General features: G+C 39.1%; 8 protein-coding genes and 2 long non-coding RNA genes across 21 annotated transcripts in view; 6 read left to right on the top strand and 4 right to left on the bottom strand.

The window, feature by feature from the left end:
• LOC134800120 (uncharacterized) overlaps positions 1-3368 on the bottom strand; it is a 4250-nt gene extending 882 nt beyond the window's left edge. Inside the window, exon 1 of the long non-coding RNA XR_010145504.1 lies at positions 3288-3368. This is a non-coding gene — a long non-coding RNA (uncharacterized LOC134800120). The remainder of the gene's footprint in view (positions 1-3287) is intronic.
• Positions 3369-31035: 27667 nt separating this feature from the next.
• Positions 31036-31816, top strand: LOC134799807 (ribonuclease P protein subunit p29). The gene has a single exon (XM_063772212.1). The coding sequence runs from the start codon at positions 31137-31139 to the stop codon at positions 31761-31763; it is 627 nt and encodes a 208-aa protein (XP_063628282.1). The 5' UTR covers positions 31036-31136; the 3' UTR covers positions 31764-31816.
• A 1583-nt stretch (positions 31817-33399) lies between these two features.
• Positions 33400-41298, bottom strand: LOC134800076 (E3 ubiquitin-protein ligase SIAH1-like). Of its 3 annotated transcripts, none has more exons than XM_063772544.1 (6): positions 41180-41298; positions 39294-39321; positions 38948-39137; positions 38202-38340; positions 36275-36450; positions 33400-34556 (listed from the first exon to the last, which is right to left on the bottom strand). In XM_063772544.1, exons 2-6 carry the CDS (start codon positions 39311-39313, stop codon positions 34116-34118), a joined length of 966 nt encoding a protein of 321 aa, XP_063628614.1. In that variant the 5' UTR covers positions 39314-39321; positions 41180-41298; the 3' UTR covers positions 33400-34115. The 3 variants fall into 3 exon arrangements, with proteins under 3 accessions (XP_063628614.1, XP_063628613.1, XP_063628612.1); XM_063772543.1 differs by having other exon boundaries at positions 33401-34556; positions 41189-41275; XM_063772542.1 differs by having other exon boundaries at positions 33401-34556; positions 41176-41274.
• Positions 41299-43627: 2329 nt separating this feature from the next.
• LOC134799806 (E3 ubiquitin-protein ligase sina-like) lies at positions 43628-53037 on the bottom strand. The gene is made up of 4 exons (XM_063772211.1): positions 52798-53037; positions 46570-46753; positions 45657-45849; positions 43628-44536 (listed from the first exon to the last, which is right to left on the bottom strand). The coding sequence occupies exons 1-4, from the start codon at positions 52818-52820 to the stop codon at positions 44097-44099; spliced, it is 840 nt and encodes a 279-aa protein (XP_063628281.1). The 5' UTR covers positions 52821-53037; the 3' UTR covers positions 43628-44096.
• A 714-nt stretch (positions 53038-53751) lies between these two features.
• On the top strand, positions 53752-55565 carry LOC134800037 (CCR4-NOT transcription complex subunit 10). Its single transcript, XM_063772482.1, has one exon. It carries the CDS (start codon positions 53838-53840, stop codon positions 55530-55532), a length of 1695 nt encoding a protein of 564 aa, XP_063628552.1. The 5' UTR covers positions 53752-53837; the 3' UTR covers positions 55533-55565.
• A 2798-nt stretch (positions 55566-58363) lies between these two features.
• LOC134800036 (WSCD family member AGAP003962) lies at positions 58364-67206 on the top strand. Its single transcript, XM_063772481.1, has 5 exons — positions 58364-58857; positions 59555-59730; positions 62013-62100; positions 65687-65856; positions 66963-67206. Exons 1-5 carry the CDS (start codon positions 58593-58595, stop codon positions 67161-67163), a joined length of 900 nt encoding a protein of 299 aa, XP_063628551.1. The 5' UTR covers positions 58364-58592; the 3' UTR covers positions 67164-67206.
• A 6735-nt stretch (positions 67207-73941) lies between these two features.
• LOC134800124 (uncharacterized) lies at positions 73942-223016 on the top strand. The gene is made up of 2 exons (XR_010145508.1): positions 73942-74007; positions 222089-223016. It is a non-coding gene; the product is annotated as an uncharacterized LOC134800124 (long non-coding RNA).
• On the bottom strand, positions 80413-190142 carry LOC134800043 (myotubularin-related protein 3). 7 transcript variants are annotated; one of them, XM_063772492.1, is made up of 22 exons: positions 141795-142455; positions 126046-126443; positions 104164-104358; positions 97259-97434; positions 94313-94508; positions 92662-92801; positions 91976-92165; positions 91412-91608; positions 90930-91122; positions 90477-90662; positions 89967-90140; positions 89721-89850; positions 89251-89353; positions 88716-88839; positions 88017-88286; positions 87298-87586; positions 86201-86329; positions 85296-85492; positions 84900-85016; positions 81807-81869; positions 81553-81665; positions 80413-80689 (listed from the first exon to the last, which is right to left on the bottom strand). In XM_063772492.1, exons 2-22 carry the CDS (start codon positions 126199-126201, stop codon positions 80593-80595), a joined length of 3435 nt encoding a protein of 1144 aa, XP_063628562.1. In that variant the 5' UTR covers positions 126202-126443; positions 141795-142455; the 3' UTR covers positions 80413-80592. The 7 variants fall into 7 exon arrangements, with proteins under 7 accessions (XP_063628562.1, XP_063628561.1, XP_063628563.1 ...); XM_063772491.1 differs by having other exon boundaries at positions 141848-142455; XM_063772493.1 differs by having other exon boundaries at positions 126046-126440; positions 141848-142455.
• LOC134800063 (phosphorylase b kinase gamma catalytic chain, liver/testis isoform) lies at positions 190927-223016 on the top strand. Of its 3 annotated transcripts, none has more exons than XM_063772523.1 (12): positions 190927-191278; positions 191952-192127; positions 193947-194079; positions 200882-201033; positions 203331-203421; positions 209200-209229; positions 211825-211931; positions 212954-213051; positions 214036-214119; positions 215925-216086; positions 216455-216610; positions 219285-223016. In XM_063772523.1, exons 1-11 carry the CDS (start codon positions 191190-191192, stop codon positions 216587-216589), a joined length of 1257 nt encoding a protein of 418 aa, XP_063628593.1. In that variant the 5' UTR covers positions 190927-191189; the 3' UTR covers positions 216590-216610; positions 219285-223016. The 3 variants fall into 3 exon arrangements, with proteins under 3 accessions (XP_063628593.1, XP_063628592.1, XP_063628594.1); XM_063772522.1 differs by lacking the exon at positions 203331-203421 and adding an exon at positions 203540-203630 and having other exon boundaries at positions 190929-191278; XM_063772524.1 differs by lacking the exons at positions 203331-203421; positions 214036-214119 and adding an exon at positions 203540-203630 and having other exon boundaries at positions 190929-191278.
• A 2723-nt stretch (positions 223017-225739) lies between these two features.
• LOC134800051 (max-binding protein MNT-like) lies at positions 225740-274357 on the top strand. 2 transcript variants are annotated; one of them, XM_063772506.1, is made up of 13 exons: positions 244645-245147; positions 245190-245950; positions 259369-259594; positions 262632-262866; positions 264995-265130; positions 265531-265592; positions 267855-267968; positions 268493-268567; positions 269109-269192; positions 271082-271208; positions 271729-271803; positions 272948-273030; positions 273692-274357. In XM_063772506.1, exons 2-13 carry the CDS (start codon positions 245560-245562, stop codon positions 273821-273823), a joined length of 1740 nt encoding a protein of 579 aa, XP_063628576.1. In that variant the 5' UTR covers positions 244645-245147; positions 245190-245559; the 3' UTR covers positions 273824-274357. The 2 variants fall into 2 exon arrangements, with proteins under 2 accessions (XP_063628578.1, XP_063628576.1); XM_063772508.1 differs by lacking the exons at positions 244645-245147; positions 245190-245950 and adding an exon at positions 225740-225998.
• Positions 274358-282366: the final 8009 nt, after the last annotated feature.

Raw genomic sequence — 282366 nt, 5'->3', positions numbered from 1 at the left:
CACGGTTTATGATGACAGACAGACAGACGGACAGACAGACGGACAGAGGAGTCTTAGTAATAAGACCTTTTTACCCTTCGGGTACCTACGGAACCGTAAAAAAAGCTTTTTAAATTTTACTACTTTGTGGCCGTATCCGACATCCGATATCGGATCAAACAATGTGGAAAGAGTGGAAACGCTCTATAGACCCATGGTGAACATTGATTAAAATTTCGTTTATTTGGCTCTCTATCGTTCATTCTAACAATGGGGAAGAGAAAGAGATGACATGATGATGAAATGTTGATTATAAAAACTGATATTACATTTAAAAATTCAACTTGACACGACTGACATCTGCCTCTCTTCCCCGTTGCTAGAGTAGAGACTATAGTATTGCCTTTCCTCTGCATCAATAAGCACAACCAATCATATCATATCAATATCTAAACCGTAACCAGTGGGGAGACACTCCTGACTTCGGGGAAACTTGGCACCACTTGACTTTTGCGCGCACGACCACAGATAAGATAATCACTTGAATTTTGACAACCCTAAATAGCCGAAAGGGATAGCTGAATCGCTGTCAAACTTCGGCTTTGTAGGAAGTGTTCTTTCTGTACCGTAGTACTATTACCTATGTATTCTGCCCCGTAACACAAAATCTAGCCCTGATGACAATCGTTCAACCTAATCGAAACTTAAAGCGACAGTGAGCGTTGGAGGGGCTGCCATCTTGTGGACTGAATCGGAAACATAAACATGCACATTGCCAAAGCAAGTGCTACCATCTACCGTTCTCGTACGTTTTCTTGTGCATATTAGTAGGTTAGTTTTCTTTCCACGGGCAACTAAAATTTACTCATCGAGAAAATTCTAACAACCCCAAACACAATTAGGTTCCTCAGGCACCTCCTGTCTCCATCATCAGATCAGCTGGATGGTACCATAATATTGCATTGTCACCCGACTGCAGCTGAACATTTACATACATATGTAATGTATGCAAATGTTCAGCTTAAAGAGCCAGTTAAGGGCCAATACTAAGTTTAAAATCCCAACTTGTTTTGTTTTTGTTATGATACGAACTTCACACGGCTTGTAATGCCTTTCTCCCACAAGCTGTACCGATCATATCATATCAAAACCATAATACATTTAAAAATTTGCATTCATTCTAATTTAATAATATGGTGTTCATACTGGTGTTCATACTGCTGTCAATCAACTCAAGGATGGTAAAAGCCCGGGCAGTGATGGTACTCTCGCCGAGATCGTTAAATTGAAATGTGTGGCTCCTTTCCTTTTCAATTTTTTCGTGAAGTGTTGGAACGAGGAATACATACCCCAGGATATGCGCGATGCCAACATTATCACGCTCTACAAAGGGAAGGGTGACCGCGGCAATTGTAACTCATTCCGCGGTATCTCTTTGTTGAGCATTGTCGGCAAATTGCTCGGCCAGGCTACAGAAACTGGCAAATCGTGTGTATCCTGAGTCCCAGTGTGGTTTTCGTGCAAACCGTTCAACAACTGACATGATTTTCACGTTACGTCAACTACAAGAGAAATACAGAGAGCAAAAAACCCCCTTCCTGGCTGCATTTGTCGACTTAAACAAGGCCTTTGATACGGTGAGTAGAGAGGGATTGTACACAGTGCTACAAAGCGTTGGCTGTCCTCCAAAACTCTTACACCTAATTCAACTCTTTCACAACTCTGTTGTTTACAACGGTAACACTTCGGCTCCTTTTGAAATGCGTAGGGGAGTAAGACAGGGCTGTGTGTTGGCGCCTACATTGTTTGGAATCTTCTTCTCTGTACTTCTGAAAGTTGCCTTCGGGGACACCACTCAAGGCATACATCTACACACCAGGTCGGATGGTAAACTGTTCAACATCTCACTATTAAAATCCAAAAAATACCGCGAGGATTTGTATGTTGACAGTTTGCTATTTGCCGACGACGCCGTCACCGGAAGAGCTTCAGAGTATGGTAGACAAATTTAATGCGGCTTGCAAACTCTTTGCAATGTCGATTAATGTCAAGAAGGCAGTCGTAATGGCTCAAGGCGCAAATCAAGACCCAACTATACAGTTGGATGATTTGCCTCTGGAAGTTGTTGGAAATTTCTGTTACCTTGGATCAACCGTGACCAATAATCTCTCGCTGGATGCAGAGATTAACATTCGTATTGGCAAGGCATCTACGATGTTCGGGAAGCTCAGTACAAGAGTATGGGATAATAAACATCTAACCATAAACACAAAGATGATTGTTTACCAGACATGTATTTTGTCCATACTCTTGTACGGAGCTGAGACTTGGACGTCGTATGCCAAACAGGAACGGAAATTGAACAACTTCCATATGGCGCCTTCGACGCATTTTAAACATCTCGTGGAAGGATCGAGTCACAAACAAGAAGGTACTTAGCATCGCACGTTTACCCAGTATCACAGCAATCTTGAAACAGAGACGATTACGCTGGTTGGGGCACGTGCACAGGATGGAGCCCTCTCGTTTGCCACGTAAGACTCTCCTGAGCGAAATAGCACACGCTAAACGACCGGTTGGGCGACCAATGCTTCGTTTTAAGGATAGCGCAAAGCGAGACATGTTGTCCTTCCGGATCGTTCCCACCAACTGGGAAAGGGAGGCAGAAGATCGCGACCAATGGAGGAAAACCCCGGGTGAAGGGGTAGTTGCACACGATGAAGCGTGGTTTAGCCTTCTTCACACTAGGCGAGAACTGAGACACCAGCGCGCCGCTCTCCCACCTTCGTCACCGGGCACGGCATTCTCCTGCCAGCTATGCGGTCGCGGCTGCCGCTCTCGCATTGGACTTAATAGTCATTTGCGGAAGTGCCGCACTCTTAATATGGACGCTGTTTAAACCATCATCTTATTGATGTTACAGGCCAATGATGAATATGGTGTTCCACGAGTACCTATCAAACCACGGGCTCCTGGCCCCGTAGACAACATGCCAATCGCTAACGCTACGTACCGAGCGAAACACAACTGTCACTTTCACACTAATAATATGGAAGAGTGACAGAGAGACACAAAGCGATTTGGCGAAGCACAAGCGATTGTCACCTTGGCTAGGCTGTCTGGTCTTAACCTGGCCCCGTAGACATCATGCCAATCGCTAACGCTCCGTAGCGAACGAAACGCAATTGTAACTGTCACACTAATATTATGGCAGAGCGATAGAGAGTAGAGAGACCCAAAGCGATTCGATGGCGAAGCGCAAGCGATCGTCACCTTGGCTAGGCTGCCTGTGAACAGAAGAGAATTACCTGTGTATGCGTCCAATGGCAGGGCTCTATGGTTAGTACCAACACCGCCAAGCGAATGAGCAGCCAGTTTATTGACAACGTCATTCCTTGCACATCTGAATGGATAAAAAAATACATTTATAAAATAAAACTATTTAAACGGATTAAAGGATGGCTCACGCTAGATCGGGCCGGAGCCGAGCCTCCCGGCGCTTCGTTTACTATGGAAAGCACCACGTGATCAGGATCACCGATCAGCCGTCATAGAAAATGACATGTCGGACGGCCCGGTCTAGCGTGAATCATCCTTTAAATATAGCGTATAATATTTATAATATCTGTTGTTTAATAACGTAAAAATAAAAACTCTTTTATAAAAAAAATAACCTATTGCATTTGTTTATTGTGTGTTATTAAGTATTTCCTATTTTAGGTTCTTGCACTACTTATCTGTTGACTTTTTTATGAGTTTTACATTTCCCGCTAGCCAAAAGATGTCTAGAAGAGATCGCTATGATACGATAAGTAAGACCGTTTGTTGTGACCTAGTTAGGTGAAGTCTGGAGAGTAGACACAAATGCAGCGTAATCGAAGTCTAGCCGCGGGCTTTGAGGGCGTTCACTACTTAGCTGGCGCATGTGCACGTGCACGGTTGCACGGCTCATGGCTGAAGGACGTGACGATTGTGGACACTCTTCACCAGTGATCTCGAAGCCGCTCTATCCTGTCGCCCAGTGCATGCTAGCCTGCAATGTGGCGTTTGTCTCTGACGTTATTCTGTCCGCCCAACGTGTGGCCATACGTCCATCCCTACGCTTCCTTGCCATGCCATTGTACCTAGGTAAAATCCGCCGCACGCGTCTGCCTGCGTCACTTAGCTTTGCTCATACTATTTTTCGATAACCCGCTTGCCCGCTTCGCGCCAGCTAGCGGACCACCTAAAAAGACAATAGTCCTTACGGTTCAGATAGAGCATGTAGTAGGGAGTGATCACGAGCCTCAGGAACGTGGACATGAGAATGGCCATCAGAAACAAGCCGTTAGTGTCGCTCATCTGTCTCATAATCTCGCTCATGCGCTCGTGCGAGAGAGCGAGACGCCGAATCAATGCCTCTGCTTTCTTCACACTCACATCGCCAGGGAGTGTTGATAATTCCGATCCTGAAAAATAGATCCCAACATAAACATAAATGTGAAATAAGAGCTAAGTTCAATATTATAAGAATATGTGTCGTTGTTGACTCGCCGACAAAAAAATGAGATCTTTATGGGTGCCAAGTTCTGTGCTGTGTAGAAAATCCTGAAATTATAAAGGATTTGTCTTGGCTAGTTTTTATTTACTTACTTTATAGCACAATGGTGGACTGGTGGACTGGTGGAATGGTGGACTTAGTGCCTAATGGCATTCTCTACCAGTCAACTATCGGGCCAAACAGAGACATGTAAAAATGGTGCAAGGAGAACAGAGGAATTTATTAGAACAATGGATAACAATAACTGAACAACAACTGAGGCTATTATGTTAGTCTATGTTACTTTTCTAAAATTTGGTTTGTTGGTAAAAACTAGCTAGTTCGATTTTTTTAGTATTAGAAAGCACTTACTTCTGCGAAGTTCTTTCTAATGCTAAAAAAATCGAAGTATAATATTTATAGGTCGCCGAAGAAAACCAATCAATTACCGTGTCGTAGTCTGATCAAATGATGGTTGAGAGCGGTGGCGCCCTCATGCACAGCTAGCACCGTGCACGCCCACTTCACCACCGCCATTATGCCCAGCAGGTCCGGGATGTAACGTACTCCGGAACAATTAATTACCGTGTCGTAGTCTGATCAGATAATGGTTGAGAGCAGTGGCGCCCTCATGCACAGCTAGCACCGTGCACGCCCACTTCACCACCGCCATTATGCCCAGCAGGTCCGGGATGTAATGTACTCCGGAACAATTAATTACCGTGTCGTAGTCTGATCAGATGATGGTTGAGAGCAGTGGCGCCCTCATGCACAGCTAGCACCATACACGCCCACTTCACCACCGCCATTATGCCCAGCAGGTCCGGGATGTAACGTACTCCGGAACAATTAATTACCGTATCGTAGTCTGATCAGATGATGATTGAGAGCGGTGGCGCCCTCATGCACCGCTAGCCCCGTACACGCCCACTTCACCACCGCCATTATGCCCAGCAGGTCCGGGATGTTGTGGTATGCGTATTAACGCAGTATATCTCTGATCTATCCACTTACTTGATCTAGGTGCTAGCTTCGGGCGTAGAAAGCAAACAAGCAGTATGTTTTGTAGCTTTATTCTTGAGCACACACATGCATAAGCGAAAGCACAGAGTAGATATTTACAGAAGGAGAAATGGTAAAGCGATAGGCACTTAAAACTATTAGGCGCGAGCTAAATGCAATGGAATGCGATTGCAGTGCAAATGCGCGGCGCAGCGACATGCACCTCGCGTCAAAACGGCTGATGGACTGACTCGCGTAGCCGCGAGAGAATGCGCGGGCGCAGAGCGGCCGGCGGAGAACCGGTATGGCCGTGACGTATGCAGTCGCTGCGCGCTAAACTATCTACTAATAACAAGGGATCTGTTTGTCCGCTTGAACATACAAAACATGTAACATTAACATTCGCTATTTGATTTTATTGTACCTAGTTCATTGTTTATATTAATTCATTTGTTGCAATAAGTTAAATCAATTTATGTAAAAAGGTTAAAAGGTAAAATTCATGAAATACTAATTAACAATTAAAATTACTGTAAATAATTATTAACTGAATTAGAATATAAAATAAATTCATTGTATATAACATTAAATGATTCGGAATAAATAATTAATTGCATTGGAAATAAATAATAAAATTAATTTAATTAAATTGTAAAAAGATAAAATTGTAAAAACATAAAACTGTAAAATGTAAAAGTGTATGAACATAAGATCAATAATAAATTCATAAAACATTCGGCATGACGCCCACATCACCCCCCTCCAGAGACCGGCTAAGGGCGATAATAGTCAGGAAAATGAACTACACGACCTGAACGTGTACGTTTGACGACATCTTCCTCATTCAAAGCTGAACCTGTGGTGGTCGTTTTGTGGGAGTTGTTATGTGTTTGTGTTTTATGTGTAATGTGATTGGCGTGTGTGTCGTGAAGTATGTAGGCTGGCTTTGTCCGGTCTACAGATACTGTCACAGACTTACCATTTACGAGCAAAGTGAACACCTTTGGACCTCTCTGAAGAACCTTATAGGGACCCGTGTACGCTGGTTTCAACGACTTGCACTGAGTATCGTCTCTTAAAAACACATGCGAAGACGTTGCTAGGTCGTTGAAAATAAATGTACGACGCTGACCTACGTGACGGGAAGCTGGTGTCGGGCGCAAGTTTCTCGTGAACGTGCGAAGCCGAGACAAATAGTCCGTCACATCAGGAAATGGATCAGCACCTGGGTTGAAAAACTCACCAGGCATTCGCAGGGGCTGTCCGTAGACGAGCTCCGCAGAAGAGGCTTGGAGGTCTTCCTTGAAGGCGTTTCTTACGCCTAACAACACCAGTGGGAGCGATTCAACCCAGGTGGTGCCGGCGTGACACGTAATGGCGGCCTTCAGCTGGCGGTGGAGCCGCTCCACCATGCCATTACACGCAGGATGATAAGCGGTGGTACGCTTGTGTACAAACCCTGCGAGTTCAGAGAGCTTCTTAAAAAGTGCAGACTCGAACTGGCGTCCTCTGTCAGTGACGACATCCACCGGGCACCCGAAGCGAGCTATCCAGCCATGCAGCAGAGCCTGTGCGACGGTATCGGCGGTCATGTCCTGTATCGGGATTGCCTCAGGCCACCTCGTAAAACGGTCAATGGCGGTGAGGCAGTACTTAAAACCTTGACAAAGTGGAAGCGGCCCGATCAGGTCGATATGGATATTCAGGAACCTGCCCTTGGGGACGTCAAATGATGACAGTGGAGTGGAGACGTGTCGAGTGACCTTCGAACGCTGGCAAGCCAGACAGTTCCGATCACGTCGGGGTCACCAATGTGGTATGCGTATTAACGCAGTATATCTCTGATCTATCCACTTACTTGATCTAGGTGCTAGCTTCGGGCGTAGAAAGCAAACAAGCAGTATGTTTTGTAGCTTTATTCTTGAGCACACACATGCATAAGCGAAAGCACAGAGTAGATATTTACAGAAGGAGAAATGGTAAAGCGATAGGCACTTAAAACTATTAGGCGCGAGCTAAATGCAATGGAATGCGATTGCAGTGCAAATGCGCGGCGCAGCGACATGCACCTCGCGTCAAAACGGCTGATGGACTGACTCGCGTAGCCGCGAGAGAATGCGCGGGCGCAGAGGGGCTACCGCGAAAACCGAAATTCGCAAATTGCGGGGATCTTACTCTTTTACTCCAATGAAGGCGTAATTAGAGTGACAGAGAAAAATGCCCGCAATTGACGATTTTCGGTATTGGCGGTAGCCCTACAGAGCGGCCGGCGGAGAACCGGTATGGCCGTGACGTATGCAGTCGCTGCGCGCTAAACTATCTACTAATAACAAGGGATCTGTTTGTCCGCTTGAACATACAAAACATGTAACATTAACATTCGCTATTTGATTTTATTGTACCTAGTTCATTGTTTATATTAATTCATTTGTTGCAATAAGTTAAATCAATTTATGTAAAAAGGTTAAAAGGTAAAATTCATGAAATACTAATTAACAATTAAAATTACTGTAAATAATTATTAACTGAATTAGAATATAAAATAAATTCATTGTATATAACATTAAATGATTCGGAATAAATAATTAATTGCATTGGAAATAAATAATAAAATTAATTTAATTAAATTGTAAAAAGATAAAATTGTAAGAACATAAAACTGTAAAATGTAAAAGTGTATGAACATAAGATCAATAATAAATACATAAAACATTCGGCATGACGCCCACATCGTAACGTACTCCGGACCAATTAATTACCGTATCGTAGTCTGATCAGATGATGGTTGAGAGCGGTGGCGCCCTCATGCACAGCTAGCACCGTGCACGCCCACTTCACCACCGCCATTATGCCCGGCAGGTCCGGGATGTAACGTACTCCGGAACATAGCTTTATGATCCCTGAAAAATGGCTCCTAAAGTCAGACCGAGAAAATTCTGCAGCGATTTTGATAGCCCACGCAGTGCAAGTGTCATTTTAAATGTCAAACCAAAACTTGAAAAATTCAAATGGAGGGGCATAAATATTTGTAGCTTGTCTGATTTCTGACCCAGGATGACATGCTAGAAATTAAATATCATATAATATAATTCAATCGCTTCACGATGCACGGCATCTGCTGCACACCCACAGTCCAGTTCGGAGATGTCTAAAATCTAGGAAAGCTTTATTACCAACCCACCACTCGACAATCAAACTCCAAAAGAAGCCAGAATCACCGCCAGGAACCAGTGGCACGTTTGCTCGTCAGCTTTTATGACTCCAAATGAACGCTTACCCCCCAGACTCCCTAGAGGAACTGAAACGTGGAAAACTTAGCGGGCTTTGAACCGTTTACGGGTGGGAGTCGGTCGATCAAAGGAAAATCTCATAAAATGGAGAATTAAAATGCCGAATGTTTTTGCGGATCATATCAGACGATGCAGCACATGACAATGTGCCCTCTATGCCCTGTCATCTGCACTACCGATGATCTCCTATCCTAGCGCTATATGATAATATGCGATAGCGCTATATAAAGTGGCAATGTTATTGTGACGTAGGCTTGTGTCACTGTGGGAAGAGAAGACCATGTTTTATTAGACTATGGGACGAATATAATTTAGGAAATTGGATCACCTTTACACGATAAGAAGAAGAATATACCTAATTCAATATTTTCTTCCCGCCACGTAACGTATATTCTAATTTAATGTCTCCGATACCCAAAGGTTGTCTGGAAGAGATCGCTCTTAAGCGATAAGACCGCCTGTTGTTACCTCTATTGTCTTTGTTTATGTTACTGTATATTTATTGCCAACTACGAGTATGTGAGGTGAGCAATAAAGAGTATTGTATTGTATTATATCTATAGTGTCCGGAGTAGCGGTGGCAAATTTCACACAGAGGGTAATGGAGTCGTTTTTACAATTACTTTTTCAAGATTGAATAAATAAATTATTCATTTACCTAAAGTACTTAGTATGGTACTCGTAAATTGGAAGTAAGTACTTAAAACTTATTTTTATAAAACGATTTCAGGAACACCCAAATGTTATGTTGTAAATGTTAATTATGTTATTATGTTGTAATGTTGTGTTGGGTTATTATTCAATTTCTTGTAACAAATGTCACCAATCATCGATATAATATTTTTTTACCATATGCAACCTTCCTTCTTTTCAAAAAAGTTTCTAATTTACAAATTTTATGAGACATTTACAAACTAATCATTTGACATTGTCAATGTAGACTAATATTTTGATAAAAATACATATTAGGTCATTACCTATGAAATTGGCGTTTTGTTCGGAGAATTTCAACGAAACACGAATTTCCATACAAATAATTTTGCGGATATTTTTTTGATGGCTAATTCAAACCAAACAAAATTTTTCCAGTAATTTTTGGCACCTTTAAGGTATGTTTTCAATATCTCCATTTCTTGAAAATTGGTACCATTAGAAAAATATAAGTAATTTTAATACTCGAACCGACAGCACATGAAAAGACCTATTTTCAAGGCTTAATTCTGAACACTTAACAATAAAAAATAACAATTAATTGTATGTAAAATCGTTGTTTATTGAGTGCACTGTAGTTTTATTGTAATTGTGTATGTACTTTTGTAAAAAAAAAAAAACTAGGATCAGACTTATATCTATGAACAAAAACGCCAATTTCATAGGTAAGGACCTAATATTACCTATGTATGCTCGCAAGATAATTTATAGCATTTATTATGTAAAATTAATCATTTAATCGTTATTCGTTTAATAATAAAAATACTTAGGTGACTCCATTACCTTCTGTGTGAAATTTGCCACCGCTACTCCGGACCGGACGCTATCATACTGACACGATGCGTCTCCTGTCGTCGTTGCGTGCATGCAATACATAATGAAGTCCACCACCATAATGGCCGCCATCCACAGGAGCATGATGACCATCGTAATATTTTTGATTCGCTCCATCATAGCGGACGGAGCAGGCACCTTGAGATCGAAATATATCTGAAAACATTACTTATTAAACCACCATTACCAGATCAACTTGTTCAGCGGTGAAGTAGCGGTACAAGAAAACTGGCCAAGTGCGAGTCGGACTCGCGCACGAAGAATTCCGTACCATTAGGTACGCAAAAAACGGCAAGAATAATCACGTTTGTTGTATTGTATGGGAGTCCCACTTTAATATTTATTTTATTCTGTTTTTAGTATTTGTTATAGCGGCAACAGAAATACATCACCTGTGAAAATTTCAACTGCCTAGCTATCACGGTTCATGAGATACAGCCTGGTGACAGACAGACCGACGGACAGGCAAACGGACAGCGGTCCCGTTTTTACCCTTTGGCACAGAATAAATAATACTTAGTACTAAGTACAGAAGACTCACTCTCTAACAAAACGCGTCTGTTACGATCAGCACAGATATGGCCGCTAGGTGGCGACAGCGCCACACGCGGCTTATGGCAAACCCCAAAATTGGGGCCGAACGAATGTACTTTTAGCTACCTGTAGCAAAGCGACGAAATCGCGGAGTGAGTGAGACACTCCTGCCTTTGGGTACGGAATCCTAAAAAAGAGACATCTCAGGTATTTTTTATTTAGATATATTTATTTTTTAATTGAATAGTGTAGTGTAGAACTAGAATAGTTCAGTAAATTGTTATTTTACCTATACAGTATACCGAAATCGTCTAGATCCAGAAATGTCGGCCAAGTTACTGTTTATTAAATAATTTTGACGAATGTAGCAAATTTATAGTGTAATTTTCATCTTGAAATAAAGAAATCTAAATCTAATGTACGCGGTTCCCACCGACCGGCTGGAGTCGGGCCGCGCCGGAGCGCATTTTTAAGGTGCCCATACATTATGTTACATAATTTAAGTATGGCAGACGCGATGGAGTCCGTCCGGAGCCGTCCGCGTCCGCGAGAAGCCCATCGTACAAATGTGACTTGCGCTCCGCCTCCTCCCGTTCGGTAGGAATCTTACTTAATTGTTAGACGTCATTCATAACTGATAAAATCCATTAAAAGGTGAATGATGATGGTTCCTATACCTTTTCTACCTGACCCAGAACGCGCTTCAGGGTCTCCATCTGCGCCTGACCTCTATAGACGGCGAGGCTGGCTATGACCAGCGTCAGCACTAAGTCGGAGACCCACACAATCGACTGCACCACAGTATTCCCGGCGTGGACACGCTCGCCAGGAACTTGGTATAATTCTAGAATTATACTCGTCAGTGACATGATGTCTGAAATAAAATTCATAAAAGAATTTAAACTGTTACCACCTGGGACTGCGTAAACTGGGATTACTCGCATTAAGGACCAAATGACGGTATTTAACCCTTAAACAGGCCTGTCGCATTTTTTACTTTTGATTACTGATTCGGATAGTTAAAAGCTTTAAAAGAAAAGTAATTTCTTGATTTTTTTTATTATCACGAATTCAAAAACCCGGTGGTTTTTATATGCCCACTGCCCGTTACCAAAGGTGCTACGTGGTCCTTATATGGCCACTGCCTTGTTAGCCATACAGAGTAGATTTAAGGGTAAGTCTCGTGCACATCACATTTACACTTGCGTCACAGACAGAATGCACTAACCCTTCAAGTGGTGCAAGCGAAAACGCGAAAAGTAGTCAAGTGGCGCCACGGATTTGCCCAAAAGCAGTCACGTGGCGGGGCCCCAATGGGTGGTCGGCGCAAATTAAAATAATTTTACAAAATCGTCGATTTCAGCTTTTCTATGTTAGAAAGTATATTAAATCACATATCGTTATAATCACCGTTAAATACGCTATTTGATATAGCAATTAAATTATTATAATGTTTATACATTTGGCCAGACCTAATCAAACTCCGGAAGAATGACAGTTTCCCAGTGTCCTTGTAAAAAATGGATACCACCATAAAACAAATTGATGATTGGAGGTGATTGCTATTTAATTATCAAATTAAGACTTTCATTTTTAAGATTATATCATTAAAAGGGACCCAAAATACAACTTATTTTACAAAACAATCTCTTAAAAATTATGACTGAACTCGGACTAGGCGGTCGTTCACGAATGAATGGTCCTCACCAACAAATTTTATAACAAGTGTATTTGTGTTTCTTACGGTATACTATCCTTGTCTAACTCGCTACCTAATTTTGGGCGCTAGAAGTGCGTTTCAATTATATTTAAATGCGTTCAATTTCACCTCTAAATACGGCAACACTTCATTAACCACTCACTGGTAACCGATAGTTTACTGGTTTTCGCGTCGACCCGTGAGTGGTGGGCCGCTTTTCGATCCGGGTTCCATTAACGGGTTGACCGCCACTTGAAGAGCTAACTGCTAGCACTTGCTTGGCTCGCGCGGATGTCGTGACTCGTAAGATTGACCGATGAATAAATATTTAATTTAAAAACCAAAGGAAAATATATTACTTTAGTACTATGAAGGTTCATTCGTATCCATAAATCTTACCCTTAAATGTCATGTAAACTCCCTGCAGGGCAGTGGCCACTTAGATACCACTTGAACGTGCCTCAAACGGGCAGAGGGTTCATAGTTCATACAAACCACAAACTTTTAGAGCGAATATTTTATCAGAAAACAATAACTAAGGTAAATTATGACTTACTACAACTACACTTACATTATATGGTTTTTTTTTGTGTATTTATATAGATTATGGAATCTACCAAAAAAATACAACACAAAATACTTAGGTACAGTATTTTTTTTCGACGTAGCAAACTTTTATAGCGGGAGAAACGTACAAAAACTGCCGTTTGTTGTCGATTTGAACTTGACAACTAAAATGTTAAAGAAATTTGTTTTGACACCTCCCATTTTTTTACGTTCGGAAATCACTAACTTTATAGACTTTACGGCAATGACATTTTGCGGTCATTGTATTTACTCTGCTCGTTAAAAAAAACATTTGTTATGTGGTACTTATTGATACACTACCTGTTTAAGGGTTAAACGAATTCCAGCGTGCCGAAAATTTATTTTTCGAAAAAATCTAATCTGATTGAGCTAAGTGGGGCCGACACAGGCGACACATGGAAGCGCCAACCAGCGCGCACGCGATTCGCGCAGAGCGGCGCCATTCTTGTGTAGCGACACAGGCGAAGAATCAGCGCCAACGTGGCCTCGGCGTACACGTGATACAATTGAACAATACTCACTCATAGCTGTCATAGCAACGGCCTGTATAGCAGCGAGCGTCGGTGAAATATAAAAGCGCCAGCCAGCGCGCGCGCGTATCGCGCGGAGCGGCGCCACTCCTGTGTAGCGACACAGGTGGAGAATCAGCGCCAAGGTGCCCCCGGCCACAGAATAAATAATAGTACTGGGTACAGAAGATTCTCTAACAAAACGCGTCTGTTGAGATTAGGACAGATATGACCGCTAGGTGGCGCAAGCGCCACGCGCGGCTTATGGCTAGCCACCAAAATTGGTGTAGGACGGATGTACTTGTAGCTACTTGAGCGACGCGACGAAATCGCGGAGTGAGCCACGCCTGCCCCGGCGTACATGTGATACAATTGAACAATACTCACTCATGGCTGTCATAATAACAGCCTGTATAGCAGCGAGCGTCGGTGAAATATAAAAGCGCCAGCCAGCGCGCGCGCGTCTTGCGCTGAGCGGCGCTACTCCTGTGTAGCGACACAGGTGGAGAATCAGCGCCAAGGTGCCCCCTGCGTACATACCGTCTTCTGTGTGCACTGTAGAGGAAACAGTTGATTAAAAACTGCAAGTTTCTCTCAAAATATAAGCAACAAAAAGATGTTTCTCCAATCTTACCGTAGTTATTTTGTCGAGAATACTCATTAGGTTTCATATGTAGTATTGAAGCAGTCAAACGTGTTCCCATGATAATAATCGATCCTTGGAACTGCGCTTATTTGAAAACCTTTTCTTTAAATAGCTATCCACCGAGTCGTTTCTAATGAACCCAAACTTAATGAGATTGTGCCGTTTTACCACAGAATTCCTATAGAGACAGAAGAATTTTACTTCTTTTGGTATGAAAATAGTTGGTAGTATTCGTCTCGAATTTCAATGCGAAATAGACCATTTGCAAACGATGAAGCAGGTTGGACCCCTGGTGTACATTACATTCTATAGCGTGACGTGACATTTCGTATGGGATTTTGAGTTTACAAAACGTTCCGTTTGGCGCGCTGTTCAAAATCCCATACAAAAATAAACAACGCAAGACGCGTAGTAGTAGTAGTAGTAGTCATCATGTCAGCCATAAGACGTCCACCACTGAACATAGGCCTCCCCCTTATAATAGTGCTTAGTTCTTGAGAATTAGCGGAGTAGAGCGATATTCAGATATTAAAATCTGTCATCATTTTGACATTAATATGACATGATCGCTTATTTTTGCGCGCAAAATTCACTGCGACTTATGAGTCGCATACGACATCTCGTGAAAGTGCAAGTCATTTCCATCATATCATAACATAACAATACCAATACTTGCCAATACTTAGACTCAAAAATACTTTGAATTAAATTTCAACCGAAGTGTTTTACTTTCGTTTAGGTACTTGTTAATTATTAGGACGGAAAAGAACAAAACATCAACAATGTGAATGGGGGCAGGAAAGTACATAGTAATGAGTTCTAACAAGTATCTACGTGAAACCTAGATAAATGATATCATTATATTGACAAGTACCTATGAGAAATGAGTATTGGTCTAAGAGCTAGCCACGGCAATAGGTATGCAATTTATCGAGCAACGAAATCCCTCTAGTTAGTATGCCATACTATCATTATTAATTAATCCGGGCGCCTGGCATTTGAAAAATGTAGGTTTGAATGGTCGATCTGCCACGAAAAATTTAAGTTTCGGGCCTTTTTCTACTGACAAAGTGAGCTTGCCCGAGTATAATACTTAGGTCTTAAACTAATAACGCATAGACAGATAGTTCCCATACGGTGAACCTGCCAAAAGTGAAGCCGAAACACGATGGATGTGTGCGTGCGACGCTCGTGTTTTACGCTCAGCAAACACACACATATATACAAAATATGTTGCCAGTATTCATTTACATCTCTCAAAGTAGGGGAATTTTAACAACATCCACCCTTGGTTATTAATCATTTGGAAGTGTGTAGATTCGATTTTGTAGCAAAAGCTTTTTGTTTATTTTGGGATTTATTGCATTTATGTACAAAAAAAAAGAAAAACAAAAATATACTTTATTCATGTAGGCCTAGCAACAAGCTCTTATGAATCGTAATTAATCTTAATCTAATTATCAGAGCAATTTATTGATGTTAATATTATTCCATAATAAAATTGGATTATTATACATATCAAATTTAACACTTAGAATTTCACAAAAGGATCGTCAAACATTAAAAAGATTGTATAAAAAAATACTAGTCTAGAATTTCTAGAATAAAATCTAAATGTCAAAAAAAAGCATAAGTAACAAAAGAAGTAGATAGTATTACATCGGAATATCCATTTCCTCATCAATAATCAAATATACCTAATAAATAAATAATCATTTCGAATAACAATTAATCCCACGTTGTAATATCATTCATGTAGTCTTGTGTGAAATAACTTTGTGAAATAAGGTTTAAATAAATAGCTGATAAGTTTTTACTATTTTTTTTTATTCAACAAAATAAATGTGCATAAAATAATAAGAATAAATTTAAATATGACAAAGCATATTCGACTGTGTTTAGTCGGTTTCCAATGTTTCCATATTGCGTCATTCCGATTTAGTCTAATTATTTTCTTCCATCTCGCAGACAGAAGCAGATCAGTCAGAAAACTGAAACGAACATTACACATAATAAAAATAAGAAAAAAACTAAATACCTAAATAATTAACTTAATTATAATTTTCTCTAATTGTACAATGAAATTCAATTGAGCGTATTTATTTTAAAATGTAGACGTCATGTCCCATTTGGAGGAAAAAATATTCACTACACTGGCAACATTTAGAAGAAATGGCGGCTGACGAAACATTGGATTTTTGTAAAGATAAAGATAAAGATCATTTATTTGCATTAAACATTACTAGTTACAAAGATGTTCATAATACATATGGTAGGTTTACATGTTTAACCTCATTTGGTATGCAAAATTGTAACTAAAAACTAAAATTTTACAAATTAATTTAACCTGTGTCAAAAAATTCACTCATACTATAAAAGTTTTTGTTGTTAAGCCATTCATATAATTTCTTTTTAAATAAAATAATATTCATAGTGCGGAATTCGATAGGTATTTTGTTATAAACTTTTACACTATTAACCAGACAACTTTTTTCATGTTTTGCTAGTCGAGAATGGGCATCAGGTAGTAGTCTGTCTGGGTCTCGACAAGAACGAGGATGACTGTCACATGCTTTTTTAAACATGGACTTGTACTTATGGACAAATATGCACATTTCATATACGTAGAGCGCTGGAAGAGGCAAAAGACCGAGTTTCTTAAATAGTGGTCGGCAGGATTCGTCAGGCCGCATTCCATGTATTGCTCTTAAACATCTTTTTTGTGCGACGAACGCTCGGTTTATGTCAGTGCTATAGCCCCATAATATTAACCCATAGCGTAAGGTTGATTCGACATAGGCATGGTAACAAGAAATTGCAGTTTTAATATTTGTGATTTTACTGATCTGCTTAAGAACATATACATATTTATTTAATCTATTGGTTACACTATCGATTTGCGATTTCCAATCGAGTTTTTCATCAATGAGTACTCCTAAAAATTTGGTTTGTGGTACATTTTCGATGCTTGTGATATTGAGATTATAATTATAATTGTTAAATTGGATATATTTTGATTTGTCTAGGTTAATTTTTAGATTATTAGAATCAAGCCAATGCTTTATTACTTCTATTGTGTTAATTATATCAAGTTCGTGATCTTTAACAGAACTACTTTCCTTATTTGATGTCACTATGATGGAAATATCATCGGCGTATAAGATGCAACGGTGTCTTGTTATATCAGTTATGTCGTTTATGTTACGATTACGTAAAAATATCACATTAAACTCTATACTTACGCGTGAAATGTAATGTAAGTCGGTTTGTTTTTATGATATGATGCGTTGTGACACTCATTCAATGCACAAACAACCATTTTTTCTGTGTTTTTGATTTTTAAACGGGAGGTGTACACAAACCGACGTGACCTTGAGTACTGCCAGGGCCGTTCGAATACGGTGACACGAGTGCGACGTGACGTCGCACTTGAAATGGCTTCACTAGGGATGTACGAACACTCGATCTATGCCTTATAAATCTATGACTTAGGTAGGTACCGTAAGTATTGGAAATAACTGAAATTAAAGTCCGTTTACCGCGGGTTTACTGGCTACAGGAAGTAAGTAATAATGAGTTTTTAATCGCAACTTTGTATGGGACTTTTATGCCTATAATTATCACGAATGTCATGCATATGAAAATTTTGAAATAGGTAGGTATAGACATTTTATAGGTTAGACCAAGAAAAGTGTGCAACGATTTTGATAGCCCACGCACTGCAAATGTTATTTTAAACGTCAAACCTCTATGAAATTATGACGTATAAATGCACTTGCACTGTGCGTAGGGTTACCAGATGACAGGAATTTTCCTGACATGTCAGGAATTTTGGCCTTTTGTCAGGAATGGCGACGGAACACGAAAATGTCAGGAATTTTTGAATTGATAGACTTTTTTTATAAAGTACCTTTTTATTTACTTAAATCAATACAAATAATATATTATATTTAATAAAAGACGGCTATCTGCTCAATCGGGTGGCTATCGCTGACGGCTAGACTGTAGCGGAGCTCCCTGAGCACGCAATGGTTAAATAAGAACACTATTTAGGTATATTAGAATTATAATATTAAAGAACGTACATCTCAATGTAAACAACTAGATCGAGTGACAAGATAATGTCAAGCAGACAAAAATTAGAACATAGGCGAAATACAAAATTCAAATAAAATTATCATAGACATACTTACATCATCATGAGCCAGTACAAAACTAGTTCATGAATATAAGTATATACACATTACATTGAAATCTAATTTTAACACGCCCTCTTAATGTGTATAAACTGGATAACCCCAGGCTTGAGAATAAACTAATAACTAAAACACAATAATATTTAAGACAAAGAACTAAATAATGCCTAATCCAGACATACAAGCGTAGTGCTTTACCTTCGGCAAAGCCTTAGTTAATATGTCCGCCAACATGAAATCCGTTGGCAAATAAACTAACTTAATGTCCCTATTCTCCTTTAAAGCATTTCTAATAAAATGACATCTTATATCAATATGCTTGCTTCGGGAATGAAACACTGGATCATTGGCTAGGCAGATTGCTCCCTGATTGTCCGCATTTAAGGTTACTTGTGCAAACTTACCCAATCCGATTTCAGTTAGCAAGCTGTTCAAATACATCGCTTCCTTCATCGATGACGCTAAACTAACGTATTCTGATTCACAAGTGCTCGTCGCGACACACTTCTGTTTCTGAGACTTCCATGACACACATGCACCACCTAAGACAAAAGCATAACCAGAATATGAACGCCTATCCAATGCACAACCTCCCCAATCAGAATCGGAATATCCCTCTAACGACTTACCCGTTTTTGTAAACATGAGACCGTACCCCTTCGTCCCTTTTAAGTAACGCAATACGCGTTTTGCAGCAACCCATGCTTCTTTATGCGGAGATTCCACAAATTGTGCTAACTTTGAGACGGTATTTGAAATGTCGGGCCTTGTCCCCACGGATAAATACATCAAACTTCCGATCAATTCCCGGTATGGATATCGCTCTTTTGATTTTACATCACACTGTAACGGTTCAAACTTCAAGTTCACTTCCATTGGAGTCGATACGGATCCCTTACAGTCCTCAAAACCAAATCTCTGTAAAAGATTTTCAACATATTTTTGTTGTGACAACTTAATTTTGCCATTGACATTTCTTTCAATGTCAATACCCAAAATATATTTCGCAATTCCGTAATCTTTGAGTTCGAACTCGCTGGCCAGTTCCTTTTTAAACTTTTCTATACAAACCTTATTTTGTGAGGCTATCAAGATGTCGTCAACGTACACCGCAACAAAAAGTTTGGTATTTATGTCTATATTTTCAAAGTATAGGCATGGTTCATTTAACGATGGCCTTAGTCCCATGCGTTGAAGCTGTTCGTCCAACCTGGCATTCCATTGACGTCCAGCCTGTTTCAACCCATATAATGACCTCTTAAGTTTGCATGCATTACCTCCTGCGCTAATATCGGTTAACATTTTCTCAGCCCGTTCATGTATGACGGATCCTTCTTCTTCTAACTCCAAGAGCTTCTGTAGACTCTCCTTAAGTAGTTCTGGTATCTCCATATATATCTCTTCGTCCAATGTGCCATTTAGATAGGCGGTATTAATATCCACTTGGTGAATTTCCATATCGAGTTCAACTGCGAGTGCTGTTAACAATCGTATGGTATCTAACCTAACTACCGGAGCAAAAGTATCATGATAATCAATACCGTATTTTTGGCTGTATCCTTTCGCTACGAGTCTCGCCTTTTTCTTTTCTGTCTTGTCGACGTTCAGTTTAGTTGTTAAAACGTAGCGGCAACCTACAATGGCACGGCCGACCGGTCTTCTTGCAACTTCCCAGGTGTCATTCTTTACTAGGCTTTTTATCTCCGATAAAATTGCTTCATCCCATTTCTGTTTTTCTTCACTTGACAATGCTTGTTTTAAAGTTATTTCTGCAGCACCAGCGAAGTCTTGGCAATCAGAATATTCCTCTATGCTACTTTCTACTTCAATCTCCAGAGGTTCCACCTCTTTAGCTGCATCCGCGAAATCTTGGCAGTCAGATGATTCCTGTACATCACGTTCTGCTTCAACTCTTTGTTTCACTTCAACCATTTGATAAATTTTTCTTGGTCTTCCAATATGTCCTCTTTCTAAGCGCGGCCTACCAGGTCCTCTCTTCATAATCTTACTTTCTTCACTATGAGAGCCAACATCTTGCTCAGGAGTATGAGATGGACCTGCAATCGGTACGAAATCTACTGTTGATACTTGGATGTTTTCTGCGTGTGGTTCTAGTTGCTCCAAATGACTTCCAACTTCCTGAACCCTCTCTGTTTGTGTTTCCGTTTGTTCACTTTGAGGAATGCAGGTGACTGGTTGCGTGATATTACCTTTGGGGGTAAAATTTATTTCCACTAAGTTGGGTTGTGGACTCTTATTTACATAGGTCTGTACCTCATCATTTCTGACTTCCAGTGGATCTAACTTAGGATACTCACACTCGTTTCTCCGCTCAATGAATTTTTGAAATCTGACATCTCGAGATACAACAAATTTTCGTTCTTTCGGCAACCAAATCCTATATCCCTTTCTGTCACTGGGGTAACCTACGAAAATACCATCCATGCCACGTGGAGCAAATTTGTCCCTGTTCTCTTCTTTATTCAAGATGTGGACCCTAGATCCGAAGGGTTGCAGGTAATCTATCTTAGCAGGTCGACCATACCATTTCTCATACGGTGTTTCACCTGCTAAGGTACTTGTGGGACATCGATTTCGGATATGACATGAAGTCAATACAGCATCACCCCAAAATCCTGGTGAGAGGCCTGATGAAAGTAACATGCATCTAGCCATTTCCGTTAATGTCCTGTTCATCCTCTCTGCAACTGGGTTTTGCTGAGGTGTACCAGGGATAGTCAACCTTCTTCTTATACCTTCATTCTGCAAATATTCATCAAACTCTCTACTGCAATACTCTCCAGCATTATCTGTGTGAAGGTATATAATTTTCTTACCAGTCAAATTCTCAACATGATTCTTATAAATCTTAAAGAAATTTAACGCTTCACTCTTCTTATTGAGCAAATACACTTCACACCATCTAGACGAATCATCAATGAACGTGATAAAGTATTTTCCTCCACCGAGGGCTTCATGACGCATAGGACCTACAATATCCGAATATACAATCCTCAATTTTTCCTCACACGGTCCACTACCTCTCGGGAATGGAGACGCAATCATTTTCCCACTTGCACAAATACTACAATCATACAATTGATTTAAATCAGTCATTGCAAATTTCACGCCAGCTTTGTTCAATAGCTTTGCCAAATCTCTTCCATTTAAATGCCCAAAGCGCTCATGCCACGACCTTACGTCATCATTCTTTCCAACAATTACTGAAGCAGTCCCAAGTCGTTCTTCCATTTGATAAAGGTTACCTGAACGATTTGCGACCATAACAGTATTGCCACTGTCATCCAGAACATGAGCTGAGTATTTATCGAATATAACACGATAGCCCCTATCTGTAATTCTTGCAACTGAAATCAAATTGCATCTTAGATCCGGAACAAATAAAGTATCTTGCAATTCCACTAATGTTTTTAATTTGTCGTTGCATGAAAGTAACCTTACTGTGCCCTTACCTTCTACATTCGCAGACGTATTTGTAGCTAAGCTTAGCTTACCGGATACAGGTATCAGAGAATTGCCAAATTTAGGAGCCTCATTGCAAAGGTGCGAAGTGCACCCGCTATCCATGATCCAGCCCTCATTCCCGTTGCACGCAGCAGCCTTATTGTCTGAAATACAATTAAAAGTTACAAGACCAAAATTATGATGTTGCGTATCGCGGTCGGACTTTGACACATACTTATCAGAACTGTCTTTGTACCGTTCCTTATTGTCATTCATTTTGCATTCGAAGGCTTTATGGCCATAACCTTGACATTTCCAGCATCTACCTCTGAAGTCAGTTTTACTGGCACCACTCACTGGCTTAAAAGTTTTCATTTTTGCAATAAAAGCTCCATCATCTACGCCTTTCTGCTTCCTCGAACAAAACTCTTCGATGATTTTTACCTTTAGAGCCTCTGGATCTGGTAATTCATCTCTGGACTCGATGGCGCACCTCAAATTTTCGAAACTTGGTGGGAGACTGTAGAGGAGCATTATGGAGATTAAATCGTTGTTCATCTCAACCTTCATGTCGGCTAGTTTATTCCTTACGTCAAAGAAATGCATGACGTGCTCCCGGATGTCACCATCTTCTTTCATTTTGTGGAGCAACAATTGTTTCAACAAAGTCGCCTTTTTAGCGGGTCCTTTGGACGCATGCACGCTTTCTAGCTTCAGCCACACATCTCGCGATGTCTTGCAGTCACGCAAATGCCGCAATTCGCTAGGACTGATAGCAAGTATGAGGTCCGACTTAGCCTTTGCATCTCCGACGCTCCACTTGAGCGCTTCTTCCGGCTCGTCTTCGGCTTCCGGCTGCAAGCTACTCCCATCCACGTAGCTCCAAGCATCGTTTTTTACAAGAACCGCTTCAGCTTGAATTTTCCATGTCTCATAATTTTCTTGTGTAAGCGGTTCTATTCTGATAGTAGTATTCATTTTGTTAGCCTCCCTACGCCAACACTACTTCTTCATCAAACACACGTACCTCAAATCAAGCGTACCTAAAACAGACTCGACTGCAATTTTAAATATACCTTGGGCTCTCTGGGCCCATAACCATTGTAGCGGAGCTCCCTGAGCACGCAATGGTTAAATAAGAACACTATTTAGGTATATTAGAATTATAATATTAAAGAACGTACATCTCAATGTAAACAACTAGATCGAGTGACAAGATAATGTCAAGCAGACAAAAATTAGAACATAGGCGAAATACAAAATTCAAATAAAATTATCATAGACATACTTACATCATCATGAGCCAGTACAAAACTAGTTCATGAATATAAGTATATACACATTACATTGAAATCTAATTTTAACATAGACCCCCCCGTCGTCGTCAAAAAAATAAATGTCAGGAAAAATATTCGGAAATCAAGAATTTTGTCAGGAAATTCTAAATTTGTATCTGGTAACCCTAAGTCTGCGCGGGCTATCAAAATCGCTGCAGACTTTTCTTGGTCTAACTCTACCTAGTAGGGTGAGTGCTCTATTATTGGCCTCTCCATTCTCCATAGTACCTAAGTAATTGGCAACCCTTAACAATAAGACTTCTATTGGCTTGATTATTTCTGCCTTGTTGGAGTGGAAATTAGTCCTACGGGGGGACTAATAACTATAGCAGTCACCCTATTTTACTTTGAAAATACTACTGCCCGATTCGAACTTTAAGATACGTTAATTAATAGATCTAGGAACGATATGGATTAGATACCTATGTCAGTCTCAAAAGTGACGTTTTTGTTTGAAGAAACGTCGCATTTGACACTGACATATCTAATCCATATCGTTTCTAGATCTATTAATTGACGTATCTTAAAGTTCGAATCGGGCGAGTTTTGTTTTGACCGTCACCGAGGTCGGACGCGTCCCGGGAAGGTTTTTCAATGGTGTACGGTGCAATACCATTTTGTCGCCAACTCGCCAGATGTGCGGGCCGGACCGTGTTTCTTTTTTTATTTAACTGATCGCGCGGGTTTCTTTTGTATCGGTTTCGATTCTATTAAAATATCTTATCCCGAGAAATGCCGGTTTGACGTATATTGATTTTAAAACGTGTAAAATCCCTGCGCATACGCCGAAGTTAAACCTCAGCGAAGTCAAGACAAGAGTACAAGTTACCTGGTGAGAGCTTTCCATTTTACCTCTAAATAACATGCTCATGTCGTTCGAGTCTGCATAATTGCATATGTTTGTTTTAAGCAGGTAGTAGAAGCAGTGGTTGAACTATGTTGAGTGCCTATAGTATGCTGTCTTTCAGCGAGAAAATGTAGATAACTATCTTTACCCTTGCCCAAAAACAGGCAACTATTGTGTAACGTTGTACGTACATGTTTTAATTATAAGCTTAGATTTTATTATTTTTACATATTAAATTAATCAAATTTAAATAAAAATAACTTATTTATAATAGATTTTAATTTATTAACGCATGAATTATTATTTTACTTTTATTTTAATCAATTATTATTTATGGAAATGAATTAATTATTATTTATACAATTTTATTCATCAACTTTATATTTACAGTAATCGTCTTATTCTACTTTACTATTGTAAAGTATTATAATTAATAGGTATAAATAATCAAATAATTATAATAGGTAAGTATTGTATGTATCACTTTATTCGTACGGACTGTACTCGCGACCGGTCCATTGATTGACGTCATGGAAGGATCGAGAAGCGGCTGCGCGCGCGCTTGTCCCCTCCCGTTGACTACTGGCCATCCAGTCCGCGCCACCTCGCCGTCGTATACGGTTGTGCCGTTGCGCACACGGGGGAACCCGTGTCGTCTAGCGCGCGGTACTAATATTTTTTATTAAGGTGTGCGCGGACACCTTTCTTTGTAATTTAATTAATGATTCGCGACGTATTCGTACTTTAAAGATTCCCCGCACCCACCTATTGGTAAGTGCAAAGTGTTGAACGTTATTTTATTAGGAAAAGTAGTTTAAGTTTTAGTGTTAAAGTAGCTCCTTTGTTATTTGCTCCGTAATTAGCGTAATTCATTTTTAAATCATACATTTCACTTGTTGCTAAATGCCATGTAGAATGATACTGCAATTTCCTTTGTTCTCGTAGTGGCGGGTACGAGTAAGTATGTGTGCGTACCCTCCTACTTATTTAAATTCACTTCTTTGTTCTTCTTTCCTTCCTTACTCTGTGCTTTTCCTTCGCTTTTGTAACTCCGCTCTGCTTGTGAACACAAACACGCTTTCTGCTTGGTGCACCGGCTTTCCCATGGTCCCATCATCATCATCACAGGGTGTTCACAATAGCAGAGCGAGCAGGAACACTTTACTAAGACGTCTGGAAATCCACAGGGTGCGTCGTTCTATTTTAAAATTCGCCGTCGGCCGGCCTAGCAACAGCGCACCTTCACCACCATCTCGACGGCAGGGTTGGAGCCATAGCCGTTTGCCCGCCGTCGCCCCTGCTCCTCTTCAGTGCTGACGAGTGTCACCCACCTGCTGCGGACCCTCGACCAGCCAGGGCAGTACCGGATCTCGGGCGTAAATCTAGACGGGCCTTGACCACCCACGACCCTATTTAAAACTTAGTTTTTTTTAAATAAATTACTTTTTTTGTTAACGAGTTGGTAGTACTTATTTACTTCCCCTACCAACAAGGGACGTAGTCTCCCTCTTAACGTTACAATTGGTCTACCGACCGAAAGACGCAGGTTAATAAACGAACTCTATGTTAATTTCGTCGTTACAATACCATCCCAATTTTATTCTAAATTAACGATTTATTAGGGCTCTCACGTGGCACGAGGGGCGCTGCATATCTGGGACAAGCTCGGTGGGTTCAGTACACAAATTATTTTCCTTCGCACAAGTTTGGTTGGTGGAAGTTGTTACTTTAGATACTGTCGTGGCGATCTCATGTGCGTGCATATAGCGGCAACCTTATTTTATTCTTACCTACTCGTACTTGACTGGGTTAGGATAGAGGTCATCGAGTAAGAAATATGCTTATGCCTGAAGGTGGCTGCAACAAGGGAAAGAAGGGACCTCTTACGCAACCCACTGATCTCAATGTACAACGAGTGTGAGGCATATTGGGCGATTGTAAAGGGTTGTAAAAGGCGAGCAAAATAAGGAAGAGAGTCGGCTCAAACAAACGAATCAAAATACAAAGCCCCGCAAAAGTCAAAGCGGTCACCGCTTAAAGGGTCTTACTTAGCCCATCACAACATGTGCAGTTGCAATAAATGCAAAAAAAGGGTACGCGGCGGGGCTACTTTCACCACGCCGGGGCGCAAGAAATATAATAGAAATGCTGGTAGAGACTTCAAATAATACCAAACAATTGTTTTATAATATCGATACGAGTTGCAAACAAAGAGATACCAAGTATGACCGTAAAATGGATAAGATAAGTACCGGAACGGGAAGAGGGTGTCATGGGTCTTTAGCCCTAACTACCGAATCACATTTTTTAACAGTCAATCCAAGTGAAACTCTATTAAAATATTTTTCTCTATTTTTTATTGAATTCGTGTTTTTTAAATTAAAGTGATAGTGCAAGTTTCTTATGCTCGAAGTAAATTTGTATGTCGGTGTGCAAACTCTATGTGTTTTTGCGGTTTTCTTGTGCTAGAAGTGTCTGTGTTGTGCAGTGCTAAAATCCAATTTTGTATGTCCTAGCGTGCCCTAGCGTGATTAAACCACTGTCGACATCTGATGCTGTAATTGTGTAAAATAATGTAAACAATTTAATGTGTTAATTCCTAAAAAGTTGAAAGTGTTGAGTGCGTGTGTATACTCTTTATTATTATTTTATATTAAGTTTGTTGTGTCGAGTGCTATTAATGCATTCACTGCCAGTGGCCTAGGAACAAACTTGTATGACGGTGGACGCACATGTGAATGGATCAACATGGCAGACGACAAAGGCGAATTCATCAAAGCAACAGGAGAAATATATCAACTGGACGAAACCGACAGCGAATCAGACGAAGAAGAACCAACACCTCGAATCGACGAGCAAACGACACCTCAAGACGACATCGACCCTACTTGATACAAGATATCTCGAAGACCGAAGCGGAAACGACGAGCAGCATGTCACCAACGCTCTCCTTCGACGACACAACCTACCCCTCCTACATTCCAATATTGGCTTGAGGCTGCATAGCCGGCTGATTTTATCCCTCTCCCATCCCAGAGCGTGTCACTCCTCACAAATTTCGTCCCCTGGTATGCCGGTTAGACCGGAGCGGGCATGTCCCCGGCTGGGTGCGGCGCATTCTTGTCTTGTCTTCTTGTTTCTTAAAGCTCGAATCGGGCCGCAAGTCAAGGTTCTTTAACTCAAGCAGCATATCCCGCTAATAAGTAAGTTATGACTTATGAGAATCATCAATTTATTACGTCACACGCTTTATTCCTTACCGTAAAATGGTCCAACTTTGCTCCTTGGTGGGTAACTATGATCCAATTGAAAAAAAGGACTTAACGTCTAAAATATTCAAACAGAACATTTCTATACATACATATATATCTAATGTAATACCTTTAAACGAGCAATTCTTGTTTAGATATATATATATATATATATATATATATATCGGGGATCTCAGAAACGGCTCTAACGATTTCTAGCTAGGTCATATATCTGGGAAAACGCGCGTTTTTGAGTTTTTATATGTTTTCCCAGCAAAGCTCGGTCTCCCAGATATTTATTATTTACTTAACACATCTTAGAAACACTCTCACATACACATGTAATAATGTGCTCACATGGTCAGAAGGCAAGAGCACGATACAGTGATGTGAATCGAATAAAGTTGGATCATAGATTAGCTTCACAATATTAGAGCAGATATTGCACTTTCATCACCACGAAGATACGATTAAGTAGGTATATTCGTGAATTTCCGCACCGATGCGAAATTTAAACCTTCTAGAAAAGAGCGCACTCCCATCTTAAATTCCGGCAACACACATACAAAGTCATCGTGAATCTAGATATAACTGGATCAGGCATGAGGGATGGGGGGAAATGACCGAACGAGATAGTCTTAAGTGGTATCCAGACGGGACTGATAAAATCGGTTGATTTGATCAGAACTGAAATTGGCGTCAATCTTCAATTTTAAATTTATGGTGTTTCTAGAGGCTAACACGGATGGCTTTAATACGATACTGCGGAAACGTGTTGCCTCCCTGATGCGCAGAGTGCGAGAGAGTACCAATAGCCTCCTGAGTGCTGTTATTGAAAAGTGTGAGTGCCCTGTTATGAGGCATTGGAACTATTTGCATACAGGCGACAGACCTCTCATTTTTAATGTAAAATAATTAGGAATTTAATTGTTTAATTTTGATTTTAATTTTAATTTTGATATATTATTATTACATGTTAATTAGTTTTGTGTCGTGGATATTATAATAATTATTAATTATTTTAATGTATGTTTAGTATGTAGGCACTAACTCTTAAATGTATGTACTTGTAATACTAACAATTTTATGGACCTATGCAGTCTGAAATAAATATATTGAATTGAATTGAATTAGAGGCCTCTAAATTGAAAAAATGCCCCAAAACTAAAATACTGGCCTCACAAATTGGTGTTCTTGCGTCTGCACCTCATTTTATCGGTAATATCGGTCATTATCGGCGATCGAATTCGGCGAGTCAAATTGGTATGTGCGTCCGCACCTCCTGATTCGATCGGGCAATTGAATCAGATTGGCGAAAAATTGACTAATCTGGATACGCCTTTATGTATCTTTCAGTAGGAGTAGCAGCGAAAGCGCTATTATTGTTTGTCCTTGTTACAGTCTCTTTTTTTTTAATTCCCCGCCGTAAATTTAGATTATGGTGGGCAACAAATAAATTCGACCAATCATAGTGTCGCATTGCGTATTAGAGTAGCGTATCTATTACTCTTTTATGTAATCTGTAACTGGCTGCACTGCTGGCAAAGTTTTAATGTATGTTCATCCCCAGCGAGCACAATCAACTGTAGCTTATGCTATGCTCTGTTCGCTTCACACGGAAATACTTTACTAAAATGCCTAGTGCACACAGTTGTTTAGAATTTTTTGTTACGGACCGGAGCAATACGTTTCGAAATTTGATATTTCGCCCTTTTTTGGTAAAAGAAAACATCGTGAGGAAACGTTACCGGACAAATCTCAATCAGGTCACAGAATAATTAATAGTAAAACTTCCTACAAAACCGAAGTTTGACAGCAGTTCAGGGTCGAATCATGCTGTCCCTTTCTAATATATTGCACTATCCCTTTCGGCTATTTAGGGTTCTCAAAATTCAAGCCTTTATCTTATCTGTGGTCGTGCACGCAAAGGGACGTCATGTTGTGTCAACCCTAATAATTACTCGGAGCAATGCTGAGCCGAGCGGAGCCGAGTTTCACGGAGTTTGGCCGAAGTCAGGAGTTTCGCACCCCTGATCAGGTACAGTTTCCCCTCTGGGTAGTTTCGCACCCCTGAAGGTATGATGGCAGTAGTTTTCGTAAAAACTAGTTCCTGTGCTGTGCCAACTCCTGCGAGTAGGTTGCCGAGCGGGCCCCAGGCTTCTGAAGTACACAAGTGGCAAAAGTGCCGGGATAACGCTAGAAAGACAATGATGATGACTTAACTTTCTAAAGGAAATTAAGGGAATCACTCAGATAGAAACGTTCGTTATATGCTGTTTCCTATATGTCGGCGATAGGGGCAGCAAGCAATATTGCCATCTCGTTCTGTTACATAGCTGCGTCCCTCAATTAGATTGGCCTACGTGTATTTTAGGCCTCAATTTTGTCCTACGCGCCAAATCTGTGAGTATACAAATGGACGTAAAACAATAAATAAGCTATAATTTATAATGCGACATAAAATAGTAGAAATTAAATAAAATGGAACTAAAAAATTCTCATACTAAATTGTTGCCATGTTTAAGCATTTTACGTGAAAAATGTGACAGTTACGTAGGAAGTGACGCCCTCAATAATTTTATACAATTTCTTGTCGGACTATAATTATAGTAGGAGATCCCACATACATATATGGTCGACCTTCACCAATCTGTCTGACGGATGAAACTATGAAAATATGAAAGAAAATATGTTCCAGAACATAAATAAATAGGGTTGCGTAAAGAAATATGGTCAAGACTACATAATTTTAATAAATTTTTGAAAAAAAAAAAATTCTTCTTATTTCACCGATTTGTCTGACGAACGAAATAAGTTTCAATGGAAAGTATACAACTTGTACAACATAAATCAATTAGGTTACCTATCTTTTCCCGGTCACTATTGAGTTATCGCTAAAAGTCCTCCCTCATTATTTTAATTAAAAGCCTGGCAACCCTTATTTGTGACCGGATTTTCGCAGGCAACCCTATACCATTGTATTTGCAATAAAATTACCATCATTTTGATGTATAATTCAAGCGTCAGACAGATGAGTGTAATTATCGATATAAAATCACCTCTTTAAACACGGCAACCACATAATAGTGACCGGATCTTTTGGCAACCTAGTTGATTTATGTTGTACAAGTTGTATACTTTCCATTGAAACTTATTTCGTTCGTCAGACAAATCGGTGAAATTTGCCGAAAAAATTTTTTTTACAAAAATTCATTAAATTACAAAAAACAAGATTTGCTTGACCAACTATGGTCAAGCAAATCTTGTCAGTAGAAAAAGGCGGCAAATTTAAAAAATGTAGGCGCTAAGGGTTATCGTCCCATAGAAAATTTGAATATCGCGCCTTTTTCTACTGACAAGATTTGCTTGACCAACTATAGCCTTGACCATATTTCATTAGGCAACCCTATTTATTTATATGTTCTGAAACATATTTGCTTTCATAAAATATAAGTTTCATCCGTCAGACGTATTGGTGAAGGTCGACCATATATGTGGGATCTTAGACCATTAGTTTCTTGCTCGCTGTGTATGACTTATCGCGTATTCGAACGCACCCTAGTAATATGTCTGTCAGTGTCACTGTCAATTTTCATAACATAACCTCTAATACCTCTATAGCCTGGCACCAGCTACGCGAATGTTTACACTGGGTTTACACTATTTTAATAAGGAAAATAGTATTATAAATTTTGATTTGAACAATCCAATACCATTTCACACCTTAATATGTCTACCGAAGAACGTAACGGCGATAATTCTATCATTAACTTCCTCAAAACAAATGTACCCAAATCGGATCAAGCCAACATCGAAGCAGAGTTGAAAAAGGACTTTCTTTTAGCTAAAAAGAAGAGTAAAAAGCCCCAAAAGAAAGTTAAAACTAAGAAAATTCGTACTTTAACGAGACGTGAGAAGAAATCTTTAGGTTTCTATGACATACCAAGGCGCAGTGTTAAATACGAAGATGTACTTCCTATGCACAATATGTGGAGTGAATATGTGAGTCAAATGCTAGAACTGGACAGGCAGTTGCCGGACTGTACAAGTAAAAGTTGGGAGCAGTTCACACAAACCTTGTACCGGTCAGATTTCCATGGCAGCTTACTTCACGTGGTCCGTTCCAAATGTCCGAGCTACGTCGGCAAAAGCGGCATATGTATTATGGACACGAGGAACACGTTTAAAATAGTGTCGAAAGACAATGTGGTGACTACGGTGCCTAAATTTTGTTCAGTGTTTGAAATGCACATAAGGAATGTGGCAGTGACATTGTTCGGAAAGCATTTGTGTGTGCGGCCAGCAGAAAGGTCATCTAAGAAAGTGAAGACTCAGTTACATCCTGATCTAATATAAGATATGAATATTGTTACTCAGTGTTATAAATACTAAGTTTTATAAAAAGAAACTAGAATCCCAATGATGTTTCTAACACATTACATTGAGCAAGAACATTGTACAGTAGAGTCCGGTTACAACGACGCCCAAGGGACCGCTGATATTATGTCGTACTAACCGGACGTCGTACAAAACGAACTGCCAATTTTAATGTATTTTTTAATCAAAATAATTACATCATTTTGTATTTATTAATACTTATACGTCAATCAAAGAAAAAAAAACATTTTTTTTAAATATTTATTTACGTTAGTATTACGACACCTTGTTTTAAATGGAGAGACTTGTGTGTTTAGAAGAAGCCATTCGCAAATTACTCGAATCCCGTAAAATAAAAAGTCGTAATTCTTGGGGAACTAATCAAGATGACGTTGTTTTATCACATAGTTCCTATGGCCACCTCCTGTGTCCATCATCAGATAATCTGGAAGGTACCAAAATATTGCATTGTCACCCAACTTACATAATTATGTATGTGAAGTTTAAGCTCAATTGAATAATGGGAATTGTTTTATTTAGTTTGCAAGATTGCGAAATACGTATAGGCAAAAGGGGGAGAGTTGGGTGCGCGGGACGGAGTAAGCTTCTTACCAACAACTTACTAGTAAAAACTACGTCGCTCGTCGTTGTAACCGGACTTGACGGACGGATTTTGAGTCAATTTCCGTCATTAAAAGCGATCGGTTGCTATAAGCGGAGTCGTAATAAACGGTTGTGCTTTCATAGTAGCTTGTACTAAAACCAAACAAGTGCCTATACTTACGTCGCTATAAGCGGTTGGTTGTTATATGCGAAGTCGTACTAACCGGACTCTACTGTACTTACTTAGTGCATACTGAAAATTCCTGGAACTGGCCACTTAGAAAAAATATGTCGTCTCATATATCAGAATCCAGAAACTTTCAGTATGGCCCATGTAAGAGCTAGGGCTGGGGTTGGCAAGCCGCAATTCAGGAGCAGAGTGTGGTTCTTTTGCGTTTGTCAAGCCACCCAAAAATTCACACTCAGTATCAACAATGACATTTGCAGCTCTTTGAGATTTTTAGAAGTAGAAATGGTGATATTTACCATAGTTGGCTCTATGCAAAAGTTTTCTCACCCCTGCAAGGAATGAAGTACCATTCTGTTACAGGGTAGGCTGTTATTTTTACATTTTATAAATAAAAATAAGATAGTTTAACAAGCTTCCTCCGGAATTAGCTTAACTGCGCAATTAGCCAGTACTTGTATGGAGTCAAATCAACCCATACTACAATGAACAATTGAACATGTTTAATAAACATTTAAAATATACTTGATTTAGTTACTTCAGCCTCACTCCCTAATTGTTGGTGATTGTTACCACATGATTTAAATAAAACCAGTCATTATCATCAGAATCATCTAATTAGTAAAATAATTCTTACCAAACATTAAAAATAATCAATTAAACATAATATAAGAGCCAAATGTTTATAAGATTGAAGTGCCAATTACGAAATAAATTAAAAGCTAATATTTTAGCTTTTATATGCATTAGGCTACTAAAATCAAACCAACTTACAAATACTTAGAAATACATTTTAACTCTCAACTTCAATGTTTATTATACATTGTTACATGTTCAAATGTAGGTATACACCGTGTTTTTATTGAATTCCGTTAACTTCGGGGTATAGTTAAGTATGTTTATAAGAACTAAATGGCATAGTTAATTTTCAAAAAAAAAATTTTTTTTTGTTTTCTTTTTTGTTTTTTTTTTGTTTAAAAAGTAATTAAATGTAGCATATAGCGTTGTTGTAACACGGGCATTACATTTAACTCAACCAAACAATTGAAATCTGTGACATATCAATGTCATTTCGTACATCAATCGACCGAGATTGTACTTAAGTTTAGTAGCAAATGTATGAACTCATTCTAAACACTAATCAATATGTAAGCCAGCCCTAAGGCAAGTGTACACGCTTGTAGAGGCCTTATAGGAAAAAAATAAATTATGGATTATCTCCGAAATGGACTTAATTAGAACATCGGTGTCTTTGAGAAAGTTACTTGATTTAAGCTCAGGAATGCACCCTTGAAATTAACGGAAATCAAAAAAAACACGGTGTATATAATATTAAGTTAACTACATTGCATGTTAAAAAAAAGTTTCATAACATAATACCACAATGTTACAATTTGCTACACCATTGTGTCTTTATTCTTTACATACATAATACCCGATGTTCTTGGTACTGCATGCTAAAATTCTTAAACATAACAAGTACATTGGCAATATTGCCATTAATTAACTTAAAACTCGAAAAAGCATTACTATATTAATATTTAAGCCTGAGTCTTAGTGAATTTCTTAGGTCCAGGTTTCTGTCCTGGATGTTTCTTCCCATGTGGCTTTGGCCCCGGGCCTCTCGTCTCCGGGCCCTGCGAGGCATCCCAGCCCCTAGAAACAGAGGACTCCCTACTACTTGGAGCCTGACCAACATTCTCTTTATTATCTCTATTCAACCTCTTAATAACAAAGCGGAAGGAAAGTATCTTATCCTTTATGAAATGGGTTAGCATGTCTAAAGGCATGACAGCGCAGTTGGCCTGTCGGAACACCTCATCGGCTTTCATGCTGTCGTTGATGCAGTGCTCGGTGAAGACAACTTTGCGCTGCAGGTCGCGTCGGCTGGTGACATGTATTTCGTAGAGATGTTGTTGGGCGACTTTCTTTTGTCCGATGTGCTGGATCGCCCAGTAGGCCATGCGCTGCATGGTGTCCACCTTTAATAAAGCCGGAGTTAGATTACGAAATTAGTGTCATGCATGTTGAAATTAGTATCACTAGTTTCGATATATGCAAAAGTAAATTCGTGAAATAATTAGTTCCGTGATATTCACAGTATCGCAGTGACCATAGCCCCATCAGCATCGAAGCTACACGTCCGCAACTCCGCACAGCGCAGACACTCGCGACACTCAGTTTTCACGTGGCATTTACACTACGAAATTAATTGCATGACACTAATTTCACCAAAAAATCGCGCAGGGCACGAAATTGATTTGCTTTCATGAAATTAAAGCATGCATTACGAAAATATTAAATTACACGTGAAATTGTTGATAAAACGAATGTTACGAAATCAATTACATGCCACCAATTTCGTAAAGTAAATCCCGATTAGAAAATGTATGTCGAAAGATAGTCACTAATAACTACTAATTGCTACTAATATGCCGATATAAGAGGGCATGTCCATGTCCTACTCCAGTCTGGCATTCGAATCAGCTTTGATCTACGGCACAGTCAGATTCTTGACTTATACAAGGTACAGTCACCTCTGTCACCTGCAATAATATGTTACACAGCGAAGGCCGCAAAAATATCTGACACGATCGTATTTGTAGAGTCAAGAGCGTAACGTGTCATATATTTTTGCGGCCTTCGAAGAGTAACATGTTATTGCAGGTGACTGTACAGGGGTCCCTAAGTTATTTTGTCGTGAAGCACAAAAGGACTTACTTTAAAGACATACAGATACAGACTTCTTCTTCTTCTTTTTAGGGGCTATATAAGGCTCCAAAGCCTATGTATCACTGCGACCATTCCTGATCTATTGTGATCGCCACCTACTACAACTCTCGATCCAAACCTGCAACTTCAAACAGCTGCAGGATTCTTTTGGTCTCGAGAGACTTTACCTCCTCCGGGCGCAAAATGTGTCCGCCCAGGATTAGGTCACGAGTACGCATTAGGCAAGGGCACTCTGTGAGGATGTGCAAGGGCGTCTCCTCTGCCTCCATACAGAGTCTGCACCGCCCTATGTCACGTTTCCCCATAGTGTGCATGTGCTTATTTAGGCCGCAATGCCCAGTAAGCACCCTTACCAAGTTGCGCAGTTGGTTCCTAGACAGCGCTAAGGCGTTCGAGGACGCCTTTTTGCTGAAGGCCTTGATAAGCGCTTTGGAATAGTTCAAACCTGTTTGTTTCTCTCCAGAGTTGAATGGTTTTGTAGTGACAGTAGGTCTTTAGGGTGAGCCGCGTTAGGCTTTTGGGAATACCACAAAAAGGCTCAGGACTGTAGTTCTTCCCCTTAGCCCCCGCTCGCGCGAGTTCGTCGGCCTTATAGATACAGACTTACAAACAAGCATTCTTGTTAATTATGTATTGCGCATTTCCTTTTAAGTCCGTCACGTTTAAAGGAGTATATAATATGTGACGTCCCACGGGTAAAGGTACCTTATGGCGGTTGGCGCTTACGCTATTAACGCCGCTCCAGTATTATTGCGGCGCTATGCGACGTAAGCGCCAGCCGCCATAGCCCATAATGTACCTTTTGCCGTGGAACGTCACATATAACCACAGAGTGCCACAGCTATATATAAGTACAATTTTATGCAATTTTGTTATGTCTGACCATAGTACCTCCCCAGGGCAACCCCATCTCCCCCTAGTAAGACTATTGGCAAACATAACAAAATAACCCTAGAATTTAGCCAACCTTGAGGGTGATGATGAAGAGAAAGTTTTGCTGCCCGGCGAGGAACACGTGCCGCGCGCACTCCTTCAAGTCTAGTTGGTCCACCTGCAACTTCCAACCCGCCTCGCGGTCCACTTCGGCCACGCAGTGGGCCGGGTGCTTCTCTTTAAAATGCTCCATCATCTTCCTTAGATCACCTGTTTATGAAAGTGGGTATAAATTTATTAATAGCAAACAAAATGAAAAAATAAAAACTAAACGTTAAAATTAAAACTAAAATATAACAAATCTTAAACTAAACTTATAAGTCAAAAATGCTCCCCAGGTCACCTTCATGAGTTATGGTGCCCAGAAGGCTGGCAGCGTTACCTTTATGGATGGCCAGGCTTATCCTCTGGACGAGGTAGCTGCCAGACCTCCGGTCACCTGACTTGAGGTGTCCATGAGGCGCTGGGACACATTTAAAGAAGCTTTTTGCGCTATTTATGAAATAATTTGGCTTAATTTATGTTGGTATCACTACACTTTATAAAACAAAGTCCCCCGCCGCGTCTGTCTGTTTGTGTGCATGTTCGCGATAAACTCAAAAAAACTGGCCAAGTGCGAGTCGGACTCGCGCACGAAGGGTTCCGTACCATAATGCAAAAAACGGCAAAAAAAAACGGTCACCCATCCAAGTACTGACCCCGCCCGACGTTGCTTAACTTCGGTCAAAAATCACGTTTGTTGTATGGGAGCCCCACTTAAATCTTTATTTTATTCTGTTTTTAGTATTTGTTGTTATAGCGGCAACAGAAATACATCATCTGTGAAAATTTCAACTGTCTAGCTATCACGGTTCGTGAGATACAGCCTGGTGACAGACGGACGGACGGACAGCGGAGTCTTAGTAATAGGGTCATTAGGGTCCCGTTTTACCCTTTCGGTACGGAACCCTAAAAACTACTGAACGGATTTTCATGCGGTTTTCATCTATTGATAGAGTGATTATTGAGGAAGGTTTAGGTGTATAAATTGTTAAGGTTTTGTGTAACCCGTGCGAAGCCGGGGCGGTTCGCTAGTGTGAAGTAAGTCTAAATTTAAAACACCGATTCATCTAGGCATCTGAGTCGCCTTTAGAATAGAATAGAATAGAATAGAAATAGTTTATTCGTGGCATAAAAAATTGGTAACAGACAAAAGAGAAAAAAAGAAGAACGAAAATTAAAATTTACACTTAACATAACAGAACAAGTAAATAGCCACGAAATGGTCCCGACTCAGCATGGTGTTAGCCTTGATGGGCCAACGCTGGTCTTCCGTCGGGGCCATGGACGAGTGAATCACGGAAACGGAAAGTACACAACATTTAAACCTTTACATAAAACCGTAACTAGATCGGTCGCTCCGTTTGGGAAATATTTGTTAAAATTAGCTTGTTTGGTACGTAATACCGTCTCCGTTTCATCCGAAGTTATAAATATCAGTTAATTTTCATACACATTAAAAGTAAAATGCAAAGCTATTAGCTAACTAACACAAGCAAAATATATGCCACCAACAATGATGAGTGACAGAGTTAGACCAAGAAAAGTCTGCAGCGATTTTGATAGGCCACGTAGTGCAAGTGTTATTTCAAACGTCAAACATGTATGAAATTGTGACGTATGAATAACACTTGCACTGCGTGGGCTATCAAAATCGCTGCAGACTTTTCTTGGTCTAACTCTAGTAACCTCTACTCTGCTTCTAATTAAACTTAAACAATGTATACGTTTTTTTTTTGCTTTTTAATATGTAAGTAACCGGTAACCGTTTTCACAATGATACTGCTCTGGACCGAGTAAAGTGGCGTGTTGGAGGCAAATACTCATTTTGGGTCATCGCGCCAGCGAAGTAAGTTTTCACAATGAATAAAGGGCTTTTTTTATTTTATTAATGTAAGTATATGCGGTGCAGTGTAAGTTACCATTCCATGAGCATCTGCCAAAGACCGCGTGCGGGCACTCTCGCGGACGGAACAGGCACTCCTTGAGATGGTCGGCCATCGCCGGGCCGGGCAGCGAAAATACGCAGCCCGCACTCTGGTTGGGGCATGGCGACTTGGCCTGCAATACAAAATACATGCAATTAAACTAGTGGCTCTGTTAGCTGTAGACCTCGCGAGTCCTAAACAAACATTTGAATTTTTTTCAAAAACTAACGACAAAATAATTATCGAACTTGCTCACAATACCTACTTCCCGAGAATCGATTGAGAAAAATGCGACCTGTAGAGTTCGACCTCCATTTTTGCCCAAGATGTAGTGGAGTCAATAAACTTTTTTGCACAATAAACTTGGCGGCTGAATATTAAAATTTACGGGCTACAACTGAAATACCGCAGACAGGGACTTACAACCCTCTTATTTCTATCTTTAGGTACAATTAAATTTATGTGATCTTAATCTAGATTACGTATAAATAAAATAGGAAATTAAAAAAAATATATTTTATAAGATAAGGTTTTTTAATACAGGAGATTGAACCGCCCGGTTAAGAAAAATATTTCCTGTGACGGGAGGCGCCGCTTCATGAGTACTGTTAAACTACCCAACTAATTTAATTCGAATTTTAAGCTTACTTCTTGCCTACAGTGTACTATTAAATCAGTCAGCAAAATGTTCAATGATGCAAAATATTTTCGATAGAACCACTATTATTGTTATTGGTTACCTTGTTAATGAGTTCCTCAAGGGAGCGGTTCCTCATCTGCGTCATGGGTTGTCGGCAGATGGGGCATGATGGAGGGCATAGCGCCAGCGTGCACGAGTTACACAGACTGTGCCCCGACTGGCACAGGAACACCGGTATGGTCATAGTCTCCAGGCATATTGGGCACTCCGGGATCTCCACTGCTACTGATCTGTAGAAAATATATTGCCAATGGGCTTAAAAGGTCTTATAAAATTTGAACCATAACAAGTGTGAGTCATAGTAAGAGCTCTTCAGTTGGAACTATTATGTAATGGCTGGAAACAAATATACAATGAACTAAACTGGAATTAAATGTAACACTTACTTTTTTCCTTTGGAAGCCATTTAGGAATCTGTAATGTGTACAAAGCATAATTAGTATCTTATCTTAACAAATAAATTAGTATATGAAATAATAATAGTTCTTTGTTTTACAAGGGGGCAAAGTTGTTGTTTAACCGCTCGTGCTAATATTCAATCAATCAATCAATCACTTTATTTGCAATAAAACATACTTAAATGCATGCAAATACAATTATATGGTGCACAATAAATTCAACAAAAAGTATAATGAAACAATCACAACAATAGTAATTACAGATTAATAGAATGTCAGAAGAGAATGTCAAAGAGTATAATACGTACACGTAAGTACAGTATCGATGTCAACTAAGTATTCTTATTACAAATCATACATTTTAATCTAAAGCATTAGCAAAATATTCTTTAATAGAATAATAAGGTTTATTTATAAAGTAGTCTTTTAATTTAATTTCAAATGTCCTTGGATCCTTAAATGATTTATGTTAATGTCCAATTTATTGAATACTTTAATTGCGGTGTTGTGTAAACTTTTATCAAAATGTAAAAATTACTTTTAGTGGTCAAAAATTCATTCTTAGTTCTCAAGTTTCTGGAGGTATTTTGTATACTTAGTTGGAATCGGTCTTTGTTTTTGAAAACATATATACAAATACAGTAAAGATAAAGAGATATCACAGTTAATATTGTGTGCTCTATAAACAAATCTCTATGAGTAACAGGCACACGTTTACACCCTGCAAGATATCGCAGGGCTTTTTTCTGTTTAAGGAGCACTGCATTTGTATTTACACTATTTCCCCAGACTTCAATACAATACTTCATCACACTCTCAAAATAAGCAAAGTATACTGTTCTTAGTGTCTCCTTGTCTGCTGTACTAGAAAGGGTTTTTAACGCATAGCAGGCACTACTAAGCTTGTTTGTGACTTGGTCTACTTGCTTATGCCATCTTAAAAATGAATCTAGCTCTACGCCTAAAAATTTTATACAATCGGATTTGACGATAGGTATATTGCAGACAGGATCAGAGCTATTGAAACCACAGCGAAAGATCATATAAAAACTCTTGGTAGAATTAATTCTTAAGCCATTTGATAAAAACCAGGTACATAATTTAGACCAACAGTCTTGCATTTTTGAATTGAAATCCATTTCTGTATTAGCTTTTATGACAATACTGGTATTGATACCCGAACAAGCGAAAGATTTCAAAATTGAACCACGAGCGTAGCGAGTGGTTCGAAAAATGGAATCTTGGGCGTTTCACACGTTACGGCGAGGGTTAAACAAAATTTGCCCCCGAGTGAAACACAAAATTTTTCACCACACCAACCCGAAGTAAGTATTATCATCCAAAATCATCATTTAAAAGTCAAGTCTGCCAGCATACATAAGAAAACAACTCAAAATTTGCATTTGATTACTTTCCCTCACATGTGAATAAAATGCAACTTTCCTATCAGTTTTTGAAGTGCAAAGTAAAGCCTTTCCGAGCTGGTGTGGTGAAAATAATGTATATCATATAGAACTGCCTCCCATCCAGGATATGTCCCAGCTTGGACCCCATCCAGAGAGCGTCCAGCACAGTCAAGCCTAATCACTTATTGTGTCAGGGGAAAAACATGTTACAAGACCGTAACTAACTTATGCCTAATCAAATGCTTAGTTTGAGAAAGTAGAAGCTGCTATTTAGGTTAATCAAAACAAAGTACATACCCACCAACAAATCCTAATTCAATAACCATTTACAATCACTAATCAGTTGAATGTCACGACGTAATCGAAAGTAACTAAAGACAGACAAACTAATTATAGAAGTAAATCATAACGCCTTAACTTTATTAAACTTAAGTTTTCAACTAAATTGTTTCTAACTTCTAGACATACCTAGCTGACTTACTACACCAGATTGCTTTTATAACACTCTTATTTCACAAAGGAATGTTATGAACAAACTTTGCAGTGTGTGGATCAAGTGACTTATAATCGTTATCGCTTAGCCCAGCGCTATTGATTATGTAGTTACTTATAACTATAACTGCATTCTACGTACTTGTTTCATTAGCAACTGACGTATGAAACAACTTTAGGAATGCTGTCAAAGTGATCTTTATTTCACTGTAATACGGGTGATTGTTGTTGATTCAAGTGACATACGAAAAAATGAGGGTATTCCCAGAAAATGTTAGGTTGGTAGCATTGTGTGGAAACCATAGACAAACTAGAGTATCAAGTCAAACTATTCAAGGCACACGTTTTGACGGTATTATAGAGTTGGCTGCAGAAATGATTGTATACTCTGGTACAGCCACTTCGTCAGTAAAAGGCGGCAAATTAAAAAAAAAATGTATGCGCGAAGGGTTAATCTGCCATAATAATAGTTATTATTATTAAAAAGCGTTTTTCAATTAAAAGACATGTCAAGATCGCTTACCTTCTTTCAAAGGCGGCATTCGCACTATTTTCCCTCTGCCTAGGTACAAGATCAACTGATCTAGCGCGGGTAATAAAACTAGTTACGCTCGGATTTTTCACTAGACCGAGTCCAGACGCGCGCGTGAACACAGCAGCAGAAAAAATGCCTAATTGCTCGGTTTTTTGTCGTAAAAAGAGGTCGGGGACATCAAATTTACAAAAAGAAGGTGTTACATTTCACATATCATACGTTTAATTACATTTAAACACAATGATTATATTTTAGTCTCATGTAATTGTTAGATTTATTGATTTTGCTCTCCCAGTACAAATTGCGGATCGGTCGAGCGACAAATCCGACTTCTTCGAAATCAAATTCGACGAAAATGTGTTAGTGTGCGTGTTGTGACACTTGTGACTCGTCCGTACACAAAAAGAGATCGAGGTTTGCAAGATTTGTCTTTGACGTGTGTCATTTTCTATGTATTTGTGTCGTCATTACAGATTGGATTTTGTATGTAAGTGTGTGAGAAGTGCGACTGTGTGCACCTTTCCCCCCGTAAAAAATGGCAGAAAGATTTGTACGGTAAGACATCGCTTGGGCCTAGGGCATGCAGTACCGGTCCCGGTACCAAAAATTTCATTTCCCGGTTCTGGGCATGGCCGGAACCGGGATTCCCGGTTCTTCCCGGTTCTCAAGGCATCTTTTGATTATTTTTAAGAAATAGTTTGTGTTAGCGTACGAATTACTTATTATCATATAAATAATTGCATAAGAATTAATAAATGACTTATTTTATTTAAAAACAAAAACACTTAACTGGCGTTCCAATCTATTTTACAAAATTAAGGATGACTCACGTTAGACGGGGCCGTGTCCGGGCCGGAGCTTCCGGCGCTTACTTTTCTATGACATGACAGGCGATCACGTGATGTTTTCCATAGAAAACGATGCGCTGGAAGCTCCGGCCCAGACACGGCCCGGTTCAACGTGAGTCATCCTTTAACCGGCACACTTTGCCTCCGCCTGGGCCGAGCCACATGGCCGTGCCGTAGCGTAGTCGATGCACTCAGCACTATGAGTACTATGACGGCACGGCCTGCCTGCACGAATGCCTACTTTATAAGTTTGTCGGATTATTTGGATCCCCCGTTTCGTTTTGTTTTCGAATTTAAATGTTATTTAATGTCCCGAGCTAAGGGGCTATTCATAAATTACGTCATTTCAAATTAGGGGGGGGGGTCTGGACATCGGATGACGGTAGCATGAAGTAGGAGGAAATGGGGTCATTTGAAGCATGATTTTTGGATGATTATAGGGGGGGGGGTCCAAAATCGTCAAAAATCGATGACGTAATTTATGGACAGCCCCTAAAGTACTAAACATTACTACTATTGAAATGGGAATAAATAGTCATATGATGAGAACCGGGAAGTACCGGTACCGGGTCTTCAGTACCGGTTCTTTTGACACTATAAAATTCCCGGGAATTCCCGGGAATTTGAGAACCGGGAATTCCCGGGAGTATGCCCTACTTGGGCCCCTCCCTTCCGACGTGTCGGAAGCCGGTGTTGCTCGAAGTCTTTCTAATGCTAAAAAAACCGAACTATAGTCACTAGGCCCTAGTGTGATCAATGTGATTGAGTCACTTTCAGATGTCTAAAGGAAAGATTTGACTGCACTGCACTGCACATCTGTGTAAGTGGGCAGTGCTATAAACATTATAAAGTGATGTCCTGTTTGGCCGCCGCGGCGCGGATCCGCGTCCGTGCGACCGAACCATAATCTCTCGTGTGCCTGCGAGCGCTTAATTAATCGAGAAGGACAATAAAATAAAACCAATTATGTGACTTAAAATATTAATTTGCTTAGAAATGCTTAATAAAAATGTTAATACAAATTCAAGTTGTTGCATTATTACGATTGAAGCCTACTAAATACGTAGTCGGCAACGAAGCTTCCCACAACTGTAACCTTGGTAGGTTTCGACCAGTCAAATAGTTTTCAGCCCCTACCACGGTCACGGTAACCTTGGACCGTCTGACGCTTGGTTGCCTGCCGTATAATGGGCGCTGAACTTCGTACAAAAATGCTTTTCTAAGGCACTCGTTTTATTGGAAAAGAATAACAATACCGTGCACAATCATAATTAAAACTGCTAGATTAACTTAGCATTATATAACAATAAATGTTTCAGTAAATGTAAACAATAATCATCTTACGTATTTGATAGGTAAAAAATCAAATACAGGGACCGAAGACAGACCCCTATGTATAAAGTTTGATATTTTTATCTTGTCTCATTATAGTCGTTATACATGTAAATGCCAAGAATAAATCTGGGGGCACGGTAACAAGCAACGGTCATATGACTATATTGTGGTCCCTTTACAAAGTCGGCGGCACCTTCTTAATAACTAACTTAAAAGTAACCTTATTGTCTGTCACATAATGCGCCAACAGTTTCAACGGCATGACCACACATCTCCCTTCCCTGATAACATCTAAAGGCTCCACCACATCATTGACGCAGTGTTCCACTAACACTGAGCGCCGTCTAACATCCTGCTTACTAGTCAGGTAAATTTCATACGTGTATAGACGCGCGTTTTTCTTACTGCCGATATGTTGGACTGCCCAGGAGGCGGTGCTAGTAGTCTTGTCTATTTTCATGGTGATGATGAAGTGCATATTGCCGGTGGCGGCGAGGTAGACCTTGACGAGGTCTTGGGTGAGTGGGAGCTCGAGGTCCGTGTCGACGCCGGAGACTATCTCGCAGCTGGACGGGTGGCTCTGTTTGAAGTGGTCCATCAAGTTTTTGAGTTTACCTGGACAAGAATGTTTTAATAATTTAATAATGTGAATACCTTGATAGACCGTATATACAGTGTGGAAATAATAAGTCGGGTCCTGGAGGGAAACTACCATAAATCCTTAAGCTGACTCATTTTACTTAAAGGAGACATTCCTTTATTTTTAAAAAGAAACAAATCTGCATTCAAAGAATTTCTAAAACTCGCTTGCCTCGCCCGAGGCTCGAACCATCTAAAAATTCCAAAAAATAAAAACTCGCAATTTTATTCTACTAGTCGATACAGTTAATGTTAATGATAACATTTCTCCAAGAAACATTAGGTCTTACACTCGTCTGTCGTACAAAATATCCATACAATCTCATATTTAGTAGTAGTTCGAGATTTTTTTAGACAAGCCAAATTGAAGAAAAAAAGAAAAATACTTTGAATGCAGTTTTGTTTCTTTTCAAAAATAAAGGAATGCCTCTTTTAAGTAAAATGAGCCAGCTTAAGGATTTAAGGTAGTTTCCCTCCAGGTCCCGACTTATCTTCCACACTGTATATTATCATTAAGATAATTGCAAATTAATTATACAACGTGTTCTTGGCGTTCGTATAATACTCAATGAATAATAACACAAATCGTTTTTTCTATTTAATTAATGTAAAAAAAACCGGCCAATTGGGAGTCGGACTCCCGCACGAAGGGTTCCGTACCGTTACGCAATAAATGACAATAAAATCACGTTTGTTGTATGGGAGCCCCACTTAAATATTTATTTAATTCTGTTTTTAGTATTCGTTATTATAGCGGCAACAGAAATACATCATCTGTGAAAATTTCAACTATCTATCACGGTTTATGAGATACAGCCTGGTGATAGACAGATGGACAGACGTACGGACAGACATACGAGTCTTAGTAATAGGTTCCCGTTTTTACCATTCGGGTACGGAACCCTAAAAATGATTTGTCACTGTGGGAATATTTCAACAATAAAAAAAAAATATTTTACGAATCAAGAACTAATTTGTGTGTGACTGTCTTAAATGTAGATGTTCTCCACACTGGCGTGCTGGTCCAGGTTGCATGTATTAGATAGACTGATCTAGTTTTAAACCTGGATCTCTACTCAACACCTAATGCACTTACCTATCCAGAAACAGTTGCTGAAAGCGGCGCCAAGCGGGCAGAGCATGTCCCTGAAGATACATTCATTGGCGTGCTCATCTAGCTCGCGCGCTTTAGCTTGGCTGAATGTGAACCCGCAGCCCGCGTCTTTGTGGGGACAGAGCAGTTTGGACGACGGCGCCGCTGGCGTTGGCACTGGGGCTGGGGTATTCACCTGTGCGATTCAGTCTGTGACTATTGGTATCGGTACGAAGAAATGTAAATTTACTTTCATATGTTGTGGAATCTAACGTCGCTTGCCTTAAGGCTCATACTGACACAAAAAACCAAATAAAGTATATTATGTTCCCGAAAGTAGTGTAGGACAATTAATTGGTTGTGATTTATTTTTGAACAAAACTGTATCCTATGTCATTTTGGCCTATATCAAAATTGTGGGCGATCGATATCGAATGCTCCACGCGGTTAGAGCAATACAGGCAGCTGATATGTATGAGACTATGAGTGAGACAACTCTAAGGACCAATTTAGCGATCCGCATACAATGAGAATACCGCCTTACCAATGTACAGCGAGGTGCAAAATTGCATGGACACATTATGAATGAATTCATTCAAAAGTGGTTTTGCAATTTTGCGGGACTTGGTGTACTTACGGAATCAGAAAGGGACCCAATAAACAAAACCTGATAACAGGGCTCGAAACCGGTTTTTTTTGAAAACGCGAAATAGCACCATAATTTTTATTATTCAATACTTTTTACGTAGGACTTAATCATGTATTTAGGTAACAACTTCGTATTATTAGATTGTCCCATTAAAAATGGAATAATAAACCAAAGAACGAAAAAGACGGTAATAATACCGGTTTTTTTTGTATGAAAAAAAAATCGGTACCGAGCCTTGCCTGAGAACCCGTCATACAAACGCCTAACCTTTGAAATGATATCTTCGAAAGCCCAGTTCCTCATATCAGTCATGGGCGAGCGGCAAATAGGGCATTGCGGGAGGCCGCGGCTCGTGCATCGGCTGCAGAGGCTGTGCCCGCGTTGGCACTGCAGGATAGGTGCTGTCATCGTCTCCAGGCATACTGGGCACTCCATCGCCCGCTCCGACATCCTGGAACCGACCATCTTCGTCAGACTTAACTCAAACTAGACTTAGATATGTTAGTTTGTTATGTCCCGTCTAAATCATTTTGTTGAGGAGCGAAATATTGATCTGGAACTGAAAATCGAAATTTCTTTCTACAAAAAAAATGTCAGCTTCACTAATCGCCCGAAATCCGAATATTCAAAAGTGACAGAGAGGCAGATAACGAAATGTCGATTTTAGTTTTTCGCGGTAGGCCCTCAGGACTCAAACATCCACCCGGGAACGAAAAATTTTACGGTTCCACCTGCGGTTACTGGTTAAAAGACTGTTCTATTTAGATACCATTTTAGGCCAAATTCGTTCGTCTTTAGTTTTTGTGGAGCTAAATTAATGACATTATCATACATTTAGGTACCCTGCTTTACGGTGACGTTAAAACGTGCCGATGCCGTGGAAGTACGTTATGGAAGTAAGAATAATAGCAAGACAATAGTAATCGAGCCTGTGTAATTATTTAAAAACCTTCGAATATTTCATAAATGATTTTAAATTATCAGCAAGAGCAGATAAGACCCCTTAATGGCAAAGATAATAGATATGAGTTCTTCGTTATCAAAACCGGTTTGAATACAATTAATAAACAATGATGAACGGTGAACCCTGCTATACTTACCGCAATACCAACTGGCGACTGAGGTCATAATGCCATCTCTTTCACTCTTGGTTGGTCTTAACAAGGGTAAAGGGTATAGCATTCTAAGTTTACACGAATTGATCTATATGTACGTATATAGGTTTATACTCGGTATTCACGAGTGAATATCGCGTATTGTGACGCGTAGATGCGTTAACCAGATTTACAAGTGCGACAGAGAGGCAACACGTCGAACGTCGCGGTAGGCTCTCAGTAGCCTCAAATGAGATACGCTCTTATCGTCATTAGTATACATACCTAAAGTTGCCTGGGCATACCGAGAACCGATAACATTGTTTATGTTTAGACTTATCAAGCTTACGCTTAAACGACGGGCGGTTGACACCTGGGCTAACCGAGAAAATCGAAGTTAGCAAATTGCGGGCATTTTTCTCTGTCACCCTAATTACGCCTTCATTGTAGTAAAAGAGAAAGATCCCCGCAATTTGCAAATTTCGGTTTTTGCGGTAGCCCCCCTGGGGCTTGCTTACCCTAAACTGCCCTAAAGGAATCGAAAGACTGTCTAATTTGTAGGTAATTAATGTTATGTCATATGAAAATTATAGTTCTGGAATTCATACAAAATGTAACAAAAATAGTGATGATTATGCATTATGCCGTTATGTCGTTAATGATAATGACATAATAATGGCACATAATGTCGTTAATGACAGAAAATGATATGACTTATCAGAATTTTTGACACATTATATACTTTATTTCAATTCGTTTATTGAGGGAAAACAGGCGAAAGTAAACAGTAATACCAGAGTAATACAGAACAACATTGAATAACCAAGGTTCGACGTTCTATTAATGGGCACATGGGCATGGGCAGCGTAGTAGTTTAAACAATATTCAAATACAAAGCATAACATCCGATGACTCATTGATATACAGGGTGTCCCATAAGTGACACGTCACAGTGACACTGGAGGTAGACCAGGCCAAGAGGACCCAAACCAACTTAACATGACCCCAGTAAAAGTGGCACGGTTTTCGAGTTATTGCCAAATTAAGGTTTTTCAGGAATTTTGACCGTTTTTAACATTGTTAGTGCCAGTGTGCACTCGGAAAGGTCTCGAAGTTAGTTTTTTATGTGTACGGCATCATGAATAGTTGATTAAGATAACAGAATAGGTATTTTATCGATAAACAATGTAAAATGCAAAAATGTACTGGTTTAATCTTGAATTAAATTCACAGCGAAACATTAATTTCGACTTTGACCACCTGTCGTGAAAAAAAATTACTAGAAAAGTAATGAGCAAATAACGTCAAGCAATTGAGCATGTTATGCAGATTCAAAAATGGTATGACACATGTACCTTCCTGCAATTAAATAGGAATAATTATCATCTTTCGAAAGCCTCATAAAAAATAAGTCTCATAAAAAATAAAACTCGGAAATCTCCAATCCGTTGCTACTTAGTAAAAACCGGCCAAGTGCGAGTCGGACTCGCGTTCCAAGGGTTCCGTATATTACACAATTTTTAACAATCAGTGCCGGATTAAGATATTTTGATGCCCTAAGCATTTCTAGGTGCCCCCTCTCCCTAGGGTCATCAAGATTACATTGATTTTTTGGTAAATTGAGAGAAGTTCATTACAGCTGAGAATGGAAATCAGTCACATCATTTTATCACGAAAATTGACAGTGCCGCAGCAGTAATGTTGCAACAGAGTACCTAATGCTGTTGCAGTCGCCACCCGAATGTCACCTTTATCATAGCGTAGAAAGTAATAGAAACGCGAGCGAAGCGAGCGCGGAAATTTTTCGATATAAAAACGCAATATGATAGACAGTTGTACATTTTTACTTGAAAATTGACAGTACTGCAGCAGTAACGTTGCAACAGAGTAATGTTGCTGCAGTCGTCACCCGAATGTCACCTTTATCATACCTTATAAAGTAATTGAAAACGCGAGCGAAGCGAGCGCGAAAATTTTTCGATATAAAAACGCAATTTTAGTTTTAGTCCCAACCAGGCGCGAATCCAGGATTTCATACAGAGAAGGGATGGGACAGTTTTCTATCAGCCTAGCTTCGCATAGGGCTCGATATTTAAGGGTCTCAGCGAGGTTGTTTTTATGCATAAAATATGTAAGAAAGCAGAGAGCTTGGAATTGAATTGGCGAAGTGTGAGAAAGGCAGTAGGCCCAGCTGCGAAAGAGGAAAGCTTGGATTTGGATCCACGCCCAAGTGTAATTAAGGCAGAAGATCAACTTTGCCGTAAGGCAGAAGGCCTCGCATAAGACCTAACGCCGAACCGCAAAAGAGTGGGTTGAAATCGAATCTATGCATGTAATCACGACTCTTCTACTGCTACCGATTGTTTCCCAAAGAATTACGCGCCATTATTTTTGCAAATTAGCTTTTGGACAGCTAAAAAAATCGTGTGGTAAAAACGATGTGTCTGTCCCTAATTTTAAAATTTGTTCACCTTTTTCAACCTGGCATTTTGGTGCCCTCCCTGAACGTGGTGCCGTAAGCACGTGCTTGTTTTGCTTATTGGTTACAAAGTCTTTATTAATTCAACCATTAAAGTCGACGAGTACAAAAAACTTTAAGCTAGCTCTCAATTTAACTTTTTTTTTAAACATTATTTTTAATTTGACCTTACAATTACTCGTAAGTAGGTAAGACCGTTAAATATTTAAAAGGATTATCTTATCAGAAAATTATCACCAATTACTCTAAGAAAACTACTACTCTAAGTAATCCGGCACTGTTAACAATGTATTTTTTATGTGAAACGTGAGTGAAATCTCTTTAAAAAATCCGTAGGGGTCGGATTAAAAACTGTAATTAAGTCCGACTCACGCTTGACTGTACATTTCTAATAGGTTTTCCTGTCATCTATAGGTATAGACCTATTTTATGTATTTTTTTCAAAATTTTAGACCTAGTAGTTTCGGAGATAAGGTGGGGGGAATGGTCATTTTTTGCCTATTTTCTTGAATAACTTCTAAACTGTTGATTCGAAAATTATAAAAAAAAAATATTTGAAATCCTTACAATAAGCTCTTTCATTTGATATGTAACATGATATAGTTTAAAAAAATTTTTTTTTCATTTTTTTCATTTACCCCCCAAAAGTGGCCCCCATGTTTAAAATTCATTTGTTTACGTTACATGTCCGTATTCGGGTCACAAACTTACATATGTGTACCAAATTTCAACTTGATTGGTCCAGTAGTTCCGGAGAAAATCGGCTGTGACAGACGGACAGACAGACAGACAGACAGACAGACAGACGCACGAGTGATCCTATAAGGGTTCCGTTTTTTCCTTTTGAGGTACGGAACCCTAAAAATAACGATTTATGTTAAGATACTCGTATCTCATTCTGGATACAGATAAAAAAACGCCTATTCAGTATTTGCCGAATGCCTAAAAGAAAGAGATGGTAAATGCGTATCTTCCTTTTTAAGGGTATCATTGAGTTGATAAAGGGTCAAAGAAAAAAATACAGGTTGAAGTTTGAAAGGGTAGGTTGAAATAATTTTACAATAGGTGCTCGAATTGCTTTTCTCAGGCTCGTATGCACGCACCGTTTTGTAAAACTTCAAGTTAATTATCTTAAATTAAATTCGGATATGTTTCGTGCTGCCTCGAACATGCCGCCGTAGTTCCTCTTGGGACCTTATTGCCTTGGAGTAAAATCTATCTTTTAAGTATCCCCAATAAAAAAATCTAATGGGTTTAGGTCCGGGGAATGTTAGGCCATGCCACTGGTTCCAGTCGGCCGATCCATCTTCTTGGAGCTAGAACCACAGCAAGATGGCGGCCCAGAACATTACGCTCGCGATGTCCGCGACCACCTCACACAGAAATTCCTAGATGGATCAGCCGATTGGGACCAGTGGCATGACCGCCGCGTTCCCCGGACCTAAACCCATTAGATTTTTTTCATTAGCCAATAAGATCACAAAAAGAACTACGGCGGCGTATGTTCGAAGCAGCACGAAACATATTCGAAATTAATTTAAGGAATTTAACCTGAAGTTTTACAAGAAGGTGCCAAGCGTGCATAGCTGCATACGAGCCGGGGAAAAACAATTCGAGCACCTATTGTAAAGTAAAATTATTTTAATAATTGATTTAACTTCAACCTGCAGTATTTTATTTTCTTTGAACCTTTATCAACTCAATGATATCCTTAAAAAGGGAGATAACCATTTTCCATCTCTTTCTTTTAGGTATTTGGCAAATACTGAATAGGCGTTTTTTTTATTTCTGTATCCAGAATTAGATATCTCAACATAAATCGTTATTTTTACTAAGTAGCAACGGATTGCAGATTTCCTAGTTTTGACTTATTTTTTATGAGGCTTTTGAAAGATGATAATTATTCCTATTTAATTGCAGGAAGGTACATGTGTCATACCATTTTTGAATCTGCATAACATCCTCAATTGCTTGACGTTATTTGCTCATTACTTTTCTAGTAATTTTTTTTCACGACAGGTGGTCAAAGTCGAAATTAATGTTTCGCTGTGAATTTAATTCAAGATTAAACCAGTACATTTTTGCATTTTACATTGTTTATCGATAAAATACCTATTCTGTTATCTTAATCAACTATTCATGATGCCGTACACATAAAAAACTAACTTCGAGACCTTTCCGAGTGCACACTGGCACTAACAATGTTAAAAACGGTCAAAATTCCTGAAAAACCTTAATTTGGCAATAACTCGAAAACCGTGCCACTTTTACTGGGGTCATGTTAAGTTGGTTTGGGTCCTCTTGGCCTGGTCTACCTCCAGTGTCACTGTGACGTGTCACTTATGGGACACCCTGTATATGTACTACATGCTAACCCTTAAATGTACATAAAAAATTATAATAACTTCTATGTAAAGAGAGTGAGAGTGTTATATTCTTTGGTAGGGACCTTGTAATTGACGTTAGAACGTTACTTGAACCATTCAGAAAACAATTTGATTAAACAAAGAAAATTTGTTTTATTTAATTGTACTTTGCATTTATAGTTTGGCCCAGTACTGTCTCATTTCAAACATAGACAGAGAGACTCATACTGTCTTTGTCTGACGCTACTATTAGCACCCAAAAGAAAGGGATGAGTTTGGATCTCTTTGTTCTTACTTACTCACAAGTTGTGTTTGCCAGACTATATTTATAAACATAGAATATTTGATACTTAGACATACCTAACTAAAATCTGAAACACTTACAAAGTACATATAAAAATAATATTAAATAAATACGGTAAAATAAAATATTGTTCCTACTACGGGCCCACCTTGTATATGTTGTGTATTGTTGATGATAATATATATATATGTAACTAAAACTAGAAACGAGCTTAAAGCTTGAATTCAGGTTTTAGGCTAAATATCTACTTACGTGATAATTGCTCTTGTTGCCATTATAGACTGCAACTCGATAATAATTAATAAATTATGAAGAAAGTGCAAGGACAACTCCTTTTTGTTCGAGCTCCTTTATAATGGAGCAGAAAAGAAAACTGACCACTGATTTTAAATTAGCACTGTGTTTTGTATACTTTTGAACGAACAATTAATAATAAACTCAAGTAAATTCTACTTCGCCAATAAAACAACAAAGTCAACACAAACTTGTAATAGGAACCCCGGCCGGCTGACTCGTCGAGGTCGACCATAGACACAAGACTGACAAGACATTATAGTCTATGAGACAGTGTTTTACAGAACTTAGGCCCCGTTCGCACGGCAGCTTTTTCAACGCGCGTTAAAAAAGCGTTTGAATGACACCAATGGATAACCATGTATGTATTCACACGAAGGCGGTTTTTAAGCGCGGCGCTTTTTTATCGAGCACTGTTCGATTTTCGGCGTTGAGCGTCGGCGTCAAATTGAATAGAGCATACGGAACTCCGTGTATCTGTTCTCACAAGCGTTAAAATAGCGCCGGCGCTGCTGTCAGTTGGCTGTCAAGTGTCAATTTTTGGTGTCAATCGTCAAGATTATTATTAGTTTCACCTTAAAAATGTCAACTTATGCTTACAAATTCCTGAAATATTCAAGCTATATTCAAATAATACGTCGTAATAGCAAATAAAGTATGGCTTTGCTGAGATGCGTACGTGGCATTACGACTCACAAGTGATTTTTAAGCGTTCATATGAACACAAATATTGGAAACGGTAAAAAAGCGCCAACGTCGGGTTTTAACGCAACGCTTTTTAAGCTGTCGTGCGAATGGGGCCTTACATGCAATAAACGGTTTAAGCGTTTCTTTTAAACACAGTGACACATAACAGCGTCTCGTCTCGACCACTCTCGACAACACAACTGTCAAAAACGTCAAAGTCGTCAAACACTCGAAAAGTTGTAGGATTTTTGCCAATTGGAAAATATCTTTCTGTTGTGTTAACTATTATTGTTTTACTTATTATTTGTACCATGTCTAACTCAAAGGACCGCGAAGAGCCTGTTGTACTCGCTCACCAGTGCTACATGAACAAGGATTACTCATCCGCTCTCCAGCACCTAAACGAGCTAGAATCTCTCGCTGGCGCCAACAATAAGAGGATTCAGCACAACAAAGCCGTCGTAGAGTTCATGGCCAGTGATATGAGGAACGTAGAGAAATTTAAGAAGGCTATTACACAAATTACGGCGGTTACATTTCCCGAAGTTGACACAAAAGAGTCATCTGCTTTCGCGCTGTACAATTACGCCGTTATTTTATACCATTCGCGCTACTACTACCAATGCGCTGTATTGTTAGAGAGGCTTCTCAACTCGAAAAATGTAAAAGACACTAAACTGCACCAGCAAATTGTACTACTCATGATGGAAGCTACTCTTTGTCGAAGAACATTTAACAAGACTTTGGATGTAGCTAACAATCATACTGAATTAATGAAGTCAGACAGTGACATCAACAACATGTTTGAAAGGCTAGTTAGCAGAGCAAAACTTCTCCTCGGACAGAAAATAAAGTTAACATTAACTGCTGACTCAATTGAGAATATATTTGTAATTGCTCAGCAGCATTACATCAACGGAGATATGAAGGAAGCGGCAAATACTTTAGGACAATACAAGACACTTAAGTATAATTATGATCTGAAGACTCAGGGTGAAGATATTTGGGCAGCTATTAACAATAATCTTGGAGTTATTTACATGTCAGTGAAAAAACCGTTTTTGGCATCAAAGTATTTTCAGCATGCTGTAAAGGAACACTTTAGAGCCATGGAGAATGAGGACAGTGAGCGTCTCATAGCCTGCAAGGACAGACCGCTGTATGTTTACAACTTGGGACTGGCATTGCTTGCAGCAAATAACTCAGAAGGAGCCTTTGAATGTCTGGTGGAGACGGCCCGCCACTACCCCAACAACCCTCGGATATGGCTCCACTTGGCTGAATGCTGCATCAAAAAATGCTGCAGTGATGAAGCCCAACAATTCACAGTCAAAAAGCTAGGCAGTGGCCCACATACTAGAATACTCTTCACAAAAGAAGTCAAAGAAAAATATTCAACGAGTGGAGAGTCATTTGCTATACCAACATTATCTTTAGAATTTGCAGCCCTATGTTTGAGAAATGCTATTACTTTACTGCCAGACCAGGAACCTACCATAGATGCCACACTGCCAGTGATCCAGGCCCCTCCGGGACCACCCATCAGCTGGAAGCAGTGCTGTGAAGTGAAGAACTCTGTGCTAGTTTTACAGAGTTATGTATTGCTGCACATGCAGGATCCACTCTCAGCCTTGATGAGTGCTACGGAGCTCTTGAACCAACCCGACGTCTCCAACAGCCATAAAGCCTGGGCCCACATCTATGCCGCTGAAGCTCTCATAAACTTAGACAGAATAACAGATGCCGTGGAGCACCTGAACCCACAAATGATCCATGAACTAGTCTCAGTCCTCCCATACCAGATGAGGGACATGATAGCCGTCTCCGTGTGGGCCAAGGCTGCAGTTTGCCACATTTTGAGAGGAGATCTGGTCACTGCTAGGAAGATTTTACTGCAAATAAACTCTCCTAGAGTTTTACCTCTTCAAATGTATTTGGAAATATGTACTGGTAATATAGAAAGCTGTCACACAACTTTGAGAAAGTTGAGAAGTTTATCACAATGATTTACTCCAATATACTATATTTGCTATAAAACATATTTTTATTTTGAGCTACTCTCGAAAAGCCACAGTGATAGGAATGAGTGTCACATTATATAAACTACCAGCCGGGCTAGCACATGATTGGCGCGACAGTATCTCGCGAGATAAGACTACCCATCCCTCTTTAATTAACATAGTTAGAAAAAGACGGGAAGTCTATATCGCCGCGAAATACTGTCGCTCCAATCATGTGCTAGGCCTAATGTTTATACAAAGACTAGTATGTTGCATTTCTCACCCCTGTCACTGCAATGGCAAACCTTTGAAAGCAGATCAAATGCATATCAAATGAAGCGTACTAATGCAGACCGTATACCTACTGTGATTTGTTCACTAGGCTAGAGTCTAATTATAATTAATATCTGGAATGCGAGCAAGTTTTCGCCTATTAAAAAAAATAAAAGGCATCATAGGTATGCTATGATCATAGATGTAAGTAAATTATGATTGAATATTTTATTGCATGCTAGGTTCACTTCCAATTTTGTTATAGCATTGTATGACTGCGTTATTTTTCTTTGCAATATAAAGAAATAAGAGATTCATCTACACTCGGCGTCACGGAAATCGCACACCCACGGATTTTTGTTTCAAGCCGTTATAAACCTTATGTTGTTGAAGGTAAAGTATGAGTGTGTGGGATCATTTTTAAAGAGAATTTAACCCTTCATTTAAAAACAATGCAATAGTTACTAAAGAGTAAAAAAAAGGCACCTTTTTTAATAAGAAATAAAAATCGTATATTCATGCAAAAAAATCAACAAATTAAAACACAATAAAATCAACAAATATCGGAATACAAATGCCTAAAACTAAACTTAAAACCTAGTGTTGCCTCCTCTGGCCTTAATGACTGCCTCCATGCGAGCCTTCATGGACCTCACGAGAGACACGACGTATTCTTGAGGAATAGCATCCCACTCTTCAATGACGGCATCTCGAAGCTGTTCCAGGGTCGCAGGTGCAGGATTACGTGACCGCACCTTCCGTTTTAGCTGATCCCAAAGGTGCTCTATGGGATTCAGGTCCGGACTCCTTGCTGGCCACTGCATGACGGTGATCCCAACCTGATCAAGGTAGTCCCGAACAATCAACGCTGTGTGGGAGCGGGCGTTATCCTGCATGAATGTGAATCCAGGACCGACAAATTCGGCGTATGGAACCACATGGTCCTCCAGGATCTCTGTGATGTACCGATGAGCAGTCATGGATCCCTGGCCTCGACCACCACCAGTGCGGGAAACACAAACGAGCTCGGTTTTGCCGGCGAGGGAAATGCCACCCCAGAACATGCAGGATCCTCCTCCGTATCCGACGGTTTCTTCAAGACAGGCCTGTGAATAACGTTCCCCTTGCCTCCTGTACACTTTTCTGCGCCTATCGTTGCAGAACAGGCACACCCTGGTCTCATCGGAGAAGAGGACAGCCTTCCATTGGTCGACCGTCCAATCCTTGTGTTCGCGAGCAAACTCACGTCTGACTCGCCGATGCTCTGCCGTCAATTTGGGACCCGTAGCCGCTCTATGGGGCATGATCTTCTTCTCCCGCAACCTTCTTCTTACTGTAGAGACACTCACCACCGTTCTCCGAACTGCTTGCAGCTGTTGCTGCAGCTGGACAGCGTTGGAGAAACGGTTCCGCAAAGACGTCGACACAATAAAGCGGTCGTCTCTTTCGGAAGTGCAGCGTTGTCCTCCGGATCCAGGCTTCCTGGTGAAGCTTCTAGTCCTCTGGAATCGATGAACTGCTCGGAGAACTCGGAAACGGCTTATGTTGAGTTGCCGAGCAACCGCAGACTGCGTCATTCCTGATTCCACCAGGGCTTCTGCTTGAGCTGCTTCTGCTTCCGTGGTATCCATTTTCTTGGGGTGTTTTCTTTCTCTAGCTGTTCCGGTGTGACCTCTGTGAACTCTGGATACCGAATGACCCATATTCCACTTTTACCCCCCCTTTTAAACCTATCCAAGGTAACGCAACTAGCGACCCTTACAACGCGTATTGTAGGTGTTCTTTCAGAACGCCGTAATTTCGTGATTATTATTATTTTTCCCAAAAATGCTTTACTCATGTTTTAATGCTTATTAATTGTGCTTTTAAATGATGTATATATTGTGAGGGTATAATACATATGATAAGAGCTATATTCGCTTAAAACAAAAATCGGTGGGTGTGCGATTTCCGTGACGCCGAGTGTAGTAACAAAATAGAAGCTACAAAGCTACAAAGTGATTGATATGCATGAAAATTCTTCAAACGATTGCACACGGTGCTTGTAACCCGAGCGACATAGGCATATTATTTTCAAGCGACAAAATTTGCGTGTATCCGGTTCTTTATACTCTTCTTCATACAATATGATAATTTGGGCAAGTGTTTTAAAATGAGTTACTAGGCCAGACGACCGGTCTGGCCTAGTTGGTAGTGACCCTGCCTGCGAAGCCGATGGTCCTGGGTTCGAATCCCAGTAAGGGCATTTATTTGTGTGATGAACACGAATATTTGTTCCTGAGTCATGGGTGTTTTCTATGTATATAAGTATGTATTTATCTATATAAGTATGTATATCGTCGCCTAGCACCCATAGTACAAGCTTTGCTTAGTTTGGGGCTAGGTTGATCTGTGTAAGATGTCCCCAATATTTATTTATTATTTATTATTATTTTTTATTTATTTTTCATCTCAAGTTAGGTTATTTATAATATGAATATAAAAGTAAAATATAAACTTATTATTATTATAAAATAAATTATTTGTGCAACCACAGTGGTAACACCGGTCCGGGCCGGGTTGTGTTGTGCTGTCAAAAATGACAAGTTGTGAATCTGCGCGAAAACAAATCGATGTCGAAAAGTCGCAGAATCCGACCTCGTCGGTTAGTTTCGCGGAAAATGTACGAAAATCTAACATAAACGGGACGAAGCCATGGCCTTGAAACTACAACAAGGTCCAATGTATGGCAAATAATCATGTGACGTCATGTTTATTATAACTATTAACAAAACTTAGTCTAAACGGGCAGTCATGTCTCGGCGCTCGCTGTTTCTACTCGCAGCTACGTTAGTGGTGCTTCACTTTACTATAATCGTGTTTATGCTGAGCCCACTGCACGGTTCGCGGCGAACGTTCTACACGAGCGGTTACCATCATCGCTACTCGATGCGCGGGGCACCCAGTGTGGCATGGTGCAAAGATCTCCACTTTAAACCCCCTGGGCCTGTTGTAGCCCTGATATCTCACCCCGGTAGTGGTAATACATGGCTGCGCTACTTATTACAGCAGGTTACAGGTAAACTTTAGTTAAGTAAGTGTAGTAAGTAAATAATTCTTAATTTAATTTATAATCGAGATATTTTTATTATTAAACATATTTATTTCCGATATAAACTGATACATATAAAATCATGAATGAATTCAAAATGTTTATATCATATAATTTAAAACTATATAATAGACAAGATTATTTAATTTTGTTTTAATTCATGTTTTCCATATTCCAGGATCTTTAATTACCTATGGGTAAAAATAATGGGCCTGAGAATTATTCAGAAACAATATTCTATGGATTTTGTTTCAAAAATATATATACTATTTAAATCAAAACACACAATATGAGTAAGCTCAATTATACTATGCCAAATGGCTTAAAAATATAAGTAGTAGTAGTGAAAGTAGACTATTATATTATTATATACATTTTAGAAAAAAATCATGTCATTCGGATACAGAGAAAATTTACGACCCTAGTATTAAATTATCTACTTTTTCTATATTTCTCATTATGTTAATTTCTAATAGAAAAGGGGTAAGGAAAAATGTTTTTAAGTTTATTTCCTCTGACTTGTGAACTAACAACTTTTTTGAAAACATCAATTCCTAACTCAGGGCCCATAGGCGTGTATGTATCATTTATATACATGTTTTTTACTAATAAATATTTCTAATTTACCTCTTATACTGCAATTTGAATTACATTCTATCTGCAGGTGTCATGACCGGGTCCATATACATGGACTATGGGCTGCGGACACACGGGTTCCCGGCAGAGAATGTCACAGACGGCACCGTCCTGGTTGTGAAGACTCATGAAGCACCTCCGGTGGACTCTGACAAGTTCCAAGCTGCTGTGCTGTTGATTAGGCACCCTAAAGATGCTATTTTGGTAAGGTTTCATCATGTTCACATGTATTAATAATTTAGAAATGGTTGCCTTTTTTCTTAAACCTAAACTAACTGATAAGAAAACCAAGTAAAGGATTTCTAATTTAAACCAGGAGGCCTATTATGGTTGGCTTTATCCATGTGACAAAATATCCGTCGCTTATCACACTGTCATGTAGACAAGAACAACCATCATATCCATAAAGTTTACTTATTTATATACAAACAAAATTATGATAGTAATATTCATACTATAAATGCGTATTTCTGCCTGCTGTAAAATTACTGAGTTGATTTTGATAAAATTTGATACCTATGTACTGTAGAATAGAAAGCAGTCAAAAATCATGTTTCGTCCAAAGGATCGCTATCGGCCGAAACTAGAGCAAAACCGAATCTTTGCTTTCGGTTTGGGCTAAAGATCCGATTTCGGTCGAATACTAGAAGAAAGCTTGTAACCATCTCCTGAGGGGAGAGAGGGAAAGGTATGGTCAGAGCCACAGGTATAGCTACTACTTGTACATTATACCTAGTCTCGAAATTTTTCCGTAGCAGTATAGCAATTCTGATATACTTGGTCAAGCAGATCTTGTCAGTAGAAAAAGGCGGCAAATTTGAAAAATGTAGGCGCGAAGGGATATCGTCTCATAGAAAATTTGAATTTCGCGCCTTTTTCTACTGACAAGATTTGCTTGACCATCTATATTTCTGATCTAGTAAGGTACCACGACTGCGCTAGCTGTGTCCACAGTCAAAACATCCTCCAGACTGAGCATAGTCGCGCTACCCCCTCTGCCACGCATACGGTAATTTTACTCCATGTTCGAGTCGAAAGTGTCTTTGTGTGACGTCCGTGTCTTTGAACGGACCAATCACGGCACGGGACTTCGCTCACCTCGTCCCGCGCACCCCCGCATTTTTGGCATCATCGGTTGCATGAAATAATTGCTCTAAACTCGGTCTAAAGAATTCCTAGTCTATTGCTGATGCTGTGTCAAACTGATATATTCGCTAACGTCTGTGTAACTTACATATATCTAGCTCGCACTAATATGCGAGTACGAGCGAGATGCATAGAAAGTAAATTATGACGCTAGCGAATATGTCAGTGTCAAACTGGTGGCCATACAGGTCTTTGAAATCAGTGACTTGGGTAATAATTAGTTAGCTTTGATTTAAAACTGATACTTAAATATCAATGCTTAAGTATTTTGTAACAAAACACCCAAATATTTTATTTTATTGTTTAATGTTTTGTTTTAATGTTTGATAATCTGTTAGTTCGTCTGTTGTAATCGGTACATTCCTCTTATTACATTTTATTTATTTTCCAGCTATGGTACAGTCAGCAGCAGAAGTTCTTAAGCGGGCCACGTGTTCAAAATGATCTTGACTAGAGATGCCACGAATATTCGGCAACTATTCGGCCTATTCGGCCACTTTGCCGAATATTCGGTATTCGGCCGAATATTGCCTACTACTCGGCCGAATACCGAATATCTGTTGCACCTACCTAAAAAGAAAAATTACACAAAAAAATAACCAAAAACTAGGTATATTTAATATTTAAAATGTATTCTTGGAAAGTAGTTAAATACGAAGGCACGTTTTTGGGCATTTGTTGATTACAAAATATTTTATTTTTATCATGGGTCTGATTTGATTGACTCTAATTACATTCATTAATTCTGTTCAACATAAAAATATATCTTAGCATACGTTGTGCTTTGATGGCGAACAGTTTTCATAATAATTGTGACTCAAAATGTTCGCATGTCATGCTGAATATTCGGTATTCGGCCGAGAGAGTGGCCGAATATTCGGTATTCGGCCAAATATACTATTCGGGGCATTTCTAATCTTGACGCGACTTTAATATGAGCGTGTCAAGGTAACTTTAGCATCTAAAAAAAAACTAACTATTGCTAAACTAAACTATTGCTGCTGACCGTACATCCCAATTGTTATAACTGTTATAAGTAGATAAACTATTTTAATATTGTTTTATTATATTTATTAGTTAATTTATTTAAACTTTGTTGTCTTGGGTCCCAAGAAAAAAGTCAGTTTTGTGACGCATTTTCCACATACATTTTGTATGGACCGTCACAAAACTAACACCCAAAATTTGTATGAAAAACTGGGGACTCTTTTTTTCTTTGTCTCACTCAATAGTGAGTCTAAATACCTAACCCAAAAGTTAATGGTTTTTCGAAAAAAGTTAATGTTACCATTTTTCTGAAAACCCCCATGTATACCTTAAAATATATATTCTGTTCATAGGCCGAGTACAACAGACTGCACAAAGGACACATCGGAACGGCGCCGAAATCAGCATTCAAAAGGAAATCGCACGAACATAGAATGACAGGTATACGCTTATATGTTTTTGCACCCCAGTTCATGTGGTAACAGTGAGTTAACTACCATACTCCAGAGAGTTGGTGAGAGAACCCCACCCTGTGGGCAACCCTTCGTGGCTGTAGCTAATATTTCATCTCCCATGAGGGAGGATTTTATTAGTCGGCTATTTAGCATAGTACCAATCCATCTACAGATTGTCGGTTCTATGCCATGTTTAGATGCTGCAATACTGATTGCCTGATACGTGGTGCGGTCAAATGCCCCCTCCACGTCTAGGAAAGTGGCCAGACAAAGTTCTTTGTTCTCTATCGCCTGTTCCGGTCTGGTTGTCACCAGGTGTAGTGCCGTTTCAGTCGATTTACCCGGCTGATACGCACACTGCAATTGGTGCAGCGGATGTCTCTTAAGAGGACCATCCCTTATGTGTCTGTCTACACACAGTTGCTCCAGTGTTTTGAGGAAAAACGATGACAGACTTATCGGCCTGTATGATTTGGCTTCTGTGTAATCTGCTTTGCCTGGTTTAGGCAAGTACGTTACCTTTACCATCCTCCACACACGCGGCTCGTGTCCGAAGGCTATGCACGCTCTGTACAGTCTACCTAAGTGCGGTATTAGTACATTGGCGCCCTCTTGTAGTAGTATGGGGTAGATTCCATCTGGCCCCGGGGCTTTGTATGGTTGAAATGTGGATAGTGCCCATTATTATTATTATTGTTTGTATGTCTTTCCCATCACGGAACAATGGTGTTCCGGACCTTTGGGAGGCGTGCGCGGAGCCGAAGCCAACACGTAGAGGCCCTTTTGACACTTTAATGAAATGTAAGGGGTACACCGAGCGGAAGCTGCCCTTGCCCGTGTCATGGGACGCACGCAGAGGCAGCACCCGCCAGGGTGTAAGGACTATTGAGAGTTGATGGAATCTAAAATGAACTAGGTTATTGGGTGAAAGCGATGGACTAAGAACTGAGCTATGGGGTAAAAAACCGGACGCCTGCCTAATAAAACGATATGCAATTTTATTTCCGGCAGACGGTGACTCGCCCTCACAAGATGGGCCCCCACAAAAAGCGACATCTAGGATGGCTCAAGGGCAACACCGGTGTGAGCGGCTCAGGGGTGTCGAGAGGTGTGCGCCGCTTTCTACCCAGTGGCTGTTAACAGCCACTGTGCCAACTCGCGTCTTATGCATATTTCACTTCCACCCCTGGAGCTTATAGCTCTAACGACTCCACTCTGGCCGGCCGGCTAAGGCAAGCCAGAGGCAGAGAATCCTGTCCCACCCACCCTCCTTATTATTATTTGTATGTCTTTCCCATCACGGAACAATGGTATTCCGGACCTTTGGGAGGCGTGCGCGGAGCCGAAGCCAACACGTAGAGGCCCTTTTGACACTTTAATGAAATGTAAGGGGTACACCGAGCGGAGGCTGCCCTTGCCCGTGTCATGGGACGCACGCAGAGGCAGCACCCGCCAGGGTGTAAGGACTATTGAGAGTTGATGGAATCTAAAATGAACTAGGTTATTGGGTGAAAGCGATGGACTAAGAACTGAGCTATGGAGTAAAAAACCGGACGCCTGCCTAATAAAACGGTATGCAATTTTATATCCGGCAGACGGTGACTCGCCCTCACAAGATGGGCCCCCACAAAAAGCGACATCTAGGATGGCTCAAGGGCAACACCGGTGTGAGCGGCTCAGGGGTGTAGAGAGGTGTGCGCCGCTTTCTACCCAGTGGCTGTTAACAGCCACTGTGCCAACTCGCGTCTTATGCATATTTCACTTCCACCCCTGGAGCTTATAGCTCTGACGACTCCACTCTGGCCGGCCGGCTAAGGCAAGCCAGAGGCAGAGAATCCTGTCCCACCCACCCTCCTTGCGGGTAACAGAACTCTCCAGGAGCGCTCGGGTACGTGAGGTCGCTAATCCCCAACAGCTCGCCACAAGCTGCCCTGCGTTGACTGATTGCACTGGTAAAACCAGCGGGCGATGGGGTCGTCACATCCCTACGCCTTATTATTATTATTATTATTTTATTTGATACACTAGCAGCTCTTAGAGCTGATGCGTGTATATCGAAGCACTTGTATTTTATTTTGCACTTTTTAAAGTTCTAAAATGTGTATCTAGTCTATTTTTGAAAGTGTTGACTGATGGTGCACTAACAACAGTTTCTGGTAGAGAGTTCCACACATTTACCACACGATTCGGCAGGAAGTGTTTTCTAGGGTTACTAGCACACGGAGGTTTGACAAGTTTTTTAGAGTGCCCTCTCAACCTTACATTCTGGCTTGATGTGTATAGGTCCTCAATATTTGGAACATTGTAGTGTCCGGACAAGATTTTGTAAGTCTCAATAAGATCGCCTCGCTTCCTTCTGTCCTCTAATGTTGTAAGACCTAATTCTTGAAGCCGTTCTTCATATGGTTTATCTTTCAATGAAGCAACCATTTTAGTTGCTCTTCGCTGAACTTTTTCCAGCATTGTAATGTCCTTTTTAAAGTAGGGGGACCATATCTGAAAAGCATATCTTCGTCAAGTAAAGGACGAAGATATGACTTGTATATTCTAATAAATAGGTCTTTAGTAATAACATGGAATGCTTTCCGGATCATATACAGCATAGAATTTGCTCTCTTGGTGATTTTGGTGATATGTATGTGTGTCCCATTTCAAGTTATGTGAAACATTGATGCCCAGGTCTCTTTGACTAGCTTTGTATCTAGACTGACCATTGTATCTTACCGTGATCTACTACCTTTTTAGACGTGTCCCAGATGTACCTGGTTGTGCTAATGGATTGTTCCATTGCACTGGTTGCTACATCGTCCGGTACGCTCTGATGTATAACCGAGCCTGGGAAGTGTGTGTTACACATAACTTTAAGGGTTTCTAGCCCCGTTTCAGTCATTCCTCCGTCACTTCTTCTAATGGAAGTAAGTGGAACTGACTTCGTTGCGGCTAGTGCCTTTGTAAGTCTCATGCCTTCCGGTATGGACCTGATTTGGTCGCAATGGTTCATCCATGCTTTCCTTTTTGCTTTCCTCACGGCTTTGCTGTATTCCGTGAGTTTCTGCGCGTAATGCTCAAAGTCCTTGGTCCTTTTAGCATCATTGAAGACAGCCCTGGTTTCCTTCCGGAGTTTTGCAATCCCATTTCCACCTTCAGGTCGCTTTTGAACGCTAACCAGTTGGTGTTCCTGGGATTCCGTTTACGTATAGTTTCTAATTGGATTTTAGTCTTATACCTGAAACATATATATCTGTGGTCCGATAAAGAAATCTCCCCAGAGACATGCCATGAGCTAATCTTATTACTCGCGTTGTTGGACGCTAGCGTTATATCAATAACCTCACCTATGTTACGTGTTAGTTTCTCCTTTTATTTTGCCTCGAATAAAAGCTCTCTATTTTATTCTACAGCATATGTGGTATCTAACATTATGTGCTATCTAACGGTAACTCAGTTTAGTTATCGCCAACATCGAGATGGCACAATATGTATGATTTTTTCATTCTGATTTTTTCTTGAATCTTATGCTTTTTTTCTGACAATTTGGTTTGCCAGATAATAAAAACAGCTTTATTCCTCAGACTGGGTGAAGTTCGTGTCTTACCAGCTCACAGCGTGGGAGTCGCTACACGAGCTGTGGCTCACTCGCTTCCCGGGCCGGATACTGGTAGTGCTATACGATACCCTGGTGCGTGACACCGGGCCTTCATTACAACGAATACTGGACTTCCTCAACCATACTGTGACTAAGGTGAGATGTTAGTTATGTAGAGGCTAAGTCTGGGTGAAGTTGGTGTCTTACCAGCTCACAGCGTGGGAGTCGCTACACGAGCTGTGGCTCACTCGCTTCCCGGGCCGGATACTGGTAGTGTTATACGAGACCCTGGTCCGTGACACCGGGCCTTCATTACAACGAATACTGGACTTCCTAAACCATACTGTGACTAAGGTGAGATGTTGTTAGTTATGTAGAGGCTAAGTCTGGGTGAAGTTCGTGTCTTACCAGCTCACAGCGTGGGAGTCGCTACACGAGCTGTGGCTCACTCGCTTCCCGGGCCGGATACTGGTAGTGTTATACGAGACCCTGGTCCGTGACACCGGGCCTTCATTACAACGAATACTGGACTTCCTAAACCATACTGTGACTAAGGTAAGATGTTGCCTTGGGTGGTGACTGACTCTATAAGACAAATATTAATTGTATTCAAACCCTTTAAAAGGGTTTTTCACATCACCTAATCAGAAAATGGATTTTTCTTCCCTGCTAGGAGGGATCAAAGTGGCACTTTTCCTCCCTGCTAGGAGGGATCAAAGTAACACTTTTCTGTTCTAGCACACTATTTTTAAATTTTTATGCACATTATTTTTTTAGCTTAAATAATCTGTTTAAGCATCAGATTGTGTCAACACTAAGATTTTTTTTTATTTTCCTCATAGTTGATGTGAAAAGCAGTATGTGTCACACGGTATCAAAATTATTTCGTCTTGGGCGTTAACACTTGAATCCCTCATTACGCTCAAGATTCTACTTTAGAAATTGTAGAATCCATCGCTTTATTCAGGATTCAATGTACGCCCTTGACGGAAATATATCATTTTGATCCCTTGTAACACAAACTACTATTGCCTTAGGGGCTATTCATAAATTACGTCATTTCAAATTAGGGGGGGGGGTCTGGACATCGGATGACGGTAGCATGAAGTAGGAGGAAATGGGGTCATTTGAAGCATGATTTTTGGATGATTATAGGGGGGGGGGTCCAAAATCGTCAAAAATCGATGACGTAATTTATGGACAGCCCCTTAGCAGGGTAGTATTGTGTCACGGGGTTACTAAAATATAACTCTGTTTACTAGGATGACATGAGTTGCGCGTTAGCCAACCGCGAGGGCATCTACCGGCGGCGGAAGAAACTACAAGACTTCGACCCGTTCACGGCAGACATGTACCAGGCGCTTGACCGGGCGCATGGGCGGGTACGCGACTTAGTCGCAAACTATAGTCGTAAGCATAACCTCACACAAACGAGACTTGAAAACGTCGCTCCATTGAAGTAGGAGTATTCGACCTGTTCCAGGCGCTTGACCGGGCGCATGGACGGGTGCGCGGCGTAAGGGGCCCACTGATTACCTGTCCGCCGGACGATATCGGCCTGTCAGTTAAACGCAAAATTTGACAACTTCGAACAACTGACAGGCTGATATCGTCCGGCGAACTGGTAATCAGTGGGCCCCTTTAGTCGCAAACTATAGTCGTAAGCATAACCTCACACAAACGAGACTTGTAAACGTCGCTCCGTTGAAGTAGGAGTATTCGACCTGTTCCAGGCGCTTGACCGGGCGCATGGACGGGTGCGCGGCGTAAGGGGCCCACTGATTACCAGTCCGCCGGACGATATCGGCCTGTCAGTTAAACGCAAAATTTGACAACTTCGAACAACTGACAGGCTGATATCGTCCGGCGAACTGGTAATCAGTGGGCCCCTTTAGTCGCAAACTATAGTCGTAAGCATAACCTCACACAAACGAGACTTGAAAACGTCGCTACGTTGAAGTAGGAGTATTCGACCTGTACCAGGCGCTTGACCGGGCGCATGGACGGGTGCGCGGCGTAAGGGGCCCACTGATTACCAGTCCGCCGGACGATATCGGCCTGTCAGTTAAACGGAAAATTTGACAACTTCGAACAACTGACAGGCTGATACCGGCGAACTGGTAATCAGTGGGCCCCTTTAGTCGTAAGCATAACCTCACGCAAACGAGACTTGAAAACGTGGCTCCGTTGAAGTAAGAGTTTTCGACCTGTACCAGGCGCTCGACCGGGCGAATGACAGTCATAAGCACAAACTACCTTTAAAAATGTAGCTCTGTTGAACACAAGACTTTTCGATTTATACATGTCGCTCGATCGGGCGCGGAATCGGCAAAAGCCGTTAGAAAAAAGCTTACGGGCGTCCGCTAGGTGGCGCGGTCGCACGGAGCGCGTGAGTGGGTTAACGAAAAATAGTATGAGCAACGATAACTAGCGCGGGCACGTGCGACGGATTTTACCTACAATGGCACCCGCGTAGTGATGTGCCGATGAGAACATTCTCGATTCTAAGAATTCCTTTCCGAAGAAATTTCCGGAAAATTTCCAACTTTCTCGAGAACGTTCTCTTATTAGCATAAATAAGTTATGAACAATCTTATTTTTTTTTATGGAATGATATTTACTTTTGTTAAGTTTATACCTTTTGCCTCAAATAACTTGTTTGGGCAATTTTGTGTTGAAACTCCTGGTTTTTTTTATCAATTAGTATTATTTTTTATATTGCTATGAATGGTGCCAAATATTTTCTTTTAACCCTTAAATGCATAGTGTTGCCATATGTCTACAAAGCATTAGACAGCTCACAGATTAAAAAAAAAACCGGGCAAGTGCGAGTCGGACTCGCGCACGAAGGGTTCCGTACCATAATGCAAAAAAAAACAAAAAAAAAGCAAAAAAAAAAACGGTCACCCATCCAAATACTGACCACTCCCGACGTTGCTTAACTTTGGTCAAAAATCACGTTTGTTGTATGGCAGCCCCATTTAAATCTTTATTTTATTCTGTTTTTAGTATTTGTTGTTATAGCGGCAACAGAAATACATCATCTGTGAAAATTTCAACTGTCTAGCTATCACGGTTCGTGAGATACAGCCTGGTGACAGACGGACGGACGGACGGACGGACGGACGGACAGCGAAGTCTTAGTAATAGGGTCCCGTTTTACCCTTTGGGTACGGAACCCTAAAAAGGCGTACGTTCTTGAACGCACCTTTATACCAAACGTCAAGTAGTAGGGAGATGATTTAAGGGTTAAATTTACGCAATATTTTTAATTTATAAAAATTACATTCGTTTTAAGACAACAAGTCGGAAAGCTTGGAAAAAGCCAGAAGTTGATAATTATTAGTATATGATTTTTAACGGTGTTTTCGGGATTTGTAATTATTTTATATTTAAAAACTTTATCATAGGTATATCACAAATAGTGTACCTTTCTAATGGTAGTAAAAAAAATCATATAGGTACTGGAAATTACATATCTACATAAGTAAATATGATTTAGCCAATTCAACTTCTAACACTGATTTCGCAGTGAAAATCAAAGTAATTTTTTTTTTACTATTCTTCCTAGAATCGGCAAACAATTATGTGATACATATATTAATTTCGGGCAAAAAGAAAAAATCATGCATTTAAGGGTTAAGCTTCCATGGTTAGTCTTATCTCCTACACTAAGCGGTTAAACAAAATAATTCATCGCTTTTGCGACGAAAGGGTAAAACTCTCAGAGAACATTTCCGATAGATTTCTTTGTCTCGGGAAAATTTCGAGAACGACACATCGCTACACCCGCGTGCGTGCGCCCCGCCATCTAGCGGACGCCCTTATGTTTGCTGTATATGATTAGTGTGGAGAGACGCTTACTTGACATGATTGTGAATTTGTGGAATCAACAAGCTTCTATTGTAGGTAAATAAAATAAAAATAACTGGACTCACAGGGAGTTCGTACTAAGTCAAATGTGTCGTCCTATGGAAAAGGGATTTTAGGCCGATTAGGGCTTATATCACGTAATATCGTTATTAATGGTATAAGCGCTAATAGTCTTAATTGTTCCCTCTTCCACAAAAAGTCGTTAGAATAATATTATATTTAATTAGGTAAATGTGATAAGCAAATATGAACATTATTTATATACGGGTTATTTACTTACAAGAACATGTCGCATAATAACTTTGATTTTGTTACTTAAGTATTTAAGATTTTACTAGTCATTCTAGTCAGAATGCAGTCCTATAGGGAGCGTGCATGAACTATAGGGGGCAGCACAGGAGCCGTCAGATTTTTGGCGATAGGCGTAAATGTGTAGTTTATGCTTCCGATCTAGCCCACAAGATGGCAGAACCTATTATGCACAAAAAACCGTACGACAACGGTAGATGGCAGCACTTGGTTTAGTTCATGCACGGGATATAAAGGAAGTTTTCAAAATATTCAAGAACTTTGCTAAGTTTTTAGACCTGCCTGTTCCTATCTCTATCACACGCGCATAATTATGTAGCTGTCTTCTTCGCACAGTGTCATTGATTGCCGGCATCCTGGGGAGACAGCAATATACCAGGACCAGGCAGGTCAATGTACGAAATTTTACGTGCTTATGCTCTGGTTTCCTAGGATAGCGGTGCCGTCATATAGCGGCCGTCTCCATACAAATATTATGACATCCTTATTTAGCCGTATTATTTAGTATGGAGACGGCCGCTATATGACCGCACCGCAATCCTAGGAAAACCGATCTTTAATTAGCGTCCTTATTTTATGTGGGATATAAAACACGGTAGGCTAATGTGTTTTTTATTAGCTTCCGCTTGTATTAATAGCGCCAAAGTTACCTATACTTCCATAACATGCTTTGTAGATTTTAATCTACAGTTTCATGACTTCCAGAATAATTGTAGAAAAGGTAATGTTATTAAATGTTACATGTCGTGTTATGTACTTATTAGTGTCCGACCGAAACATGTTTTTTACCGCACCGAAGGTTCGGCTTTGGCTCTAGTTTCGGCCGTAACCGAAAACGCGCCCTCATTAGGTGAATTGTGTTTTCTAATAAACCAATTAATTTTGGTATACATAAATCATAAATCAGTATATTCATATTATTAATACATATATTAATATTGTTTTCCTACTTGTTCCGCAACTTTTGGTCTTTGTCACTTAGTTTAGTTTCATAAAACGAAGCACCATGTCGTAAGTTTCGGCCCGGCTGAAAAGTTCGGCCGTTTTTTGGCCGAAACCGACACTACGGCCGAAACATGATTTTTTGGCCGAAACTGGCCGAAACCGAATCTTCGGTCAGACACTAGAGTTAGACCAAGAAAAGTCTGCAGCGCTTTTCATAGCCCACGCAGTGCAAGTGTTATTTTAAATGTCAAACTTCTATGAAATGATGACGTATAAATAACACTGCGTGGGCTATCAAAAGCGCTGCAGGCTTTTCTTGGTCTAACTCTAGTACTTATCCCACCACTGTTTGTTATAGTTTATTTTTATGCGCTTTTACTGTTATTCGATTTATATTTACTTATTCTTTTGAATCTTTATTGTTGTGTTGCGGGTTTATGTACTTAAAATAAATGTAATCGTATCGTACAAATGTTTTTCCAAAGATACTTAGTTATTTATTTTAGTCTTTAAGTTAGGCTGATTATTGTAAATGGGCATTTTCACTTAAAAGTGTACCATTTACTTTTTTTCGGAAATCCATCAACTTTTGGGTTATTTCTACTGAGAAATCACGACGACTATCGATTTGAAATGAAAAAAAAAATTGTATCCCAAAAAAGTGACTATTTGTAACGCATTTTCACAAATATTTTGTATGGACCTGGACCTGGATTAGAAAACTGACACAAAATCTGTATGAAAAACTGGGGACCCTTTTTTTCTTTGTCTCATTCAATAGTACTCGTGATTCTGAGTCTAAATAATCCAAAAGTTATGGTTTTTCGAAAAAAAGCAAATGGTATCATTTTTTCTGAAAACCCCCAAATAATAATGTGTTACTTTGATTTTTTACTATGTAAGTGAATTATATATTATATGTCAACGAATCCTATTGAAAGTTCAAATATTGGCCTAAATTAAAATGCTGAAGCTTAAAGCAATTGAAATCCTTGTGTCATTTGATTAACACATACGAGTAACATAATACGAATATAGAAAGAGTATAAAAAGAAACGAATTCTGCATAGCTTTTGCGCACAAATCTTAGTATACTCGCATCAAAAGAGATTATATTCGCCATTATACTTTATTGACAATAATTTATTTTAAAATGCCAAACATACAAAGCAATTCGTTTTTAAGTTTATTTTTAGGAATAAGTGTGTTAACAAATGTGCATTGGGGTTGAAAGCGGGGTAATATAGAAAATGGCAAATATCTATATAACCAGAAGCACTTCGTATGTAACACTTATGCTACTGCAACGCTTACCACGTCATCTTGCGTACTGTTACTACAGTAGATATTTGCCATTTCCCAAATAACCCCGCCTTCGAAATTACCCCAATGCACCCTACTAGAGTCCGTCTAAGCTAGCTCTGCACCGGCTTGAACAGAACAATTTGTGGGACTTGTGGGATTGTCATGTGTCAAATGTTAATACATATTTTCATAGAATATTGACATCAATGATGACATTGCCTCACTTTGTCGTTGCAAATGCCGTGCAGACTTAGCTTGGTCCTACTGTACTGTTATAGGAATAATTGTTTAAACAATACAGTATTTTAGTTAGTCAATGTGAAATCAGTGTATTGAGTTCATGAATGAGGTTAAATACTGGAAATGGATTGATAAGGGAGCTTTTGGAGAGAGGGTTACACTGACAAAAGTTGTGTGTAGACTGTAGACTGTGTAGTCTATGGTTTATCTATCTCACTATGGATTGTTCCCTAGACAATTTTTTATTTCAGTTTTTATTTAGAGTCTGTGCGGAAAGAGAAGACTCGTAGAATGTACGGGCTTCCTTACATTCCACGACTCTTCTCTTTCCGCAGACTCTAGTAGGGAGCGTGCATGAGCTATAGGGGCCAGCGCATGTTTATTGGCGGAAAATATCAATGTCAATTATAAGTTTTCGATATATAGTCTGTATCTTTAGGTATTTAAATAAAAGTAAACAAAATCTACCCTCAAATGGCTCCTTAAGCCAGTTGAGGGTAGATGAAAACATTACATGATCAAATAAATAATGTAGGTTATAGTCAAGTCGTTCAGTGACAGATCCAGGCGGTTTTGTATTTGGTTGGTTAACCAACAAATGTTATAACTACCCGAAAATGTACAATTTTTTTGTTTACTTTTATTTAAATACCTAAAGATACAGAGTATAGGCCACAAGATAATGGACCCTATAGCGCACAAGAGAGCGCGTAAAAGATAGGAGGCGACACCTACTTCTTATCGGCCTAAAGTGACGTTAAAGTTTGCACTTTAGATCACAAGGTGGCAGACTCTCGAACGCGCATTTCTCTTGTATTCAAAATATGCCATTGCATTGAAACCGCTTCACTACAGCGCCATCTCTGATTAACTTTCAGCATTTAACCTCGTTATTTGAATAAGTATATGTATTAGTCAGTAATTACAGACTGCTTGTAGAAACTCCAGGATTTACGTCCAAAGAACGAAGTTGTATTAAAAACCCCTGTCGAATAAGACAGTTGTATATGTACCGTTACTTAGTTTTTAAGGTAAGGTCTGCAAATGTTTGTTCCTCTACAATAAATCCCTTTTTATGTAACTTTGTTGTTTTTTTTAACTGACATTTCCTAAACCTTGTTCCATACACATAAGGTTCAATATAGTTTACCCAGTCTATACGGCTTTGTTTGAAAGTACGTAGCGTGAAAAGAACCTACTGGTCTGTAAGGGTGGTATTCCATCTATCCAAATTCTTTGTCCAATGTGCGTCTCACATTTTGCTTTAATGAGAGAGTGAGAGGACTGACATAGGACAAAGAAAATGGACAGGTGGAATACCAAAAGCCAGCAATATTATTTTTGTAACCAAGCTTTTCTGGGCGTAAACCCTTTTCCAAGCATAGTACGATTTATCTACCACATACGCGCCAATAGAATTTCAACTATAGCATTCCGATTTAAGGTTCAAATTAGATTGCACTTTCGGGAAATGTGACTTGTCTGGGAAACCCTTGTACAGTCACCTGCAATAATGTATTACACAACGAAGGCCGCAAAAATATCTGACACGATCTTTTTTGTAGAGCCATAAGAGCGTGTCACATATTTTTGCAGCCTTCAAAGAGTAACATACTATTGCAGGTGACTGTACATGTGATTGTGGCGAACTGAAAAAGGGTTAACTTGCTAAGTAATCAAGGGAGATGTATCCTGAAGCCTCGCGATCGTCAGCTGCCGCTCCGTCGGTGGGTTCACGTGAACAATCATTTCCTTCTTGATGAACTTGATTAGATCTATGGTATGTTTAAACTTTATATAGATGTGGGTGTATTATAGGGATGTGGGAAAGAAAAAACTGTATAAAACTAAATAATGCTTTATTTCACATTGTGTCAATATTCATTGGTCACAAACAAGTTTTGCACTTCGACATTGGAACTTATACTCCGATCGTTACAATAACTATAAAATATATGCAGTTAACAACAATCCCCAGATCTGGGGTCCCGAGAGTCTCTTGGTATGTCCGTTTATAACAGACGTAATCGGTATATTACAGAACTAGAGCGGTAAAGTAAACATTTATTTAGGTAACCCTCATTACACAGTACAAGAAAGTACAAAATGGCGGACTTAATACCTTAAGGCATTCTTTACCAGTTTAACCTTTTCGACGCCGTGTCAAACACAAAAGCTGTCACTCGGACGCCACGTCACCGAAGTGTCAAAACTGAAATTGATCTTTATGCATATGCACGTAGGTCTATGTTGCTCTGTGGTCTGTGACCGATTAATCAGTCTTTGGCGTTAAACCTGCGGTGCGGATATATCTGTCATTGGCGTCCAAAAGGTTAAACATTGTGACATTGTAAGTACAAACAGCAACACTTCAATTGAGGAATGACTTTTCAAAAAAGTTTATTTTTCATAGAGAAATAAGCCCTTTTGAAAAGACTCCTCAATTGACGTAAGAGTATTTCTTGATAAGTTTTATTTTACCGTTACGAAACTATGTAATATAATTATCAGGAACTCTCATTCAAACATACTTTTGTTCGTATTCGCACAAGTCTACAAATGATTGTGTTGCTGACGGTATTACAAGTATAACTGTGATACGAGTATTAATCAAAAAGTTCCAAAGAAAACTTTTGTATAGTTAACATTTTCAAACACAACTTGGCATTATTATTGACATATGAGTTACATAAAAGAGGGCCACTTGCCTGTTTCTACACAACCTGCTGTATTTCATTTTTATTTGTCCCCAGATTACCTACCCGTAGCGGGCGGTAAATTCTACATACTCATAATACGGGTTTAAATACTATTTCATGAATGAATTACAATGTTAAGTAGGATTTTATTACATTTCATAGGTTATTACTTATTAGGACCAAGAGACTCAACGGTGAAGGAGTGTAACACTCAAAAGCAATATAATTTGCATTATGATTATTATATATACATGGATATTTCACCTCCAGTGTACGAAAAGGTCTCCACACTTGGCACAGAATATTAAGGTGGTGGTACTAGTGCTCGACATGCTAATGACCAATAGATGACACCCTGCTGTCACCTCTATTGACAATGACGAAGTTTCAAGATGACATGTACTGGGACCGCGTCGAGCACCAGTACCACCACCTTACATGGTTAAAATACAAATGCTTAGTCAATTTATCGTCAGATTGTCTTTATCTTTCTTTGTGACATTAGTAAGAAAGAGAGAGACGTTACATTTAATTTGAATTAAATTTATTAACATGTAGTAATAAACTATTGGTGCGAGTTTTGTATTGAAAATCTTAACGCATTCATTGCCACCCAGCCAAACAAGACGTCCGCGCCAGGCCACAACAATTTCGTCATATAAAGCAGTAGTACCACGATCCCGACTATCGGGTCGTCCGGCCTGGGAACGAAATCATAAACTACCCGATAGTCGGGTTTTCGGCACTGAATGTGTTAAGACAGCTTGAATATTTATCTGTACTGTGTTTTCTTAGTACTCAGATCTTGTGATATTTTTTTAATGCGAAGACCCGTTCGCAACTGCCACAAGACTCAACGATCGCGCACCGCAAGGGTTAAAATAATCACCAGTAGAATTTATCCTCTAACAACATGTATAAACTCTTAATCATTATACAAAATTATCATAAATATCACAAATAAAATACAAAGCTAATGATCGATGGAGAGCTAGCAACAGATAGACTGTCGTATGTAACGCCTGACGCGCGGCGTTATTTTGGACTTTATTACAATTACTTTAAGGTTCAATATCTGAGGGCCTAAGGCCGAAGTTTTGCCTCTCTGTCGCACTTACGTACGAATTTACAAGTGCGTCAGAGAGGCAAAACTTCGCTTATGGTCCGCGATACTCAGACGCCGCGTGTTTTGTTTTGAGGCATAATCGACGTATGTCTAGAGGCACCGAGCAAACTAACAGTTGTCTCGTTTTTACATAAGGATTTCTTAATTCTATCTCTGTCAGTTGGCGCGGCGTGAAAAACCTTACTATACAAATAATATTTATAGAACAAATTGAAACGCTATAATACAAAATAAATGAACAAAAACAGTTTATACAAAACAATGCATCGCTGCTAGATGGGGGGTTAGTCTGCCTTAATCGTACCGATTATCTAACGGAGTCTTTTACAATAAATACACAGACAAGACATCCTCCAGACTGAGCATAGTAGCTCTACCCCCTCTGCCACGCATACGGTAGTATTACTCCATTTTCAAGTCGAACGTGTCTTTGTGTGACGTCCGTGTCTTTGAACGGACCAATCACGGCACGGGACCTCGCTCACCTCGTCCCCCGCACCCCCGTATTTTTGGCAGCATCGGTTTCATGAAATAATTGCTCTAAACTCGCGTCTAGAGGATTCCTAGTCTATGCAATAAATATTATAGAAAAAAAAAACGAAAATATCGTACAAAATCAGCCTTCGCGTTCATTCCTTCACTATACCATTTCCTAACTATCCTACTTGCACCCCCACGCGTGGCAGACTAGATCTATCTATAAGCTATGGTCTAGACTTTAAAAAAAGCATATTCTATAGCATCACATTACATTATAGAAGATCCTTTTTTTTATTAGACTACGGCTTTACGCGGTTATCACACTGATGCGATCCGCACGCCGCTCCGGTGTGTGAGCGAGACAGCTGTTCATGTATGTAGCGGTGTCCCGCTCGCACACCTGGGCTTGGACCCGCATCCAATGTGCAAACCTTACAGAATCGCGGAACGCTGTTATTGCAACGCCATGTTGATATTAGCTCGCTCTCGTTTGAATGGACATGACGTGTCATGGCGAAAAATAAAGAAAATGAGCTTTTTACAAAAAAAATGTACATTTCATTCATGTCTTCAAAATATTGACTTCTAGGGCTAATTTTACTCAGAATCATTTGTACATTCACGCCTCATACATGAAAAAATGTGTCCCAAGATTTCCTTTCCAGATCGTCACATTTTTGTATGAATATTTTTTTATTTGTATGAACGTGACGCACTGGAAAAATATCTTTACATACAAAATTTTGGGACACATTTTTTCACGAATGAGGCGTGAATGTACAAATGATTCTGAGTAAAGAAGTCAATATTTTGAAGACATGAATGAAATGTAATTTTTTTGTAAAACGATCAAATACGCTTACTTCAAGGATTTTAAACCCGTAGGTTTCCATCTCTATTCCTCGCGCATAATTATATCCTCCTAAGGCCCAAGGTCCTACCTATAGTACCTCTGCAGTTCGATGAAATCTAAATCATACTCAATTGGAACAGAGTCGCTTCTGCTTTGTTTCGTTCAACTTTCAAACAACGCAAAATCAACTCTATGTCCCACACTATAGGTTCCTAATTTGAGTGGCAAATTTTGGATTTATCATTTGTATGGCTGGGCTAGGAGGATATTGCCATCACGCTTGCACAGTGACATTGGCAGCCGGCATGGGCGAGACAGCAATACAATTACGCGCGTGCAATAGAGATAGCAACAGGCGGGTCAGTGTACGAAAATCCTTGTGGTAAGCGTGTTTTCTTCAGTTAAGTTATAGTCTTTAAACAAATTAAAATATCAGAGTTTGAACCATCAAAGCGGACTGACTAGTACAAAGGAAAACTGTTTAGACGACCGGAATATATTATGCGTTTGTGTTATTCTCGGGAAAAAGGTGCCACTTTGTCAATGTCAATAAGGCGCTATTAAGATAAATATGTATATTTGCAACGGTTGCGTGATAACTTTGGTGTCCATAGGCTAGAGGTGGGTTTTACGATTTTTGCCATCAGTATGATAGAGTGAGTTCAAGTATGCAGCGATTTAGATAGCCCACGCAGCGCAACTGTTATTTATACGTCATAATTTCATAGAAGTTTGACGTTTAAAATAACACTTGCACTGCGTGGGCTATCAAAATCACTGCAGACTTTTCTTGATCTAACTCTATAAAACAAAGATGTAAAATACCCTTATTGATCAACAAAGCGGTACTTTTTCTCAAGAACGTCACATTTATATTTAAATCTCATTGGTGTAGGGCTGCGGTAAGAGGAACAGTCTAAACAGCCACCACCGAACCACTATCATAGCGAACCGGCACTGCTAATGTAATCACGTAGACAAGAAAACAGTGGCGGGCCGTCAGTAAAACTCGATGCCCACCGGCTTGACTTTTCAACCAATTGACAGTACCGTCTTTACCATAAGCATAGAGAAATATAGTAAGACAAGAGTGCTCACGGAGTCTTATGTTGTTGAGCATTAGACTTTCCGGTCGGTGCTACATCTATTATGAAGTAGCAGTACTGATAATTACGCTACTCGATGCTAGATGTTGAATATGAAAATAATAGTCGTTGTGGTACCAAAACTCATGTATGGAGTGAGCAATCTATGTATTTTTTCTCTATGCCATAAGGGACATACAATAACAGTATATTTGATTACCCATAATAAATAGAAGATCATAGTAGAAAAATGTTAGTTTAATTAGCTTTTTTTACTTTCCAAAAGGACCCCTCTTATGTGCCCAAGGGCCCCAGCATAGTTTAAGACGGCCCTGCCAATTGAAAATCTACTTTTACGGCTCACAAACAAAGGAACTGTATGAAACTCTTTGATGCGCCGCCACTGTAAGACAGTATACATTTTCACAAACGTGTAGCACTATAAGATCATTTCAGAAGTTTTGACATCGTTTATTAAAAGTAAAGCCAGATAGGATGTATTGTTGAACGGAGCGGACGCTCGAGCGGGGCGTGTAGCGTATATTATAAACAAATGCAAACATATTATACGGGCGGCCTCGGTGCACGCTGCTTAGATTACGTTGACCAAATCGTTACTGATTGTAATAGAGAGGTAAAGAACAAACGTGCCTAGAGTCAGACCAAGAAAGTCTGCAGCGATTTTGATAGCCTACCCGGTGCAAGTGTTATTTATACGTCATAATTTCATAGAAGTTTGACGTTTAAAATAACACTTGCACTTTTCTTAGTCTAACTCTGATTTGACAGCCGAACCAGATAGCGTTGGTACTGCGCCATGTATTGTGGGTCACTGAATAATCAAACGTCAACATTTGACAGCTAAAGTTACCGCATATATGGAGCCGTGTAGCGTTATCTACCTAACCTGTCAAATTCGAAGAACAAAGTTTTAGACTTTCCTCAGCTTGCCCAAACAATGGATCCGCTTTGACGCTGCCCGCTCCGCCGAACGTTACGCTCGACGCTCGCCACTGAGGCCCGTTACGCTTATTGTCTTCCCATACAATGTAACGCTATACGCTGTGTGTAGCGTCAACCGGATATCAAGGCTTTACAAGTTTCAAATTCAAGGCGTAAAAACGTAGTAACTGTTAAATAATGATGATGTTTCTATTACATCACATGTTTTAATAATAGTTTGTGATTAAATTCAATTTGTATCATTTCATTGATATTAATTTCATCTTTATATCTCATTAAGTTAATGTATTTCGAGCAGTATAAGTTCCAATGTATTGTCAGTGACATTGCTACTTTATATACAATTGGTTTTACAATCGACATATCACAAGCTGCCATTAAAACAGGTAGAATTGAACCCTTGATTAAAAACAATATCGCTCCCGGAGGCACGTTTCGATAAAATGATACCAATTTTACTTCAAGTTCAACGAGAGAGACATTTTAGAATCCTTAATGAATCTCTATTTTGTATTGGATATCAGATTAAGATTCAGAATAGTTTACTGTCTCCATCTCGTATTTGATTTCTGATAAAACTCAGCTTAAAATCTGATTAGGGTAATTCGCGAGTAACTGGCCACTTTTAGTAACTGGCCGCCCTAAACTAAAAATGAATTCTATTCACCTATAAACAGAATTCATTTTAGTATAAGGTTTCCATAACTGGCCAGCTTTCAATAACTGGCCACCTTATACTAAAATGAATTCTATTCATAGGTGAATATAATTCATTTTTGGTTTGGCGTGGCCAGTCACTAAAAGTGGCCAGTTACTGGCGAATTACCCTACAACAATAATACATTTAATATTAGGTAGTTTCTCGCATATTCGGCCATATCAGATCAACATTAGCAGTATCGAACCTCTTTAATCTCAACATTAGCAACGCTCGGACACCAGGAGTACAGGAACGGTCGGCAGCGGCAGGTGCGGGTCCCGGCGGGGGTGCGGGCGGCGGGCGGAGGGGCGCGGTCACCGCAGCGCGCGGCAGCGGCGGCACACGCGGACGGCACAGCCGCCCCACGGCGACATCTCGGAGCAAGAGCCGCAGAATATACCGCCGCATCTTCTGCGAAAGAATAAATACACTTAGCGCCACTTACATCATCCTGCTAATCCAGGGTTAACCGGGTAAACATGGAGTTACCGTGGTTACTAGTACTATTCACACTGGGTTAACGGTTTAAGGAGCTAACCCCAGGTTAATGGGATGGTGAGAGTGGCCCTTAGAGAGCTTTACAGGGATGAATTTCTGACAGGGTCGCCATGAAGTGTCGAAACAACTTGATTCATCTATAGTGCACGTGACTCACCACGCATAACAATCGTAACATTCATTTTCACTCTCGATTTAAAAAGATCCAAGTTATAGTGGGCTGGGAATAGATTTGGAAGTGATTTTTTGAAAAAATTTACTGCAGCTGCGTGCAGCATGTCATGTCAAGTCATGTCTCGGGTAGCATGTGAAAGAGATCCCGCTCTTAAATGACACACTTTGACGTCTATGCGAGCCCAAACTGTGCTGAGAGATGAAATTCGGTACTGACTCCCACCCATAGTAGATGTAATACGTATTCGTACATATACCACTGCGGCTGCATCATACAGCCTGTAGCTGTACTTCTCGTCGAGTGCAATCTCGCCAGATACCTGCAGTGGTGCCGTCTCATGGCCAGCCAGAAGTGGTTCCAGCAGTACTGGCAGCGCGGCGCGGCGCTGTCCGGCAGCCACACGACGCCCCGGGCCTCCTCGCCGACTTCCACCTCGCTACATAGAACATTGATACATTACCTGCAGTAGTGCCGTATTTTGGCCAGCCAGAAGTGGTTCCGGCAGTACTGGCAGCGCGGCGCAGCGCTGTCCGGCAGCCACACGACGCCCCGGGCCTCCTCGCCGACTTCCACCTAGCTCCATAGAACATGGATACATTACCTGCAGTGGTGCCGTCTCCTGGCCAGCCAGAAGTGGTTCCGGCAGTACTGGCAGCGCGGCGCGGCGCTGTCCGGCAGCCACACGACGCCCCGGGCCTCCTCGCCGACTTCCACCTCGCTACATAGAACATTGATACATTACCTGCAGTGGTGCCGTCTTCTGGCCAGCCAGAAGTGGTTCCGGCAGTACTGGCAGCGCGGCGCGGCGCTGTCCGGCAGCCACACGACGCCCCGGGCCTCCTCACCGACTTCCACCTCGCTCGCGCTGCCGCTGCTGCTACCGCTTGCGCTTCCGCGTCCGCTGCCGCTGCTCGTCATCTGTAACAACGAAATGAACATTGATAAAATGTTCTAAGAGAACTAAGAATCCGTTTCAATTCTCTTTTGCAAGTACAAGATGTACCTAGTCCGCATATAAACTATTTATAAAAGATAAACTAAAGCAAAAGTCAAATTATAAGAAAGAAAATGTAACTACAGTCGAAAGTTTTAATTTATGAGTCACGGTGACAATGACAATCAATATGAAAGTCGCTAGAGACCTCATACTATTTATTGTCACGTGGCATGGTACATGCGAAACGAGAAGTATGAACTCCTTCTACTCATTATACAAGGAAAGATCCAAGGGAAAAGATCATCCGGACGAAGACGTAAGTCATGGCTCAAAAATCTCCGAACATGGTTCAAACAGAGCACACGCTCATTATTCCGCGCAGCTGTGTCTAAAGTTCGTATAGCCCTCATGATAGCCGACTTCCGGTAGGAGATGGCACTGGAAGAAGAAGAAGAAGGCATGGTACAAAATGGGTCATAAATTAAAACTTTCGTATGTGTTTCGTGGCCAGGGTTGAAATTGAATCAGGGTATTCTAAATTCGCGGCAGACGACACCAGTCACCCGGACAATTTACGGATCACGGCGGTACCTACCGGTCGAAATTACTCGAGTATCTTGTAATGGGTAAGGGGGCTTTATACAAATCACAAAAAAGAACACAAATAAATAATTGATTTGTACCCTAATTAACTAAGATATATCTAAATTCGTTTTTAATTTCGACTGCCGTTTTGAGACAACATTTTGGTAAATAATAATATAATTCTTTATTCTTTATTCTTTATTCAAACACTATGTATAAGTTTACAGCTCAAGCCAAGGCACTTATACTGTTAATTAGGTACATATATGTTGTCAGTATCAGTCAGTATCATAAAATTAGTAGGTACACTTATTGTATTACACACTTATCTTTATAATTGAACATACATATTATGTATTACTAAGTTACATAGAGATAAAAAAAAGAATCTGATATTAAATAACATAGGTAGAGTTTAAAAAAATCCTGATACTACGTTGTAGGGACGGCCACTTGTCTGCGAATATGTCTGCGTTTTGGACTGTAGCTATGAAGTTATTTAGTAATTCTATTGCTCGGTACGTGGGTGCGTTTGAACCGTGATAGGTGCGAACATTTGGATATGCAAAAAGGTTTCTGGCTCTACGTGCGCTACGCCCTACTGCAGCTATGTAGTTGTCTGGGGTAAAAATACGCATACGCTCCAGAACGGATGGGTTGTCAATACGATTTCTTAAAAGCAGACAATAGTGTAAGGCAAGCGTTTGCTTACGCCTTAGCTCGAGAGACTCTAACCCTACCATTCCCAATACAAAGGATGACGGAAATAAGTATGGGTAGTATCCGTAATACCTTTTGTAAAGATGTCTAGCAAATTTACGTTGGACGCGCTCGACCATTATGGTATATTTTGCTTCCCGAGGGTCCCATGCGATAGAATTGTACTCAAGCTTGCTGCGAACATAGGCATTATAAATAATTATTGCGATTTTAGGGTCACGAAATTCAGAAGTCGTTCTAATAATGAACCCTAAAATTTTGTAGGCACTTTTGCAAATATTTATAATGTGTGAGTGCATGTTTAGCTTAGTGTCGAGTGTTAACCCTAGATCCTTTATTTCTGTTACTCGGTCAAGGGGAATGTTAGTAAGAGTATATGTCTGGAGGATATAATCTACAGACCGGCTAAAACTTATTACTTTGCACTTAGATTCATTTAGGTACAAGCGGTTTGTTTTACTCCAGCTGTCAACCATGTTGATTGTTTGTTGGAGTACCGTACAGTCGGATGGATTTACGACCGGTTGAATTATTTTAAGATCATCCGCATAAAATAGTGATTCCACGCCTGATATATTACTTGGCAGATCATTGACCATGATTAAGAAAAGAGTAGGCCCCAGAGTGCTACCTTGACTAACCCCGGAACGAGTGTAATACCTTTCAGATTGGTAAGAATTTAATTGGACATATTGTGTGCGATTCCTGAGGTAGTCAGAGAAGAAAACAAGAAGTTGAGGGGTGAAACCTAAGGCTGACAGTTTGCATAGGAGAGTATCGTTGTCAACTAAGTCGAAAGCTTTCTTGAAGTCGAAATAAACAACATCAACTTGTCGTGCAGTATCCATTTGGCGCAAAACGCTATCAAAGAAGCAAATGTGGTTGGTAGTAGTGGATCGAGAAGCGCGGAATCCATGTTGACAATCTACTAATTTACGATTTATCTGATTAAGTAAGCAGTGGTTTAGAATGGTCTCAAACACTTTTCCAAACACGGACAATACAGCAATGGGCCTGAAGTTTGTGATATCGGAGGACTTACTTATCTTAGGAATTGGGGTCACTCTTGAGACCTTCCATTGGGATGGATATACGCCCAGCTTGAGTGATAGGTTGTATATGTGAAGTAACGAGTGTTCTAACAAGCATACACAGTCCTTGACTAGAAACGGGGGTATACCATCAGGCCCAGCTGACGACTTAGGTTTGAGTTTCCGAATAGCGGCTCTGATTTCTGAAATACTGATAGTTGGGATAGCAATCATAGATTCATTGTGACTAATGACTAAATACGAGTAGGCAAAGTCAAAAGGGGGTGTTTATCGGTCTATAAAGTGGGTTTATTAGTATATTTAGTATAGTGTGTAGCATCAAAACTATTTACGCCTATTTTGATGAACGAGGTGTCAATCGGGGTCAAACTAGGACTATCGGCAGGGTATCTACTTCAGAGGTAGCTAATAGTTGGTGACTGCGATCAGCAAGTTGGGTTTTAAGACAATGAAACTAAATGATTTCTAAATGTGTTCCTATTCGTACGGTTCTTCTACTGTTAACTTTTACACTCGACAGGATGGTGTTACGTTACGTTCTCGGGATATCGTGGGCTCGGGATCTACTCCAGCGGTACCAGGGCATTATAAACGTGTAGTGACCTGTCGCGGCGTGTGGCCGCCGGGTTACAGTATTGGAGAACAAGCAGAGACCTGCGTGGGGCTGGGCGCCGACGGGGAGGGCCGCGCCGGCGCGGCGGGGGGCGGCGACGCGCGCCGTAGCGCCTCCCGCGCTGACCGGAGCTGCCCGGTTAGCTCTTCTACCACTTTCTGTCAACAAAAATGTACATTCAATATAGTCGTCGTTTACTTAATGGGTACAATCACACCAGGGTGGCCGCTGGATATAAAGTAAGCCATAAGAATTACGTATTTGATAACGTCCGCCCAAGTGTGCGTATGACCATGCGCGGTTGTATTATAAAAATAAAGTTTTCGATGAAGAATGCCATTGTGGTGCCTTTATGATCCCTGAAGTCAGACTACTAGAGTGAACGTTCCTTCTGTTACTTTATGGTATATGTACGAGTGAGATGTGAGGTCACCAACCTTCTGGTACAGTATGATCTGGTGCAGGCGCGCCTGCAACGGGTCGGAGACGGGCGGCAGGCCGTCGAGCGGGTCGGCGGCGTGCGCGGCGGGCGCGCCGCACACGCACCGCACGCGCGCCGCGCCCAGCTCGCCGCCGCACACGCCGCACCAGCATTCAGAGCTCGTACCGGACTCGCCTGACGTCTCGATGCCACCTGCAAAGTAAAATAAGTTTAACGAGAGTTCCCTAGGGTTATGCGCTCCTAGTATTTTAAGAAACAAAACTTGGTAATTTTAAGTAAGTAGAAAGAAAAGGTTATTTCGGGGAAATCCACTTTTTATTGTTGTTACTTTGTCGCGTCAGCCAGGGAACAATTGTAGGAAAATTTGTTAGAATGTTGTTCTATTCATGCTTGCTAAGCATTATGGAAAGTACTACTACAATATACATGTTTGGTTAATTGAAATACCATAAAACCAGGGTAAAAGTAACCAAGGTGAACAGAACTGTGGCAATCATTAGTATATTATTATATTAAAATATGCGATCCTTAATTAGTATTCCTACATTTTCCGATCGTCTAAATAAAATTCGCTAAAATATAAACCTAATTAAATGTTGATCTTCCAAAACGATTTAAACGGGTAACAATGATGGAGTAAGCATAAATCCAGCACTCTGAATCGCAATTCGCAACGGATTAGCGCACAAACTTGAAACACTTGGAATAAAAGCGATAACTACTTTAACCCTTTGAAGGCCACGCCTATCGTGTGCGTCATTGTGAACCTTGTCGGAATGAACGAAGGTTGATATTAACGCGCGTCAGTCGACTTGTTTGGCGGTCAAAGGGATAAATAAGCGTTTCGGGTGGTAGCCGGTAGCCGGTAGCAGGTATAGTTAGATATGTGTCGGTACTGACTGGTGGTGCAGTGCGGGCAGCGGCGGCGCGGGCTGGCGGGGCACAGCGTGAGCTGGCTGGCCACGCGCGCGCGCCGCGGCGGCGACCCCGAGCTCGACGACGTGCTGCCCGAGCTGCCCGGGTCGCTCCCTGCCACAGCGATAACCAGTGAGCTCTGAGGTACTTATGGGGGCCTGGTACGCGCTCTTCGATGGCTAGCGATAAATGCAACACGACTTGGCCTCCCTAAGATGGCGAAGCGGGCAAAATGCCCCTGACCCTAGTACTCCTAGAAGTTCCCCTTTTAGACCGAGAGGCCGAGAGTACGGGCCCCCATAATCCCAATTCGATAAATTTCCCACGGGCCTCAGTTGATACTGTTGCCCCTAGCACGCAACGCAGAGTGCCGGTTGTGTGGCCTTACACCTGTTCATTACTTATGGGGCCCTGGTACTGGCTACTTAATGGAAACTACGTAACCGGCATATTGGACGCGTAGAGTTACAATTCCTACGATCTTACGATTTCTACGATATTACGCTAGATTATAGTGCTAATTACACCATCCGAACTTGACTGACTGATCAACGTTACCCGGCGCGCCGCGGCGGTTTACTATGAAACTTTCCATACAATAATATGTAGCGGACTCTTTAACGATGACAAACCGAGGGTCGATTGCACCAAGCCGTCTGTCACCGTTAAAGCGTTCGCTAAATTTATTTGTATGGGAAATTTCATACTTTACTGCTGTCTGATGTTAATCAGTCTGTTAAATGTGGTTGGTGCAACTGGGCCTAAATGTCACCAAAATTGTATTGAAACAAGATATGCCACATGCGACATCAAGGGATTTAAAGATGTTTGTAGTGAATTTCTTAGTTAATTAGTAAAGTTATTAATAAAACTGAAATAATTTCAAGAACTCTACCACCAGTATACAGACATTGTTATATTTAATGCATACATCATCAATGGGACATCTAATAAAACCTTCGTCCAATATTACACAAATAATCCACCCTGATAATCCTAGTAGTTACGTGAAAATGATTTCTGCAAGTTGTTGAGAACAAAACGCCTATTATTTTTAGATAAACTATTATTTTCTCACTCACCATTCAAATCAATCTCCAAAAATTTAGGCTCGATCTCTTCAACCCCATTGATTCCGTTGCTCACTCCATTCTGTGGTAAGTGGTTCATCAGTTCCTCGGTCGGTGACTGCTCGTGGTCACCATCATGAGTGACCGACATCTCGTGAGTGACCGGTGACCGTTCGTGAGTGACTGGGGAACGCTCGTGCGGCTCGGGGAGGTCGAAACCGGTTGAAGATTGGTTAGAGGATTCAGAGATGGATCGCCACGTGATGCTTATGTGTCGCGTTCGGCTGCCGTTTTGTGGGCCCTGTTGGAGAAATAAAATTACTAACGTTTCTGTGTGGTCTTTAATTATAAAAAAGATACTACTTAGCGAAATTGCGCTTCAAAAGACAGTCATTACTTTAAAAACATGAGGACCTAGAATATTTCCTTGTGGTACGCCGAATGCGACAATATGTGCTCAGTAAAATATTTGTGAAAACCTACTCTGACAATAATTCCCCGATTGCTAATTCGCCAACTACGTCAGTGGAAAATTCTGTATCCCCAGATTATTCAGCAAGCGGAGCAAAATCGGCAAGCACACAGTGTCAAATGCTTTAGCGAAATCCAGAAAGATTCCAAGGTAAACAATTTGCAATCATATCTAGCTGAGTTGTACAATCAAGTTTTGAACAATTTGCTAATATTTGGGAAATGGTCGGAGTGAAAAAACTCAATTTATAATAACTAACCTCAGGCAAGCCTCGCTCATCGAACGCTCTAACAAATACGGCCGTATCCTCTGGCGTGCCTTCAGGTGACACCTCCACCTCGATCGCCGGTCTCACCGGCTCGTCATGGTCGATAACGCGATCGACGACGTTGTCGGTGATCTCGTGGTCGTTGTCGGTGTGGTCGGAGTCGACGGCGCCGACCAGCTCGCGCTCGAGCGAGGAGGATCCGCTGGCGAGATCGCGTGGTAAACGCGGGGTCTCAAAGTGGTCTGGGTGCAGGCCGTCCACCTGTAAACAATGTTTTCATTATTATGAGTTTAATATCCATACAAAGAGCCTGGAATAAAAGCTTGGTTTTATTATTTGTGTTTTTCGGCATTCAGATTAGCGTAGATCAAAACCTACTTTTTTATCCAAAAGTGTGTATCTTGTTTTATCAAATTATTACCGTTCTTGTTTTTGCAATAATCTCCAAGTTCTAATACAATTTGTACCACGGCCAATAGAAGCCGCTTCATACAAAAGTGCCACGGCCAATAGTACGGCGGGTTCAAACAGTACGAGTTGCCTCGTAAGGAAATTGCCTCGCGGAGCAAGTATCAAAATATCTCGGGCCGTCTCTAGCCGTCTCTTCGGCAGTTTTCTCACGAGTCGGCTTGTTCTGTATTGACCTGCCTAATGGCGAATCTACTGATAGATCAGGACATCAGCACTGACCTGGTCGGGGCGGGGCTCGGGCTCCAGGTCGAGCACGGGCCGCAGCTCGTCCACACAGCTGTCGGTGAGCGCGCGGGATTCTCTCCGCGGATCACACTCTGCCGCCATTATGCTTGATAGTTTCCTGTGGAAAGACAATCGAATTTGAATAGGCAAATCGGTTTTTCAGGCCAGATTAACATCTTGTCTGTGAATTATAAGGATCCTAAATTTTTTGTCATCTTAGCGCCACTTGCACCATCCCACTAACCCGGGGTTAACTGGTTAAACCGTTAACTCAATGTCAAATTGTAATGGTAACCATGGTTACTCCAGGTTTAACCGGTTAACCCGGATTACTGGGATGGTGCAAGTGGTCCTTATTGTATTTTTTCGAGAACGATTATTTCTGATCTATACAGCACAACCGAGGTTTGAACCCACGATGTTTGATATGAAGGGTTAAGTAGTAGTACCTACATATTACATTACTCCTAGAGGCAAATCGCCGATCTTTGTTATAATGATGGAGTAATGTGGATATTAGTGAACTTACATGACATCAGGTGTTATACTGGGGTCACTACACCGTCGTTGTGTTGTCCTTTTCTCTCCTTCACTTAGAAGATTATCACAAGATCTTGTTTTGGTCATTAACCCTGAAAACAAAAGAGAGATGTAAGAAACAAGAACATGCTTGGTTACCGTAGTTTTTGAGTTAGGCATCGCAAAAAGTCTTCCTTCCTTAGTAAAAGACGTACAAATAAGAAGCGCTGGGAGGGACCGTTTTTGCTTGTTATGTACCTGTTACTATAGCACCCGTTCAAAGCAGCCTATCGTGACTGACCGGTAACTACGGAACCCTACATGGAGCATGACCCGACATGCTCTTGGCCGGTTTTCTGTCGAAAATAAGTTACAAAGTATTTGCCATGCGATAAATACGACTGAACCGGCAAATGCCCGGCAAAAGTGAGCTTCAGGTACCAGGCGCGCATAAAACAAAGACGGTAGGTAATGAAGTACCGTTAGCGGGCGGGTGCGGCGGCGACACGGCTTCAGGCTCGGGCTGGTCGTCGTCCGGCTCCTCGCGCTCGCCGCAGTACATGCCCCACCACAGCTGCATGGAGCGCACCCCGTATTCTGGCCATAGGACCTGCAAAAATATCATTATTAAATACTGGATATGATTAAATCGTATCTCGTCTCAAAGTAATTTGCGTTTACTTTTGCCTCGTAAAACAACAACGGCATGGCAACTCGGATACATACCTGTTCAGATCGAGAATGGTGTGGCGAGTAGAGATGGTTCCTGTACGCCGGCGCGCGTAGTAACTCCCACACTTGAGCGGTGGTTTCGGGTACGCGCGCCTCGCTTCGCTCGCGGCTCGTGTTGCAGAGGAACGTGCCGAACATGCACGAGTGGACGTGTGTTGCTAGTTTTATCTGTGGACAGACAATTAATTTACGTAAGTTATCATTCCAACCACAAACAAATGAGATCTGAAAGCCTAGTGAATGTAATATTAACGCGTCATTTGTGAATAAGTGCCTCGCCCGAAGCAAACGTACGCGCGGTCACGATGCGGGCCTCGATTTTCCTCGGAAGGCAACTCGTTCTATGTGGACCCGCCTGAGTTGCCATCGTACGAGGCAAGGCTGAACTGTAACCTACTCAGTACCCTTATACATACTACAAGGATATCTCGCCTCTAAACATTTGGGACGTTTACTAGAACTGCAAGAACAAGTAAATTTATCTACCAAAGTACCATAACTCACCAGATAAGCCTCGTTGAACTCGAAGCTGCAGGGGTACTGCCTCATAAGTTGGTACACGACGTCCAGCCATTGGAGGAAGATTGGCGAGCGTTCGTTCGGATCTTCGGGACCGAACTGGTGGCCGCAGCGGTCGGCGAACTTGTGACCGAAGTCTAACCATTCGCGCTCTACTAGTACTCGGAAACCCTGTGAAAATAACATCAATATTAGATCCTCAATAGAATGAAGTACCTCAATAGACGTAGGTAGATGAGATGTGTTTTTAAATTTCATATTATTATACTAACGACAGGTCAGTTACTTCAATTTGTCCGACCAATCTCTCAGTTTAGTACAAAATTGGTATAAAATCAGGTAAATTGCAATCGAACTGTCATTTTACTATTTGAGATAAACACAGTATATACGAAGTGAGTCAAGTTACTAGGGTATCATAACTAGCTAGAAGTTCACCTCAAGCGTCCGATAGTGCACGTCGAGGATGAGCTGCGCGGCGGCCACGATCTGCGGCGTGCGGTCCCAGCCGTCCGAACAGTGGACCAGCACCGGTCGTCCGGCGAGCACTGCTCGGGCCACTACGCTGGCCGCTCGCGCTACGCCTGAGATGTATTGGAGCCATAGCGTGCGTTCTAGGTTGCTATGCCAGCTGTGGACATAAATAAATATTTTTAGACACATCCACATAAAAATTGCCGCGCGAGGCAGGTCGGTTTATAACGTCATCGCACGATGCAAACGCATGTGCAGCGGCAACGCATGGACGAGGCACGTCTACACTGGTTGTGCTGTTCGCAAGGCAGCTCGCTCTATGTCAATTAGTTAATAACAAAATGTACCTGAGAGCATATACACCGATCTGTCTCAAGCTTAGATTACCAATTTGTCGATCTATATTCTCAGTAGTACCAGGCTATCATGAAATACGAGGAACTCACTTGGCCTGGTCGCTAGGTTCGGCAGCCAGCGCCCGTAGCTGCAGGAACGAGCGGCGCACGTGATGTATGTTCGGTAGGCTCATGAACTGTATGTCTGCGAACGGGTAGTATTGTTGGCACTCGCAGCCTCCGCCACGAGCTCGGTTCGTTACTGCTGATGCGTATGATCGTGCGTCCACTATTAGAAGTTTCGTTTGCTGGAAAATAAAATAATGTGAGTTAATTTAGATGAGACTTTAATGCCAATTAAACGAGTTAAAATGTAAACAATAAACAATATGACTATTTACTAAGTTACGTAGGTCCTTATCCTCATAACCAATAATGTCGTTAGTTGATCGAGCTGTGCGTGCTGTAAGGAAGGAAGCTATCAGTGAAGATGATATCAACTTTTAGACCACAATTTTGTAAACAAGTTCATTCAAAAATCTATTACTTTTTGAAAGTATAAAAGAAAAAGAAAAATTTTTTTGCTCGTTACGTTGCCCGTGAAAATGATAGAAATGTGCTAAACAACCACAATGCATACTATTACTTGTAGGTCAAGCTACCAGGAGAGCATACCTTGTTAGTGTTAGCTGGTTGCACGCCCCTATCTGCGTTACAGGCGGAGACAAATGCAGCTAGCAACCGCTCGTCCTCAGAGGACCGCCAACCGAACCAGCCCACTTCGGGCTGCGAGGTCCGCGCGATGACAGCGCCGTTGCCTCGGTGCCGCCACACCACGGCGGGGACCCGACGCATGGCGCGAAACCTGGAAGATAATAACATTTAGCTGAATCTGTTCTTTTAAGCTATTGCATATAGTGACTCTGCAAAAATGCTTGTGAAAAACAGCTGCAAGGCACTCACTTGTTTAATAAAACCTCGATTTTATTAAATTGTATTGAACGAAGTCGCGAGCAGTCGAGGACGCAGATCGACACCGTCATTTTACCCTAGCTATGTTTTCCTAGGATAGCGGTGCCGTCATATAGCGGCCGTCTCCATACAAAATAATACGGCAACATTTGGATGTAGTAGTATTTTGTATGGAGACGGTGGCAGTATATGACGGCACAGCTGTCCTAGGAAACCAGAGCTTAACCACCAAAGACGTCCACAGACACGCATGGTTACAATGCAGGTGATATTAACCATCCTGCATTTTGATAGGGTTTACGATGACGCGTTGTGTATAACAGGCGTAGCGTTTAAAAGGTTAAATATAGAATTCTAGCCGTTTGTTGTGAATCGCGTGTGTAGTTTACCTCGCAACGGAGTCAAGGTCTTCATCACCGATGGACGCCGGGACCACCAGGAGAGGGGGGTAGGAGGAACATAGCTTGTAGTCGGCGTTGGCGGCCGTCACCCGCCACGCTCCCTTCGTCGTGAATCCGAGTCTTTCCACCTGGAAATAGAGTTACAATTAATAATGACACGAAATAGCAACATCAGGCGGCTCGTCTGCTCGCTTGCTGACTATAACGTAAAAAAAAAAAAAAAAAAAAATCTGATAAGACACTTTTCTAATGGAAAGTCACAAATGACACGGTAAACGGTGTCTAAGAACAAGTGTACATGCTTACATAGGTGTACCAGGTTTTTCACAACTTATTATTAGAGATGCACCGGATGTTCGGTTACTATCCGGTATCCGGCCTATCCGGCCATTATTTTAATATCCAGCCGGATACCGGATAGTGTCTTACTATCCGGCCGGATACCGGATAGTAAAATTGCTTGATTTCGGAGTAAACAAATTGTATTTAAGAAACAGTCACGGTCATAATCGTACTTGATAATTATATTAAAACAAATTAAACATTTCACTGACTTGCACGCGCACTCATTTCGAACCTAGAAATGTGTCCGCGCGAACGTTCACTAGGAAACAGGTCAAACCTGCAGAATACGCACCTGAAAAACCGAAATGTAGGTACAGTTCCGCCGGCCGAATATTCGGCAGCCGGATACCGGATATTCGGTCGATGGTCTGGCAGAATATCCGGTATCCGGTATCCGGCCAAACAACTATCCGTTGCATCTCTACTTATTATTATTCAATAAGAGACTTAACCTGTCATATTGAATAATAACAATATATGCAAACGTAGTACCTACCTACTTATCTTTTGTTTACTCAATAATTACTCAAAGAAAATAAACGTCCCTGACATATTTTTATATTGCTTAAAAGCGATGCATTTGCATTCGTGCCTATTGTACCAGCATATATTATATAATCGATAATGACTCGATGCAAGGTCCAATTTCTGCATAACTCTTGTGTATACCACCAGGGTATTTTAACCGATAGGTTCTCAGGCCCGAACCAGTTTCTGTGTGGACTCTATGGACGGAGGCAGGTGGCTGTTCCTTGGCCCACGCCGCGTATGCCGCGGCGAAGGTTTCTTTCTACCTGTGTACCAGGGTATTATAACTGATAGGTACTCACTACAGGCCCGAACCAGTTCCTGTGTCGGGCGTTACATGCCTGCATCAAAGCTTGGACGGAGGTAAGCTGGTCCCCTAGCCTAGTCAGCATATACCGCTACGAAGTTTCAACTAATGTACCAGGGTATTATAAATGATCAAGAGGCTTACTTCAGGGCCGAACCAGTTTCTGTGTGGGGCGTTAGAGGCCCTCATCAGAGCTCTATGGACGGAAGCAGGTGCCCAGGTGGTTGTTCCATAGCCTAGTCAGCATATACCGCTACGAAGTTTCAACTAATGTACCAGGGTATTATAAATGATCAAGAGGCTTTCCTCAGGGCCGAACCAGTTTCTGTGTGGGGCGTTAGAATGCCTCCATCAAAGCTTGGACGGAGGTAAGCTGTTTGTACCTTGGCCAAGTCAGCATATACCGCTACGAAGTTTCAACTAATGTACCAGGGTATTATAAATAATCAAGAGGCTTACCTCAGGGCCGAACCAGTTTCTGTGTGGGGCGTTGGAGGCCCTCATCAGAGCTCTATGGACGGAGGCAGGCGGCTGTTCCTTGGCCCACGCCGCGTATGCCGCGGCGAAGGTTTCCTGAACGGAACTCATGGGCGAGAGAGCGGTGCTGAGGCGCTGCCACCATTCCAGGCATTGGTCGCCTGTGTTGAATGTACATCTGGAAATAAATAAAAATATTTTAAGTCTATGCCTGACATTTTACAGACTTACGATCTTAGCCACACTCCTCACTTCATCGCGTGCTTTTATTTAGAGTTTGACCTGTACACAAAACGACCTTGAAGTTTTATGTTTACAAATGAATTTTGATTATCTTTGCTGAATCAATGTTATTAAGCTTAGAATAAATTTAAAAGTGGAAAAATTATTCTAGGCTTAATAGCATCGTTCGCAGACGTTTCTGCTTGTTAAAAATTAAAAATTAGAATCAATGTTATGTATGTGAGAAGAGAGGGTTATAAGAGTGGTATATGATATAAGTAAAAATGTAGAGGATTTAAAAATTCAATCCACTGCCAGGTGGCTTGGGTTCGACGACGGTGCCGCCTTTCCACACATCGATTGAAACCCCTTTTCTACTCTATATTTTTCAATGTATGTTTGCCTATGTATCATTTATACTTATATTAAAAAAATTAAATAATAGCCGCTAGGTGGACGTCACTGTCGCTAACACAGCCGAGTACTTCATACTGTATTGTATACAAATATCGTAAAAATATAAACTTAAACAACCTCTCAAACACAATGGCATTAGTAGTCAAATAAACTTAACAATTTAAATTTCCCAACAACATACAAAATGCATGTACATTTAAGTCACGTCCGGTACATTTCAGAATTAGAGAAATCCTCGCGTTCTGAATGCATTGTGCGTCGTTGGCACCCGCTTTAGAGGCAATAAAGGAGTATTCACTTTACGACGCTATTGCGGATGCGTTTGGATTTGTTATTAGCCAGGGCTCATACAATGAGCTTTTTAAGAAATACTATGATATTCCATTTTACGATATAAAAATAAATGTTTACTTTCATCCATACTAGTACCTATTTACCTAACTACGGTAACTACTGCATACCATGCCATACTGCATGCATTAGGTAAGTAAACCATAACATAAGTGTATTTTTTTTAAATTGGGATGAAGCAAAAGTATTGTTTTATTTACACAAGAACTTCTGCTCCAATAAGTTCATCTAAATTCTAAGCTAACGAAGCTTGCTTGACCTGGTTGAATCTTTCCTTTTTAATTATAATTTTAATTTTACCATACTGCTTAGATAAGTTTGAATCTCGTTCGAGGTGCCGAATCTTAATTATTTCTTTGAGACACTTATGACGCCTTCGCTTTATAGTATACCAAATTGTAAAGCAACATTTAAGTTTGAAAAATTAAGTACTCAATATTTTGTAGCTTTTAACTACCACTTTTACTTTTGCTTATCAAATTAACTATGATTTGAAGTTATAAGGCTATTGACATCATTCTGTAATGTTTTTTTTATTGCGCATAACTAATAACACCAAACATTGACGCCTTTCTAATTCTATGCCCATAAATATTCGTCAACGACCTGTCAAATATAATAAAATAAAAATATGTCTCCATGCTTATTTTTTAGTATGCGAATGCTAATAGGTCAGCTATTACAATAATTGTATAGACATATTTTGTTGGCTTGTCTATTTATTTAAGACTTATGACATCATAACTAATTTGTGTAGATAAGTTGTCATAAACATAATATAATATTGATTTACGTATATTTACATTTATTTCTTTACTCGTTCAAGTTTTTATATGCGTACACCGAATAGGTAAATATAATAGGCATGGGAAAATGTACATACTCAATAGTTATGAAAATGGACCACCTTGGCACCTTGTATCATTTCCATACAAATAAAAATGGCGTATTTCGGTTTTAATTACTACCAGGAACACAACATTGTGAGTATGTAGTGTCCAATATGTTGTTTGCTCCTGTTGCTACGGCTATAACAGTTGTTATGCTTTCGATATCAAATGGGCTTATCGGTGAAATTAGGTTAAACATTATTACTTAACATACTTTCTTGTTATTCATTGACCTTATATGACGCAATCATTAAATAATAACCTATTCTCAAAGTGTGAAATACAAATTTAAACCGTTTTACACCTCGCAAATCAATATTATTACAATAATACCGACGTTTACATACTATTAACCTTGTAGTTAACTTAGAAAACTGTTAGCAAATGGTGTTCAATTGCTACGTGGGTATAATTTTCTACGATTACGATAACTGTATGTGGGAAATACGCCACGGGGGTTGCCGGGTTTTCCAGACTTTCATTGGAATACCAACTAATAGGTCCGAGTAGGTACATATAATGATCGCGAAGGGCTATTTGAAAGCCCAAATATTTTAACCTCACATTTGATGGATCAATTTTACCCAAACGTCGAATTGTATTAGGTTTACAAATAACTCACAAGGCGGTTTCCTAAAACGTATTACTTTCGTGATGACAAACAGTTCCAATAACAAGTTACAGTTCCAATGTCCAATTTTCGGTCACGTTAAACAGCCAAAAATCAAACTAGTTAGGCCGTTACGACCAACCAATTTGAATAAAAATATAGGTCACGATGACTCCGTAAAGCTCTTGGATTAATTTAGGGATAGAAGTAAGTTTGTAGGTGGCAGCACCGATCTTTCGTCTGTCACAGCAGCTTTTGTAAACCCTGAACCAGGCAAGCACACACTCTAGCAGTATTTACTGAAGTTCTCTGCCATGCTTGCACAGTACAACTAGGCACAGCAGATCCCTGGTCTCAACCGCGTCAATAATCCGTATCACCGTCAACCTTCACTATTAGTACCAGGCAAGCATACAATCTAATCTAAGTAGTACTCACTGCAGCTGTCGGCCATGCTTGCACAGCACAACAAGGCCCAGCAGATCCTTGATCTCGACCGCGTCGATGAGCCGCAGCGGCACGGAGGCGCCAGGCCCGCTCCGCCGCCGAGGTTGAGCGTGGAGGCGGTAGTTGGACATCGCGATAGTACCGCCGTCCGCCGTGCGGCCGACCCACTGGAAATATAATTGTTTGTTAGTTATGGTGTCTTGGTACATTTAACCTAACACTAATAATAAACTAAATCCAGTCTATGTTAAGACGAAACGGGAGCTGAGCTAAAAGTCAATTTTGAGATTTCAAGCTGAATATACCCGTCGCTCTGACGGGGCGTGAGAGACTGTATTTGTGTGTGTAATGCACGCACACAGATGCGTACGCTTGCACCCGCGCGCGCCTCATTGCCGACAATTTGCAATGTTATTTTTCGTGCGTTACTGCCACGAGGCGTTCACTTATTACTTACTGTGTTGCGATTGAATTTTTTGACCCGGCTTACGTTTACGGAACTCGATAATCTTTCTACTACTGTGACTTGGCTTTGTTTACTTGACTTTGCTGATCAGCTTATTGTTTTGGACTCCGTGAGTTGTGGTTACCTATTGGACCGCACGCAATTCATCTACCTTTATTCAAGTAATTAAGCGTAATTAGCCGAAACCTTTATAAGAGTGTAATTCATAAGAAGTACATAAGATATAATTTATGTACTAGTTTGCTGTTAGCTTTTAATTGTATCACTTTACATATATGTTACTCAAATAACTAACACGGTTACACTGTTGTAAGAACATTATTTTTCAGGTAGGCCTTATTATACCTACTATAGGCCTTATTACCTCCTAGTACCTTAGTAGTAGTAGTACTACTACGGAAATTGATTCAAAGACTCAAGACTGACTTAAGTGGCAGTAGGGTGTAGGGTTTTTTCTAGGCTTAATGAGTTCGCTGAAGCTTATTTTTTATACTTAGCGCACAGAACCACTAGTTTAACAGTATCAGCTCTAACCACATGTCACCATTTTGTCCTTTACGTAACAAACTCAGGGGCCCAGAATATCCGATGTACCTATCAAATCAAGGTTCTGTACCAAATAAGGCCCGGTTATTATAGTTCGTTATTTTTTAGCATTAGAAAGAAGGTAAACAATCATGACGTGTCTTTTTATTAATAATTATTGAAAAACGCTTTCAAAAATTAGTTTATATTACTTATGAAAGCAAAAGAATATAAAAAAGTATATGATTAATACATACATACATACATACAATCACGCCTATTTCCCGGAGGGGTAGGCAGAGACCACGGATTTCCACTTGCTACGATCCTGACATACCACTTTCGCTTCCTTCACATTCATAACATTCCTCATACACGCTCGCCGGTTTAGGGTGCTCTTGCTCATTAATATGATTAATATGATTTATAATTCTAACATATTTGCTATGACTTATTTTTCAATGGTAATTTTTAATAAGACATGTCAAAATCTGTTACCTTAATGCAAAAAAAGCGAACTTTAAGCGTGCTAACTTTCAAAATTTCATTTTTTATAAGATAGTATAAGTAGATGGGCAAAAATTTTGCGTCCATGTCCACCAGTGAGTAAGTGATTGAGGTACCTAAACATTTAACTTTATAATGTAAAATGATATAATTTACTAACCTACTCGTTTAATTTCAGGTAGGTTGAATAAGGAACCAAGTAACCATGGGGAGGAGCAGTATTTACTAACATTTTCTTTTTGGGTCTTCAGAGTGTATCGTTTCCTTTTTTTTGCACATATTACACTTAAATATATATTCTCTGTGTAAACCCTTACGTCTTTCAATGACAAAGGCAAGATCAGCAAATGTACAATTTGTATGATCGTGCCTGATATTTGAGATCACAGAAAATAAATATTTTAAATCCACTATTCTGCGACCTTCTAAAATTTTGTTTTATCATGATTCATGATCAAAAAGCTCGGATTCAATAGTCATATCAAACGTCGATTATGCAGTTGATGATGAGCTTGCATTTTCTACCATTGGTGCTGCAAATGCATCAACCGGTGGCGATAAACTTTTCCCTCTTGTAAAACAAATTACTATTGTGATTGTGTCCAGCAAAAGGCCAAAATTCGGTTTACTTTCCTGTTTAAAATATTACTAATTTATTCATATTTCAGATTAGGTACATACGTAACTGTCTGAATGTTACAATGCCAGCTGACAAATTCTATCACATTTGTTTGTTTGGTAGTCATGGTAACATTCACTTACATTGATATCCTTATTAAGATCTGTATCTTATTATCCAGACCTTAAAATATTGCCACCGTTGCCCTTTAAAAAAATACTGTTTAAATAATTGGCTACTCAAACAATGCTTCTATAGTATAAATAATGACTACACAAAAATGGGTAGTATTGTATATAATGCACGAAATAAGGCCCGATTCTTAAGCGGGTTTAAATTTTGAGGCCATGTCCGCTAATACTATAGACAAAATATCAAGTTTAATAAACACAAAAAAAAAACATTGATGGGCCTTATTTTATAATTTAGGCCTTACTTTGTAATTTAAAGTAGAGTTAGGCCAAGAAAAATCTATAGCGATTTTGATAGAACACGCAGTGCAAGTGTTATTTCAAACGTCGCTTCTATGAAATTATGACATATAAATAACACTTGCACTGCGTGTGCTATCAAAATTGCTGTAGACTTTTCTTGGTCTGACTCTAAAATATTCTTTATTAGACCACAAACATAAAAACAAATTTAAAAAAAAACCGGCGAAGTGCAAGTCGGACTCGCACACGAAGGGTTCCGTACCATTATTTATAAAAACGGTCACCCATCCAAGTACTGACCCCGCCCGACGTTGCTTAACTTCGGTCAAAAATCACGTTTGTTGTATGGGAGGCCCCACTAAAATTTTTATTTTATCCTGTTTTTAGTATTTGTTGTTATAGCGGCAACAGAAATAAATCATCTGTGAAAATTTCAACTGTCTAGCTATCACGGTTCGTGAGATACAGCCTGGTGACAGACGGACGGACGGACAGCGGAATCTTAGTAATAGGGTCCCGTGTTTTACCCTTTGGGTACGGAACCCTAAAACCGATTTACAATGTAGATAAAGGTAGCAACAGGCGGTCTTATCGCTGTTAGTTCTTATTCTTCGTTTGTTTAGCATTAGAGTGAAGGTGACGTGTCTTTTTTAAGCATGCAATCGTATAATTATTAAGCTTTTTTTGTAATAGTTATGTACTTAGTGGTTAATATTAGTATTTACTATTTTTTTTTTCAATAATGCTTAAAAACGAAGTATAGACATGACAACCAAATATTAACGCCATTGTAGGGCAGGATATACAGAACATGAATCATTAGTACTGTCACGCTCCGTGATTGTTGAGCCATTTAGGGTTCTAGCTAAATTGGACATTCCATAGAGCACGAGTAAGTATGGAACAACCAATTCAGCTAGGACCCTAAATTGCTCGACAATTACGAAGCGTGCCTGTAGGTACCTAAAAATTTTGTTAACCCATTTTAACCATGCAATAAAATATTTTTGATTTTGATTTCTAATTTGAAATATTAGAATCAAAAAGTTCATAATAGATTGTATATCATAACTACAAAAATGTGTTCCCTACTCTCAACCCAAAACCCCTTGTATCTTAGGATCTAGATATTTTCACACAAGACGGTTTATCGATAACTTCTTACATCACTAGATTACCGACATTAAATGTCGACTACTGCCCATCACTTTTCTGGCTGTGTACGTATTTAGAAACTTGACTCCGCCCCTAAAATTAGTGCGATAGGGACAACTGCAGCTGAGGCGAAAAATGTCAAAAATCGAGGTTTCGTAGTCCTCTTTTTCCTCCCCCAAAACTTAACCAATCGTAACCAAATTTGGAATTCTAAATGATTATAAAATTATCTGTGTCGGACCGTTTTGCTTTTTTGGCTAATTGATATCAGTTTTGAATACCACGCCTCTCATTGCGGCATAGTCTATTAGGCCATTTTGGCCGTTTTTGAAGGGCTCTAGCGCCTTAAAAAACAAAAATATCAAAAAAAGCAAAACGGTCCGACACAGATATTGACAATATTAATCTGTGTTGAAAAAATCATTGCTCTAGCTTCAAAAACCACGGAGGAAAACGAGGACTACGTTTGTATGGAGGAATGACCACTCCTGTTGGCTCTTAAGTCTGCACGCCAAGTGCTACATCGAGTATGGCGCCACCAGGAGTGGATTTGATGTCATAATGTAATGCCTAGTTTATGATTTTTACATTAACCCAATCAGTATTCGGCGGTTCCGCGGCCGGCTCCCTGACTGACAAGCGGGGTTGCGTGTGTTTTTAGTTTTTAAGATATAATAAGTAAGTATGCTAGTTTTAAGGTATTTATCTATGGGCCAATAGTTGCCTGAAAATAAAGATTTATCATTTCATTTAATAGCAAACAGTTTTAGTTAAGTAACAAACACAAATTAAAAGCCATTGCCCTAACTCATTAGACTAGTTACTATCAACTATCAAAACGTCATTCCGTTCATTCACCCCGGTGCATCCGACCCGTTGACCTTAAAGTCCATTTGCTGGACTAACTTATCTATCAATTTACATATGATAACTTGATAACTAGTAATGTGATCATAGATATACCTTATGTAGTTGTAATAAGGTATGCGGGTGATCAGTTAACAATGTTTACGATGGTAACAATCGATGCATATGCTAATGATTATGCACATTTGAAAGGCATGTTCAGTGTAGACTTTGGACATATTTGGTTTTAGTTGGATATTGTTAGCACTTGCCGTGCTTATGGTAGAGTTAGATATTAGGGCCAAGTTATTCGTAATTTATTAAGTTGCCCATCTCTTCGTGGTCAATTTTGAGACCTGGTAGTAAATGTATTGATCACTTCGGGTCAGTTGCACCAAACTGTTCGTATCGTTAAAGAGTTCGCTAAATTGTTATGTATAGTTTCATAGTAAAGCGCCGGCTGACGTTGATCAGTCTGTCAAATGTGGTTGGTGCAACTGACCCTTAGTGTCAAAAACGACTTTTTAAACACAAAATGAACATATTTCAATAAAATGACTCGAAATTTACATAAATGGGACAAGAATCATTAATTCCATATCATGGGGATATCGGGTAAAAGCTAATAATTTTTTGTCGACGTGGCGGACGTGGTCCCTATAGCATTGGCAACCAATATTGACAGCAAGGCAAATAGGGTCGAAAAGGGCACGTTTATTTTGTTTGTTTTTCTATTCATAGGCCTTATAAAAATGGTCCATAAAGTTTCGAAGCATACTAAACGAACGATTGATTTTAAACGAGTGATTTTCTTAAATTTATTTAATTTCTTCATGAACAAAATAACAATTAAGTTAACAACAAAGCTGAGCGGAGAGCAAAGGTTTAAATATCCTCATTTAACTGGCTCGTACCTTTTTTAGTTCAAAGAACTTGGCCCTAAACATTAAGAAAGGGCGCCTAGACACCGGAATAGATTCCGAAACACATTTCTAGTAAATACAACACCTGGTAGAAATCGTGAGAGTTAACTTAGATTAAATTACCGGCGCACGATTTCACGCGGTGCGATACCCGAAGAATGTATGCCCAGACCAAATATAAGGTGTTTTCTAATTTATTCTAGCCTCTGTCCCCTCTGTGACAACCGTCAGTACTTCCGTACTATTTTTTTTACCTATGAATAGCGCTAAGGAGAAAATTAACGTAATAAAATACCAGGAGGTCAAAACAGTGGCAGAGAGAAGAACGAAATGGCGATTACTCCACAGACAAGAGCCAGGCTCTTAAAATTATGACGATGATGAATAGCGCTTAGGATTTGGAGATGATTCTTGGGATAAAAATGCCCTCGAAATTTAATATTATCTTAGATAAGGTTATAGTTATAAGATGAGCTACTTGTATGCGGAATTTCACATAAGTCTGTTCAGCCGTTTTTGTTTGATTGAGCAAACCTCCAATAATCAAAAGTCAAAACATACGAACTTTCTCATTTATGATATCAGAGTTATCGGTTAACCTAAATAAATTAACAGGATTCTAGCTCTTTCTTATCTTATCAACGAAATGCAAAGCCGTATATCAAATAAGAAAAGTTTCCTACGAGTAAGTTCGATTAGATAGAGCGATGCAGCCAAAGTGCACCATGTAATCTACCTATATTTATTTTGAGGCAAATCGGTAGGATTCCATTTTATATTTAGGGAGCTTTGGTGCAGTTTGACAGATCAAAGTCGAGTGGTATGGCTATGGAAGGTATAGTAAGGAACACAATCTCCATGCATCGAAAAGTGTCCGTCAAAAAACCTTAAATAGGTGGCGTGGCGCCTGAATACCTAGAATATTTGATAAAAAAATTGAAATCATTGACAGCGCACTTCAGTCCCTCAATAAAGCCAACGTCTTAGCTACTCTAGCGCTACTCTCGAGAAATTTGGAACTATTATTTACAACTGACTGCTGGACACTTACAAATGTTCTACCATACGCATAAGAGATTTCACTCCTTTTACTCTATTTTCTCCATGGGTATGGCGTAAATAGTTGTCACAACAGGGACTCTATTAATGGGGAGCTTAGAAACGCCAAGAGGTCTCACTCGGCAAAAGCCGCTGCAATCTGATACGGTGCAGTCAGCTAGGGCAGCAGCAGCGCGCGTCAGCCTCAGCGCATCAAACACACTAGGACTTCATGACGGACCTGCACGAACTCCCCGCATATCGGAGTGAACGGCACATCTAGGCCGGACTCGTCACAATGGGTCCGCAGTCGCGGGTACAGGACCGCGGCTCGCCCGCAGCGCCCCAGGTCGCACCCAACACACCAAGACTACATGACTCACCTGCACGAACTCCCCGCATATCGGTGTGAACGGCACGTCTAGGCCGGGCTCGTCGCAATGGGTCCGCAGCCGCGGGTACAGGTCCGCGGCTCGCACGCGGTGCGGCGGCGGCTCGGGCTGCGGCGGGGCGCCCCAGCGCTCCCGATCGCGCTCCCGGTCGCGCTCGCTCATCGCGCGAGACGACGACGATGACACCTGCGGACAAAGATAAACGAATGTTAGTTTACGATGTTTACATTGGACAATCGTGCAGAGTTTCGGCGGTACTATTTGGACTTTTACCAGCGTAGTAAAGCAAACAATGATAAGTACATATCCGGAAAAACAAGCGCTAACCAGTGTCAATAAGTGGATAGAACTAAAGCTAGGAATAAATGGTGATCTGTATGTTCCCGCAGCTTGGCTTTCAGCCTCAAGAGGAGACACCCGCCTGGTAATTTACAGAATTCAAACATTTTCTTCCTTGTACTATGACTAGATCACTAACTCACTTTGACACTGTGACGCCGATCATTGGACAAAGCATCCGAGTGATTGTGAGAAAAACTATGATCGATGATAGGGGTTGTCAATTTCAATTACCTCATATTAGGAGCTTATTGTAAGCGTTTCTATTATTAGTGAGTCCTTAAATTTAGTGTATTTATTTAATCCTCCATCCATGGTAAAATTGAATTTCTACAATATGTACTTATACAGAATTTAAGTTGAAGGGGGGAAAATTACTATACGGCAAATCTACTTTTTCCGCTAACAAGAAAAGCTAGCGCGAATACTAATGTCCTTTTTGTGAGAAGGGAAATCTTCAAGTTGTTTCCAAGAATTGTAACTTTACATATCACTGATGGTAGCTTTCGATAACAATATGAAAGCCTACACTATTGCGAGATTTATACAGCATGATTTTGTCATGTCTGGCCATACTCTAAGGGGTGAATATGTGGGTAATACTTAACAACATTTACTAGGTACGCTAACCCCGAAATGAATGGTCAGACATAACAAAATCATCGTGTATAAAAAGTCAGTTAATATAAAGTTGGTCTAGGAGATTCTCTGAACGGTTTATGCTTTTACTTGACTTTAATGATATCAATAGTACTTAGTAACGATAATGGTTAACCAGACTAACCCCCTTATTCATAAAACTTTACAAGCCTCAATCACTTAATTTTATGTTTTATCCCTTTCTTACAAATACAAAAGTTAAAATGACTTATAAAACAAACGATTTACGGCTAATTGACGCTCGTACCGCGTTTAAGAATAACGCCATATATAAATGAATACATTACTATATCACTATTAAAAGTAGGCCAAAGACCTTTACACTCCATCCACATAGTACCTCAAGCAGATCGTTGAACCGCACACGAGTGTTGGACACAGTCACATACATTTCACAAACCATGTAAATATGACAGTCACATTATCATACGTTCGTCGACGAAAGTGTCTAAAGTTGAACTGGGACTTGATACGATAAGGAGGCATTATCAATATTACATATAAGACTTATAAGCAAATGCAGTACGTATAACAGAAGATGAAGTTATGTAACATAACTTTACTTCTATTAGACTATTGGCATAGAGTAATATACGTATAAGTAAAGAAAGGGTGGTAACTCCGTACATCAGTTATCTTACCAAAACGCGCGTTATTTCGTAGTCGACATCTAGCGTCAAGTAGCGGAATTTATCAGTACTGCTAGCTGACAATAGATGTACGGAGTTACCACACTTTCTTTACTTATATTACTCTATGCCAATAGTCTAATAGAAGTAAAGTTTGCTATTGGCTCTGGAGCAAATATAAAAATGTAAAAATTCAAAATACTTCATAGAGTTATTATCGCAACCAAGCTGAAACGGAGACTTTCGCTAACGCTCGGTCAACTATACCTTGTTCGTTCGCATTTTAGAATTTTTAGCACCTAGTAGGTACTTTATTTATTTTTTAAATATGTATTTGTGTAACGAGGGATTCCCTCCAGAAATAGAAGCTATTATCAATTCGATAATTAACACGATATGTTATCATGATAAGATAAGATTTATCGTAATAATTATGGATATAGAAATATACTTTTGAAGCCTGAACTTGTAGCTTTGATAAGTATGTAAAAAAGACTGTAAATCCCTATAGAAATCCGAGTTCCCATCATAATGTAATGCCAAAAAAATTGCAGTACCTATTTAAAGTAATATTTTCAACCATGAGACCTGTTGAAGTAATTATGACCAATAACTTATCTAAACTTATCATATTATATACACTAATAAAGGTGATTTTCCTATACAACGTCATAAATAACTGCGTGATTGATATATTAATATGCAAGGAATAGGTAAATATTGATAGAGATAGAAACGCCAAAGTTCACATTCCTGAAAGTTATTTATAGTAACGGTCGTTGATAATATTAATACATAATCATACTAAACCAATTTATATATATATATATATATATATATATATATAGTATATATTATATACTCTGTATCTTTAGGTAGGTACTTAAATAAAAGTAAACAAATAATTTGCACATTTTCGGGTAGTTATTACATTTATTGACCCCTCCTCTCCCACGACTCATATATGAGTCGCAACGCTTATGGTGACGTCACATCGTGGGAATCGAGGGGTTAACCAACCAAATACAAAACCACCTGGATCTGTCACTGAACGACCTGACTTTAACCTACATTATTTGATCATGTAATGTTTTCATCTACCCTCAACTGGCTTAAGAAGCCATTTGAGGGTAGATTTTGTTTACTCTTTTTTAAATAAGTACCTAAAGATACAGACTATAGGTATAGTTATTAATTAACAGAAATGTAGATTGTAATTAAGACGAAACAGGAGCTGAGTTTTAAATATTTTAGGTAAATATACCCGTCTCGCTAACGGAAGCGGCACCTAAAAGTAGTGCGATAAGGACAAGGCGAAAAATCCTGGGTAAAAATCTCAAAAAACGAGGTTTCGTACTCCTCTGTTTCCCCCTCCAAAACTTAACAAATCGTAACCAAATTTGGAAATCTAAATGATTATGAAATTATCTGTGTCGGACCGTTTTGCTTTTTTGGCTAATTGATATCAGTTTTGAATGCCACGCCTCTCATTGCGGCATAGTCAATTCGGCCATTTTGGCCATTTTTGAAAGGCTCTAGCGCCTTAAAAAACAAAAATATCAAAAAAAGCAAAACGGTCCGACACAGATATTGACAATATTAATCTGTGTTGAAAAAATCATTGCTCTAGCTTCAAAAACCACGGAGGAAAACGAGGAGTACGTTTGTATGGAGAAATGACCACTCCCGTTGGCTCTTAAGACTTACTCATAAATATGTCCCAGTTTTAATTCGCCGACCTAAGAGCTTATGGGACATAATTTCTAGGGTTCCGTACCCAAAGGATAAAAACGGGACCCTATTACTAAAACTCTGCTGTCCGTCTGTCTGTCACCAGACTGTATCTCATGAACCGTGATAGCTAGACAGTTGAGATTTTCACAGATGATGCATTTCTGTTGCAGCTATAACAAGAAAACTAAAAAGTACGGAACCCTCGGTGGGCGAGTCCGACACGCACTTGTGCGGTTTTTTTTTGAGTAATAACTATGTATGCACCCATATTTTTACATTTGACTGGTTTATTCGGGTAATTCCGACTACTTCCAAAAGTCCTACGTTCTGTATACACATCTGTGCCTGTATAAAATTCAATTAAACACAAATAACACGTTACTTAAGGGCGCCAATTAGGTAAGTAACCCTTTATCTCAGTAAGTCACGTATATCACAATTGCGCAGTTGGTTTACAATCAAACAACTAGCCACAAAGTAATCGGGTTATAAATAGATATAATCTTATTATGTTTATGTTGTGATATAACAGAAAGATAAACATATAATAGATTACATAACTTACGTCTTACGCGCGTCCCCGTCTCATGCCAAAAATGTTTACAACAAGTTTTCTTTTCTTGTCATATAAGCAGACATCGTAAGTTTTATAGCATTTTTGGTGCAGCGGAGTGGTGTTAACGGAATTGGTATAGATAATTCCAACTGAAATGGTAAATTAAGGTTAATATTAAAGTAATTAACGCTAATTAACATTAGGGTTGAAATTGTTTATACCAATTCCGTTAACACCATTCCGCTGAACCGAAAATGCTATAAAATTTACGATGTCTGATGATAAGTTAGTTCGTGTTGTTGTAGAATTAGGGTAAAACACCCACACCACCACCCGATATAATCATTACTAATAATTAGTAAGTATCCAGTTTATTTATCAAATTGTCTATTACACACTATTTCGTTCAAAAAAAGATTGTTAGCAATAAATGTATCGCAATACTTTGTTCATCCTATCAGTACTTACGAGTATTTAAGTACTTACTGAACCAAAGCCAAAAGGAAGCGTCATGATTTTAACAGCATATGTGCGTGTGCATGTAAATATTTAAGATACCTTTTTACCTGACATTTACATACGATTCACCTGACGTGTAATAAAATTATCATTTAAATTAAACAAATAAACATTTACATTACAAAATATATAAGTAACTATTTCGTTAAAATGCAATGAGTGCATCAACATATTTACTTAGCTAGACCAGGCAAACATAACATTCAAGAGACAGCATATGCAACATAACTAAAAGCGAAACGTCCAAAGCATTATTTACTAAGGGGACCTTACCAAAGATTTTGTAATGCGTTCCTACACTTGCTCAACGTAAACATAGCTTTTGTAAACTACAGCCATTTGTTCATGGATAAACACTGTTACTAAATCAATTTACACTTGTAATAGCTTTCGGATAAAATTCTAGGTTGGTAAGAAACTTAAGAAAGTATTTAAATCATGAAACTTTGTTATAAATTACTCCCTCTTTTAAAAATCTTTTGATTCAAATTAGTCTTCAATATTCGACATAACATATTGTCCTTATCTTTTAAGCGTTTTAGCTCAATTACTGTTATAATTTTAAGACTACCTATCTACCATGGTATAATAATATACTCCGCCTGGTACTCCATTCCCGTCTTTTCTAGGTCACCTAACTGACACGGGCTTACGTCATCATGCGACAGCGCTATATGATAATATGCGATAGCGCTATATATAGCGGCCATGTTGTTGTGACGTAGCCCCGTGTCACTCTGGGAATGGAAGACCATGTTTTATTAGACTATGCTATCTACTATAGTTGATTCCTTCCGTTCAGCACCCTATTCCCAATCTATTTATAATGTAGTAGACATAAAAAATCCAAACAGACACGTAAGAAGGCAATAAACTCCAGTACTCCTCAATTAGTACGGCATTCCTGAGTAATGATGTAATGTAACACGCCCGAAGCTGTTCTCATGTACGTATACAGCCTTAGTTATATCAGACGCTTACAGAGCTAAATGCGTTGTTATTTATTTATTTATTACAAAATGGAAAGAGTTTGGCCCTATAAGTAGTCTGTATCTTTAGGTATTTAAATAAAAGTAAACAAACAATTTGTACATTTTTGGATAGTTATAACATTTATTGGTTAACCGGCCAATTACAAAACCGCCTGGATCAGTCACTGAACGACCTGAGTTTAACCTGCATTATTTGATCGTGTAATGTTTTCATCTACCCTCAACTGGCTTAACGAGCCATTTGAGGGTGGATTTTGTTTACTTTTATTTAAATACCTAAAGATACAGAGTATAGTTAGACTCAGGATTTTCCCCTGACATGTCAGGATTCTTGGTCCTTTGTCAGGATTCCAGGGGAATTTGGCGTGTGTCAAGGTTTTTTAGAAACTTCAACTAACCACTAGACGGTAGCTAAAATTTTGGAGTTGGGCAAAGGAGAGGGAAGGTTATGCTACTATAAAAAATATTAATAAATATTATAGCTACAGCCTACAGCGTATTGTGGCAAGTTAAAGTGGCCCACTGATTAACAGTCCGCCGGACGGTATCGGCCTGTAAGTTTGAACAAAATTTTGACAGTTCCGAACAACTGACAGGCCGATACCGTCCGGCGGACTGTTAATCAGTGGGTCCTTAAGGATTAAAGGTTTTGTAATAAGGGACGGATTTTTGAAGAAATTACCTTTGATGAATTTTTGATGAAATGTCAGGATTTTAGGGTGATGTCCGGACTTTTGTTAGGATATTTAATTCTTTCATATTTCAACCCTAGTCTTACCTGATAGGAATGACGACAGGCTAAGTTCCTGGTTCCCTTATAGTAAATTTATTCTTACGTTGAAAATAAAATACCGATATCATAGGTATTACATAAATGAATGTACTCGAAGTTGTTATGCCCGGTTCACATTATTCCAGTCCAGTGATCCAGCGGGCTAATCCAGTTCAGTGCTGGACTGGAGCATATCGTTTACATTATTCCAGTCTGGGATCGTTTTCATTATATGCGCTGGATTGGGTGAGCTGGATTGAAAAGTTGACGGTCTCTCCAGTCACTGGACTGGAATGCTCACTGGAATGGGTACATTCCAGTGCATTCCAGTGTCGGTTCACATTATTCCAGTAGCATTCCAGCACTGGATTGGATTGCTGGACTGGAATGCTACTGGAATAATGTGAACCGACCATTAAGGATGCCCAAAAACCCTGAGCGTTTGACTCGATTGCGCATACGCATGGTAAGCAATGGGAAAACGGCCAGCACGACTATGAATCACTGGTGGATGCTTATTAAAAGTACCAGGATAACATCGGTTTGGCGGAGCTTTCCTGTCAAGCCTGTCAAGTCAAGCCTGTACGGCTTGCGATAAGCAATAACATCGATTTGATTAAAATAACAACCGATCATAAAATTAAATATTAATAAACTATAAACCATAATTATGACAACACATTTAGACAAGCTCACATTATAAAGTGGCAAAATATATAATTAGTCAAATGTAAGCTCAATAGATCAATCATTTTACGAGCAGTTTGACAAGGCGATTAAATCTAGACAAAAGACAATCTGCAGCTAATATAGTCATTAAAGTCTCGCATCTGTGTGAACAAACACAAGAACGTCAGCTTAATGAGAAGCAAAGAGTAAATAGTAGGTAGAAGAGTTGTAAAGTATAAGAAAAATCGTGTTTCAAATTGTATGGCACGGAACGGGTGAACATTTTATGCAGTAACTGTTGATTCGGTCAAATTATGTTTTTTTAAATACAAATTGAAACTAACAGGTACAATATGATACCTTTGGGTATAGTGCTTTTTTACGCACACTAGCGTCCCCTCCCCCTGACGCAATCTCCCCTTTTAGTATGAAATATGCCCCGGTTGACAGTTGTTTTATCCCTTTCTTACATTATACAAAAGTCAACAGGACGATAAAGACAAACGATTAATAGCTGATCGACGCTTGTAGCGCGTTTATGAATAACGCCATAACTCTTTAATCAGAAAAGAACAATGATGTCAACATTAAATATTAGTAATGTATTAGCATTAACATTAGTGTGTAGGCGGCGCCCACATTTGGAGCATTCACCCTAAGAGCGTTTTCACATTGTCCGATCCGATCGGATGTCGGGAGGAAGTAAAATGTAAGAAATAGATAGATAGATAGATAGAATACTCTTTATTGGCACACCTCAGTAAAAAGATACAAAAGAAAGGAACAATTGATTAAATGTAGAGGCAGACAACAGGCGGTCTTATCGCTAAAGAGCGATCTCTTCCAGACAACCCTATGTGTTTCTCTGTATTTATTTTTGCATTTAATAAATCATTATTACTATAAAATGATAAATAACGCAAAAAAGGCGGACCAATGGCACTCTCCTGCAGCTATTTTTGTCATAGGCACCTTCCGACATCCGATATCGGAAAGGCGCTTCCGATAAATTCTGCCATGTCGGAGCCCCCCCGTCAGCTGTCGGGCCGATAATATTTGTTTGCGTGCGTATGTGTAGGCATAATGCTTGTTGTAGTGTGCGTGACCGCTAAAGACGGCGCCCGGGCGCGCCCCCGCGGCCTGACTACGCGGATGTAGGATCCTATATCCGGTATCGGATCGGACAATGTGAAAACGCTCTAAGGCCAACGAACAGCCGAGAAATGAACGTAACTTTTTGTATCTAACGAAAAAATAGATTGAAATCAGAGCAGGTTTTTGTATAAAACATAATGCCATGAGATTTCTTTTTGGGGCAAAAAATCTATCAGCATCACCTGTTCTTTTTGACAATGGACGGTTTTGTTCGGTGAAAACGTGTCGAGTAACTTTGTTTTGTGGAAGAATGAATAGACGGTGAAACGAAGAAACTGCGTAAATTTAAGAAAAGATACGGTATTTTACACAAATTCTATTATTATTACAAAAACATAGCAGAAGAAGCGAAGTAACAAGCGTTGAAATATTTGTTGTCTGACAGGGAAAGCATCATAAATAAAGTAACGATGTTATGCGTTTAGACATAAGTACATACATGTTTTAAAGAGCCCTCTTTGTGGATATCTTTGTGTGAAAGGGACAAAAGTTTACTTCGAACTTTACACATGTCATGAAATTTCATAAATATTTCACCATTAAAGTTACTTTTGTGTTTTTTTTTTGTTCTTATTCGATGACAAACTAAATAAATTAAGCGGGTTTTACATAGCAATGTCGCATATTTCATCATCATCATCATCATATCAGCCAGAGGACGTCCACTGCTGGACATAGGCCTCCCCCAAAGAGTGCCACAATGACCGGTCTTGCGCTACCCGCACCCACATTCCTAAACAATTATGTTCTATAGAAAATACCTATTTGCCTGGGCACATCTCGCCTTAAAAAGCAGGCCGTTGCACTGCAGCCATTAAAACAGTCATGAAATCAGCGCGGGTGGGCGCTATAAGTTATTACCCAACCACATTTAAAACTAATACTAACTCAAACTAAAACCAGCCAGGTTACTCACAGTTTATATTAGACGGGTATTAGTTTGAGGTCGTTCACCTAGAGATTTGTGCTTACAAAAAAAATCTTGAGCCAGATGTTATACCATCGTCAATCGGGTTTTTATCTATCTATGGAGTGATGAGCACTCAAAGTTTACTTTTTGCTCTATGGTACCCAAGCACTTTTCAATATTTTTATCTACGCGGTTACATTAAATTTTGGACTGTAGCTGCATTGAAATAGAGATGAAAATATTTTGGCTGGGAGATCAGGATAATGAGTCCGTCAATGGTATTAAGTTCCTTTGAAAGCTTGTTGACTATAGTTTGTCATTCAATCATAGACAAAGATAATCATACTATCTTTGTCTTACACTAGTACTAGCACCCAAAAGAAAAGGATGAGTATAGTTTTCCTGGTTCTTACTGACTGACAAATTGGTTTGACCAACTATATTTAAATAGGTTCGAGCCATTAGGAAATGGTATTGATTGTATGCGGGTTCTACGGGTGGGAATGAATATTCAAAAGGTAAACTTTCTAATGTACGAAGAATCGATAACTTAAATAACTGACAGGCTCAGGGCTCAGCAACGGAGAGAATGTGGTGTTTATAAAAAAATATGTAGTCTATATGGGGGTTTTCGGGGGCGAAAAATCGATCTAGCTAGATCTTATCTATGTGAAAACGCGCATTTTTGAGTTTTTATGTTTTCCGAGCAAAGCTTGGTCTCCCAGATATTGTTATGAATGAATGTCAGTGTATATCAGTAATTTAGTTAAAATTCATTAATTTTATCAGAATTCTATATTTATTTGTATTGTACATTGTACCTACAAGTATACGCAACTCACTATAATACAACTTTGCATTTTAAGGTTAGGTACATAGAGTTATATATTTGACAGAGGGAATGTCACTTAAGACAAACTGTGACACTGCAATGGCGGACGGTTTGAAAGTGTGCGTGTAGACGAGTGATACCATGTAACACAAATTCTCCCCTAATGGTGAAACAATTATTTTCACTATCGTCCTTGTTTTCAAATATTAAAATAGGACAGTTTTACGTTAGACAATAAAAACAGTGTGTACCTAACTGATTTTATAGGTCTTGAAAATGCGCATTGTTGCACAATTACTTTGTGCAAATATTATTTTCAATACCTAATGATATTTAGCATCGGAATGAAATCAGTTCATGTTTTTTTTAATTTATACATTTAACTTGAAACATATCTGGTGTTAAACAACAAATTAATATACATAACAAACAAACGTTAACTATCAAACATTCATGTAAGCGTCTTTAATCTTTAATCCTTATTATCGGGAAATTACCATACCGACTTAGTTTGAAATGCACAATCAATAATTTAACTTTACCTAAATGATATACATAATGATTTAATAAGAAGGGCATCAATTACCCTACTTTCGGGAAATCCCCTATTCAAATTACTGGTCACACTCCTGTTTTGCAATTTGATAATTTATAAACAATGAAATATCGTGAGTTTACGTACTAATTGATAAACTTAAGTATGAAAAGTTATTCCGTCACTTTTTTTCTTTCGATTGGTACAATTCTTGCAGGATTTAACTACGAATGTCGGCATATTTTTTATTTTTCTTCGACATGTTTACTTCAATGACGTTTCGATCCGACTGACGGCAAATTGGTGGATGAGGCCATAGATATAGCTGTCAATGTGTGTGTGTCACGCGTAAATACTATGAAATTGGTGGATGTTGGAATCACAGTTGTGTTTTAAGCGAAACTACGTCCGTAACATTCTAGGTCCATGGTTAGGTATAAATTGTATAGAGATGACAGCTGCCGCCGTACCCAAGTTATGTGAAAAATAATATGTATACGAATATGAGCACTACGAGTACCTCAACTGATGGTTATTATATTCAGAAGAGCTCTTTACTTCTGAAAATGATAGGTTATTTAACAAATACAAAAGCAGGAGAAAAAACGATATGTATTTTTCAGATCATGAAAATAGATATAGAGGTAAAAATTTGCTCTAGAGAAAACACTGTAGAATTGAGAGAAATGTTCATCAAAAATTATGTCAAATATCGTGTCATCAATAGACTCCAAACTATAAGCACGATCAGTCGATCACAATTCACTACACTCATTCAACTGACAAATGCATTTATGAATGGCGGTATCTATTCCAAGCGTTATCATTACCTACGGCTACGGCATTATTTAGTCGACAGTGTGATGGTATAGTAGACGACCGGGGTCTTATCTATTCTGTATCTCTCTCACCCCACCTACGATCACACGAGTGTGAATGAGAAGGTTTACGGCCCCGGTCGTCAGTTTGGTATAGTAGGGCGAGCCCTCGATCTACATGACTAATGCTGCTACAATGTTAATTCTTAACTGTCCATTAGTATACCTTAACACAGCGTGATAAGGTCTTCTTTCGGGCAGTTATTTCTTTCGTTTGTATCTCATTCATAATTATTGTCATTAGTCTAGTATAACTGGACTTCTAAATCCTTTACAACTTTGTTTGACCAGAGATCACCTTATATTAGTTGATTTGCGGCTGGTGGGAATAGCAAAATGTACTAAATAATAGAAACACAACTGTTCATTGATAGACTTTATCTCGTAGCAGTAAATGTTACAATTGGTCAGTGAATTATGTCAACGATTGTGGGAGGTATTGGGGACACCATGTGGGCTACATCCGCATGTGTTGTAACACTTGTAACTTATGGCATACGTAACGTATGTGTAACTTTAATATTCTAATCAGTCAAATCACTTATTACGACAGTATGTAATCAAATTGAAGAATACTTTAGAGGAATTACCTCATGTTTGATCCAAGTAAAACTCCATTAAGCTCTTCAACATGACGTCTCCAGTGGTTATGCCATTATTTTTATTATAAATAACTTCATTTCAACCAAGTTAAATATGACATTAAACTCAATTGTTTAAAAAATGTTGCACTATACACAAAATTTACATGATGTCAAGTTCACGTGCCATCCTGAACCCTGATAGTAAAAAATATAAAAAACACTGATTTATGAATAATTCTTTCATAATATCCATGCAATTTTGCAGTTCGCTATACCTGCCGAGGGTTTCTCAAACAACTATATCTTGTGGTCGTTAAAGAAAAGAATGAATGCATTGCAATGAAGCGTGAATTCGCAAACGCTCTTAGACATGTTTGTCACACTCACAATGACAATACGATTCGAATACGTCAGAGCCTCTACCATCAGTTTTAACATTGACATAACGCTCACGTCTACGTAATTTACTTTCTGTACATCTCGCTTCCACTATTGCTCGCATATGCGAGTACGAGCGAGATGCATAGAAAGTAAGTTACTTAAATGTGAGCGTTATGTCAATGTCAAAACTGGTGGTAGCCGTACAGGTGTCCATATTGAAGACAGTTTAACTGTCACCGTGTGTGAATGAAATATCCATTCGTTCCGTTGCCATTTAAGTCATTCACCCAGCACGGGACAATCGAAAGGCCCATTCAAGGCTGACAGCAACACTCTACTATCGGTGGGCCTTATTCATTTGTAATAAGGTTTACTATGTCTCAGTGAAAACGGTCGCAGTTTCTGCAGGTTAGAACGAGACCAACTGTTAAAGCTATTATGATTACCTATTTGCCCGAACGCCGGGTACAAAGTATCCAGTGTAAAGAGATCTCTACATTTGTAACACGCATAGAAGAGTACTTAAACTGGTTTGTCCTGAATGACACTGCTGCATCCGATTCTCATTCTAATAGCAATTGATCATTAATGGACTTTATGTCTTTGAGATTAGCCGGGAATACACATGCCTTTAACTGGCACACTTGCATACCAGCTCCTTGCACGTGCCAGCTATTGTCATGTGTATACACTAACTGGCATGCCTGTATCTGGCAAGCAAGTAGATTGCAAGCAATTTGATTTACTAGCATGCAATATGAGGGAGGGGACGCGGGGGGCTGCAAAACCGGCATGAGTGAACGCACGCGACAGCTACAGGCATGCCAGTAGCGAAAAGAGTTGTCGATGGGGTGCACGTTTTTGTAGTTTTGTGTTCGCGTCAAGTTTTTGTTTGTTCTTTATCTTTTGGATTCATCATGTCACGATGGGGAGATGAGAAGACGATACAATTTATACATTTGTACAAAGAATACGAATGTCTTTGGAACCCGAGTAGGTAGCTCTCTTTATAAAAATAAAATTGCCCGCGACAATGCCTACACTAAAATTCAAGAGGCATTTAAAGTAACTCAAAAGGAAATTAAAAATAAAATAAAAAGTTTAAGAAGTACTTACCATCAAGAATTGAATAAAGTGCAAAAATCAAAAACATCCGGTGCTGGATTGGGTGACGTCTATAAACCTGGTTTAACTTGGTTTAAGGAGATGGAATTTCTGAATGATACTTTTGAGTACAGGCAGTCAATCCATACAGAAGTAAGTACCTACCTATGCCTACCTATCTACACTTCATTTATTACAAGCTTTCTTGCAATTTAGGTAGGTATGTATGTATGTTTATTGGGATGGAATACATAATAATATGGTACCATGGCTTTGTTGATGAAGCCGGAAGGTGGCCGTAGCAACTCTGTAATAAATAAAGCAATCGTACCGAGTTTGGGCTTTAGAATTGTCTTGCTGAGCAGTTGATGGATGTTCAAAGAAAAGTACAGTCGGCTATAAAAGCTTGTCAGAAAAAAATATTTTTTGACAGAAACATATTTTAGTATTAAAGAAGGTAAGCGATCTAGACGTGTGTTTTATGCGTGCGTTTTTCAATAAAAAGACACGTCAAGTTTGATTACCCTTTTTCTAATGATCAGTTTCGAATTAGGCACCTAGTTAAAAAAATTGCTAGTAGCAATACCATACTATTTAATTCACTTCGAATGTTTTCCATTGCAAGCTCAACGTGAAACTGGTGAAACTAGAATGCAAGTGTGCCAGCTACAGTCATGTGTATACGGCTCAGAAATACAGGCATGCAAGGAAGCAGATTGCATGCAAGTTTTACTTGCAAATGTATTCACTGTGGGTCAGTTACTTCTACATGCCATTACCTAATATGCAAGCTACTGATCCGTTTTACAGGCATGTGTATTCCCGGCTATAAGGTGCACGTTAACAGTGTTGACGATAGAACGTCTATCTCTATTAAACAACAATAGGATGCTCTTCCGGTGTGTGAATGACGCATCTGATCACCGATATCATCTATGAAAGACGCTAACTACATAATGGCTTCTGGAAACCTGGTACATGTTCGAGATTTGTATGGAATGTATGTTGGGTTAGGCTCAGGAAACAGCAGCACATAAAATGATGACAGGTCCATGGTTGTTATTGTATTGTATAAAATGTTATTAAATATTTTTGATTTGATATAACATCTATTTCAGTTTAAATATAAGCAAAGCTATGAAAAAATCGTTTTTTCTCTACTAACAAATACGTCAAAGTTATATATAAATAACAAACGATTAGCTAATTGGTGGCTTGTAGGACGTTTATAAATCACGACAATAGATTACAAGATCTAATTTATCAAATGAGAAAGAAATAACAAGGCATTCACTACAAAAAAAGAATCAAACAGAAATAAGATATATTTATCTGAATTGGGACATTGATATCTGACGAGGAAAAGAGCACTAGGTGATGTTCTAAGTTAAGTAATTCATTTAACAAAGCTGTTTGAAGCAGTAATATTAATAGTACATTACTACAGAGGCCGGGACGAAAGGGGTTGCCGGCCGAAGACATATAGACGACGGATAGATGAGCGCGGGCAACCCCATTTCCCGCCGAGGTATGTATAGTGCTTTTCTCAAACATGCAATGAAATAAATAAAATAAAAAATCCACGACCAAGTTTTATTTATACAAAAAACTAAAAGTAAACTACACCCAAAATATAACCAACACGTACCTATATCATTATCACGCGTATGTTTTACACGAGTCGTGTATTTTTACTACCCGTATATTTTCATGTATCTTTGATTTTTTCGCCTTGTATCCGTCTGACTCGTTTTCGTCACATAAGTTTACATAGTCTTTCATGTTGATATCATGTTTCACATACATCGTTGCTTGATGCATGGAGTAAATAAGTATAATTTCCACAGTGTTGACGAATTTGTAGTTACATTCGTTTAAAATATGCCACAAAACTGTTTCTAACTTTGGCGGCAGAGGCAGCAAGTTATTAAAATCAATTCTGCTTACGCTGCCAATTCCAACACCTACGATTACAATTAATATTAATTTCATTATTTCGTCGGAACTCATATTAAAGTCAAAAAATCAACAACGCACCATAAATCCAATAAAACAGAATGAATATTTTTCAACTTTACCTCCATAACAATTTAAAAAATATAACTACGCGTGTTTGAGTAGACCTTTTTACCGCTAACGTTTAGATGAAATATTTTAAATGTTTTTATTTGTGTAGTTAAATTTATAATTTAAAATTATAAAATTATAGAATGTATTATTTATTAAGTTCATGTTGATTTTATACAAATAAAACTGCAAATTATAGCAAACATTATTGTTTTTTTTTTTTTTATAGGCGTAGTGGCAGAGTGTCATTACGAACCATAAAGCAAATACTGCCTCTAGTTTTTTTTTATGGATGAATGCCACGATGCTGTGTCACAAATATCTGTGAAATGAAAATTAAAAAAGAGAACTTTGCCGGCCTAGGCCTGCAAGATGTGTATGAAATTCCATTAACGACCTTTTGTCCTAGCCGCACCTGAAACGTCATACTTCGCAGCCTATTATAAGGAACATAACATCAATATTTCATTGCATGTTTGAGAAAATATTATTAAGATGAGTAATGGATGAAACATATCCTACAAAACCAACATTACACAACAACATTGGAAAAACCATTAATTTGATGTATATGTAATAATGCGGGTGCTCTTATTTCAGAATCACGTCGTGAGGGCACAATAAGCTGGCCAATATTCATAAAGCTATTCCCATTAATGGATATTGTTGGCGAGTGCCCACAATGTGGCTGTAACATGATTCGGTTATTCGTTTTCATTGTATGGGTATAAAAGAAACCACTAGCCGCATAATGAGTTCTGAGTAGATATTATCTAAGAAACATATTCTTAAGTTAATCTTAATAAATACCGTATTGTAAACAACCTCAACAACCATGCGAAAAATTGATTGGAGTTGAAAAAACAGCCATATGCTATGCCTAAAAATCTGAAAAAAGCGATCGTTATTAGGACATACATAGATATCGAAGAGAAGTTCTTTGATAAATAATCGCTCGGGTTTTTCCAAGCCAGGCAATGTATGACATAGTCATAGTAGGCAATGTTGAGCATAAGTATTAATAATTTTGGGAAGATATAATAAATTGGAGATCCGCAGGAGAACCAAACTTGTCGACATTGCTCAGAGAATTGCCAGACTTATGTGGCAGTGCGCGGGCCACATTGCTCGCAGAACCGATGGCCGGTGGGGTAGAAAGGTTTTCGAGTGGCGACCACGTACCGGAAGACGCAGCTTTGAAGACCCCAGATTAGATGGACACATGACCTGGTTAAAGTCGCGGGAAACCTTTGGTTGAGGGCAGCGAATGACTGTTCGTTCTGGAGATCCTTGGGGGAGGCTTTTGTCCAGGAGTGGACGTCTATCGACTGAGATGATGAATATGAAATTAATTCTCACACATATTTCATAGAGTGTGTATATTGTTAAATTTGTTTTATCAACGGGGCCGCTAAACATAGTCTTTATAACTAAACTAATTTCTCAAAAAGCATGAAAGTAATTGCACTCGGGTACGTTTTCCTCTTCCTCAGACATGAGGAAACGACTACGAAGGTGAAAATATTAATGAATGAGGAGGAAAAGGTTAAAACTGAAATAAATAAAAGCGAAGGTAATTTCATCACTAATACGGAAATAAAGGAGTCAGTTTTGATGGAGACAGCTGTCACAAGATCCCACTATTAAATTAATGATGATCAATTAATCAAACAACATTAAACTACAGACAAATAATCACTAATGGATTACATAAAATGATTAATCCATTAAGGTCATTAAGTAATAAACGATTATGATTGCCTCTACTAATAATGCGGGTATTCAACGCCAGTAATACATAAAGAGCAATACCAATATCCCATTATTGGGCATTGTTGGCTTGATGCGACTATTTATAAATCATTTTGTATTCGGCTGCGAACTACTCTCTATTATGATTTAATTTTAAACTCGTACGTATTGTATAAATAAATAAGTATATTTTGTTACTTGATAAAAGTGTCCGATATTTAAAGCCGTATATAATATGTTTCGCTAATTTATTGAAAAACCATAATAGGGATTGAGTTTATAAATTTACAAAAGTTGGAAGTTGATCGAAGTTTGGGCTAGCACATCATCTTAAGCCAATATTGCTCGTATTTTTTTCTCCGTATCAGAATGACTTTAATTTAACCCAGAAAAATCAGACAGAGAAGTAGTTTTATTTCAAAAGCACAAATCTCTTGAAAATTGAGATCTATAATATCACTCTCTGTTCTGTTTTCCTATAATTTGCTTAACAACAGCAAAACAGCATGCAATCCATAGAAAAAGGCAATTAAAACGTAAACACCGTAAGAAGTAAACTACACTTAGCTCGCTACTGCATCTGATATCTCTGGATTAATTAAAAGTGATAGACATAAACCTTGCGCACTCAACAGAACTGATTTATGTGCAGATAGATATTAATAAGCGAAATGATGTTAAAGACCGGTAGAGCAATAAATAGCATAAACTTGTTTAGACAATAAAGTTCTTAGAACTAGAGGAGATGCTGTATGATTATAGTTCTTATGACAAGATCGGAAGGTTCACGGAGTTGTCGTGTGTTCAACATCCTCCTCCTGAGGTCGTGTAAACAGTTGAAGGCAACAAAAACTAGAAGGTTGTTTATTGACAAGAGCCTGACATGGGATTGTCTAATTGAGTTATTTACACGGTTAGTATACGGATGCATATGACATTTAAAGTAAAGGTTTATGGCATTCATTGGTTTTAATATCTTCATTAAGAATGTCGTAAAAATTATTGAAATACTTCAGGATTCAGGTGGTCTTCACCAATAACCAAATTTTTGGTTACATTCTGGTAATGGACTGGAAATAATATTTATCAATTCGAAAACTTTTAAGAGCGCTATTACATTTCGGCGTTGAGCGAGTTTAGGTATTTTACGCGCTGCGGCAGGCCGTGCGAGCTCAGTACGCCGATCCCTTCTACCACACTCGCACTACAATGATGGATTAAACATTCTTGATCCTTCGCGAAGCATATTGAAATCAACCATAACAACACTAACTGTACTTACCTTTTAAAGTTCTAAAACTGTTATTTGGTAAGTACGAAAATACTAAATGCAGTGCAAATGTACATAGGGGCTGTTCATAAATTACGTCATCTATTTTTGACGATTTTTGACCCCCCCCCCCCCACCCCTCAAATCATCCAAAAATCAAGCTTCGGATGAATCTGTTTCCTCCTACGTCATGTTACCATCATCCGATGTCCAGACCCCCCCCCCCCACTCCTCCCATTTGAAACGACGTAATTTATGAATAGCCCCATACTTGTACTTATGAAGGTATATTACTCGAAAGAAATTATAGGTACCTACTCGCTCATTTACATGTTTCGTCATTGCATTTGGTACCTATAGGTTGTAAAGTTTGTATCAACGAGGGTTTAAAAACGAACTGGTACTGAGGATCTGATGATGATTAAGGTGGTCACGGATACCAATCAACCATGTAGTAACATGATTAGGCTCGTTTGATTCGTCTCAACAAGATCTTTGACACTGAAGATACACAGGGTCTGATGATGGAGCTGGAAGGTGGCCACGGGTACCAGTCTATCATGTAACTAAACAACTTCGTGTTTGGGCTCGTTTGATTCGTCTCAACAAGATCTTTGACACAAGACAGTACTCAGGGTCTGATGATGGAGCTGGAAGGTACCATTACCAATCAACCATGCAACTAAACCACATCGTATTTAGGATCGTTTGATTCGTCTCAACAAGATCTTTGACACTAGGTGATACTCAGAGTCTGATGATGGAGCTGGAAGGTGGTCACCGGTACCAATCAACCATGCAACTAAACCACTTCGTGTTTAGGCTCGTTTTATTCGTTTCAACAAGATCTTTGACACAAGATAGTACTCAGGGTCTGATGTTGGAGCCGGAAGGTGGTCACCGGTACCAATCAACCATGCAACTAAACCATTTCGTGTTTAGGCACGTTTTATTCATCTCAACAAGATCTTTGACACAAGGTAGTACTCAGGGTCTGATGATGGAGCGCGAAGGTGGCGACGGGTACCTGTCTATCATCATCAGCTCCATCATCAGACCCTGAGTAGTATCTTGTGTCAAACATCTTATTGCGACGAATCAAATGAGCCCAAACACGAAGTGGTTCAGTTACATGGTAGACTGGTACCCGTGGCCACAGTCCAGCTCCATCATCAGACCCTGAGTACTAACTTGTGTCAAAGATCTTGTTGCGACAAATCAAACGAGCCCAAACACGAAGTGGTTCAGTTACATGGTAGACTGGTACCCGTGGCCACCTTCCAGCTCCATCATCAGATCCTGAGTACTATCTTGTGTCCAAGGTCTTGTTGAGACGAATCAAACGAGCCTAAACACGAAGTGGTTTAGTTGCATGGTTGATTGGTACCGGTGACCACCTTCCGGCTCCAACATCAGACCCTGAGTACTATCTTGTGTCAAAGATCTTATAGAAACGAATAAAACGAGCCTAAACACGAAGTGGTTTAGTGGCATGGTTGATTGGTACCGGTGACCACCTGCCGGCTCCATCATCAGACCCTGAGTACTATCTTGTGTCAAAGATCTTGTTGAGACGAATCAAACGAGCCTAAACACGAAGTGGTTTAGTTGCATGGTTGATTGGTACCGGTGACCACCTTCCGGCTCCATCATCAGACCCTGAGTATTATCTTGTGCCAAAGATCTTGTTGAGACGAATCAAACGAGCCCAAACACGAAGTGGTTTAGTTGCATGGTTGATTGGTACCGGTGACCACCTTCCGGCTCCATCATCAGACCCTGAGTACTATCTTAAGTCAAAGATCTTGTTGAGACGAATAAAACGAGCCTAAACACGAAGTGGTTTAGTTGCATTGTTGATTGGTACTGGTGACCACCTTCCGGCTCCATCATCAGACCCTGAGTACTATCTTAAGTCAAAGATCTTGTTGAGCCGAATCAAACGAGCCCAAACACGAAGTGGTTTAGTTGCATGGTTGATTGGTACCGGTGACCACCTTCCGGCTCCATCATCAGACCCTGAGTACTATCGTGTGTCAAAGATCTTGTTGAGATGAATAAAACGAGCCTAAACACAAAGTGGTTTAGTGGCATGGTTGATTGGTACCGGTGCCCACCTTCCGGCTCCATCATCAGACCCTGAGTACTATCTTGAGTCAAATAAATACATATAGAATGTCAGGTCGTTTCAAATATTTTTAATCCTGTCCGGTAGTTTATTAAACTGTACCATTATAAATTATAATACTATAAAAACGGTGCTAGGATCAAAGTCTCTCGTTGCGGTTTACACGCACACAGTATAGCGTTTTACACGGCGCCCGCCGCACACAATGATAAAAAACCTCGTCGTCGCCGTTGAAAATGTGCGGAGCCGACCGACACACGTCCTGCCTCTACAAGCTCTGCCGCGGCACTGAGCTGGCGCAGCGCGCGTCATCGGTAATATAGAGTAGTTTTCAAAAAATTGCCAAAAAATTATAGTAGAATTTCATAAACACTAATGTATACCAACAGTATAAGCAAACGTTGCAGATTGCTTGAGTATGAAAATGACTTCGATATTAAGTAGATTTTCGTAGGAATTGACACTTGTTTCGGAGAGAAAATCGAGTTCGTTTTACTTTGATTTTCTCTTTCTCAAAGGTATGTAGGAAAAATATAGTTTGATATGCCTAAAGTACAGGGTATTAGTAATACAAAATAGCCAGGTTTAGCAGAGTAAAATTCTCAACATTTCCAAATAAGAGCTCGCCATTCAGTGCTTCACGGGGTTTTTCGGAAACGACCATCAGAAAAAAAATCATTACTAATTTAATAAGTCCTTTTTCTAATATTTACAACGACATTTATAAAGATAAGAAGACGCTTTTACTGGAACAAGTACTCATTGTTTCTAATAATGAGCGCAAAGTCCTGAATTTCGTCGACTAGTATCATCAATTTTGCATTATTTCGACTTTTCTTGTAAGAGCGCTCTTAACATTGTTTTCTCTTCCAAAGTTTTGACATTGACAGCTTGAACTTTTGACAGTGATTGAGATTTTTACAATAAAGAATAATTTCCACAGATACAGCGAGGAAATGCCGCCAGCATCCTTGGTACAATGCCTCAAGGGCCTATTTTAGATTTAAGCTAGTTATTAATTTCGTTTAGTAGTACCACTGTATATATATATATTGTATGTAAATAAATGATTTTCTTCTAAAAAAAAATCCACAGATTTGTTTTAATTCAATTACAATGAATCAATACAACCAAAACACAATATGTATTGTTTAGCAAAATACATTGTATAATGCCTAATTGTAACACCTCTTGTTACTGTATTTTTGCAAATAAATATACTTCATTGATTGAACCACCGGTGAACTTTGTAATATTTACAAGGATGATGTTAACAGACAGTCTAAAATACACCCTAGAACTAATAGGCAGTGTCTGTCAACCGTTGGTCCCAAGATGCTGCCTTGGGGTACACCTCTACCAGGCTCCAGTAAAAGTAGAAGGTACTGAAGTAGATGTTATAGTTACCTGAGACTGAGAAGAGGAGTATTCAGGCGAGGGCGGGCGCGGATACTTGCTGGCCATGCGTGCCCCAGCTCCACAGCCCTGCGCACCCGCTGGCTCATCCTCAGGGTAATACAAGTGCACGAAATCCTCCGTGTCCAAAAACGTATTGATCAGCATCACTATCACACAGTACAAAACTAACTAATAAATAACTTAACGCAGTCTAACATCAGACTTTAGGATCACTATGCACTATATAACATTACATCACTGTTGTAGGAAGCACACCATCGAAATGCTTTCGATTTGTTACGTTCCATTGTTGGTCCTTAACTAATATAATTTTATAATAAATAAGTTAATACACTAATTGTATAAAATCACATTTGCACCGCAAACCGATCGCACTGATTTATCTACTGAAAATGGAAATATCATTTGTTAAGGGATTTCTAGACGGCAGTCCATAAATACTATAAAACACAATATGATTCAGAAGCTCTTTAGAAACGTAACGATAAACAATACTCGAGGTTACAGTAAACATTAGGACATTATCAATGATAGCCTTCAGTTTATATACACTGAATCACCGAATCCTATTGACGTCAAACATAACAATACAGTGGTGGCAAGTGTTTGAGCAACTGGGGCTATTGTTATAATTATACATGCTAGTCGTAAAGCGAGAGGATTCTTTTCAATGGAGTAACTGAGACACATTAGTAAGGACACCTGTCAAAATCGCGTAGGCATGACACGCGATCCATCTTGTCAATGTCGTTTGGATAATGACGTTTGTCATGTTTACATTGTTTACCTGGGCGGCGGTATTAATCAAAGGAACAGCTTTGATTGTATTTCTTATGGGTTGGACTCAACTCAAGTTAAACCTTTTATTATTTTTCTTTATTGTTCGACAGTTATTATTCAAATTCAATGCCGTTTATTTTCAGTGGCGTCTCGTAAAATATGTCCTCAAGTTTTAATAACAATGTAATTATACTCCAGAACGTCTTTGTTTTTATTATACAATCATTATTCACGAGGAAGTAGTGACATTTATTAAATTCAATTAACAATAATCATAACTCAACCAGCACTTAATAGTTTATTATTGAGTTAGTGTAGTAATAAGTGTTATCGCACAAATCCATTACACAATACAAAGTCCTGCGAGTTCAATGACCTAGTTCTTACAGTCAATGAATATATTTGATGTAGGAATCCAAACAAGCACTTAAGTTGATTCAAAACAGACGTAAATGCGAGCCTTCCGGTTGCAGACAATTATTAGAATGCAAAAGCGGTTATCAAAGAGCACTTTAATGCAGAGCCAATCAGAAATTGAAATACTAAAACATAATGAAACAGGGGAAGCGACCAGAAAAAAAATACAAACAAAAACAAATGCATTTAGGTACGATTATCTTTTTTACTTAAGACTAATGCCACAACAAAAAAACGTGTTGTGAGGGCGATGTTAATAAAAAACGCATTCAGATGAGTGCAATAAAGAGGCAATTGTTAAATGAAGGTAAATAAGGAAAAGTGGATTTATCTTTATTGATAAATTGATGTGCATGATTATTGCATTACTCATTGTATGTAAAGATGCGAGCATCTCGTGTTTGCCAGTAAACAAAGAAGCGGGGTATAAAGATAAAGGATATGTTGATTATGTTTATCAGGCCCCTTACAATTCCATCATGAAGCAAAACAATGATAAAAGCAAAATGGGGTCATTTTTTAGTGACATTCAGTGTCCATGCTTCAACAATGATAATGTATTTTTAGTTATCACAGTCCACCTACACACCTCATCATTGTGGTTGGTATTAAAGGTTGGTAGCAAAAGGCACGAAACTCAAATTTTCTATTAGACGATTATCCTTCGCGCCTACATTTTTTTAATTTGCCGCTCTTTTCTACTGATCGAAATGGCTTGACAGTCTATATTTATATTTGTACGTTTATGTAACTAGGCTCATCAACATGCGGCACTGAAAATGTTTATTAATAGCATTAATGCACGAAGTCATTGTTTTATTGTGCATGCAATGACTTTACAAATATATTTATGAACTGACAGACAATGCTTGTCCTTTCTTCCGTAATGAAAGTCTAGTTTGAAATGTATTATGATTATGGAGTTTTACAAAGTAACCATCAACGAGTTTTTAGAAATTTCAAAACAATTTGTAGTAAGTTAGTTTACCGCAACCCCCACCTCACAACAGTCACAACCAACAATCACCTCCTTCATTCATTAATCCTTTAAAAAATGTTGAATATACAATAATGACCTTGAATTTTCTAGGTACCAATATAAATATTTATTCGATTAATTGAATTCGATTTATCTGAAGGTAACAAGCTTATTAGCAAATCTAGAAAGCCTTTAAAGTACCAGGACTTGAGTTATCGATGGATATCAAGTAAAACTTGGAGACGTACAGCGGACGTGCGCTCCACTTTACATTGCCGGCAGAAAAGAATGCGGTCAGCGCCTACTCACTCCAATAACTACATGTACTCTTCGACATTCATGTACCCCTGGTCTTGCGAATGTACATTCTTTATGCAATTTTGATCAAGTTTGTTCATTTAAAAATGCAGCGGGAAAATGAAATCGACTTGTTCACTAGTTTCATCGTCCGTGTTCGAAAGAAATCACTGTTTTATCGATATGCTCTTATAGGGGGAGCGGAACAATGAATTCACCCTACATATTACAACATAGGCATATTGCGTGCGCGCGAATCGATTTAACAAGTTAGCCTGTTAATCGCTCATAACAAAACGAGTAATAAGGTCAGAAAAACTGGCGATGTTTCCCTGAGCATTGGACTATGAAACTTACATAAACATGAACTAGTCAGTTGTATCGGTGAGGATAGTTAGAGACTTTAAGAGACGCGCCTCATGCAGAAAATAATCTACAGTAATACAGTATTGTGTTTCTTAAGAAAATATTCCTTGAAATACTCTTAAGTTTTTTTCAATAGATAATTTTGGAACAAATCACGTGAACAATGGAAATTGTCACGGTTAGGGAATGCAATAACCGGTCAAACTTCATAACCGGTTTCGGTTACGGTTATGCCCGAAAAATAACCGAATATCGGTTATAATCGGTTACGGTTATTTTCGACGAAAAATTATAAATTTACAATGAAGTACTTAATTAAAATAATACAAAAATCTTTATTTTAGTACCTACAGTATTAGGGAATGTGAGTTGTTTATTAATAAAACACACCAAATACAGTAAAAGTAAAATATGACCTTGGAGGTAAATTTGGTATATTTTAGTTATTAAAGTCCACCAATGACAAAAATTATAGTCACAGGCGTCACAGCCAAAAAAGGCAGGGTTTTGTAGTCATTAGATGATAAAAACATACAATTTAAGTCATAAATAAATAACCGAAAACCGTAACCGGTTATTCGAGTTTCCAATATTCGGTTATGAAATTGTGTCAAAATATTCGGTTATAACCGAATATTTCGGTTACGGTTATTTGATTTGATTTGCATTCTCTAGTCACGGTACAGCATGTATTCAGTTAGAAGAATCTTCGAAATATCCCTTTAAATACTGGGATCCTGGTCACGTTTCTGAGACTATTCGTAGGAACAGCGACTCATTATTTGCAAGTACTAAAGTACTAAACATGTAATCAATAGAAAGACGCGGTACGACGTATCACATTCCAAGACCGCAAATGCGTCGCCCGTTCGCTGTCATTCTCGAGTTACCGACGGCCAACTTGGTTTTACACCTCTCCAAATATGTATAAAAGAAAACTAACTCTAAGCTCCTTGGAATACGACATTTTAATGTGTAGGTGACCGTTTGGTATGTGACGCGGGCGCCACATGTAACGTAAAGCCAGTCCATTCACTGGATCGAGTCTCATACTTTTGCGAAACTGTACATTAGCGGTGCATTCATTTAACTCGAGCAACGAAGGAATTTTGTTACTCGTATTCATTAGACAATTCCTTACAACTTCGGACTTCGGACTATGAACGTTTTAAAAGCAAAACAGAAATGTAATGATAGCATTAATTAAACAGTAGAGATAAAAACAACTAAATTCCTAGTGAAACTGATACGCTGCTCAAAGAATGATGACGTTATCATAATAGCTGCTAGACAGTTCCACGTAATAAATAACCGTCACTGGGCCAAGGCTTTTCATGTGGTACGTGCCGAAAATCACGAGTGCTAGCCTATTTAGTTCTCGACGCATCTAATCCCAGACGAGCTTCTAATCTCAGCAAACTAAACTTTAATAGATTGGTGTCCTAACGATATGAATAACTATACTTTATATGGGCAAACATAGAGACCAGACACCAGACTGACCGATCAACGACTTCATTTATTTAAATTTTAGAAGACACACGATACACCCTAAAAACAAACTGATGATCACGATACTTACTTACGAGAAAATCACCAGAAAGAGATAGAAAACTAACCTAGTATAAAAGAGTAACAGTGAGTTTTACTTCAAGTGGGCGTCGTCGAGTTTCAGTTCTAAACAAAGTGAAATTGAGACCGTACTCAAACAAAGATGACGCTATGACAAAAGAGTTGCCAGCAGTTTCATGTAATAAATAGTCAGCACTTTGACTAGGCCAAGATTCTAAATGGTACTACCTCTATAAATTTAAGTATTAACATTTAAGTATTGTTCGACGCTAAGCGAGTCTAGTAATCAGAAATATATTTTCTTTTGAGTCACTGGATTTTGCAAATACACACACTTACCTAAATCGTTTTTGTTTTGCAAGCTGTAGGCTGAATAAATTTCGCACGTGAATTACCGGACGTCATTGTCTCTTGCAGTAAACATTTAAAAAAGCAGACCTGATAAACATTTAATTTTAAAACACATTGCCCTAAATAAAAAAGTGGATCGAAATACCTACCAAACAATATAATAGTGAAGTTGGTGTGGTCACAAGCTTGACTTTAAATTCCTAATGTGTTTGAACATGAACATTTTATTTTGAAATTTAGTCTTTTTTCCGTAAACATCAAGATTTTAAATAGGTCTGTGATTTTATCCGTATTTTCCTTAACACTTTAGTGACTTCCTCAGAAGTTTAAATTCCATCCCTTTTTGTGGCCTATTTGCTAAATAAATGTTTGAGTTTGTGTTTCGTCCCGTGACATCAAACTTTTCGTAATTCAAAAATTTGAATCTACTATTTATTCTTGTCCAACTTTAAGTAAACACCGGTTGCGTGTCGGATTGGAAACTGACCTTCGAGGCCACAAGTGATGGACAACCAAATTGATTAGGCCTTTTATGCGGTTGAAGCGGTAATCGCCGTCGTGAGAATTCGCACGATGCACACAGGTGTCTGGTGTGGTAATCGTTGAAAGTTGAAGCTCATCGTGTCATTGATTAGCTTTGTGTATAGAATCTATAATTTTGTAGTTTGTGTTGTATAACATACTGTGATATCTGAATGTCTTCAAAAGTTTGTTAGCTTTTAATTTTTCAAAGCTAAAGATACATAGGACTGTTAATGACAATGATCGACGAAAAAAGAGTAAAGTTGGTAAGAGTTCTGAGGTTATTTATCAAAAGAATTCGTATTAGCTAAATCCTAAAATCTAGAGAAAATCGAAAGACCAGAATCGTAAAAATAAGAAAATGCAAATACCACTTAGGAAAAGTACGTAGATAAAGAGAACAACGTTAAAAAACAAACGCAATCTGGCACTTCATACATATAGTTCAATTTGCGTTTAGAGAGCAATATGAACCAGCTGAGTCATAACTACAAGCTATAAATAAAGCAATAGCGTTACACAATGGGGATTTCCGAGAGCAAGGTCTGTAGTTCACCAGACGGACACACATTTTTAACCAGACATCCTTGGGAGCTGTTTGTGCAAGTTCCCACCAGGCACCGAAGATAATGGATGTTCATTTTACTTATCTGAAATTACGACTTACTCGTAATTTTATTATTTAATAGTGTACAATTAATAACATACATAGTTGTAAATGGCGAGCGTATATCGGTTAAAGAAGGCACATTTATTAAGATTTTATGGCTTTCCCGGTTTTATAGCTAAGTCTAGATAGGCTCCTGTTTCTTATAAAGATGTTAAGGTACTTGAAATTGAACCAGCCATAAAGATCATCGTAAAATACACGAGCATCATAAGCAATATCCGCTATAAATAAGTGTCTTTTAGGATTTTAAGGATCAAAGGATACACGGCTGACTGCCGCCGAGGCACGCAAAGCATTGCTAAACTGTATGATATTACAGCGCAAAGGGAAACTGTAGTTTCACCCGAGATTCCAATGCGACAAGCTTCACAAGCTATACATCTTTAATAATGCTCCATAACAGCAAGTACCTTTCTCTAGCTCTAAGCTAGAAAGCCAAGTAGGGCTGCCATTTTTATGTAAATTTACGACATGAATGGAAGACAGATTGATTTTATTACCGTTATTAACAACTATAATCTTCGGTTGTAGTGCTTGTAGTTTATATTTCAGAGAAAATTGTTTTTACAGAATCGCTGGACCACAAATCAATTTCTATATAATTTCAATTCAATAAATATATCTTGGCATTGTTGCAAGCGATATCTCCCCATAGAGATTAATGTCTGTTTAACAGGGTTCAACTGAAAAGAAAATAACTAAAGATTTTCCAGAAATTTTAGCATAATTGACATAAACAGGAGAAAATAATTTCTACTTAGTTTATCAAAGGAAACTAAGACGTCTTCCATAAATCATATATAATTATGCCTAGCAACATCCTCGTAGCGGCGGCGGCGTGACATAAGGATTGCGTGACTTTAATTATTAAATCTCATTTCTAATAATAACGCACAGTTTACACGCGGTTTCTCTTTTAGATCATCATCATATAATTATAACAGTCTGCTTATATTTAAAGTTACCCAAGCGTCACTTATTTGTTAGAAACTGTCTAAAGTCCAAAGTCGTTCATTTTGGTTACGAAATTTTTAACAGAACGCAACAAAACATTTATACAATGGACGATAAGCAAATGACCATGACAACACTTCCGAAGACATTAAAAGTGACGAAAACAACCAAGGAGATTGCGAAAGTCAATGGCAATTTAGATCCGCAAAATTTGTCAACATAATGGCGGTTAGATAAATCAGTGTTTGTGGAGCGAGGCCAGTTTTCCGGACCTTCCGGCTAGCTTATCTACTCACAATACATTTTGTAGTCCACCATTTCGTCTCTGGCATAAGTTGATCTGCAGATTCCATTACTTAACTCAATTAACTGGTACGGCTTGTAGATACGTAGGCCTAAAATAACGTTCGTAACTCTCATCGTTAATTTTAATAGGAAATCTATCGCAGGGCATAATGGAAATCTGGATGTTAACTTTAAAATTAACACACTAATAAAGTATGCAAATGAAGGAAACAAAAAAAATAAAGACTACTTACTACAACAACCACTACGGTATGTATTACAATATTTACAATATCGACGATAAAAAAACGTGTTATGTGAGAAATCTCCCTCCTTCTAGCTTAATTTGAAAAGTTTTACTAAAATGTTAAACTGTTACTTTAAAAAGGGTCATACGTCAACAGTGCGGCATGTGAAGTAAGAACCAACCAATCACCATGGCACACGTTATACGGGCGTACACACAAACAAAACAAGTCATGTGAGTACTCGCCGGCGCCGTGGGATCGACCCTGACCTTCAGGCGGCATAAACATGAATTGCAGAACCATGCAACTATTTCCGATTCCGACCCATGCAAACTGAAAACATTCAAAGAACAACAAAAGGCTATAAATACACTGAAGTGCATTTAAATCACAAAGGGAAACGAGGCGCAAAAACGACGACCGACAATGTGAAATGTCCATGCGGACAAAGTAATGAAAGGGCTTGGGAGTCATCTCTGACAAAGAGATAAGACTGACGTTACGATACTCTTTAAAATATAAACTCCTTTTCTATTAGTCCGGTGGCCGGCTGCATGAAACAAACCTCATCAAAAAATAGAATATACCTACCCTGTAGAGGTACCTGACATTTAGTAGCTTCCAACGCACTTGGTCGGCCTAGGCTTAACCTGGCAGATTTTGTACAAATGGCAAAAACGTTGGACAAAAATTCATCAAAAAAAACCTCATCGTAAAATAGAATGAAACTTGTATGGTAGTATACCTGACCTTGAGGACAGTAAAAAAAAAGTGGTCGGCCTCACCTTAGCCTGGCAGTTTTTGCAGTCCGACCAGATTTATTGGGTCACGTGAGAGCTACAATTTACCTCATCGAAAAATAGAATAAAACAAACGGATTATAATAGCTAAAATAAGCCTGTTGACGTATGTCTTGGTCGGCCTCACCTTAACCTGGCAGTTTTTGCAGTCCGACCAAATTTATAAAAAAAACATCAAAAATTTTTTATCGAAAAATCGTATGAAACTTGTATGGTACGATAGCTGCCTTTGAGGACAGTAAAAAAAAAGTGATTGGTCAAATCCTGTGTTGGCAGGTTCCTGTGTCCGACCAATTTTGTGGTACCACGTGAGAGCTACAATTTACCTCATCGAAAAATAGAATGAAACAAACGGATTATAATAGCTAAAATAAGCCTGTTGACGTATGTCTTGGTCGGCCTCACCTTAACCTGGCAGTTTTTGCAGTCCGACCAAATTTATACAAAAATCATCTAAATTTTTTTATCGCAAAATCGTATGAAACTTGTATGGTACAATAGCTGCCTTTGAGGACAGTAAAAAAAAAGTGGTCGGCCAAATCCTGTGTTGACAGGTTCCTGTGTCCGACCAATTTTGTGGTAACACGTGAGAGCTACAATTTACCTCATCGAAAAATAGAATGAAACAAACGGATTATAATAGCTAAAATAAGCCTGTTGACGTATGTCTTGGTCGGCCTCACCTTAGCCAGGCAGTTTTTGCAGTCCGACCACATTTATAAAGAATAATAATTTCTATATTGAAAATATGGTTTCTTCGCAGCTTGAACTTAACTTAATAATGCTAACTGAAAAAAGTCATAAGTAAATGAGTCCATGGAGGTCTTAGAGGGCTTTAAAAAAAAAAGAAAACATTCAGTTCAAATTTTATTCATAAATCTATCTAATATCTAAATAACGTTTTCTAACTACTGACGTGGTTTCAGAGTAACACTTACGTTGAGATGATGTCTCACAGATGTCAAAAATAAAAAGGTTTTCATCGATTTTTGATAAGTTTTGAATCGTATATCCTACTTTTCCACTACAGATAGAATGAGGAGGCATAACTGACATTTTATCACGCCAGGTGGCGCCTCCATAATGGAGTTGCTGTCACTGTCAAATCACATACATTGTTTCCAATAAATTGTAAACATTCTCCTTTTTTAACCGACTTCCAAATCCCAAAGGAGGAGGTTATCAATTCGGTTGTATGTTTTTTTTTCTCCACAATACTGCAATAGTGTGCGAAAAATTGTGGAAATATACCTATAGGATCTCCCTTTTTTCTCAAGGACCCGATATGCATAAATCGGTGAGAAAAAGCTTTGAGTACCAAAAACTAAGGCAAATGACAAAGACCGTTTGTGTAGGCTGCATTTTAAGGAAGATAAATATTTTGGAAAGAGTAAATACACAGGTAAGCTAAGTTTTAACGAAGTAGTACATAATTTAGGGCATAATGGCTTGGCCACACATGCTGTATTCCATACGCATCATGACTTTGTGTACCTATCTGATGGGCGGGCGTATATGAAACGCCTTCTTGTACATGCAGGTGATCCAGGTATACACCAAAGCTTAGTTTTCAATCGAACACTTGTAATATAAGAGGAAAAACTGCACGTGAGCCTTCCAAAATTTTAATAAACGGTAAAATACACAAGATAGCCTCACATATATTAAGTGATTATCTTTGCATCAAATCAGCCTTTTTTCCATCAACTGTAGCATTTCTCCTTCGAAGCTCGGTTTGTAGAAAAGAAATTCCCACCTTTTACCAGTGGTAACTACTGGGAATAAAAATTCCCAGTAGGTACCACCAAACCGAGTTGGTGGTAACTACTAGGATTTTTTTCCCCAGTAGTTACCACTGGTAAAAGGTGGGAAAATAATTCCCAGTAGTTACCACTGATAAGAACTTGGTGGTAACTAGTGGGAATAACCCTTTTATTGTTAATAATTACTGTTAATCATAATCATCTTCGGAGTCGAAGTCTGACGAACTTTCCCCAGACTCCGACTTATCTATTGTTATTTCTTCGACTCGCAAAGGCGTTATGTGTCCTTCAAACCATTTGATCTTATACATTTCATCTCTTAATGTCCAGCCGTCCGTAACAAGCCATACGTCAACAGGTTTATTTTAGCTATTATAATCCGTTTTTTGTTTTCATCCTATTTTCGATGAGGTAAATTGTAGCTGTCACGTGGTACCACAAATTTGGTCGGACTGCAAAAACTGCCAGGCTACGGTGAGGCCGACCAAGCCATACGTCAACAGGTTTATTTTAGGTATTATAATCCGTTTGTTACATTCTATTTTTCGATGAGGTAAATTGTAGCTCTCACGTGGTACGTGGTACCACAAAATTGGACGGACACAGGAACCTGCCAACACAGGATTTGGCCGACCACTTTTTTTTACTGTCCTCAAAGGCAGCTATCGTACTATAGCTATCGTACTATACAAGTTTCATACGATTTTTCTATAAAAAAAATTTGATGTATATTTTTTATAAATTTGGTCGGACTGCAAAAACTGCCAGGTTAAGGTGAGGCCGACCAAGACATACGTCAACAGGCTTATTTTAGCTATTATAATCCGTTTGTTTCATTCTATTTTTCGATGAGGTAAAATTGTAGCTCTCACGTGGTACCACAAAATTGGCCGGACACAGGAACCTGCCAACACAGGATTTGGCCGACCACTTTTTTTTTACTGTCCTCAAAGGCAGCCATCGTACCATACCAGTTTCATACGATTTTTCGATAAAAAAATTTTGATGATTTTTTTATAAATTTGGTCGGACTGCAAAAACTGCCAGGTTAAGGTGAGGCCGACCAAGACATACGTCAACAGGCTTATTTTAGCTATTATAATCCGTTTGTTTCATTGTATTTTTCGATGAGGTAAATTGTAGCTCTCACGTGGTACCACAAAATTGGTCGGACACAGGAACCTGCCAACACAGGATTTGGCCAACCACTTTTTTTTTACTGTCCTCAAAGGCAGCTATCGTACCATACAAGTTTCATACGATTTTTCGATAAAAAATTTTTGATGTTTTTTTTTATAAATTTGGTCGGACTGCAAAAACTGCCAGGTTAAGGTGAGACCGACCAAGACATACGTCAACAGGCTTATTTTAGCTATTATAATCCGTTTGTTTCATTCTATTTTTCGATGAGGTAAAATTGTAGCTCTCACGTGGTACCACAAAATTGGTCGGACACAGGAACCTGCCAACACAGGATTTGGCCGACCACTTTTTTTTTACTGTCCTCAAAGGCAGCCATCGTACCATACCAGTTTCATACGATTTTTCGATAAAAAATTTTTGATGATTTTTTTATAAATTTGGTCGGACTGCAAAAACTGCCAGGTTAAGGTGAGGCCGACCAAGACATACGTCAACAGGCTTATTTTAGCTATTATAATCCGTTTGTTTCATTCTATTTTTCGATGAGGTAAATTGTAGCTCTCACGTGACCCAATAAATCTGGTCGGACTGCAAAAACTGCCAGGCTAAGGTGAGGCCGACCAATTTTTTTTTACTGTCCTCAAGGTCAGGTATCCTACCATACAAGTTTCGTTCTATTTTTCGATGAGGTTTTTTTTGATGAATTTTTGTCCAACGTTTTTGCCATTTGTACAAAATCTGCCAGGTTAAGCCTAGGCCGACCAAGTGCGTTGGAAGCTACTAAATGTCAGGTACCTCTACAGGGTAGGTATATTCTATTTTTTGATGAGGTTTGTTTCATGCAGCCGGCCACCGGACTATATTCAAGTAGAATAACGTAAACAGTCGTATATTAAAAGAACATCATCGTGATAATCATGCCATGCAACTCGGTAATGTCGTGAACTTAAGTTACGGAAGGGTTAAGAAAACACGCATAAGTCATTATCTCCAAGTTCCGCGATAGCGTTAAGTAACAAAACGCTTCCTGGATATGCTATTCCAGTATATGTCATACGGACCAGATGTGAAAGTAGTTGTGTAGGTAAGTACATAATCTACTAAATGCCACTAAACGTTGTAGGTTGTATCTGGTCTGTTAATGACGCGGACATGACGCTGACATTCAGACCACGAAGGTCGTCTACATTACAATAGATAAATGTGACTTTTCTACACAACATATGTATATCAAATATATTCAGAATATTGTATTGCAAAAGGTTGACCAGTATTGAAATTCATAAATCACAGGTAAATTTATGCATTATAAACTTGAAATGAAGTCGTATATCTCAAATTCCTAGTTCGCGTTTAAACTAACGCCGTTATTCGGCCGGAGCGCATGGCCACAATTGATTTATTTTAAGGGCGGGAAAGATTTATTGGAATCGAACTAATGCATCGGGAGAGAAAGTAGACTTGGCATGAACTGGATATCACGAGGAAAAGGCATTTAGACATGATATATGGACTGAACTAGAATAAGTCACGTGAAAGGTGATAGAGCCGATACCTGCGACTTGGCATCGTTTATTGATGAGATTCGATTTTATTATCATAGACAATTATATAATACGTAGTACTAATGTTACACATGTAACATCATTTGAATTTAAGATGAGTTACAAGACAATAAATAGTTTATTTTAGTCAATACAGCTTCAAGGCATTACTTAGGTTACTTACAGCATTAATGTCTCAATGGTAGTAAGCATTGAAGTAGGCTCAGCAGTGAATGAAAATTAAAAGAAAGAGATTTAGTCCCAGGCCAGTAATCGAGCACGCCGGCACGTCGTGACGTGACGACCGCGACCCAAAAACATAATGAATGATAAAGCAATGGATCTTGGTAATTCATATTGCCTTGCACTGCATGAAAGCTATCGTGACTGAGGATCCTTCAAAGAAGAATTTTATAGGGCATTGTTTTCTATATTAAACAGAAATGATGTTTTTATAATAATAAACAGTTTAAATGGTTTGTTCGAATCTGGGACAAGTAATGAGCTTGGCTGATAAGGTCGCGATAAAAAAATTAAATTATCTAATCGACAGCATTACTAAACAAATAAGATAGAGGTGTTTGGTCGCTTGTATACAAAACCTCGTTACTTTAAAAGCATCGGCACCTCGTTTTTCTATGACCCAATATTATACGCCTACGATTACGTTTCAGATAAGAATCCAATTTGATAACACGAACGAAATCTTTTTTTATTTGGAATCAATGTGGGACTGGGACTGCAACCTACATACGTAGATAAATTGTAGAGGGACTAAACGCTTCTGTAAGATCCGTTCTGTCATTAGCTGTAGTGGTATAAAATTTGATCGAAACATGAAATAATTAAATTCAGAAAATTTTAAAGAGAATATGTGGTGTGTCCAAATTCGTCGGTCAAAGTAATCTTTCAACCAGTTCATTCAAGAACTCTCTTTACCTCATGGTAGAAGGATAAGAAGGTACAATGTAAGTACTTATAGGTTTCTTGATAGGTATAGACAGGGATCAAAATCAAACAGTGTGATCAAGGGCATGGTTAACCAGACGTCGGAAGCCACGTGATGTGAAAATGGGTGCGTTGGCTGTCGGTAACGATTTTCTCGGATCTCAGCTGGCCGCGTAGACCTGCGCATTGTGCGCGAGAAACACGTGGCACCCGATGAAGTCCTGATCTAATTAGTCAAATAGTGACATTGACAACTTTGTATTGTGTAATCAAATTTATTACTTATGACTCCTTCAAAATCGATTAACGGCTCATCGCTTATCTATCTGGTTATTAGATTATCAAATTTAGTAATGTGATTCTCTAGTCATAGTCTTTTCAGGTTTTAATCATGTTTCCAATGAAGTTAAATCGATTTGAAGTGACTTGCGAAATTGTAAGAGAGTTTTGGAGGCAGACCACGCATGCGCAGTAGAGTCGGCGTTAGGGCTTGCCACGTGGCAGACTCCCGTTGCATAACCTGACTTTCGGCAGACAACAGTGAGACAACCTCATCCGAGGACCGAGTATATGGTACAGTCCTTTCACATTTCGCTTTCCCAAGATATTCTAAGTGTATAATTTGATATGCCCTCAAATTTGTGGCTCTAATTTACATTAATTTAATTGGTATATATGAAATTGTCTCTTCTAATATTGTATCCAGCTTATCATAATCTCAGAAGATTCCCACAAAACTGAGTTTTAGTTTTTTTTTAGTCTTCATTTGGCTAACTATTTGACTGTTCACCATTAGTCCGTTACCTTATTTTGTTACATCGTCTTCCTCTCTCATCTGATGTCTTTGTATGCCATTATTCCCACTATATTTTAATTGATTTTTCATTCAGATTAGACCTTTATATAATTCTCATGCGCTAATGGTTACCCAGAAGCATTATCATACTCATTGCTAAACATATATATGTGTCATATTCTAATTACGTTGATTGTAATGCCTCGCCTATCGTCAGCAAGGAATTATCATTATTGCGGGTAAACGAACCTCTTCATTTTGATGTGCGAGCGAATATTTAATATGGTTCGATGCACGTTTTTACACACGTTGCGTTGCACATGCATCAATTGTTCGAGTGTCAGTGACTTATGCATTCCTTGAAACAAGGTTATGAGTTATCCTCCTTACGAAAATTAGCGTTAAGTTTCAAGAATTTTAATAATTAAAACGTACGTTGCACTTGATTTCTTTCACCCGAGAGTACCAGGAAATCAGCAATGAGAGAATGTCTCCGACCACGCCTACGGAGCCCTACTATGGCATGCCGGGGCCACGTTGCACTATGAGACGCCCCGCACACATGCATGCATACTGAACACAGCCGTAGCCGCTATAGAATGGCGGCAGAATTCGCCCGCCATTTTCCTTCGCCGCAAATTCTTCAAATTTTATTGCTTCTTTGTCACATTTTGCAAAATTTGAAGTGTAAATGAGGCTTTTCACGAGTAGAATTATGCAGTTCTTCATTCAAATTAAGTTATTGTAATGTACGTAGTAAAAAATCGGCGGTATTTGGAATAGAGTCATTAAGTCGGAGCAAAGCAATTCAATGATTAGGCAACGTTTTGCCGAGCCGGTGACCTCGGTCAAATTGTACTTTGAACAAAGCGACCAGCGTTGTGTACAGACGAAGAATTCAAAACACCGGTTGTGAAATGACTCAGTTTTCATAACATGTACTGGTCCTTATCAAAACAATTTTTGCAGGATTTATTGGACAGTGTTTATAAACATTCACATACCTATGGTCTTTACACCTGGTTAAATGGTTACTGACAACCAGGGGCGTATCGTAAAGGAATGCAAAAACCCGCGGCAATTTGTTGGTTGACGTGGACGCCACGAGTACGTCGTCTCTAACCAGTCGATAATTTTGGGTTTATTTATCCTGTATTACACACAAGCTTCCGTCAAAACACATATTTTTCACTCTCGCTTTACCCCCGACCACTTATTGGTACATTTTGATGTAACGCCCGCCACCACCGTATTATTATGAAGCCATGTGCCGAGCACGTCGGCCCACGGCGACTGCCATACTAGAAATTCCAATGCGGACTTTTTTAAAACTACTGTTTTCTTTGACACTTTACAATATAATCCATTTGTATTTGTCGGCAACTTCGTAAAACCACAGAAACGAGAATTGGATGTTGATAAGAGCGCGGATGTGCTGTATATCCATATTATGGTGAAGGAGGAGCGGAGTCGCATAGAATATGCGACAGGCGCGCGCGGCAGCTGCGAGGCAACTGGCGCGGGGCGAGGCGGCGGGGCGGGGCGAGGCGGGCGGGGGCCGGCGTCTGAACCTCGTCTCTGCCTCGAGTAGGGGCCCGCCGTGAATCGTATTGTGCAACGTCAGCGAGCGCGTGCGTACTCGCGTTTACCTCATCTGGCGCCGGCACTGAGCGGCAAAAAATGCCACCAACTCACCGCATCGGTTACGAGCGATGGTTTCCCCACAACCACCTTGCGTTTGCGATAAACACACATTAATTATCTCCCTGACTTGCGAGACTTTGTGACTCGACGCTTTTTTGGTAGCCACATGCAGTTTTTCGTATGTTAGAAGCACTGATGATAAGCTGTTTTCTTGTAGTTCTGCACACTTGATTGATTTACAAAAACAAGAATTGGCAATGTCAGCGGATACACGAAATTACCATGTTGCAGGATGTTGTTGCAAACTTTGTATTGAAGACAAACACGACAAAAACATTGTCTTGCCTTGTTAGAAAAAACCAAATCACACTTCAGACGAATAAAGTAAACGACAAGAGGTCTAAGTAATTTGATGTCGAGATTCAAAGGAGTCATTCAGTTGAGGACACAATTGGTTCAAGTGCTGGCATTCACGATTCGCGAAGTGTTTTATTAATATGACAAGATGACAGCATTGATGACGACATGTGTCGAGGTTGAACATTAAATATAGACTCTGATTTGTCGTATGATAGTCTAGCATAATAACACACTTGCATACATAAGAGATTAAAAGATAGAGCACTGAATGCAGGAAGATTAATATTGAGAAAACATATAGCTGGTAGAAGCTACGAAATGAGGATGCAGGGGGAAAAATACTAAAACAAGATGATAGAGATTGAGTGCGAGTTCTATTTAATTAACAGAGTGCTGGGGTGTTATACCTAATCCAACAAAAAGCTTCGTTAATTCTTTCAACACAACAACACAAGAAAACATTAATGATAAAAACTGAAACTCTAATGAGCCGGAAATGTCTTGATTACCGCCAAGTAATGCATTCCGAGTTGAAAACGCACACAACCGGACACGTGGAGGAAGCAAGACAGACAAACCAGTTAATACTGCACAAGAGGAGATTATTACTAACTCGGCAGTTATGAAGAGCTAGTAAATAAATCTACGTTTGTTAGAGTAGGGCATAGACAAATATTACCTCGTTTAAATTTAGAGCAGCCCAATTAGTAGCGTTTCTTCACCGTGAAAATTTTTAATGATTCTTCAACATTTTAATCCACGAAAAGGCGCTTAACTTTTTCATTAATTTGGTCCATGTAATGTTCCTCTTAGTCTGCCACTTTCTCATATATTATTAATATAATCCTAACGTAATTTTAACATTTCTCTTCTATGTTTAGCGTTAAACATACAATTCTTTGTCATTATTAAGAACGCCTTGGTTATTGTTTGTGTAAGAAAATCACAGTCTACCATTAGTTGTAGTTCTCAGCGATGGATCTTAATTTCTAACTTTCAACACGATAGTCTATTGGGCAAGCTGTCATTTGAAATTGCTCGCATATACATATTCGTATTAATAATACGATTTTCGACTACTATAGTGATGTAAAAACTTTTGTCGAGCTCGTTGATTAGGGAACAAAAGCCGTCCTTCCTTCCACTTTACACGGAGACTGAATTTCTTTGTCTGCAATTAGCATCAGCGACGCGACTCACAATAAACACAAAAGACAATTAGAATAAGACAATAGACGCTATTACGATATAACTTAGGCAGCGCAGCGCCTAATCCTTTTACGTAAGCGTCGGTTTAAACTCAAACTGAAATAAATAACTAACAATATGATCACTATTGTATATTGCACCAATCTTTTCTTTACAGATTGTAGAGATCTATTTATACCCTTAGATAATTTAAACCTTTTATTTACCTATTTTCTTTATTAGGCTTCGCCTGTTCTTCCTCGCCTCAAACTAGCACCGTACAAAATTTCATCTCAATCTTTTTTTCCATTTATCATTTCTATTTCCCACCATTCACCCATCGTCTACTCTACTACATTTTTTTCTAGCGTATTTGAGTGACTACTACATATAGTTATATATTAAAATATTTAATCCCGATATACTAATAAATATGATTGCCTAAATGAAATTCTTAAGACTCAGACGATTCTATGGATTGGATACCTTAAAGCCTCTGAGGGCGTCCCAAAGATTGTCAAAAGTCAGTCGGGTGAAAAAGGCATTATGTAATAATAGACGTCCAAAATTTAACATTCAATTCGACGAATACAGCCTTTCAAAATTCAAATCCAATCATGAACAGTTACATTATGGTTCTTGAAAGGGAGCCGCCAGTTTCATATGCTATACTCGACTGCTTTAGAATTCCATACCATTGTTACTTCAAGGTGGCCTTTTCTCAATCACATTAAATCAACTTGCTTAAGCCATAACCTTCATAAAACGCATTTCCTAGTAGCAACAGCCATTTCAATTTGTGATCTGGCGCGTTGGCACGCGGTGCTAATTCGTTTGGCTCTGAAGCGTGGTAAGTGAGGTATATCAGTGCATTACAGACTAGAGAGAGCGTATAGCTAGTCGTTAATTTTTTTAATAGCCTATATTGTGTCCCACTGCTGGGCAAAGGCCTCCCCTGTCTTCCGCCACTCATCTCGGCTTTGTGCATGTTCCCGCAAGTCGCCACAAAATGAGTCCAGGCACACAGGTGCCCATTCGGTCGGTATTTTGGCCCATATCTGTCCGGGTCCGGGTGCATCCTACATGTATCTATGTGTCCCGCCCAATCCCATTAGTCGTTAATAAATCTCTTAAAGATGTATTTATTATGGAAGATAGATATTTACCACGGGCGGTACCCGAGGGAGGGAAGGGGTACAAAATGCAGAGAAGTCACTGGACAAGAGGTAGAGAATCTTCAGTGACGCCGACCGTCCTAACTATAGTTTGACTAGGAGTTGACGAGTTGTATAGTCTAGATTTAATAGTTTTTATGAGTTTAAGCTTTTTTTTTCATGGTACTCCACCTTCTAGTTCCTATGTTAACGAAAAGATGTCTTAAATGCAAAATACTTTTTTAACCGACGAAAAAAACGGAGGAGGTTCTCAAGTCGACGCGTATATTTTTTTTTTTTTTATGTATGACCACGCATAACTTTTTACAGAGTAGTTCGATTTTGATAATTATTTTTTTATTGGAAAGGGTATACCTCGAAGTTGGTCCCATATAAATTTGGAAAAAAAAATCCAACCATAAGGGTAGGAAAATAGGGGATGATTGATTTTTTCACTCACCGATTGTAACGTATGACCACGCATAAGTTTTTACAGAGTAGTCGTAATAATAATAAAAATTTGGAAAAAAATCCTACCCTAAGGGTGGGAAAATGGGGGTAATTTATTGTTCACTCACAGACTTTAAAGCTGAGTTTTTACAAAAAAAAACCTCACGAATAATGAGTTTTAGACCTGCCAGTGTCTTGTGTGTAGACCCCTCAGTCTCTGCATTTCTGCTAAAGCTCGTTCATCGTGAGGTTTGTGTAATACCTTATCTAATTATCAAGACCACTTCTGTTTCAATCTTCAGGCGCGGAATCTATGGGTAGAACTCTATGGTGGAATGTTATCAGCTATTGAAGGCTGTCACGTGGCCAGTCGCTATGGCGACCACATCGTTGCGGCAACAATCGCTTGATGGGTTTTATTTAGGTATATACCTACTTTTGCTTCTGACGCTTCTGGCTTTACTCTAAATAAATACCCATTCTCAGGTAGTCGTCTGGTACACGCAGGAGTGGCTCTATAACTATTTGACTTGTAATCTAATATTCATAGAGATAGAGTCGATAAACCGTTGGAACTTCAAGATGGTTCTAACGACTTTTTACTACGTGGTCATTTCGGTGTTTTGCGATAAACCTTGTAATTGCTTTGTATTCTACGCTGTGAAGTGAACTGGCTAAAAAGAAAAATGAAACACTTGAAGTCTATGATGGAATATTATCAACTGAAGGTCGTCACGTGGCCAGTCGCTATGGCGACCACAGCGTTGCGCTAACAATCACTTGTCAGGTTTTAATGTACTTTGCATACCGTCTGGAAGTTTTAATAATTGCGTTGAGAACTTGGCGGTTTCCTGGTTTCGAAGGGTTTTCCTGTTCTTGATTAAGCAATTTAAGTCTTGAAATTGACTTGGAGAATATCGTATGAGATATACCATTAAAGAAACCCGTTAGAAAAATATACAGCAAGGTATCCGAAGACAATGTCGAAGATAGGGATAAGTGGAGGGTAGTAAGGGAAACTGAGCTAAAAACCGGAAAAGCAATAAAATGGGGATCGTTGGCACTGAAGTCTCAGGGCGATTGTGCACTACAATGAATTTTACTGTCCGGCAGTCCGAGTTTTTACGGTCCGATATGGCACGCCATTAAATGTATATAGGAGCTTGTGCACTAGACGTAATTTTACCGTCCGACATTTTACTTTTCTCCATTCCGGACAGTTTTTTTCCGGTCCGAGATGACAGCTATGAAAAACGTGTTTATGCTTGTGCACTGCGTCTGGAATTAGTATTATTCATGACTTGGCCGGGCAGGGGCGGGCTAGGGGGGGTGTGTGTTTCATGCCCCTGCGTCGCACCTGCGAGTAAAAAGACGGACAAGTGCACAAGCCAATCATCCGTTTTTTTCATGCCACTGCGCCGCACCTGCGAGTAAAAAGACGGACAAGTGCACAAGCCAATCATCCGTTTTTTTCATGCCATATCGGACCATGAAAACATAAACTTCCGGACAGTAAAAGTCATTGTAGTGCACAATCGCCCTCAGTCACGTCAACATGCCAGTTCATTGGCACTTCTCTTTGTGAAAAGGAAGGTGACTACCGTAATTGGGTTGAGGGCGCTAATCATTGGTCGGTAAGGTTGGCGAAATATAACGCCGGTCCAGCGCGGCCTCCTCCAGATCCGCCCAGCCGAGGCCTTGTGCGCCTCCACCACGTGGGCGACCTTGCCCTCTTTTTCCGGGAATTTTCCAAGTCAGCCCTTGCTTGGATAGGTGGTTGTTTGGCCTTCGTAAAACATATCCTGTCCAGCGCCATTTCCGCAGAAGTATCTCCTTAGCTAAAGGATTTGTCCGGTCAATTACCATAATTTAATATGGGAGACAACTTTAACAGTATGGTAACGAATTTTAATCAGGCCTATACCAGAAACAAACACAAACAAACTTGCATTGCATACAACGTAAAAATAAAACAATAGCTCTGTAAACAATAATGAAGCACCAATGTTTTCTGTATCACGCCAAATGACGCCGAATCGAGGACGTTACATTCCAGATTGCAGAATTTAAAATTAGAATGCGTGCTGGATTAGTGTCGGGTGTTGGGCGGTGGGTAGATAAGGAGCGTTGGAAGTGACGTAAAGGAAAGTGCAGTTTCCGATCTGATATGAGCAGTGCAGACGTAGGCGTAAGTCCACCTACGCGGCGCCCACTGCGCTGAAATATGTCCCGTTTGTCGACTTGCAATTTAAATTGTTACCCTTCATAACGGTAAGTTTGCAAGGAATTAAAGGGATCGCCCACGTAGGTGTTTAAAAGCGGATTGAGGAATACATTTATTTATTTCACCATTATGAATGCTACGATGATAAGACGAGCCTAAATATAACTTGCTCAATGAAAGAGACAAGTGTAATGGAAATTATTATTTAAGTCAACACTTCACCGCGCGTGTTTACGCAAAAACGGCTCTACGTTTCTTTAGTTTTTCTATTGTAGAGTAGAGATAGACCTAGAATAAGGTAATCTCTAGATGCAACACAATTATTTGAACGAATACGACGAAATATCCAGGCGCCATTATGATTCCGTTGGAGACGGTAGACATCCGGACTGTAAAAAAAGTTCTTTATATTAAGGTCCTCATTTCATGAATGTCGATCGATAGTCCTATACACCGTGAAATTTTAGTGGTTGTTTTCCCGCAGCGAGATGAGTTTGAACATGATACTGTACAACTTTCCCCAAGGAACATAGGTCGAAATGTGAAAAAAAATTTCGACTTCCCATTTAAAACATGCAATCAGCTGATCAAGTCTAGTATGGGAAGTCGAAATTTTTTTTTTCAAATTTCGACCTATGTTCCTTGGGGAAAGTTGTACAGTATCATGTTCAAAATCATCTCGCTGCGGGAAAACAACCACTTAAATTTCACGGTGTATATATTATAATATGAATGTATTTCCGTCGAAATAAGTGGGTGTAAAGTTGCCAAATAGAGGCAATATAGAGTGGCGAGAGGACGTTGGCAGCCTCGGAGTAAATATCTATGGAGCGGCCATTAACAGGCGTTCCCCTCTGCAAAAAGTCCGCGGCCGCCGGTCAAGGAGGTTATATAAAACTAGTTGCCACACGTCATACGCCATTCAGCAAACGTCAGTCTAAGCGGAATGATAGGAGCCGAAAATGCCGAATTGCAGCGTTTTCCTGTTCAAAATGAGATCGAAAACGTCTAGTCTACAAAAAGAAAACGTTTCTTATCATATGTAGGTACTATTACATCTAAATATTATCAAATAGTGCATTAACTTTGCAAATAACTAAAAAAAATTGACAATCTGACAGTGATACCAGTGATATGGTATTAGATCTAATTTAGGGTAATTCTAAAGAAGATTTTCTAAATATTATTTAGGTACGAGTAGAATTTCTGCGTAGGGGGCGCGACTACCACAATCCATCACAATCTGGGGGTCCGCCGCGGAACAAGAAATATTAAATTTCGTTATCTAACCTCTCTATCACTATTGCATATTTGAGCGATAAAGAGAAAAGAGAAAATTTACTAGCTAGCTTAGTGCTACACTCTGGCGGCAGAACATTGCAGTAATACGCCCTATTTGCGTTGCTTTTTGTTATATAATTTATGTAACACATAATTTTTATATAACACCTTAGTTTCATGTCAACCTAATCTATTTAATCAAATAAATAGATCTATAAGAATAAAGAAAAGGGGGACGGGGGATCAAAAAGTAGTCGAAAACATCTCGCGTGATTTGTGCACAACCCCTAAATAACGTAAAATTACCGATAGACTATTTTTTGAAAATTAATTTTCCTTTAGTTTCTACATATAGCTGGTCAAGCAGATCCTGTCAGTAGAAAAAGGCGGCAAATTTGAAAAATGTAGGCGGGAAGGGATATCGTCCCATAGAAAATTTGAATTTCGCGCCTTTTTTACTGACAAGATTTGCTTGACCAGCTATATATTTTTATTTAACATGTCAAATATTTTATTAATTTAAGGTATTTACGGCTGTCACTTTCCATAAATAGGCACTTTTAATTTATTACTCTGGTATCACCGTACCAATATTAGTGATGGGACACTATAAAAACCAATATCGGTAAAATCGATATAAACATAATGAATAATATACAGATGGTCATGATGCCTAGCGAACACCAGCCATATCGTACAAACCTCAAGGAGTGATATTCCTAGGCAGATGATGATCTGCCTAGTGACCACCAGCCATATCGTGCTAACTTCAAGGTGTGATATTCCTAAGCAGATCGTGAAACGCCGGCATGTCATGATCTGACTAGTGACCACCAGCCATACCGTTCAAACCTCAACATTTAGGCATATCGAATAAGTAGGATGTCCTAATTTTAGCAAATGATAACCATTGAAATGGCTTGACAGCCTACTTATAGTACGTGTTTGGGTAGCGTATGATTTTAGTACCTACCTAGTACCTACGCATTCTGCTCCAAATGCCACATAGAATGCAGCACTAGCCGTGGCAAAAAATGCAAAAGGCAGATTATTAAATGGCGGCGTTTCATGATATGCCTAGGAATATCTCGATATGCCCGATTTTACGATCTACCGCCGATATATATACTAATTATCCCCTACTCAATATCCCTTAAATGACATCCTATGGCCGCGTTTCATCTCTGTCATCAGACCTGCATGCTCGATAGTATATTGCATTGCTTTCAGAAGTAAACCAACATGTAAAATATTAACTAATGAACTGATAATAAAAAATCATTCTATATCAGCTTGCAAGATTCGCCCTAAACAAATTGACAAACTATTAGAAATAACATCTAAATCATCATAAGTTAGTAAAATGCTGGTACAAAGACTTGATATTGTATTATTATTATAATTGATAAAATCAGAAATTAAAATTCATTGTCAATTTTATCGACAATATTATCGGCGCGTCCCTCGCACTATCTAGGTTTACTTAGAACTGACGTCATCTCGTTCACGGACAGGGTTGTCTGTGTTTGTTCTTGTACTTGTGTGAATATAGTTTTTGCTAGTGTTTGATAATTTTGTCGTGTGCGTGTGTAGCGACGCATGCTAAAAATGCATTAGTGTTAACATTATTTGTGTGCGTTACCTCGTCCCCCGCGCCAAAAACGACAGACTTTTTCAGATAGAAATTAGTGCGCGTCTCTACTCCATAGATATTTACTCCGAGTTGGCAGCCTAGCCCACGCCCGAGTCTAGGCGCACTGAGAATTAGGCCAGGAAAATCGATAGGCGGCCGGAATCCATCGTGAGACGCCCACACTAAATTTGTACGGCAAAACACGCCATTGAAATAGAAAGCAATCACACACGTGTGTATTCATGTTCTCGTACATGGGTTGAATTTTATTTAGTTGTCGTTTTTATTTTTTCGTTAGATTTGGATAAAATTTGGCTGGTTTGAAGAGTTCGTCATTCTGGGTATAATAAATAGGTACGAAATTAACACTTGTCCCGAAATAATGTTAGTAACTTTACGTTGAGTAACGAAAATACCATACGTTTACGTAAGAGGAAGATTTTTTAGGACATTCGTCTTATCTCTGGGAAAACGCGCATTTATGAGTTTTTATTATGTTTTCCGAGCAAAGCTCGGTCTCCCAGATATTGCAGTATAAAGAATACACACCCACTGCAGGATCTGCAAAGCAAATATATTGATTATGTGCAGACAGGGAAATGTTCGCGTGAAAAAAGCTCCACTGTACGAGGTCCGGTGTACACTTGACCCAGTTAACTTCTAGACATTTCTAGGCTGCGACCTGGAAACTCTTGCGTAACATTTAGGTACATCTGCAGCAGGGGTTGCTGAGTGTAATAGCATGCACCTTTGTCTCTACCTATCTCAAGTGTTATTTGGAATGATGAAGAGAGTTGTATAGTTCACAATTCATGAACAGGTTAACGTTAAATGTGGCTCTGATACCTATCAATATCGTACCATAGAAAAAAAGAATACGTTAAAAAAAATAGTCAGGTATAAACGGTACGATAAAAAAAATACCGACACTTAATAACAGGACTACAAAGATTAGTATCTGATAAATTAGTCCCTCCTACAGAATGTGTAATATCGGGTGTTGAGTAATCTTACACAGCACCAACTCAGGAGCATTATCCGATCAACGACATGACTAAAACAACCTCGGCCGCGACCTTAAAAGGCCGCCTCATCTCGCACATCATTTCCATCTTCACCACTGAGATTGGCAGTCCTCAACTGTGTATTATATTCCTCCATCCGGTCTAGCCCACGAAGTGGCGCGACAGTATCTCGCCCGCGAGAAAGACTACCTACTAGTCGATCTCGTGGGCGAGATACTGTCGCGCCACTCCTTTGCTAGGCCTACAGAAACTTCCTGTCTCGCATAGCTAAACTTCCCCCACTCTGGAGGAGAGAAGCAGGAAATCGGGCTGCTTGGAGGAGATTTGAAGAGGCGTATGCCCAACATTGGGCGCATACTCGCTGAGGTAGAAGAAGATAGCTAAACTGGAATGAACTACTGTCGCCTGCGGTATTTCCAGACAGATACGACCTTCAAGAAAAGCGCACTTGCAACCCTTCTGGTGTTACAAGTATCCATAGGCATCGGTAATTGCTTACCATCCGACGATTCGTCGGCTCGTTTACCTCCTACATAATAAATAAAAAACCAATTCAACTTACGTACGGACCATTAGTTAGAGATATTGGTATAGGCGGGTCCGCCAGATCTGTCTGGCAGACATTTGAATATATCCATAGATTTTAAAGAATCAACGACATGACCAAGATGGAGGGACTTTAAACGATCACCACACAGCTGATGCGTTCGCGCCGTGAGAGTTACCCAACAGTGGGAGCAGTTAATGGTGATAATGATAACTAAAGCAAGGAGGACAGTCACGGGTTAATAACACTCATTTACAGGTTAATCTCACATGCGACCAACAGGACCATTATCGGATCAACATGACTAAGACGGCACGGCCTTAAAAGGCCGCCTCAGCTGCGCTCGCGTCGCAACAGTAATTTCCGCCCACACTTCCGTAAACACTGCTATCATGTGGATCGGAAAAAACACGGCAGGAAAGGACACTGCCAAATGTCATGGGGAAAATTTGTGCAGGTCAGCTTGATTATGATAATTTAGTGCTGTTTTATAAGTTGTTTATAAGTCTGTCTCTGTGTGATGAAGAATGGCGTTATTCATAAACGTCTTTCAACTCTAAAGGGGCCCACTTATTAACAGTCCGCCGGATGGAATCGGCCTGTCAGTTAGAACAAAAAATTGACAGTTCCGAACAACTGACATGCAGATACCATCCGGCAGACTGTTAATCAGTGGGCCCCTTAACAAGCCGTTGATAATCGTTGGTCCATCCATATCTGTCATTTTGAAATTAGAGTTAGCAAGAAGCAAAATTTTACAAAGGTTTACTAAGTTTTATGAATAAGGGGGTATATGTGTGTATAGCTTTATATTATTAGTATGTAGTATGTAGACGTAGCAACCCATAGAAAATCAAAACAGAATAAAAAATCTTTATAAGGAATTTCAAGGGACCGAGCGCTTTAGCGCGTTATAGAGTTTTCATCGTATTTTACAGCAGGAATCGTAACCTATGTCACCCTTTTGATTTTGATGACGAGTGCAACTATTAATGTCGGATTTGTACATACTTAATGTACAAATAATTAAGTACATATGATCGTGTTTTTTTTTTGTATTTGTCATTTCTTTAGTCTTCCTGGTTACCTTGTGTTCCGCAACTTTTATCTGATTTGGAAATGTCAACTAAGCACTCAACTTGTAATTTGCATATCGATGTTTAAAGCATTATTTATTAGTCGATCCATTGCGTAATTCATGATTAAATATTAATGGCTCGTTAATTTGCCTACTGAACGAACTTTACAATGTTAATGAATTTTAATTTAGGCTAGAATCGATTATCTTAGACTCACCCTCTTATCAGAGTCATAATACTCATAATTCATCATCAGGTCCATCTCGTAACATGAGTAACATGAGATGAGACCAAATTGCTCACCTGGAGGATTCTAAAAAAACGCACGCAACATGATTCTGATATTAAAAAATGTAAACAAAGAATCGCTTGACTAGGCCATTCGACTAACCACTATAGTTCGTTTTTCAGCATTAGAAAAAAGGTAAATCTTGAGGTGTCTTATTGAAAAACACTTTTGAATAATAAGTCACGGCAAATATGTAACAATTATAAATCATATACCTACGATTGTTTACTTTCTTTGGCTTTCATAAGAGTTACTGATTTTTTAAAAGCGTTTTCAATTAAGAGACACGTCAAGATCGCGTCTTTTTCTAATGCAAAAAAAAACTAACTATACACCTTATAAAACAAAGTCCCCCGCCATAAACTCGAAAACTAATGAACGCACTTTCGAGCGGTTTTCACCTATCTACATATATGAAATGTATCTATGTATGTGTTTCTTGAGGAAGGTTTAGATATAGGCAAGTATAATTTATTTTACGTATCCTTCGTGTTTGAAAAATACTATAGGTTCTAGACTACTCGTGTAATCGAACAACGCCATAACAGACTTAAAGCGTCTATAATCGAGTATGGAAGTATCAAGACAAGTTCAATAAGAAATTTCTCTCCAAATTAAGTATTCTTTTAACGCTTCAACTTCAACTTTAACTTTCATTTCCCACACATTCCAAGCTTAAACACTCAATAAACTACTGAGACGGATGTAAGGCTCAACTAGTGATGGGCCAATTAACACTTACAACTACTTGGTACTTGGGAACAATTAACAACTGGGTACTTTCCTCATTTCTGTATTTATTTCATCATACGTCTTAAACATAAATATCTGGGATATCTCAGAGCTTTGCTCGGAAAACATATAAAACCTAAAAAATGCGCGTTTTCCCAAAGATAAGACCGATTTTTATTTTTTTGTAGCTAGATCGATTTTTCGCCCCCGAAAACCCCCATATAGCAAATTTCATCGAAATCGTTACAGCCGTTTCCGAGATCCCCGCAATATATAAATACAGTGAAACCTGGATAAGTGAGACTTCAAGGGACGAGCAGATTTGTCTCACTTAAAGAGGTATTCCACTTACCCAGGCTCTCAGTTAGCCAGGTACAAATAAATTTCTGTCTCATTTACAGAGGGTTCCATTAATAGAGGTGAGAATAGAGTATATTTCAGTTATAGAGGTGGTTAATAAGGTATTTTATAATTATCTTTAAAAATAAATAAGGTAAAATAATCCTTGTCCCTGTATATTTTTTAAGTCTGTTTAAATATTTATTTGAATTTATTTTGAATGATTCTCCAAAGGATAGATATTTTAAAATTACATTAAATTTGATACGGATTTCATTGCGTCTTAGAAATTTAATAAATGAAAATTTGTTTGTTCGTGTTACTTATCAAGGTTTCAGCTTTCGTTTCGATGGATTTAACTACTTACATAAAAAACTAAATCAAACTTGAAGTCGTTTAGATACAATTAAGCAAATGCGGAATTTGTGGATAAACTAAGAGTTAGTAAGAATATGGAAATTGATTAATAAAGTCCAAGTTAGAGAGGTCATAGATTGACGTTATCTCAGATACAGAGGTCAATTCCTATAAAATTCTAAAAAACAATTAGGAAAATGTAATCTTATAAATATAGTCTCAGTAAAAGAGGTAAAATACACTCCCTGTCTCAATTATAGAGGTAAATGTGACTATAAAATCACAACAACTAATCCCAGTTATAGAGGTTCGTTTTATCTCACTAACAGAGGTAATTCAGTGCTAAAGTGTCGGGACCGTACCATGAGTCCCAGCTATAGAGGTTTCTCACTTATCCAGGTCCCACTTAACCAGGTTTCACTGTATATACCTATACAAGAATTTTTGTTTTGTTTTTAAAGGTGTAATATATCAAGTAGCTCACTGGTCTTTTTGTTGATATTCCTGATAAAGTGTCTCAAAATTCTATCAAAACGAAATACCACATTTTTCAGCACGACCATTTTATTTAAATGTATTTAGAGTCAAAATATTGTCAAAATTTTTGACAATTATAAGTCGCGCATATTTCTTTTTTAATGTTATGAGCCTTTGTAAGTTATAATAGAAACTATGTTTAGAAGAATTGAGATATAAAATTGATGTTAATCTTCTTTTAACGAAATATTCCCGGTAATATCCCAAGGAATATTTATGGCACATCTCTAGATTCAAGCAATGATTTTGTGGGAAGTGTCGCTTTTACCGTTAATGTTACGTTTCTCATTAGATTTTAGCGCTTTGTGAGTGTTCCACTCCAATTATATGTACACACTTTAGCTCTTATTGCATCGGAATAAGGTGGGAGCGTGTATAGATTTTTATGACAGTATGGCGGAGCATGGACAGACTATTATGGTGTTATAAGTTGCGTTGGTTGTATTCCCAGTCCCACGATAAGTTTTGCATAAGAGCATTGTTAAAACAGGAAACCAGAGAGTACCCTCATGTAGATACCGTAGTAAGAAAAATATTAAAAATCTGAATAAAAGCATAGTATTATTTTTTAAATAAACTTATTTTAAGTTAAGAGTCTCACGACCACTACCCTAACTAAAAAGCCGCTCCCATACAATCGAAATTACGCTCTAATTTTGTAGATATATGTAATTGTAGAAATCTTGTATATTAAAAAATACTCGCTCTATTTACATTACAATTCCTAGACATGAAAACTAGTACTTAACATAAATATAATATGTTACTTGAATGTCCATGCCAAGTTTCAAGTCATCAGTATGTCGTTTTTAAATGAGTGTAATTTCGATTGTATGGGAGCGTTAAGGTTAGTGTGACTCTTAATATTAGGCACTAAAAGTGACTAAGACAACAATGTTAGTTATCTACAATGTAGAGTCAAGGTAAGTCCTTCAAGCGTCTTAAGTGCCGTAACTAACTTTAATGATAACTCTGATAAGAAAGCACTTCGAAATAATCGTCAAAAGAAAATCATCCCATCTCTAGAAGAAATATGATTGCACACGACTGTACACAATTGTTTACATAAGAAACACGCAGAGAAATATGCTATTGCGAATGCAAACACTAAACAGTCTAAGTGCATTGGAAGTATTAGGATTCGACATAAACGAAAATAGAGACTTCGTTGGACACTGTGTTTGAAGACAAATAACACTTACATTATACAACTTACCATCTATGGACCTTACGCATTTGATAAAAGGATTAGCAATTCTCAGTTAATAGTGGACAATGGTACAAACACCAAGTGCTTCGCGAGGCAAAATATTTACTTTAACCATCTGAAGTAACACATAAAAATTGCACTTACGTTTCTTTACACAACTGTCTTCTGCCGCGCGGATTTGAACTGTATCTGTTTTGTACATAAAGCCGATAGCAACAGTTTATAATTAAACACCAATCGTAACAACATTGGTGAAACAGTAAACAGCTGATTGACCCAAATAAACAAGATGGCGATACGTCAGCGCGGCGTGGGAGAAAGGGAAGACGATGGGTGTCGGGACGCGTCGTACGTCACGTAGGCACGTTTCGATGGGTTAGATAAGAATCGAAACGTCCAGAGGTGGGAAAATTTTATAGTGACGTAACGTAACGGTGTGGAATGCGGTGTGAGGTCATAGCGTGGCCGTGGGATTAGGTGCTGGGTGTAGCGTGGCCTGAGTTTGATTATAATTGACAGCTGATTTTTGAACCTACTTTTTTGTGTAAGCATTCTTCATAATCCTGCTAACATTATCTCGGCCATTTTTGCGGCTAACCTAACCTAAACCTAGGAATTCACGCAAGCACAATATTTTTACTGAGCGATTATCATCAGTTAAACACCTTCCAACTTCCAATGCAGAGGGAGAAGTCCGTTTTCCTTCACTTCAAAAGCGACTAGAAAATAACAAACGATTTTCCTGAGTGATAAGTTAAAAAAAATCCCTGTAGTACCTGTGAACCTGTGATTATTACGAAAGAGTTGCAATTTAGGTAGGTAACTCAACTCTCCAGATCATATATACATTTCTGGACATTTAATGCTCCTCTGCATTAAATTTAAGTAGTTTAATGCACAGAGGATGTTACATTTGGATTTGACCTATAATATTCTGTAAGAACCCATTTAACTCCCCACTATTTTTTACGCCCTGTATATGATATTAGCCACGTCACCTGTCACTTTCGCACTTTAATATATTTATCGGCCGAATGTCCGCTGCTGAACATAAACCCTTTCTCAAAGATCTCCACAACGATCAAACGCACGCCCTCGCCCACCCGACTAGATCGAAAACACAAATCCAAATATCCTGTTACCCGATATCAATTTATTTTCTATTCCTACCACATTATTAAATAAGTATTCATCAACCTTATTACAAACACATAAGGTGCACCCACGGTCATTGGCGAGTGTTGTTGGTACTACAGACAAAACACGCAACAGTTTAAGGCAGGTTAGGGCTTACACGCCGCGATGGGGCTTCGCCGGTCTTCGTGTTCGTTCAAGCGATAATTTGCGAGCACGCGATACTGTTTCTAGTCTACTGTGTAGATACTGAAAATATCCTATCATTCCTTTAATTTTCATTACTTGTGTGTCGGTAGAATTGCCAATCTGGGTTGGTTGTTGGTTGTGGCTAACACTAAGTAAAAGGGGTTTCTTCAAACCCACGTGAACAATGGTCAGTTCAGTTCTGTAATTTGATGAGCTCACTTCATAATAACTTCGATTTGGATATATCAATCGAAATGAATGGTTCAGTTTGCAACGGTGATGCTTCAATATAACGGCCAAGATACCAGGGTAACATACGAGTAAGTAGCAGAAACGTTGTGTAAATCGGTCAACGGTGCACGCGCTAAATCCACACAGATTAGAATCCGCATGTTAATGCAGTTGACAAGGCGATGCGTATCAACTCTTTTGGCGCTCTGTTGCCCTAGTAACTCAGCATGTTAAAATTATCGATGAGACTCTAAGGAGGGTCTCTGGTCAGAATTTGTAAATTTAACATTCCATTCCATATTTGATTTTAGCTTTAACTATACCTACGAGGGTGATGACAGGCAAGAACAGCATGCTCTTCGTGAAAACAGGAGCATGATAAATCTATCATGCTAATCAGCTGGAGTGGAAATAGGCTATATGGCAACATATTCTCTTAGAAAATTGATTATTGATGAAAAAAAAACTGAGGGTCAACCGCCAACATCGAAAAACTTTATATCTGCCTCTCTATCGCTCTTGCATATTCGAGCGATAGAGGCAGATAAAGATATTTCGTTTTTCGCGGTAGGGCTCTGATCTCAATTCCAAGGAAAGACCCAGGACATGATCAGATACAGCATAGCGGACCCCAGGCTCCCAAGAGCCGTGGCAAAATGCCGGGATAACGCGAGGAAGAAGAGACCCAGGACAGGATCAGATACAGCGTAATGCCAAAAGCCTATGTTTGTAGGCAGGTATGTTTTATAAATAAATCCATGTGGCAGACATAAAACTGGACAAATTTCGTTTTATCGTCGTCGTAAAATAATATAACGTGTGGACGGATTTTATTTTATCGGCGATCTCGTAAGATGATTCGGCTAGCCAGACGGAAAGAGGTCGATACGTGCAAATAGACACTATATTATTTTCTACACAGTTTTTAGGGTTCCGTAGTAACTTAGTGTCCGTCTGTCTGTCCGTCCGAGGCTTTACTCCGTGATCGTTAGTGCCAGAAAGCTGCAATTTGGCATGGATACTTTAATCATGCATGGTGACGAAACGGTAAAATCTTTGTCTCCAATCCGATGAACTTTAGTATGGAACTCTTGCTCACAGTTAGGGAATGCAAATCGGTTATTTTTTGTATGGAAATAATCGGTTTTTAACCGAAACCGCGGTTATTTCCATACAAAAAATAACCGATTTGCATTCCTTACTCACAGTAGGTGAAATTATTTTGTCTCACCTAAAAGTTTCACCCCGTATAGTTGCCATGTCGGCAGCTGCCCTTAAAAAGTCCAATACCGCTCCGCGTGTTTTGAAAGCGTTATTTAATAAATTACAGACGCTCCGTTCCGCGCAACGGTTGCACAAAGTGCGCAGCAAAAACGACCCTGGACAAAATGGCCGCGACCTTGAACCACAGGGAAGGGGGACGAATGCTGTCTGGACGTTATATACATTATGTGTATACCGTAGTCTAATACAAGGTACAGTCACCTGCAATAATATGTTACTCTTCGAAGGCCGCAAAAATATCTGACACAATCTTAATGCTCTACAAATAAGATCGTGTCAGATATTTTTGCGGCCTTCGAAGAGTAACATATTATTGCAGGTGACTGTACAAGAAAAACAAAAGAAGGGAGGAATAGAAGGTAAAGGTAGAAGGAATAAGTTTTCTGACAACAAACTGCTATGCAGTTTGGCAGATAAGAAACAATAATTAATGTAACTTTTCTTTTTAATAATAATAAAAAAAAGAAAACACCAGTGGTGGCGCGTCAAAATTAGGTATCCGAATCTAATTTGGCTTATACCTATACATAATTTTATTAGGAACTGTAGGAATAGCCTCTACTAAAGACTGTATCATTAATTCTAGGGACAATTTTACATTGCCGGTTTTTTTTTGGCATTATATTTTTATTTCAAAATTACACATGTGTTTAATTGGTGCTTTAATAAGGAACACATTTCGTCCTGGGACCTCGACGTAAAGCATATGGTTTGGACAAAATTTACCCAATCCTCTCGAGTAACAATTACGAGTGCTGACAAATACTACAAGAAAATTTGTGGTTTGCGAACAAGACAATATCACACAAAAAATAATCGTACTATGTAAACAGCAATTACACATGATTCGTATAGCGAAACATCTGGACATAGTCTAAGCATTTCTTTTTGTAAAAAAAAAGTTTAGGATCTGTGCATGGTGGCCTTTTAGAGAATATGGCATGCTACTTACGACAACTATGAGTTTGACATCGAATATAACTATCATGGAGTGTTTCTATCGACCCGCTCTAGCGATGGATCAACGCCATGAATGTCCGTTAGGCTTTGGTTTTAAGCTTATTCATCTAGCTGTCTCCGTCATTACGCTTGCATCAGAAATGTATGTATAAATTTTATTTCTTAAGTATGATTATGTTCTAAATTTTGTGACTATGTTCTAATGATTAATATTTAATTTACAAATTGTAAATTTTAAAATAATGCATGTTGTATGTTTATAAGTAGTATTATAGTATTTGTACGCCACTATTGGCAGAGCATGGTGAGACTACTAAACTGTAATATAAGATCATTAATTGTACCTGTGTTTTCACAAATAAAGACTCTCTCTCTCTCTCTCTCAGAAATTGAAGGGAGTCCAAAACGTGGGGTGAAAAATCGTTTTTATGTAAAAATAAAAATTCACCACATTTATTCCGCAGCTGCTCAATTGAACAGCCATGAAGAGGACACTTAGATAACATGTTTTGGCAGCCTATTAACCTTTAAATCGTACCAAAGAGTCGGTGAAATACTGTCAAATTCAGCTCGATAGGCTTGTCCGGACTTAAAAGCATACGGTATTAAAAGCATCATACTCGTAAAGTCCCTAAAAAAAAAATGTCAAACTTTCTTAAATCAGATATAGCTCAGATCAAACTCTTAGAACATAGTAATACAAAATAATACACATGCCAACAGTTAGACCAGGTTTAATCTGTCCCTATACTTAACAATACGGTCTTTATTCGTTAATTAGGCAAGCCTGATGTGGGAATCTAGCTATACCTACATAGAGATCCGTTCGGCTTCATCCAGATTACGCGTAGTCAGCCTTCCCGAGAGGTGTCCAAACGAGATTATTAACTAAACGCGTCAGGGTAAAACTAGGACATCTTCTGTGACAGGGATATGCCCACCAACAATTTAACTATTGAAATAAAAATACTGCGAAAAAGATATTTGCGCCCTTTTCACAAAGATCTCCATAGGCTTTGTAAGCAAGGCTAAAGATTTCGTTTTCTTGAATTATCACTAGAATTAGAAAGAGAACATTTAAAAAAGTTTTCTAGTAACTTAATAATTCAAAGCAGCCGGTGTGAAAACTAAAAAGCTAGCTACATTTTTATTCTCTTCGGGACAATTCAGATAATTGGCGATGTAAACCTGATTTTGGCGCTCATTTTTATTCTTCACAAGATTGCTTGCCTGACAAAAGAATTTACTTTTGCAACGAGCACAAGGGAGGACATTGAAGCTACTTCGCGCGCAGAATTACTAAATATAACTGCGTGTCTTTTTTTTAAGCAAAAAGCTGCAAACGGGACGACTGTATAAAGTGCAACACAGATTGTTCATTTATAGTCTCCATGTCTATGAGCAGAAGGTTCAACGATGGTCAGTTATTTGTGCTGATGTTTCTATGTGTCAGATCCCACGCTATGCGACTAATTGATGTCTATCCTTTTCAAAGCAGTGCTGGAAGGGTGTTGCGATAGCCTTACTTGCACTGAACTGTCAGTTAGAAGACTAGGAAGTTTAAAAATTGCATTAGTTCCACTGAAATTTATTTCTGTTTTGTTTATTTCATTTTAATAAAAATTATATAAATTTTAAATAAATCCACTGAAATTATTTCGTTGTGAGACTATATTTTTTGAAGAGCTTTGGTCCTTTTCTTGTTTGTGCGCGGAATGCGGAAACGCGATTCCCATGCCGGGCCTATACTCCGCAGATACCGAGATTGACGATATTAGGCCGGCCCGGCCGCGTGGTTGGAAGTCCTAACCCCTAACTGAAACAAATAACTTAAAGAGATTGCTTCCGGTGAAACAAAAACTATTTTGGAAATGTTTTTGCTTAAAAAGCAGTTTATTTTTACGGAAAACATAAAAGACTTTTTAGTTTTAGGACAGAATTAGTTATTTGCAGGAAATTGCATCAGTGATCACGCTCAGATAATTCTGAGTCTGCTCTAAAACTGTCACCACTGTCATAACTCTAATGGCTGAAATGTCGGAGACAGAGGCATCTAATGAAACGGAAGACTTACCTGAGAAATTCTCATCGGGAAGTTGTGACGAACAATTTCGCGAGTTTTCGCCGGGCTTCTTATCGACTTAACTTATAGGGCTGCATGTCACTTACCTGTGGAAATATAACTTGAATTTAATAGTAGGAACGACAGACGGGCAGTTAGACTGTCAAAATGTGGTAAGAGAAGTAGAATGCGCTTGGAGCTTTATCATAATTATCATTAAAAGGAAAAATTTGCATTTTGTTAGTCAAAGTAACATTTTCGCAATTCTTACAGCCATGGGATCTCAAATTATTAGTGCAGCTCTTATTCATAAGGAAGGCGGAAAGACAATCCAAAACAATGTGATGTGAAGGAAATCAGACAGTTCTCCTAAGCACACATCTGATTAAAACAAATAGTTTCTTGACTTGTCAAACGCTTCGCGCGTTTGAAGAAAGCTCGACGGCATTCTAAACGACATCTTCACGCCACCGGCATCTCGAATCGAGATTCTCGATTTTCATCAGACGCCACCACAAATTGCCTTCCCGTATCGCAACTGGGAGAACCTACGAGCTACGCCTCCATCAGCAAGCACCCTGTCCCGGAATGACATCATCACATCACGAGAGTAGTATGAATCTCATGAACTTATTTTTTCGGTTCGTACCCTGATCGCTCGGATAATTATTGACACTCCAAGACACAGTTGCTCGCAACGCACAAGAGGGGCATGACCGAAAATCGCGAACCTCAGTAGAAGATGAAACAACGCAGTAAACAATAACGCTATCACTATCATATCAGCGACCAACACTGGCGCCTCAATTCAGATAGCGTTGTCGCCGCGATAACGTTACCGAAATTATACCGTTATCACGTCAGATGGACAGATAAAATACTAAGTTAAGTACCTACTACACTACTGTGCAAATAATAGAGAAATTTTCAGACTGAATGATATCTATAATATCTCCAAAACACGCGTTCAGATCAGGCGGTACAATGCAATGCCCGCGAGTCAATTCGCATTCGAAGCGTATTCGTTGGGCTACTTGCGCGTTCCAGGGTTAGCCAACTAAGGGAGTTAAAGGTTCCGTCACACAGGCGCGTTTACCGGGCGGGGCGTAAGCGGCGCGTGAGCGTTTTATATGTAAATGCGGCGCGCCCCGCTCACGCCCCGCCCGGAAAACATGCCTGTGTGACGAAGCCTTTAATGTTACAGAGTTAAACTGTAATGTTAACTCCGAGTTAGTTGGCTAACCCTAGAACGCGCAAGTGGCCCTAAATCTAGACGCCCCCTTAAGAAAGGCATTTTGCTGATTTATTATTTACACAGAGTTTTTAAAATTTCGTTTAACACATCTAAACACCATCCCTATGGCTATGGGTGTTAAAGCTGCTTAATAGTGCCATATGCCTCATATTATAGTCGCGGCCGATTATTATGTCAAAATAAACTTTTTCGCTTATTTTATTCCCAAAAGTAAACTAAAGTGAACCATACCAACCATTTCAATGTAATAAATGTAATAATGTTACATTCCATGACTTGTCGCTATCAACGCGGTATCGTAGGTTGGTAATTAGGAACGAATGCCATCACCATTATCACTAAAATGCCAACATAAGCCATAGACTTGTTCACGCATTTGATAACAAGTGACATGAATACGTATAACTTCACACCGTATCCAATTAGGGAGAATATTTGTATCAATATTAACGCCAGTTTTGCTTCGTATACACTGTTAACTGACGATATATAGCCTTTTTCCACAGGAATAAGGTTCATTTCATAGCACTGTACGGAAGAGAAACGTGGTAGTGGACAATGAGGCACCGTGACAGGGTTTGTTGAGAACCATAGAAAACAGAAGAGGAAAGATGCTTGGACACCGGCTACGGATATGACGAATTTATCAAAAGTATCACAGAAGAGAGAGTTGAAGCAAAGAGGAAGAAGGGGACAGCAAGGTATGAACTTTACCTGCAATTTCCGAGACTTTACGAATTTATTGGAAACTTATTGGACTTTCCGCTGCTTTGCACATATATTATGTAAATAATGAGGGATATGAAAACAAGGCTTAGCTCTTAAATGCTTTTTTTACAGTTATTACATCAATGAGAAGCATTCTGTTACTTACGAAGGGCAATGTGCCTAAGATTCTTATCTTCTGCTATAAAAAAGTAATAAAGTAGAATCTTCTTGAAAGCGTAAGTACTTGTAGACACAGAAAGCCATAAAAATAACATCTCAATGAACCGCAAGCTGCAAGTATCCAATAGTTATTAATATTTTAGTACCCTGTAATTTTAACTCCTCTGGTAATTTCGAACGGTGGCTGTGTAATGTTATTAAAGCGACAAGGTAATAAAGTGTGCTGAGGGCCTACCGCGAACCACGTTCGACGTGTTGCCTCCCTGTTACACCCTCGTACGAATTTACAAGTGCAACAGAGAGCCAACACGTAGAACGTGGTTCGCGGTAGGCCCTCTGATATGGTGTCCTCCCGCAAAGAAGAAAAGCGGGCGATTCTAAAATTTAAATGGGCCAACTGATTACCAGTCCGCCGGACAATATCGGCCTGTCAGTTAAACGCAAAATTTAACAGCTCCGAACAACTGACCGGCTGATATCGTCCGGCGAACTAGTAATCTGTGGCCCCTAACAGAATTTTACATCTAGGCTTTAACTAAAATAGAAATTAGTAAATTAATATTAAATCGAGCGACTATTACACTCTAATTACGCCTTAATTGGAGTACACGTTAACTGTCCCCGTATAAAATGATATGACAAAGTCACACGTCCGAGTGTGTTTTCACTTTGAAGTTGTGAACCCATAGTGGAAGCTTCATGACCCCACATTGGGGGCACCCGGACAGAGAACGATGCCCGAAATTTACGAACTTAGGTGTTCGCGGTAGGGCCTCTGATCAGACCCAAAATGCTTAACGTAGCTCACCGCATTTAGAAAAACCGGGCAAGTGCGAGTCGGACTCGCGCACGAAGGGTTCCGTGCCATAATGCAAAAAAAAAACAAAAAAAAGCAAAAAAAAAACGGTCACCCATCCAAATACTGACCACTCCCGACGTTGCTTAACTTTGGTCAAAAATCACGTTTGTTGTATGGGAGCACCATTTAAATCTTTATTTTATTCTGTTTTTAGTATTTGTTGTTATAGCGGCAACAGAAATACATCATCTGTGAAAATTTCAACTGTCTAGCTATCACGGTTCGTGAGATACAGCCTGGTGACAGACGGACGGACGGACGGACGGACGGACGGACGGACGGACGGAGAGACGGACAGCGAAGTCTTAGTAATAGGGTCCCGTTTTACCCTTGGGTACGGAACCCTAAAAATGAACTGTTTACGTTTTCCGCTACTGTTTACCTGTTTTTCGCTAATCACGTTTCTAATTAAAATCTTCTTCATTAAAAAGGTCAAAGCATTCGAAACTGAAAGACGTTCTTGAATGACCCAGCGATGGGCGTCGATAAAGTATAAACAGCACTGAATTAGCCAAGGTCACTGAAGCTGCAAATACAGTGACATTCGCGGGGACCTTGACACTCGTGTGGGCGATCGGGTGCGAATGCTCGCTTTGGTATAATTAGAATAACTGGCTCAGGGTCCTGGGCCAAGAACTGTTCGCATTGCGAGTTCTGGTCCAGAGAAATGTGACCTCGAGATTAGTGACGATTATAAGAAATTTGAGAGCGATTTAAACTGGATCTGCCGAGCAAACATCTAGCCTAGCCAGCGCTCCGAAAGCTTACTTTTTATGCCCGTGCTGGAGTAGTAAGGCTTATTTTAGGTATTTAGAATGTAAATAAACAAATCCACACCACACGTGACTTGATTGTACGCCAAATTTTTTTTAAGTAATTCGTAACCGGTATCGACTAAAATATTCGACTCGAATTAAAAGCATGGATCCGGCGCGGCGTTAAAGTACTCGGTGTACAATTGTACACTCGTCGCAGGCGCCTGCGGCGCAGTTGCATAGTATATTGCTAATACCTACTCAAGATAGGGTTTGGGCTGTCTTTAACCCTATGAAAGCCACACCTCTCGTGGCGGTGCGTCATCGTGAACCTTGACAGATGCACGAAGGTTATATATATTAGGTGATATTGGGCTGTAGCTGCGCGCGTCAGATGACGTCTTTGGCGATTAAAAAGTTAAGCATATCAAACTGAATGAGCGCTACCGTTACCTAAATGGAGATGGAAGCCAAAATAAAATTTGCAACTCAAAGGACAAAGCAGTTGCAACGTGCATTACCAATTGTCGTCAATAGCCGATCAGATGAATCAACAATGACGCATCAGATGCCCATTTAAAGGTAATTAAAAACGTTTACCGGTTCTCTGTTCACGACTTGGCTTAGCACGGACATTTATATCATTTTATTATCAATGATTTATCATGCTAATATTATGGACACTGATTATGTCAGTATATAATTAGAGACACTTGAATTTTTCAGTTCTTTATACAATATACATACTGCCCTCCTAAGCCGAATAGCGACATCTCAAAAACAAATGACGTTGAAAATTGAATTTTCAGATAAAGAATGTAAGGTATATGTTTACATTAAATTTTTATTTGAGATGCCGCTACTTGGCTTAGCAGGGCAGCATAGGTTTTTGAAAAACGGGTCGCAAACAGTCTCAGTGGGATGCAAACCATGTGCATTTGTGCAACACGCAAGGGTGGCAAAACATATAAAAGTTTGTAAATCACACTTTAGACTTTCCGCTATAGGTACATTATTGTGGGATCAAAAAGTTAAAATGAGCAAACAATTGCTAGAGATGAAAACGTGAGATTTATTGATTTTAAAATTAAAATCGTAGTTTAATTAATCTGTATGTCAGATCAAAAACGACGATCACGATTTTTTTCTCGTGAGTGACGTCACTATAGCAAAAACTATAAATTTGTAATAACGGCGAAAAGTTTGCGCTGCACATTTGACGTTTCTTTCTATAGATAGTTACTTTCGGCCCGATTCGAACTTTAAGATACGTCAATTAATAGATCTAGAAACGATATGGATTAGATTTCTTCAAACAAAAACGTCATATTTCACTCAATCCATATCGTTTTAAGATCTATTAATTGACGTATCATAAAGTTCGAATCGGGCAGTTTGTTATTGCTCTTATAAAGTCACGATAATGGCGGCTGCCTTTTTGGCGCAAACATTTATCGTATCAAATTTTTAACAATTTTTCTTTGCATTAAGTGGAATTATTTTCGTGAAATAAAAATATTTGGCTATCGAAGCTATACCAACATTTATAAATAGAATAGCCTCTTGTTAATACCCTTCGGGATTTTAGGTTTACAATAGCGGCATTATCAAAGCACTTTACGTCATAATATTTGTCTCAGTCTTATCTCATTCTATTGTCAATAATATAACTAACAAAACAAAACAGACTGCGTCTAGATCCGTTACTTGAACCAAAACAAAGATTTAGTCACCTAAAGATTAAAATAGATCGATGATTGATGAAATTGCGGCGTAGGATTTTATCGTGATATAGTTATTGATAATTATTGTGTACCTTTAATCCATTTATCTTGATCCCTTAGTAAGTTAAGATAGTCATTGTTTTGCTTTGAAAGTAGGCAGGTATGTATTAGACACGTGCGCAAAGTGATAACTGTTTCTTAGAGTGTTCAGTTCTGTAGGCTTAGCCAATACGATAATTGTACATGGACAAACGCCAAACGAATACAAAAAAACCGGCCAAGTGCGAGTCGGACTCGCGCACGAAGGGTTCCGTACCATTACGCAAAAAACTGCTAAAAATCACGTTTGTTGTATGGGAGCCCCACTTAAATATTTATTTTATTTTGTTTTAAGTATTTGTTGTTATAGCGGCAACAGAAATACATCATCTGTGAAAACTTCAACTGTCTAGCTATCACGGTTCATGAGATACAGCCTAGTATCGGAACACTCGGTTGGAACGAAGTTAAGAAAGGGTGATGACGTGTTCATGTTCATTTATGTTATGTTGCCCTCATCCTTATCCTCATCCTCATTCACCTTCTTTCTCAATCGTATGGGTTGTGACGGGTTTTCCTTAGCCCCCATCCGCCAACCATCCGATACGGAAGTTCGTTCCAATAATTTCTCGGGATGGCAGATGCAAGTCGAAAAATCCTCCATACATTATTTAAAGTTTACATTATTGACATTTCCTATCAATGATTGTCATCTTGGCTAGGCACCCAGGGAATGAGTTATAGCAATCGATAACGACATTAAAATAACCATAGAATTTATCACAGACGGTTGAAATTATTTGGAAAATAGATTGTCCTGAAATCATCGAGAGAACTCTTAAAATATTATATGCACCCTACTTACCTTACATATATATTTGTTTTGTTTACGGAAAGCAGAGCATTTGGTGACATGAAACTGCTGATGAGAAATATACGGCATACCAAATTTCTCATCAGCAATTTCATGTTCATTCATCTAAATCGGTTCAGCGGTTTAAGCGTGAAGAGGTGACAAACAAACGCATTCGCATCGCATTTATAATATTAGTTTAGTAGCGATAGAAAAGTGTCCACAAATACTCGTAATGGACTACCTAATATTTTCTAAAGGGGCCCACTGATTACCAGTTCGCCGGACGATATCAGCCGGTCAGTTAAACGCAAAATTTGACAGCTCCGAACAACTGAGAGGCTGATATCGTCCGGCGGAATGGTAATCAGTGGGCCCAAAGAATAGTCTCTTAAAGCGAAAAAATGCGAAAATTCGAAAACTACCTCTCTATCCACAAAATTTCTCACCGAAAATACTGTAGGTATCAGTTCTTGTCACAATATTGACGAAACCAAATACACCATGGTCTTGACTTCAAGGGTCATGGCAAATTATGAAACAAAACAGCCGCTGAAGTTGTAAATATATGTGGTTAAGCATTTCATGAAGATAATGATAAATAAAGTAATGAAATGATGCCCTCGAAACGAACATCCAGTAAGGTCACACTTGTTTAATGAACGTTGAATAAAACTTGAATTATCTTATCTATTTGTATACAAAGATAACATTTCACATGTTGCTCTTGTACACATTGTTGATATATAATATTAATAATATAATATCGCATAATTTATAGAGTTTTGTACAGTTTGTACTAGAACTCTAGATCAATCAACAGATAGAGTTAGACCAAGAAAAGTCTGCAGCGATTTAGTTAGCTCACGCAGTGCAAGTGTTATTTTATATGTCAAACTTATATGAAATGATGACGTAGAAATAACACTTGCACTGTGTGGACTATCAAAATCGGTCTAACTCTATTTAAACCTTTAAAATAATGCGCTTTTTAGTGCCTGAATGAGAAAACTTTTTCTTCATGATTTGTCATATCTGTCGCATTTTATGTCGGTATATATTACGGGCCTTGTTTTATGTACGTATGTGGCAATATGATATGTCAATGGAGTTGGGCGATGGCGATCAACGTATTTTAGAGATGGGGCCAGCCGTAGTGTCAAATTGTTGTTTTTTTTATTGCCTGGATGCTGGCCCTTTAACCCTTTACCGCATATGGGTCCAAATTTGGAACGTAATGGTATTATCCTCGTGGATTGATATAAGCGTCATCTGTTTTACTGAACTTGTAAGAGGTAGAAACTATGAATACTACTGAACGTTTTCTGTACTCGATACATCTTCTAACTAGTTTGTGGTCCATATAATGTTACCATTTCCACCGACGTCCGGCAATTTTACATGCAAGTGTGATTGACTACTTTGTAATTAGCTTTTCGTTGTTATATTTAGTGCAATAAATAAATTTCCAGGCTTGAGTATAAGAAAAACAGATGCCGCGAGATTTTACGGTAAAACATGTAAGCATTTATATTAAAATTACTATGTATCATGTCGTGAAAGTTTGTTCCTGAAATGGAACACTATGCGTTACAAGCTAGAAGGATTGGACTAATATGGAACATTATGTATTAGTGATTTTTTTATCAGTTTGACAAATATGGAACCTTATGCACTCAGGCAAGCTACTTCTTTATTTTATTTTTATTAAGTTAGGTACATTAGCCGCATTGTTAAAAATCTGTAGATAACCGGTGACAGCTGGTAGCTACAGATAACCAATAACGATCAAATTATTTTACTACGTCAATGACAAACAAACATACGTTCCGTATCGTGGTAAGTGGCTACCATAGCCTAAGCCTTACCAAAAATAAGTATAAAAATAATAAATAGTTTTTGAAAATGTAAGTGATTTTTTTAAACTTACATTTCCATACATATATTACATACAGTTCCAAATTTGACCAGTTTAATAATCGGGCTCCGGTTAGCCACTAATACATAAAGTTCCAAATTTGGAAAAAAATGTTATTTACTATTATTTTTAATTGGGTCGATAGATTTTTTTCACAATTTTTTTCGTGTTACATTTATAGTGTTTTATTACATATATTTAATTTGAGGAGAATAAAAAATCCATGCGGTAAAGGGTTAAGCCAAATGCCATAGGACAAAACTAGTCTAAATGTCTCTACATTTAAAACCTATGCTGGCCAACTATAAAATTATATACCTTTGACAGTTGCCAACCCCATTAGTGGTTGTCTGCAAGGGTGTTTGGACTAATCATATTATTGAGCAAATTGTCTTTCGTACAGGTTGCCGTGACGACACGCTAATCATATTTGCCTAAGAGATAGGTACTTTACGTTTTGCAGGATGTTATGATTGTTTAACAACTTCTGATTTCTTATGATCGCCTGGTTGCGTTGGTTATCTCACGAAAGATCTTTCATTCATTACAATGTCAAACGTTTTCTCGTCATCTTACGCTATCTTATTTAAAATCTCTAACTTTTCAAGTCAAGTTGATTTTAATAGTACCTATTACATTGTTGAAGAAACTAGAAAATTAGAATGAACCATGACACTTTGTTTATGAACTATTATACGTAAGTAGACAGTAACAGCATCATTTATAAAGAAGCTAAGCATTGATACAGTACCAGTTCAAGAGAAAGACATCCAGAAAGAAATCCAGCCGTGTCAGTACGAGCGAACGAACCAGTCATGCGGAATGCAGTTACGGCTGCTCGGCTAATTCGCAGTGTATTTTTATGCGACGCATCGCCCGTTGTTCCGATCGCCTTTCAAGCGTGGCTTACAGAACCAACAGAATGTTGCTTCTTCTTCAGGGTTTGCGATCTTTCTCTGTCACTCTAATTACTCCTTCATTGGAGTAAAAGAGAAAGATCCCCGCAATTTAGGCCCCGGTAGCCCCCCAGGTGCCATGATCTCACGGATGTCGCGCGGCTACCAAAGTCCGGAGCTGTTCTATTCGTATTTCACAGTCTTTTTGCCTAGCGTAGCAGCGTCCATTCCGGGCGAACACCTGAGGTTATCCATCCATGTTGTTTTTCTTTTCCCTCTGCCTCTTTCTAATTCGAATGTTGTTTTATGATATACGAGGCAAACGAGCAGGCGAATCGCCTGATGGAATGCATTTTACCGTCCCCCATGGACAACTGCAACACCCGCGGCCGTAGCACGGTCATCATCATCATCAGCTATCACCATGCCTGTCTCGTTCTAACAAGTATGTAAGTGCGAAAGTGACAGGCATAGTGACAGAATCTGCAGAGGGGTTGCAAGTGCGTAGCCGGCCTTTAAGACGGGGGGAACGCTGAACGCACTTTTATTAAAAGTTTGAAGGTCGTATCGGTCCAAAATACCGCAGGTCACAGTTTTTAGCTCGAAGAATTAATTCTATGGACATGGAGTCCATACCATATTAAGAATGCAATCCGTATGCGTGGCAGATCTACAAGTTCTCCTCTCGATGCTTTCGGTAAGTCGTGAGAACAAATCGCATCCGTCCAAATTCAAAAGGCACTGTAATTTACAAGATCACTGTTAGACTTACTCCCTTTTAATTCAGAGTTCATCGTGCGCGGGGTTATAAATAGGCGGCGTTCGCATGCAAAACGGCATTTTTAAATGACCGCATTGTACAGCAAAACTCTTTAATTATTGGTGGACCTCATGTCATTGAAATAAGGTATGGATTGTTAGTTGATAGTGGACGATTGTAGAGGTCAGTTTCAGTTGCTATACGATTCCACTGTTTACATTTTGATTATGAATACAAAGATTACAAAGGTATACGTAACGCCAATTGATAATAAGTGTCACCATGAGTAACCCAGGGGGCATTTACCGGAAAAAAAAGAATAAGTAGTTTATCGGGATGACAGATGCGAATGATTTCCATACATAATTTAAATTTCGATTATGGTTTTATAAACGATTGGCACATGGCTTTGCTCTAGGCTGATTAATCTAATTATTGTTGGATTTTGAATGAAGGGTTACATTTAAAACTATAGATAAACTTCTGCACCCATACATTATCTTCTCACCTTTGGTGTCAACTGTCAAGTCTTTTGAAGCGTATTTCAGTGAAGTTATTGTGATAAACATATGTTTATGCTTAGAAAAGATTTAGATACCAATTCAAAAATAGTCACACTGAAACAAATAACAATAAAAATGAACTGTACTTCCAAATCTCCACAAGAATATCAGAAAACAAAGGCATTCAAATATTGGTTGGAAGTTTTATGAGACGACGCAGCGGCAGCAAATGCTTTGATGTCTGGCGCCTCTGCAGTTGAAATTACCATCGCTTCAAGCTCATAAATCGACCAGAACAAGCGTGAACTCGACATCCATAAGAATAACAAACACAAGTAAACGGAGACAAAGGAGAAAATTACAAAAATAAGAATAAACGCAAAGGAGAAAGTGCCACCAAATGGTCACATCTGAGCATGATTCTGGCGACTTCCAGTGCTGATCTTTCGATGAAACCCTCGGATGAAAGGAACACGGCAGGTAACAGGTACAGAACATCAGTTACTCCCTGAAGATGACATTTGTTAATAGTGCCTACGGGACAGGAATATTGGGAACTCGATGTAAATCAGAATCAGGGTGATGGGATCCTAAAGAAATCTAGGAGAGTATTCAACTAGTATAGTCATACCAAAACTAAGGTTAAGACCGGCCGGCATATAAAACTTATTGCAGGGAAGACCGCCACAGAGCAAGAAATCTCTTACGCATCTCGACGTACGTATACAAATGTACACGTACACGTACGTAAATGCATACATACGTCTCTCAGAGGACAGAGTGCTCAGACACAGTCACAAAGGAAGAGCTTCACTCCTGCTCTAGACTTTCTGAAAGTGGAGTTATATAACCTATGCACAAACGCAAGAGTTAAATAGCGACGAAAGAGCTTAAATACACGGCCATCCCCACATTGACCTTACTGATGGAGACTAATAGTATGTTGGCATACGGTTTTATGACGTCAATTTAATTCTTGTTATTTTGTTACGCGACTGCTTGGCTAGGCTCTACTTATGCTGGATCCTCAAAAGCAATGCCCTGGATGGGAACATCAGTTGCGAGGACTTTAATTATAGCAAGTATTTTTGGCTGCATTACGTGCCGCGGTGCACGTGACAAAGGGAACGTTTTGTTTGTGCTCATTTAGAAGGGAAATAATTAATCAAACGCTGAGCTTACATAATTTAATAACCGGAATCGCCTTTAAGAGCTTACCCCTCTGCCGAAAACCTTGCACAATTGTGCACACTTTTGTTTGTATGGACTGACGTTTATCTGACATGGCTATTTGTACCTACGTTACGTTAATAGCCATACCTACATTTGACTTGCCTCTCCCCCGCAAAAATCGCCTGACTGTTTTGTACAAAGAAAATGACAGACAAGGCGTCTCCAGTTACTTAATGCTCATGCTCAGCGTCTTACGCTGAGGGGCCACTTTTTTGTCAGCAGCAGCCGCAGTGTCATTTTTACAAAGTCGAAAGATACCATTACAAAGAAAAACGAATATTAACCGAAACTATAAGCTTTGAGAAATATTTGGGCGTATTTCGTGTGAATTAAATTTAATTCTAAATTTAAACTTTTGCTGACTTCATTTTTCATCAAAAATGACGGAATCGTTTCACTTTTTTAGCACTTTTGCAGAAAATATTCCAAAGATTAGGTATCTAAGATCAACAAGCTGATGGAAGCCGCGATTACTGCATCTATTTTGGCATTAGTAGTCCTTGTAGGTACAGTCAAGTGTAAAAATATGGGTGCATATAACTTACTCAAAAAATTGTCCCATGGTTCTTAATTCGCTGATATAAGAGCTATGGACATATTTTTGAGTATGATGTGTGCTCCCATATTTTACACTTGATAATTACCATTGCACACACTGTATAATTACCATTTTTACAATTAATAAATCTCTGACTTATCTTTATCATCTTTTAAAGGACTCTTATCATGCTCATGTCTACGAGGAAGCTCGTACTACAACCAAAATATCAAATGCTATAACAATAAACCTTAGGTCGTTAGCAAAAGGTCGAAAATCGGCCAATTCGCGGATTTCAAGGTTATTGCCACAAGGACGCGTGCGCAGATGCACGCGCGAGGCCATTTTGTAAACAAACAAACAAATTTGTTTACCGAAGTGATCGAGTCAATGAAACTGCAATGCAAGCTATAGAAAATATTTACTTTATTTAGGTAAACGGCCACATTAAAATAAAACGTGACCGGTGACGCAATATTCCCCAAAAGTAAGTAGGTAAGTACTTACATATTAGTAGGTATCGCATATTAGTATTGCTGTTTGGAAAATTAAAGAGAAGATCCTAGACCTGCATTGTCGAGTATGTAGCGTTTAAACCTAACCTTATCTTTATACATTTTAGAAACATGCGAAAATAAACAGAAAGAGCTATCTTTACATGATAAATAGTTTTATTAAACATTTAAAAAACATGCCCTAACCCAGAGCCCTGAGGTGACCAAACTGCATGTGCCATGTGCGTCACGGTAGCGTATCATGCAAGAACACCGAAAATCGCTCGCTATACATAGGGGCTATTCATAAATTAAGTACGTCATTTCAAATTACGGGGGGGGGGGTCTGGACATCGGATGACGGTAGCATGAAGTAGGAGGAAATGGGGTCATTTGAAGCATGATTTTTGGATGATTATAGGGGGGGGGTCCAAAATCGTCAAAAATCGATGACGTAATTTATGGACAGCCCCATACCAATAAGATAATCTATAGATGGTCAAGCAAATCTTGTCAGTAGAAAAAAGCGCGAAATTCAAATTTTCTATGAGACGATATCCCTTCGCCCCTACATTTTTCAAATTTGCCGCCTTTTTCTACTGACAAGATCTGCTTGACCAACTTTAGATCGACGTGCAAATATCTTCATTTAAAAAAGTCTCAAATAATTAGAACTTTTAAAGGAAGTTGCACTACAAACAAGTTTGGAAATTGGAAACCGTGCCCTATCATATTCAATTTACTAATAAATTTTAGCGCATACGTGTAGCAATCTTATATTTCGTGCTAAACGCAATTATAAAATAAAATTAACCAACAGGAAACTCCTTATGCATATAAAAAGAAACAATTAACACGCATTAGGATCCCGCCATGCAAATAATCACCGCATTAATTATAATGTAATATCAATACCAATACTTGACACGATAATTGGTGTAATGAAGCGTGAAGTTGCAATTTCCGAAATCAATAATGCACACCGAAGTAGTAAAAGTACGAGTTATTGCAGCGAAAATAACGATACAGGGAACGATTCAAGGCAAGATCGGATTAGGGGGAAGAATGCCCCGCGTGCCGGTACTCCTGCTCGGAATCTGACCTGAGGGACGCGACGGTCAGGGCTGTCAGCACCGCTGCACATGAAAGAAGAAGAAGAAGAAGGAGGAAGAATATTATAGCTTCACTAAAAATTCAAAATCTGTGGTTTCTAAAAACACACGTTCCACTGTTTAGGTCTGCTGTGTCTGAAATTGTTATGATTGCCAAACTACAGTAGCATATCAGCATACGGCGCCCAAAGATTGGAGTCGTGTCTTGTTGACGAAGTTGCGATGAAAGTCATGTAACACGGTTAAATTCGCATGGTCTTGGTCTCCGAATGCTTGAAACTGATGGTCGTCTAGCGCTGCTTTTCCACCAGATCTAAGATTCGCAATATTTACGAGTATAAACAAGTAAAGCATAGCTTGGCCTTTTTGTACGTTGTCTTAAAGTGTTGTCAGAGACAAAAGAGACAAGAGATTTTACTCCATCGAACGCTCCGTCTGTGGCATGAACTCCATGCCGATAGTTTCTGAAGGAATTACAGTACATATATTCTAAAGAGGTAAATTTCTGAACAGTCAGCAAAGACAAGAAAGAGTTATGCCGATATATAAAGCTTAGGATTTTAAAGTAATTTATCTGCCACTATAATATGTGCGATGTTTGACCGTAACCCTCGAAATACAGGTTACTTAATAGATTCAAAGGTAAACAAAATATCTCTACTCATGTCTACACAAACAAACGTAGCTAAACTTTATCTATACCCTCCTGAGGCTCCTGACGACTCGCGACTGGCTGTTTTGCCACTAAGGCCACTCTGTCAATTTGGCAGTTAAAATTAATCTGGCAAATTTAGAAACCCATTTGTTAGGAGGATACAAAGTGAAGTTCATGAATATAATATGGTAAAATATTAAAACGTGACACTTAGGTATAACGAATGTCACAGCAGGGAGCAATTTGTCAAACTAAGCACTGGTAATCCCAGAGGCTTGTTCGGTTTTTACTATATACGTAGAGTAAAAAATGTTATTTTACTTGACAAAGAACAAAAAATCTTTGTTTACGTTTGTGTAGTAAACGCTACGGCCCGTGGAGAACTTAAAATGCATTTAAATGTATATTTATAGCATTGTTAAAGATGATAATTCTAATAGTAATTATAATACATGCAAGCTTTTTTTGCTTGCATTGTTAAACCGGATACCATGCGTTAAAATCTTAAGTCGTAGGTAGTACTAGCGCTGCAGTAGTGTGAGGGTTGCCAAAGTATGCAGTGTTTCTCGTTTAGTGGATATTAACGATTTTCAGGTACTACCGTAGTACCTAATGATATTCTCGAATTGCACCTTGCATTGGGATAACTTCGACAACGGGGTAATTGTGAAAATCGTTAATATCCACTAAACGAGAAACACTGCATACTTTGGCAACCCTCACACTACTGCAGCGCTAATCTAGGCATCCATGACAGTAGAAAGACATGCAACAGTAGAAAGTGCTTTTAGTTTAGTAGATATTCTCAAAATTGTCTCGCTTCACTACGAAGCAAGGCTTGGCGCCGGGTATGACAAAAGACCGCCAAAAATGACGCCAGAATATTAGATGTGCCGACCCCAAGTAAATGAGATAAGGCAAGGATAATGATGATGACCTTGCTCACTTCACTTTGAAAGTAAGGAGTATATATTATATATACCAGGCGGCTTAGCACGGTCGCGTTTTTATCCCTTGTCACCATGCCTGTCACGTTCTAACAAGTACGTAAGTGCGAAAGGGACGCGCATAGTGATAGACGATAAAAATGGAACCGTGCTGCGCCCACAGGGGTACACCTCACTCTGAATGACATAAAGGCAAGCCAATGAAGACACTATTAGTAACATCTATAAAACAACAATGCCTATATCTACAACATTGTTATTCATTTTCCGTCACGTTTTCCTGGCGCCGTCTATTTCAAAAACCATTCCACACAAAACTTTTATAACTTGAACTTGACACCCGTATTTCATATTCGTGTTTGGAGACCAATTTTAATTGGTCAGTGAAGCGAAATGCTTGTGCGTTGGAAGGATAAGTGTGCACGTGATGCCAATAATATGCAAACAAGTAAATATATACACGCGAATCGTGACGACTCGATAACATATGAATATGACACATGGGGATATGTAAAGTTAATACCTACAGAGGTCGGAAAAATAGTGATTACTAGACAAGTAATTGTAGACGGCTATAGAAACATGGGGATGACAATCTGTTTTCTGCAAAATTGTAATTACTCGGACGAAATCACAAGCGGAGAGGGAAATCAACGACTTCAACGAGTATGAATCTCGACCTGCGTCTGGTATTCCGGAACCAATAGATATGGACACTACATTGTTGTGTACAGCTATAGTGTACCTACTTCACTTCCGTCAGATCTGTCTTATAAGTGGCGGAAAAATTTGGCAATTGTGTACGAGTTTCAACTGTTGCTACTCAAATAGTACGTTTGAGTGTCTGCCAAATTTTTAATTTTAATTTAAATTTTAAAATTTAATTAACCAGTAAGATAGCACTGGCTTCCCTCAACCTCGAATGCGACTGGCCCATGATGCATTATTTGGGCATTTTTACTTAAGTGTATCATTTACTTTTTTCGAATATCGATCAACTTTTGGGTTATTTCTACTCTGAATCACGAGGACTATCGATTTAAAAAGAATAAAAAAATGTGTCCAAATGACAGTTTTGTGACGCATTTTCACATACATTTTATATGGACTGTCATAAAACTCACACCCAATATTTGTATGAAATACAAACTGGACACTTTTTTTCTTTGTCTCATTCAATAGTACTCGTGATTCTGAGTCTAAATAACCCAAAAGTTAAGGGTTTTTCGCAAAAAAAAGTAAATGGTACCATTTTTTCTGTAACACACATTTACTATATCAACTAAATGTGTAATATTTTCCGATTTTTTTCCGATTTTCCGATATGCAGCCAATAACCACGATGTCAATAGATCTGAAACTGGAATAGGCAATGGAGCGAGAAATGGGAGACAGTTATAGTCGAAAGCGGCGATTTGCGGCCTTTATCGACAACCTAACATTATTCCGATAGTTATGCGAACTAGGTTTATAGAATTACTGTTTTATAAACACATAACAGTTTTACAAATATTTTATTGTTAAGGACGTATATTTTCACAAGCCATCCATTACTTTTCAAAATAAAATTTATTTCTCAAAAGTATCTTCAAATAATAAATAATATGAGCGGTCTTGACTTTCAAATATCCGACACAGAAGCACAGAACGGTAAAATATTCGCGTTGTGAAAACGAGAAATTGTGACTTGGCGTCTCGAATCATTTAGATACGTTTTAAAGAAAAATGTAGTCTCATGCAGATGGCTGCCGTAGCTTTTTATGGTGACTAACTATTGAAAATTATCAAATTCATTCATTTCTTTAAAAATAGCTAAAAAGTTTATGTATGCTTGTGGCATAAGAAAGTACGAATCGATACTATAAACTATAACTCCTATAAGTGTGTTGTCTGTAACTGTATTCTATCTCCTTATAAATTATCAGAGCAACAACAACTTCTAACATATTTGCTTACTCTAAACCAAATGCTCTTTCAAGATCATAATATATATAACATGGATATCATAGGATTTTAAACTCGCGTAAGGTAAAAACTCAAAGTACATTACAATTTACAGTCACCAGCAAACACACACAAACACAACAACAAACAAAACAAACAATAAACAATATGTTACACAACAAACACCGCAGAAATATGTGACGCGCTATTATTGCACTACAAATAAGATCGTGTCAGATATTTTTGCGGCCTTCGTTGTGTAACATATTATTGCTGTTGACTGTACCTAATACATATTAGTTGCTATCTAATTCAAACCTTTCATGATTTTCATGAACCAAATAAAATAGCATTTCTTTTGTTTTATTATTTTATTCCTCTTCTTCGTCGTTCCCTCATGACTGAGGATCGTGACCAAAAACTATGTCCCTCCATTTATCGCGAACAAGGGCTATGTGGGCTGCCCTCTGCATGGAACCACATGCTTGTTTTATGGAATCCCACCATCTTGCAGGGGCTCTTCCTCTAGCGCGCTTGCCTTCAACTTATTCCTCAAATAAATGAAAATCTCCGCAATTTACTAACAACAAGGTCCAATTTGACGACCGGTCTGGCCTAGTGGGTAGTGACCCTGCCTGTGAAGCCGATGGTCCTGGGTTCGAATCCCAGTAAGGGCATTTATTTGTGTGATGACACAGAAATTTGTTCCTAAGTCATGGTTGTTTTCTATGTATTTAAGTATTTATATATTATATATATCGTTGTCTGAGTACCCACAACACAAGCCTTCTTGAGGTTACTGTGGGACTTGGTCAATCTGTGTAAGAATGTCCTATAATATTTATTTATTTATTTAATTAAAAATAGGAAATTTTGTATGGTGGGTCTTACGACTCTACAACCAAGAGTGAACGAGTTACTTGTGCAGTTTATCCGGCGATAAATCTGTGGATATGCAGAGGACTTAACGCCGCAGACCGGTCACTTCGACTCGTTTGCGGGACATAGACATATATCGTTTCAATTTGAAATTTTTATTACCTTTGAAACTTTCAAAGGTAATAAAGGCCTGATGGTAAGCAGTCACCGTAACCCATGGACTGATGCAACTCTTGAGGTGTGACCCTAAAAAAACGTGTACACTCCTTTTTTGAACAACCCCATACTGTAAGCCCCTAGAGAAAACCTCGGCAAGGAGCTCATTCCACAGCCGGAGCGTCCGCGGGAGGAAATTCCTCTTAAACTGCACATGTCTCGACGGCGCGGCGAGCGGAGCGGTGATAGAAATTAAGACGAAACAGGAGCTGAGTTTTAAATATTTTAGGTAAATATACCCGTCTCGCTAACGGAAGCGGCACCTAAAAGTAGTGCGATAAGGACAAGGCGAAAAATCCTGCGTAAAAATCTCAAAAATCGAGGTTTCGTACTCCTCTGTTTCCTCCTCCAAAACTTAACCAATCGTACCTTAATTTGGAAATCTAAATGATTATGAAATTATCTGTGTCGGACCGTTTTGCTTTTTTGGCTAATTGATATCAGTTTTGAATGCCACGCCTCTCATTGCGGCATAGTTAATTAGGCCATTTTGGCCATTATTGAAGGGCTCTAGCGCCTTAAAAAACAAAAATATCAAAAAAAGCAAAACGGTCCGACACAGATATTGACAATATTAATCTGTGTTGAAAAAATCATTGCTCTAGCTTCAAAAACCACGGAGGAAAACGAGGAGTACGTTTGTATGGAGAGATGACCACTCCCGTTGGCTCTTAAGGCTTCTGTCGGCATGGAGTGCACAATTGAACATGCGACCTCCACCATATAAACGTCTGTGTCCAGGATTTATGTAATGCTTAAACCCCGAGGCCGACATCGATAGGGATAAGTTCAATAAAATACGCAACTTGCTCGCAGTCAGAAATAGAAATATCAGGTTAATGACCTCGTTTCGTGCGTACTATCGTCAACCGTACCTGACTGTTTCTATACCTTATTTCAAAGACATGGGTTACCAGTGGTCAATGAAGCGTTGTACACGTTTTCCATGTTGGAAACTTTACTAAGAAATTTGACAAAGGTTAAACGGTTTCTTTTTGAGTTATTGTTTGAGTTTTGGTCACGTGGAGTTATTTTGGACGTCTGCTTGAACAAAAAATATCTTATATATAGAGTTTTTACGTAACATAATCTATATTTATAGTAACATATTATAATCAAAGCCCAAAGCCTCCAAAGGGTTAGGATTTAAGCAATCTGTATGTGTACTGTGACGCAAGTGGAAATAGGGTAGGATTAGAATTTTAGCAATCTGTAGGTCAGCTGTAGGTATGTCGGCGGCCGATCGTAAGATCAGGCATATCGAGAAATTCCTAGGCATATCGTGAAACGTGAAAATCTTTGACTCGTGCCTGAGTCGACGGAGCCCCGCTACGCGGGGCTCCTATTTCTGGGCAGTTTGCCCATCGGGCATCTGAAGCAACCTAACGAACCTATTCTACCTATGTATTGGTTCAATGTGACAATCGTCAAAACATTACACAAGAACATTACGATCTGCCTGATCTTACGATCGGCCTACGACATGTGTACTGTGACGCACGTGAAATGAGGGTATGATTTAAATACAACTTGTGTGAAATTATGATTTTATTCTTTTTACTAGAGCTACCGATTGTGTATGTATGTCCATCATGCACCGTAAGCTTTGGTACCCGGAACTATCAAGATGATTTTAATTAATGAGAGGAGTCATTATTTTTAGGGCTAGGGTGATGTTAAGAGACTTTTAAAGACGGTTCGCTAATATAATAATATAATTTAAGTACTTAAGTAGTACCAAAATGACATTAAAAATTTATTGTAAGAAAATAAGAACGTGTAGATCATTTAGAACGCCTCACCCGCTTAATATTTATGGCTCTCAAAATCACGGAAGTGCATCGTCAGAAAACCCAGACGCTTTCCTACGAATAGATAACAATAATTGGTCAAATTTGGAATCTGGGAGTCCCAAACGGGCACATTTTAAGGGCTATTATAAATATTATAATGTACATGTACACTATTAACTGACAGTTCGTAAACCTTATTACAAAAGGCGTAAGGTCTACCGAGAGTGTTGGTGTTTGTTACTCTGGAAAAGGCCCAGCCGACGTTGTTACTTTTATGAGTAACTTTAGGAGAGAAAAGAAATTATATAGTTTGACTTAATTTGCGAAATTGCATTTGGTGCGGACTGCGGATCCAAAAAACCGGGCAAGTGCGAGTCGGACTCGCGCACGAAGGGTTCCGTACCATAATGCAAAAAAAAAACGAAAAAAAATGCAAAAAGAAAACGGTCACCCATCCAAGTAGGTACTGACCACGCCCGACGTTGCTTAACTTTGGTCAAAAATCACGTTTGCTGTATGGGAGCCCCCCTTAAATCTTTATTTTATTCTATTTTTAGTATTTGTTGTTATAGCGGCAACAGAAATACATCATCTGTGAAAATTTCAACTGTCTAGCTATCACGGTTCGTGAGATACAGCCTGGTGACAGACAGACAGACAGACGGACGGACGGACGGACGGACAGCGAAGTCTTAGTAATAGGGTCCCGTTTTACCCTTTGGGTACGGAACCCTAAAAACTACATTAGAAGACTTTTTTACAAGCTATTATTTAACTTGCAATGTACCTACATACATATGTAGAGTATAATTCGCCAGTAACTGGCCGCCCTAAACTAAAAATGAATTCTATTCACCTATAAACAGATTTCATTTTAGTATAAGGTTTCCATAACTGGCCAGCTTTCAATAACTGGCCACCTTATACTAAAATGAATTTCTATTTATAGGTGAATAGAATTCATTTTTGGTTTGGGGTGGCCAGTTACTGGCGAATTACCCTATATGTATGTTCGGGTCAAATGTTGCAAGCAAAATAAGGCCCACCATTGTGATTGGGTTTGTTGGACTTGTCTCGACAGTTATTTGCCTGTTGAAAGAAAAGTAGGTACAGTCAGCGATAAAAGCTTGTATCAAAAATGAAATTTTAGCCAAAAAAACTTATTCCTAATTCATTTTAACGTTGAACCTACAAAACCTACTTATTGAATTGAAATTGAAATTATTTATTTCAGGCATAGAACCCATAGTGTTAGTACAAAATATATAATTTAACTACCTATATCTATGTTAGTGTACAATATGTAAAATAATAAATACCTAAAACTACTTATTTTGATGATGCGTTGGGTTAGTGCAATTGATTCCAACGCCTCATCAGTGGGCAGTCTACTCTATCGACAAATGCGCTTAGGAGACTGTTGGTGCTGCCCTGCACTCTACGCAATAGGGATGCCGCTCTTTTATGCATAATAGCGTAAAAGTCATCCGTACGGGCATCGGCGAACATCCCCGACGCACTGCAGTACCGAGGCAGACCCATCAGCATCCTAAACGCATTATTATATTATTACTTATAAAATTAAGTAAAGGTTGTAAATTGAACTTTCATTAATTAAAATAAAACTTATTAGCGTCAGCAGGAATAAGTACAGTGGCGTTCAAAAGTGTATGGATAGATGTCGACTGCAATGCCTTATTACGGTTGAAACATTTCCATGCACTTTTGAATGCCAGTGTACATTTTTTACTTTATATTATGTAAAATGTATGTATACTATGTACACATGCCTATATATAAAAGCCATAAAAGGTTTTAAAAACAAAATATGTTTTGACTTTGTGACTTGTTATCAATGAATTTTAGCAGCTAAGACTGAAATAACATATTTGCACCGTACAAATCAGCTATAAAATTGTAATTATGTAATTTACATACCACTCTAGATGATAATCATAAATAATGCTCTGATTAAAGATTACAGATCACACGAGTCGCAAGGCAATGGGTTTACCCGTAATTAGGACTTTAACTTAGCATAAATATTAAATAAACAAGTTCATTAAAATGTACACAGGCACTCACACCTAGAGAACTAGCTGGTTGACTTGACACGTGACATGAAACACGACATATGTATACATGCTAACAGTAGGGAATGCAATCTCGAACCTAGATTAGTGAACTTAGATTAGTAAAATTTGAGACCTGGCGCTAAAAATCTGATCCCACCAAAACATTTTAATGTAAAATGTTGTTAAGACGAGGCCACATGGCTCCTGGCAAAAAAGTTATCAGATTTCATGTAGAGCCAAGCTTCTAACTCTACAAGCCCTAACTTTCCAAACTCTGTCCTTAGTCAAAATATGTGGCTTGGCCGTTTTGGACAAGGACTATTGCATAACAGAAAAGTAATGAACAATGAATACATTTTTCACCTTACGCCCATGTTATTGTATTTGTATTTATTAAAAGACATTATTATTGCATTTATTATGGAATTGCTATTGAATTATTTTGGTGTGCCTATAGTGTGTATTAAAATATGCTGAAATAAATGAAATGTGACGCTTAGCGGTTCTGGAATAGTGGTTCACAATGGATCACAGGTCACATAAAAGACATATTTAAATGTAAATTTTATCGGTAAAGGTAACGATAATCGCTTGATTATGAGGGCGAGCTAGCAGTCTCGGTGTAAGTGAGGCTGAGGGATAAAAATAGCTTTTATGGGCGCTAAGCTACCTTGACACGGCTACGTATGGCGACAGAATGGTAATTATTAATTATCTACCTGTCGACTTTCCACGGTTAAACATGCCCATACTACAACACGTAGTATAGACAAAAACGTTAATATTTACGTACTTAGTTGAAATCAGTTTCTAGTAAATATTTATTCCTTGTCTGTGATTTCATTCATCCATTCATTCAATTCTACTTAGATTGCAACACCTGCTTGGAGATTATGAGGGACCGAGCGCGCAAAACGGTCAGTGTATGTAGGAGCGAAGGATAGTTTTTTTGTTTAATAGTTCGTTTTTAAGGATTAGACAAAAGGTAAACAATCTTAACGTGTCTTTTTATTGAAAAGCACTTTTGGAAAAAGGAAGTCACGGGAAATATGTAACAATTATGAATCATATACCTACGATTATTTACATTCTTTTGCTTTCATAAGTAATAGTTACTGAATTTTTAAAAGCGTTTTTAATTAAAAGACACGTCAAGATCGCGTAGTTTTTTTTTTTCTAATAAGTACTAAAAAAAACTAACTATAGAAGGGGACTAACATTGATACCCGAGCCAGCGGAAGAATCCAAAATTGAATCACAAAGTGAAGTGAAAAGTGGAATCCAGAGCGTTGCGCAAGTTTCAAGGTAGAGGGTTAAACAAACTTTGCTACCAAGTGAAAACTTTGTGTGTGACATTTCATTATTAATTTCTACTTAAATTGCAAGATTGCAAGATCAAGATAGCGTTTATATTGCCAGCCTGATACGCCGCTGGTCTATATAAGCCCAATAACAATATCGTAATTAACGCAATTATGCTCTTCCTGTCTAAAGGGGCCCACTGATTAACAGTCCGCCGGACGGTATCGGCCTGTCAGTTAGAACAAAATTTTGACAGTTCCGAACAACTGACAGGTCGATACCGTCCGGCGGACTGTTAATCAGTGGGCCCCTTAAGCCAGGGTGAAGTACCTCGTAACTTGTATGAATCTGAGCACACTCTCATTTCCTTGGGTGGTTCTTGACTGTGTGGTGGGGAAACTGAGACCTAAAAGCTAAGATTCTTCTTTCCTTCCGAGGTTTTTTAGACAATAGATACCCAGGAAACAGCGGTGAATGAACACCTACAATCCAAAGTTCCTAATAATACAGGGTGATCAGTGATCAATCCAAATGGGTCAGTATGGAGAAGTCAGAAACTATAAGAGATAGCGAAATCTGTTCTTAGGAACCATGGCGTCGATTTTAGATTTAATAATAATGCCATTCAATTTTTTTTAATCTATCATACATAACCGAGATTCGAACCTGGTCAATATTCTTTATCTAATTCCTAAGAACAGATTTCGCTATCTCTCATAGTTTCTGACTTCTCCATACTGACCCATTTGGATTGATCACCCTGTATATTTGCGAACCGCTACTTTGTTGTAAGTATAAAAATAAATAAGTATAAGTTTTTCTACGTTCCGTAACCCTCTATTTTATAGGGTTCTGACTCGCACACAGCCGATTCTTTGAACGTTTTTTAACTTTAAGGTACTCGAATTCACAGGTAGGTATAAACCTAATTGAATAGAATTGGACATCATTCATACTTCGCGATAAAAATACCTAAGTCTAACTTATTGAATCACCCTCACAGGACCAGGGAGGCACGAAGCCAAGGCATTGATCGGGGACAGACGTCCTTGGTCGTGTCCTTGCCCTGACGTGGTCTTTGTTCTAGCTTCTAGCATAGAATAAATTATTACTACCGTAGAGAAAGGACACTTCCTACAAAATCGAAGTTTGACAACGATCCAGGGACGAATCATGCTAACTCTTTCTAATGTATGGCACTATCCTTTTCGGCTATTTAGGGTTGTCAAAATTCAAGTAATTATCTTATCTGTGGTCGTGCACGCAAAGGGACGTCAAGTTGTGTCAACCGTATATAATAATTGCTCGGAGCAAAGCCCGAAAGGAGGGGTGTCCCCCACTGCTTCTAGTGAGGTGAGACTATTCTGAAGGATAGCTATAATAAGGTACTAGGTTAGCATACGAACGAAAGTGAAAGAGACGGACGGCAACCCGACTGCAACTTGTATGGGAACTGCACACCGACGTTGCAGTTGGCGTGCAGTCCGTCTGTATCGGCCCTAAGGAGCTATATTTTGAAATTTGCCTTTTTAAGAGTTCCGTAGTCAAATAGGAACGTCCTTGGTCTTGTATGCTCTGACGTTACGAAGTCTTTGTTCTAGCTTCTAGTGAGGTGAGACTATTCTGAACTGAAGGACGCGTAATGTATAAGTACTAGGGTAGCATAGTTACGAACGAAAGTGAAAGAAATAAAACTATGAAAATGGGTTATATCGCGTATAATGAATTTGGCAATTTATCATATATCCCGAAGTTTCGAACCCTTTACTGCGTTAGTGGTCACCTCACCTGGTGAGGTCATATTTTTAGCAACGTAACCACTAGCGCCCTCTGTGACCCACTTCGTACACTGCCGTGCATCTTTTTATCTCGGCAAGGTCAAAGCATACTAGCTGACCCTTCAACCCTTCCACCGTGTATAAAATAAATAGATGTGTAAAGCATTTTTTTGTTACGTAACCACTAGCGCCATCTATGACGAGGCGCGCATAACACTACGCATCTTATCTTGGCAAGGTCAACCTATAACAGGTTTACAACACCAAATGACCTATCATCAATCTTGGAACGATTGTTCAAATGTACTGATTTTGTAGTACACAAAACAACATTTAATATAAGGTTGAGGGGGGCAATTTAGACTGCGGGGTATGGTTTAAGACATGTATTCTCATAAGAATATACATTATAAGAATATATACTTAAAATGAGAATATACATTTAACAACACTATACAATAACTTGGTGTATTTTATATTATTTACACACAACGCATCTTTTTCACTGTCTGGACATATATGGCACTCTACTCTATTTTTTCCACTTTAAAAATGAATAAATATACATCAATAAACTTTAATAATGAACATCAATTAGTATTCTTGCCCCGAGTTAGCACAGGTATGGTCACCACTCACCACAAGTTGAGTGGTGACCATACCTAGTGCTGTAGGTATTTAAGTTATTATAACAAATTGATTGTGTGACCTACAACCAATTAATGCAACCACATGTTGTGGTTATAAATGTGTCTGCTGTTATTTTGTGAATTTATGTGGCCTACTTGCCAGTTTACAGTGCATATTTATAAAAATACTGTTGCATTGAATAAAAATAAAAGTTCATTGCTCTAAAAAAATCAGGTCACCCAGTATTTTATTCTGTCGCAGTATGTGTTTAATATAATTGACCGATCGTTAGCGAAAGTCTCCATGTAAGCAGCAAAAATGTACTTGTATGTCCAGATGTTCTCCTCTACAGGTGGCAATTCTAAATTGATTCACATTAAATCTTGTGAACAAGTTATATGATTGAAAAAAATGAAAATGAAAAAAAGAAACAATTTTTTTATATTTTCACATATAAAAATGGGTTTAACAGTGGGAACATACATGAAGTCGAGGTTGCACGCATACAGCAATATTTTTATATCAAACAGTATGATTAAATAGGTTTTTTGTTGTTTCCATTTTGGGAAATATTTATATTTATTCAGTTTTAAGTTATGCTCGCAAGGTCTATAGCTCACAGTATTCTACATATATATCATATTTATTTATTTATTTAGAAATTTAATTCAGGCAACAAGGTCCATATTACAAATACCTTACAGACTAACATACATATGTATTTTATAAACTTAAAACTAAACACTATTTAGTTGACAAAACGGCTATTATATACTTACTATATTTAAGTTCAAGTTGAGACTCATCCTCACCTACTAAACTAAAGTGTTCAGATGCATGTGTTACTAAAAGAATATCTTGAATTTTAACACAATTCGACTCTGTCATCCAAGCCTAAGTATGCGATGTCATTTATTTACATTTTCTCATTATGTATGTCCACTACAGAAACCTTATTATAATGTTAATTGATTTAAAAACTTTGTCCTTCTCAGGTGTACCTACTAAATAATCAATAACATTGTGACATAACTTCATTATCCAATAAAGAATCAAATTTGATGATCCTATGTTGTTAAAAATAATGACTATGCAGATAAGCATACTGTACTATTTGATAATAATGGGACTATCAAGATCATTTGCTGAACGTAGGTTAAGTTAAAACTTAAAAAATCTGGTGGGAGTCATTGGAAACCTATTAGAACTTGAAATTGTTTCATTTTGCTTAGTGGGTAGCTAACATCAGCTGTAGATTCTCATTGTCAGAGAAAGTTGTTAGTCATTCCAGTGCTAAATCACGCTAGAACCCGCGAAGATTTCCTCAAAAACGGAAAGTAGTCGCCAAAAATCAAACAAAGAAAATAAAAATCTATTTGATTGATACCCTATTTCATTCAATAGCTCAAGGTTGTCAAAAAGATGTATAATGTCACTTGGTAAGACCAAATTCAATGCGTAATAGCTGCTTACCTGCTTATGTGAGCTCCGTCCTGCGATGTAGCACAGTAATCCAAGTCCTGGGGTTAAATTACACACAAACTAAACACAGGGGAAAACAGAAAAAAGCGAAATTTTCGTAACTTTATCAAATTGAAGACCATCGCACGGACGGAACAATAAGCGAAAACACGAGAGAGTGGGACAGAAACATAACATCGCGAGAGAGAAAGAGATACCACAAAAGCCATAATAAACAGAGGTGACCATAGACTACAATCAGCTGTTGGTATATTTTATTAAAGAAAATTCCTGAATTAATTCTAGAATAGTACAATTTTGTATTATTTTAATTTTTTAACTTGAATACTTTGTTTATTTCAAACTATAGCTATTGAATTAAGTAACAAATGGATGATCAATAAGATCAAAGTCTAATTATACTTGAAATGAAAAAAAGAAAAGACACAGGGCATTTACAAAGGCATCTTTTTGTTTTTGTTACATTACTTCCTCCCAAAGAGAATATAATCACTCCAAAATATGTCTTGACAATAATTTTAATGTATAAAATATGCACTTTTGTTGAAGTTGTTGATTTCTTTTTGCTTTCATTTGGATAAAAGTAAAATTTAGATTTTTCATGAAATTAAAGGTTTTTCTTAAAAATAGTTGACTTTTAACATTCTGTTACTATCTTTTAAACGCACCTAATCTACTCTATTCTATTCATAGAAGGTAGGATGGTCTAGAAGTGGTATACGCGTGCCTCCGTGAGAGACAAAACATACGCAAATGCGACACTGTGATTGGTCGAATTCATTTGTTGCCCACCATTCTCCATACTAATAAAAAGGTGGGGAACAAACAAAAAGTAAGACTGTGACAAGGACAAGCAATAATACCGCCTTCTCTGCTACTCCTACTGAAAGTTCCATAAGTGCATCTCGTTCGGTCGTTTGGCCCCTCCCCCGTTTCATCTCTATATTATTGCACCTCTATGATTCTATTTGATTTTATTCTGTTCTGACTTGTCTTTCAATTTATTTTGCGAGCTTGGGAGTCAAATGTTATTTAATTTAATTATAATACGCAAAATAGACAATAATTTTTAGTTTTAGTGTCAATAGAGCCCTAAATATTTTTATAAATTATTTATTATCCTTAATTCTTATGTAACGAGGGTAATTTATTCTAATATTCTGTGAGTGCTGTCAGCTGCTCACAATAACCTTTCGTCATTGCGAACGAGTAATTACGCCTAATTAGTTGATAAAAAGTATAACAGCAACCGTGAACAGCATGGCGAAGGAAGAAGACGATGATTTGCCCGACAAGGATGCGGCGAAGGAGTTCTACGCAAAATATGAACCCAAGGAAATCATAGGCAGGTGAGATCTATATTTGGGACGAGTGTCAATCGCCAGGAACGTGATTTCTATGGAGTTGCGAGGCTGCCAAGAGCGGCTAGCGGAAAAGAGAATTGATCAAACGTCAGGCGTTGTTGTACATAACAAGACATTACTCATAAAGTAACGTTTTCTGTTTGACCTTGAGAATGAAACCTAGCAATGCCGCCTTGCGGCATCGATTTTCGAGTGAATCCGGCTATAATCTGATATATCCAGAGTTCAAGGACGTCTCATTGTTAATTTAAATTTGACTCAATTGATGTAAAGCACTTTTTTATTGTTGAAGATGGTTTAAAAGTTTGATTAGCTTTAAGTGACTTATTCACCTATTAAAAGCAATATCAATGGGGAAAATTTAACAGAAATGTCCAGCATCTTTAACTTTTACTTTGTTTCAATAACTGAAATGATATAAAATTGTAACAACAGTTATTGTAACCAACTTAGGCATGGATTTCACCTTGTCTTTTTGTGCCTTCATAGATTTTTGTATGGACTAATATAAAATAAATATGTACTTACTTATATAGGTATTTTAAGTAATCTGTATAAAGGATTTAGGGGTTATTTTAATAAATTTGTTGATATGAAAATCTTAGCAGTAACAAAAAAAATTGTAACATTACTTGTATGCACTATTTGCTTATTACAGGGGCATCAGCTCAACCGTCCGGAGATGCGTAGAGAAGGAGACAGGTCGGGAGTATGCCGCCAAGATCATAGATCTCAGTCAGGAGTCCATGGATGGAGTCGATACGCACACCATGAGAGATGCCACCAAGCAGGAGATACAAATCCTGCGGATGGTAGCAGGACACCCATATATTAGTGAGTGAGTTGTTATAGCACACAAACTACACTTTGTTGCTCAAGATAGAAAGGGATGGAAGGATCTTGTGCTCCTCCGGGGTGCCCTAGGAACAACAACAACAAAATTACACTACAAAATTTTGTATCCCCCTAAGGCCCAAGGTCCTATTTATAGTACTTATTCAGTTCGATCATATTCAATTGGAACAGAGTCGCATTTCTTTTGTTTTGTTCAATTTTCAAACAATACCAACTCTATTCCCTGCATTAAAGGTTCAGATTTCAGTGGCAAATTCTGGATTTTTCATTTGTATGGCTGGGCCTTACGGTAAATGTAGTGGCAGGAGATGCTAAGAGCGGCCTCAAGTTTAGTGATCCTTTAAATATATGCAGCCTTGCTTGGTAATGCTAAGGGCTCAGATCACATGCCTATAGATGGAGCATGTCAAATTATTTGCAGGGACCTCATATTACTACAACTACGGATCCTATGCTAACCTTATGCTTTATTGTGCATAGTCCTTAGGAGGTAGTAAAGAAACAGGGTTATTTTCTCCACAGCACATACATGCATTACCGTCTTTACCATAAAGGCACGCGGGGCCCGTGCCCAGGGCCCCCATCCTCAGGGGGCCCCGAAGGACAGACAGTAACAGTATATTCGATTACCCACAATAAATAGAGAAGAGGCATACAGAAGCGGTTACCGTAGAATGTAGATTAAGGAAAACTGTAGATATACTTAGTATAAAAAAATGTACCTTTTCTGAAATAAGGCTATAAATAAATAATAAATAAATAAATAGAAGATCATAGTAGAAAAATGTTAGTTTAATTCGCTTTCTTTACTTTCCAAAAGGGCCCCAAATTCTTATGTGCCCAAGGGCCCCAGCATAGTTTAAGGCGGCCTTGCATACACGGTTGGTGACATAAAATGTGAATGCATTGTGATAAAGTCAGACATTTATTATGCATGCATAACACGCGATAAAGGTATTAAAACACTTGAAATAAACTGATAATTTAGCAATTAGTAACGCAAATACCGAGGTGTGTCATCACAAAACAAATACACTCAAGGATATTGAAAACTTGTCAGTTTGCACAGACTTTTTCGTTTAATGACCTGTTTTCATTGTTAATGAATGTATAATGTCTGATAAAGTGAGTGTGGACTTTAATCTAACTAAAGTAAGGACGCTAAACACGAAGAATTTAGTACATTGACCCTCCTGTTCCTATCTCTATCACACGCGCGTAATTATATTGCTGTCTCGCGCATGATGCCAACAGTCAATGCCACTGTGCGAGAGAAGCAGCAATACCTATAATGATGCGCGTGCGATAGAGATAGGCACAGACGAGTCAATGTACGAAGTTCTTCGTGATTGGCGTCCTTATTTTAGTTTTAAAATACAGACGCGATATATGTTTGTCCATCTGTGGCCATGTACCTCTAAAAAAACACATTTAATATCATGCAACACATTTTTTATTTTATTTAGGTAATCTAAATCGGTAGATCGACTTTATTTTATCGTTATCCAAACCCGTCACGCGTCAGCCAGTGGACAACAGCAACACATTTTTAGGGTTCCGTACCCAAAGGGTAAAAACGGGACCCTATTACTAAGACTGCACTGTCCGTCTGTCTGTCTGTCACCAGGCTGTATCTCATGAACCATGATAGCTAAACAGTCGACATTTTCACAGATGAAGATACTAAAAAGTACGGAACCCTCGGTGGGCGAATCCGACTCGCACTTGTCCGGTTTTTTTTTCGTGTTGAAAAAAGTTTCCTATCAGCTAACAGTAACAGTGTACAATTTTGTTTCAGTTGAATTACAAGATGTGTTTGAATCGGAAACATTCATATTCTTAGTATTTGAATTGTGCAAGAATGGAGAGCTGTTCGACTACCTCACTTCAGTGGTGACACTATCTGAGAAGAAGACTAGATATATCATGAGGTAAGTTCACACTCTTTGTAATAACTACTAATATTACTAGTAGAACAGAATAAATAATAGTACTACTAAGGAAACTTCCTACAAAACCGAAGTTTGACAGCGGTTCACGGTCGAATCATGCTGTTCCTAATTCTAATGTATGGCGCTATCCCTTTCGGCTATTTAGGGTTGTCAAAATTCAAGCCATTATCTTATATTTGGTCGTGCACGCAAAGGGACGTCAAGTTGTGTCAACCCTAATAATTGCTCGGAGCAATGCTGAGCCGAGCGGAGCCGAGTTTGGCCGAAGTCAGGAGCTTCGCACCCCTGCTAGTGGAAAGAAAAAGTAGGGGTCGTGTCGTATCAAAAAGTCAAGTGTATCAGTTCGTTTGTTTTAAAAAGCAATGAAACAAAAGAAATGCTACTTTATGTGGTTCATGAAAGGTTCAAATTAGATTGAACGATTATGTACATTGTAAAGTACATTTAGTCTCAGGAGGTTAATGATGATGATTACTAGTGGCTCTGTGAGCTGTAGACCTCACGAACCCTCATTTTGAAAAACAAATCAAAAAACTGCCTCTACGTATATTAAATTTTGCGATTAGCGCCATCTTTCGATGCCTAGCGAAACGTGTTTGATCCGACGCGCGATAGATGGAAGCTGGTAGGCCTCCGAGTTCCTTCGTAGTGTTGATGAGTGTTGAAACTACCGAATCCTTTTTTTTGGCTCAAGGTTAAGGTTTATAACTTTTTTATCGATTTTCATAGGGAATGACGTTCTGAAAAAATCGTGCTGTGTTCAGAAAGTGTTAGTTCCGTACCCAAAGGATAAAAACGGGACCCTATTACTAAGACTCCACTGTCTGTCTATCGGTCACCAGGCTGTATCTCATAAACCGTGAGCCGTGATACATAGACAGTTGAAATTTTCACAGATGATGTATTTCTGTTGCCGCTTATAACAACAAAAACTAAAAACAGAATATAATAAATATTTAAGTTTTTAGCAGTTATTTTGCGTAATGGTACGGAACCCTTCGTGCGCGAGTCCGACTCGCACTTGGCCGGTTTTTTAAAGAACTTGTAAAGAAAACAAACCGCAAACCACCTTGCAAAATTATGCATAATTGAGACTTCTCTAAATCTCCGTAATAAACCTGCGCGTACGTGACTTCACGCACCTAGTCTCTAAATTATCCCAATTTTTAAAGCTGTTTATAAAAAAAATACTATTAACGAAAATAAAGGTTTAAATCATTACATCCCATTAACGAAATAACCAAGTAATAATCCCACTAATGCAACCAACTACAAAGTACGAAGTAATCGAATGCGTCAAGAATGTCAAGATAATAGATTCGCGAACATCGCGCGCACTCGTTTGACCCAGTCGCGTACTGACTCTTCCACAGCTCTGTTCTCCTGGTACCTCTGTACCGTATTTTGCAAGTTTGTCTGCAAGTTTTTGTTTATAATGTCATTGAGTGTGTGTAATCTTCAAGAGGCGCCTGAGGAGTATGTGCATTGTATTAGGTGTAATGTAGTTGTAGATGTTTTGGTTAAATATGATTTAAGGTAAGTTGTACAATCTACAATTCTACAAAATGTCGAAAGAAAACATAATATTAGAACATGTACCTACATCTACTTAGTTTTCAAATACAACTCAAAAGTTAATTAATAAACCGATTTACAAGACCGACATGATCAATTAAGTGCTACGTGAACTAAGTTTTGTACGGAGCACTAATAGTTATTTTCACCACACCAGCTCGGAAAGGCTTACTTTGCACTTCAAAAACTGATAGCAAAGTTGCATTTTATTCACATGTGAGGCAAAGTAATCAAATGCAAATTTTGAGTTGTTTTCTTAAGTTTGCTGGTAGAATTGACTTTTAAATGATGATTTTGGATGATACATATTGAATAACATTTATTTGGATTTGATTTGGTTTGATTTTGTTTGATATTTTACATTTAATATTTGCTTCGTTGTGAGGGTTTCAAAGCACGAGGGTTAAACAAAATTTGCCCCCGAGTGAAACACAAAATTTTTCACCACACCAACCCGAAGCAAATATTAAATGTAAAATATCAAAGAAATTCAAATCCAAATGAATGTTATTAAATATTTATCATCCAAAATCATCATTTAAAAGTCAATTCTACCAGCAAACATACGAAAACAACTCAAAATTTACATTTGATTACTTTGCCTCACATGTGAATAAAATGCAACTTTGTTATCAGTCTTTGAAGTGCAAAGTAAGCCTTTCCGAGCTGGTGTGGTGAAAAATACATTATTATTTATCACGCAACCAATACTAAACACCATAAATGTTAAACTAATATTACGGTTTAAATTCGTGTATCTTTTGTCACTCGCGCGACATGTAAAAAATACGCATGTGTATAGAGTTAATCCAAATTAAGTTTCCAGCGATTATGACAGCTCACACTGTGCAAGGGTTATTTTAACCGTCAAACTTCTATGAAATAATGACGTCTAAATAACACTTGTCTGGGCTATAAAAATCGCTGCCACCTTAGCTTGGTCTAACTCTATGTGAGCTAAAGTCGTCTGTCCGTATATTATAGCTGCTTACGAGGCTGGAGGTACCGGGTTCGAATCCCGTTTATTTGATCCAGAATCATGTTTTCTAAGATACAAGAAGGTCCCGAACTTCCCGAAAACGCTAGCTGCTGTTTATTTATATTTATTTATTTAATAAAGTGCAAGCTTACAGTACTACACCAATTCACTTACACACTAGAAAAATATATACATGTCAGAAACATTCCAAAAAACATGCAAACAGATAAAATGTCAAGGAAGATAAAATTTACAAATTCGGTCAATTAATTAGGTACAATATTTTAGATTTATATAATGTCGACAAAGATAAAATTTACAATTCAGTCAATAACTTACAATATTTAGAATTGAGAAAGAGTCTAGCAGTATTGCATAGGTATGCTAAACTATTAGCGAACATGTCGGCATCTGCGTACTGAGCGAGCATTGAATGTAGGCTCCATAAAGCGCGAGAGGTAGGAGCGTGCCTCGCGTAGCATGTGCGAGCGGAAGGCCGCTGTAACAGGCATGGCCAGCGGCGCGGCGCTACCGCTCCGTCCACATCTTGGGGTATCCTCTTAGGAACTACCAATCCCATCCTCTCCAACACCTCTGGGCTGTCGACTCGATGATGAACGACCGAGAGATAGTGAACTAAGAGTAAGAATTTCCTCCTCAGTTCAAGCGTATCCTGCCCGACCATCCCCGAGACAAAGATGGAGGGATAGAGGTATGGATAGTACCCATAGGCTTTTTTATATAACCAGCGAGCAAATTTGCGCTGTATTCTCTCCAACATTAGAGAGTACTTGTCTTCGTAAGGATCCCAGACAATAGCACCGTACTCTAATTTGCTGCGCACATATTCGTTATATAGAACTTTAGCCACTCCAACATGAAACTGTTTACATATTCGCATAACAAATCCTAAAATTTTACTAGCCTGTTTACTAATATTAATGACATGTGTGTGAAAGTCAAATTTATCCACAAGAATTAAGCCTAAGTCGCGGATTTCGCTAACTCTCTCCAGGGTGACATCAGCTAAACTGTATTGAGTTAGGAGTGGCGAACGTTTGCGTGAGAAAGTTATCACCTTACACTTATTTACATTAAAAGGTAGCCGATTTAACACACTCCACTCAGCTGCAGCATCAATATCAGCCTGCAAAGCCACACTGTCAGGCACACTACTGATACCTCGGAACAGCTTCAGGTCATCAGCAAAAAGGAGGCATTTAGCAGTGCGAGCTACGTCAGGCAAATCATTCACCATAAGGAGAAACAGCGTAGGCCCCAGAGTACTGCCCTGACTTACTCCGACTGCCCTGACTTAGACCGGGTATAGTAATCCTTTGATTCAAAGCCGCTCACCCTGACATACTGTTGCCGGTTGGACATGTAACTCGCGAAGAATTTTAAAAGTTTCGGCGTAAAACCAGCTAGCGCTAGTTTCCCCAACAGAATGTCGTTATCGACCAGGTCGAAGGCCTTCCTGAAATCGAAGTAAGCAGCATCAACCTGGCGTCCCTCATCCATCTCTTTGCAGACATAGTCAGCGAGAGCTACGAGATTAGTTGTTGTAGACCGGGACTTACGGAAACCGTGCTGGCTTGGGTGCAGACAATCAGCCACCTGACGACTTATGTGGCGGTTAAGTACCATTTCGAAGACTTTTCCGAACACCGGTAGAACTGCTATGGGTCTAAAAGAGGTAACATCAGTGTCCGGACCTCCCTTAGGAACTGGCGTAACTCTGGTGGTTTTCCAACAATTTGGGTATCTGGATTGATTTAATGAAAGGTTGTACAAGTGCAACAAAGGAATCATTAAGGCAGAGGCACAATCTTTAGCCAAAAATACAGGGATACCATCTGGCCCTCCAGATGAGCGAGGTTTAAGGCACTTAATAGCCATCATGAAGTCAGTCTCACAAACAAAGGGAATTGAGATCGACCTTGAGTCGCTCGAGGAGTAAGCTACACGCGCCGCCGCTGCAGCGTCAAGGCATGGCTTGTCCTGTTGAAACACTGAGCTGAAGTACTTAGCGAAGGCATCCGCAGCACCCTGCCCACTCACTATCTCACCATCAAAACGAAAAGAGTCATCACCGTGATGTCGTTCCCTTTTTTTGTCCTTAACGTAATCCCAAAACTTTGCCGGACAATTCACAATACTATTTTGGAGATTAATTATGTGTTGCTTATAAGTTTTATCAATTAAGTATTTCACGTGTGCTCTATAATATTTAAACAAATGTCTATTGAAATCTTTGCCCTCACTCCTGAATCGCTTCAAATGGAAATATTTGAGTTTGATGTAATGTATAATCTCTTTAGTGTACCATTTTGGATTACCTTAACCTAATAAACTCTATACATACATACATAAAATCACGCCTATTTCCCGGAGGGGTAGGCAGAGACCACGGATTTCCACTTGCTACGATCCTGACATACCTCTTTCGCTTCCTTCACTTTCATAACATTCCTCATACACGCTCGCCGGTTTAGGGTGCTCTTGACTTGGCCTTTCTTCAGAATTTCCCCGATCTGATCAGAAAAAGTCCGTCGCGTGCTATTTACTATAAACGTCGCTGCTATAAACTAATAAACTCTATAGTAGCAAATTGTTTCGAAAAAGAAGATGTTTTGCAGTGGCGGATTTGCCCTAAGACCAAGTAGTGTCCCTAGAGCGGCAAGATATTAGGGGCGGCAGCAAGGCGGCAGTCTATAGATGGGTGCTGAGAAAGGGGGGCTAGTAGTTACTACAGGGCCTCGGGCGTAATAGGGCGGCCAACACTGCAAATCCGCCATTGCTGACTTGCCTTTAGTGTCCGACCGAAGGTTCGGTTTCGGTTTCGGCCAGTTTCGGCCAAAAAATCATGTTTCGGCTGTAGTTTCGGTTTCGGCCAAAAAACGGCCGAACCTTTCGGCCGGGCCGAAACTTACGAAATGGTACTTCGGACAAACACCAAAAGTTGGGGAATAAGTAGGACAACAATATTAATTACATACCTACATATACTGATTCATGTATAGGTACAGAAATTAATTGGTTTATTATAAAACACAATTCGACTAATGAGAGCGCCACTGGATGGTCGACGCAGTCTTAAGAGGCTGTCAATACCTATAACGCGCACACTGTCTAATTGTATCGGAGTGAATGAGATAGCACTGCCCCACGTAGCAGTTGGCCGAGTATCAGCTCGGCCCGAGTCGAACGATGTCTTTTTCGCTCTTATTCACTCACTTATTCAGTCATTTTTCTATCTACCTCTAATGGCAAATTTTAAGCGAGGCTAAAGGCTACGCTCCACTAGTGCCGCAAAGTTGATTTTCTCAATAGTTAATATTTTGCGAAGCTGAACAGCTGACTATTGATTAAAACGAAGAAAAAACCCTTAAAAGTGTCCCCAGTACAGTTTTTCATACAAATGCTCGACCTTAGCCTCACTTTTTACCCCAATTTACCATTGGTTTGTGTTCCACATGTCCTCTACTTCAGCTTAGCCTTTGGCCTCGCTGCGCCATGCTCGGCCTGCGGTCTCGCTTTTTAATACAATGGACATTGGTTGGAGTCTGTGCTTAACTACTTATCCTGAAGCCTGAAGCACGGCTTTGACTTCACATGAAAGTTCGCTTCACTGGGGCACTTCGGACTTTTAGGCCCAGGTGAAGATCGGTACCCGGCCTTGCGATATTGTTAACAAAAAATTTCGCGCTCGCTGCGCTCGCGTTTTTTGCTTGACCCTGTATCTACATGTTAGCTTGACTGGTGAATGAATAGAGTTAGCCCAAGAAAATTCTGCGATGATTTTGATAGCATACGCAGTGCTACTAGTGCAAATGTTATTTATACGTCATAATTTCATAGAAGTTTTGACATTTAAAGTAACACTTGCACTGCATGTGTTATCAAAATCGTTGCAGAATTATCTTGGTCTAACTCTAGTAATTTTCTTAAAAAACTGCTTAAGTAACATCAATTTCAAGGACATTGGGTGTTGACAGCCCCATAATATGTGTGTAAAAGCGGTTTTATGACATTTTTTCAACGATTTTAACAAGTCTACAAAAGTTTCGGTTTCGGTTTCGGCCGAAACTAGAGCCAAAGCCGAACATTCGGTTTCGGTTTCGGTTTCGGCAAAAAAACATGTTTCGGTCGGACACTACTTGCCTTGTCTGTCACTCCCACTCCTATTACGAATTGTTATGTAACCATTCTTCTAACTTGTTCCAGGCAAGTCCTAGAAGGCGTGCGGTACGTGCACAGCAAGAACATAGTCCATCGAGACCTCAAACCCGAAAACATCTTACTGGACGACCAGCTGAACGTCAAAATCACGGATTTCGGCTTCGCTAAAGTTCTTAAAGAGGGAGAGAAGCTGTTCGGTAAGTCACAATGTTATCAAGACAAGTCTTTAACTCATCAAGTCTGTTTGCATTGGAAGAGCAGGATACCTGACTGCTAGAGGGAGAGAGAAATATAGGTAGGTAGAGACCAAGAACATAGTCCATCGAGACCTAAAACCCGAAAACGTCTTACTAGACGACTAGCTGAACGTCAAAATCACAGATTTCGGCTTCGCTAAGGTTCTTAACACGTTCGGTGCCGGGCGCCTCGTTTCCAGTACATAATGAACACACATACCTACGTGTTCTTGGCAGTGAATGTGTTAAAGAGGGGGAATTTGTTCAGGAGGGGTAAGTAGTTAAGTACTGAGTGATGTGATTATTCCTTTTCTAAGGTGTGTTAGGGTAAAATGGAATGGATTTTTGATGAGATGAGCAGTGTTGCATTGGAACTGTCGTAAAACGAAATAGTATACAGAGTTTTGTGTTGAAAATTGTGCATTAGTGGGTTAGATCAGAACAAATAATAGAATTAATTATCTAATAAAAATAATGATAATGATTTGACCTATGTTGAAAAACAATAAAAATATACATATTGCGTTTGTACAAGCAATTAATTCTTCATAGTGTTCATATAACATTAAAACGTCTGATTTATATTTCCGATCGCTCTAAATAGTCTTAAGGGGCCCACTGATTAACAGTCCGCCGGACGGTATCGGCCTGTCAGTCAGAACAAAATTTTGACAGTTCCGAACAACTGACAGGCCGATACCGTCCGGCGAAAATAATGAAAAAGTGTAAATCCGCAGTAATTGTCCTCTGCATGTAGGTCTTAAAAACAGAGATAAAATAGTTATTTACGATACAAGTGCGGAAAAGAGGAAATTCAAAACGAGTGGCGATAAATTAAAACACGACCGAAGGGAGTGTTTTAAATCGACACGAGTTGCGAATTCCCTATTCGCACGTGTATCGTACAACGTTTTACAGTACATATGGCTCTTTAAACTTTTGACATACGCACGAAAAGTGCTATTTTACGCACTAGTGCGGAAGGAAAAATAGGACCATATGTACTGTAAAAAATATTATAAGACAATTTATACACAGATCGACCTAGTCCAACGTTGTTGACGAGATGTTATTGAAATTTTCGTATTTTTAGGAAACGGAACCTCAAAAGGAAAAAACGGAACCCTTATAGGATCACTCGTGCGTCTGTCTGTCTGTCCGTCTGTCACAGCCTATTTTCTCGGAAACTACTGGACCAATTAAGTTGAAATTTGGTACACATATGTAAATTAGTGACCCAAAGATGGACATATTTTTTTTATAATTTTAAAATACATAGGTTCGAAGTTATTTAAGAAAATAGCCAAAAAATTACCATTCACCCCCCTTTATCTCCGAAACTACTGGATCTAAAATTTTGAAAAAAAAAAATACGTTAAATAGTTCTTTAAAGAGATGACAGGAAAACCTATTAGAAATGTGCAGTCAAGCGTGAGTCGGACTTATGTACGGAACCCTAGAAACGCGAGTCCGACTCGCACTTGGCCGGTTTTATTTCAATTATACTTATTCCTGTTAATTTTGTAGAAAATTAAGCAAATTGCGGTTAATACTTGGTACTTAATTCAATTACAACTAAAAATAACTTCGCATCACATTTAACCTTTTTCTTCTATAATCGTTAATGCTAAATGACTCGTGGCACTTATCTGTGATCTTATCCCACCATTTTTGTATGCATGACTGACGATTGACGTCAATGTAAAATAACTCTTCAGATAATAGGGTTAAAGTTTCATTTCGCTCAAGAGGCCACGGTCCGATTGCCGTAATAATCTCAGGTTACAATCAGGTTCGTACAATGTCGCAAGTCTATTGTTTTGATGCATGGTACCAGGGGTGGAGAAGAACAAAAGAGTGTCGGTGTTATACTAATGTACTTAGTAAAGGAGTAGCGGTTTACACTTACTCTTAGCGAATGCTGGTTTCCTAGTGAACATGCACTGATTTTTTGGTCACCTGGGGATGATTTCTCTATAGGGGCCCACAGATTACCAGTTCGCCGGACGATATCAGCCTGTCAGTTAAACGCAAAAGGTGACAGTTCCGAACAACTGACAGGCTGATATCGTCCGACGAACTGGTAATCTGTGGGCCCCTTAATTCTGTCCATGTCAACTCACTATAATAGTTATTTGTTTTACAACGGGGCAAAGTTTTTGTTTACCCGAGCAAGCGAAAGATTCCAAAATTGAAATTTAAAAAATGTAATCTAGAGCGTTGCGAGCGTTCATGACTATGTATGTACATTGTTACAGAGCTGTGCGGCACGCCGGGCTACCTAGCGCCGGAGACGCTGAAAGCGAACATGTTCGAGGACGCGCCCGGCTACGGCATGGAGGTCGACATGTGAGTACCGTCGCCCACACTGTTAACTGACAGTTCGTAAACCTTATTACAAGAGGCGTAAGGTCCACCGATGGACAGTTGAGAGTTGCTGTTTGTACTGAACTGACCTTAGTAACAGAGCTGTGCGGCACGCCGGGCTACCTGGCGCCGGAGACGCTGAAGGCGAACATGTTCGAGGACGCGCCCGGCTACAGCATGGAGGTCGACATGTGAGTACCATCGCCCACACTGTTAACTGACAGTTCGTAAACCTTATTACAAGAGGCGTAAGGTCCACCGATGAACAGTTGAGAGTGTTGCTGTTTGTACTCAACTGACCTTAGTTACACTAACACTCTTTTACGCCCTTAACCACCACCGCGTCTTTTGAGCGTCGGCGTCTAATAGTCAGCGCTATGGAAAATGGTGTCGCTGCTCAGTCGCGCCAACGTTGCGTCGAGCAGCAACCATAGAGTTGACTACACGCCATCGCTGGGAAGAAGAAGAGGTTTCGGTGGCTGCCATTCCTCAACCCACCAACGGAGCGGCAGCTGATGTCCATGAGGGTTCATCATACATAGCCGTTAATCTGTTCCTGGCTCGCGGTCTAATGATTTGCGATGTGAATTTAAATGAGACAAGGAAGCTATTATAGCAGTAGGTTGACCTGTGAGTAGTTGAGTACTGACATTCCCTTTATCCAACTACACAACGCCAGGGTTTCGAATCGATGTAAAGCCTGACCAGCGGGCTCAGCACGGTTCCATTTTTATCGACTATCACTATGCGCGTCCCTTTCGCACTTACATACTTGTTAGAACGTGACAGGCATGGTGACAAGGGATAAAAACGCGACCGTGCTAAGCCGCCAGGAATATATGATCTCGCGCCATGTTGCGGAATTTCACTAGAACTATTTTTTTCATACTATACTGAACCCCCCTCACCCTATACATTAGAATAATTAACTAGAGAAAGGTCTCAAGATTGCTAATAAAATTTTTGGTAACCGTAAAAAAAAAAAAAACATTTATTTCGGACCACAAAAATCCATAACAGGTTAGTAAACATGTACATGCAGAGCTTGTAATTTAGACTATGTTAGTACTTAATTTATTAGATACCTATCTACCTACTACATTTTATCATAGGGAGCTAAGGAACGGTGCAGGTTCGACCAGTGCTGCATATAGCGACTATCGAGCCTACCCGCTATCGCACTCAGGATACTGTTGCTACTGTCAAGCACTCTGCGACGCGTCGCGGCGGCACGCCTTCTTATTGTAGCAGAGAAGCTGTCTACCTGCGCGTCCGCGAACATGCCTGACGCGCTGCAGAATCGTGGCAGACGCAACAGTACCCTGAAAGCGTTGTTAAACTGAACCCTTAGGGCGCTGATCGATCTTTGCGAATAATTAGCCCATAGGCTGCAGCTATAAAGAGAGGTACAGTAGGCTCTAAAGAGTGTAATTTTGACCTGAGCTGTACAGCCTCTGAACCTATGTGCTATCATATTCGCTCTTATCGCCAGCGCCCTACGTTCCCTATCTATATCTGCGTCGTCACGCAAATTTTCATTGACTAAGTGGCCTAAATACTTGACACATGTCACTCGTTTAAGGGGTGTGCCATTTAGATATAGCGGTGGTACAACTGATGGACTTTTCGTCCCAGACTTAAAAACCATAAGTTCACTTTTAAGAGCATTATATCTGAGGCCATGTTTACATGCATATTTCTCACATAGTTTTAACAATATTTCAAGCCCTCCCGGTGAGGGACTCAACAGCACCATGTCGTCCGCATAGCTAATATTATTCATACATACACCGCTAATATGACAGCTGACATGTATGCTGCTGAGTTCCTCGATGAGAGCATTTATGTACAGGTTAAAGAGCTTAGGAGACGTTCTCCCACCCTGTCTCACTCCGCACTCCAACCTGTATTCCTCTGACATGTCTTTTCCCCATCTGACAACATTAACTTGACACAAGTACCAACTCCTAAGTATATGCACAATATCCATAGGGACCCCCGCCTCTTCTAACTTGGCCCACAAGAGCTCATAGTTAACCAGATCGAACGCCTTGGAGAGATCCAGGAAACATGCATATATAGGAGTCTTCCTGTGTGTATAGTATTCGACGGTGTGCTTGAGGCTCAGTATCGCGCTCTCAGTAGATAGTTTGGGTCGAAACCCAAACTGCGCATCACTTATTTGTATATATCTATCAAGCTGAGCATCAAGCACCGCGTCAAACACTTTAGCCACCACAGTTGCTAGAGAAATTGGTCTATAATTGGCCAGCTTCGCTATGTCACCTGTCTTATTTTTTACAATAGGAATAACCAAAGTGCGAATCATATCGGGTGGTAGGTAAGCATGGCTGATACAAAGTGAGAAGAACATGGCAAGAACCCTGGGCAGATGTGGCCCAGCATGTTGCAGATGCTCAATGCTAAGCCCATCATGCCCAGGGGACTTGCCCCTCTTCATATTTTTAATTACTTTACTTACCTGATTTGCTGTAATTTTAGTAGTACACACAGACCCAGCTGACCCTACCACCTCCCTTCTGGGTTCTGCACTAAGGGGAGACTTGACAGAAAAATGATTCATAAACAAATTGGCTATTTTTACAGGATTGGTCTCGTTTTCAATACTCACAGAGAGCCCCGGCCTGTAATTTAATCTGTTAGTACTCTTCCAAAAATTGCGAAAATCATTTTTACCATAATAAGAAGCCAACCGGTCCAATTTAATTTGGTCCTGATGTTGCTGGCACCATTTTAATCTAGCTTTAAAAACTTTGCGACTTACACACATGGAATCATATAATTGACCAGAACGGGGCTTACCACTAGCCACCCAGATCTGAAATCTAAGCCTGGCCTCTCTGTGAGCCTCACCCACATGTTTATTCCAATTCCAACCCATTATATGTTTATTTTTCCTATTCTGCAAGTCATTTTTACAGAATACTGAGGCCGAACTAAGGGCACAAATTATGTCACTATACTATACAACTTATTAATAACTTCCCTATGCAAGTTGTCATTACCAACATTACAATAGCTATCTGCACATTCACTGAGCTGTGTAGGAAAGTCAATAACTTTTAGCAAATCATTACATTTACATTCATATTTGATAATATCACTAATTCACTAGGTTGTTTGTCACCCCAGAAAACTTTTGACCTATCAATATTACAATTATATATTTTTGAATGAGTTACATCCAAGTTACATTCAATGACTAGTGGGAAATGGTCAGACCAATAAACATTATACATTACATATGGGTGTGTAATGTTTAATATAATTATAAAAAAAATATCATACATTTGTTATAACGCCATTTTATATATTATTTTATGTTATAATGTAATTTTTATTATACGTTTCCTTTGTTATATTGTGATTTCATCTAAACATTCATTGCTATAATGCCTATTGTAATATAATTTTTAAATAGTATATAGACATATTTTATAATGACATTTGTTATATTATATTTTTGTATAACGTAATACTTCATACAATTTTATCAAGTATAAATACATATATTGTATAACATTTATTGTCATATTTTATTTAATAATAAGATAATAACGTAAAGTTTTACATATTTTTTATAACTAGTACGCAGGCCTACTTCTTTTACTAGCTATTTTATTCTAGGGAGGTCGCAGTTCTATCCTAACCTAACCAATTTTTTCACGGTTTTCGATTCTGCGGGGCCCGCAGTTCAAACCTAACCTAAACCACTTTTTTGCTAGGCATTTTTTTCTAAGGAGGGTCAAAGTTCTAACCTAACCTAACCCTCTTTTTGCTAGGTAATTATTTGTTTGTGCGGAGTCGCAGTTCCAACCTAACCTAACCCATTTATGTCATGCAACTATTATGCCACACAAATAATTATGTGATGTCACTTGTTATAATAAATAATATGCTTTAGAGTATATAATAATTATGGCAATGTATATTATACCAAGTGTAAATATACCTTATGACCATTATACCAATTATAACATTATGTATACCGTTAATTAGATATTACGGTAGTATGCCATTTATTACGTTATTCAAAATAACGATATAACAAACTATAATATATGAAAAGTAATTATAACAAATGTAATGCACCCATTACATATATTTTAGAAATAGTAGACCAGGCCGCCTGAGTCACCACACAGTGGTCCAGCCAGCGCTCACATCCATGACTGTCACTCACATATGTATAGGTACCAGTGTCGGGCCCAAGCATTTCTTGGTCTGCACAGATCCACTGACTGTCCTCACAAAAACTCATAAGTTCCTTGTGAAAGGGTTCATTAGGGTGAGCATTGAAATCCCCTAACACATAAGCAGCATCTACCTCGCTGTCTTCGATAATAGCATGTAATGTACTCACACACTCCACAAAGATTGGCAAGTTTTCAGCGGAATCGGTAAAAAAGCGCTAGGATTTTTTTTAAACTGCTGTTGTTAGAACTGCACAGGTGTGTTCAAAACGCGAAAGTTTTAAATGGTATTAAGTGAAAACTGCGTCAAAACGTCGAAAATAAAGGAATTCGCGATAGACCCAGTCACAGAATAAATAATAGTATTACCGTACAGAAAGGAAACTTCCTACAAAACCGAAGTTTGACAGCGGTTCAGGGTCCTTTTCTAATATATGGCACTATCCCTTTCGGCTACTTGTCAAAATTCAAGCCACCTTATCTGTGGTCGTGCACGCAAAGGGACTTCAAGTTGTGTCAACCCCAAAAATTGCTCGGAGCAATGCTGAGCCAAACGGTGCCGAGTTTGCCCGAAGAGAGGAGTTTCGCAACCCTGACCCAGTATAAATATGTTTTAACATATTGTGTTCAATACGCGAAAGTTCTATATGTTATAAAGTACAGTTATCTACAATCACATAACCAAAAACATAATTATTGAAAGCTGACGCATCGCCGCTTCATCTCGATTCCTCATGCCAGACCTCTTGAACTCCTTTAGATCAACACTAGATATTATTTTCTGAAAATAAGCAATATGAGGGGCGTGTTAGAACTCTGAGGTTATGTATCAATGTTATGACATATATATTATATCTTATTATCTAAGCTGTATCAAAGAGAATTTGAAATAGAGAGTTACTGTCATGGTAAATTATGTAGCTACAGTACATTTGCTGCCATCTTTCGACCGAAGATTAAAACTGTTAGAACGCCATTTGACTTTGATCATTAATTCTTTCACTGATATGTGTTAACTTGTTAAATATTAATGCCATCTACTCGAGAGTATGCTGAAGGTTATGGCGCCATCGCTCGGAAAGATTGCACCATACCTTTGGCCTACAGTCGAGTAGATGGCGTTAATATTAATATTTAACAAGTTAACACAAATCAGTGAAATAATAAGGATCAAATGGCGTTCACAGTAACAGTTATAATCTTCTGTCGAAAGATGGTAGTACATTTACAGTGGCTACATAATTTACTTTGACAATCCGCCTCTATACACTCTATTCTTTTTGGCTGTATTTAGAAAAACATTCGACCGTGACCCACGAATGGTATCGCCGGAAGATCAGCGCTGACTTTCGGGTCAGTATTATGCTGAGGCGAGACCATGTCGTGGTAAACTTTAACTCTTACCTATTTTATGCATACTTGTAGGTTTAGTTATACTTTTGTATGTAACTTTAGTTTTAAGTTTATCAGGAATAAAATACTTGAATTATTCTTAATTATTTAGTAAAAGTGTAAATATTTAATACTGTTTTTTTTTACATTTCAGTTGGGCATGCGGAGTTATAATGTTCACATTGTAAGTATATACGGTTTTATTTGCCATCAGGTATATCCGAACCGCCAAATTTTAATTGCTTTCAAGTGTATGAACACGCCTCTATTTAAAGGTTTTAGACGGTATTAGTGTTTAGATATTCTTGAGAACCTTGGCCGCTCCAATATATCTGATGGTGATTAAATGGTTTTATGTTACAAGGTTAGTAAAAAGGTTCCATTTTGTTAATTCTATATTCTGAGTTACGGGCAGTTTAGTGAAAACTGTATTTTTTTCCAAAAATCTGTTTATGACAAATACTGATACAACATATTCTAAAGAATCTGTGACTAATTGCAACGCTTAAATGACCAATTTACGAGGGTTGCCTTTTATATTTCGGGATTTGAAATTATTAACAACTTTATACTAACAAAAATGGCTTTATTGTTTTTAAAAATATTCTCCTTTGAGGTCTACGCATTTTTTCATTCGTTAAACCAGTTTTTAAAGCAGTACAACCACTCTGAAGACGACACCTCTAAAACGTGCGTTTTGAACGCATCGACCGCTGCTTCAGGTGTCAGAAAACGCTGACCGCGCAGTTTGTCCTTGATGTGTGGGAACAAAAATAAATCATTGGGGGCCGAATCAGGACTATACGGCACTTGACCCATTAAATCGATATTTTGAGCTTTTAAAAAGGCGGATGTTTGTGCCGACTGGTGGGAGCTCGCATTATCGTGGTGCAGTATAATCCGTCTGCGGTGATTGGCTTCCCTGACCTTTTCAATCACCTCTGGCAAACAAATGGTTATATAGCATTCAGAATTAACTGTTCTACGTTTTTCTAAGGGAACGGTTGCAATATGCCCAGTTTTTGTAAAAAAAACGCAACCATTTGTTTTGCAGTACTTCGTGCACGAACCACTTTTATTGGATTTGGTTCACCTTGAAAGACCCATACCGTCGACTGCTGTTTATTTTCCGGTTCATACGAGTAGACCCACGATTCGTCACCTGTCATGATATCATACGAGTATCATACACATGATTTGAAGCCTCGCCGCTGTATTTTTTTAGCATGTCTTTGCATCAATCCACGCGAGCCTCTTTTTGAGCACCGGTCAAATTATGTGGTATCCATCGCGAACAAACTTTCTTGACTGCTAAATGTTCATGCAATATTGTTTGTATGCTAGTCCTACTAATGCCCAAGGACGCCTCAATCTCTCGATAAGTCACGTGACGATCTTGCAATATTAATTCACACACAGGGTCAATGCTTTCCAGAACAAGCACTGATTTTGGACGACCTTTGCGAAACTCGTCCACAAGTGAACTACGGCCACGAACAAACTCTGCAAACCAACGATAAACACTCGTCATTGATGGTGTTTCATCTTCAAAAGTCCAATAAAGTTCATCAATGCACTGTTGTTAACTGAGGCTGCGTCGAAAATTGTAAATAATAATCGCTCACAAATGTTCGCAAGGCAATTCCATAGTAGCCGATGCGATATTTTTTCAAATGACAATTAAAAACAAAAGACAGTCGAGTCATAACATTTTTTTTCTTCATATTGCAGCCAAAATGTTTAAATTACACGTTTATAACCCAAGTTGGCAGATGGCAGCACTAGTTTATTCAAATCCCGAAATATAAAAGGCAGCCTATGTAATAACCTTTTAGGGCCTCAAGTTTAGTGATTTTTACAAGCTTTTATTTAGTTTCACCTGACCGTTGTCTGTCTGTCGGTCTGTCATCAAATCGTGCAAGTTAAATTTGATCCACTTCCCGGTTTCCGATTGAGCTGAAATTTTGCATGCATGTATAAATCGGATGACAATGCAATATTATGGTACCATCGAGCTGATCTGATGATGGATACAGAAGGTGGCCATAGGAACTCTGTGATGAAACAACGCAACCTAATTGTGTTAGGGGTTTTTAGAATTGTCTCGATGAGTATTAGTTGTTTGTCGTAAGAAAAGTACAGTCAGCGATAAAAGCTTGTACCAAAAACGAAATTTTTGCCAAAAACTTATTTTGTGTATCGTTAAAACAGATTTAATAGTATATTATTGATAATTTTGCTCACGTAATATGTCAAATCTGTTATATCATAATGACGACGTATATCCTCATTTAAATGAAAACAAAACTAATAACGTCGATTAAGTAATATCTGATATGACATGAAAGACTTAGTCATAATAACCAATTAGTAGTTCAATTACTCAGAATTACACTTGTAACAGTTGCAGATGTTTATAACAAGTAAACAAGATTTAGGTTCAATGATAGCAAACTGTCTTTGTTATTGAACATGATGTTTACGAATTAACTTCTTTTGTTACAAGTTACAGTTATTACAATAAACAAATGTGACTTGTTTTTGCTCCAACGTGATTCCTAAAAAATTGAGGATAATTTCGGCGCTAGAACCAGAAATGCTGGCTACCATTTTTTATTTTTTATCGTAACATTCGTAACACACCTTTGTTACTATAGAAATAAGGATGTGTACCGATATATTTGGTCACTTTGGCCGACACTATCTATTCGGTGCTGACTACACTAGGGATCAGTTTTTGACCAGGCTATCATGAATAACTAGAACGTTTAATTCTCAGACTAGTGGGCTGCCCGCCGTTCTGGCACCGGAAGCAGATGGTGATGCTGCGGAACATCATGGAGGGGAAGTACTCCTTCACGAGCCCCGAGTGGGCTGATATATCAGGTACTATTATTAAAACAATAATATTGGATTAAGGAAAGCGACCACAATCTTACCTGATGGTAAGTGCCGATGCGGTCTAGGATGGAGCATGCTTTTTAGGGGTCTGTACCCAAACGGTAAAACCGGGACCCTATTACTATAGTTCGTTTTTTTTAGCATTAGAAATAAGGTAAACAATCTTGATGTGTCTTTTAATTGAAAAACACATTTTAAAAATATGTTACGGCAAATATGTAACAATTATGAATCTAATACGATTCTTTATATTCTTCTGCTTTCATAAGTAATAGTTACTGATTTTTAAAAAGCGTTTTTCAATTAAAAGACATGCCAAGATGGCTCACCTTCTTGCAAGTTTTTTCTAATGCTAAAAAAAACGAACTATAAGACTCCGTCCGTCTGTCCGTCCGTCTGTCTGTCACCAGGCTGTAACTTCTGTTCTGTTGTCGCTATAACAACAAATACTAAAAACAAAATAAAATAAATATTGAAGTGGGGCTTCCAAACAACAAACGTGATTTTTTTTTTGTTTTTTGCGTAATGTTACGGAACCCTTCGTGCACGGGTCCGAATCGCACTTGGCCGGTTTTTTTATGTTAAAGGAGACAAACGAGCAGACGGGTCGCCTGATGGTAAGCGATTACTGTTGCCCGTGGACACCTGCAACACCAGAAGGGTTGTAAGTGCGTTGCCGGCCTTTAAGATGGGAGTACGCTCTTAATAATTCACTAAGAGATGTTTATTCACTCATTATAACTTATACTATACCTATGCACCGCCCTTACTGACACATTTTAAAAATTCACTCTCTAAATGGATGCTGTTAAGCAATAATGTGTCAACCCACATTAATTTTTCAATAAAATGTCAACTCAAAAAATTGACGCTTAAAGTTGAAATTTTATTGCAAAATGGATGTGGGATGACTCATTTTTGCTAAAGACCATCCAAATAAACCTTTCTTTATTATATTATTTTATTTGCTTCTTATATATTTACATAACATTTTCTGATGTTTTCAGATGACCCTAAGGACCTTATCAGGAGGCTATTAGTAGTAGAGCCCAGCCAAAGGCTGCCCATCGAAGACGCCCTCAGCCATTCCTTCTTCAACACGGTGGTAAGAACTCTTACTACCTCATGCTACCCTGGTACTCCAGTATTTAAAACATCCTTAAAATCGCACGCAAAAGCAAGTATACAATAGAGTTGCCACACGCGTGCGCCTGTGAGGGACAGAACATAAGCAATGCGACGTTTTGACATTCCTGACAACATACCAAAAATAACCTACGTAATTTAGTCGGGTTCATTGTTGCCTACCAAGCTTTGGTGGGGAACAATAAGATGTCTACGTTTTGACATGGCAATTGGAAATAGGCAAAATTGAAAAACGACGCTATGACAAGGATATATAAAATAGCACTTTCTCTGCTATTTCTATTGAAAGTTGCATAGGATCATCCCGTTGGGATGAATATTATTATTAGCGTGTCTACTCTAGAGTCTGTTCGGAAAGAGAAGAGTCATGAAATGTATTGGACCCCATACATTCCATGACTCTTCTCTTTCCGCACAGAATCTATACACCTCAATAAGTACTTACTTTTAGCGTAAAACAGTATTTTCCAAGTAAACCTAGTCAGCTTTGCAAGATCTTTATTTATTTTACTATTTTTAATACTGACTGCATCTAAGTATTATTTTCGCTTACCTAAACCGATCTACGTACACTTATTACTGTGTATGCACTTCTTTGCTTAGCAGCACTTTTTTAGTTATTGCGGGGTTATGCGTTCCTATTTTAGTTTTTTTGCTTACATTTAATCTACGTACAATGTGATACAGATTTACACATAATAATATATAATTGAACTAAGCCAACTCTGCACTGCCTATACAATGACTGTCAAATATGTTTAAAAATATGACATTAGTTCATTTCCATACTTCACGTCAAAGTCGCTGCAGAGTTAACTTAGACGGGCTGTAATAAGAACCTGAAGAAAAATCATTCAATCAATAGTAGTTACTATTTAGTACTAGGAACGCATAACTCGCATGTTAGCTACATGTTAATGCACACTACATGTTCTTCGGTCAGCTCTGGGACCAGGACATGACGCCGCTCAAGAAGTCGCTCTCGAGCACCAGCCGTCGGATGTCCAGGATCGAACTCATCACCATGGTAATTGTGTTGTTTGACACATACTTAACACTACACACACATATTGATATATATATATACTCTGGCAAACCCACATTGACAGTAGAAAAAGGCGCGAAATTTAAATTTTCTATGGGAATACAACCCTTCGCGCCTACATTTTTTGACGGAAATGGCTTGCCAAACTATACTCAGATTTTTCTAAGATGTCCGAATTGTAGTATGAGCTTTAACCTTTTGGACGCCAATGACCGATATATCCGCACCGCAGGTTCAACGCCAAAGACTGATTAATCGGTCACATACCACAGAGCAACATAGACCTACGTGCATATGCATAAAGTTCAATTTCAGTTTTGACACTTCGGTGACGTGGCGTCCGGGTGACTGCTTTTGTGTTTGACACGGCGTCGAAAAGGTTAAGTAACATTCGAACACCTTCACATTTTCAAACTATAATCTTAGAGCATTAAACTTCGGTAGTTAAACTTTAATGTTAGTTAAAGATGTAGTGCATAATTGTTTTCCATCGTTGTTTCTCGGAAACGTTCGTATTTGTCATGATGCTACAAGTAGCATTGCTACTTCAGTCAACTTCAGTACTTTTTGTACCGAGACTGACTGAAATAGCAAGACACGTTCGTACGTTTCTATGAAAATACGATGGAAAATAATTATTTTACTCAGGTAGGTATAATAATATCGTATTTCAAACTCAAATCAATATGGAAAAGTCATCTAACAAATAACCCAAATAACTTTTTTGAGTTTTTACACTAAACAGAATTTGCATAAAACACATCACACTCACAAACATTAGGAGGAACACACACATGCACAGTGATAGCACTGTCATTACAATGTGTTATATTGCAATTTAAATTCACATAATTACGCTAATTTCTCTAATTAGTACTGAAGGTAAGTTAAATTGGAAATGAGACAGAAATAAAGCACAAAAATCACGCTTTTTTTTTTCTTTTTTTGTAAATAATATGCATGCGTGCATGTTTGCGTATAGCATGGTTATGTATAGTATTGATAGTTTTTAAATAACAATCCCCCATTCCATATTTATGCACAGTGTGGCAAATGTTTAATATTTGACAGACGAAACTAAAACGTGATCATTTCAAAGTAAAAAATATAAATACCGTAAAACGGGGTGAGTAGGTTTCGCGGGGAGCTATGGGTTATGAATGGGGAGAGAAGGATTGAGAGGGGGGTGAGGTGGGTTTTTAAGGCTACTGCTACAAAAATAATGTATTCCAATTTAAAATGGAGCTATAGTAATATTCATAATAAAAAAAAATCGATCCAACAATCTTCCAAAATCACCTTTGTATGAAAAACCCTCTCACCCCAAATACGAGGCACTACGGGGTGAGGTGGGTTTTCCTCTTTATCGTCAAAGTTATGAAATGGAACTACCCAAAATAAAATACAAACTAAAATACAAACGTCCGAACCACTTATTATATACACCATTCAGTTTTCACATGTAAAAATAAAATTTTATCGAGGTTTGAAAGTCAAATTTCACCCAACTCACCCCATTTTACGGTACTCTTAGCGTCTGTAATTAGGCGGTATTCTTTGAGTGACCCCAGATTTAAACATTTAGTAAGTCGTCTTGGATTAAATATTTCAGGGTCGGTTTCACCGTTAATGCGTTCGCTAAATCTTATTTTAAGTATGGGAAGTTTCATAGCTCAATGCTGAGTGGCATTGATCAGTCCGTCAATTGGGGTTGGTGCAACTGGACTGTCTTCGCAACGCAAACACTGCGTATACAATCGACTCATGCTATCCTTGTCAATTTATAGGCGAAAAAGCAGGGCAGCTTCAACGCGCGAGCCAAGCTACGTATGGGTCTGATGGCGGTCCGCGCGGCCATACGCCTGAAAAGGCTGCCACACACCGCTGCCCGCGCTGTCTCGTTGCACGCGGCACTAGGAGACCCTTACACCATGCGCGCGTTGAGGAAGGTGGGTACTATAACCGGAGAAAGCCATATGCCTGCGAAGACTGCCGCGCACCGCCGCTAGCACAGTGTCATTACATGCTGCCCTCTGGGAGCCCCATACGATGTGTGCGCTGAGGATGGTGGGTACTGTAACTAGAGAAAGCCATATGCTTGCAAAGACTGCCACACACCGCCACCCGCGCTCCGCGCTCGGGGATCCTTACCACCATGCGTGTTTTCAGGATGGTGGGTACTGTAGACTAGCACGGGACAGTGCCATACCATGGAGAAAACCATACGCCTGCGAAGACTGCTACCTTACAAGAAATTTTCATTTCAAAAAAAGAAATACCATTTTGTTTTCTAAATAATGTAATTGTTATGTTACAGGTGATAGATGGCTGCGCCTTCCGAGTATACGGGCATTGGGTTAAGAAGGGCGAGGGCCAGAACCGAGCCGCACTGTTCGAGAACATGCCTAAGACCGAGCTCAAGAGTCTATACGTCAGCAACCTCAGCCGATAGCGAGAGCTGCAGCGCTGACAGGTATGTCACAACTGTCATTGTAGATAGGTAGTACTAGGTTAAGTAGGAAGAGGGCCAGAACCGAGAGCGGTTCGAGAATATGCCCAAGACCGAGCTCAACAGTCTATACGTTAGCAACCTCAGCCGATAGCGAGAGCTGCAGCGCTGACAGGTATGTCACAACTGTCATTGTAGATAGGTAGTACTAGGTTAAGTAGGGCGAGGGCCAGAACCGAGAGCGGTTCGAGAATATGCCCAAGACGGAGCTCAAGAGTCTATACGTCAGCAACCTCAGCCGCTAGCGAGAGCTGCAGCGCTGACAGGTATGTCACAACTACTGTCATTGTAGATAGATAGTACTAGGTTAAGAAGGGCGAGGGCCAGAACCGAGTGCGGTTTGAGAATATGCCCAAGACCGAGCTCAAGAGTCTATACGTCAGCAACCTCAGACGATAGCGAGAGCTGCAGCGCTGACAGGTATGTCACAACTACTGTCATTGTAGATAGATAGTACTAGGTTAAGAAGGGCGAGGGCCAGAACCGAGAGCGGTTTGAGAATATGCCCAAAACCGAGCTCAAGAGTCTATACGTCAGCAACCTCAGCCGATAGCGAGAGCTGCAGCGCTGACAGGTATGTCACAACTGTCATTGTAGATAGATAGTACTGGGTTAAGTAGGGCGAGGGCCAGAACCGAGAGCGGTTTGAGAACATGCCCAAGACCGAGCTCAAGAGTCTATACGTCAGCAACCTCAGCCGCTAGCGAGAGCTGCAGCGCTGACAGGTATGTCACAACTACTGTCATTGTAGATAGTTGGTACTAGGGGTTAAGTAAGGCGAGGGCCAGAACCGAGAGCGGTTTGAGAATATGCCCAAAACCGAGTTCAAGAGTCTATACGTCACCAACCTCAGCCGATAGCGAGAGCTGCAGCGCTGACAGGTATGTCACAACTGTCATTGTAGATAGATAGTACTGGGTTAAGTAGGGCGAGGGCCAGAACCGAGAGCGGTTTGAGAATGTGCCCAAGACCGGAGAGTCTATACGTCAGCAACCTCAGCCGATAGCGAGAGCTGTAGTGCTGACAGGTATGTCACACCGACTGTCAGTCATACTCCGATGTAACGAGCAATTTTGGTTTGACTAACGTCAAATAATGCGAGGGCCAATCAAACTTGCTTCATGTTGATAAAATTTTGGAGTATCATACCTTCTTCTTCCTCGGTCCCTCATTGCTGAGGATCGCGACCATGTATGCTCCGTCTCCACAGTGTGCGATCATAGGCCATATGGGTCACGCATAGGGCTTGCAATATCGGATGGTTTCCAATTCCGGAACTGATTTTCGATATTGGATTCCAATTCCGGAATTCCGGAACTGGTTCCGGAATTAGTTAGTTAGTTAGTTTATCGTATTTTTATTCGATTTTTTAGTAAAAAACAACAAAAAATGTGTATTGTTTAAGATAAATTTAATTTGAAGTCCGTTTTTTTTTTCACTTCTTATTTACCCACCTTATTAAAATGGTTATATTTATTCACTTCTATGATACGGGGTATGTATTTGGGGAAACTATAGTGGCTAGCAAACCATTCGATGCATAATTTTATAAAATAGTTAAATATAATAGCTTCCTACTCTTCCTAACCTAGTAGGTAGTGGTGTTGTTTAAGAAGTTGAAGGTCTAAGTTTGGCTTTTTCCTTCCTAGTTCCTAATTATGATTCAGAATATCATATATTATGTGCTTCCACAGGATCCTAAATCGTTGATAGAGAAAACCTCTCTGAATCGAAGATAAAGTCTAAATATTTTTAAATTAAAATTCTTAAAATTCGCTTATGTAGGGATTCAGACTATTCTGACTATTCTAAGCAAGTAAATGGCTTTGCTTTTTTTATGAGTCCATCATTGTCTCTTTCCGCTTTAGCAAACGGAAAAGTTAAATGTACCTATACTATAGTTCACTGAATGACTAAGAGGCACTTAATAACAACAAAAAACACCAGTACAGTGTAGTTTCTTAATAATTTTCAATGATAAACGTATTAAAACCTAAAAAAAGTACTTAAATCCAATTCCGGAATTTTCGATATTCAGTTGTATCAATTCCGGAATCGTAATATCGGAAAATTTGTCCGAGATTCCGGAATTTCGAAATTCCGGAATTCCGGAATGCAAGCCCTAGTCACGCACTGCATGTTGCCTAATAATAATACCTAATTGTTGTTTTACTTGCTTTCCGCCTTGCAAAACCTAAACGTTAACAAAATAATACTCACTCATTACTGCGGTAAACACAGCATCGCTTGAAATAAAATTAAGAATAGGGGGTATTACTGCAATGTTCTGCCGCCAGAGTGCAGCACTAAGCTAGCTAGTAAACCATAGAGTAACTTATACATGCTGTGCCTTAAACTGTTTTTTGACAAGTTTTCACAGACAATAAAAATAAAATATGGCATTGATGCATCAAGCCGGTTTGTTAACAAGGGCCTACCGGGAAACGCGAAAATCAAAATTTTGTTATCTGCCCCTTTATTGTCCGAATTTGCAACAGTGATAGAGAGGTTAGATAACGAAATTTCGATTTTCTTTTTTCACGGTATACCCTAGATTGTGATGGAATGTGGTAGTAGCGCCCCCTACGCAGAGTTTCGTGTAATATTCCCTATATTCATTTTTATTTCTTTCTTTCAGGATTTCTAAACATACCAGGGTAAAAGGATAGTATCTTCCGGCCGAGCAAGTCACTCGACGTAGGACACCGCACGTAGTAGGTATGCTGCCATACAGGATAAACTACCCTATTATCGGCTCCACCAAAGATTGGCACCTTCCTTATTTCAACACGCTCACTGTACGATGTTCAATTAACTCCGTTCAGGAATGGTTAAGTCAAGGGTTTCCAATGAAAATAGATTGCAATTAAGGGTAATTGCGCCAATCATCGGGTAGTTTACCCTACCCTAGTTGAATTGTAAACGCTGTATTATTCAGAATTTGTTAAATGTAGGATTATAATTGAGATTTGTTAATATTATTCTTAGTTTTTGATTGTAGCTCACATTATTTCATTTGGATGATAAAACGCTCACCCAGTTTAAATATGTAAGATATGCAAAGAAGTACTAAAACGCTTAAAGTAGTACAAATTGTAGTCGCAGGTTTACAAAGTAGATGGCGCTATACAGCTCCGTACAGTCAGCATCAAATAGATAGTCAGAGAGACAATCATAGACTAGGAATCCTCTAGACGGAGTTTAAAGCAATTATTTCATGAAACCGATGCTGCTAAAAATACTGGGATGTGGGGGACGAGGTGAGCGAGGCCCGTGCCGTGATTGGTCCGTTCAAAGACACGGACGTCACACAAAGACATTTTGACTCGAAAATGGAGTAAAACTACCGTATTTGTGGCAGAGGGGGTAGAGCTACTATGCTCAGTCGGGAGGATGTCTTGTCTGACAATAGATAGTTTAGCTGTTTGGCCAAATATATCGTAACCTTTGTTTACCATAGAAATAAAAATGTGTTATGAATGCTGGCTGTACATAATGCGGTAAATATACTGTCAAAAATGCAACTACATTTTGCACTACGCGTACTAGTATTCCTTCGTGTATGATAGGGTGGTTCAAAAAATCTTTTTTTTTTTTAATTTTCCGACGGGGCACCCCCTTATTATGCTGATAAATTACACCAAGTTTCGTTACTTTATCTCATCTACAAGGGGGTGCTCAACCACTTTGAAATTTTGTATGTTGTATGAAACCCAAAAAAAAGTATTTATTATTCAGAATTTTATTTAAGTATCTGTTTTCACACTATTTGCACATGTGAGTTATAAGTTTTGAAGTAGAAATTGTTATTTCTATTTTTTATATTTTTTTTTAAAGTAAGATTTTTTTTAATATCACCTAAAAACAATCATAAAAAATAGAAATAAAAATGTTTTTTACTTAATAAATTTTAAACCACACTTTCAAATAATGTGAAACCTACTAGGTACTTTACATAAAAATCTAAAAAATTATAATTTTTTTTTTTGGATTTCATACAACTTTAAAAATTTCAAAACGTTGTAGTTGAGGTAAGATTACAAAACTTGGCGTATTTTGTCAACATAATAAGTGTAACAAAATGACGGGGTGCCGCTTCTTCTAGCTAGTTTGTTTTTTTTTTTTCATACAAACGTGAATCACCCTAGTGTATGATCTAAGAGTTCTAAGATGATCAAAGATTTTAAATAGCTTAGAACGTAGGTTAACGTTGTTTCTCACTATGTAGGTATAAGGTCCACAAATACATGTACCTACCTAGAAATAATTTAGTATTATCGTCTAATCATTTCCTTTTGATTAGTCATAAGTTTATTTAATGTTTGTGTGTAATTTTGTAATTGTTGTAGAATAGTTAGTTCTTGCCATTGGCATTGCGTTATGTAATTCTAAATTAGGTATCTGAGATTACCTAAATATAAATTTGCGTGCAAAAAAGACTATGGCAATACGCCAGTCTCGATTTTAAAATACATTTATGTAATATTTGGCAACTATGTAATTCTACTAACGGAGCAGGCTTTTCTGATAATGACGCCATTCATTTATTACGTAAGACGATTATTGCCAGTTTTTGACCCCCTTCCTCCCCTATGTAAGAAAAAATAAGAATAGGCTGACCCCCTCCCCCCTATATTACCATATATTGCATAAGAATCTAAAGGAAAAAATGAGTACACGTTTGGTTAGATTTAGTTTTACTTAAAAAATAAACATTTTTGAAAGTTTATTTGTTACCTACAAAGGTACTGCATCGTGTTTGATAGCATAGAATGTGAAAGTATTATTTTAAACGTAATAATTTCATAGAAATTAAAAAAAATGGCATCTTTGTGATCTTACGTAAGAACTATGAAAATCCCCTCCCTCCCCTTGTAAGCAAGAATAAGATGTGTTCGACCCCCCTCCCGCCCCTAAATCGTCGTACGTAATAAATGAATGGCGCCTTATCTCTTGGTGCATCAAAACTTGTAAAACTACATTATCATATCTATGATTATGATTTGTATTTCATACTTATACATATTATCCTGTCTGTACATAATTAAACTGATATATACATACTTAGATACATAGAAAACATAAACAACTCTGGGACAATTGTTTGTGATATAATTATGTATCTATACCTACACACAGATAAAATATCCCTTCCGGTATTTGAACCCGGGACCTCCTGCTTTGTTTTGTATATTTTCTCTAATGTACGTAGGATTATTTCAGTTTTCATAAAATATTAAAACAAAATTAGTAAAATTGTACTTTACCCAATTGTGAAGTTATGTGATATTGATAATATCGATTTTTAAATGTTTATCTTTATTTAATTTTTTACGACACTTCGTCGTAATAAATATGATTAATTGATTATGTATGTATTTATTTATTATACATATATTTTAGAAATGTATAATATTTTAATGGTGCAAGTGTCTTGTACAGTATCAATATATTGTAAGTAAAAGCAATATTTCCATGTATAATACAAATAGAACAAAAGACATATGTTTTGTATTTATTATTTTTCATCACAATTGCTCGAAAAAGATCTTATTTCATGCAGGTGTACTAAAGGATAAAAGCCTATATTATTCCCTATTAGGAGTTATGGATTGTGAAAAAAAGCTATAACTCCCTAGCTTTTTCGCGATTTCGGGATTGGTCCCATAGTAAAAGTTGCTCAGTATAATCCCAAAACCTCCCTGGCAACGGGAATGCACTTATTTTTTGGCCACCGTGTATATGGAAATACACCGTAGGTACTTGAAAGCACACAAGCACATACCACAAGTACTAAGTAATTCATGGGACTGTGAAAACCGTACGAGTAAAACGAGTTTTTTGGAAACTCCAATGTTATAGTAATTTTGTGTTATCTTGGGGTTTTCAGAAAAAATGGTACTTACCATAATTTACTTTTTTCGAAAAATCATCAACATTTGGGTAATTTAGACAGAATCACGAGCACTATTGAATGAGACAAAGAAAGTGTCCCCAGTTTTTCATACAAATTTTGGATGTCTAGTTTTGTAACGGTCCATACAAAATGTAAGTAGTATGTGAAAACATGTTACAAAAAAGTAACATTTTTGTTTGGGACATATTTCTTTTTATTTTTACCGACTTCCAAATCTCAAAGAAGGAGGTTATCAATTCGGTTGTATGTTTTTTTTTTAATCGATAGTCCTCGTGATTCTGAGTAGAACTAACCCAAAAGTTGATGTTACTTTTAAGTGAAAATGCCCATCTATTATGTAAGTGCACGATGGAACTGTGATCCTACGAGCGACATAGGCAATAAGAGTAAGCAATATATTTACCTGCCATGTCACAGATGCTTCTAAATTAATAAATTATCTACTATATTTAATGACGACATTTTATTTTGGTGCCCTTTATAATGCCATGGATACGGTGAAGTTTATCTTAAAATCAGTTATTTATCTATAGGTACCTTTAAAAGTTTAAACGATCAATCCTTGTATACCTATACATTTATTTATTTATTTATGAATATATTTCGGCTACCTCGCAAACGGCTCTAACGATTTTGATAAAATTTGCGATATAGGAGTTTTCGGGGGCGAAAAATCGATCTAGCCAGTTCTTATCTTTGGGGAAACGCGCATTTTTAAGTTTTTAAGTTTTCCGAGCAAAGCTCGGTCCCCCAGATATTTTATATTATACCTCTCGCTTCTAATGATGGTCCGGGTCCACAGACAAGGTATCAGACTCGCTCACCTCGTCCCCCGCACCCCTGTATTTTTGGCAGCATCGGTTTCATGAAATAATTGCTCAAAGTCCAATTTCTTAGTCCAATGTGTATTTTGTCTCACATTTTGCTTAATGAGAGAGTAACACGCAATGACATTGGACCAAGATATTGGACAGATGGAATACCACCCTAAGGTTGGTATTCCACCTGTTCAATTTCTTGGTCTAATGTGCATTGCATCTCACTCTCTCACTAAGCAAAATGTGAGACGCAAATACAAATTAGGCTAAGTAATTATTATTAGACAGGTAGAATACTAACTGATGGGATGGTCCCTATATACCACAGTTCATATTTACATGGACATGGAGTAGTTTTCAAGTAAAATGTTCGCAGAAGGCAAAAAACGACCACACCACAAAAAAGTCCTATGAAAATTCTCTACTAAGTAGGTACAGGGCCGTCTTAATTTATGCTGGGGCCCTTGGGCACATAAGAATTTGAGGCCCTTTTAGAAAGTAAAGAAAGCGAATTAAACTAACAATTTTCTACTATGATCTTCTATTTATTATTGGGTAATCAAATATACTGTTACTGTCTGTCCTTTGGGGCCCCCTGAGGATGGGGCCCTGGGCAAGGGCCCCGTGTGCCCTTATGATAAAGACGGTACAAATTGGGCTAAGAAATTGAACAGGTGGCATACTAAACTGATGGGATGGTCCCTATCACAGTTCATATTTAACCATGGTTTTACATGGAGTAGTTGTCAAGTAAAATGCCCGCAGAAGGCAAAAAAGCGACCACACCACAAAAAAAGTCCTTTATGAAAATTGTCTACTAATGCACCTATATGCAAAAAGCGTAATTGCTGATTGTGAAAATGAAATCATCTATTCCGTGGAGATTTATTTGATACCACAGACCTTTTAATATTTCAAAAAAAAAAAATTCAAAATTATTTATTTCATGTGATTTAGGTACACACATAGCAATACACAACAATAAACAATAAACTTACAAGACTTACTTACTTATATTAACTGAACAAAAGATAATCTTATCGTGCAAAAGGACTTAATGCTATTAACCATTTTCTACCAGTTGAATTTGAGCCTCTGGGGACACCCTACACCCTACTATAGTACATTGTGCAACATGGGGCGTAAGTTGAATATTGCAAACGAGAGTAAGTTAAATCGCGACGGCTTGTGTGAGCGATTTATAGACTCGAGTTTGCAATATTATTACGCCCCGAGTTACACACATTGTTTTTCATCACACTTGCGATACAAAAATTAAGTATAAAGACAAAAAACTGTTAATTATGGCACTAGAAACTTCATAACTCCCTAGGGAGAACGCTTTTTCTATAACTCCCGCTAAACCTGCGTGCAATTCCACATTTACTGAGCGAGTGTGATGAAAAAATTTAAACACAACATCTTGCTAATAGGAACTTTTAAGTTCTATTTTTGATTTTGACTGTACATTTATTAGTTACGTTACCTACACAAGAGCCTCTACCATCAGTTTTAACATTGACATAACGCTCACGTCTACGTAATTTACTTTCTGTACATCTCGCTTCCACTATTGCTCGCATATGCGAGTACGAGCGAGATGCATAGCAAGTAAGTTACGTAAACGTGAGCGTTATGTCAATGTCAAAACTGGTGATAGCCGTACAGTAGCCCGGTCGCTAGGAAGTCACGTCGATCGTTTTTGATCCAAACTTCAAAAACGGCCCGCCCACGCTTTTCCAAAATGAACCTTATCACTCCGCATTGAGTCTCACATTCCCGTGACAGGTCAACGGCCTTGCGTAAATTCCGCACCAAAAAACTGGCGGAAAAGTATCCTATTTATAGGTACCTAACTTTCGACGGCGTAATAGGCCCCGTCAGAAAGTCGTCATCTTGCGTTAGGTAATTATATAATTATGTAGACTGTTTTGTTTATTATTCTAATACTAGTAACTATTTAATTACTAGGTAGGTTAGTGTAATCGATTAATAATGAAATATATAGGACTTTAGGTAGGCACCTACGTAGAATTATAGGTGTTTTAGTTAATTCTCGCTCCCAAAATGTTTGAGGTGAAAATTGTACGGTGCAACTTGTTAGAGGCGACGAGCGCGGAAGTGAAAGTCGGGCCAGCACGTGCTCGCCGGCAGCGACTCCGCCAGCGATGCACAGCTCGTAGAAAACTCTGAAAACTTAGGCATTTGATTAAAGTTATTGCGGTTCCTAGTCGGAAAAAAAAAAAGTAAGTATTAGATAAACAAAGCCCTGTAGTGCCGCGTCACCGGTCGCCGGCGGCTCGTGGAGGCGCGGAGCGGGGGCGCTTGTGCATTCGATCGCTGCAATGGCATCGATCTTGCGCGGGGCGGCGGGGCTGGGGCCGCGCCGCTAGTGGCCGGCGGCGCGGGTCACGTGACGCGCACGCCGCGCCGCCATTGGTCGGTAGTGGCGGCGGCCACGTGAGCGCACCGCCGCGCGCGTGGCCAGTCGCGGCGTGACAGCGGGCGCGCCTGTACCGCGCGGCGCGTCGCCGTGCCGTGTGCGTCATGAGCCTGTTGGACACCCTGCTCGAGGCGGCGCGCTTCATCGAGCTGCAGGAGCGGCGCCTCCAGGCCGGTAAGTCGGCCGCCGGCGGGCCGGACGGCGCGGCCGCGGGTCCGGTCGGACGCCGGTGCAGCGAGCCGACGCCCGACGCTCTTGACCTTGAACGGCACGCAGCCGCGCCGTCGCGCCCCGCGCCGGCCTCGCCCCACGTAAACAAAGGAAACCTGAAATTCGCCAATTATGAACGCTAAGCGGCGCACGTAACTCATAATCAATCCGCCGCGCGCCGGTCGCTTTTATCTAATGCAATTTGCAACGTGCGATACGAAAGCGGCGGCCGACTCGCACCGTACATATCTATGAATCATAGATAGGCTCGCACTCGACGGGAACGTGTTGTTCACTACGTCGTAACTCGTTACGCTAACACTACACGACATTCCGGCTGCTCTTTCCATGCATTAATTTTGTGACAAATTAAACTTGTAAACCTTATGTAGAAGGAAGTACGGGTTATATTACACCTTTCGTGTGATAAATATCTTCAACGCTTGGATATTTTCAACGTTGTTTACTAATTACCGAACGCATGTGCCCCTAGTATTCCTACCGACTCTAATAAGAAACGAGCGCCTACGCAAATAGGTGGTCGTAAAACACCAGTGCCACGTATAAAATTTCCTCTATGCGTTGATTATAGTTAGCGACAGTGGCAAGTAAGTACGGGGGGAGCGGGCCAGGCTGGCAGGGGCATGCAGGGGGCGCACCGGTCAGCTGATCGCGGCGCGTGTCGGGGGGGCACGCACCGAGGCACATCGCTTCAACATCCTTTCCAGATTTAAAATCAAACTTATACGCGTTATTTTACAACACGATGAACTCATTGTCTATTGTGTGCACTATCACGCCTACGTGGCTTACCTTACCTACTTTGAAGAGCCGCAACACGAGTCATACAGTGTGGTTGTTGCAAACCGCAAAATGTGCCTACGCTGTGTCGTTTCTAGATTCGCGTGACTCTTTTCATTTCTGCAACCCGTGTCAGTGCAGAGCGAACAAGTTACAAAACGCGCGGAGAGCGACGATAAAGGTGTGAAAATGAATTCTACGATATCAAAGGGCCTCCTAATACCACGGACCGCGAATGAAGTTTTGACTCTGTCGCACTTGTAAATTCGTACGTAAGTGCGACAGGGGCAGATGGGCAAAAGTTCGTTCGTAGTTCGCGGTAGGCCCTCAGATTTCCGTTTGTAATGTAGGTATTTTGTACTTATTTTTTTAGATAAGTAACCAACAATATTTGTCCTTATTTACTCCCATATTAATCTAGCAGTCTATTTATATTTAATCTATTTGTGGACGTAAATGTACTCAGGAAAAGAGTGAATAATATTATGTACCTATGACAACCACAGAAGTGACCTATTCACATGCGTAATACATACATAAGTAATAACAATTTACCATAAAAAATAGGGTTGCCATCTAGGTATAATAGGGATGTCGAACGAGACACGAATGCCTATGCAGATTCTTGGGATTAAGTTGCCGAGCGGACGCACTCCTCAAGTGAGCCGTGCCAAAGAGGACTACGCTAGGATGATGATGAATTGATGACAGAAGACTGCCCAGGGGGCCTAATTAAGATAATCGTTTTCGCCGTAGCGAACGAAACGCCTCTCTCTATTGCACTAATATGCAAGAGAGAGAGAATAAGCATTTCGTTCACTACGGAGCAAACGATTGTCATCTTGGCTAGGCCCCCAGTTTACCTTAGCATTTGTTACATAGTTGACATAGTTCATACAATAGTGCAACATTGTCGTTGCATCGTTAAGCGGGTCGCGAAAGCGGAACAGTTCCAATGCACGTAGCTACGATAGACATAGACGTAGGCTGGGTTTCTTCACCTTCTGCAGGCCTCTTGGTTAAGGCCCAGGTACAGGTTCTTCTCTTACTCTAAGCGTGAGCGAGATGGGTTATTCCCACTGGTTACCACCAAGTTGTTACCAGTACCAGTGGGAGCACTGGTCGCTACTGGGATTTTTTTTCCCCACCTTTTACCTTTGGTAACTACTGGGAAAAAAATCCCCAGTAGTAACCACCAAACCACTGATAAAAGTTGGGATTTTTTCCCCAGTAGTTACCACCAAAATTTTGGTAGAGTTCAATTGTAATAAAAACAGCGACGTGCGAATCGCACCAGCGTTATAACCGCGTATGTCACCCGCGTCAAAAACAAATCGCCAAAATATCATCAATTTCATCATACTATCCTTCCCATCGTAAGAATAAGGAAAATGACCAAAAAGGAAATGAGGACATCTGAAAGTGATCTAGAATAGCTATTCCTAAAACAAACATTTCGAGGACAGCTCTTAACTAGAGGTCCGTCGAATGGTGGTTCCTTGGGACTGAAATAGTCAACTCAAGGGTCGATACCCTCTATTGACTTTATTTGCCATATTTACTTCCAAACAGTGGATGACCCTTGGGAAAAAGTAATTTTGTCGAGTGGTCCCTTGTCCTATTATTGTCAGTGTCACTGAAAGGTCAAGGAACGAATTATTGGGACTAGAATTTTTGATAACCAACCAAGCTGATTGTAACAGAGTTAACAGTGACAGACTTTCCGACGTATTGGTATGATAGAAAGGGACAAACGATTATTATCGGCTTGTCAACTTTAGTAAACGTTTATGTATAATGTGTCACCGTAATTTTGTTTCTTCTTCAACCTAGCGTTTTCCCGGCCTAGCGCCAGGGTCCGCTTTCCTGCTCAATCTTCTCCACTTTGCCCGGTCTTCGGCATCCTCAGGTGTGTGCTTAAGTATAAAAAAAACGATTTATAATGGCCCTTTATGTGACTATGTGTTACGTCACGTCGATGTCGATTCCGAAGTAGCTCCCAGCAGGCGTATTTTGGATGGCTTTATCGGTGCTCCACGTGATAAAATTGTCACACCGCGGGATGTATTTATTATAAACGTAGTATAATAATAGTGGTAGTAGTAGCACTTTATTGCTCAAAACGTACGTTAACAAAGAGAGAATCCAATAAATGTGTATAAAGGCGAACTTATCCCTTTAAAACCGTTTATAAGACCAGCTAACCTATTGCAGCTGAGAGAGATAAATAGAAAATGGTAGCGAGTAGTAAAACTTAGATTTGTACATGACAGAAAGTTTTAAAATAATATTTTTATAGAAATTTTACATCAACGATGACACCCACACTTTGTTTATTGCAAAGGCCATGCAGAGTTAGCTTGGTCCGACTAAAACAAAGGCTTATAATAGAGAAAACCGAACTGACCACGCACGTATCCACTTGGACCTTTACCGATACACACGCGCTACCCTTATCGTGTTTGCTCACTTATCAGCACCAGTTCTGCATACATACAGGGTGAAATTAAAATCACTGGCCATATTCATTCCCGGCTCTAGGTTACACTTAAGGAATCTATTTAGCAAAAAAAAAGAGTACATTTTTTTTAATTTTCATTTTTCAATTTTTAAATATTTTTCACGAGTCGTGGTCACCCTATTACCACAAATGTAAACAAACCTAATAGTAAGTTTTAACAACAACATCAGCAAAACCCTTATCTGACCTTCACTAAACCTTATAATCGTTGCAATAGGGTCCACCCAGTTAGTGTTGGCGATGGTAGGCAGGTTTTTCAATTTCGAGGGTAGTCTAAACCATTCCGCGCTAGCGGTAAACATAACGGTAAGCATAAATGATTAGTCACTCGTCACTCGCCAACCTTAAAATAATAATCGCGCGCGTACTAAGGTTTAAAAAAATGTTTTCGAACCGGGAATATTACGAAATGGTACGGTGTTATTTATTAAGTGATGAGTGTTTACGTGGTGCACAAAGATTATACGAAATGGAATCAGTTCCACGCCTTCGCAGACAAGGATTGAATCCAAGAGTAAGTACCATCTCGTGTGACTTTCGTTGATTGCATCGATTTTTAATCAAATGTACATAAGTTGATTCAATTTTTTAAATACGCCTGAATGCAAAGATTCCTGACCTAGTTTTTACTCATTGTTTTTAAGCCACGGACGTTTTGTTAATAATCATTAGTCAGAAATAACATTTTAGATTAAAAATGGGTTGCCTTTGCATTTTGACGGTTCTAAGCCCGTTAAAGTATGAAGGAAAAATTAGCAACTTATGTAGGTAGGCGTCTTATCTCGCTGCAATAGGGTTCATAATTGGTGACGCGATTGCAAACAGCGGGAGGGGCGGGGTGTCAATGACCTTAACTGATAAGAGAGAAGCGGGTGTAGTGGGTAGTTGTCGGTTCACCATAACGTACGAGGTTTTTAGGACAACTTGATGATGAGTTATTTCGAAAAAAATGTACTGAGCGGTATTAAAAGAAAAAGCACGTGTTTAATATTTTTTCGAGTTCTTTCGGGTGTTTCAATTTGGCCAGTGAATTAAATTTCACCCTGTATATGTATTCGTCGGCTAAACTCGAAAACCTCGCAACTCCATTTCAAGCACATTAGGGATTTGCTACCTTAGCCAACAATACCTAGAGTTGCAATTCTCCTGACTCCTCCGGAGGAGTTACGAGGTTTGCGAGTTAGCCGACGTTATGTGGAACTACATTTGACCATCGGTACACCTTATTTCGTCGCAGTAAGGTTCACATTGACAGTTAACAGCGATGCTACGCACGTATACGTAAGCCGTTGGGCGACTTTGTATGCGCTGGAAAGTTGTCGATAGTTAATCGCAGGTTTTATGAGTTCCGATACAGACCATAATAGCAACACTATCATTAGCTGACGGTTAAAATGTGGCTTTCTAGCACAGAAGGGTCCTTATGCTTCAAGCAGAAGTCCTTATGCTTTTTTTTTGCGTGAAAACTAGCTTCCTTGCGGTGGTTCTTACTCGTAGCTATGTTTGATAAAAAGCGATCCAGCGGTTTGAAGAGTAGCTTCTAATTCTACACGCCCTAACTCTACAAGCACTAACTTCACAAACTCTACACCTTAGTCAAAATATGTGCCTTGATTGTTTTGGAGAAAATTGAACGAGGGGTCTCAGGAGGTTAAAACTGAACTTAACCTAACCCTCTAAATATTGGCGAAATAATGTGTTAAGAATCATTATTGATTCACACTGTTATTTGAAGAAGCCTATGTAAATGGAAATGTTCATAATAAATAATAATTCAACCTACATATATACGTCCCACAGCTGGGCACAGGCCTCATAAGCAAGAGGGCTTGGGCTATAGTCCCCACGCTGGCCCAATGCGGGTTGGGGACCTCACATACACCTTTGAATTTCTTCGATATTTTTCTTCACCGAAAAGCTAGGTAAATATCAAATCCTTCGCAATTAAATTGTACACATGTTGGGTTTCAAGACTTTCTAAACAATTGAGAAAGTTGGAATGAGGATTATATAAAAGCAACCTGTCAAAGCAGTTTAGCCCTTTTTTCTGTAATAAAATATTAACATTAGGCAAACTGAAAAATAATGGCTTCGTTTGCTACAATTGCGAATTCGCTGAACTAAGTAAATCAGCCAATTGAGTTGCGCAAAATGAATATTTTTGGGATGCGTGCCTCTGGATACCTACTTAGATAAATATTTCTCAATTATTGATTACCTACTAAAACTGTTATTGATTGGTGTGTCGTAAATTTTTACCCGTTTGCAAATCATCGAACTTTTTATTCTTATTGATTGGAGAATGGCAAATTGATTCTAATGATTTCCATCCAAAATGTTTGGTCGTAGTGTCCCCGTTGGTGCAATAAGTTCAGGTTTATGTCATCTCAATTATTTCTTATGAACTTCTAAATTAATTTAAATATCCAATCTGTCTCTGTCTCTTCTCTCTAGGTACTCTTTCCGAAAAAGTTTGTTTAGTTTGCTGCACAACACAAGTGCAGAGTGTCTACATGACGTAACTTTTTGTCGACAGCTACGAAACCATTACCAAAACAATCACGACAACCTTGACTTGTTTATAACTTGTTACTGGTAGCACGTATAATTTTTAAGGGCCCCTCAGTGCATCCGACACAGAAACAATCGCATCGCTGTAAGGTCGGGTGGGTGGGTACCCGCCGTACCCAGCGCGCAGCTAGCAGTGACCGGACCTTTTAAGGTTTTGGTTAAAATTCAATATAAGAACTACAATTTAGCGTTAGCCCCCTCTTAAGGGCCTCTCGGTGCATCCGACACAAACAATCGCATCGCTGTAAGGTCGGGTACCCGCCGTACCCAGCGCGCGGTGAAAGGATCGCGTGACCTCGCGGCTGAGGACGCACTCCGTTGTATCTCGGATTGCGAGCAAATTGATTTGAAAGCCGAGTAATGCTGAGTATATAATGTGATTATTTGAAAACGGATTTTCATGTGTAGGCTCTTCATCGCTAAGCAATCAAATCACTTTTGAATGTGAATAATAGGTACCATGTACACAGTGGCGTAGCTAGCATGGGTGGCACCCGGGGCGGAAATTGTGGGTGTCACCCCAAAATTCAATCAAAATTGTAAAATATGTTTAATATTTTACAATTATAAAATTACGTTTAATATTCCATAGCTCACAATTTACTCCATCGCTTTCATTTTAGATTCCATGAACTCTCAATAGTCCACACCCTGGCGGGTGTTGCCTCTGCGCGCCTTCTATGACACGGGCAAGGACAGCATCCGCTCGGTGTAACCCACATTTCATAAGTGTCATAAGGGCATCTACATGTTGGCTTGGGCTCCGCGCATGCCTCCCAAAGGTCCGAGTCATCATTGTCCCGTGAAAGATATACAAATAATTTACGTTAAAAAAAAACTTTTTTTGCCAAGTGCGCGATTTGAAAGAGATTCTGTAAAATCCCATTTCACTATGAATTTCAAATAGTCCAGAGTCACCCAATTAGAAACAGTGACATAGCTTCTCAATTACAGAAATAATCACATAATAAAAAAAACCTTTCTGAATAAAAAAACCTACGAGGCGCCAACATATTATTGTTACATACCAGGAACCCCGAGAGATTTTAACCATGCATTTCTGAGGCCAAAATAAAGAAAATATACTAAAAGAATTTACGTCAATTTCGCCAAAATAAAATTGTTTTTCGATTTTTTATACATAAAATGTAAATGTATGTAAATTTGTAAAACTGTCACTCAAAAATAATTTTAACTTTTTTTTGTCAATTACAGAAATAATCACATAATTAAAAAAAAAAACTTTCCAAAGTTGCGAAACTTTCCACATGATAATTTCTCGTTTTTCGATTTTTTTGTAGGTACATAAAATGTAAAAGCTATAATTTGTAAAACTGTCACCCAAAAATAATTTTAACTTTTTTTTGTCAATTACAGAAATAATCACATAATTAAAAAAAAACTTTCCAAAGTTGCGAAACTTTCCACATGAGAATTTTTTGGTAACTTTTGAGAATGTTCTCGAGAACGAGAATTTATTTATTTATCGTAGTTTATACCATGAATATTCACGATAGTTTAGGTGTAGTATCCTTACCCCCAGAAAATTCCGACTTTTGCTCTACCGCTTCCGGTCAGAAAAATGTATGACGGCCCGGCTAAACGGTCAGACCTAGGTGGGGGGTGCTCGACCAAATGTCATAGAGGGACCCTGGCAGTTTTTGACGCCGCCATGTTTTTTTCAATATGGTCGACTTTTTTTAAATTTTTTTCATGTTTGTCCTAGCGCGCTGAAATTTTGGTCACGGAATCTCGGAGTCCTCTAAATACCTATGAAAATTTTTTTTTTTGGAAAAATGCTACAATTGCGGGAAAACTGGCCACTTTTATTTTGTATGGCAACTTTTAATCGGTGCGTGATAGGTGGGGGGTGCTCGACCAAATGTCATAGAGGGCCCCGAGACAAAACAACCTGCATTAAAAAAAAAAAACAAAATGGCCGACTTTTTTTTTAATTTTTTCAAGTTGGTCCAAACGCGCTGAGATTTGGCATGGCGGGAGATAGAGGCCTCTAGATTCCTATGACAAAAAATTTTTTTTGAAAAATCCAAGATGGCAGAACAATAATTTCCATGTTGCAGGAATGTTCTGAGAACATTCTCGAGAACGTTTCCGCTTTTTGGGAATGTTCTGCAATTTGTACATTGCTATGCTGGTGGTACTGGACTATGAAGCTAGGCGAATTCCAAAACAGTTTATAGGACATTTTAGTCTTTAAATATGATCAGGAATATTCTGTTAAAATCTCTCGGGTTCCTCATGCGGGCATGTTGTATATTATTTCCTTAATGGCGGTTGTGCAATCTGCCACAGTTTTACGATTTTTTATAGATGGCACTACTGATGTTCACGGTCGGGTGTCACCCCCCAAATGGGCGACACCCGGGGCGGGCCGCCCCCGCCGCCCCCCCCTAGCTACGCCACTGCATGTACAGTATAACCTGTTTAATTAATACGATGGTAGATACGCCATATTACATTGCTAGTAAATGCCTTATGCCTAAAGTTATAGCATCCAGTCCTTTTATTTTTCTTTACGCTTTCTTTTGAACAACAAACCATAAATAATTAAAAAAATGTATAAAGGCACTTTTTTACTTTTTATTTCATCTGATTACAACTTGATTTACTTAAGTATATTTTATACTTAAAAAAGTTGTGACACATTCGTCCATCCTGACAAAGTGAGTGTCGTCATACAAGCTTCTGTTGAATACCTAACAGATATGACCAAATAGTGTAAATACTCGTACCTATGCTAACGCCTTCGCAGTTTCCTTACATTCGGAATTCATCGTCTAGTGACTCTAGTGGTATAAAACACAAAGATTTTAAAGCTGTATGTACACCTGTAAAGAGTCTACATTCAAGATTCGCGATTTTGCCATGTATATACCGTTATGCAAGAGCAACAGGGGGAACTTTCAATACGATACTGTCACCAGAGAAAAGTAATGCACGCATACGTCACTAGTTTTCTGACTATACATATGTGAAGGTGAAGGTATACAACTGAACTTAGAAGTCTTAGAACGCGGTAGAAGTAGAATCGTTAAATTTAAATACCTTTACACAACAGAAGTTGGTAGCGGTCCAGATTATTGAAATTCAGTTGATAAATAAAACATTTTGCCTAAGTTTTGTCTTGCTTAACAGAAGCTTGAATAGGGTTACCAGATATCAATTAAATGATATAATCATTAATTATCGAACGAAATCCTTGATGCAAATTTTATTTGCGACTTTATTATCAATAAAGATTTTAAATATAGATAAATCATTAAGCACCAACTTCCAATGTGTGCTTGAAGTCTAAAACTAACATTTGAAAAATATTTAGTTTTCATGTTATAATCAGGATTTCCTAAGATTCTCATATTCTTGCCAGTCTTGACAAGTATTTTGCTCGTGCGAAAGAAAAAGGTGATGATGATTTAAGAATAAGAATAATAATGATGTATTGCCGAAAACATCCAAAAATACAAAGAAGAAAGAAAAAAAAACAAACAAATAGACATGTTGGATACAAGAACAGCAACACTAACAATTAACATAATTTCTTAAATCTATATAACGAACAATAGTGTGACAAAAGGGATGAACTCAGCATTTCCTGTGCTACAGACTACAGTGCGACATAAAATAGTAGAAAATAAATGAGGGCACCACTCTCTTCGTAACTGTCACATTTTTGACGTAAAATGCTTAAACATGGCAACAATTTGGTATGAAAATTGTTTAGTTCCATTTTATTTTATTTCTACTCTTTCATGTCGCACTGTAGATGTCATGCAAAAGCGCTGGTTTTCAGCTTTAGATGTCCCGTCATAGTGATAACAAAGTTTGGTCTGTATGATCAAAATTCCATGCCGGGAAAATAACTTCCTTGCTCTTGGCAACCCTAAGCATAGGTCGCTGGGTGAAAATGCGATAAATGATAAATATAAATAAGATGTTTATCGTCCGACGGTGACTTTGGCGACGGTACCGTTCGGGACCGTTACTCGCCGCGGGTACGATTTTTAATGACTGGAAATTATGGCGACGCATTTGCTCCAATCAGTTACTAGGTTCTGAGTTTCTAAGGTATGATTTCTAATGACTTCCAGAGTTCGGAACTTAATGTATTCAAATACAAACAAATGATTTCCTTGAAAATATCGTCATCCAATCAATTTGTAACTTTTAAATAAATAAGATCATCGATTTATCCACTATTCATAAAATGTTGTGTACCATATTTTGTGAAAGGTTCAGAATAAAGTACAGTGTACATGTAAACTTAAAAATTCTTATGATTCGGACGTCTAAATAAATTTAACTACATAAACGATTAGTTCAAATTGATTTCATTTGCGTCAGCAGACCAATTTGTCTTTTAGTTAATCACTAAATATAATATACTCATGTTCATGTATTTTCATTCCGGCCGACCTGTTTTCTCTATTCCTTACTTATTGATTGCAGAATTGAATGATCTGCTCATTTCAGTCTTCTGTTATGTCATCTAATTCATTTGCCTTTATGTTAATAATAGTATCTGGAATAGATTGATTATTATCAATGAGACGGCACCGGTTGTTTTTGCCTGCCTTTACTTACAATTTATATTCTGTATTGCTTTGCTTTGTTGTTCTTATACGAGTATTAAATTCTTGTCTGTGTATAATAAGGATTCTGACCGAATTTTTTGTCATCATTTTTGCATTTTCTTATGCTCTATACAGCACAAGTCACAATCTTACAGAACGCTACAGCTATTGGTCTTGATAAAAATTCAATACCTACCACTCCGACTAGCTATTATCAATTTCATAAACTCTGGTCATGGATTATTCCATGTTTGCCTCTGTCCTCTGTATCAAGTTCATTGACCTTTTTTATACGTATGAATCACAATATATTAACATTATTTTATGTTAATACCATTCAGTTTCCTTGATTCGGGGGAAATTTTAAATGTTATGTCACATTTTTCAAACACGTGTGCGTTGGTTGCCTTATTAAAAATTATATGAAGCTCTGTTGTCTGCTTTACAGTGTAGTAATGATGAGCTTCACACATTTCCCATTATGAAAGTAAAAGGACTTTAGTGCTTGTTAATTCTACTCGCCTTACGTCTTTTTTGTCTCTCGTAATTGTTATCGATGTAGGGTCTGGTTGAGTATTCGCATCGCCCAACGAGCTCAGGCTGTACACATGCTCTTCCTAACCAGTCTTTACAGCTCCGTATAATTGTTACGAATCCGGGGATCACAGTTGTAAAGTTTTGTCAGCTTCGCCTGCATTCTGCGAGCGTTTGGAAACCCTGGTTGCCAGACAGCCGTATCTGCACGTCCGGTATGAGGGCTCCTAAATGCACGCTTGATTGATAAAAACATTCACTTTGTAGGATTGTGGACATTGTCGTCTGTTTATGAGAGACAGGCAACTGTCAACGACTGTTTTGAACTCGTTAATGGCACTTCCGGACAAAATTTACCCTCCATTTTAAATTTTCTGGATAAAATAAAAAAATGTATGCCGAATTCCATCCAAATCCATTCTCTTTTTATACGATCGTGTAACAAACATCAAAAGTTTTTATTCAAAACACAGATCTATTTGAAACATTAGTAATGTCATGAAGGCACTGGTAGGTGAACTTACATACCACCACGCACGAATTGATTGTTTCTCGAGTACATTTGAAAGGTGCTTGGAAAAGGGAAATCGTTCGTTCTTGAAACCTTACAAGTCACAATCTATATATAAAGTAGTATATATGCAGGCTTTCACATATTTTGAAACGAATCCTGAACGGTCATATTCTCCTTGGATAGGTATATTGAATACAGAGTTTATCATCGTGCAGTCCTAGTCCTACCCAATTTATATACACCATAAACATGCCAAATACCTGATTTAAGTAAGTGTCTGCCTCAAAATGGAAGCGAAGCAACCTGCTAAACCGGCAGGCGTGGTTACGCGGGGTACATGAACAGCAAAAGGTGCGGAGTTTCCCGTGCGGGGGGAGGGGCGGCGGCCCGGGCTGCACGCTGCACCGCGCCAAGGTCAGCCGGCGCACGCATGCGCGCGCCCCTCCCGCGGAACCTACCGCCTGCCACTTATGTGTTCCTTTTACTTGCACTTCCAATCTTTCTCCCCCGCATTTCGCGCTTCGAATTGAATTCATGGCATTTTCCTTAAGCTAGTTTCCTGTCGTAGTTTGTTCAGTCCTTAAAATCATATGTTTCTGCAATCTGTTCAGGTTATTCTTAGCGCTGAGCGTCAATAAGCTCGTGGAGCTATAGATAGGTAACATGCGTAGGAAGGTAACGTGGCGTCGTATAAACACTAACTGATACCTTTCTTTGAGTACGGTACGGACGGCACGTGCGATGTTATTGCCCCAGGGAACTATTATGTCGCTAAAATAATGCCGCCCACAGCTATAAACGAGGTACTTGTGTAAGTATGCCAACTTTCATGAGAATTACTGAGAAATTATAAGTCGTGTTCCATTTTGCGATTAAAATTTTAATTACTTATACATTTAATAATATTAGCCTGTAATGTACTCTGTACTGTAATCTAACTCTGTTATGTCTATCCGTGTAAAGAAAAATTTGCTTCTGAAATAGATGGGTTGTTATATCAAACAAGTGTTCGCGTATCTCTTTCTGGCATGCCATTTTGCTCCGGACGGTATGGAAAAGAGGCGCTTCGCGAGCCTAAGCGATGCGGCGGGCAGTGTAGCGCACGGCCACGTTTCATTAGAAAGCTAATCAGCATTGTGCATAAGGAGCGGCTGCGGCTCCTACGCCGGTTTCGGCTGCATGTTCCATTCACCTTATTCGCCGTCGAGGTTCACTGACTCCGCCGACCGACTTACTGGACTCGACACGTCATCCGCGTGCTAATGCCGCCTGCCGCCGTTTCATCACAGTCGCGAGCCTCTTTAAATTCTGTAGGTGTCCCGCGACCGCGGCGACCTCGTTTCTCGGCAGCGGCACCCGCGCCTCGCCCGCACCGTGCAGCGTTATGTAAAGTGCAGAGCGGTGCAGCGAGCGTTGCGACCGCGTGCGCCCCCCGCGCCTCGCGATTCTGCCTCGCGTTTTCACTCGCGACGGCGCGGAGCGCGGGGCCCGGAGGTCGTCCTCCCTCCCTCCGAGACGGAGATGGCCGGCGGAACGCGGCGAGCGATCAGTCGTCGACCGAATCGCGTCGGCGCCGCTCGGCTAGCACACGCCGGTCTCCACACCCAGTCCGCCGCGGCGTGCAGACACCTCGCGCGATACGTCTTTAGTTTATTTGTGGTAATTTTTGCGGATGCGTTTGCGACGGTCAGGATCGTCGAGCTAACGACAGCGGTCGAAAATAGCGTGCGTTATCATCGCGGCCTCGGCGGCGAGACGAGATAGTGCGAGGTCGGCGGCACCTGCACCGCGCCTCACCCCACGTGCCGGCGCCGCCGCTGGTGGTGCAGCCCGCAGGACCCCGCCAGCGCCGGCTCTGGCAACCGCTGGCCGGTCGAACCAGCCCACTCATGACCTTCACAAAATCTTACGTTTCTAGTACCCGCCCTTGAGCGATCCCATTGTTGTCCGGGTAGTCCAATACCTTGAAGACTAATTCGTTTTACTAATACTAATTAGTATTAAAAATCAAGTAAATACGAGGTAGATGATAATTCCTGCCACCTGCCTGTATTTTGCAAACGAAGGCAAAAAGTCAAGGAACCTTAACACCGATCGAGATCGCTTCGTAGACAGAAACACTCCTGATCGCTAATGGCTATTTTTTGATCACTTGATTTAACATCTATCTAGATTATGATTGACGATGTATTGCGCAGTTAGTAACTCAGATGCTTGGGAATTTTTTTTATTGAATTACAGATTTACTGTAGAGCTTCTAGAACTTTCTTAGACTTTTAAACAATTTATATAATACTTCTTCCTCATGGATTTTCAACTTAATATCTGTGATGTTTGTAATGATGCTAATACAACGTATTAAAAGTCTTTGTTTCGTTATCTTCCTCGTGTGATCGATAGGCATTGACGGCCGAGATCCGTGTTTTTCATTCGTTCGTTTGTTCTCTATCGATAATGCTTGGGAAACGTCTGCTGACTTCACCGAGGAGTTATCGCCTCCTCCACGTACGTGACTAATGAAATCCTTAGTTTGTGTCCGATCCGCGGTCCCTTGGACATTGTAGTGCCGGTCGATAAGTGCGAGGCAGAACTGTATTATTTGTACAATTCCTCTGCTATTTACTTATCTTGATATGTGGCATCTTCTGGAGTTCTGGATTGTTCTTTAGATTCTCGTCAGCTCCTACACTTTGAGTTATTGATTACTTTGGGTTTTTACCTTTTGCGCCTTTCATTAAGTTTTATTTGTTACTGACCTTAGACATTGCTTAGATGTAGTTGGTTAAACAATCGATGTTAACACAAAAACATCGATTAATGACTACGGCCTCAAGCTAACTGTAAACAAAGTGATAGGTATGTTGAAATTGGAAAGAGTACATTGTTTAATCTAGATATTCGCGACTTGTTTACATAAATTTGTACTAACACGAACTGTTATAAGGAAAAATAGTTCCTATTTACGCCACAAATTTAGCACTTCTGTATATACATACAATTTAATTTTAATGGAATTGGTTCTTTATATTGTATATTATTTTCAATATGCTTCAGTATTGACCTATTCCAATAATATAAGTGTAAAAGTTAAAAAATCTACTTATAAAAAATGTCATAACAAAAGAATTTAATTCCAACACGCAGTTTTTTACATCATCAACAACCTGAATCACTTCGGTTTAGCAAAGTCAAAAAATACTCAACGGACATTCAAGTCCGATCCGACAGTCTATGACCATCTTTAAGTACATATGTTAATTTTGGAGACAAATTTCATGATCTTGAAATATTTTAATATTTGTAATTACATACCATACCTTTTTGTAAACTACTTTATTCCACGGTATATTGCCGGTGGTAAAGGCGTTTACAAGAAACAGGTTATCTTTTATGTTTTTTTTTATTAGAAAATTTTCCTGATTTTGGATATAAACACAAACCTGTTTTGAAAATTTTTGACGAAGTAAATTAATTATTGTAAGTAAATGTTTTTGAGGTTCTGGGTCAACAGTTGCTATGCAGAATCAACTAATTATCGAAGTACAGCGTTTTGAAAAATTCAATGGACATAATATATTATGAATACAATTAAACAATACAATCCTCATTAAAATACAAAAATTGCAATCTAGAGATAACTAAACTAAAATGTGACATTGTACTAAAACAAGTAATTTTAAATTCTAAATCTTCATTGTTCTTAAAATAAGAATCAAAATTATTTTAGACTGTTGAATAAGCATGCATCTTTATCTTTGATGACTATTTGAAATAGTTTATTGACGTTGACCCTATAAAAATTGGAGTAGAGTAGGTAGGTAGAGGTACCGATATTTTGTATTTCTATCATTATATTGATTGTATCTAAACTGTTTTGCACTACGGATCCATGCACGCTCTCGCCTAAAGTTAAACGACCTGAAGGCCCTGAAGCCAAAGAAGTATTGCAAAATATTTGTTACAAGCCCAGAGACTGATATTAAAACAACGGGTTGCACTCCGGGAGTGCCGACAGAAGTGAAAACTCAATAACTAGTCCAAAATGTTTGCAGCACTATGTATAATTGACCCATCCTCCTTTCTATTGAAAAACTTTAGTTCCGAAATTGCTGGCCAGTGAGCTTAAATTTGTAGCGTTAATTGTTTAAAATTCGAATAGAAATTGTAAAGTTACCTTGCATACCTCGCATCTAAATATATTTGGTCATGATATTTTGAGTTTTATTCACCAGTACTAGAGTTCACTTTTATTAGAGATTTCAATTCAATTCAATTCAAATTCTTTATTTCAGATAAAGCATCCATCAAGATGAGACTTTATTGAATTATATTGGAGTGATATAAAGTTAGAATGTAACTGTGAGATCCTCGTATTTCAGCCCGTACAAGATTAGAACATTGAGCTTTATTGCTTAATATAAAAGTCCAGTTTTAAATAATTGACCTGATTATGACTAAAGTTCTTTGGTGAATAACATTGTCCGTCACACATGACATAAGTCACGCAAGCGCCCTGCGCCGCCTACATGAAACAGCTGGCTCAGGCATACATTTTCGACGTGTTGTAGAAAGAGAGGAGAGACGCCTTCGCGTTACGCGTTACGCTGTCCCGAGTTTATCATTTTTTCCCCACCTCAAAAAGTGCTCAGCGCCGCTAAAGAAGTTTTCACTTCAAAAAGTGGCAGAGTGCAGTGTCTAAAACACATTTTTGCCTATGACCTTCATCGTTGCATCAGATTTCCAGACCCTATTCTAATTGAAATGGTTTCCTCTATGTCCATATATCTGACGATCAATTCAGACCATTATTTTGACAAACAGACTGCCATCCACAACGTATGAAGTTCAACAAATTTTCGGTGTCGATATAAGATATTCTCCGATATTTTTTTTGCAATAGTACCTAAGGATAGACTGACAGATCCTTATGGTCTCAAATCACGCCAGTTTAAAAAATTTAAGCAAATAGCTTGAATATATCCCGAAAAACAATACATTAAAGAAAAAAAATAATAAAATCATAAGTCAAAAACTGTCACTAGTAGGATGTTGATACTCAGCAAAAATATCCTTCACCGTAAGAGGTGCTCACAAAAAAAACCCGAATCAAATTGACTTAACTTACTATGGAAAACCGACTATGGCCTTTTAGCAATTTACCGGGTTGTGATTTGTTGATGAAATTGAAGCACCATGTGAAAAAATGGACCCAAATACGACCCAGATTTACACAATAGATACGGCACACAAGTTCAAGTTCCATGATTGAAACAGTAATGTCACATTGCGCAACGTCTGTTGGCTAATTGCGATATATGGATTGATTACGCAACAAATGAATCGCTGACGAGTCATTGGAGCTGATTAGGCATTGCTTTATTGTAAACACAGCCTTTCCTGCTCTATCCTCATTTGTTTTTGGTCTCGAATCCTAGATATGTGATCCTGATCTCCTTCCTTAATGTTGAGGGTTAGGGACCTTTTGAATGCTCTTCTACATAATCGGATCAAGTGGGATGCCATCTTTACACATTGATACTCACGAAAGTGTCTAAATTCCTTTGGCACCTAGTAGCAATTGCAGAAGTCGCTTAAAATATGCTGGTGGTAAACTGTCAGCTGATATGCAATTTGATGTTTATTGGAATGAATTGATAGTAATTTGTGTTATTGGCGGATATAGTTATACCCGTGTTCAATCTGTTAATCTACTCTCGGACCAAAATAAGCAGTTCAAAGAAAATATAAAACGGGGTGGAGCTAGATGACAGTTTAGTCCTCTTTTTTACCTCCTCTTTGTTACCTGTTAAATTTCTTAATATTTATTTTGTACCTCTAAATGTTGGGTTCATTTGGATTGTCATGTTTAATTCATTTTTTATCTAGTTTATTTCATTATTAATGTTCTCAGACTAACTTTGTCGTTTATAATGGTTTATAGCTGGAAAAGGAAATCATAAGTGGTGGGAGTCCGTTATTGTTATTGATCTGTCTGGCGAGTTCAGTACGTAGGTTTTAACGACATCATACCAATGGCCATTCATTCTAAAGCATATTTGTAGCTACATACATATATATGTAGGTAGCTAAAACAATTCGATTATATTAATACGTCACGAACATTGATGACGGCTTGTACTGCCGTTAGTTCATCTCAAGAAGTTACTGAGAAATCGTATACCTAATTTTATAATTAGGATTCATGTAATAATAAAAACTTACACATTTTTACACCACGCGTTTTCCTCTGCTTAAAATGTTATTTGGCACTTGAAGTTTTCAAAAATATAATGCTTATCGATTATTTACGCGCAAATGAAATCTTGATTTAAAGCGCAATCAGTGGTATTGTGTACATTCTAGCTAGGTAGTGCTTAGTAGTTACTGGCTATTACATAATATAAACATGGACACGTGTCGTGCGCTTATATAACACGCGTTGTATACGTTCGTATGCTTCTAGTTTCCACTGCGTTAACTTGAACATTAATACTATTTTAGCTTGTTCTAATGGTGTTTAGTTGTTTACTGATTATGAACTCCTAGTGTCATGCGACATTTAATTTGCGGGATTGATGATTAATTTGATGGCTTCATTTGTGTTTAGTTGAATCATTGTATTTACTTACTTGAATTCTTTATTAATGTTGTCACTGAGTTGATGTTTTTCCTCTTATTTGAAATGTCAAATTATGTTGTCGAGTTTGTCTTTTCAGATCTTCTTTTTAGTTATTTGTTGTTTCATCTTCTATTCTAAAATCGTTCATGAGAATGAGTAAAGTCAACGTTGTTGTATTGTATAAAGCGTTTGTTATTGAATAATATACAGCACGAGCCACACGCCACGTGTAACTAGCGCGAATGTTCCTGATTTAGTAATTAATAAATCTGAATTCATGCACCTCTTGGGATGTATTGTCAAGCTTCATGGCGTTTAGAGCATGACCATTGTTAATTGCATTAGCTGCGGTGTTTAATTCAGTAAACAAATTTTGGGGGATATTTAGTTATTTGTGTTAATTAGGTATTATTTATGTTGTCTTTAGCTAGTTGAAGAGGCCTTTTTATGTTAACCATCCCATTATTTACGTCTCAATCTTGTTTTGCTCCACGGCTAAAATTATTTCTAGTCTAGCCTGTTATAATTACGTTATGTTGAAACAAATCATTCGGTGACTTGTTTACATTTGCATTTTAGATTTTGTTTTTATCAGTAAAATTTTATTCGCAAACAGCGTTCATGTGTTAATCCACAATGTCTGCCAATTCAGTTGGCCGCGATACCAGGGCCGCATGATAGCCGCGGAGGTGTAGTTAACTGTGCGCGGCGCGGCGAGTGGTGGGGAGGGGGGGCAAGTGCACGTGCCGGCGGGGCATGCCATGCGTTCGACGCCCGCCGCCCTCCCTCACTTGTTGAGCGCACCGCTTCTAGGTCGCCCCACATTACCCATTCTAACTAGTTTGCCTTCCTTGCTTACGCTCACATCTCACACTCCCTCTCTTTCTTGCGAATAATAACCTACCACTAAGGACCTATCATAAGTATTGATTCTTGTCATATTCGTATAATTTTACTTACGGTTTAACTCAAGACAGACTTTCTCTATCAACTTTTTTGCTAGAACTTACAAACTGACTAATTGCGCAAGCATCTTTCTGCGTCATACTTAGCACTTCAGAAGTGAGCAAATGAAGCCATTCAGATTGTACGGGGTCGACTTTATCCATTGTGTCGTTGTTTGAATTGTGGAAGGCAAAAAACTTTTTATCCAGGCGTTATCGGACAAATAAATTGTTCAGCAATTTCGCAAACGTATCCGCAATAACGATATATCCAGCTAGCTTATGCATTTGAAGAGACTTTAAACAATTCTTAGTAAACAGTAATACGGACAATCTATTGAAATTATTAAAATGAATGTTAGGACGAAAGTGTTATGACCATGGAGACTTTACAGTAGCGAGTTAGTATATGTGACGTCCTACTGTAGAATGGGCATTCTTATGGAATCATCCGAAGTGAATCTATGCACTGCCAGATACGCGAGCGGTACGGAAGTGTTCGGCGCAATGGCCACTCCGAGTGACTACTACAGCGACACGATCCACACCATTGCCATCAACACCAGGGAGACAGAATTCGGCAAGATCGTCGAGCCGATCCCGATAACCCTGAAAGCATACCAGCAGTTCCAAGCACACGGACATGCTATACATGGTTATGGGTTTCCGCAGCAAATGTTAACGGCTCTAACTGTTCCCCGAATTCTTGATGATCAGAAACCTTCCACGTCATCGCAAACTACCCCCTCCAAGAAGGAAACGAAGGATCATCAGACCGTGCGACCGCCACCGAAAAAGAAATGGATAAAGGAGTATTTAGGTGAGTTATAGCGAGCTTTATTAAGTTATATCGGAATGGACGTATGTTACAGTTGACTAGCACATTCAAGCCGGCCCACAGCGGCCTTGCGTTCGACCTCGTGTTGTTTTTGCACAACAAAATGCAAGACCACAACTAAACAATACGATGAATGCTTCAACAGTTTTGTGCGGGCGTCTAATCTACAGGATCATCCATGAACAACAATATCTTAAATCTTTTAACGGGCGAATTTTCGTAAATTCTTTATTTCAGTTGAGATTTCCATTAACGGTTCAAAATCTTTGAATCCTTTTTTATGCATATATTTGATATACGTGTCTGATCTCCGAGAGATCATCGCCAATCGAGAATTGCAATAAACGGATAATGCTTTTTCAATTCAAACTTTATAGTAGGTATAGGTATATTTTAGTATTTAGCCAAGTAAATTGATGAAAAATTCCATTACTAGTTAGATTTACTGGTTTAACCTGTGCGTTGTCAAGCCAAGTTCTATTTACGCCAACTCGCCAAGCAGCCCGATGTTCCCTTGAGCTCTACATTGGGAGCAGGACGACAGAAGCGAGGAGGATAAAAACAAGTCGTGCAAGCGTTACCTAGGTTCGTGCTGCGGTGAATTTACATCGCCTTCCGATCGCTGGCGAGTCCAACACTCAGACCAACCAGTATAACTCCTCAACAACTGATAATATGTACTTGGAAAGAACATTACTGGTTTGCTTGGACGTTGGACTTTTGAGACGAATAGAATTCTGCTCCTGGAAGTGCGGTGGTCGGACTCAAGGCGTTCCTCTTGCCAAGGTCGGCCCGGGCACGCCACGCTCATATGCTCACGTATACAACACAAGTTGAGTAAGATTTCGTACTAGGTCAATACCGTAGTGTCATTTCAAACTCTACTATATGTGGGTTGGGTGTCTTGATGCACTTTGCTCAGCTCAGCATTAAATACTACGTAGGTTTTAGATCGATGACATTTTACTGTTGATGATGTGGAATTGCGAATACGTAGGTTTTCAATTACGATGACAAATTACTCTTAATTAAATTAGCTGATCGGTGTAATTTGTACAACCTGTTACAATTAAGCGATCGTATAGCTTCTAAATTAACTGATACCTTGGCTTCTTGCGGGATTCCAATTAAAACGAAATCTAAGCTAATTAGGACTTCAATTCCAATGCGAAACATTAATTACTTAGGTACTCTTTAAACAGCTGTATGAGGTTTGTTTGAAATAAATTAAAGTTCAAGAGCCTTGCCTTTTGAGATTTGATTTCTAATATAATAATAATTTCTATGGTTTCAAAGCTTACGAGTATTTTCTCTAATGAACTTGCCACTTTCCCGGTAGATAAGATAACTGATGGGTTTAATTCAGCAGTAAAACATGTCCTTAGTCTTACTTAAATTATCTTAGTCTGGTAGTTAGGGTAGGCAGGCCAAGAAAAAGGGCGGATTGTGTGAAAAACGAGAAGCGATATGAAGCACTTAGTGTCCCCATATCTTAGCGTTGTAGAACTTATTGATTCGACTGTGTAGTGTCCCCCATATGGCGTCATATCGTTGTTGATTGGGCTGCTTAGAGGTTTAAGACTAGATCAGCAACTCCTTGGCATATATGCCTGTATTTTATCAAAATTTTGCGTCACAGACCAACTGCTATTAGTACATCCAGTTTTTGTAAGTTGATTATTATTTTGTTAGTTATTGAGGTGAGGCTTCACGAGGGTTGAAAAACACTGCTCTAACGTGTAACTCGATCTGACCTCGAGTTACAACTACACGAGCACGCATTCACCTGAACTTCCGTCTCGATGGCACTGGAACGATTCCAATAACATTTAAGGAAGGAAGTCGATTCCAAATATTCAAATGTCATCTAAAGAAGGAGGTAGGCCCTCGGTCCCTGATCTGATTATTATTGGAATCCGAATAAAAAATCGAAACTTCGTTATCCAGCTGCCTCTATCACTCGAATATGCAAGAGCGATAGAGACGCAGATAACGATTTCGATGTTCGCGGCACCTGTGCTTGGCTGACGTGAGGGACGTGCTGCGCTGATCCTCAAATGGGGGATAAGCAAATAAAACAGACATTTGATGAAAATCTTTAACCGTTCATTGACTGACGATATATTCACGTATGTGTTTGCGTAACTGGCGGATGTCGCACACAAAGACAATGTCTTGTAATCCAATAATGGCCGCCCGTGCCGGGCGTTGCGTAACTCCGCAATTGTATAGTTTTTATGAGATTAGCTGTACGACGTACGTAGTACGTAGGTGTTTCGCGATGTTCCTGTCAAGGCCCTAACTTTCATCGTTAGTGCTGTACCGTCGGTGATGATGTACCTTCCTTATGTTTTTGAATCATCATTGGCCTTTGCGTATTACCCACGATTTTTGGTTTGTGACATCATTAAAATCACGGTGTGTTTGGACTTTTGGTGGCTGAATAGACCCTAGAGCAAAAGGGTCTAGCGAAGGCCTAGAGGGGCCCACAGATTACCAGTACGCCGGACGATATCAGCCTGTCAGTTACTCGCAAAAGGCAACAGTGGCGAATAACTGACAGGCTGATATCGTCCAGCGAACTGGTAATCTGTGGGCCCCTTAACAAGAAAAATTGTGTCAGATGGTGATTTGAAGTTTGAACAGGGAAAGTGGCACACACACATGTGCCCTCAGTCAGCTGATAGTGATATCATGGTCGCACACACCACCTGCAGTATACTATACAGATGCTTTTATATCTATACCTACTTAGGTATACTTATATGTATGAGTTTCATGCGAACACACGTCATGTCCTTATGCTCGATCGCGCAACTGAACCGTATGAAAACGGTACACGTGTATAGGGCACGGTGGTTGTATAAAAACTTGAACAAATAGATTTTGCTTGAAATACCTACATAGGTGAAGGTTGCGAAACTGTTCTGTAAAAAGAACTGTTAATGTTTAAAATTACGAGACCAAACACAATATCAGCTGTTAGAACATATTCTTTCGCACGGCTTTTTTCTTAAAAAAAAAAGCTCCTGGTCATTAATTCGGAAGCAAAAGTACGAGTATTATGTTTTATTTTTTGTTAATTAATTATATATATGTTTTCACTTCAGCCAATGGCAGCTCTGGAGGTCGTGAAGCCTACCATTAAGGGGGTCGCGAAAAATGTTATCATGCCAAGCGGTCGCTTCTTAAAAAATGTTGAAAACTATATATTGTGGAGAAAAAAGCGGTTCCTTCATATCAATGCCACGTTATAGTATTTATATTAATCGTACGCCAACGTCACGTCAATGTTCCAGTAAACGGGCCATTTATTGCGTTTTCTTTCCTTTATCTTATCAGCATGACTCGTTTAAAGGCGACACTCGACGAATGCGTTTTTGAACGTAGTTTAACAGGTTCGGAATATTAGGTAATTAACATTCCTATTAACACGCTAGTTTCCAGCTAGGCTGGATACCTACTAAAGTGTGATTTAGTAGAGATATAAATGGCATTTCACCGATTTCACGCGATGCCTGTTTTCTAAAATAGAGGTAAATCGAGTCTTGAACTCGAGGATAGTGAATCTATTGGAGAAAAAAACAACGGGTTGCACTCCGGGAGTGCCGGCAGAAGTGAAAACTCAATAACATTGTTAGGGCGATTGTGCACTACAATGAATTTTACTGTCCGGCAGTCCCGAGTTTTTACGGTCCGACATGGCACGCCATTAAATGTATATGGTAGCTTGTGCACTACACGTAATTTTACCGTCCGACATTTTACTTTTCCCCATTCCGGACCGTTTTTTTCCGGTCCGAGATGACAGCTATGAAAATGGGGTGTGTGTGTTTCATACCACTGCACCGCACCTGCATGTGTGTATGTTCGCGATAAACTCAAAATCTACTGAACGGATTTTCATGCGGTTTTCACCTACCTATCAATAGAGTGATTATTGAGGAAGGTTTAGGTGTATAATTTGTTAACCCGTGCCAAAGACATATGTAACTTCGTATAAGACGAATAAAGTCTAAGGAAAAAACGTGCCTCGGAATTCAAGTAAAAGTCATTCTCGAATAGATGCCGCACACACCTTTAGCCTATCCTCGGCTAGATGGCGTGACGACACCGTTTCATATTTAACAATTTTAACACTTAGATATCAGGGAATGAACATGGATCAAAATGATATAAAAATAATAAAATCATTTATCCATATACAGGGTGGAAAGGCACGACGATCCTTCCCGGAAGTATTAGGTCGTTTAAGTGATACAGAGACTATTGGTAATGGTAAGAATCGTTAATTGAGTAAAAAATAAAAATTGCAAAAATACTACTTTTTTTAACTGTGGTGATAACCCTATAGCATGTGCACATGACGGCTAGATTAAGGATCTCCGTCGGGAAAGCTCGGGACTTTACACTTTTTTCCGATCGTTGACAGTATCGCAATGATGTATGAATGACGCATAAATGTCAAATAAATCAAATGCATGCAAAAATATTACAAACAATTTTATTACTTTCTTAGATAATTACTTTTTTCCAATATTTAATACTATCTTCTTTTCACATACGGTGTTCAAATGTACCTCCGTGTATTACAACGCCGCCGCAGCCCGTACCCGAGTATGTCGATGCACATGCGATATAGTGTATGCTCTTCGTCATTTATCCTCCGCAGAAAGCACCAATTAGCCTTTGTCTCATTTCGTCCGCAGTTTCACATTCCGTTTGGTTTGGTACACCATATCTTTTACACAGCCTCACAAATTTAAATAGCCACGAGCATCTAACATTTTTATTTGAAGAATATGACATTCAATAAGTATAGTTCAATGAAAATTTAATTTCAAACATCAGACGGTCTGTCTATTTCCTACCACGCAAGAAGGTTTGTTAGTTAGGTATTTAAGAAGTATTTATTCATGATTTATTCTTAGTATTTAATTTTTGCAAGTTCATTTGGTGCAACTAACACAACCTACTTGTTATTTTTAATTATTTTAGATAGTTTCCAATTATTCGAAAATAATTTTGTGAAACGTGTTAAGAAACTAAAACCTTTTTATCAGTCAAGGAAACCAGAGATATTTATAAGACGATTGCGTACTTTTGAGTGGTTGTCAATGTCACCATTTGAACTGTCGTTGTAAACAATGTTGTGGTTAGTATTATTAATATTAAGGAATAACATAACTATTTCATTCAAGTATTGAACAAGTGGAACCACTAAGAAAGCGAAAATCCTGCAATGATTCTTACCGTGCTGTAAGCAGACCTAAAAATGGTTAGATGGCAACAAATTAGCATAATTTCCTGTCGAATACTGATTGTTTACAAGTAAGTTCATTGACCCTGTCACCTAGCTGTTAGGGTTAGAACAAAGTAGTTTTTTGCGTGGATGTTTAAAAGGTCATAATTTAGAAACGGTTGCCCATATTAACATAGTTTCTATGGAGAAAATATAGAGCTTAGGCTAAACTATCTCCCATTTCCGGAAAGGATCGTCGTGCCTTTCCACCCTGTATATACATTTTTTGATAACTTTATACGTTTTCATTTTGAGTTTTAGTCGTGTGTCGATAGATGGCAGTAAATTTACAGTGACTACAAAATTTACAATGACAGGACCCCTCTATACTATCTATTCTTTTTGCCCGTGCGAAGCCGGGGCGGGTTGCTAGTTGTTATTATTTATAATTTAACCCCGTAAGACCCACCATAGAACGTTTTTCAATTTTTTATTTGAACCTTGTTCTACATGTAAATTGGAACGAATTTAGTTTGTTTTAAAAAGCAATGAAACAAAAGAAATGCTATTTTATTTGGTTCATGTAAAGTTCAAATTAGATTGCATGAATGTGTACATTGTAATGTAAGTAAGTACATTTAGACTCAGGAGGTTAAATTCTTTATAAAAAATACGGTATTAAATTAATAAAATTTAAAGTAATGTTTTATAGACAAGTGGTATGATTTGTTATCGCGTCACACGTGGCATTGTTTATCTTGTGCTGACATAAAAACTGATATTTGCTTATCTCGACTTGTAGGTTATTGACACCCATTTATATAATTTATTTACTGCAATTTCAAGGATTTCTTAACAGAGCATACCTACATAATTTACTTGTACAATACCAACCACCACCCAACCCAACCAACCACCAACCACCACCAACCACCAACCAAGAATTTATTTCATTACATTTCCTCTTGTTCAGTTTATATGAGTTTTCCGTTTATAAAATTGCAAGGCATCGTTAGTTGTAAATTCGCTAAATTCCTAGTTCTCTTTTTGCACTAACAACCTTTTTCGAAAAAAAAAATTCTCATTGTTTGTTTTTATTTTATTTATTCTAAGTCACGAAGAAAATTATCACAATTTTCACGTCTCCAGAATTAACTTGTTGCCAATTCAACAAAAAGTATAGTTCATTGAATCCCCACACCAAGAAACTATGTTTGTAGTGCAACTACCAGCACCGCAGAAGCGCTAGAGAGGTTACCATTACCACACGTTCGCTAGTTTCATTCGGGACGCCGCGTGACGCGCTGTCACGTGCCACGTACCCCATGTACCCCACCCGTGTACCCCCGCGCTTATCATCCAGACGGGGAGGGGGGCACGAATATGCAATATTCGATTTGGACACGTAACCGTGCTTGTTAGATATGAAACTCGCTAAGTGCACTATGAGTAACAGCGTAGGTGCGATAGTTGCGATGTCACATTTTTAAACGATGTTCTAAAGAAGGCTTTTTGTCTGAGTGGGTGTTTGTATTATTATTTTGATAGAGTTTGACCAAGAAAAGTCTGCAGCGTTTTTGATAGCCTACGCAGTGCAAGTGTCCTTTTAAACGTCAAACTTCTATGAAATTATGACGTATAAATTATAACATTTGCACTGCGTGAGCTATCAAAGTCGCTGCAGACTTTTCTTGGTCCAACTCTAGAAAACACGTGTTATTTTTTGTTATTTATTTAATCCGGAAAGGGGGTTGCTTAATCTTACCGTGCGAATGATGATTTTCTCTTTATTAACTCAGAATTTAGAAATAAATTAACATTGATATTTTTATTCGGTCTATGTTAATCCTATTTTAGTCATCCTAGTGGTGGTTTTCAAATATCTACTTGAAGCATTGAGACTTGAGCCCCTTGAAAACGTTACGATATTCTTCATAATAAACGTTGGCTGGATCATCTGATCTGATCATGGCTCTAAAAGCCGCCGCTTAAATCCCTTCAATAAATTGAAACTGCAGTCAAACAGGTATCAGCTATTTGCTCCATGTTTAGGTATGCCGATCGACTCGATCCACTTAATCCACTAGTTATAAAATAATTCACAATAATAAATTTACCCGGCTGAACGCGTCGCCAGTATAACTTGACCTTGAAGTTCGTAAAAACTGCGTGTAACCGTAGGTCAGACTGAGACGGTCTTCATATTGGAAGCGGATGGCGTACCGCGAACCACGTTCGACGCTTTGCCTCTCTGTTTTACTTGCAATTTCATACGTAAGTCTGACAGGGAGGCAACACGTCGTGTTTCGTGGTAGGCCCTCGGATCTGCCTGCCGCTGCGGTGTGGGAGATCGCTATTTCACTATACAGGTGTTTTTTTCTCACTATACAGCTGTTTCATACAGTTTGGCTTATCAGAAGTCGATGTTTATGGGAGAGCCAAATTTTTATACGCGGTTTCGGGTTTGGTCCTTTAGTAAAAGTTACTTATAGACGTATATTTTTACCTCTTAACACATTCACTGCCAAGAACACGGATGTGTGTTCATTTTGTACTGTAAACGGAGCGCCCGGCACCGAAAGTGTTAAAGTATGGCTAACGGCTGGAAATACATTCCGTGTATAGCTGTCTCGTTCACACACCGGAGTGGCGTGCGGATCAGTCATGATAACCGTGTTTAACCGGTTCGCTAGTAGCGTTTCGTCGACATGGACGCCTTCGCTGGACCGGTTATCCTTTGGTTGCACAAATCCTTTAATAATAATCATTTCGCATGCAATCATTTTCTCACGGGATCGCAGGCTAACGATGATAATAAATTTTCTTTATGGCTTAGCTCTGGCTATGAGAAGTAAAACAAAAATTCAATATATAATGTCCAGAAGCTGCTATCGAAAATTATTTCATTTTGATATCAGTGATATCACTTTAGTATCTCGTTCGCATGAATCTACATAATAAAAGGGGGCGTAAAGACAGGAAAATTTGAAGAAAACAATAGATATGGCGCGTCGCCCGAAACCTGCGGTGAAAGATATGACCATTGCGTCTTGAATAAAACTGTAAAAATTCAATATAAAATTAGATTAAATTAAATATCAAAAGCAATTAGAGTTAGACCGAGATAAGTCTGCAACGATTTTAATAGTACGCGCAGTGCAAGGGTTATTTTAAAAATCAAACTTCTATGAAATTATGACGCTTTATATATCGGACCCTCGCTTTTTAATTTTAAATTGGTTTTAGTGATATAGTTCTTTCATTATTAGTAGGCTTAGGACTTTTCGTAGCATACCGTGGTTCTAAAATCCTTGGAGCCGCCATATGTAAAATTTTCGAAGTCAAAGTCAAAGTCAAAAAGTATGATGTCAAATTAAATATAATGATTTATACATACTTTCACATCGTTACTGAGTTCATTTTAATCGAACGTAATTAATTTTATCGTAAACCTATATAATAATACTAATTACTGATCACATGTGATGCTACAATATTATTTTTTATACAGTTGCTCACAAAGTGCTACTTTACGTAGCTGTTTAGCGTGCGGAAATTTGGTTATGTCGAACTAGTGCTTTTTACTTTTCCAATTTTTTTAAATTTATACTTGTTCCAATTCACGACTACTTATTGATGAGTGTTAATATTAGTTTCCTTTAAACGTCGTAATCAGCATAAAAACCTATTGTTAATGTAAGAATATGAAAAATATACATATTTCATATTTTAATACTTACCTCTTCATCATTATAACACGTTTATTTTTTAATATTGAATATTGAAAATTCCGTTCTTAATAAGGTGTCTGAATGGAACGGAATAGCTGCCAAACGCCCATAGATATAATATACTTAAAGATGACGTCTAAGCGAGCTGTCACTGTTACCACTTTTGTTTAGTGTACGATTAACAATGTTTTACTTATTTTTTCGCAACTGTATTAAAAAACGTCGTTCGATACACGTGCGGAAATGTCATTCTTCACTCGTCCCGAGTCTTCCCACTCGCCTGCGGCTCGTGGCAAGATATCTCGGTACTCGTGAAGTAATGACATACCTTCCGCACTAGCATCGAAATGTACTATTATCTAGTTATACATCCTCTTTGATGCCCGTGTTTAGTGACTAGTGCAAATTCATTCGCAATTTAAAATTTTGATTTTTTTTTAAATGAATAATATTACAACTTCCGAGATTAAATACTGGATAGAGCCATATAAGGAATTAAAATATAATGAAGAAAAATATAGTGTTCATTGTTCCTTATGCGATGTATATTTTACAGCGACAAAAAAAATGTTTGTTGTGAACGATATCAATAGCATATCTCATCAAAATAACAGTGATGAGAATAGTATCATCCTAAGTTGGATAAAACCTTAAGAAGAACTAACGGTAAGCGAAGATAAGTCACACATAATATTGATTAATTAATTAATTTTGTTATAGCCCCTAGAAGCTTCAGTTTAAGTTTTATTTGTTGAATAAAGCTTAGCGAGTTATATTATAGCTTTTGGTTCGACCGATCGCGTTTCGTCTGCTGAAATTAACGTTATATTTTCTAGGTTTTTTTATATCACCATTATAAAATGCATTGTAAATTAATATATTGCATTATACATACTATTTTTATTAAATGTTCTTTTTTTACTTTATTATATATTATTTTACAACTAAACATTCCATAGAATCTAGAACCACGGTATGCTTCAAAAAGTCCTGAGCCTTTAAAATAACTTCATACTTTTTGACTTTGAATTCGAAAATTTCACATATGGCGGCTCCAAGGATTTTAGAACCACGGTATGATACGAAAAGTCCTAAGCCTAATTATTAGTTAGATTCAAAGAAAGTATTTTTTTTCATAATAGGACCTCCGTTTTAACTAATGAAGGCCGAAAAATATCCTTGACCCGAAAAGTTACGAGAAACCTCCGCCGACGCAGCCGGTAAGGGCCGTGGCCTTCGTGTAGGTACCATGATCTTAAAATCTTAAGGCAACCTTCATTTTATAAACATCAAAAGTGCAGATTACCCATACCCATATTCAATATAGAAACAGCCAAGATGTATTACTTATAATACAGTCATAATCATAACCATATTTTTGTTAATGAAATAAAAACTATACACGAAATTCAATTAAACGTGCCTTATTCTTAGACAATCTCATATAAAGATAGAAACGAAAACGAATAGAGTTAGACCAAGAAAAGTCCAGCGATTTTAATAGCTCACGCGCAGTGCATGTGTTATTTTAAACGTCAAAATTCTATGAAATTATGACGTATAAATAACACTGTCACAGCGTGGGCTGTGAAAATCGCTGGACTTTTCTTGGTCTAACTCTAACTTATTTATCCAGGATAAGAATTGTTAATAAAACATCTTATTTTCCCTCCACCCACGCAAGGAATTTACTCGTAAAAAAAAGCAAGATGCCGATGGCGAGAAAATTATAGTACCAAAGTGAAAGATGCTGATATATTTACGTACGTAAAGTACGTATGTACATTTAAAGACTGTCTGTGACACTTAAGGTGCCCCACATATAATATTTTTTTTAGTAAAAATAAATACATATTCTCCTGGATTTTGAGGATATATCTGAATGAGTATGTTCCTTAATTTTCCTAATTAAGCAATGTATTCTACTTAATAAAAAATAGGGTTATTTCATATGTCCAAGGAAATAATCGAAGGCACCCCCGATAACGCGTAGGTAATTTCGGAGAAATTAGCACGGGTACCTACATTAAATTAATAGCTACGAATAAAAAAACAAAACAAAGGACCTGCAGTCTGCAGTGTTCCCTTAGTACACATTTCAAGCGAACCGTCGAGTTTTAAGGTAGCATAAAGGCAGTAAATGTGCTTTCGTAAAACTTTCGATTCACGTGCAACGTTCATGCAACTCCTTTTTCCGACTAAACATAATGTCTGCTGTACGCACTTGTCGAGATTCGAGTCTCGGCACCGCTCCGATCGGAGAATCGCGAGACGAAACCAGGAAGAGCGAGACGAGAAGGGAAAAGTATGTACGCACTCGTTCTCGACCTTTCTTGGGTTCTCTCGACGAGTGTAGCCGACATAAGAGTTTTTCAAGTCGTTTATCGGTATTGCTGGAGGCGTCCAACCCCATGCTAGCCCACGCGCCGTGACGCACATCCGCCCTCACCCTCGTTGCGTAATCTTCACGGCTTTGTTCCCCTGGTGTCTGGAGCCGACAGCCAACCACCGTGGCACTTACAAAAACTTACGTAAATCACTGTAAGAAAATGTCGAGAACAAGTAAGAAGTAAATTCTAGAAGCTTTGTTTGCTTTATTAATATTGACCTATTTAATTGCACAAACGGGTCTACCGCGATATAATTTCATTGTTTTTACCTTTAATTCCGACGTTTCAGCTGAGTTGCACCCGCTGTGGTCACGGAAAGACTGACGTCCCAACAAATGTCAACAGAGATATTAATAAAACACCACTAAACTACCCGAAATTAGTTTATAAAAATGTTTGGGGTAGACAAAGAAATTGCAGCTACCCGTTAAAGTTTAATGTTTATTGTCCACGGCACGACACGCAACACTCACAGTATCCGTACACTGGTCCCAAGGTCGTCCGTTTAAAACGAATCCTCAGCCTGCAAGTAGCTAGTTCCGAGCCTCGACAATAATGTACTATCGTACTATCTCTAGAAGGCACGAGTATAATCTTCGTGTATTTTAGTACCTCACACATTCCGACACTAACTAAAGAGCACCCGTGTACCCTGTGCGTGTACCGTGTACCATCTGAAGCAAACACTTTCGATCTCAAAGTTTTGGACAAAACTAGAAGCCAGATTCTGTAGTTGTGAAAAGGGTCATTACTATGTTACATAAAGATGGCAGAGACGGCCAGGGTATTCACTGTTCAGGTTGATGTGTTGTTTTGAAGCTCTATAAAGTCCGTTCGTCATAGTCGTAAGGTCAGAAACCTTGACTCCGTACTATTAATGCTTGAATAAAGCGGTCAATAACTTCTGTATTTGTTATATTCCACGAGCAATAGAATTTTAGATCTACAAACGGCTCAGTCCCCTTCATCTCTTGTTTTATTTATCAAAATAAATACATACTAGCGGCATGGCATAATGTTACAAAAAATAAAAGGTATTATATAGTTTCTAGTTACTCGTATTTCGAAATGAAAGTAATTCAATCGCGAAATTAAAATATTTACAGATATTTTTTTCATTTTGCAGATTATCTAACTTTTGAGAATTTAACCCGTTCGATGCCACCTGGTACGTGAAAATATGAGTATTTATTTTTACGGTCACGAACTACGTGTACCCGGGGTTTTTAAAGTAGGTAAACTTTATGGAATATAATTTTATGTAGTTAGGTATTAGGTATGTCGTGTTTCATAACAGCTTATCTAAAGTGGGCCGCTACGTACGTCATACTCATACCTACTAGTTCGTACCTAGGTATTAATTAAAATCACATAACAGTTATATTCGGTTCTTAATCGATTTGTTTACGCAGCGAAGTAGCAGACAAGCAGCGTTAGCGTATCGACGGGTCGTTTACGCGCGGTCGCTTTTTTCTGGCTAGCAGCTGATTTTCGGCGCGCCTTGGCAACACGAACGTCAATCACTGGCACGCGCTCATAACCACATGTACTGACGTCAGCTCGTGCCGAACGACACGCCCCCTTCTCTATCCCTTTCATTCAATACGCTAAGCGCTATCTCCCATCCAGCTCGCCAATGCAGCGTGACTGATTTCACGCTTACACTACATTTTGTAATGAATAGCCTAGAGTTTAAAGCTCCATTTCGCTTATCGCGCCACGTAATGGTGTTGCGCTCGTACCGTTGTCCCGCTCTCGCCGATACCGAGATGTCATTAGCTCGGTTGTTTTGAACGCTAGCCTTGCTATGCTCGCCTGGTACTTTGCCGCCTCGCACTGCAGCCGTCGACGAGCGGCTGACACGGGTTTGACAACCTGCCGGCCGCAGATGAGGGTGTAGACACAAAACAATTTCAAACGGACTTTTTGTAAAGTTTATGCTTTGTTTTACGTGTAATTATTGTTTTATACATAAACTGGCTTATGAGTATGGGTATTTTTTTACATAAAAACTGATGACGTTTCATTTGTTCACAGAGGAGGAGCCGAAGTCCCCGGTGTCGGTGCGCGTGGTGACAGGGTTGTCGGTGACGGCTCGTAGCAACGGCGTGGTGCGGCCGACGTCGCCGGTGCCGGTGACCCCCGCGCCCGCCGCCGCGCTCGTGTTCGAGCCGGCCCCCGCCCCCGCCCCCGCGCCGCCCGCGCCCCTCCTCGACTTCGTACAAGAACATTCCAGGCCGCGTACAACGAGCACCAGTCATGGGTATGTTTTCCTAGTACCGGCGCTGTCCAAAACAGCTGGGGGACTCGGCTAGGCGTGACGATGACGGCCGGTTCCGACGGTCTGAATGAGTTGGATAGGACAACATTTTCTTGTTATGCTCGCTTTTTGTTGAGGATAGGAAAACTTTTGCTTTTATCTTGTAGAGTCAGCTCTACAGGCCTTAAAAGTGGATTTTTCTTATATTTATTCTAACCCTTAGTATATTTAAAACTGTATTGTTAGAGCAAGTGTTTTGAATATATACAGAGTAAAAGCTCATACAAATGAAAAACTATCAGAAATCGGAACAAGGGAAAATTTCCAAAAGTACAAACATAAATACATAACTCGCAGACATCGGATTCTATGGGGCAGAATTTATTGACAGCTAGGGAGTTCCTATATCGATAAACTCAATTATCGATGCTAGCTAGCTAGTCCTAGCTGTCAATAAATACTGCCCCATAGAATCCGATGTCTGTAATAACATAAGTTATACATTAAGGATCAAGTTAACTTAAAGAATGAAGTTATATACTTATATACCAATTCGTAAAATATGAGGACTATAATTGGTACTGCAATTCCCAGGTCCTTTAGGGCAACAAATTTTAAAAATAAATAAAAAAATCACACATACATTTTTTTCTCTATGACGGTATGTACTTACTTATTAAACACCACGGGTGGATAGCAAAGCAACCATTATTACCTAGTATAAAAATGCCTTTACATTCCTAACACCTATCGCATCGCATTGCAAGTATTGCAACTAAGTTCCTAGAAGGTTCTGTAGTTCTAGACAAGATCATTAACTACCGTGGAAACTATTTTTATTACTTTTTCATTCCAACGCTGCCTTTACAGGATTTTTTGTGATTTTGCAACCTTACATCACTTATGTAACGCGTCACATTTAAAAGTAAACAATAACACTGTACATTATATGTGGTTTTCCACAGAGAATGGTGCAATATGGACATTTTTATCAGAATTTCAGATGGAAAGGATCTTATTGTATTTGAAGCATACGAAGGGTCCTTCTGTAATGGAAAGCCATATATTAATATCAAATCTGGGATACACGAGCAAATTGCTCGGAGTAATCAAAGCTCAATGAAAGCGATTTTCTTTACAGTGTAATTAATTATTGCGTCTACCCGGCTACCCGGTAATTATTTTTTTCGAGCGAAATATATTCCATAACTACCTTATTAGAATTACATAGATTATATTATATCCTTCATTAGGGAAAATATTCAATATAGTAGTTAAGATCCTAAGAGTCTAGCTGTATTTTCGTACTAATCATATTAATTTATTTTTATTTATTGATCAAATAAGTAACAGCATTAAAAACAATACACATAAAAATGAAATTAACTAAATATTAGATTTGGGCGACGACCCGACGACGTAACGGCGTGGCTCCGTAGCGTCGTCTGACTCGGCGTAGGGTTTAGGGTTAATGTTTTAATACAGATTATTATGATTATATTCTTCTCTTATTTAAATCATGTACCTACTTATAAAATATAGGAATTGCCATAATTTCACAATACTGCCTCAGATGGAATTGTCAACTGAAAATAGGTATTCAGAGCAATGCCATTACATTTACATTTCACATTACTATTAATCAGCCTTACATTGAATTTATGCAGTGAGAAATCTAGGACGTCCTTTAAATCAAATTCAAAAATGCAATTGGGTCAAAGAATTGAAACTGTGACAATGACAATTTATTTTATCTAGTATGTACCATGTGCTTTATTTTTCACCCGATTGCTGTCAAGGTTTGGTTAATATTACACGTAATGGTTACACGGGTACGGATACACGGGTGGACACGAGTGTTAGGTGTCGCTCGGTGCGGTTTTATACATAATTCAACGCTTTAGATAGTGATAGGAGATCGGAGGCTGATTCTGTTGTGACAGGTTAATATTTTTTTTAATTTTGGTACGACTTTGACTCGTGTCATCTCATTAGGCGTCTCACACGCACCAATAAGCGCGAGAGAGATGTCTTATGAGACGACTCCTGATTTTTTGTGAGGACCAATGAACATTAGCGGCTCACACTGGTGCAGCGTCACACTGACTCAAGGTCATATCAAAATAAGATTTAAACCATATCAAATTATTGATTCCGAACCGGCTTCCAGTCCTTGCGTTCGCATGCATCATTCATCCGTATAATGTGACAATGTAATTTGAAATTTAATTACTCCATGGACACGGTCGCTTGCGAGTTTTGATGTATTTTGACTTGATAATTACATAATTATGAATGTACATATATTTACGTGTTATCAGTTTCCTTGAGATTCATCTGGTTGTGATTGATTATTCTTATATCATCTACATATGTGTGATGTGCGGCTCGTACCAATGTTTTTCGGAACTTATGTACGAAATAATCATTTGATATTTACCAGTCGCTTTTCGGTGAAGGAAAACATCGTGAGGAAACCGGACTAATCCCAATAAAGCCTAGTTTACCCCCTGGGTTGGAAGGTCAGATGGCAGTCGCTTTCGTAAAAACTAGTGCCTACGCCAATTCTTGGGATTAGTTGTCAAGCGGACCCCAGGCTCCCATGAGCCGTGGCAAAATGCGGGGACAACACGAGGAAGATGATGAGGTAATTTGTGTGTAAAAACATTTAAGTATACTAACTTCAAAAGAATTATTAAAATAAAATTATATTTAATGTACCGTCGCGAGCGAAAACCATTATTTCCAAAAAAAAAAAATGTCTTGTAATCTAAATGTTCATAGACAACGATAAACAATATACCTACCTAGTACCTACACTACCTACATTTTCTAGCAAATACCTACATAGTACCAGCATTGAAAGTAATTTGAATATATTACTTGTCCTCAAACTTTGAAACAAAATAAAAGAAATAATATTCTAAATACTAACATAGGTATACAAGTGTAAAAAGTGATTGAAAAAAAATCTCACAGCTCTTTTCACGAAACAGTTTTCTGCTGCGTCGCCTGTTCTCAACGATTCTCTTGTCCACAGGACCCCCCAGATCCCCTCCCCCCCGTCAGTGGGCAGCAACGGCAGCAGCAGCGGCAGTGGCAGCGGCAGCGCCCCTCGCGCCGGCACGAGAGAAGTCCACAACAAGCTCGAGAAGAACAGACGAGCACACCTTAAGGAGTGCTTCGAGCTGCTTAAACGGCAGTTGCCTGCTACACCTGATGACAAGAAGACGTCTAACTTGTCAATATTGGCGTCAGCGATTAGATATATTCAGGTTAGTATCACACACGACAAGTTTGAGAACAGACGAGCACACCTTAAGGAGTGCTTCGAGCTGCTTAAACGGCAGTTGCCTGCTACCCCTGATGACAAGAAGACGTCTAACTTGTCAATATTGGCGTCAGCGATTAGATATATACAGGTTAGTATCACACACGACAAGTTTGAGAAGAACAGACGGACGGACGGACGGACAGTAGATTTAAAAAGTAAATTGATGATAACAGAAACAGACCTTCATCGACATGCGACGCATGCGCCGAACTAGAACACGAACCGAAACGTATGCGGGTTTCCCAACATAGTTGCTCATACTTATTTGACCATAGGTAGACCGTATGGCCTTACAAATAAGGTTTACTAATTGTTAGTGAGTAGATATAATCCTTGAAAAAAATCAGCAGTTCAGGCCACGTTTATCATACGAACAATTTATAGTAGTCTTTAAAGGGTGCGTAAACAGGAAAAAATTGCCTTCAAACATATATGTCTCGTAAGATATACAATTGCTAAGAAATAGTTACTTGTTTTACAAGGGGGCAAAGTTGTTGTTTAACCCCTCGTGCTAATATTGATACCCGAGCAAGCGAAAGATTCCAAAATTAAACCACGAGCGTAGCGAGTGGTTCGAAAAATGGAATCTTGAGCGTTGCGAGGGTTTCAATGCACGAGGGTTAAACAAAATTTGGCCCCGAGTGAATCACAAAATTTTTCACCACACCAACCCGAAGCAAATTTAAATGTAAAATATCAAACAAAATCTAACCAAATCAAATTCAAATGAATGTTATTAAATATTTATCATCAAAAATCATCATTAAGTCAACTCTACCAGCAAACATAAGAAAACAACTCAAAATTTGCATTTGATTACTTTGCCTCACATGTGAATTACTGATAGCAAAGTGCAACTTTGCTATCCGTTTTTGAAGTGCAAAGTAAGCCTTTCCGAGCTGGTGTGGTGAAAAGGATTAAACCATGTTTAACATTTTGACCTGTCATTACACTCTCTAGAATTATACAGGGTTCAATAATCCTAATCGCCCCGTCCCAAAGGTACGCACATATTGGCAAGTGTAAATTCCCGGTCGTGACCGGCTTACCCCCTCGCGTTCCTGCTCCCCTGGTCGCTACGGTCGCGATAACTCCCACTTTCGCCACAGAAGCACCCCATATTGCCTACTGTTTCAATTTAATTTTCGAATATGGCTTCCACCATTGTTGCCAACTTACAAAACTTTTCGCACATTTTGTTTCGACAACAAAATGTTTCATTTCAAATCTTAAACAATGAGCCCCGTCCAACGATAGGCAAGTTTCAAACAAACCATTGCCCAAGCTATTGTTCTAACTTTCTTTTTATTAGTCTTAAATTCTCCGTGATTTGAATCCTAGAAAGCCAATTTGCTTCATTTAAACAAAAAAAAACTTTTTCAAATAAGAAGCCATAGGTATGTCCTTTTCATTTTTTTTTTTCTAGATATTGTGGCAGGCCATGATCAAGACTTGTTTGATTTGAAACCCAGGCAGCCAGGCCGGGGTGCATACCAGATAGAGTTAACTGAATGCCATAGAAATATAGTTTCTACCTTTGACACAATTAGGTGACCATTCTTGAATGTTGTTTGTTGTAAGGTAGTTTTCAAATTATTTTATTTATTTACATATTATGATTTATGATTAAAGGCAGGTTCCACCACGCACAATCAAATTACCTAACTGATCAATGCAAACATAAATATGGCGGCGGTACCTGCATTAGTTGTCTTCATCCAGTATTAATGTCATGTCAATCCAAACTCAAAGCTAAGTAACGCCAGTTTTATCGAAATCTGTCAACTGTTTTTGTCTGTTATGACACTAAAGCCAAGGCTTTCCGTGTGCGTTTGGAGGTCAAAAGGTTAATATTTAAAATACTTGCATTTAAATTATCATTTAGTACCGCCTATTGCAATCTCATATTGTGTGTTTACTATGTTCGACGTCATCGCAAGATGTTTACGGTACAAACAGCAACAATCTTAACAAACCATCCGTAAACCCTTTGTAAATAAGGTATACAAATTGTTTACTTGTTTTGACAGCTCCCCAACAGTTCTGTAACCCTGGTACATTGTTCGCAGGTCCTCCGCCGCAAAGAGCGCGAATGCGAGCACGAGATGGAGAGGCTGGCGCGCGAGAAGATCGCCGCGCAGCAGCGCCTCGCGGCGTTGAAGCGGGAGGTGTCCGTGCGTGCCACGGTGCGACCGAAGAGCACGGGTACGCTTTACGTTTATGCGAGCCTGGTAGCTAACGGACGAGATTATTTTCGGCAGTGTGCATCCGTTAGAGGAAAAAAACAATCATTAATTATTCGATATTTTTAGGGTTTTTCAGAAGAGGAATAGGTATGATACGAGTTATTTCGAAATAAACATAAGTTTTATAAATACGCACAATTAAACAAACTTATAATTAAATTTTCGGATCATATTACTTTAAATAAAAATATACAGAAAACTGTCTTACTGGCAGTAACTGACGTCATGTATGTTTATATTTTTCAATTAAAATATAAAATATTACAAGCGACCCATTGTAAAATATCGAACATAAAATGCTATATAACTTTACTAGTAAATTAGTTTACTTATTTACTACTTTTTTTTTGCTTTCACAGAAAATTTAGAAATGGAAAGGGATGACAGAGTCAATGGACAAGTAGTGGGAATCCCTATAAGTGTAAGTACAAACTAATACTAAGTATTTAACATAAAGTATTTATTTGAAGTGAAAACTTCTTTAGCGGCGCTGAGCACTTTTTGAGGTGGGGAAAAAATGATAAACTCGATTCAGCGTAACGCGTAACGTAACGTAACGCTGACGTCATGAGTCACGGACAATGTTATACACCAAAGAACTTTAGTCATAACGTATCATAATCAGGTCAATTATTTAAAACTGGACTTTTATATTAAGCAATAAAGCTCAATGTTCTAATCTTGTACGGGCTGAAATACGAGGATCTCACAGTTACATTCTAACTTTATATCACTCCAATATAATTCAATAAAGTCTCATCTTGATGAAATCGCTAATAAAAGTGAACTCTAGTACTGGTGAATAAAACTCAAAATATCATGACCAAATATATTTAGATGCGAGGTCTGCAAGGTATAGATGGTCAAGCAAATCTTGTCAGTAGAAAAAGGCGGCAAATTTGAAAAATGTAGGCGCGAAGGGATATCTTCTCATAGAAAATTTGAATTTCGCGCCTTTTTCTACTGACAAGATTTGCTTGACCAACTTTAACTTTACAATTTCTATTCGAATTTTAAACAATTAACGCTACAAATTTAAGCTCACTGGCCAGCAATTTCGGAACTAAAGTTTTTCAATAGAAAGGAGGATGGGTCAATTATACATAGTGCTGCAGACATTTTGGACTAGTCATTGAGTTTTCACTTCTGTCGGCACTCCCGGAGTGCTACCCGTTGTTTTTTTTTAAACATCAACACTTATTGTACCTCTAATAATTATGTAATCACAACGAAGGCCGAAGGGTCGTATTTGTAGAGCCATAAGAGCGTGTGTGTGACATATTTTTGCGGCCTTCGAAGAGTAAAGCGGGCCACAGACCATCAGTTTTAACTGCACAGTTTAACTATTCAGTCAAACTGTTCAGTTAAAACTTTATCTAATGAAATTTCGATTAGATCGTCAGTTCACCTGCACAGTTCAAAATTTGCCTACACACCTACGTTTTAACTGAACAGTTTGACTGAACAGTTAAACTGTGCAGTTAAAACTGATGGTCTGTGGCCCGCTTAACATATTATTGCATTGCAAGTGACTACACACAACGTACATGGGAGAACTTTTCATTTCAAGGGTTCTGTGTCAATTAATTAGATACGAATAATTTCTTTACAACATCTAGGATCCTGGTCACGGCACCACATAACACGTAACTACGAGTAAAATAGTACATTATTGTCGAGGCTCGGAAGTAGCTACTTGCAGGCTGAGGATTCGTTTTAAACGGACGACCTTGGGAGTCCGTTTAATTGAATCCGAAGCCAGCAAGTAGCCTTCCAGCCGAGTCATATATAGTGCTTTTCTCAAAAATGCTGCAAGAAATATAAATATCATAGAAATATTTTACAAAAGCAACTTTCTTACGTATATATTTTCACAGAAAAAAGTAGAAACAATTGAAAAAATTAGCTTTGCCGCCTTTTTATTTTTTGAATAAAAAAATAAAAGTGTATTTTTCTGCCGAAAATACGCCAACCTATTTGAGACAGCTAAATAGTCGCGGTACTAATCATCTGTTTGGCTGTTTAATGGGCCTGTGCCTTCATTTGATATGGCCATTTCAACTTTTAAAAAGTTTGGAACTCGACAAATAATGGAATTTGTATGCAACATTGCAGTCCCAAAATCGAGACTGCAATGTTTTTAACTTTTTAATTTTTGACTGACCATAAACTACGCGCTTCGCAACCTATTTTTTAAACGGCAAAGTCGACTTTGCCGTCCATTTTTGAGAAAAATTTTTTAACGTCCAAGAATTTTTGAAATTTGAAGTAACGCGCACGTACCGAAATCGAATGTGATTTATTTAACCTTTCATATGCCTTGTCCCGTATACGTACCACACAATTAATTGGACTTTAATTTACAATTTCAAGGTTATTAATTCTGTAGCCAATGTTTTACATAAGCATACCAAGGGTTAAATGAATAGATTCAGAGAATATAACTATAGGTATATGAACAGCCCATTTCATATTAAGAAATACCAAATTCATTTTGAAGCGCAAATACCGCTTTAAGTTTAAATTGTTAGTATAAGAAAAGTTTTGAATACAAAATCTTTAGGAAAATTGTTGATACAATAAAAATTCTTATTAGTAATTTGGATTTGTATCGTTTTGCCCCTGAATTCTCCAAGTCATAATTGATTATTACTTTCTTACGTATTAATTTATAAAATTCCAGATTACCTCATCCCCCCCAACCGTGGCGCGGATCAAGACCTCGCCCCCCCGCACCCTGAACCTGAGCACGAAGCTCCGCACGCTTCCCATACAGATCACGCCCACCACCTCGCAGGTATGGGCGCCTGGTGACCGCTTAGAAATTAGAACTGACCTAATCGCGGATTAGCTAATCTTGGTGTAAACGAGCTTTTCAGTGTGATCAACTGATGCTTATTATGCGTATTCCGTGCACTCGCGGAGCAGATATTGAATATTTTTTGGATTAACATTTATAAAATTCACTTTTTAACATAACATGTATTATATTAGTAAATAAAATAATTTCTTCTATCAAAATAATCAGTTACTTTAACAAGATGGCGTTCTCGTTCTATCTTACTTCTTATACGAGTGAAAACATTTGTTTACACTAGAACTGAATGATTACTGGGGGCCTAGCCAAGATTACATTCGTTTGCGCCTTGACAACGTAGGTAACGTTATCTGGCTCCCTATCACTCTTCTATATTAGTGCGATAGAGAAACAGAAAGCTTTTAGTTGTCGTAGCACAAACGATTGTCATATTGCCTAGGCCCACTAGTCTCCCAGCAACCTGTTTACGCTCGTTGTATACATGTCTATGTGTATGGTTGTAGGTCGTCCGGACGTCGTACGGCGCGCGGCACAACACGCTCACCCTCACTACGTTGGCGCCCGCGGAGTCGGCACAGGTAATAAACATGAAATTATACAAATAAGTATCAAACCACGAATCCTGATTACTCAATCTGTGTTTTATACCTACAAACGAAATGAATTATCCTATTTAAACATAATTGTATGTTTAAAAGAGGCTCTTAAGATGCAGAAACTTCAATATATGGGCATTTAAATTAATTAATAACAATATGAAGCAACAATTTTACAAAAAATCGAATCTACGGCGTAGACCATTTATTTCACTGAAGAACAATTTCTTATATTCAGTTTACATGATATGAAACATAACTAGTGTCTCTGTGAGTTGAAGACCTCGCGGACCCCCAAAGCTCCTCCATCAAAAAAGAAATCCAAAAAATGAATCTACAAGAAAATTCTTTATAATTTTTAAACCTCATCAAATTTCACAAAAAAAACCGGACATGTCAAAAAAATGTTTCCTCAAGCTGAATGAGAGGTTTTAGTTTCCGTTCAGTCGATAACCCAAGGTCTATTTTACGTTCTTGCGTGAATGTTTAGCCTTAAACAAAACAGTGTCTATTATATTTTCAGAACGGTCAGCTGGAGAACGGCGTCAGCAATACCTTAAGCACCACACTGGTGCACCCCGCTCAAATACACCTCCCTATCTCGCAAGTAAGTCTGTCGTCCTTATGCTCTGGTTTCCTAGGATAGCAGTGACGTCATATAGCGGCCGTCTCCATCCATATTTAGCCGTATTATTTAGTATGGAGACGGCCGCTATATGACGGCATCGCTATCCTAGGAAAACCGATCTTTACACAAATGACACTCAAACTTAGACGGGATCTCTCCAGGGCGTAGTCTTTATTGTTCAAATTCAAAATGTTTAATTTAAATTCAACTTATTGGTATGTTATGGCCTTTATTTCAATTTCGATAATTATTTATATTGAATAAGATAAATTGTAACATTTCGTTGAAATATGAATGCAGAAATAGTAGTTTGTATTACAAGGGATCAAAATGATATATTTCCGTCAAGGGCGTACATTGAATTCTGAGCGTAATGAGGGATTCAAGTGTTAAAGCCCAAGACGAAATAATTTTGATACCGTGTGACACATACTGCTTTTCACATCAACTATGAGGAAAATAAAAAAATCTTAGTGTTGACACAATTATTATGTTTTAAAATATTATTCAAGCTAAAAAAAATGCAAAAAATAACAAAAACAGTGTCCTAGAACAGAAAAGTGCCACTTTGCTCCCCCTTAGCAGGGACGAAAAGTGCCACTTTGATCCCTCCTACCGAGGAGAAAAAGCCCTTTTCTGAATAGGTGATGTGAAAAAGTACTTTTTCTCAAAAATGGACGGCAAAGTCGACTTTGACGTCTAAAAAATAGGTCGCGAAGCGCGTAGTTTATGGTCAGTCAAAAATTAAAAAGTTAAAAACATTGCAGTCTCGATTTTGGGACTGCAATGTTGCATACAAATTCCATTATTTGTCGAGTTCCAAACTTTTTAAAAGTTGAAATGGCCATATCAAATGAAGGCACAGGCCCATTAAACAGCCAAACAGATGATTAGTACCGCGACTATTTAGCTGTCTCAAATAGGTTGGCGTATTTTCGGCACTTCTATTTTTTTATTAAAAAAATAAAAAAGGCGGCAAAGCTAATTTTTTCAATTGTTTCTACTTTTTTCTGTGAAAATATATACGTAAGAACGTTGCTTCTGTAAAATATTTCTAAAATATGTATATTTCTCGCACCATTTTTGAGAAAAGCACTATATATGACTCGGCTGGAAGGCTACTTGCTGGCTTCGGATTCAATTAAACGGACTCCCAAGGTCGTCCGTTTAATACGAATCCTCAGCCTGCAAGTAGCTACTTCCGAGCCTCGACAATAATGTACTATTTCACTTCTCATGCTCAAAAAGTGCACCTTTATGTCGAGCGTAGACGACATAAAATCGCTATTATGCTCTAGAGCATTAAGTAAAATCATCTATTACGACCCTTATTGACTTAGCAATAAAGTCCAAATTCTGCCATACAAACTGCCAGCCCTGCCGGCGCTCTCCCGATCGGCGTGCCCCGCGCCCCCGACCGGCCCGAGAATAATTTTCTTTAGTCTTGAATAAATACGTTAAAATAACCTAAAATATTTGATTTTTTGTATATTTTCCTCGCAATCAAAGTGAAAAGCAGAGTGTACAGTCGCCATCAGATATATCGGAGCGGCCAAGGTGTTCATAATATCTGAACACGCGCCCTAACGCCTTGACAATAGAGGCGTGTTCAGATATTTGTGAGCGCCTTGGCCGTTCTGATATATCTGATGGCGACTGTACAACAAGGGCATAAATGTCCATTTTTACCCTCGTCTACTATTTTAAAAATTGCCTCGGGTAAAAATAGGTCTCTTTATGCCCTTGTTGTACAATCTACTATAGAGAGGTGCAAACGCACACTTGCTTCTACCGTTACTTACCAAGAAACCGCCTGTCGGGCGACGTGTGCACGCTCGTATGTTATTAATGAATGTGAATGTTTGCAGGTGGTGGGGAGCGGCGGGCTGGTGGTGGGGGGCGCGGCGCTGCAGCTGCTGTCGGCGGGCGGCGGCCTGCGCGTGCTGCAGCCGCACCCGCATCCGCATCCGCACCCGCACCAGCACCACACCAACGGTCAGTGTTGCGCTCCTGAATCTAGTTCCTCTAATGTCAACTGCGTTCCTTCCACGTACTTAAACTATCAATCCTACCTCACCGTACCGTTTTTACGTCTGATAAGTCTAATTCTTTCGCCGTTTATAATGTGCTTGTTAATTGTATTTACTGGATTGTTTGTTTTTCCTAGCACCAACATTTTGAAAAAATGAAAAAAGATTTATTGGTTTTTGTACAAATAATGTAACACTATACTATAGGTTGAGATCTTCTTTTATGCAACAGATATGCTTGTGACCCCGCTCTTCCAAAAAAATGCAAAAGTTTAAACCAATGTTTGTGTATATAAATTTAATACTTAACACTTAAAACTAAATACATACTTCTTTATACTAAGCAAGTGGTACAAGCAGGATTATTACAATAATTATATACTTTTAATACCAAAAATTGAGTAATAGTAATAATACCAGAAAGGATTGTCCTATTTTATTATTAATTTAGCACGAATGTTCAATATTATTTATTTTGATTACAGGAGTGACAACAGGGGATAGTAATCATAGAATACAGAGAGAAAATGGCATTGTGTCACCTCCACCTGCGTCCTCAGGTGAGCGCAAACCAAGGATAATACATAGTAAAATGCATGGCATGAGAAAAATGTAATATTTCGTCGGGAAAACCATAGGGACCGTGCGCGTTGGAGGGTCTGCCATCTTGTGGCCTAGCTGAATCGGAAACATATGTGCACATGTACATTGTCAAAGCAAGTGCTCTACTACTATCTACCGTTCTCGTCGGTACGTTTCCTTGTGCATAGTAGGTTCTGCCATCTTGTGGGCTACATCGGAAGCATAAACGACACATTGACGCCTCGCGCCAAAAATCTGACTGCTCGTATGCTGCCCCCTATAGTTCATGCACGGGGCCTATTAAATCGAGAGCGGAGTAATACATTCTGAAGATAATAAATATATTCTTTTAGAAATAACTATAGTAGTTTATATGTTATGAAACTTATGAATTATGATCCTCATGCCGAATAGGACAGATTCGCATGAAAAATGGAAGTAAAAATGTTTAGCTTGTCTTTTCACATAAAAGTAAAATTTTCTAAGCATCTCTCAATGTAACTTTTTTCTTTTGTCTAAATTAACGTTTTGTCGCTGAAAGTAATTTTTTTCCGAAATGTGTGAATGCTTAATTAACATATCACGAAGTGATCAATTCGTAAATGGAATTTCATGAAATGATCAAATTCTATTATCTGGTCACGACATCTACATAAGTATGTGGCTTTCCATCAGAGAAGGGTTAAGAGCCCATCAACGTGCACACTAGCGCCACCGCTAAATAATCGTGATTATTTAAATTTAACAAAATATATTTTAAAAAGGGGGCCGCTACGTACTGTATTTTGTAGTTAAGTACCTTTTGAATACATGAAACTAGTTTTTATGTTGCTGGATTCGTCGATCTATGAACTAAAAACAAAAACGGCTGTTTTAATTTTGGACGCATAGATTGACGAATCCAGCAACGTAAAAACTAGTTTGATTAGTTAGATTAGTTTGAAAAGGTACTTAAATACAAAATACAGTACGTAGCGGCTTCCTTTTTTAAATACCTGTCGTTAAATTTAAATAATCATTATTATTTAGCAGTGGCGCTAGTGTGCACGTCGATGGGCTCTTAAGGATGAGGACCCTTCCCTGCTAGAAAGCCACATATAACCGCGTGTGTTTGCGTTTCAGAAGGCGTGGTGGTGAGCGGGCTGACGCCGCTCGTGGTGTCGCAGGCCGGCCATCTGCTGCAGACACACACACTCACGCACAAGGTCATTGTTTTATTTATTATTTAACCTTTATTGCACAAAAGAAAGTACAAATGGCGGACTTAATGCCATAAGGCATTCTCTACCAGTCAACCTTTGGGCCAAACAGAAACTTACAATTGGTGCGGAAGAAAAAATCAGTACAGATAAAAGTAGCTATCTAAATACTACTTACTAGTATCAATAAACATACATAAATACATAGTATATAATACACACACATTTTACCACACACACGTCTCACTCTCTCATTAAGCGAAATGTGTGACGCAAATACACATTGGACAAAGAAATTGAATAGGTGGAATACGACTCTTAAGGATCTGCCTAAATCTTATTCTTAATATTCGGTGCCTATCGCAAAGAAACTCTGAACATAGAGCGCTCATTAGCCTATTCAGTGACTTTGAGCCTTATTATCTTAAAAAGATTTTTGAGACCCATTTTTAACGTTTTTATGAGATCAATTTTTCTACCATATCTGTATTATCTATGTTTTTATTCTCTATTCACAGAGACTTGAAAAAGCCTTCGCTTCATTGTAAATTGAATGTTTTTTTCAGACAATACAAAATTTCAATTACTTTTGTAGGTGTTTCTATTTACTTACGGTTAGACGTTACGTAACTTTTTAGTACAACTAATAGATAAATTTCCCTTACAGATGGTAGAAACCCAAGTGGTAAGCGGCAACGGCGGTCCTTTAACAGTGAGCGCGTCGTACCTCAGCGCCGCCGCCATCGTCAAGCCCCTCGTGGTCCTCCCCCCCTCCACAACCTCCCCGCCCAACACGTGAGGGGACCCCGCGGAGACTTGGGACCTGCACTTCGAGACCCCCTACAGTTTGAGCGTCGGTGTTTAGTGGAAAATGCATAGACTAGGAATCCTCTAGACGGAGCTTAGAGCAATTATTTCATGAAACCGATGCTGCCAAAAATACAGGGGTGCGGGGGACGAGGTGAGCGCGTCCCGTGCCGTGATTGGTCCGTTCAACACGGGCGTCACACAGACACTTGACTCGAAAATGGAGTAAAACTACCGTATATTTGTGGCAGAGGGGGTAGCGCTACTATGCTCAGTCTGGAGGATGTCTTGTTTGTGGTAAAATGGCACCCAGGTGCGTCGAGCCATAGAGTTGACTGGACGCCGACGCTTTAGACGCTAGTGTGGGGGGTTAGTTCGATGCGACGTTAGTCAAACACTGCCATTGTACGAGCAATAATAGCCCAAGTCTCTCGAGCGCAGCTACCTCAATTACGCGCTTTCGTTGCTTCCACAACCATTCCTTGGCGAGGTGAGGTTATGTTTTATTCTGACTGTCGATGTGTATTATGAAATACGAAAAAACGTTAACGTTTCATGGGAACTTCATGTTATTTGACACCTGTTAACTGTCAAATAAATAATTTGTCCCATATTAGCCAGTCATGAATGAAGCGAATAAAAAACCGTGTATCTTAGACCTTTTCTTGGCAATTTAGAGATCGTCAGCTCGACTGCGCCCTGCGCCTAATATAGCAGAAGATACGAAAAAAAAAACAAAAAACGTGTGAAAAATTATATGTAGGCAAACCAATTTTGTCAGTAGAAAGAAGGTGACCGATTTTAGAATGTTTGGATCTCCTATACTTAATATAAATTTCGCGCTTTTTCTACTGACAAATTAGTTTACCAGACTTGTAAGATACGTTGCCAAGAGAAGGGATTCCTAAGGCGTGTAAACAGAAAGGAAGGGATGGAAAAATTCGCACGCCTCTGGTAAGCTTCGGTAGCTCAGTTGGTTTAGAGCGTCCGAAAGGTCGCGAGTTCGAGTCTTGCCCGGGGCGGTGAGTTTTCTAATTTTTCCTTTAATAGGTTTTTTTTACGAGAAGGGATCACGTCAGAACAGAACAGTCGAATAGAACTGGCCTCACCAATAGTGCGACATAAAATAGTAGAAATAAAATAAATTGGAACTGAAAAAATTCCATACTAAATTGTCGCCATGTTGCATTTTACGTCAAAAATGTGACAGTTACGTAGGAAGTGGCGCCCTCAATAATTTTCTACAATTTCTTGTCGGACTATAGCGAGTGGCGTCCGCCGTACAAAGTGCGGCCGGACTAGCGCGTGTCTTATGTTAAGACGGCGTGTGAATGTAAAAATGTATTTATGCAATACTAACCGTAGTGACTCAAAGACGGTGATAGCAAAGTGACAAATTGTGATTCTTGGACTTTAACACGATTTCGACCGGCCAAACCGTGGTGAAATTCACGTATTTTTCTACACACAAACAAATATTCCACTGTAATTGCGTATTTAAATGTAGCGGTTACGATGTATGATATAATTTAATTTTTATTTATAGAGACAGTTATCATAGGGAGCAATTAAAATTGAATTTTGTTTATTTATTCGGCAGTTGCCCACGTTATCCTGTCCACACAAAAAATGTATTTATTTAGTTTTAACCGGCATCCGTTTCATAGCGGTGGGGACTGTATACAAGTAAATATTTCCAGTTTCTGTGAACGTAGGTTTAGGCTAAAGTGTACTTGTTATGTATAGACTAACAAGATGAAGTTTATTTTTTCTATATATATCTGTGATGTGTGCAGTTAGCTACTTATAGAACTGGAACTCTGTACAAAGACGTCTATAGGTGTTGTCAATTTCTAACATTGTGTGTTAAGATAAAGTCAATAAATAATGTATAATTGTTTCGATTAGCTATACAAATTATGTGGCTTATGAGTGTCGCGTAATATTTAATTGAACATCTTGTGATATGAGCTGGCAATGAGCACCAGGAGACCAGAGGCTGCCTACAGATAAACATAAGCATATTACATACGCCACTGCATCTCGACATCGTAATATTTATATTAATTTCCAGCATCAAAGTAGCGAATGAGCTAGGCTTTAAAAGTATCTGCCCTTCTCTAATAGTTTTACAAAAAGAGATAGGTATGTACGTACGGTCAGCCAAGAAAGTGGTCTACCACTTTTCGACTCTATCAATCAGATAACAATCCCTTCGTGATTGTTACGCCATTTAGGGTTCTAGCTATTGGACATTCCATAGCGGAAGTATTGAACAACCAATTTAGCTAGGACCCTAAATGGCGTAACAATCGCGGAGCGTGATGGTACATGAGATATCTATCTCTATATGGGAAGTGTTAGAGGGTGGCAGATGCTTTCGGCACGGTCTGTACGCTATTTTTGACTATACCGTAACGCAAAAATGGCACGGTTGCCTATACATATAGCGTTGATTCTTAATATCGCCTCGCTCAACCACATCTGTCACGGGTTGCAGTGCCGTGTGTGAACCGCTTTATAAACGGCCGATTCTTAACGAAATTGTATTAAAATGACGTAAATGTACAATATGGTCTCCGGCGCTGGCACGGGCCGCGCGGCCGTCCTCACCGAGTGCCTACATTTACCCGGTTTAAAGGGAACTATTATTGTAATCGAACTCAGCCAAGCTAAATCGATCTCCATTCGAGGGTTTACGAGTTATAAGTGAAAAGTAACCGTTTTTGTCAACTTAAGGCATCTATTCACCTTGCAACAAATTGCCTGCGAGATACGAGTACATTGTGGCTTTCGGTCAGTCAATAATTTTATTGAATTCTTTAAACCTTTGAATTGTTGCACGGTGAGTTTGTGGTGGCGACTAACGGTGTTTCTACATAAAAACATGGAATAAAATGTTTCATAATAATATAATATTAGAAGCGGAGAAAACGCTCAGATCTCTGCTGCGCCAAACATGTTTGCTGTAACTGCATTAAAAACACCTTTGATTGTTTTGACTTGTGTGTTCAATTGCGCACAGAGCTCAAAATTAGTTTTGTTATATTTCTGTCTATTTGCCTTCATTTTAAAGTTGTATGCAATATAAAGCAGACATGCTTAGCGCGGTTTCCACCTGTGATACTGCGTACGCCTGTTAAGCCGCCATCAGATATATCGGAGCGGCCAACGTGCTCACAAATATCTGAACACGCCCCTATTGTCAAGGGCTTGTGCACAAATCACGCGAGGTTCGATAGGGGGAGGGGGGGTCACGAAATAATCACGATAGATCACGTTGGGGGAGGGGGGTATAAGGAAACCTCACGTGTATTTTTCTACAGTGAACGAAACTAAGTAAAAAAAACCTACCACATGAGTAAATACTTTTTCTCGGTTTCGTTAAACATAAATCTTCACTATGCGCTTCAAAATAGCGAGTCTATTTAACGAAAATAGAAAAATAAACAAGATTTTCTTTAAACAATACTATTTATCTTAAAATTAGGTCGAATGAAAAAATAAAAATAAAATACACGTGATGTTGTGTAGGGGGAGGGAGGGTAGCCAAAAACCTCACCAAATATCACCAAGGGGGAGGGGGGTCAAAAAGAAGCCAAAAACACCTCGCGTCATTTGTGCACAACCCCCAAGGCGTTAGTGCGTGCACAGATATTTTTGAGCACCTCGGCCGCTCCGATATATCTGATAGCCAATGTGCATACAAACAGCAACACTCTTTAACTGTCCATAGATGGACCTTATGCTTTTTATAATAAGGTTTATTAACCGTCAGTTGACTGTGGGCGTTGGTACGTGGACTTTAATACCTGGTCTAGCTTGGCTGCGACGACCTAACTTAAGTAGGTACTTAGTACTAAGGTATACTGTAGCTCTCTCTGCTGTTGTTAAGTTTTGCTAGCTGAGCGTTGACGTTGTTGACTCTTCCATTCGTTTCGGCATTGGTACTGTTTTATACTCTGTATCTTTAGTATGTACATAGTCTAATAAAACATGGTCTTCTATTCCCAGAGTGACACAGGCCTATGTCACAATAAGATGGCCGCTATATATAGCGCTATCGCATATTATCATATAGGGCTGTCGCATGATGACGTAGACTTGTGTCAGTTAGGTGACCTAGAAAAGACGGGAATGGAGTACCAGGCGGAGTATATTATTATACCATGGGTATTTAAATAAAAGTAAACAAAATCTACCCTCAAATGGTTCCTTATGCCTTATGAAAATATTATACGATCAAATAATGTAGGTTAAAGTCAGGTCGTTCAGTGACTGATCCAAGCGGTTTTGTAATTGGTCGGTTAACCAATAAATGTTATAACTACCCGAAAATACACAAATTGTTCGTTCTAATTTAAGTACCTAAGTTAAGTTTAAGTAAGTACCTAAAGATACGGAGTATAGTATATTGTATATGCGTGGCGTTACACTGGGTATGACCACAGAATAATTAATAGTACTACCGTACAGAAAGGAAACTTCCTACAAAACCGAAGTTTGACAGCGTTTGAGGGTCGAATCATGCCGTCCCTTTCTAATATATGGCATTATCCCTTTCGGCTATTTAGGGTTGTCAAAAATCAAGTGATTATCTTATCTGTGGTCGTGCACGCAAAAGGAAGTCAAGTGGTGCCAACCCTAATAATTGCTCGGAGCAATGCTGAGCCGAGCGGAGCCGAGTTTGACCGAAGTCAGGAGTTTCGCACCCCTGGTATGACCACGAAAACTTATTCATAAACCCGCTACGAGTTAATTAGCTAATTACCAATTAGTTTCTTCAGGGGTCCGGTTCTTAAAATAAAATGACTGTCGTGGTCCGGTTCTCCTTGATTTTATTAAATAAGCAAAAAAATAAAATAGGTCGGCGGTCCGGATCCGGACTGGTCTGCCATTTGGTGACCCCTGGTCTAATTAATCTGTCATTTTGATTTACGTATTCGTAAGAAAGGGGTAAAACATAAATTAACTCATTGAGGCTTGCAAAGTTTAATGAAGAGGGCATACAGTCCATCTTTATTCATTGTGCACCGATTTTAATGCGACAAAGTATGGAAGTTTTAACAATAAACGTAGTTTTCGTAGAATTGTTGACATTTATGGTCACACTTCCACACTTTGACCAGTCCCAAATCAATGCAAAATTAGCGTGGTCCGACTTTAGCTTGTAAAACTCGTTTGAAAGAGCCGTTACTAACTTTTCTTGGTCTCTCGAATGACTTATGATATTTTTACTTAGAACGACAACATTTTCGATCCTAATAGGAGAAAAAATTGTCTCTGAGGCCCTCGACGTATTGCCTCCCTGTCACACTTACGTAAGAATTTACAAGTGCGACAGAGAGGCAACACGTCGAACGTCGTTCGCGGTAGGCCCTCAGAATGGTCGTTAGCCAGTGTGTTAGCCACATCTCTTGCATACTCCAATACCGAGACTGATGATGTAGCTTTTAACCGGCCACGGCTGTCCCTTTCTGCCCAGCGTCGATCAGCTGCAAACGAAAGGGACGGCATACGTGCGATCTACAAAGCAATATGTGCCAACTGCCTATGATCCCCGTAACCTTTCGACTTGGTTACGGTACGTAATGTGGGCATTTTCAGGAAAAAGTACCATTTACTTTTTTGGAAAAATTATCCCTTTTGGTTTTTTTTCTACTCAGGATCACGAGGACTATCGGTTTAAAAAAGAAAAAAGGGTCCGAAAAAAACACATACATTTTGTGTGGATCGTCACAAAACTGACACCTAAAAATTTTATGAAAATTTGGGGACACTATTTTTCTTTTTTTGTAATCAAGGGCTATTGATTCTGACTCCAAATAATCCAAAATTTGATAGGTTTATTTTAAGTAAATCGTACACTTTTTTCTGAAAACCCAATTGTAAAGAATTTTTTAACAAGCTTTAAGAATTCGTCTAATTAATACATAGGTAGTGCAATACTAGGGTTCTAACATTAAATTGAGGATTGTTTGACAGACCAAATATTTTTATTACCAAAAAACTGGGAACGTAAAATGACGCTGGTTGCCATTTCAATTTGTAAACTTTTTAAATTTTGTGTCTATAGTTGGTCAAGCAGATCTTGTCAGTAGAAAAAGGCGGCAAATTTGAAAAATGTAGGCGCGAAGGGATATCGAAGCGCAAATTTGAATTTCGCGCCTTTTTCTACTGACAAGATTTGCTTGACCATCTATATTTGCAAGAAAAGGAACCGCTCAAAGCATACGATAAAAAAATATAAATGACGCAGAAACGAGTGCTGGCGGGAATAGTGTCCTTTTCTTGTGGAATGCCACATTTTATTATAATATACTATTTTGTCAACTGCCTTCCTGTATATGTATTTATTTGGTCGTGACAAAATAAACTTCACAATTGTTTTTTACTATTTATTCTAAAAAAACTTAAGTGTGTTTTATCTTTACTCCCTAGTGATTCGATAACGTGACGTGACGTTCGCGTTTGCGTTAAGTGTCATTTTGTATGGGATTTTGATTTCCGAAACGTCCCGCTTGGCGCGCTGTTCAAAATCCCATACAAAAATAGACATAACGCAGACCCGAACGTCACGCTATCGAATATAATTTACAACGGCCCGATTCGAACATTAAGATACGTCAGTTAGTAGATCTAGAAACGATATGGATTAGATATGTCAGTGTCTAATGTTACGTTTCCTCAAACAAAAACGTCACTTTTGACACTGACACATCTACTTAATCCATATCGTTTCTAGATCTATTAATTAACGTATCTTAAAGTTAGAATCGGGCAGTAGGGGTCCTGTTCTGTAATTTTGTTTTAGTTTTTGTCACTTTGCCTAAATACTAGGTGGACTAAGGAAATGTAAAAATAATATAATAAAGAGAGAAATTTATTTTAATTGTAATAATATTGCGAAGCAAAAATGCTCATGTATATAAAGATGATGTAGTGTATAAAGTTCTAATATGTTAGAAATACAATACAAACATCTGAATTTTTGACTTTGATTTCTTATTCCTAAGGCGCCATTCATTTCTTACGTAAGACGATTTTTGCCAGTTTAAGCTTCTTTCCTCCCCCTTGTAAGAAAAAATAACATACGTTCGCCCCCCCCCCCCCCCCCTTAATAGTCTTACGTAATAAATGAATGGCGCCTAATTGCAGTCGATGATTGAGTTAAGAGTCCGCAGCAAGCTCGGTTCTCCATACAAACGCAGTTATTACTCATTTTAAACCAACTAAAACTTAGCTACATAGTATTAGCTACTTTGTACTATGTATAGGATAAGGTAAATCTAGTTTATGTACTATGTAGTTTCATACCATAGTTAAAGAATACACCGAATTTAAGTTTTTCATACAAAACTTGTTTATGCTCAATCTGTTCTATTTCGTTTGTTTTATAAACTAGAGCTATATAAACTAATAACAGGACTATTAGATATACCTCATGTCATTGTATGTGCAAAGTTTCATTACAATCCAACACGTAGTTTTAAAATGAGAACGAAACTCCGTTTGTATGGGAAGGTGAAATTCGGCCGAGCTTGCTGCGGACTCTTAACCCGTCGAATGCCTTGTCCCGGATACGTCACAGACAATTTGAACTTTAATTTACTCTTAAAGGACCTCTCTTGAACTTATATATTACCTACTGTAGACAAGTACCGTAAAACCTCCCAACAGTCCCAACTATAGTCCAAAACACCAATGGTTCAAAAATAAACTGTATTTGTTTCGTTCAGGTGTGTCTTTTACTGTGTTTTTTGTAGTTCTAAGGCAAGCTATGTTTATAAATAGAAGAAAAAAATCGGAGTAAATGAAAAGGAACATTGGTACTGATACTTAATTTCCTTTTGAACTCGTGGACCATAGTTGCTGTATTGGATATAAATGGGGGGTTTTACGGTAGACCTTATCTGAGTCCTTGCCTACATCCCACTAAATATTCTTATAAGAAAACTATTGAATGTGTAGCAAATATAGTAGTGACAAAAAGGAGGGACAAAGGCAATGGGCAGAGTAGGTCCCCATACTCTGTATCTTTAGGTATTTAAATAAAAGTAAACAAAATCTACCCCCAAATGGCCCCTTAACCTTTTGGACGCCAATGACCGATATATCCGCACCGCAGGTTCATCGCCAAAGACTGATTAATCGGTCACAAACCACAGAGCAACATAGACCTACGTGCATATGCATAAAGTTCAATTTCGTGTGTTTGACATGGCGTCGAAAAGGTTAAGCCAGTTGAGGGTAGATGAAAACATTACATGATCAAATAATGTAGGTTAAAGTCAGGTCGTTCAGTCACTGATCCAGACGGTTTAATAGTATTTGGTTGGTTAACCAATAAAACTACCCGAAAGTGTACAAATTGTTTGTTTACTTTTATTTAAATACCTAAAGATACAGACTATAGGCCCCGTGCATGACTATAGGGGGCAGCATAGGCCCCGTGCAGATTTTTGGCGCGAGGCGTAAATGTGTCGTTTATGCTTCCGATGTAGCCCACGAGATGGCAGAACCTATGCACAAGGA

The sequence above is a fragment of the Cydia splendana genome, chromosome 19 (assembly GCF_910591565.1).
Source record: "Cydia splendana chromosome 19, ilCydSple1.2, whole genome shotgun sequence".
NCBI classification, from domain to species: Eukaryota; Metazoa; Arthropoda; class Insecta; order Lepidoptera; family Tortricidae; genus Cydia; species Cydia splendana.
This window is presented reverse-complemented; position numbering and strand designations above follow the sequence as displayed.

Coding starts and splice junctions, on each gene's coding strand:
- LOC134799807 (XM_063772212.1), top strand. CDS start 31,137: ATGTCTACCGAAGAACGTAACGGCGATAATTCTATCATTAACTTCCTC.
- LOC134800076 (XM_063772544.1), bottom strand. CDS start 39,313: ATGGCTTCCAAAGGAAAAAA. Junction 39,138..39,293: donor ATGGCTTCCAAAGGAAAAAA/GTAAGTGTTACA, acceptor TATTTTCTACAG/ATCAGTAGCAGTGGAGATCC. Junction 34,557..36,274: donor TCTTCATCATCACCCTCAAG/GTTGGCTAAATT, acceptor GCTTTATTAAAG/GTGGACACCATGCAGCGCAT.
- LOC134799806 (XM_063772211.1), bottom strand. CDS start 52,820: ATGGCAACAAGAGCAATTATCAC. Junction 46,754..52,797: donor GCAACAAGAGCAATTATCAC/GTAAGTAGATAT, acceptor GGTCGGTTCCAG/GATGTCGGAGCGGGCGATGG. Junction 45,850..46,569: donor TCGAAGATATCATTTCAAAG/GTTAGGCGTTTG, acceptor TGAATCGCACAG/GTGAATACCCCAGCCCCAGT.
- LOC134800037 (XM_063772482.1), top strand. CDS start 53,838: ATGTCTAACTCAAAGGACCGCGAAGAGCCTGTTGTACTCGCTCACCAG.
- LOC134800036 (XM_063772481.1), top strand. CDS start 58,593: ATGTCTCGGCGCTCGCTGTTTCTACTCGCAGCTACGTTAGTGGTGCTT. Junction 58,858..59,554: donor CTTATTACAGCAGGTTACAG/GTAAACTTTAGT, acceptor TTCTATCTGCAG/GTGTCATGACCGGGTCCATA. Junction 62,101..65,686: donor GCACGAACATAGAATGACAG/GTATACGCTTAT, acceptor TTTATTCCTCAG/ACTGGGTGAAGTTCGTGTCT.
- LOC134800043 (XM_063772492.1), bottom strand. CDS start 126,201: ATGCTGATCAATACGTTTTTGGACACGGAGGATTTCGTGCACTTGTAT. Junction 97,435..104,163: donor TATGCGGGGAGTTCGTGCAG/GTGAGTCATGTA, acceptor TTATATTTCCAG/TGGGTCGGCCGCACGGCGGA. Junction 92,166..92,661: donor GACCTTGACTCCGTTGCGAG/GTAAACTACACA, acceptor ATTATCTTCCAG/GTTTCGCGCCATGCGTCGGG.
- LOC134800063 (XM_063772523.1), top strand. CDS start 191,190: ATGGCGAAGGAAGAAGACGATGATTTGCCCGACAAGGATGCGGCGAAG. Junction 192,128..193,946: donor AGCAGGACACCCATATATTA/GTGAGTGAGTTG, acceptor ATTTTGTTTCAG/TTGAATTACAAGATGTGTTT. Junction 211,932..212,953: donor CGAGTGGGCTGATATATCAG/GTACTATTATTA, acceptor TGATGTTTTCAG/ATGACCCTAAGGACCTTATC.
- LOC134800051 (XM_063772506.1), top strand. CDS start 245,560: ATGGGCATTCTTATGGAATCATCCGAAGTGAATCTATGCACTGCCAGA. Junction 265,131..265,530: donor GGTGCGACCGAAGAGCACGG/GTACGCTTTACG, acceptor TTGCTTTCACAG/AAAATTTAGAAATGGAAAGG. Junction 265,593..267,854: donor TAGTGGGAATCCCTATAAGT/GTAAGTACAAAC, acceptor ATAAAATTCCAG/ATTACCTCATCCCCCCCAAC.